This window comes from Diadema antillarum, unplaced genomic scaffold (genome assembly GCF_040938485.1).
Source record: "Diadema antillarum isolate AM-2024a unplaced genomic scaffold, OU_Dant_1.0 seq00000599_RagTag, whole genome shotgun sequence".
In the NCBI taxonomy this organism is placed as follows: Eukaryota; Metazoa; Echinodermata; class Echinoidea; order Diadematoida; family Diadematidae; genus Diadema; species Diadema antillarum.
Window position 1 is genome coordinate 1 of NW_027271529.1, and position 277,500 is coordinate 277,500.

The 277,500-nt window shown below is 38.9% G+C and overlaps 6 protein-coding genes and 1 pseudogene across 6 annotated transcripts in view; 2 read left to right on the forward strand and 5 right to left on the reverse strand.

Moving 5' to 3' along the window:
* Positions 1-43,396: 43,396 nt before the first annotated feature.
* LOC139735805 (peptide-N(4)-(N-acetyl-beta-glucosaminyl)asparagine amidase-like) lies at positions 43,397-60,760 on the forward strand. The gene is made up of 12 exons (XM_071646555.1): positions 43,397-43,509; positions 45,082-45,196; positions 45,839-45,964; positions 46,623-46,785; positions 47,518-47,746; positions 48,818-48,939; positions 50,308-50,453; positions 51,797-51,907; positions 56,549-56,743; positions 57,743-57,925; positions 59,572-59,752; positions 60,594-60,760. Exons 1-12 carry the CDS (start codon positions 43,397-43,399, stop codon positions 60,758-60,760), a joined length of 1,851 nt encoding a protein of 616 aa, XP_071502656.1.
* A 13,418-nt stretch (positions 60,761-74,178) lies between these two features.
* On the reverse strand, positions 74,179-169,959 carry LOC139735806 (neurobeachin-like protein 1). The gene is made up of 50 exons (XM_071646556.1): positions 169,673-169,959; positions 164,568-164,659; positions 162,006-162,170; positions 142,808-142,889; positions 129,813-129,928; positions 129,012-129,085; positions 126,026-126,120; positions 125,249-125,428; positions 121,856-121,946; positions 121,163-121,275; positions 120,235-120,417; positions 117,189-117,435; positions 116,130-116,335; positions 115,029-115,150; positions 114,072-114,204; positions 112,828-112,947; positions 112,111-112,275; positions 111,510-111,651; positions 110,700-110,878; positions 109,772-109,946; positions 108,826-108,959; positions 108,515-108,671; positions 107,780-107,882; positions 107,183-107,333; positions 105,938-106,093; positions 105,003-105,156; positions 103,264-104,159; positions 101,510-101,749; positions 100,589-100,723; positions 99,792-99,921; positions 98,855-99,039; positions 97,987-98,136; positions 95,680-95,837; positions 93,879-94,003; positions 90,916-91,039; positions 90,003-90,154; positions 89,128-89,264; positions 88,064-88,267; positions 87,383-87,507; positions 86,488-86,628; positions 85,917-86,047; positions 85,169-85,275; positions 83,992-84,109; positions 83,226-83,458; positions 81,550-81,642; positions 80,862-80,971; positions 77,010-77,397; positions 75,973-76,137; positions 75,119-75,267; positions 74,179-74,200 (listed from the first exon to the last, which is right to left on the reverse strand). Exons 1-50 carry the CDS (start codon positions 169,721-169,723, stop codon positions 74,179-74,181), a joined length of 8,004 nt encoding a protein of 2,667 aa, XP_071502657.1. The 5' UTR covers positions 169,724-169,959.
* Positions 143,471-148,073, reverse strand: LOC139735801 (uncharacterized). Its single transcript, XM_071646551.1, has 2 exons — positions 144,908-148,073; positions 143,471-143,856 (listed from the first exon to the last, which is right to left on the reverse strand). The coding sequence occupies exons 1-2, from the start codon at positions 147,469-147,471 to the stop codon at positions 143,652-143,654; spliced, it is 2,769 nt and encodes a 922-aa protein (XP_071502652.1). The 5' UTR covers positions 147,472-148,073; the 3' UTR covers positions 143,471-143,651.
* Positions 169,960-178,412: 8,453 nt separating the features above from the next.
* Positions 178,413-193,735, forward strand: LOC139735807 (protein CNPPD1-like). The gene is made up of 9 exons (XM_071646557.1): positions 178,413-178,475; positions 184,425-184,515; positions 187,473-187,554; positions 187,955-188,075; positions 188,881-188,953; positions 189,319-189,374; positions 190,191-190,252; positions 191,171-191,288; positions 192,839-193,735. Exons 1-9 carry the CDS (start codon positions 178,413-178,415, stop codon positions 193,694-193,696), a joined length of 1,524 nt encoding a protein of 507 aa, XP_071502658.1. The 3' UTR covers positions 193,697-193,735.
* Positions 193,736-203,384: 9,649 nt separating this feature from the next.
* Positions 203,385-212,952, reverse strand: LOC139735814 (angio-associated migratory cell protein-like). The gene is made up of 11 exons (XM_071646563.1): positions 212,850-212,952; positions 211,853-212,005; positions 210,797-210,916; positions 209,719-209,858; positions 208,855-208,999; positions 207,689-207,772; positions 207,081-207,196; positions 206,473-206,555; positions 205,520-205,610; positions 204,497-204,651; positions 203,385-203,460 (listed from the first exon to the last, which is right to left on the reverse strand). The coding sequence occupies exons 1-11, from the start codon at positions 212,950-212,952 to the stop codon at positions 203,385-203,387; spliced, it is 1,266 nt and encodes a 421-aa protein (XP_071502664.1).
* Positions 212,953-226,202: 13,250 nt separating this feature from the next.
* LOC139735808 (deoxyhypusine synthase-like) lies at positions 226,203-242,179 on the reverse strand (annotated as a pseudogene).
* Positions 242,180-270,260: 28,081 nt separating this feature from the next.
* Positions 270,261-277,500, reverse strand: part of LOC139735810 (protein Wnt-6-like) — a 26,419-nt gene continuing 19,179 nt past the window's right edge. Inside the window, exons 3-4 of the mRNA XM_071646558.1 lie at positions 275,734-276,017; positions 270,261-270,722 (exon numbers count right to left, since the gene is read on the reverse strand). Coding sequence (XP_071502659.1) covers positions 270,261-270,722; positions 275,734-276,017 — 746 coding nt within the window. The remainder of the gene's footprint in view (positions 270,723-275,733; positions 276,018-277,500) is intronic.

The following is a 277,500-nucleotide window of genomic DNA, read 5'->3' on the forward strand; positions in this document are numbered from 1 at the left end:
ATGTAACATCAGGCAGCATCATGCAAAATGACTTTATTATATTGCCCCTATTCCCGTTTTCTTTCTCACAATTCTTTATTTCAAATGTCATACGTTTTATAAGGTTGTACACAGTATATGTGCTTTTGTAATTGGACTGTCCCTTTCTCCTGCAATACTCACGTTTCTAGACATGCATATACATTGTACAGGTGTATTAGTTCACATCATATCTGTCTATTCCAAACTTATGGCATTGTGTTTACAAATCTGGTTACATGAATGTTATAAGTATGAAACAGAACAGAACTGTACCTTATTTATGCCATGCGACCTTGCTGAATCAAAGATGAGAATAAAAAACACAAGAAAAGACAATACATGTCTAATTCTCATAACACAAGACATGATATATCAGTTTTTTTATGGCTCTAATGTTAAACAAGCAATGCAATGTGCAAACATAATGTTCAGTTTAACAACATTCCATTCATTCCAAGACCACGACACAAAGGGGGTCAAAGAGGAATGCACTTCGCAGACACAAACGAGCGTCGCTTCCCGAAACATAATGGGCCATTAGGGTGTGACTTTCAACTGCCAGAGATTGAGATCTCCCGAGAAGCATAACAAATCATTTCTCCGTATTAGTTACACTACATGCTCCACCGAATACACCTTACCCATCTAATTTCTGAGGCATTTCTCCTAAAAGTGGACGACAATGGAAGGAAAAAAAGTGGCACAATGCTCGGACCAATGTGAACCATAATGAGGCATTGTTTGCTGACAGTTCACTGCCCCCTAAAACTAATACTTTCTAAAACGGCACCCAACACCAATGCATCATAGTAATAGTTTGCTCTTTACTTTTAATACAATGCATTGATACCTCTCAGCAAAGTGAGAAAAAAATAACCTTGTCTATGAAGTACTAAACATGTGAAGACATTTACATAAATCGCATTGCTGTCACATTAAACTTAAAGACCTCTCTTTATGAACAGAGAGTAGAATAATAATAATGAGATTTTATAACATAGAAACTTGATGAAAGGCAGCGTATGCAAGTGTATCGCATGAGCATTTCTTTTCCACAAAAATAAAGTGACTGTACAGGGTCCTATAACATATAGCAAGTCTACTTTTTTGCAAAATTATCAGGATTACCTAACAAGTTCCTGAGTGGTTAAATTCATGATCGTGGAGTACAATAACACCTTGTTAAATGTGCTGTGTACTGCATACCAGTACATGTGCATACGTGTGCGCGTCACATTCATGTCAGAATCAGAGCAAATATTTCCATGTGTTGTTAAATTCACGAATAGGTCCCAACTTTCTAAATTTGCAGATTTGATACAAACCCTGCAAAATATGGCATCTCTAAAACAGTACTTGTACCTGTCAAACTCCTGCTTTCCAAAATGGTTTACATGTAAAGCATAATGGTCTATACAGGCATGCTATTTAAATCTTTTCTCACACAAGGCAATCAAGGTAAGAACTAACATACATAAAACCAGATTTCACTCAATACTGTCTGAAGCCATTCATTAGGTTCTGAAATTTCAAACCACAGTCTTTACACAGGATTACTGTGAATTTCATAAATTTGTTGCAATCTGCATACAAAATTATACACACTTTGGTTTGAGCAGAACTCTCAGTTAGAAAAGCAAGAATCTTTGATACAAGAAGTCTTTTCCATGACACAAGAAAAGGCTTTGCTAGCATTTTAACAATTCAATTTCACTTTCAAAATTCCAAAGCATGTACACACATTTTTGTTCTGTTCAAAGTTTGGTACATGTATGCTGTGTGCGACTAACTCAGGCTCACTTATCATCAATACCACTCAAAACATACAGTACACCAGTACTCACAGAGTAGGCCTACAGAGTATTGCCATTTGCGCTTGTTACCCTTGAATGACATACACTGTACAGTGGCATGCACTGAATTACCAAGAAAATGTAGAATGCATGAAATCAGACTACACACTCAAAGGCAGCAGTGCCAGTGACATATAAATACTATCTGCAAAGTCATATTAGTTTATATAGGCCCTATTAAGTACAGAGTTGTACTGTATGCCAGCAACAACAAATAAAACTTGCAAATCCTACAAGCCATATGGTATGACACTTCAGTTTAAAAAAATTCCATCATATATGATACACACCACAGAATCATGAACAAAACTGCTGACAGCACAGACTATCAAATGTTACCAACCGCTCTAGCTTATATGCCTAATACATACTTGATTATTTCATCCCATAAAGAATTACTATGCCACTTAAACATGCAGGTAAATTTGTAGTACAAATATCATATATGAATGTGAAGAGAATGCTGCAACTCAACACAATAACCACCATGTAAACACACTGCCATATTATGGTCTCTGTGCTCATTACAATGTCACGAAGACAGTTGCACGACAATGCTCATGGGACAACTGTTCCCATTAAATATTTGCACGCTAAGCCAAACATATTCTACCCACAAACATACAATGTAATCATTCCCCTAATCCTAATCCTCACTTCAACCTAACCTAAAACCCTATCACAGCTCTAACCCTAACCTGAAATTCTTGGGGGGAAAAAAATACGACAGGAGCAAATTGCCACAAGAGCAAATATAAAGTCCATCCATGAAGACATGAGGATAGTGTCAGTTTTCACACCTTAATAGTTGATGCACTGATCAAATTTATCACATTCTTATTATCAAATATAATACTGATCTTGATCTTCCTTGATCAGAATATGAAATGTAAAGTGTTCTACGAGTTTGATCCTGTTTTTATTCAAAGCCAAGGCTGGACATTGCCTTTTATCATCCATATTACTTCAATATCCTCTAGAAATGTGCTGCATACAATACGAAATAAAAATCATACTAATTAGATTTAGTTCAAGGAGCAAATCATTGCAGAGTGTATTTCATTTGATACTATGTAAATCAACATCATTGAAATTGTGTAATATGTCCTTTCTGGAAAGTTATGACATTGCTGCCTAGTTGTAGTCACGTTCCACAAACCATACAGACAGAGCAAAAGGTTATAACCATCGTAAGTCGGCACAAACATGACCACATTCAATGACAATGGAAAATATCTTAACAGCTAGCATTCATATCATTTTACTGCCCTTCCTCCCCCCCCCCCCCCCTTCCAATGAATCAGGTATATAAAGTATCTATAAGTGTGCAGTCAGTCAGAGACAAATTCCATCGGGAGAAAGCTGCATGTTGCTCACAACTGACTCATCATGCTCAGCATACAATGGGAGCAGTGGTTAACCAACCAATGGCAAATTCTACGAAAAAGAAAGATGACAGGGGACAAAAGGGGGGGGGGAGGGAAGGGATCTTGACGGCCAACACATTTACTTGATTAAACTTTGCCTCAAAGAATTTTCCTAGTGCAAACTATACCTGACCAGTGGCTAGTGTTACATGGGTTGAAGTTCAATCCCCCTGAATGAAGTCAAGAAAATTTAGTGTGCCATCACACAGTATACTTGTACATTCTCCCAGGCGGGGCGCGACGGCGGCAGACAATCCTCTGGAAGTGGTCGGGGAGGAGGAGGAGGAGGAGGAAGAGGGAGAGTAGAGGGAGGGAGTGAGCAGTGGGAACAATGGATGCCCTGCAAAGCCTCTGGAGCCCTGGCATGCTGGGGCTGCTGCCGCCGCCGCCGCCGCCGCTGCTGCTGTGCTACCGAGAAAAGAGAGAGAGAAGAAGGGACAACCGTATAACATTGCTCCTTTCTCTCCCCGTCTGCCCAGCCGGCAATCCGCCCCACAGAGGACAGTGACTCCGTCCAGTCAGCCAGGGGAAGTGTAAGACGTCCCAACGTCTCCTCGTCCTCTGTAGAGCTCCACATGCATGGACAGTACAGATGGCATGGACAGTGTGGATGCATGGCATGAAAGGTGTGGGCCACATGGAAAGAGCGCACTGCATTGACAGTGTTTACCTATATGCAGGGATACATTTACTGCTCACTGAATGCTTTAATACAGGGTCAATCCTCTTGAGCATTTTGTGGACACTCGCCCAAATCCTCGTCCACACTTGAGAGTAGGTTTCCATCAATATTTTGAACTAGAAAGATACAAAATATCCAAGTGATCGTTGCCAAGTATTATGAAAAGAGATTTTGCATGGAAAGGCACGTTCTAGCAAATTACAGTCAATACTGCCTGTACGTATGTATCAGAATACTCTTGGTCTTGTAAGTATAGCCTATACTTGTACATAACACTGAGCATATCACTGACATACAGTTTGTACTATGGATATCATTACTCACAATCTCGGGCCCTATTCTTTAACAGAATACTTGTAATGTTCAGTGTTTTCTTTTATGCAGCACGTGGCTACAGACTGTTTACTATCCAAGTTCAATTCTATGAAAACTAGTGTTCCACTTGCTGAAATTTCAAATATTTTTCTCTTTTTTTTAGTCAATAAGACATCCCTTTTATGTATATTTCCAATTATGAACTAGAGTCACTGTTTTTAAAGAAAATCAGACTTGCCCTAGACCAAAGTTGATTTAAGAATTCAAGAAGATATCAAGATTTGAAAATGTGTGTTATCAAATGAGTCACTGACAAAAAGTTTTTAAGTTTTTTACATGAATTTAAATTCACAATTTCTTAAATTTAGTACTTCGTGTGATAAAGTTTATTTTCAAATGAAATACAGATCACAAAATACTTATGCACACTTTCTCTTTCAAAACAAATTTCTCTGTTTTCTTTGTTTTTGTGGGTTTTTTTTCTTTTTGGGGGGGGGGGGGGGGGAGGTGAGTAGAGATTGGAGAGGGGAAGGACAATCTTTAGAATTGATCAGGTCTTACATATTTTGATCTTCTATTACACCAGGGCTAGGTCTGTGAGAAATTGCTTCACAAGGAGCTCATTTCCAAGCCCCCAAAGAACAACAACTTGAGCTTCCATCCACCCAGACTCATCTGTGCATTATTTATGTTTCATGTAGTCTTGAAGGATAACGTCTGTGCTACATCCTCATAGGAAGGGAAAATAGCGGCCGAGGCGTGGAGGATGTCTGCGTGCTGGCCCTCTCCGCCGCACTTTGCGGCCAGGGATTGAGGCATTCGTGGGAACGCCACAGCTGAAACACAGTATTAGCCTCATTCCTTAAAGATGTGTGCACACATGGCAACATTTCATACAGATACAGCCACATCCAACCAACAAGTCAAATAGAATCTCTTTTTTATACACAGATTTACACATTTTTCATAAACATTTTTTTTAGATCAAATACTATTAGAATAAATGTTTACACACATGTACAACGTTGTAGCAGTTGTGACATACAACCTGTAAATCTGTATGTATAATAATCCAAATTATCACAGCAATCAACAGTGTGGGAAGCTGCATGAATGGTTTGTATCCAGGATATTGTGGCATGAGGCTTGTATCACTGGTAACTTCTCCCCGTATGCAAACACACTGTCAACACTATGGCCCGAATTCATGAAGGTGGTACAAATGAAACCATGGTTTAAACTATGGACAAAAACCATGGAGCGCCAAGTGTCGCATGGAATATTTCGTTACGAAATCATTGTTTTGTAACTAAATGAACATTTCGTCCACGAAATGATGATTTCGTTAACGAAACGGTCATTTTGTCGACGAAATGACCAATATCGTAACGAAATATTTCGTGCGACACTTGGCGCTCCATGGTTTTTGTCCATGGTTTAAACCATGGTTTCATTTGTAACACCTTCGTGAATTCGGGCCTATGTGTACTAAGAGAACAGAATCCCTTGCAGTAGGTGGTGGAAAAGTTTCAAAACACATCATTTGTAGGAGCATGATACAATGTATTCATATCATCATCATTACCATATATCACTGTCAATATTTAGACAATCGTCATATCAAAAAGGTCATAATTCCTGTTATAATCGCTGAAGATGGTCCTTTGTTTTTACTCCATGGTTAGATTTGTCTTAATATTGTTTTTATGTAATACACATCACTGTTATTGATATCATTATCACTGATACTATTTTGAATAGCAGTCAGCAACAGCTGGAATAATAGAGCAGATTCCTATATCCCCTCCTCCAGCCCACACTAAATAAATACATAAGTAAATAAATACATGAAATAAATAATTACAAAAAGGCAACAACAACAATTTTGTGGTTGATCAAGGATCCCGACCTTGTAATACAATACATGCTTGTCCTCCTTTTCAGGGGGGAAAAAATACAAAGTATACGATCAATTTACAAAGGACATCACTTCATTCATCTAGCGGACGTCCAGGCAGAAATGACCACTCCCACTTCTATTCAGCTGGACAAACTTGTGCAGTGATTAGCCTCTCTGTGAGGCAGAAGCAAGCACTGGAGTCCTGCTGGATGAAGCCCCTTTACAAAGGGCTGGTTAGGGGGCTGAATGGGCACAAAAAGCAGCTGGTGTGGGGGCCAACATTTTTGCAAGAGGGGGGTAAAACCTCTATTCCCAGAAATGCTGTCATAATCCTCTTACAGCATCTACACACAGTAGCTAGATATACATGACTGTAATGACTAGCAAGCCTTGAAAAGATGACCTAAATTCCTTTTTTGAACGGGACATTTGTGGCACATTTATACATCTTTTCCACTTTTCTACAGGTTAAGCTTACAAACCTGCAAGTATACTAAACAAAGTGAAAAGAGAAAGAGTTTCAAAAGTTGGAGATTCCGAGAGAAAGAGATGAAGAAAATATAATTCCACTGCTTCGAAGTCTTGGAGAAAATTTACATTTGGTATTAAAGCTTAATAATTTCATAACTGTCTGCAAAGGGCAGAATGACCTACAACAATTTTTTTTCCTTCTCTCTGGAAATCAACTTGACCCCCAGCAGGACCTTATTTGGAAAGCTAGAGTAGGTCTTCAGGTGGGGGGGGGGGGGGGGGGGGGGGGGGGGGATGGTGGTCAAGGCCGAAGAAAAAGTATTATCATATCACATAAATTGTTAAGCATTTCGTACACAATACATACATGTCTGTACATAGTATGTAAAGATCCTTGTGCAAAGCAGTTATAAAGTGATGGAACATGCTTCACAGAAGCCACATCAAGCCACCTTACAATAGCATTTCTCTGGCCTACAATATACATTGTATGATTACAGTGTACACTGTATGTACACTAAAGTTGAATGTGCATTACTGTACAGGTAGGGCCTACACTGTATAAACTGCAGCCCAGAATAAATCTGTACAACATGAGTTTTCCAGTACGAAGTGCCAACAAGTATGGACGGGGATGAAAGATGAAGAAACAATGGGGGGAAATGATAACCTGCTGAAAAATAAATGCCAGAATCAAACGGTATCCGCATGTCGGCCCCAGCCAGGATAGTACACAGACCTTACAACACAACCACAAGGTCAGGTTCACTCGATGAGGCCTCCTAGCGGTATGCAACCCAAACGAAACCACTGTATACAGTACATACTGTACTGTACTGTCTCCTTACACACTCACGGCTCACCCAGAGAAAGTCCCCCGAGCCTAATACTGTCGCAGCCGACAGCTCCCTCTACATGTACACAGATCTGCCAAGAATAAGAGGTCGCCCCAATGGAAAGATCTACTAAACGGTGTATGAAGCAGTTCTCGACATTATACAACCCTCCCTAAAAAATAATAATAATAATAATAATAATAATAATAATAATAATGATAATAACAATGATAAATAAATATTTTTAAAAAATCAGGGATTGCTAACACCTTGAAAACATAGACTGGAAAGCTCAATACGTAGTAAAAAGCATTTTGCAGTTCTTAATTGCATGATCTACAATTTTTTAGTGCACAGTAGCTTGTGGACACAACATGCCTTCTACAGATTAAATCCTTTGATAAGGCAATCATGGGAGAGATTATTATGGCAGCTATTAGATTAAGATCTGGGCCTTATCATGCCTAAATATAGTTTTGTTATGATACAGCACAGAAAATGTCTGAATCCAACTCTGAATAATACATTTGGATGTTATCCCACAAACTCTTCGAGTTCACAGACTGGCCACATTGTAAATTGCTCAAAGCTACACTGTGGTACATAGACTTATTAAAAACTCGCACTTTAATAATAAATTACAAACTGTCAGTAAAGCAAATACACAGTAGAAACAGACATTGTTCACATAGAGGATTAAAAGGAAGAGACAAATCATTATTTCCCCAAGAAAACATACCCTGTCAAATTTGCCACTGAAAAATTCAGTTCCTACCATATTCTATTCCTGTTTTTAATAGCTTTCCTTCAATGATGTTATGTCTGCTCTGTAGTGATGACGAAAGAAGACTGGATTTTACCATAATTTTTGCTTTCATTTTTTTTTTTTTGGGGGGGGGGAGGGGAACAGGAGGCTTCAAAACATTAAAACAAAAAAAACACCACAAGGGATTTTCACAAGAAGTTGTGTAATAACAGACTTTGTGAAGAGTCTTCACTCCTGACACGATGCAACTTTGATCTGTAGACAAATAATTAAGTTTGCTCTTCGCCAAATATCGAGCATGCATGTTTACATTCTGGGTTCCCACTGATCACAGTGATATAGCAGAGAGATAGTAAAGTTCAGTTGGACGGTCAGTTGACACATCCTCTGCTACATGTTTACATGAATATCACCCATTACAGCACAAAATTTCAAGCCAAAAAAAAATTGTTTTATTCATCATATACTTTAATGTAATGCACATGTAATACCTACTAGATCGAAAACGTTAAGTAACATTTAATATCATGCGAAATCAACTATGAAAAAAAAAAGTGAATGTATGCACACACAGTGTACTGCACAATTGTAAACTGTAAGAATTATTCATTTCTCTTTTTAAGATTAAATGTGTACACTGTAAACTAGTTCAAAAACATATCATTCATGATGATATCATCCAAAGATATGAAATGCACTAAGAATTCATCGAACAATTGAGTTCCATAGTCCACATCGGCACTCCTTCCACTCAGTTGTTCGATTTGGTTTGAATGGTACGTTGTACCATCACACAATCAGCTATGAATAAAATGTATCTAGATTTGAAAAGAAATAAAGCAAATCTAAGGAATTGCATCATCCCACCTGAAACAGCATACGGCTTCATCGTCTCACACACACATGTGCAACTGTAGGGCAACAATAATCAAATCGTATGAAGTATTGCAGTATGAGATCTTGTGCATGATTTGATGACAACAGCAAAGATTGTAGACAACTAACGTGAGACAGGAACTGTTTGATTACACAACTTTGGACTGATTGTACAGCATTTCCAATAATTCACTTCACGAACATAGAAGTTTATGTACTACGACATACAATGTACAGCTGTAGCAGGAAAGGTAAATGAAGCAATTGTATGTTACTGTCAAAACTGCCATACTATGGATTAACCCCCTTTGAATCTAATTTCAAACAAATCACTTCATGGTACTTTATATACACAGACAAAAGCAATTGTAATAAATACAAATAGCTGATGACAGTCACATCATTCAACATACCAATTATATCTCCAGTTTCAAAGAAAAAGTCATGGTAATCGCCATCAGCCACACCTGAACAAGAAAGAATGAATTCTGCTGCAAAATCTCAGTGCCTTGGCACACACTGCCAACAAGTAGAAAAAGAAGAAACAGCTAAAATAAATATCAAACAGCATCAGACAACGGTGCATTCTTCTTTTTTTAATTTCATAAACCATGGTGGTACTCGAAAGACAACAAAGGCAGTAGAATGCAACTAAAAATGCCTGATGTGCATCTATCATCAAAAGGAACAAAGCGGAGGGGAGGGGGGGCATGGGATAAGGGGATTGAAGCTTGGGCAAGCTCATCGGTACATTGTCAATGCATTGCTGGATGAGAATGAGTGGAACCCGAAGCAGCACCTCTCCCTTTGAAAATGAAAGTAGTTTCCACATGCCAGGCATTTTGTGGTCAAGACAATATCTCCCCACCCCCCCCCCCCCACCCCCAAGAAGTTAGGCGCTGCTTTTGGCCGCTTGTCTGCACATATGGTAGATGCAGGCATGATGCATGCGGTGAATAAAGGGGTTAATCGAACAAAGGGCCGAGTTTCTCGTCACTCTTGATATTACATAAAAACTCACCAAGAAGACGACAGCGTACTGTGCATACATGTGCGATGCGGTGATGCTGACCCTCTCCCACATTAATAACCCTTGCTATGAGCCTCTGTGTGTGTTTTGCGGGAAACCACACTGGCTGACTAACGAAGGTGTTGCCGTATCGACCCAGTAATATCCAGTCACACACCATGTCAAGATGGGCAGACACGACACAGCCTGCACCATCTATGCAAGTTTTGTCTGTTGTTCTTCACTCAACCGACTACGAATAATCCTTGCTGACAAACAAAGCACAATATGATGTAGTTTAAAGTCCAAAACAAAGCATATATGCCAGCATTAAGGAATTTCATTACACAAATATAAGATGATAAGGGACAAGAATATCATTTTATAAGTAGGCCTATATGTACAAATGCAATCAATGAAGAAAGACTTATTGCCCTCTAAAAAGTTTCATCACCACGAGATTCAAATTTGTGTAATAAAGCTTGCCACTTTGAACCCTCTCACTAGGTTTTGTGTTGAAACACAACAGGAGAAACCACCTAGTGTTGAAACACAACAGGAGAAACCGTGTCCAGCAATAAAATGTTAGCTGATGAAAGGGGGTCTCAAAAAAATTTTCATAAATGTGTGAACTGAAGAGGAGAAACAATTGATACACACTACCATCTCCTTCTCCCCCCCCCCCCCCCCTATCTCTCTGTTAATGAAAAGACTAAAGGAGAATATACAAATGTACATTACCTATTACCAGCATTACTACTCACACACAAACACACACAAAATATCAACACTGATTTTATGTTTGTTTATACTGATATATCATTTTAAATGTAGTTGTGTTTTGAATAGAACAACCCTTTTACAGTGTAGTTGAAAGCCCACTCAAACATCCGTCATTGCATAAGCTCTGAATAAAACTGCTGAAAATTATTGTAGTACACGAAGCATCGTACACATACTAAGTACTCCGATGTACACAACCAGCAGTGATATGCAGTTAAGCTTGATACATAATCCTTTCACAGTATTTTAATCACACATTCCAGCAGTGCTGGTGCAATAGCACCGTTTACACAACATTCAAATCGAGAAATGCACTCCCACAAAGAAATCAGCACCCTACAAAGAAGTTTAACAAAGCAAAACAATGCAGAAGTATAGCATCTTTTTGACAAACTTGGATAAGAATACAGAGTGCTGATAATTGAACAGCCTGTTATAAGTCAAACACTGTATCTTCACACAACATTTGCTTGGCCACATATATTGCAGCCTTGCTCACTCCTCTGATGCATTTACATGTACAGTATAAGCCACCTGAGAATTGTGAGCATAAACTGTCAATACAGTACATTTGTTTTGTGTGTGTGTGTGTGTGTCAGTGACTTTATCTCCTCAAGACTATTCATTACATTTCATGGATTTTTTTGGAAATGATATCCCTGAAGGAAGAAGATTTTTTTTTTTCTTTTTTACATTATAACAGTATTCGAAAGAAGGAAATCACTTTTTGGTCATTGTGCAATGCTCCACACTCACTCATTACACAAAATATGTGACAGTTATGCAAACATGATCACTTTTTTACGTCCTTACAAATACCATGTTTAATGACACCTGGCACTTCTTCTGTCAGATAATCTGAATTTGTTGCACTGATGAGTCATTTTCACGGAAAAGCCATTCCTTTTCATCAAACTACATGTAGGTATCTCTGACTGACCTACAGTCATGTAACAGTTAATATAAATTGAAAATGCAGTGTGTTAGTTTCTGCGATGAGACTCAATACTGAAAGTATAATATAGCTATATGTTACAATGTCTGCTTTGTTTCATACTTCTTTCGCTGAGGATTGTACGGTGACCTATCCCTCCATAAGCCCTGTCTGATTATTCCATCATTACTATGGCTGTAAGGATGGTCCCACATATTCATATCTGTGCTGGTAACACCTGGTAGGAGCATATGGGTGGGTTCATTTAAATTTTGGGACAGCTGTGGACAGGCAGGACCAACCAATCACACTTGATTACCTGCTCTGCTAGAAAAAAATATTTTGTTTATTTTTTTCTCTCTGAAACTGAGAGGGCTAATGAGATCTAGTCACTTCATTTGCACAATACAGACAGAGGCTCGAACAAAATAACATTCCTTACAAAATGCAAATAGTCTGTCCTGAGGTATCTAGTAGTTGCTGGGCAGTAGCTCCTCATTGGTCTCATCACCAATATGTGTTTGCTGTACAAGGATTTAGCTTGTTGCAACTCAACAGCAGACCAGGTTCTTAAGATACAGTAAAGCACTTTAATACTATGTAATCCCCTGCCTGCTGTAAAAACTGAGGCATTAAGATACTGTATCTGTCTACGACAGCAGTTTCAAGAATACACCGAAACTCATGTTGCAACATCCACCCACCCCCTCTTCACGTACATGTAACAACAGTCTTAAATAGTGTGTCAATTGCCATTGTAATGACTCGATAAAATATCACCTTAAATGGATATATGTTCAAATAAAGAAGATCTCTGCAGCCTGTGACTGTGAAATGCCACGACTTTGAAAATGAAAGTGATGGCAAGTCGGGACAGCCTTGTGGCAGCAAGCGCTCTTGACAATGATTCAACATGGAATAATCATACCGCAGGATGCGCTGCTTCTATACAACTACACCGTATCAGCCTTGGCCCTGTTCCACAAAACTAGGAAAGAAAGAGAGAGAACGTGAGAAGGAGGAGGAGGCGGCAGAGGATGCACAGAAAGAACCTTGTCATGCAACAGCTGAGTGACAGTCCCCCGTCCCAAGTTGCACATTCATTCATTCCTACTTGGCCGGCACTCCGTGCCTGACTCAGACGAAGATGATGTGACAAAAATTAGGAACTAGTCGCAGTTGGTACATACCTCGTCACCAAATACGGCCGAGCCATTGTAGCACCCAGGTATTCCAAATCAAATTCGCATTACACAGCCATTAAATACAATTAAAGCTAGGCAGGAGGAGGAGACAGGACAGACCATATATACGCTAAGAAGACTCGATATTGAAAGTTATTTTAAGAAACGCAACACAGACACGAATCACGTTAATGCCCTTTAATAGCACAGCGATATCAATATCAGGAACATTTCTGTCTGACACGTCTGTTTTTATTCAAGTCACAAGGTTTTGGATTTGTTTCATTTTGTCCCCAAATAACGTTGTGCCATGCTTTATTTTCTTAAAATTTCGCATCATTAAACATTATATAAAAGAAGTAATGGCAGCATTAAATCAAAAGGATAAAAAAAAAAAGAGAGAAACACCACAACATAGAGAAATATTTTTGGGAACAAACTATTAAGTGTTACCACAAACATATTCTTACAGAATGGCATCCATTTCAAAAAATCTACAAAAATAAGTAATAAAAAATCCACATACTCTTTCATATCATGACATTATGCAACACACTGTATAACTTGCAAGGTGCATAATACAATGTATACCATTGTATTTCATGTCCTTACCACAAAAGCAAGAAATAGCCAAGCATTCTCTTGGACAGTGACCTATGTGTACACATCATAAATTATGCATTGTTCCAAATAAGAGCTTGTGATTAAAAAAGAAGATCTACATGGTACATGTATATGAATATACACCAGTAAAGTTCTTCTTGATAAAAGCAGAGACAAAATATTATGATATCGGCAAAAAGTGAAATGAAAAATCAGTTTGATATTTAATCAAAATGTCAGGCGTCTGTTGATGTCAGGTATCTGTTATTCCTTGCTAAAATCATCTTGTTTCTGGAAAACTTATCTCATCTACAAAGAATATTGTTCTTTGCTGAGAGGAAATATGTCTGGTATGTGTTTTGAACCAATTCTCACACCACAGATTTCACATTCAGCACAGATCTACAATATACACTGTAACTATGATACAGCCCTGCCCCACTCTCAGACCACAACTCCATGGCAAACATTTGTCCGCATACTTTATAAGAAACATATAAAAGGACAGGTAGCACTGTTGACTATTCCATCATATGTCATCACATTTCCACATCTTCGGTTCAAGGGGAAAAAATGCATTGAGTATCTTAACACCTGTGAACGACATGGAATGCTGGTCATTAATTTCTAATTTGGGAACATTCCGCTAAACTGAAAGGCAGATATACGCATATTCCCAACTGTATTTGAAAAAGTCTGTGGGCCATATGAATCACTCTATCAATGAATGTCAAGAAAGTCGTAAGCCTAGGCCTACAAAATGTGCATGAAACCATAAACCACAACATGAAACACTTTACCTGCAACCCCGTGTCTGAACTTCACACCCCTTTGTGACTTTGATACACATATCTGCTTTCCCATGTTAAAGATCTGAAACCATTGCTGGTATTCATAACCACATCAGGATAAAGATAATAATCATCAATTTACATCATTAGTACTCCTGTAATATCAAACAGCACTAGACCATTAATCAGCACTAGAGGACTATCACTACAATGTACGAACATTGTTATCATTACTTTGGTATTGGTCATGCTACAGCTGCACAGTAAGTGCTAAAGTAAATCTACAAAGAACTGGCTTACCTTCTTCAGTTCTTTAAGATATTCTTAATAATAAAAGTGGTGTGACCTAATCTTATCCAAAATATATGTATAGCCATATAATATTCACTTGCAATCTGTGCTTCACTTGACACTGTTACATTACATTACAAAGAAGCACTCTTCATCATACATACATTGTATATTATACCATATCTTCAAGAGTTCCTACTGTATGTCCTTATCAACAAAGATCAGATATTAAATAGTATATTGCACACTAACCAGTATTCTTCCCCATTAAAGTCAAATTCTTGATTTCAGTATGCTTGCTTGATAATCTTTTCAATTACTTTATTTGTTGAGTAAAAGGACAATGCAACTAGTAGGCCTACAATGTAAATGCACCTAAAATGCATCCTGTTACATCATAAATTAGTGGTTTAGCACAAAAATCAGTCCCCTTGATTCGGTAGATAAAATGGCTTTCATAACCAAAAAAAAAAAAAAAAAAAAAGCTATGTTTGTATGGCATAGTCCTCAAGTAATATTTTAGTAATTTCTATAAAACGAAACAATAAAAAAAGAAACAAAAAATCCATGTACAACTGTACCTCATGCTGAAATGTAAAGCAGCTACAATTTGTATTACGTACAAATAACTTATGTTGATTACAAAGAAAACAACAACAATCTGCCTCAACAAAAACAAAACTACAGTAAACTGTGCTTTTACATAATGTACCTCCTACAGACCAAGTAGTCTGTGTACATAGAGCCTGAGTACCACATGATTTAAAGTTAATCAACAGATAGAAACAAATACAAAATTACACAAAGCATTACATTGTGCAACTGCCAAGAAGTCAATCAGCCATAACAGAATTGTTCCAGTAAAATAGATAGAGAAAGAAAATGTACATTGTAAATGAATAGATCAAACCTGAAATGTGCATCTTGGCATTGTATAGGTGCAAATGCATGTGACTGTACACATCTTGCTGTTCTTCTGTATCTATCTGACTACTGCAAATTAATTTGTGACAGTACTGAGTTTGTCCCTACTTTCCAGGTACCTTTTTGATTCCTCTCCAATTCTTATCTTCCTTTCATTTTTTCTTTCAGTATTTTCTCTTCTTCCTATTTTCATTCATTTTCTTTTGCCTTACATCTTTTCCAAATGCATACCTAAAAAGCAACTGGTCGGTCTATTGCAAAATGTCATAAATGATATCATAAATGTCCTAAAGTAGATCATAAATGTCATGAAAGAGTAATGATTGTGGATTTATGATTCTCCAAGATTCTCTAGCTGCAAAACTTGTCAAAACCTAAAACAGATGACAAAAATATCATGAACACTGCTTGAAGCTATGAGTAAAACTAGAAGGCACATTTAGTAGCATCCACTAAATCAGTTGAATCTTCTAAGTATTCAAATGGTATAGTAAAAGATATTATCATACATAAAGGCAATAAGAAAAAAAAAAACAATAAATTCCACATGTACTATTGTAATACCAAAAAGCTAAATACCAGCTGTTAAAAAGAAAAGATGAAGTCAGTGTTTACATTGTAGTGGTCAAAGAAACCAGGACAATCTGGTACCGTACATACAAGAGATAAAAGCTTGAGTGGCTTCCCATCCAAAAGATGATAAATAATGAATGCTATTGTCTCATCACAATATATGAGTTAGTCTTTCCTTCACAATGACTTTTGGTTGTAGCATAATATAAACACTACACACCATATTCTACAATATCAATGATAAATATATGGGAGTTATGCAATGCATGTTACATATTCTTTTCAACACCAATTCAAATACAACAAACCAGACTTAAAGGGATTTTGTGGAGAGACATTATATCTACATGGATGCATATTTCCCTTTATGACAAGAACAAATGCTTATAAACCATAACAGCATTTTTTTTCAATGCAAGTAGTTCACTCATATACCATATCACCCCTCTACTCAACCAGACATGAACACAATTGTATTCAGTCTTTAGTTTGAAAATCCAAGAAGTCAAGTTTATTCAAGCCCATTTTACCACAAATTATGCACACACAATATCAAAGAGAAACTTTATATACCAGTCTCCCACACTCAAACAAACCAGAGGAATTTTAGCAGTGAATATGTCAGTATACTTGAAGGATAAATACAATGCCTTGTGCCAGTTACTATAATCAATTTTGTTTAGCATGAAAATATAACCATTTGACATCAGGTTTAGTTTTTGTAGGATATACTGTACTGACATTACACTGAATTAAAGATGATACCAGAAATTTATTGCAAACAGATCTACTGTATCAGTGTATATTAGCTACTGTTTACTGTTTGCCAGCAATTTGCTAGACTACAATGTGAAGCACTCATTCATATGGCAATAATGATCAGCAATGAATGGTACTGTATACTGTATCTGTGTCATTTTAGGATCTTGCATCTACACACAATTACAGAATCAGCATGGATTCCTAATCTATCTTACACCATAGTCATACAACACACACCTTTGTCAGTGTGCCAAATCCATCACACCATTACGTCTCCACAGTCTATGGCAGTGGCAGAGCAATAAAACACGATAGTGTATGTGAGCAGCAGTGAGGAACCCCTACGAGTTGTGCAACGCAATGGACTGGCGTGTAGTACTACACTGCACCAATGCAACGCCAACGATCACAACTCCCCCACCAAACAAACGACTCGTTATCCAAACGTGGCGCCACAAACAGGGAATAAAATCATTAACATTGACTTACCTGTTTCAATCGAGGCAGTCTGCATGCATATACGACAATGTCTGAAATCCAAATTAATGTCAATCCTGAGAGAAACGGGAGTTACAGGCGTAATCGCGTATCACACTGTATACAACACATCCGAATTCCTATGTTTACGTCCTGCAACGTGAGCAATTGAGAAGCGGAGAGAGACAATTTCAACGTGAACCGTGCACAATACTATCCAAAGAGTTTGGTATGTAGTTTATCGTGCGACTTCACGAAGTGCTCGCACGCGATCCTCCTGTCGCTTAGATTCCCCCTAAAAGTCCGAAGAATGTTCACGAATCACCTTGAATCCTTAGAAGTCCAGGAGATGTGGACTCCCAATGAAGAAAGTACAGAATTCCACGTAAATCGCACATTGAAAGTTAACGTTGAACGCTATGCCTGCATTGACTATTCTAGGTCAGTCTAGTTTTAAACATGCTCTTAGCACGGAGCAAAACATCCGCATCACGCACGTTGTCCGCGAATAATGTACCTGCGACGATAGTAAAGTAACATTGGAAAAACTGCATGAAAATGTGACAACAAACAAAGAAGCCGATTCAATTTATCAGACAAACACGTTTCTGTACGATATGAGTTTCTTACGTCCTTAAAAAAGTAAATCTATATATTTTTCAGGACTCAGCGTAACGTTTTAGGCCAGCGACAGCGTGTGATCGGGTCGAGACGAGAGGGGTACATGCAATACAATGCAGCAGACAGCATGTGGCTGCTTTACGCGATCATGCATCATGGAAATGTTATATGGATTCAATTAATAGACTAACTTTATGTCGCAATTTGTGGTATAATGAAAGGGCAGAGGAAGGAATTATAAATGTTTGGGAAATGAAAAAGTCAAGGCTCAAAACAAAAGATGAAGTTAACATCGGCGGTGACTCCATTTTATTTATCAAACGAGCTATTATATTTCGGTTACGAGCTGGTATGGCTTCCTGCGCAGTAGCTTTGCGTTCACAGATTTTGACGTGGTATATATAAGTTCGTCGCAGTTGACGATAACTTTGTTATTCATCTGAATACAGAGGGACTCTGCTACAACCCTGCTTATTTCATCACAAATCTGGAGAGTTTATAATCTCAATTGTTTATTCAGCTATTTTTGTAGGCCTACGTCTTTATAGTAGTACACCTGTACTAGTACTAGTACTAGTACTAATATCCTCAGGTCGATAGGTTGTATAATTATTGTACGTAAGGCATACGACTTATATTCCAACATAATTTCTCATTAATACCAAGTATTTTCTAGCCCTGACATTATTAACCTCTTGAGGACTTGTCCATTACATCATCTATCCATTTTTCTGTTGATGGAAGATGACGTGATTGTTTATTCTTGTCATATTATCACTGTCATTTTAGTCGAGAGTGGGGTTCTTTCTCTATTTCCATTGCTTGTCCCTTTCCTCTTGATACCTCTGACATATTCTCTAGTTTCCTGCGCTGTATTCCAGCGCGCAACCGACGTGGTTAATGATATCCGCTGTTATGGAGATTGCCGACCCCTTGTATAAGCCTAATTCCTCAGTGCTGCGTCTGCGCGTTTACACACAAAGAGCAAAAAACCGCAGCAAAACAAGACAGACTTACAAACAACAAAGCAAAACAAAACAAAACAAAAATTTTGTTCTCTCTCTGTGTGTGTCTTTGGTCTTGGTCACTACGTTCAAATGGCAGATTCATATCACGCAAACAGCACTTACTGCTCGTAAGTTTGACACCCACAGACCTATATGTCAACATTGCGAACCAGATTTTACTGTTCTCATAAGCATTTAAACAAACCTTCACTTATCGTGGATGCCACACAATGATCAAGTTGGCTTTGAGTAAAATAAAAACAAACAGACAGTTTCAGCAAAATCGAATCTAAAGGAAAGTCACTAAAGCATTACAACAATTGTCGCGAAGCAGTGATATAATTATTGTAACAGTAAATGATAGCAAGCACACGTGTACTTGTATACAATTTGTTTAGGATATAAGCGAGAAATGGGGAAAAAGGGGAGAAATCGTGTGGTGGTTGTTGAGGGATCTATATATAATACAGCGACCGTACGAAGCAGGACGAGATGTCAAATACAATTTCAGAATTGCTTTGTGATGTCATAATAATTGTTTTGTAACATTTAACAAAGTAAGCAGCGCGCGATGTCACAAGTGCTTTGTGATCTCACAATAATCGTTTTGTAACATGTCACAAAGTAGGCAACGCGCAATGTCACAAGTGCTTTGTGATGTCACAATAATTGTTTTGTAACATTTCACAAAGTACTAGTACGCAGCTCGCGATGTCACAAGTGAGTGCTTTGTGATGTCACAATAATTGTTTCATAACATTTCACGAAGTAAGCAGCGCGCGATGTCACACGTGCTTTGTGATGTCACAATAATTATTGTGTAACATTTCACAAAGTAAGCAGCGCGCGATGTCACAAGTAGGGCCTGCTTTGTGATGTCACAATTGCTTTGTGATGTCAAAAATGCCTTGCAATGTCACAATTGTTTGTGACATCATTTCACAAATATCATAGTATCATGGAGTGTCAAGCATGCCAACATTCTGAAATAGTCGAAAATACAAATTAACACCTGCAGCTCTTTCAACCAATCACTATAGAATACATTTTTATTCAAAATATAATATCGACTGATCATACACAAATCTGACCGAGCCATACACTAATCTTCACTAAATTCTATTTGCTTTTCTCAAAAGAATCTTATTCTTTCAAACAAACAATATCTATCAAATAAATCACAAGTTGAAAAAGTATCCTTTGCACCATTTGTTTGTGTGTGTGTGTCTGTCTGTCTGTTGTAAAGATCACTTGGGGGAGTTGCTAATTGTCGACCAAATATATAGAATGTTCATGCATAAAATGTTGTGATGACCTTTTCTGACATTTCCGTCATTCTTTTCGTCTGGTTTTAATTTTACATAAGCTATGGCGTATTGTCTCTCGATTATAAATGCGCTTACAGGCAGTGCTTTATCAATATACTGGTTAAGGAAAGTTTTACCTTTATGCTTGCTATTATGGTTATACTTGCGGTTAGGGTTAGCGAAACAAAATGAAATGTCAGAAAGAAAGGAGGAAAGAATAATGACTTGGAGAATACCATGACCATTATAAATGTGTTATAACTCATCCTGTGTTTGAAATCATGGAGCCACAGACAAAACCGGTGTGTTGTAGCCCGTGGTCTCAGGAGCAAGGGAGTAGGCCCTACTCACAGCAGCAAGGAGGTGCCATTACCTCTTTGCTCACAGCAAACGTACCCGAAAATCACTCGTGGTTCGTGAACCTCTCTACACTGAATCCACTCATTAACTATATCCTTTCGCCAAACGACTGTACATTATGACAGCTCGTTATAGCGTCTTTCCTTCCAAATCCAACTGCTTTTTACTTTTGTCAAAGTCACAAAAGGGACAACACATATCTCGTGCATATAACTATAGGCCTAAATGTCTGATTTAATACATTCATTCTGCGTCTTCACGCCAAAATAATGTACCAATAGGTCATAGGTAGAACTACGGCAATGCGAAATGAGAAATCGCGTGATGGTGGGGAAATCGGAATGAAATCGCATTTTGTTTGTGAGTAAAATGATTATGTCGATAATAAACTAGGAGAGTTTCCACAAGAAAAACAAACAAAACATGATATTGTCCGTGAAATGCACAGATTTAGTACGTCCTATGTGTGTTGATATCATGTGAGTATTTCTTAGTTAGGCCCCTATATGCGTAGGCGCCATTTTATCAGAAAATGTTTTGAGGGGGCATTGGCTGCTCCGGTCTATAAAGAAATTTTCGACTTCAGAAAGAGCATGGGCCTTCACGCGCCATGTAAAGAGGGTCTAAAATATGTCGTGCGTAGGCTGGAGTGTGTGAATTATCCATAAAAAACAGTGTCCCACGACAATAACGGCAGAAAATCCAGCGATGTCTGAAATCAGGCTATTATATCCCCTCACGCGGCCGTACGTCGGTCGGTCGATTCGTATCTATCCCGCCATAGGTCTCGGGTCATCGTCCGCCCAGTCCCCAAGCGTGTTTTAGCTGGCAGTGGCACACGGCACACTCCTGCGCTCTCCCCGCTTTTGTGCGCATTTTGCGCAGCGGGTGTTTGCACTATGCAATTTAACACGGGGCCACTGACGCTCCATGAAAGAGCTTTCGCAACACTTGCATTTCCTCCTCTTCTTCTTCTTCTTCTTCCGCTTCTTTTCTTTTCTTTTCTTTTCGTGCTTTTTGGACATCTCTCTGACTTTTTGGAAAGGGTTTTGTGGGATGGAAGCGCCAAGAAAAAAGAAAAACTCACACAAGAAAAATATAGCTCATATACTTGCGTGCTGTAAATCCAGATGGCAAGAATAAGCGCGAAAAGATTCTATAATTCTAACAAGAAGCTTTCCAAAGCTCCTTGCTTGTGTTGTGATTGTCCCTCCTCGTAAGGTATATAAGGAGGCATTGTCCATAAAGAGGAATGTACCCACTTTTAAATACATTACACTCATAAGAATTACATGCTGAACAAGTAGATGATGCACTTGCAAGCATGCCTTGCTTGTGGGTTGTGTGTACATTTGGGTGCAGCGGATGATTGGTTCAGGGACACTGGTTTGAGCCGTGCTCACTGCGTGCAAGAGCTGTAGTTCAATGGCTGCAGTTCACATGATCAGGGCAGGCAGCCGAGTTCCCACGGAGCCATAGGGTTTTAAAAAGCAAAGTCCATGCTCGAATCAACTCTCAATTCACCCCCACCTCCACCCCACCCCGCAGTTGCGAATGTCCAGTGTAGCTGCTATTCCAAAAGTGGATAATATTTTCACATGACTAGTAGCAGATTTAGAATAATAATGTATAACTGTGTTTACTTTAAGAAATAAATAATACGATTTATACTTTGGCGGTGAACGATGATGACGCAGAAGCATCCCTTTTAGTCCAGTCATGGTTTCTTACCTCTATACAATTCTCTCTCATTACAGACTGAAAAAAAATGACTGACAACTTTCCAACTTTTTTAACCGATATGTATGCCCCGTTACATTTTATACTGATAGGAGCATGCATTTGAGTACCCCAGCTTCTATCCCCCAGACAGCGAATCTATCTATGAATAACATTAGAAGAATAACTTTATGATAATGATCATTGCGACCTTTGCAATCGATTGTCTATACCAGTGATTATTGTTATATGATTACTGATGGTGACTTTGAGAACTGAGGAATTTTACCTGATAAAGAATTATCGATTAAAGTATTTTATCGGTATGTACAAACCAACGTTTTAATTAAATAACTAAGCGTGAGCGTAGCGTGAACGTGAGGAAAATGTTCGTTTTATCTAAATACATTTGTTTTTTATGGGTTTTGTATGGGTTTTCCTCATGTTTTGCTCATGAAATCTACAATGTGTATGTGACGTCAGGTTATGAAACAATGACAGCATTTTCGTTTCTGTGCGTGTGTTGGAAATTTCCATTGTCAATGCAGACGATGCATGATACATGCTATACATTGCGTTTCTATTTTCAGACCTTCAGGCGGTCATCATTAACATCTTGACTACAGTTTCTTCTTTTTTAATGCATTCTTCATCAATTCGTAAAGTAAATGTATGAAAAATCAAAGCGAATCACAAAATGATAAGAAGTGTGGTTTGTATGTACAATGATCAATTCTAGCTCAAACCATGAAACATGATATTTCATTTCAATATACAAAACAATGAAGCATTAATTGATTGAGTATAATATAATTACGTTTTTCCTTCATAGCCTTATTTATGACAATGATGATGATGATGATGATGATGATGATAATGGTTCTTAAACTAATCGTTTTCTGTTATTGTTACTTTGATCATTATTTTCAATAACATTGCCAATAACCATTGTTATTTTCACCACCACCATCGTCGTCGTTATCACTATCAATGTAATAATCATATTGTTGTTGCCGTTTGTACTATAGTTTCGTTGTCGTTGATGATGATGTACGTGTATTCCTTATGCTTCCTATTTGAGATCCTTTCCCAGACATTACAAAATAAATGGAGTAGCAAAGTGTGATGTCACAGCCATTCATCGCAGTGGAAACTGGTTCTAAACAACCTCACCTGGCCCGAATGTTCATGCATCGCGCACACCTGCTGGTCCTAACCTAAGCCGTAACAAAAGACTGTGACTTCACCACTTCCAGATGACTTCCTACTACATTACCACTGCTATACTCTCTCAACCAAATGCTTTTATCATGGTGATGGCGTCGCGACGCATCTGAAAAGGATTATCAGGAGACTGGAACCACATTAGTTACGTTCAGACGGCAGGCCCTAACCTCGAGGTTAGGAAACCTCGAGGTTTAGCTCTTGCCCCCTAACTACGACGTGTGTCCACACGACGAATCGTAACCTCGAGGTTACGAAACTTCGAGGTTAAGCTTCTGCCCCCCGTAACTAACCTCGAGGTTTCCTAACCTCGAGGTTAGGACCTGCCGTCTGAACGTAACTGATGTTAAAACCACAAAACCGGAAGTTTAAGCCCACATTGCTAACAAGGCGTCTATTTATTCTTTAGTCCAACCCTGTCGGACTCGCTTACAGGTACTCTTTTTCTCTGTCATGATATGCAGAGATAGCACTGCACTGATGACTTTATGCCTTTATGAAGATATTCGTCGAAAACATTTCTTTTTTAGCGTCGGAGAAGAATATAGAATACAGTAGCGAGTTCGACATGTTCAGTTTCAGAGATCAAGCGCATGGGAAGAAAAGATGATGTTGTGTCGTGCGTCATAGGTTTTTCACGTGTAGTGTATTTGTGGTGTACGTTTGGGAGGTTGACCCGGAAGCAAAGGAAAATTGTGGGGGGGGGGGGGGGGCTGGAGTTTACGGCGAGGTCACTCTTAACTTCGAGTTCGTTGTTTTTTGTGTCCACACGGTGCTTAACTACGAGTGGGGACCCCCCGCGGCTCGTGGTTAGAGCGCTAACCATAAGATTTCTCGTGGCTCGAAACATCGAGCAAACCTCGAGGTTTGCTAACTACGAGTGCGTCTTCACGGTCCCTAACTACAAGCTCTAACCTCGAAGTTTCCTAACTTCGAGGTTAAGGGCTCCCGTCTGAACGTAACTAGGGTCAGCGTCGGGGGCGCGCATTTTGCCACCGTCGTCCTTTACACCCGGCATCATTTCACTTGGACAGGTGACACAATGACTTTGATAATTGGGGTGCTTTTTAGTTTTAAAAGAAAAAGACAAAAGGAGACGAAACAATGGTGGTTTTTCTTCTCATAGTTGTACTCGTTAATTGTGTATCATCCAATCAAAACTTCAGGGGGCCTCCTCTTTTTTTTTGTAACAGGCCGCCTCAAAGGCATTAGACCGTCTGGCTTCGCGCGTATAGGCCTAACCATAAGGTTGCAAATAAAAGGTATAGACTTGAAGATTAGGGTATCCTGAAGATGACAAAAGAAGAGATTTCTGTGGTATTAGCGGTCACGCTTGACAAGATTTGACCCAAATGACGAAAGGTCTCGACAAGCAAGGGGGAGTGTTAATACCGCCCCCCCCCCCCCCACACACACACACACACCCTAGGTCCACCACTGACTGTAACCATCAAGTTGAAAATCTATAGCCTTCTATAGTATACGCTCTCTAAATTCCTAGTAGATGGAAAATCAATCTATAAGATTGTGGTTAGGGTCAAATCCAAAATTAGACTTGAAAATTAGATTAACTTCTAAATCTATCAGATTGAGATTTTAAATCTATCAGATTGAGATTAACAAGCTAAGTTTGGATTTGTCCCTCATCTAAATCTGAGGAATTAAGAGAGTACCTTAACTATGAAGCAGCTGGTGAAGGTCTTTCGCTCCAAATTTATTTTGTAGAAGTGCCAATTATTGCAGAAACATTTAATTCCTTTTACAAGATTTACAATAATTTTCTTATACATACGGTAAGGTGGAAACACCGAGTAGATGAACAACCATAATATTAGTATATGTATGTCATTGCACAGACTTGCTCTTCTTTATATACACTGATGAAGAGAACTCGTTTAGGCACAATTTCATTGAATGACTGTTGCCATGAATTCAGCATCATTTAAGTCTAAATTCTCCACTTTGTTTATGATAACAAACAATTCAAATCATAGAATTGTAGTAGTTTTAATTTCTGCCAGATCAATATATAGTGGAAAGACACTCTGACATTAAAGTGTGGGTCTGATAAAACAGAGTATACTTAAATAAAATAGGAAACGTTTTGTTCAGATATATCCATCAATACAACAAAGTTAGACGGTTATAGCAAGATCTAAAGCTTCGTAATATGTTCTGTCAGAACAATGTTATCGATCACAATAAAGCAATTATGCAAATAATGACGTCACACTTGGTCTCGAATAAAGTTATTCACTTGCATTCACGCAAATCTTCAGTGGATTCATTCTCTCATGATATACGTCGCGGAGCTTCAGTTTTAGTTGTAGTTGTCGTTCTTTATACCATTCTGGTATATGCTACTCTGCTCATTATGTTTAGTTGTCTCTATGATGTTATTTTATTTTCGTGGGCCTGAGCAAAATAAGTTGTGTTTTTTAGTGAGCCCCCCCCCCCCCCCCCCTATTTGGTTCTTATTACTACTACTTATTTACCATTTGTTGTAAACGTCTTAGAATATACGTTTCAATTATTTTTGAATATATATATGTAGTTATGAATTATTGACAAAAATACAAATTTTCATAATAATTCTATGTGTGATCATCAAGGCTAAAGAGATGTGTCACAACAATTAAATTGTTTTGCAAAAACAAGATTTGTTAGACAATAAATTTCCATATAACCCCGTCTTTTGGGAAAACTGTAGTGAAACTTGATGCTCTTTTTGCATGATTGCACATTTCCCCCAATAAGATTAAACAGCAGAAATCAGTGTATGGGTGTGTTATGTCATTTCTTGTTCATTGTCTGCGGTGTTCCCTTCCTGCTTTTTTTTTTCCTCCTAATTAAGAATCAGAAAGTTGCCATGAATGAATTGATATGATATGTGTATTTTCAATACAACCTGTCGCTATCACTATACTCATATCTCTTTTCTCCTTCTATTTAGCTACCCTATATATTACTAATTGATTGAAGGCTTACTTGCGCATCGAACAAGACTATAGTTCCTTCTCCTGTGCTAGAGCATATAATCATTACGTCACTCATTTAATTGTTTTAGCTTTGGCACGCTTCGACAGAGTTATTGACTGTTTCCAAGAAAATTTCGTTGACTCTCGTTTTTCCACTCGTGCCCCACATGAAAAGGCTTGGTGATGTGTGTTCAGACACCAGAGGCAAATAATTATTTTGCTCTTCTGATATGAATTAGTGAATAATGAATGGTGACAAAAAAGGAAAATAAAAAGCAAAGTATAGCAGCACATTTTGCAACACGCTCAGGAGCAGAAGATAATGAATAGAAGATTATTCATATTATCCACTCACCTTTCTAATGCGATGACTCATAACCATCAAACAGAGTTCGAAGTTCCATATCCAATGCTTCCACAGCTATTCATATAACATGAATGGACGACAAAGGTGATAAAGGTAAAAGCGATGTAACGCAAACTGGATGTAATTAAAGAATGAACCACAAACAGTAAAATGGCGGAGGAATATATCCTGTAGAATAAATAACATATTCTCTTCCATGTCCTGTATAAGTATAACCTATAGGAAAGTTCGATATAGAAACTCATGCTCATGCAATAACTTACGTGATGATACTCTAAATTATGTATTTATACATAGTTATAAAAATCACCTCCCTGCTTTTATGTCGATAAATACTAGTATATTAACATAATACTTAAAGTTGTTGCATAATATGCACTTGTTCGTATTTCTGACATGTACAATATAATGATTTGTTTTTATAGGCAGTTCCCTGCACTTACAAATTCAACACAATCCCAACGTCTCTTGGAAAGGCTACGTTAGATTCAGGATCCGAAGTTGCTCCATATTATTTCTCACAATACGATTATCTTTCATTCGTATAAAAGACATAATATTGTGTTCCAAAACCACAGCCTTGACCGTAATCCCAGTTTCGTAGTTTGTAGGAAGAACGGAGGATGCACTTTTTCCGATTGTCGCATCCTTTCCACATGCGATTTCGACTAGTCTAGCCATTTTCTAACGTTTTTAATTCATGGACAATTCCTGACCACACAGAAAGTTCAAAGCATGCATGCTCCATCCTGCCTCAACTCGCAATGAGGAATAATAGTTTTAGTTAGTCTGGTACTGAGACTAGAGGTAAAGCAGTCGGAAGTATGGCACGCTGCGAGTTCACTTGACAGTAAGTAACCCCTTGATAAGATCATTGACGAGCTATGGTGTAGCCAAGGGGGAAATCATATATGGGAGGGCATATTTTCATTCACTTTCTTAAACTGTCTACATCCCAAGTTCATGATAATAGTTTTGGTACGCCCTCTTGCGCCGAATATGAGATTGATAGGACTTACATCTCCATTTTGTATAACTGAGGAGCTTTAAAGGGGCTGTACAGTACTGGTTGAGGTGGGGATTCATGTTTTTTACATTCCTAAGTGAGATAATGAGAAACCTCTTAAGAAGTATGAAAGAGCATGTTATTTTAAGAAGGATTCAACGTTTATTTGATGAAAATTGGTTTTCAGATGGCTGTGATATCCAAAAAAGTGATAATAATAAAAGACTACATGCCCCAACTTTATTAGGATCTCTTTGTTTCACCTTGTTTTTTGGATATCTCGGCCACGTCAAAACCGATTTTCATCAAATAAACTTTTGATACTCCTTAGAATTGCATGCTCTATGACATCTCATGGAGTGGTTTCTGAATATCTCGCAAAATGTTAAAAGCTAAATCCTCACCTCGACCAGAACTGTACACATCCTTTAAACACATAACACTGTATGTATACAGCGTTGACTCCTGTTTTTTGTTTTGTTTTGTTTTTTGTCTGCACATTAGAAGTGTTGTGTGACAAGTCATGGACAAATCAAGAGAATAGAGGCGAAAAGTCTATACCATGTGTTGAAAGCAGAGACCCAATGTCCGAAAATAGTTACTTCACACGCCTCATTTACCATTTTCAATAATAGCAACAACAAAAAAAAAGGAAGAAGAAGAGAGGGGGAGAGGCAGCATAAGACTTCCTTTCGAATTATTAATAAACCTACAATGGAGACAGATATAATGTGCCTTAAAAGACAAGTGCTCTGTTCTACTCTTTCCCACTCTTTCCTATATGACTCTTTACAGACAACTACTATAATGTTCAAGTTGATTTCATTTATTTTCATACAGTTTGAAGGAAAATGAAATAATTATGGGCTCTTACACTTACACAGGCTTCCACGAAAAGATTATCTATAACAATTATTCTATTACATATCTCTATTCGATTCATATACCCCATTTTTTCGCATAATGAATTAGACCTGTTCACAAAATACATGTATCTAATAACCATCTTTTTAAATCCTTTCTTATTTTTTTCAATTCATTCTATACATAGATTAAATTTTGATGGACTGCTGTGGACTTGAGGGAAGAGTTATACAAAGGTATCATCATTATTATCATAAAAATTCCACAACATTTTATTTTTCATAAAAAAGTACACATTCCATCGACTCAGAGTTAAGAGCAAGAGAAATGTTATATTATATTGTATTATATCATATTATATTATATCATATTATATTATATTATATTATATTATATTATATTATATTATATTATATTATATTATATTATATTATATTATATTATATTTTATTTTATTTTATTTCATTTCATTTTATATTATATCATATCATATCATATTATATCATATTATATTATATTGTATCATATTCCCCTGCTTTCTGAAATAGGTAAGTCGGGTGTTCTCTCGTTATGCTGTAAAAAAAAAAAATGCAGAATTTTCTTTTTGTTTTCTATATTGTTGTCCACAATGACGTCATGAAGTGTAGGAGTGTCCTTATCCGGCAAACGGATGGCACCGAAACTTTTGAATCGATCGTCAGATTTTCTTCAAACTTTCACTGCTGTGTTTTTACTTATCTTGCTGCTTTCACTCAACCCATATTTTGAGCTTTGTTTTCCTTGAAATGTGGATAACGTTAGTCGCTCGAGTCTTGTCACAGAGTATATCATTCACACCCCTGACAAACCGCAGTGTCAGGCGCCCTGGGTCTGTGACGTGACTTACGAGTCGGTACCACAACACATGCCTACTAGTACTCCACTGGCAGCCTGAAGAAAGATAGGAAGGGAATATTTATACAGTACATTGCAGAACCATTTTACGTCTTCCTGAGGCTCCCACCCGCCTCGTCCATATAGAGTCAATCTCCATAAGTGACGGTTATGAATCAAACTGGGCTGCGGATGTCGACATGGTTTAATTGGTCCTTTTTGTCTCTTGTCTTCACGATTCCATCGGATCGGAAAATCCCGGGATTAAACGCTGGAGCCCCTTTGTCCCGTCCTTTTTAATGCCCCCCCCCCCCCCCCCGGCCCCCTTCCCCGCTGGCGGCGCTAGACCTGGTCTTTGCGATCCTGGATCCGTTGTGCAAGAAACATACGAAGACAAAAGAGGAATCAGAGAAAAAATGAATGTGTACCATGGTGATTATGAAGAAAATGTATAAGCACAAAATAATGGCGTTAGTTAAAAAATGGCTAAGTAAAATTGACAAGGTAAAAAAGATCACCTTATACTGATGAAGGAGACGATAGCATCTCACAACCAATTGTGATTCGGGGCTTACGTGTCCATTACAACAGATACTTGTCTCCCTGCAGTTAAATAGGAGATCTCCTTTTCCACATTGAAACGCAACAGTCCGGGGAAGTAAATCGTTCCGGTATAAGAAGCACACTGTACTGCGTGACTTCGGACATCTCAGTTGGAGCCCGTCATGTTAGGCTGCATGACCGTTCCCCGGCCGATACCCCACATCGCAACACCCTTACGAACCATGCATGACTCGAGCTTAAAGGGATATTACAGTTTGAGTTTTTAAAGGGGAACCTCTTTATACTGAGATGACACAATATGCATGTAAACTAATGGGAAAACAGTGATGGGTTTAGTGAAACAAATTTGTTTGTTCGTTTGTTTCTAAAGGAATGTCGGATGCACATTTAGATAAGTGATAGGGCCTACGTGTGTGGTATGAACCGTTGAAATTCAGAGTCATCTAAGATAGAGTTGTATAACGTGATTTCTGATGAAGTATAATGGGAATTTAAATGATGTTAGTTTTGACCCGTAAAACACGCTAAAATATTCATATAATAAATTGGCCAACACTGAGCATACTTTCCGTCTTTCTTCGAATTGTCTCTCCCAGTTGTTTGTTTTACATGAACCTGCGTTCTCACTATGAACCAAAGAAAGTGCTTGATGTGTTTTACCTCGCGTGCACACCATCTGCACTTAACTGCAGCAAATAACAGTAATAAATAAATACATAAATAAATAACAAATGAAAAATGCACACTTTTGATATGATATTGAGATGACTCAGTGGAGTAAAAGAAAATAAATAAATACGAGCTTTGCAGACTGAATTGTATTTAATAAAGTCCACGTGAATGAAGAAATGTTCTTGTATACCAAAACTTGGAAAATCATGCTATCCCTTTATGCAGATATTTTGTCAAATAACAGCATCGTGACAGCAAACCGTTTAGAAGGGGTTTCTTTTAATTGCGTTTGTTCTATTTTCTTTTATTTCTACTTTATCGTTTCTGGACAAATCGAATGCGGTAACGATCCTGTTCGTTACAAGTTTCGGCTCCTTAATCGCTATCTTTGAGAGTCATTTTAACCCAAAGTGTTTTTGTATTTTGTTTTTCGTAGATTTATGTCTACATAATACTAGAGACATACGCTGTTGGTGTATACTTGTACTACCTGTAGTTCATATTTTCAATAGGGAAACATCGCTAAGTAATGTCGTCATATTTATTTATTTCAAGCCGTTATTTTACATTGCACGCATCAAGCGTTCAGTCAAATTCAAATGACGTACCGTTGACGTCAAATTAAAGTATTTCATGTGGCATAAAACAAACATTAAAATGGCAATCAACTGAAACTATGACTGTGCAAAAAAAAAAAAAAAAAAAAACCTGGTGCGCAGACGGATATTAGACAAAGTCACCTACGTGAGCGAGATCGATAGAGCAAATCAACGTTTATATAGCCTGAATATGTGATACAGAGCAAGTTTGGTTATCTGCGACCAACCGAAGATGGCGTGTCTTCTTGACAAAAGAAAAGAATGTAAGAAATTTGACGTCTAGCTTGCCTAGGAAGAATGATGCCTAAACAGTATTTATACACAGGAGGCTTACACAATTGCAGCGGTCTGAGACGACCAACCATGATATGGTTTTGAAATAATCCAGTGTATTTATACAAACTCAGAGATGTACTCTGGTCCTCGGTGAAATTCGATGCTAGTGACACATGACGGATGTAAAGATGTAGCAATGTGAAAAAATGTAAAGATATCGAAAGAACGCTGAGCGCTCAAAGCGCCAGAAAAGTGAAAATCTGTAAGTGACCTGATGTCCCATACTCATTTGTTCTATGGCATACACAGTTGCTCCTAATGTGAAAATAACTCATTCCTACAGGATGAACACATATTTTTACCATAATTATGACTGTATTCACAGAATAATGTAGAATAATAATTTCCAAAGGCGATATCATACATGCTAGAGGGTTTTCTTCATCCATGTAAATTTTTGAACATCATTGTGAAATCAGTTAGAAAATGTGACAATTGATGTAAAAATTGAGCAACTGCAATGTTTACCAGTATCGTGTATCTCTGAGCCAATGATTGTCTGTATAGTTTATAGCTATTGTATCTTAGGAGATGATTATCCTCATAAATGCATACTGATACCATCGCCGTATGTTTTTTTTTTCCTCGTTTCACTAGCATCTCCTTATTTTCAACATCCTAAGAGAAATATTTTGGGATTGCATGCGAGAATCGGACGACATGCAGCGTTTATAGAGAGCGCCACCTACGTTCCTACATGACCGCCACACTACAAGCCAGGGTGTGTTGCCCAATCACAAGTTAAGATAATTAAACGAAATTGTCTTTAGGTACAACCCCGGCAAAGTGGAACAAATTGGCAAAAATCTATCATAATGCTGACCGTCAAATTGAAATGTACGTCTCTAGTAATCAATGCTGCATCCGCAAATGCACAGTTTGTTGACCTTATATTTGGGGTTTCATTGTCATCTTGCTAAATTACGCGAACTGACACCGCAGTGATATAATATCATGCGATGCACAATAATATAATTTTTCCTCTCTCTTTCTCCGATGACAATACATCATAATCTAATGGGGAGGGCGCATAAACGGGGACTAATTTGAACGAATGGGCGACTGGAAATCTTTTATTTCCGACGCGCATTAAACTGGACCTCCGGAATTAGAATTAATGCGAGGATTCAATCATTGTGGGCCAGGTATACGACAGCCTTTCTTTCTCTTCCTCTTCCCTCTTTTTCTTCTCAAATGGGGAAAGAATAATCTTGGCGGTCATCGCAGATCTTTTGTTTGTAACGGATGCACAAAATGTCATGAAAGTGTATCGAAGTTCAGGCCTACATTATACGCAATGGGCATAATGCCTATAAGACTCTTACAGCCGCGGAGTGGTATTACATTTTGTATAGTGTATCGCTGTATGTATTGTATATTTGTATCGCAACTGTTAATTAGAACAAACAATAAAGTGGAACTTATACCCTGAATTGAAATTTTTGTATTGTAGCGTTATTTAGAACAAAATAGAGTGGAACTTACCTCTGAATCAAACATCAATCTAGATCTCATGTTCTGATTCATTTAATGCTCTGTATAGAGCATGTAGAGCTTTAAACTGAATGATGATAAATCTGAGTTTTTGTTATTGGGTTTAATGCATAATACAATATGTTAAGTAAAGTCGATTACCAATATCATCATGTCAACATCAGTAGCACTTGAATTATTCCGTCAGAAACAGCCCGTAATTTAGGTGTTATATCTGATCAGGAAATGTCATTTCGAAGTCATATAACTCAAATTCAGCGGAATGTTAGATATCAGTTGCGTAATTTAAGTTTCATAAGGAAATATCTATCTAAATCTGCAGCTGAGATACTTGTTCATGCTTTGATTTCTTCTCGGTTGGATTTTCGAATTCGTTGTTGTGTAATCTTCCAAAAAAAGATGTCACCAAACTTCAACGGTTGCAAAATTCTGCTGCCCACTTGTTAACTTTTACTAATGAGTTTGATTCCATATCACCAATTCTCCGTTCCTTACATTGGTTACCTGTCAAAAAAAAGGATTATTTTCAAGATTCTGTTATTAGTACATCATTCAGTTCATTCTTTTTCCCCCGTATACCTACGTGACTCTGTTAAAAAATACAATCCGACACGAAGCCTAACTTCATCATCAGATGCATTGTTACTCCAAACACCCAGAGTGTATATAAAACATGGATGGGGTGATCGTGCTTTCTCCGTTATGAGACAGGCAACTGTCATCTACAGAAACATTCATATCCAACACTTAAAACGTATCTGTTCCTCTCACACTGATCGGACTATAAATTGCTGTCTATCAATGTTCGGAACAATTGTTTATGGGTTTGTTTGTTGTTTGCCATTTTCTTCTCTGTTGTCATGTTTGAACATGTACACATGTAGGCCTATATCTTTTTTTTTAATATCTTTTTTTTATTTTTGAAGCGTCATGAGCACTGAAAGGTGAACCTCTGCACTATACAAGTAGCCATTATTATTATTATTATCATCATTATTATTATTGTTATTATTATTATAGAGGGTCAAATATTGCGGCAATAACGCACATAACGTTCCGTTATTCACTGATACGAATATAGCGGGCCTATACTAGACATGACCCTAATCATTTCCACGGTATAGTCATGTGCACACTTGCAATGTATCTTCATAACCACTGATGGCTTTATTCTAATGCGATCTATTAGTAATCGTCACTTGGGGACAATGATAACAAAATTACTAGTCGGTGTATATCAAAACCGTTTTATTTCAATTTTCAGTGTTGACAAAATGTCTGCATTTTGAAAGATAGAAGCATATGGCATGTACTTGCTCTAAAACGTAATTTGGACAAAACGAAATACGTTATACAAAGTGCATTTCTACTTACAACGACTTTATGCAACAGACGTCATAAATCGTTGTAATCTTGTCGGAATCGGAAATGCAGGAGAACATCCCTTTTTTAAGCAAATTTCATGAAATCATTATCCGATTAGTTTTGACTGGAACAGAGCTGCTTTGCTGACTAAACTAAGAATCATTAACAATCTTGACAGTTTTTCCAACAATTTCGTTATCAACATACAACGTTGCTTGATGGACATTCACACCGATTTGATAACGCTACATTGCAAAATGGCAACTCAAGGCGCGTACACAGTCAGACAGACAGACAGACACACACACACACACACACACAGATACACACATGTATATGTATAATAGTATGTTTATACACTTGTATGTGTGATTATGTGTGTGCGTGCGTGTACGTGTACGTACATGTGTATTCATTTTGATTGTCGTTGTTTTTTTAATATTTGTTTAATCACAAAACAGTCGTTCATCTCTGCCCATCCATTTTCCGCTAACTTCTCTTGCGCGAAGGGTGTGGTACCAGAGCGTGATGTTATAATCCGTCATACTATGCTCTTCGCTTTCGCAGAATCCCCGCCAGCCGACCCGGGAGGCCTTCCCATGAGCGACTGCTTCCAGGAGGATGGACGCCTCTAATGATACGGTGAATAACTTCTTATCAATTGTTCTCAATTCAGAGAATAGTATACTCGCACGACCCCCCCCCCCACACACACACACACATTAAGAAAAAAAGCAACAACAACAACAGCAGCAACAGCAACAAATCAAACGAGGAAAGATGTGACAGAACCAATAACGGCTTCTATAATATAAAACTGCGTAGGAGCCATAGATTTCAAGCCTGCATCAGAAAACATTTTTAGAGTATTTCCTTTTTCCTGGGGGAGGGGGTGTTTTAAATTTCCGAAATGTCAAGATTATAGTGAAAACAGCAATGCTACCAGTAATCAAAACGTCAACGTCGATAATGATGATTGAAAGAAACAACAACCGGGGGGGGGGGGTGTTTCATAAAGCTGTTCGTAACGTTACGAATGACTTACGAGCGACTGGTGATCAGTTCTTACGCTGAATTATGGAAATTCTGATAAGTATAGCACATCAGAACTGATCACCAGTCGCTCGTAAGTCGTTCGTAACCTTACGAACAGCTTTATGAAACACCCCCTGGATAACTACCGTTACCAAATCAGTGTACGAAGGATATCCATTTCGAACATATTGATGATAATATGGTGACCGTGCTGACGGTGATCATCTTTGTTATTTACGTTCATGTCATCATTGTCGCTGTCGTCGTCACTATCGTTACTGAATTTTGAAAGGAGAGTTCGAACCGGCAAGACTGATTTATTCAGAATGCACCAAAGTGGGATCGTGGAGAGAAGCCTGATGAGATTGTGGAAAGAGATGAACAAAGGGTTATAGGGTTACAGTTCGTTATTCCGAAGGTTCGTTATTCTGAAGGTTAGTGGAAACGTTTTGAAGGTTCGTTATTCCAAAGGTTCGTTGATCCGAAAATGAAATAAAGTTTGTTATTCCATAAAGGTTCGTTAATCCAAAAACGAAATAAGGTAATTCGTAATTCCGAAAATTCGTTATAGTACGCATTTGTTTTTATAATTTTCGTCCTATATAGAACATTGTTTCACTTTCGGACAAGCGAACTTTCGGAATAGGGAACCTTATTTCATTTTTGGATTAACGAACCTTTGAAATAACGAACATCATTCGAACCAACTTTGACACGTGAATATTGTGTCGTCTTGTCCAAAGAAATCGATTATTACTTGCCGGAGACAAGGCAAAGCAAAGCAAAAAATATCGAGAATCAGGCCTCATCGTATCCAATTCAGAACAGTGCATGCAATGGTACACTGTCATCCATGAGTAATCCTTCAGAGTACATCTCTTGTGACACAGTCATCGTTTAAAAGAGATTCTCGGGACTCCGTCTAACTCTAACAGCGCAGTAAAAGCGATCTAGATTTTGTCTTCCTCGAAAGAGAAAATAATTGTTGGCACGGTGTGGTTTTTCTAACGCGAACATGCAAAACAATTACTTTCACGTTTCATGCGACACCCTCATGCACCCACAAAGTCTCAGCGCAAATTAATTGAATTTATTTCTATGGCGCTGCAGTGCGTCATAGTGCAAACAATTCTTGTTTCCCCCCAGAACCAGATTATTATGATAATCATGTTTACTCTACAAAAAAAAGCACATTACACAAGAGGTGTTTTGTAATCTAAAGATCCGGTGTATAATATTGACAGATATTTTCTCATATTTAGAGGGAGAGAGCGAGAGCGGAGGAGGGGAAGAGGGGAGGGGGGGGGGGGGTAAGAAGAGGGAGGGAGCGTAAGTTAAAGATTGCCTTATAATATGGATATCGATATCATTAGCGAATTAACTTCCATCTATCAGCATATTCTACAGGAGCTTGTTACACCATCCGTTATGTGTGAATTCCCATTTTGTCTCAAAATCTCAGTCATTGTATTTAGTTTTCTTCTTAGGATGATCCTTTTGATATCAGCAGCCGGATAGTCTCAAGTAAGTTTGTTTCAATGAATAGATAGTGAAATATAGCACCGCAGATCTTAGAAATGCAGAGCCTTGTAAAAACCAGGGTCTATTATACCATATATATAGAGGTATACTGTTACATGCAATATTTCTATATAGCCCTACAGTCTATACCAACTTAATTAAGGCAGTAGATATTACCACTGTCTAGATGCATTAGTGTTCACTGTGTCACATAAGATACAGCTGCAAACATGGCAAATAAAGTGTATTGATAATTATCGTTGCAAAACCTCGGGTGATGAAAAGTGGGTGGGTTCACGGAGAGAGAGAGAGAGAGAGAGAGAGAAATAATAATAATGACTTAAAAAGGTGAACCACTCATCGCGTAAAACAAAGGCGCAGTGACCTAGATGTGCGTCCCAGCCGTCACGAGCTATTCTGCGAAAATTAACAAGAAACACGTCATGGGGATCACGGGCTCCAGCGAAAGAGACAGAGAAAATAGAGAAAGGGGAGGGGAGAGACTGACAGAGGGAGAGATGGGGGGGGGGGGGGGGGGGAGGGGAAGAGACGAAGAAAGAGAATTAATGCACCTGATTTTACACGCTTAGATTCCGGATGGTGCCCGTGGTAGAAACGCAGCAAGACATCGCGCCAATTACTTCCGACGCCCTACCCCGCGCCATTTTAAAAAACAGAACTGAAGCAAAATGAACGACGGGAGAATACAAGAGATTACCCCCTCCCTGTCACATTTCAGTAATTAGCCACACTGGGGACCTAGTCTCATGTTTCGGTCTTTGAATCTTACGAATCAAATTATCCTTGGGGAAATTTGATTTAATCGTTATAACTAATAAGTCCGTATACATGGCCATCAATTTGCAAAGGGAAATTCAGGAAAGAGAGTGCATCGAAAGTATGCCGGAACACCACTAGAGGAGATAAGGTTCTGAATATTATGCATCGTATACTATGAAATAGCCAGATATTCATAATTATTATATTATGGACAGAATCATTACAATGTGTATGTCTGCATAGAAGACATGCAGGGAGAAATAGACACACTAGGTATAGATAGATGAATAGATTAGTATTCGTTATACACATTTTTTTTATGGGGGGGGGGGTAGGCACAAAGAGGGAGAGAGGGGAGCATGACTGAAATTTCACAGCGAAAAGTGTTGGGAACTGTGAGACATGTTGTAAAATGCCACTCTTGTGAATGAAAGAAAGTGTTCGCAGTTTGACAAGAAGGGGCGATTATTACTTTTGATGTAAAAGTAGAAAGCAATCGTCTTTATCGCCCGGTCTAGTAATGTGAAAAGAGTTGGCAGCAGATGCGAAATGAGATTAAAATGGCGTCTTCTTATGAAATCACGTGCGGATTGGCCAGATTAGGGCTGAATTGTGCTTTTATTTAGCTCTAATACTCATCTAATTACTACACCTCCCTCCGAGACTGTCTCGCCTTTAAATCCCTTTAATAGGCAGTAATGCTCTTGAACAAACACTCTCCAAAGTGCCAACTAAAAATAATCTTTCAACCGAAAGTGGTATTCGAAATACGCATCTATTAAAGGAATCAAAATTGTATACGTGTATACAACAGTGTGCGTGGAGAATAAGCTTTATGTAAATACTTCCAAAATATCCACAAATGCAGTTCTTCAATTAAATCGGAATTGGTATTTTACATACACGCACACACATACACACACACACACACACACGCACATACACATTCACACACAACGTTTGATATTTTTCATACAGAACTGACAATGATTGAAGAAAAATGAGAAGAAGGAGAACTGAAAGAAGACCCACGTGATACAAGTCTTTATGACGAAGTTGAATGAACTGCGGTTTCCTTACAAATACAGCAGATTTTCCGCTGAACAAGAGCTTATACTTCTGAAGATCATTAATTCATCACAGTTCGTTGCCCATCCACCCCGGGGCCATCTACCCTTCCAGCCGTCCACCATTTTCTCTATCCATCGATCGTTTCATCTGTCCATCTTTCCATTCATTCATTCAGTCACTCGTTAATCATGCATCCATTGATCTATCTATCCATCCCCAGGCGGCAACACTTTAGAACGGCTATGAAAGAGTCCATCCTAAAGGAAACTTGCATGTCGTTTGCATAAATATACATTTTCTACAAGCGCGTGTTGTCTTGACAATGCTCAATATGAAAATGAAAGGTTGTTGCGGCTTGGGGGAAGGATGGTGGGGAAGGGGGGGGGGGGGTACAGGGGATACAGCTCGCCTTTTGGGGTTCAAAACGAATCCAGCATAAACATTTACATATTTGGCCCGACGAGTAGCCAGGGGGATTCTGATAAGATGAATACAATGGCCAATCGGAATCCAAGCAACCCTCAATGTGGTACCCCCTTTTTTCCAGGATTTTTTTTTTATGCGTGGACGGAATGAACATGTAGGTCAATTCTTGAAAGGGTCATCTTGTCGTTGTTTTTGTTTGTTCTTTATATTTTTCTTCAGAATAAGCGCAAATATTTTCCAGTATGATATGCAAAAAAAAGTCTTTCTTAGAGCGCAGTTTTATAAAATCATTAGGTTATATTGATGATGTATAATATTATAACATATTTTGTTTCTAGCATGTATATATAGACTATGGATATAGTAAATACTTATTTCCAATTTAGATTAAGCTTGTGTACTTATCTCCGTCTATAGAGGGACATGGTGGGTAAAATATGTAATTCAAGGACGTACAAAGCACCTGACGGGATTCGAACTGTCAACCTCCTTTTGAAAGCCAAGAATCTTATCCACTATACCACGGTACTCTTACTCTGCTTTTGGAAATTACGCAAGTTGAAGAAATATGCATGGTTATCAATCATGCAACAGCTTCCTACGGAAATTCAATTCAATTCAATTCAATTCAATTTAATTTAATTTAATTTAATTCAATTCAATTCAATTCAATTCAATTCAATTCAATTCAATTCAATTCAATTCAATTCAATTCAATTCAATTCAATTCAATTCAATTCAATTCAATTCAACTTATTTCATTTCCTTTTTCTCAGAACATTATAACGTAATGTAGGAAAATTACGCAATGATCTTGAATACACAATAGTTGACTGTGTATGATGAAAAGGAGAGGTATAAACGAATTAAAAGCATATCGTATATATACAATAGTTTCTAACCAATTATGTAATGTGTCACATTATCTATATCCCCCCCCCCTTGAGGGAAAAAGGAAAAACTGAGAAGTCCACTAAAAAGCAAAGCTTATATAAGCCTACTGCGTGGACAACTCATAATTTGTGATGGCCGCCAAACGGATTCACCACTTTGAGAGCATTCAATGAAAATGATGCGTTGTCCAACAATCTGACAGTCCCATCTAGATTTACACATTATTTCGTCCGCCTTTTGTTTCGTTATCATGAAAAGATAATAACTAAACAGTCATGATTATGTTAACCAACCCTGCAAACCATTTGGAATATCTAAAATGATCTATGAGCAATGGAACAAGCCGCTTCCTATGTCGTTAAATCTGGATAATATTCTCATCTCGAGCCAGTGTTCAGGAAAATAAAATGATGCGACAAAGAAAGAGAATGGTAAAAGTGGACGCAACAGTAACCTCGGTTTTAGAAAATGCCAATTTCGCGAGGATGTAAAAGCAGAGTGAAACAAGGGAAATTGTTGAAATATTCATGCTTAGGCCTATATGCTCAATCTTACATTGTTCATTATCTGTTCACATTTCAGGAATAATGCATGTCTCTGTTACGCTTGCGAGAATGGAAGAGCATAAACTGACTTGAAGATGGAATGTATTTCTTAATCTATTATGAAGAGCCCGAGTGGACTTAAATAGCTTTACTTTCTGTTGCTGCCAATGTGTTTATAGAGTGTCAAAACTTGTTATTTCATGCATTGATCCATAACGCATAAATGAGTGTTTGTGAGAGAGATTAAAAAGAAAGAAGAGAGAATTGGTAACACGTTCTCGCTTGAAAATAAAACGCCTCCACAATGTATGTTCACCGCCTTCTTCGACGGTGGCACGTCTCCCCTCCCGCCGCCCAGGCACGAGCGCTGGCCAAGAAGCACGGCGGAAGCCGTCGCCGCGTCTTTCTCGTGCGTCAGGGCGCAAGCTCCGACGTCACGCCGGCACTCGGCAATGACGTCCAGTGCTGCCCTTGCTTTCCTCCCGCCGTTCGGGCAGGGCGGCGGCTCGCTCTAGAGCCGTTCATAAAAGTGGGGCCCGTGTTGAATCTCGCGTCTCCGACAGCCGGTTGTTGGGCATGATGTTGTTTGTGATGATGGGCGATTTGGGGTTTAGATAAGAGACGATCAACCTCTCGAAAGAGCTATGATAATAACATGATGACCTTTTGACAGGAGTGTTTATGCGTTGATCATTTTTCACAAATATTTCCCCTTAGTAATTTTCAACCAGCCCACAGTAACATTGCCAGTGAGTATAGTATACCTAAAATGTGTACCTAAAATATTCATTACGATGCATACAAAAGCAGTTCCACAGCGTGGTCAATATAGGCTTAAATGAATCAGAGTAAAAATCAAACAAGCAGAAAAATATTTCATCAAGGACGGATCGAAAATACAATGATAATAAAGTATTTAAGAGTTTCACCGATTACCTGGAAGCATTAGGCCCTACTTTTGGTTGGATGGAAATAAAGAATATGATATAGGGCCTAAATGAATTGATTTAAAAAGTACAAAAGACATCTATCTATATTAGATGAGATGATGATGGTAAAATCCAAGGAACCTACAAGGTTCCCATGTCACAATAATCTAGACCTACATTGAATTTTACTGTTGACATGAAATCAAAAAGAAAAACGTGTTTCCTTCACGCTGCAGAGTTTCTGCATGTTGCAGTTAATAATCTATAACCAGTGATGATGAGTTCAGGAGGAGGAGTTTGTAGTTTACCAAATCATCGACTTAAGCAATACAATCATGTTGGATATACGAGGTAGTGGGCAAGACGCCACATCAGCACCTAAGATATTATTATCACTCTTCGGTAAAACTAGTCATATGAAACTTTAAAATCAAAATTCAGTGTTAATGTACACTATACTAAATTTACTGTGGGGCCTTTATTTTGGTGAGATGTGTTTTGTGCATGTTAGGTATTTTGTGTTTCCAGAAAGTATTGCTTATCTTTTGAGAACTATGAAAATAAACCAAAACTAACAGCTTTAATGTGTGATTTTTATGAAACTTAAATCATTTTTTTTTCGTATGAGCTTACTATACTTTGAAAACAAAAACACCACCCCCATTACCTTAAATTTAAGCATGTCTTTAAAATTCGGCACTGTAAGCTTTATTTTTTTTTATTCTCCTTTCTAAAAGATTTTCCCGAAGTTAAAAATGCTATCGACGACAGTTATGTTGATATATTACAGTACTTACTGTAAGAATATAGATATTCATTGTAGAAACTGTATGATGAGTCAATAAGAGCACGCAGGTTGAAATAAATTCACGTGTTTATCTTTCTCTGCATTCTTCTGATGTGTAGCCCTATCTCATACTTCTGAGTAACTTATATCCATAAAATAGAAAGCATAATTTCTTGTATCACAGTAGGCATACGAAATTTGAATACTGAAAATTTAAATGTATTACTTTCTTCTTGTTCTTTTTTTTTTTTTGGGGGGGGGGGTCTTTAATACCACAGAGTTTTGAAAGTTTGTTTTTTCACTGAGCTTTGCCCGAAGAAGCAACATTTAAATAATGTTTGCAAACCAATTTCCGCAATAAAAATATAATAGCAGCAATCGGATCCCTGGCATTTCAGCCAGAGAGATATCTATGAGCCTGGATGCAAACATGTATTTTTTTTTTTTTTTTTTTTTTCATGAGAATGAGTCACTGTTTACAAAATTGAAAATTATGAAAAAATAAAATCTTAGTGACTGGCAGGTAGGCTAACATACAATTACGAGTAGATTTTGTGACAACAAAATCCGTACAATGGATGACAATAGGGAAATACTCAGCGTTTTCCGCGAACTTTCTCAGAATGATACGACGGCCTTTCTGGACGTCTCCGAATTGCTGCTGAAATATGTAAACAATATCATCAAGTATGTGTTCTGTTACGCAGCTTTCGAGGTTTATTTCAGATTTCTACGTACAATGATCTTTTTGTGATAGTGTAAATTGTGGAGCAGGATAATATTTTGCTGTGTCCCACACGTAGGTTTTTATGTTAGTAGATCCTTTCTTTTTATGCTACGATGATAGATGGGCTAGCGTTACGCTGATATGCATGCCAATCTTGCGTAAACTAGAAGTCTGTTTATAGAGGGAGCCAATGATGATGTATGGGCATAAACTAGATAGTATAGAACTACTTCTGAAGCTTCTTGCTACAGTATAAACTACTAAATCCTAATGGCATTCTAGGCTGTGCTAATTAAATATCGTGTCGTCGTTGCCTAACGTTGGTTAAACTTTAATTCTTCTTCTTCTTCTTTCTTCTTCTTCTTCTTCCAGTAAAGTACAGCCCGCTGTTGGCGTATTATCGTACTTGTGCTTGTCAAGTGCCCAGATGAAAAGTGCGAGTAAAAGGATCACTACAGATTCTATATGTGCAGTTAAAAAAGACAGAAGAGGCTTAACGAAGCCTAATCTGTTGCACCCCCTGTTTGAAGAACTGTAGGGAGGTGCTTCTACTTATACTTGGTGGTAAAGAGTTCCATAGTTTAATTGCGTCAGGAAAGAATGTCTTCTGATATGTTTGGGTTCTGGCATACAGGATTTGAAATTTGTTTGGATTCCCTCGTGTAGATGGTCCAGTGGCTGGTATGAAGTGTTCATGCGGGATGTCGATCAGCCTGTGCTGTGGATTATGGAGTATACCATGCACACTCTCTGCTGAGCCCTTCTCTCCTGAAGAGTGGCCCACTGAAGTTGCTTCAACATGTCAGTTACGCTGCTTGTACGGCTAAAATCTCCTACGGCAAAGCGAGCGTAGCGGCGTTGCACCATTTCCAATTTCATGATATTCTTCTGGGTAAATGGGTCCCACACCACGGCAGCATATTCTAGAAGTGGGAGGACAAGTGTTTTGTAGCAGAGCACTTTTGTCTTTAGGGGGCAGTCTCTAATGTTTCTCTGAAGGAAGCTGCTTGTTGAGTTAGCAGACTTGGTAGTGACATCCACATGTTTGTTCCATTGAGATTACCCTGGAGATTGAGGCCAAGGTATTTTGTCTTTTCAGTTTCTGTCAATGGTATTCCATGTATGCAGTGAGGTGTTGAACTCTTGACCAACTTCCTCTTGTTGGTAACATGCATGACTTGGCATTTCTGAGGGTGAAATTTCATGAGCCAGTCTGTTTCCCACACTTGGAGTGCATCCAGATCCCTCCGCAGTTGTTCAGTATCTTCCTCCGTCTTGACCCTCCTGATACACGATGCAGTCATCCGCAAAAAGTCGCACAGTGGTCTCTGCAGAGACATACTCGGGGAGGTCATTGTGATTGTGATTGTGCATTAAATTCAGTCACTACTGGCTTAATCTGTTGACGTGTTACTGTGCATTTGAGGATTGGATTTAACAACTATTTTGCTTGCAGCCGTCAACTCATCTACCCATCTTCTCATAATTGTAATTTTATATTCCAATTTTTGTCATGTTTTAACCACCAACAGACACCCAGAAGTCTCCAAGTACCGTTCCATTCGCCTCGGCAACAAATCCTTTGAGAGTCGAGTCCTTCCAGTGAGCGGCGCCCTCGAGTGTCTGTTCACCGTCGGCTTTCAAGAGGTATTTTGATTGAATAAATTTCCTCCTGGATATTGTACAAAGTAGTTTTATTTTTCCTTCTTAGATGAGAAGAATTACATGTATTAAGCCCAATTTGTTTTGGTAGGTGAGATTGATTTTGCAATGCAGAACAGTGACTGTGGATTGATACTGTTGTGTGTGCTGCCATAATGCTTTGATTCATAATGTGGCAGTAGTCACCTGTGTGAATAGCTTGCTCAGCGGCTGTGGTAATTTTCCTAATATTGTCGTCTGTGGTCAATCAGATGAGCTTCCACCATATTGCATTGTGCTGATTGTTAAGTAGTTTTTAAGTGAAATACATTAACTTTGATGAGAGGTAATGTGAGTATTGATATTGTATTGTTACTATGACTGTTTTCAATATTATGATGATGATGACAATAAGAATATTAAAAAAATAATAAATGAAGTTTACGTATGATCTGAACCAAAAAAGAGCAGGTGATTTTTTATTACAGTAGTTCTGCTGATGACAGTGATGTAATGCTGCTGTTGCTGCTGCTGAAAAAGATAATGACAATGATGGTGATGATGATGATGATGGTGGTGATGCTGATTGAATTATCATCGTATCAATAATAAATGAAGAATACTTGTGATATTGTGCTGCTGTTTCAGAATGACGATAAGATCACCCTGAATGAGACCGACTCTCTGGAGGGACTGAGATTGTTTCAGAAGCTGCTTGGCCAGGAGAGACTGGTGGTCATCTCTTCTCAGCTCAACAATCACATCTTTGTACAGGTGAGACTTCCATGATAATGTTAGTTCAGTCCCCAGGACATCACTGCAACCCATTTTTTTTGTTTTTTGTTTTTATTTTCTCTCTCAAAACTAGCCATCACATGGAGATACAGCAGCAGCTATGGTATTGTGTATGAAAAGATTCAGGCAGTCATTTCAGGTTAAAACTTCATTGTGTTATGATTGTACTGCAAGCAATATGAATGGAAACATGAATGTTATGTTCCCCTTTGCCGATGAGTATCTATCCCACTGACTTCCAATGTTTGCCATCTTCTGAGTATAACTTTTTTGTTCATAATACTGTCTTATTCTGGTGATGTAAACGAAGAAAAACAACAGCATAAAAACACAGAGATTTTAGATATGAACTCTAAGTATGTGATAAATCATTTATTGTGTTTAATACAAGAGATTATCTTGTCCTTGAGATCCGTTGGTGCGAGTGATGATGGATTGTCTTATATTTCTATCGATTTGATCAGAAATGAAGGTAGTCGCGTCAGTTTTTGTCAGCAACGCTTTCAGCTTCAAGTACAATGTGATAAATCCCTAACAAACAGCAAATGCATGACCTTAAAGTAGTCCCATGTATTGGAAAGAGTGGGTTTAAATATACCGACATTGTTTTGCATCATTTCTCCATTTCCCATTCAAGGCTCAAGAACAGAGCTTTGCACAGAAGTTAACAAGCTCTGCATCTCATGTGATGATTTATGAGGATCCCCTCCTACAGCAGAAGGCCAGGGATAAGATACCATATGAAGAGCTGAGGCAGAAGGCTCAACAGAGACTGAACAGGATCGCCACGGCAACATCCGGTAACATCACCTTCTCCCCCCCCCCCCCCTCCTAATTTCTGTACTTCAATTCATGAAGCACATGGAAAAGAATTGCAACTTGTAATGACTGCAGTCAATATTGCAGCACGCGTATCGATTCAAATCAATAATTGATGTGTTGGTTGTCCATTGTTATCCCGTCACTCATTTTGTCATTCAGACTCTTTTAACTTGCTGTTCATTTGTGCCTTCAACTATGAACCACCAAAGTTTCCAAAATAAAAAGCCCTGCTTTCTCTTCAAGTGTTTTGTTTGTTTGTTTGTGTGTGTGTGTGTGTGTGTGTGTGTGTGTGTACTTGAGGGAATATGGAAAAATCTGTAAGAGAGAGGAAAAAAGATATAAGCTAGATTTTCTTACGTCATTCATTCAACACAGTTTTGACTCTTGAGTCATGCACTTGGCATGCAATGAATTCAATGCTAAACATACATTTTCAGTTATTTATATTCATAATGGTTTTTCAATAGTGGTTACCTGTACTTTGTTATATAAATGCATGTTTGCAGCTTTTAATAAGTTCATAAAACAAATAATGACCCCATGATGCATAATTGCATGATGGCATTTATATGTATTCACTGCATAATCAGCTGTTAAGAACAGAACTCAAACAATATCCCACCTTCCCAACTCAATAACATAATAATGTATGTGTCACCCTTCGATGTTTGATTGTCATGCTGCGTCATATGTTTGTAATCTGCTGACAGATGAAGATGACGCTCCTCTAGATCTGCGAGACTGTCTCCTGTTGGAGCTCCTGAAGTGGTTCAAGGAGCGCTTCTTCCGCTGGATGAACGCTCCCAAGTGCAGCTCCTGCCGGGGCCAGACGAGGAGCGTGGGTATGCTGGAGCCGACGGCTGAGGAGCTGAGATGGGATGCAGGCAGGGTGGAAGGGTACACGTGTACTCGCTGCAACACCATGGAAAGATTTCCCAGGTATGGCACTCACTGTGAACATTTTGAGTTTTTTATGTACTGTATATACCATGTATTCTTTGTGGGTATAGGCTTTAATGCGTTGGGACTTGTAGGATACTTTTGCAAGTGGTTGGATTCGTAAGTTAGTACTGCATTATTGATAAAATGAGAAATTAGCATATTCCTTTTCAGAAGAAAAAATGTGAGCAATTTGCCACCATGGATACAATGTACTTCCAGTAATGCACCATATTATTAGTGTCACAGACGGCAATAATTTATTGAGTTGTTAAATTTGCAAGTATTGATTGGTGAGATATTTTGCGTATATAGTACACAGAGTGTGTGTTTTAGTGTGTATATTTGCGTGAATGTCCTTGAGTTTCGAGATTTTTTTTTGTGTGTGTATGTGTGTGTGTGTGTGTGTTTTGAGGGTTGTATGATATGTGTCTGTGCCAGTGGTATGGATATAATTCATTAATTCATTCATTTTTCCTTTTCCAACAGAAACATATAAATATTTTACAGAAATTGAATACATAAAATTTCATCACAATAAATAATAAAGGATAAGTTTACAAAATATTGTAAGTGTACAGAAATGCTGGAAATGAGGAGAAATGCTAAAAAGCATAATTGTATGTTCTTGCAGAATTTGTCCAGTTATTTGCAAGTATAAGAGGGGAACATCAGTCTATGGTCAAGTTAACTTTTATGAATAAGACTGGGAGAATTTTATTTTGATTTTGAGGATTTCATTGTCTCAGAAATATCTTGTTGGTTTATACATTTAAAAAGATGCAGCCATATAATGATGTAAAGAATTACACCATAGACAGTATTACACAAATTAGCATAGCATACTGTACTTACATGAGGCTGGATGCAGTCTTGCTGATATCTCTCAAATGTCAGCCAAGATCATTACTAAGTGACAGTTTAATGTGTCTTCTACAGGAACAGAAATTGGATTTTTGTTTATCTTCATTTTGGATTTTTGTTTATCTGTCATTTTGACACAGAATTCATGGCTGGATTCCAATTTTGTTATTTGAAGCAGCTAATCATTGCTCCCGTATGTTGCTACAGATACAACCACCCAGAGAAGTTGTTGGAGACGCGGACGGGGCGATGCGGGGAGTGGGCCAACTGTTTCACGCTCTGCTGCCGGGCACTGGGTTTTGAGGCCAGACACGTGTTGGACTGGACTGGTGGGTTGTCATTCCTATCATTAATTTTCCCTCCCTCTGAATACCACCAGTTGAAATACTCATTGCCACAATGTAGAGTGTTGTTGCCTGGGGTGCTGAAAGACTTAAGACTACTTTATCTTCTGGTTCTGGTTCTTGTTCTGGATGTGTACGATGCAGGGCCCTACTGGGCATAACGCATCGGACGAGAGAGGGCGTAGGGGTAATTAGGCAGTTCTATCGATGGCCTTTTTGAATGAGTCGATTGATGGCGAGTTGATAGTGGCGTCACTCAGGTGGTTCCACTCGATGACAGTAGATGGAAAGAATGAGTTCCTGAATTGTTCTGTTCGTGCTCTTATTTGATTAAAGCACTTACTGTTATTTGTCACTTGTCTATCTAGGATATTTACAGTATCACAGTTTGTAAATTGCTTGACACGGATACGTCGTCTAAATTTTGTAGGTTGAATTTTGTAGGTCGTCTGAGTTTTGTCGGTTAAACTGTTAGTTCTATTCCCTGTTTTGTCTTAAGGTTCTTTAAAAGCCAGAACTTAGTTTGTGTATGCCTGCAGAACTGTTGATTGTTGTTCCAAAATCTACATGCATGCATAAAAAATGAGTGAAATAACACTGTAATAACACATCTTCAATTGTGTAATGCCGAAAATGCAAAATATTAGCCAAAAAGGTTTGCTGGAAGTCCACAATCTTATGGCTTATCCATTTGTGGTTGCTTCATAATTTTTCATTATCAATTATAAATACTCAGCAAATCGGGACACAATGATGTCCATTGATCATATGCACTAGAGTGTATCACATGCAGATTACGATTGCAAGGGCACAATCAATCATCATGTAACATGCTACCTCCCCACAATGCTGTATGGGGAGGGTCCTTCCGGAATACAAGTTGTGCACTACGGTCAAAATTATTCTCCACTTTTGATCTCAAAATACTCTCAAACTACTCACCATCCTGGCAAATCGCATCAGCCAGTTAAGTTTCTTAGTAGACCCTTTTGATGTATTGCAAGCAAGATCCGCATAATGGAAAATAAGTTTTGAGCCCTTCTGAGAACTATGTTTTGGCTTTAATTTACATATACCTGTAGATAGACTGATTGATAGATTGATAGATTGACAGATAGATTGATAGATAAGACAGAGAGAGACAGACAGACACACAGACAGACATATACAATTATATATTTAGTATATGTGATATATGTATTTCATCTACTGATAAGATTGAGAGAGAGAGAGATGAGATAGATGCACAAACATATGGAGGTAGAGAGACAGTCAAAGATTATTCACAAAATGATATAGATATTTGTTTATTATATACATTCATATATACATTTTTTTTTGTCTTGATTGTAGATCACGTCTGGACAGAAGTCTTCTCACAGTCACAGCAGCGCTGGATGCACACCGACCCATGCGAGAACTGCTGCGACAAGCCTCTGCTCTACGAACACGGCTGGAACAAGAGACTCTCCTACATCATTGCATTTTCCTTTGAGGAGGTCAGCCCCCCCCCCCCCACCACCCCCACAATCATTTCCTTATCCTACTGTTTGCAGCCCTGTGTTTGAGTGATCGTTATTCAGTGTTTACTTGTTTTCCAAGGTCTGCTCAAACCTACCTTAGTGACCACCTGTCCCTAGCAACCACCTGCACTCAGCACCACCTCATCCCATTGATTATGAGGACGGGTTGATTTTGCTACAACACTCATTTCCCAGAGACAATTGCCCGAGTATACTCGGGACTCGTTCTCAACGGGTTAAAAATCCCTCGTACAGAGATCGTGTAGTGAGGAAATCACATACAATGTCTGACCTCACCTATTGCAACTAGTGACAACTGATATGCTGCTTCTGTACAGTTCTAATTTGTGCATGATGTTCGGCGCAGATGCCATTGGACATAAAAAGAAGAAAGAAGACATTGAAAATGGCCCGTGGCAAGCACAAAGTCAGGATATAAAGAATAGTTTCATGCGGACATCTCCATGTCGAGTAAAGTGTGGAGATCACATATCTAGAAAATACTTTTCATGAACACATTCTTCTATATCTGTACATAATAGTGGATGATGTTATGATGGTTATTAGGTAGGTAATGAAGCATGTGTGCATGTATTACAATGTATTAGGAACAGTGAAAATGTCCATGTCTATTATAGTGGCAGCCACATTCAATCTGTTTGTAAAAACCACTTGTGTGCAATGACCACCTGTTTGTAAAGACCTGTGTGTAAAATTCACATTTTGTGTTTTCTTTGAGTGGCATTTTCAGGCAGGTATGTCTGTAACTTATACTTCTCATAGTTGGATAAGCTGGCTCAGTTTGTCGCTTTTCTGTCATACAATCTGGAAGTCCCCAGTTCATGGCCCAGTGAGTCAAACATAAGTCCCCCTCACACCAGACCGTACCAAAATCGCTCAGAGCAATCGCATAAAAACCATTACGGCTACTGTTCTGGTTACCACAGTTCACATTTGGTGTGAACAGTCACATTAGAATAGCACACGACCAATTATTTCCACCCATTTTTTGTACATATTTTTCTTTATCTTACCATCTCCTTTGTCACAAGACTCAAACACATTTTTCCTCATATGGGACATACGATGAAGGTCTTGTGAATGAGGGAGGCACAAACTTGCCGGTGTGAAAGATCCCGCTTCACTTTTTATTAGCAGTAAGGTACATGCCCAATCATGGCAAGACTGGGGAATGAGGCATGTACAAGAATATATTTTTACAAAATTTGAATGATTTGTCAACCAACACAGTCACTTTGTTGGAAGAGGAAAAAAAAGAATAATGTCATCTGCTGACGCTGTTCTTTCGGTCGGAACAGGTGGTGGATGTTACATGGAGGTACACCGCCAAGGAGCACGAGGTCATCGGACGGAGGAAGGACTGCCGGGAGAAATGGTTGGTGGACTTCATCGCAAAGCTGAATCGTCAGGTGAGTTGATTCAAATCCCGGCTAGTTCCTCCAGGGAGATGTTTTAAATCTTTCCCCTTCTGTCTCATCTGATGATTTCTCTAGCTTGCTCAAAGTGCAGTTTTCACACTATGTTCAAGTTAGCTTTAAAGGCAGCCGATCGCCATCCCTAATGTTACGTAAACTCCGAACGACCGAAGTTTGTGCATGCAATTGCGCAATGCCAGACTCGGTGCTATAGCCATAAAGGTGTGGAACAATGCTGCCACTGAGACACGTGTGTGTGTGTGCGTGTGTGTGTACGCATTATACACAAACATTGTCACCGCGAGCTGCGGTGATTGGAGGAGAGAGGCCAGAAGACGTGTGTGTGTGTGTGCGTGTGTGTACGCATCATACACAAATATTGTCACGGCGAGCTGCGGTGATTGGAGGAGAGAGGTCAGAAGCCGCGTGGCTCTTTTGGCCTCTCTTCATGCGCATGCGCACTGAGAGTGTGCGTCCATTCGGAAGCTCCTGTGGCTCGCTCGGACAGCCATTTTGGGTTAGGAGATTAGCACAGAGAGCTCTCTTGTAGCCCACAGAACTCTTACGTTTTGTTCGCTGACCCATTGAGCCAGCGCTATTCTCATTCGGGGTCACTACATTTGATACAGAATGGGGAAGGCAGCGTGTTGCGTTCGTCTCTGTGCCGCACAAACCACTCGCCACGACTGAGTGTCTTTAAATAAAGTGACTAAGATCAGATGAACAAAACTATAGAAGTTGCATCAAAATTGAACCTGGAAAAAAAGAGTTCATGGAAAATCAATTTCATGTTTTCTGGAAATTTAGAGATTAGCAACCAGGTATTCGAATGAGATGAGACAGTCATGTCATGACCTCACTTGAAGTCTCTCATTGAACTACACTCAAATATTTCCCAAAATCGATGTTTTATATTAACCTGTTGATGGCGAGTCACGAGTATACTCGGGCAGGTGTCTATGGGAAATGCGTGTTGTAGCAAAATCAGTCCGTCCTCAACGGGTTATTAAAATAATTACCAATGAAACTTTATCCTTTCAGGAAACATTTGTTTTGTTTCAAAAGTAAAGCAATGATGATTTTTTTTTTTTTCATTTGAATGGGGCAGGTTGGTAGTCGCCAATTCATCAACCAAAAACTTTTTTTTTTTAAACCGTTGAGGACGGACTGATTTTGCTACAACATACATTTGCCATAGACACCTGCCTGAATATAATCGAAACTTGTCCATAAAGGGCTCGTATAGTTTTGGTTGAGACCTAACTTAGGTTTTTAACTTTTTTGGGTGAGATAATGAGAAATCTGTTATGAAATATGAAAGAGCATGTAATTCCAGGAGAAATTCAATGTTTGTTTGATGAAAATTGGTTATGAAATGGCTGAGATACCCAAAACAGAGCAATACTAATAAAATGTGGGACCCACATTTTATTACGATTGCTTTGTTTTTCTTTGTTTTTGAATGTCTCAGCCATTTTAAAACAGATTTTCATGAAATAAACTTTGAATTCCTCTTAGAATGGCATGCTCTGTACCATTTCATAAGTGGTTTCTTGGTATCTTGCAAAAAGTTAAAAGCCAAATCCTCAGCTCCACCAATGCTGTTCCGTCCCTTTAAGGGTTAACATTTTTGTGTACATGTCAGTTGGAGATTTTGAGCTAATGACATCATCACCTCGGCTGATTCTGTCACATGTTTATAACCAATATCATGATTTGATGAAAATCACTAAAGAATCACGAAATTTCTCATAATTTTCTCACTTTTCAATCCACTTTTGATAAAAAGTCTGATTTCACTCTCTTCATTAAAGTTGATTTGAACGCAGTGTGGAATGTCACCTATCTGTCTTTCAAGCTTTTGTGTCTTTTCAAGATTTGTGTCCTTTGATGCCAGGTTAATTTGAGAGAAAAAAAGACGTGTAAACCATTAACAGTGGAATGCTACTCCATCTCTAGTATGACTTTAAAGGGGAATTCTTTTCAGCAAAACGTTAGTCTCAAAAGGAAGGTTAAAGGGACATTCGAGACGATTTTCATAATTTCACATCATGTAGTACATAAATCGACAACTCCATGTATAGATTTGTGGAATTTATTGTGGTTCTTGTGCAGAGAAACAATACTTTGAAAAATCTTAAACAAATTACACTGAACAAGGATGATGACATAGGAGGCTCACATATTTCAGAAATGTAGCAGTGTAATTCCATATTACAATACCGCTTTCTTGTGAGTTCACCTGTGTATAATCTATGCATGCCTTCTTCTTTTGTTCTGCTTCCTTGAGCCCCAACTCATGCATTCTTATGTTGACTCTGCCATGTCATCATCCTTGTTCATTGCAGTTTGTTCTAAATTTTGAAAATATTCTTATTCTTCATCCCAATTATAATAAGTTCTGAAACTCTGTCCTCAGTATAACTAATTTATAGTTGTTCAAATGTAAAAATCTGAAAATTATCAGGTCTCCTTTAACACTTAATAAGCACAATAATGAAAATTTGATCAAAAGTGGATGAAAAGTTAAGGAAGTGGAGTGGACTTTTACTTTAAAATGTAATCTTCCATAATGCAATCATCAAATGTCCAATGTTGTCGCTGTGTCTGTGGATTGACAGTGAAATGCAATAGTCGGCTAGAAACTGAGCATTGAAGCAACGATGGATTATCTTTCGGTGAGTGCACTTTGTGTCACATTAGTCCTGAGGAAGTGCAGTGAAGTAGATAAAGGTCAATTCTCTCAGACAGGATTCTCATATTACCAGGTTTCATATTTCCGGAGGAATACAGTAACAGTACAGTATGTCACCCCCCCCCCCCCCCCCCAAAAAAAAAAAAAAAAAAAAAAAAAAGAAAGAAAGAAAAAAAGATACAACCGGATTTCCACATTGATAACTTTCAATATGATTAAACTGTCTGAGTGCTATTTCAGGGTCTAGAAATATAACATCTTTATCTATATTTTGCAGAAAACCCTATTCAATATGGCTATAAAGTGATTCCAGAGAAATGTGGATCATTGTAAAGCATTCCATGGGTTTGTTTCTTCCAAGTTTAGCACTTGGAACTGCACATTAATGTGTGAACACAATGGAAAGGACTTGGAGAGAAAGGATTCCTGAGGTGCTCTACAAAGATCCTCATTTCTTTTTGACCACTGAAGCAAATCGGATGGGGTTTTCTGTAAGATGTGGTTGATAGATCATAGTTTCATATCCCGAAATTATATTTGGATTGATTCTCTATTTTTAAAGTTATCGTTGTGGAGGGTCCCTTTGTAATTTTTTTTTTTGGACATATGGTATTGACAACTGTTACGTAGTATCAGGAAAAAAAGGAAAAAGGAATGTGTCAATACAAAGGTTACATTATGTATAGTATGGATAAAGGTTGAAAGCCTGAGGCATATGCATCACAGTAATAAGTACAAATCTATCATGTGTTTCCTTTGGTGCAGATATGTTGTTATTGTTGTTGCTATTTCTTCCCATGTTGGTAACATATCTTCACACCACCAGTACTGGTCATTCTTAAAGGGAAATTCCATTTTTGTATTATGTTGTACAATTGTGTGAAATCTACAAAAAAAAAAGATAATAATATTAATTAGAGAAATAGATCAGTGAAACTTATGGAAAAAAATCAGATGCATAAAAAAATAGTTATGAATTTCAACAATTTTAGAGAGTAGAACAAATTAGCAACTCTGGATGAGCTTGATGCTGAGCAGCTCTCCACTCGTTTTGTTCCCCCCCCCCCCCTCAAAAAAAAAAAAAAAAAAAAAAATCACCAACTTTCTTTTTTTTTTGCCCTAAAAACATATTTTCTTCAGACCTGTTCTCAGTATATAATTAAGAGTAATACCTATTTGTCTGTCCTCCTCACCTGTTAAGTTCTGTCTGTGCCGAAATACTTGAGGAAAATAAAAATTAGTGAAATTTTGTGTGCAAAACATGTTGAGAGCTGCTCAACACCTCTCAAGATCACACAGAGTTGCCAATTTGGCTTACTCTCTAAACTTGTACAATTCATAATTTTTTACATATGTCCAATTTCTTCCCCAAAATTTTCACTGATGTGCTTCTCAGATTTTGTGGTTTTCATACAAAGTAACACAATCTTCTCCTTCGTCTTCTTCTGTCTTGTGATGCAATACAACAGGGTGGATGGAGGGGGGGGGGTCATAGTCTTATAGGTTGATATCTAAGCTGTGGATCCAGTTCAGGGCAGCATCACTTGCTTGAGCAAGTTCATCAAGCCCGCCTGGGAACTTCCGCAGGTGACAGTCTTCCACAATGTGACGCAGGGTTTGGTCAGGATGACCGCAATCACACGCCGGGCTAGCCGAGAACTCTCATTTGTGTAGACAATGGCCTGTCCTTGCATGGAGGGTTCGGGTGCGGTTCGGGGTGAGCCACTGTTTCCGAGGGAGGTTGAAGCCCTCTGGCTCTGCTGTCGGGTCAGTGATGGTGATGCACGTAACTTGAGTTGTGTTCGAGATAGCAACATACCAGCATCTGCGCCATTCACTATTGGAGTCAAAAGTCACACAATGTCAGGTTGGCATTTCCCTCTAAAAAGCAATTCTTCAAATTGGTGTGTTGTTTTGTTTTTTTTCCTGTTCGATGACAGCGACAAGCCAACCAGACGGGAGCCAGGAGGCGCCAGCTGCAGGAGAGGTTTGCCCAGGAGCTGGTGGAGTTCCTGTCCCCAAAGAGAGCCAGAGACGGCGAGGACCAGGGGCGGTCGTCGGGGTCCCTAACCTGGAGGGCAGCAAGAGGGGAAACGGGCACAGGAGGCCTAGGGGGTGCCACGCCCAGCTCACAGGTACATCTGTGGTCACACAAGAAGTAGCTGAGAGGAGTACCTCCCCCTCCTACCTATATCTTGCAGATAACACACTACTTTTTTCCCCTTTTTAGAAAATGGTAAATGAAATTTAAGTATGAGCTGGACATTAATAATAATAATGATAATAATGATAATGATAATAATAATAATAATAATAATAATAATAATAATAATAATAATAATAATGATAATAATAATAATGATAATAATGATAATAATAATAATAATAATAATAATAATAATAATAATAATAATAATAATGATAATGATAATAATGATAATAATAATAATAATAATAATAATAATAATAATAATAATAATAATAATAATAATGATAATAATGATAATGATAATAATGATAATAATAATAATAATAATGATAATAATGATAATGATAATAATAATAATAATAATAGTAGTAATAATAATAATAATGATAATAATAATAATAATAATAATAATAATAATAATAATGATGATGATGATGATGATGATGATGATGATGATAATGATAATAATAATAATAATAATGATAATAATAATAATAATAATAAAAATAATGATGATGATGATGACAATGGTAACAATAATCATCATCATCATTTTTATCATAGAGATGGTGATGATAATAATGATAATAAGGGCTGCACATACAAGTATGTAATATTAACGGAAACTTTCAACAATGTGTAACTTTTGAACAGATTAATCTTCCACAAACTTTAAATGAGTGTTTCACTAGTCATTCTGCATTTGCTGAATCCACATTAGGCAGTTGGGGGAATTGCCCCCTGAATGAATGTTCTTCCAATGTAAATATTTCTTCTCTGTTCCTGTGGTTTTGCCAAGTTATATGTACAAGACAGCTTTGTCTACATCCTGAAATTCCCTCTTGAACGGACAAATACTTCGTGGCCACTTCAGTCATAAAATGCTGATTTTTGTCTCTTTCTCATGCAATCACCACCTGCCCAGGTCGGGTTTGTCTTCCGACCGACTCCGTCGGAGAAACAGTCGAGGTGCATCCACGTGCAATACAACACAGCCAGCAATAAGTACGTCAGGCTGTCGGACGGGAGCGCAGAGACGGAAGACTGGGAGAGCTGTGTGTGGACCAGCACCAACATGTTCAGGAAGCACGAATTTGATTGGCAGATGGTGAGTTCATTGACACTTTCTGTGCCAGGGACATTGGACAGTGGGTAATTTCAAATTCAGTGCTAGTGCTAGTGCTATTTCAGCACCAGCACCAGCAATAAAACTGAAATTTGAAATCTGTTGGTGTTGGGAGGTTGACCTAAAATTATGGCGTGGACTTTTTCCCGCGGTTTTCACGGTGGTTTGGTGCCAACACCTAGTGTTGGGGATGGATAATTGTGATCCGTATCATAGCATTAATCTCACCGTCAGTGTTGGAGCTTGATTTACGGCAGTTGTTTGGGAGATAGCACCAGCACTAGCACTACCACTGGAGTTGAAATCACCCAGTGTGCACAAAGCCATCGGGTTTGCCTTGCCAGTCGGCATTCAAGGCACATAAAGTGTTAACAAAATTTGATGAAACTTCACTCAGAGTTTAAGGTGACTTTAATGAATTAATGAATGAGGGAAAACTTGAATAAATTGAGTAAGATAAAAGCATCTATAACTCTTTCTGATCCAGGGACTTTTGACGGTGTGTATAACGCTATGGGGTTTTCTGTGTCAATCAACACTCAAAGCACACACAGGGTTAAAAAACTAGAAAAAAAATTCCCTTAGAGTTCAAGGTGACTTTAATGAATGACCTTATTGAACCTTAATAAATGACCTCAATGAACAACCTAATAATGAGGGAAGACTCAAACAAAGTGAGTGAGATTGAAGCATCTTTAACCCTATCTGTCCCGGGGACTTTTGACAGTGTATACGATGCTAAAGGGTTTTCTCTGTCAGTCGATACTCAAAGCACACAGTGGGTTAAAGAAGGAAGTGAAACTCCATTCTGAGTTGAAGGTGGATTGAATGGATTCATGAATGGGGGAAGACTCAAATGAATTGAGTAAGATGAAAGCATTATTAAAAATTATCTGTGCCAGGGACAGTGTACGCAAAGCTATTGGGTTTGCTGTTCCAGTCAGCACCCAAAGCACAGAAAGAGCTGAAGGATGTAGAACTCACATCAAGTCTTCTCAGAGTCATAATTACTTGGCAATATTCACTTGTTTGTTGAGAAGGGCATAATATGTTGCCAGAGCTTGGAGCACAACTCATTTCCATGATATTCTTTGCATACAGAACCAATGGTGGAGTTTCAAAGCAGAGCTCCTGTCAGTCTCATCCAATATTAGTTTTCTGATCTATGATTACTGTCAGTTTTTGATGAAAATTTTGTGTGTCATAAGTTCCTTTGTAGTGTTCTGATTTTGATGACACCTTCAATGTTCTATCATTATAGGATGAAACTCTTTAAATTAATGTGAACTGGAATACGAGATGGAATTTCTCGTGAATTTCTTACCCAGGTGAATATTCCTTATTTCTTGAGACATTTTTTTCCCCCGTACAATAGCTTGCTCTAAGGGGCCAAAGGTGATGACTGTCGGTAATCATCCTGAATTTTGCCATCACTCCACTGGTAGAAACAAATTCTTGTGTGTGACATCATATCAAACATGCATCTCATTAGATCGGCCCTATGGCATCATCGAGAGCATGTTGGCTCGACACAGTCGACATGCCCCATTGGTGGTACTGTTGGGCACCAGCAATGCTCTCAATCCCTTGACCAATAAAATCCTCAACATGTTTCTCCCTTCTCCTAGGTCTATCTGGCGAGAGAGGAGTTCACCGACCATGGCTCCGTTTCCTGGAGATTTGACGTCACCGGTTCCGGCCTCGTCGTCGACTGGATCAAGGTCAGGGCCGCCAGCACCACCTATGAGGACGCCCTCGTGGCTTGGACCCTGCAAGGGGAAGGGAGCTCCACCGAGTTGGATGGATCAAGTAAGAATATGAATCCAAAGGTTTCAGAGATGTACAGTGGACTTCCGTTATCATAAAGTCCTCGGGACCAGCAGTTTTCTTTCATTACATGAAAATTTCATTATAACCAAACAAATAAACAATAGAAATACATAGACTGGATAATGTTAAGGCCTGAATTTTTTACTTCGTTGTAACCGGATTTTTGTTATAACCATGTTCGTTATAACTGGAGTGCACTGTAGTACAAAGAGTTATATCCAGAAGAGATGGAGGCGTGAGTGCTTGGGAATGAAACATCTCAAAGTATTGCTTCTCTTTCCTCCCTTTTATTCATGTTCTATGATAATTGCCATTCTATAATTTTCCTGTACCTCAAATTTTCGTGACCTAACAGTGCTTCAAAGTGACATCTTTTTATAAACACGTTGATTGACTCGGCTCTTGGCTGTAACTTGGTAAGCTTTTCAGTATCATTTGCTCAGTTTCCCCAAACTTGACTTTCCTTCTATGGTTGAAAAGCACTACTGAGGCATAACAATGCCTCAGTGTAATAGGAAGGCCATGGTAACTTAGTGGGGATTAGTGGGAATTAGGGGGATTAGGTAATCTTTTGAGTAGATTGTGAGTTAAATACATCTGTGCCAATAGGTGAAGGAACTCACTCCACTGCAAGTGCCGGTCAGTGAGGGAAGCACAGTATGTGGGTTAAATGCCATTGTATATGAGACTGATTAAGTTATTGTAGATTCTGCTGCTTATGTGCAACAAAATGGTATGAGAATACAGTAAAGGTGAACTACATTTTGATGAGAGACAAGATTTTATCAGCCTCCTCCACTCCAAAAAACCTTTCTCCAAGGTCAATTCCATGAAGTGAGGGATGACATCTCGGGGTCCAGCCACGCCGAGTTGCGGGCGGAGCTGAGCGGCGGTCAGATGTGGCAGCACACGCAGCTGTTTCGGCAGGAGGAGGACGCCACCACACAATACCTCCTGGACATTTGCATCCACCTCAGAGAGGGTTAAAGGTCAACTAACTAAAAAGAATGATAAAAAAGTAATGATAACAACTAGACCTCCACCAAGCAGCTCATTTCCACCCTTACAAACATGCTGAGTGTATGAAAATCATCCTTTTCTCCCAATGATGAAGAAGCCTTTCTGTTATGTGTACCTGTACATCACTGCGCCTTGAGCGTGTCTTCAGTGTGCATATGCACACCTCAATACATGCAGCTTGAAATCGCTCATTTGTTAGCCCATTTGCCGATGACATCCTTCAAAACAATCAAAGAAAGGTACAGTGGATTCACACGATTATTAGGGTCTGATGTAGCCTTTTGACAAGGCCCTTTTGCTGTGTGGTATTTTATGCCTATATGGCTGTTAAGTTCGACTGGGCTCGCTTTGCTCGCCATCATACAGAGAGAGAACCTTGTCAAAAGGCTAGGTCTGATGAGGTCCCTGGTGTTCCCGTCTGAAATGATTGTGCTTTATTTGTACCACGTGGTGTCTGCAACTACTTTGTATGCATTGAGGTATACGTTGTGATAATTTGTACAAATGTGTTATTATTTCTTTCTTTGTGCATTTACAAAGAAACCGAAGACATCGGAATCTATAAAAGTACTATCTAAAGAAATTTTCCTCATTGTAAAATTAAAAGTTATGTGTATTACAACTGTATTTTTGTTCACAATGCTTTTTCTTTTGAGAATGCTTGAAAAAAAACAAAAACTTGCACATTCCTTGGTGGCATGGCATCATAAATGTGTAAATCTCTTTCTATCTTTAATGTAGTGTACAGTATAATTCAATAAATGAACATATTTCTGTATATCTTCAAAGCAATAATCATGTCTCTGTGTGTGAATAAAAAGAGTTAGATTTTTGTTGCACTAATGATTTACCTAACACAACAAGGGCTGAACTTATTAGGCTTTGTGTTCAATGGCTGCCTAACAATCGAGTAAATGCATATGAGAACTCTTGTGTGAGTGTTGTACTTGGGGTCCCTTTCTAAGAACTTTCACGAACCCTCTGTGTCTGCTCACAGAGTTGCAAAATTCAGTTTTGGCATTCTTGATGAGAGGCTTTTTTCTAGCCCACCTGAGCCAAGATACCTTTACAGTGCACTCCAGTTATATAACTCACACTGTTATGGCGGAATTTTGGTACAGCGAAGTAAAAATTCAGGCTCCAAAATTATTATCTATATATCTTTTTATACTGTATTTGTTTGGCTATAACAAAAGTTTGATGCAACGAAAGAAAACTACCAGTCCTGAGGAATTTCATTTTAATAACGGGAGTCACCTGTTTATTAGGGGGAAAGATGAGGGAATAGCCTTGTCACCTTTGTTGAGAGCACATTCTGGTCAGATTTTGGCCGGGATCATCCATAGAGGTAGGGAATGCTAAGCTGCTCCAAAGATGTAACATGGTTTTCAAAGTAGCTTTGGGCCGGGGCTAGTGAGGGTCAACACACTTAGCTTTTAAAGAGCCGGTAGCGTGGGCATACCATGCAATGGGAGGGCTGGCCCGACCCGGATATATTCGAAAATCCCTGTCACAAGGGCGGTGAGTTGGCTCAGTCGGTAGCGCGTCTGCCTCACGATCACGCGGCCCGGGTTCGAACCCGAGTCTGGACTGAGCAATGTTGTGTGTAAACATACCGTCCCCTCTAGCAAGAGGCAAAACACTCTGTCCCTCGGATAGGACATAAAATGGAGGTCCCGTGTATGAGAGAGTCACAGCTCATGCACGTAAAAGATCCCGCTTCATTCATTCATCGAAAAGAGCAGGGTGTCTAACCCGGTGAAGTGGTCCCACCCCACATCCAACTGGACCCCATGGAAGACCAGCTTAGTGTAGCTGAATATGGGCTATCCAGCCATCTTCACAGATGGAAAAATGAACAACAACAACAACAACAAATTGTGTACAAGCTTTATCACTGATCTCCATGTAAGTACACACACAGCACACGGGATTTTGACTGGAGTTGAACTTTATAGACGAGTGTACACTTCAATGCACATGTTCGCCGACAGGCAATTCTATTCTAGCAGGCCTGTGCTGGTCATGGTTTTCGAATGTACCCCAGTGGATAGTGAATGGCGATCAATTCAATCGGGATCAACTTTCTCTTGCCATGCTACCGGATATTTAATCATCATTTTTCTATCCATTTAGTTGATGAGATAAATCGTATAAAGTGTAGACACCCATATAGATTTGAATTAAAAAAAAAAAAGATACAGCTGTATGTGCATATTACATACATTGTAATTGTCTGAGATGCCCCGGAAGCATTTGTTACAATGCAATTAATGGCATACCATCAAATTTCACAGCATGTTGCAAATAATTATATCAGATGACATGCCTAAAAATGGAACTCAAAAGCTTTTGTTTTTGCATCACAACATTATTCATAAGGAATATTAATCGTCTGTTATCTATCCTATACCATTTTGAGACACTCTAACCAGTAGCCAAGACTCGTGACAGGAGGAATATCTTAACCCCTCCCACAGTTATTTGATACATGAAATTGTATTCAAATTTGTTGGTCAACTTTAGTGTGACATGAGAGAGAATTTGAACATTAACAAGACAAGTAAATCATGCAAGTTAAAGTTTGCTTTAGAAGGTCACAAGGTCATACCATCTTGGAATGCAGTGGATATGGCAATATTTTTGTATACTTCTCTGGGCAAGGAAGCATTATATAGCAAATGTGTGGTAAAACAGGAATTAGGGTAGCATTGTGTCATTTTGCTTATACAATAGCCTGTTTCATGCCTGCAGGAGTTGATCCAGGGATGAAAGGGTGAGATCACTTAAGATATTCTCATGTAGGTTTTTGTACCACATTCTGAAGGCGATTAAAAAACAAAATAGGAAAGAATTACCTATAGTTGCTATTTCGTAGACCATTGTCACGCAAGAGTGTTTCTTACAAGCTTGGCCCGATTGAAAACAACATACAATTTTGTAGTTTGTGTGCATGTACTGCACTGGTACCTCACCAACTGCCGGTAATCTTGATACAGTGTACGTTACAAAATATGTCCATGTATATTTCATATGACTCATCACATCAATTTCTATACAAACAGAAGAAAGTGATTTCACAATTGATTCCATCCCATCGCTCAGGAAGAAATTTGCATTGTTGGCACTTCAGCATATCAAAATCTAGCCATTTTTTTTTTCTTTGCCAGAAATTAAGTGCTTTTAGCCCCTCCCCCTACCCCCAAAATACTTTTTTAGGACTTGATATTCTAGAGCTTACCCTCCCACCCTCAAATAACTTTTAGATAACACCAATTTTACATGAAAAAAGTGTTTAATGATTCTAATTGTCACAAAAAAGCCCATTCCCGACAGAAATCAGCTCGAAGTGTGAATCTTAATCTCATTTCTGCCAGCCAACCAAGTTTCACCCATTAATACTGCTTAGCATTGTAGCTGCAAATTACCTCTATTTGTTTTTGTCAATACCAGTCCTACACTGCTCGTTGTTATCTTATTGTCGTGTTATTTACATGCATGTGGATTATGGAATGCTGATTATCTTTATTGGACAATTCTTGTGCCCAAATGAATTCAGAAATGTTATTATAACCAGATTGTGTAGATTTTATAGGTATGCATAGTCTATCAATTTTTTACTGCTCTGAACATTTTTGTGAAAATAAGCAAATAAAGAGTGATGACATACCGGAAGGTTGCCTGCTCCAAAAGTAGCATACAAGGTATTTTGTTTTGCATGTTTTGTCTTGCACAAGATTCCTACACCTTACACAAAGGTCCAGAAACCCCATTATAAGGAGGTCTTGTGGAACAAGGTAATGCTTTTAATGAGGTTAATCTGGCAGTCCCGATTTTTCCATCATTGTATAGCTGATCTCTTTATTTAGTACAGTGCACTCCCGTTATAACGAAGTCCTTGGGACAAGCAGTTTTCTTTCATTATGTCGAAATTTCATCATAGCCAAACTGTAAAACATATAAAGATATATAGATGTTAATTTGGGGAGCTGACTTTTTATGTTGTTGTAACGAGAATTTCGTTATAACAGTGTTCGTTATAACAGGAGTGCACTGTATCCTAAGAAGGAGGGACACTATAATGTCTATGAGGTTAAATTGGTGGTCCTGGTGACCTTATAACGGGGTTTTTCTGTGTTTCTCTTCAAGTTCAAGTGGGTACGTGGCTCATAGATATTGAGAATTTATCTGTTTGCATGGATTATGATGTTATTTGAAGTGTGAACTCTTAAAACCTTGTGTTTTCAAGATAACATTGACAGGTTTAAAGAAGAGTCAACAAACATAAACAGTCTGTATAAACATGAGAAAGATTTGCCACAAATGGTATCATCTCTTCAATTTGATGAAGGCGATTATCTAAGCTTCTTGAATCAACCACAAAATAATCAAGCATGACTTGTGTACTTTTTCAAAGAGGTGTTCTCACTTTATTTGTATCATAGGATATAAATTACGTCAATGTAACATCTCTAGAGTACGTAAACATCTGTCACACACATACACACATGCTCTCTCTCTCTGTCTAGTTTTCTCTCCCTCTCTCTCTCTCTTTGTAGTTGTTTCACTCAAATCTTAAACATTTTTTTTTTCGCTAGGTATCATATAAAATGCATATATAAATGTTCTGTATAAAACAGAACCCCTTTCCACACATGTACCAGACGTGCAAATTACAGAGTGGCGAGTGTGCGCTAATGAATCGTGTGACGCACGGAACTGCAAGTGTGGCGATGCGACATGTCAAACGAAACTAAAAGGATGCTCTTACGTGGAAAGCAGACTTCTACGAGCGGATTATGTGTTGTGCGAGCGCCGAAAGCGCACTTCCTAGAAGTCCACACAGGAATGGTTGGAAGTTCCTTACACCGAATGAATACAGAGTCGGGATGGAAGAGGTCTCGCCCCAAGAAGGTGGAACAAAGTCACTCCCAGAAAGTTGGAATGACACACAAGGAAAAAAAGAAAACTACAGCTGATTGTAATAACGAGTTCATAAACATATCACAGGGACTTTGGACAGTGGCCCACTCTCTACTATACTATAATCTCATAATGCTCTGTCTTATTGCATCAATATACAAACATAGTTTTTATCTACATCTTTTTCACAGAGAATGAATACATTTCACACAAGAAAGAAAAGAAAACAGGAGTTTGAGCAATAAATGTTGGCAGAGGTACACAAGTTAATTTAGCAATACAGAGGAAATGTACTGTCAGTACACTGCATTTATATAGAATTTTTTACACTAGTTGCAAGAGACAATGATTAGTAAACAGACGCAGCTCTTTTAGAGTAAATCATCAAATCACTGATTTTGCTGAAGAGCTGCATATTCACACAAAAAAGATGTATTCTCTACAGTTTTCATAACTTGATGACTGATACAAAATTTAGGCACTGTGTCAGAGAGATTGTAATGTCGTGTTCTGGCACAAGACACACTGTGCTAATTGCCCGATGAAAGATTACAGTCAAATGCATTCAATTTTGGTCTGCAGGCAATTCACCACCATCATAATTTTTCCCCAACTTGACAGACTACAAATCAGATGCGCTTCATTTGCTTATTACGCACAGATTATTCAATCTCCAGAACTGAAGAAAGAGTGCAAGCATTTTTTTGGTTCACGAGTAGCTTTTCTCTCTCCTTGGCAAATCTATATTTCAAGATAATGGCCCAGTGCATACAATAACCATTCATACATAATATCCTTTTTCACAAAATGTTTGATAAATCTAAACTGACCTGAAAATAATACATTCACTTTACCTACGATTCATCAACACAATGATGCAAAAATCATATATTCATTACTCTTTAGACGTCTTGAAGATAGCAAAAGTTAGTCAAATATCAAAACAGAGTGCACAAACATAAACGGAAATGTTAGAGCTATTTGGTATTCTCATTTCGTCTCACAGGTATTGCCCGTAAACACAAACAAACATAATCACTACCTACATGTATGCACAACATGTGTGTGTAGTATCTTGGTAAGATATTGCAAATGCACATCTGACTGTAATTTTCAGTCAGAAATTGAGTATCAAAATGCCTGCTTATTGTGACGACAAAAGAGTACAAGGCATCAATGCAGGTACATGTAAGAGTTTACAGCGACAACAATCATGCCCATTGGTGGCAACGTATGACACACCGGTACCCTTCCTTGTCCCTTTTGGAGACCCACACACTTCAAAGGAAATCAAAGGAATGCGTCACGTTTTCATTTTGATGCTTCTTGAAATACACAAAACTCACACTGTTAGGCAATTACAAGTGTACTTCTCCCTTCAAGTTTTTTTCTTCCAATGAACATACAGAATACAGTTGTAGTTGACTAATCTTGAGAACTTCACAAACCTTTTACTTTGATTAATGCTTCTATCATAGAAATCTGCTCAGAAAAACAAAAAACTCGCCCACTCCTAAGCTTGGCTGGTCACAGATCTGCAATTAATGCAAGAATCCTCTACCATTAGAGCTGGCAAAATTCAGCACACTCTACTTTCTGCGTCACACTGTCCAACAAGACATCTCTAGCTAGCATAATCATCTACATGATGTAACAGTAATGACACACAGAGCCTTTGGCCCTTGACCCTTGAAATGACCACCACAAAAAACTTTGCACCTTCTTACAGAGGGCAATACAACAAGAGAGCAAAAAGTTATGAGCACCATTGTACAACACACTTTATAACTTACAAGTTTTGTGACCTTTACTTAACTCTGCATGGTGGACAAGGCATAAATTGAAACTAGCATGCATATTTCTGTCTGAAATCAATGCATTTTGAAAATACACATGAGCAATGTCAAATGTTTGTTTTCAGTAGGTTAAAAGAAGGAAAAAAAAAAAGAAATCACACTTCATGATAGGTACCAGTTATGAATTTGTTGATATTAATGTAAAAGTTTGTCATCTAATGTAACTCACATCACATATATGTACTCCTGTTGTTCAAATGCAGAATAAGTGCCAGCATCAGAAGATGGCTCTACATGCTTTGACAAGAAAAAACAAAACAACCCCCCCCCCAAAAAAAAACAAAAAACAAAAAAAAACAAAACAAAAAAACAAAAACAAAAAAAAAAAACCTCCAAAGGAAGCATGCTGCAGAATTGATACAAGTACATCAAGCTGTTCCCAATTTGTGAACAAGATTTGATTTGTTGACAGACATACTCTCAGAACTCTCTGGAGAGGAATGGACAGCGTCCCGCCCTTCTTTCGAAAGAGAGAAAGAAAAATCGTGATTTCTCATCAAACAGTCAGTATCACACAACAACAACAACGGTCCTGACAACTTCAGCAAGTTTATGATACATGATCTAAACTTTTACAGCATTACGACGTTTCCCATACACCTGCCCCTCTTCAAGACTTCACAAACGAAATAAAATAGCTTCACGCGAGACATAAACAAGGCAGTTTGGCTTGAGTCCTACCATTTCAAGCTGTCTTACATCACAGAAAAGTCTGGATCAAAAATCTTGTCAGTAACACCACCTCTAAATTTCTGGAAATGTGTCCATAAAAATGACAATTTTTCACACAGTTTGTGCATTTCTGTAGACAGTTAGACCCGTCTAAAGCCGCCACCTGTCTTTAACAGCCACTTTCTTTGCCTCCCTTGGGTGGCTGCTATAGGCAGGTTTGACTGTATCTTTTATTTTTCTTCCTCGGACCATTTGGAATGTCTTGTCTGAAGTTACACCACACTTTTATCAGCTTGGTATCTGCTTGATCAGTATACCATTGTAGGCATTATACCCACCATTTAAGCGGCGTCTGAAACACTTTATTCTAACTCATGCATGCCTCTCACTGTAAACACAATTTCAAAATACCAAGTCTGCTGTCTGAAAAAAAAAAAAAATTCCAACATTCTCAATCATATCATGAAAAACTTATAATAAAAGATGCCACTTGAGTTAACTGACAATCCAAAAAGGCAAATTTGCATTACATGCTAGTCTTTCACTGAGCCACTTCGGAATATATTTGCACTTGATATACATGTATGCCTATATCACACAACACAAATCTCTACCAAGCAAGAATAGGTGCGACAAAGAGTAAGATTAAACATCCGTATACGGCCATAAGCAACATTCAAGTGTTCCATTCACAAAAATAAATCACATATAGATTTCATGAACTAGCTATTAAAGTGCGATTACAGGCCACACAATTGTCAAACTTTGGAAAAGTATGCATCAGCATGTATCTTTACACATACAGTACGGTATTCAAAATATAATCAATTCACAAAAAATAACTCTTGATAGAAACTATCTCCATGATATACAAACAAAATCCTAACATATGTCTTTACCAAGTCATGTTTCTTTTTGTTGTTGTTGAAATGGTCATAAATACAAAAAGACTTGACCAACAGTGCAACTGATTTTACAGCTAAAGCTCAATAACTGAACAAATTATCCAACAAGTTGTGAGCATACTATACAAACCATATTGACATTCAGCATGACTCGGGATTCATCAAAAATAATATTTTAAGATAATGAAACGAAACATCAACTTTCCAGTTTTTTGTTTCCAATCTAGGGCATCATTTACATATGTACCTAGCCAACATACAATAATGACAGCTTTCTACATAAGAATCAGAAACATTGTAAGTGAACCACCCATCTTACTCAACCATGAAACCTTGGTTCCACAAGTGTGACCATAGTGCCAATGAACAAAATAGAGGAAAAAGTAGGTGCAGACTTTGTTATTATGTATTTCTTCCATGTTAGATGACACATACTACATGTATGTACTTCTTCAAAGCGAGTGATTAGCTATGATGCAATTTATCAGCACAAACAAAAATCAAGCATGTGCATCTGTGATCACTTTGGTGTTCTAGTGTTGTCCGACTCCCCAAAATCTAAAGCATAAAAGCATGACAGGTTTGTAATAACAAACTCATTTCTAGAGTGAGGCACAATCATTCCTAATAAATAGACTCGGACGATAGCACCAAGCTCTCCTGCACTCAAGCTGTACAATGATGACTGCGTTGCCAATTTGAGTAGTCAACTTGAGTTGCCAACTTGATGTAAATAGTCATTTGATTTTGTCCTTTGATCCATCCAGGAGCAATGCTGTTTTCATTCAGCGATTCATGGAACAATGTCCCTTAACTGTAGCATGCCTTCCTACATTCTTCATTGTTGCAGACGAATGCAACCATGCTTCAAGATTTTGCAAAAGTTAAAAACAAACAAAAACAAAACAATTCCCCCCCCCCAAAAAAAACAAAAACAAAACAAAACAAACAAACAAACAAACAAAAACAAAATCAAAACAAAACAAAAGACAGAAAAATATCCAAGTCTTTACCCTGCAACAATCCCGGATTTATCTTTTGCACTCGGGTCAAGGTAGAGCCAATTGCTGCTCTGGGCCTGATATTGGAGTCAGACAATATTCTTTCCCAGGTTGCCATGGATACCACTAGAAACAAGCAGACTGTAGCAGCATAATGATAGATTGAAATGGAAGGTCAAAAGGAGTGAACTGGGACCCCTTACAATGGAGTGATTTCTCCAGAGTAGTTGATGACCGAGATGAGGTGAAACTTCTGTAGTAAGATTATGTCCTGACTTGTTCTTTTTTTTTTCCTCGGCACTTGCATGAATTTCTGAAGTAGCTCTACTTATGTCTGTTGTTCTTTACATAATACATTTTCTTTATCAGTCTGCATTAGCAGTAAAATGTCAATGAGACTGTATTGTCACTGATTCAAAACAAATTATGATTATCTTGTTGTTCACTGATTGAAAACAGGTACCAACAAGAAATAAAGTACAAGATCATCAAATATCAAACACCAAAAATTTTACAACAGCCACCTGTGAATCTTGTAAAGTTTCATAAGGCCTAGATACGGCATGTGTAAAATGATTTCACTAGCCAAACTATCAACTTAATTTGTAGTGTGTGGTAAACATGAAATATTCTTGAACACTGATTTGTGTGTCCATGACAAACAGAATGGTCCAGATGAAACCCCCTAACAAGTTCATTATCTTTTTTTTTTGGGGGGGGGGGGGGGTGGGGGGGGGGGGGGTGGGGGTGAATGCTCTCTTTCCCCCTCACACCATTATATGAGGTAGTACAGCAGTCCCTTTTATCAACAAACACACAGCAATGAGGGTGGCCTCAGGCAAGGCACTGTATCCAGGGAGGTGGGTGTAGGGAGTGTATGGACAAAGGTGGGGGGGGGGGGGATTTAAAGCCATCAGTTCCATGGTCGCCTGACGCTTGTGATTAGCTGATTATTTCCTTGGCAGCTAAGTGGTATTAAAATCCATACTCAAACACTCGATACTAGTACGCACAATTCGGCCACTGCACAACCTCATCTCAAATAAATCCCTATTGCCTGGTGAGTTTGAAGATTCTATCACATCAAAATTCGCATTTCAAACATTGTAGTCTGCATTTGGCAACTGAAATGCTGGTTGCGCAAGCTACCATCAGAGTGACATCTTTAAGTCTCCTCCGACGGACTACGTAAGTTCCGCTTCAAAAGACTTGCCAAAACATCCAATACCAGGGCCCTGTTTTATGAAGAGTTAAAATTGATTATAAAGTTGATTTCAACTGTAAGTCTATAGCAGCCTGCGTGGTAAGGAAATTTTAAATTGATTTTATCTCTTGATAAAACGGGGCCCTGGTTTGTGACAGGGCCAAACTTGACATATTGTGACCAGTGGAAAACTTCATTCATCTTATTCAATTCAATTCATATCAGTTTTACACTCTTCTACTCATTTAGACTTGATGTTTTTGAAAAAGGGCATATGAGCATCATGATACATATCAAAACTAGGCCTAGATGCATTTTTTCCGGAGCTGAGGCGGTGTTTGGTAATGTATGATGCCACTTTCTCCCATTAAAGAAGTGCCAACTCATACTGTACATGCAATTCAGCTCTGCGAGTTGTGGGAAAATGTCACAATTTACATCTAACATTCTGTTGTATGCAATAATGGGCACATATCTCCACACAGTGCACAATTCTTTTCGCTGCTCTCTACTCAGCCTACCAGATACTCAACTTGTCAGCTGCCAAATCAGTAGCAGAAGCAGCGAAGATGAAGGCAGATGTTTGAATATTTGCAAGGCATTTTATAGGTAATTGTTTTTCACCTGAATGGTGGCCAGATGTGTAACATTGACAAACATTATAACTATCTACCTTTGCTTCTGCCCGCAACAATGCAACGTGAGGTTAAAAACAAGTGCAAGACTTACTTAAAACTTTAATCAGATTCCATAATATCTAGGCGTGTTGCAGAGCATATTGAGCAATATTGATAGAAAAATTGATATTCTGGGGTCAGTCAAAGTGGTAAGGACAACCCAAGCAAATCATAGTAAGGCCAGCAGCTGTCACACACACATGGAAAAAGTGTGAAATTCATCCTTTGGTATCTCGGAGCAAGACAATACACACTGCAGTCAAGGTGTTTCTTGCAAGGATCTACACTTTAGGGATAGAAAATACTGTCAAACCTGCCTCAGTGATCACCTGTCTATAGCAGTCACCTGCCATATGTGGTCACTGAAAAATCTCCCCCTCCCCTTAAGAGAAAAGCCACATTAGCTACCTATTTATAAAGGCCACTTGTTAGGTCTCCCTTGGGTAGCTGCTATAGACAGGTTCGACTGTATTAACCCATTGAGGATGAACCGATTTTGCTATGACAAGCATTTCCCATAAAAAACCTGCCCGAGTATACTCGGGACTAGTCTTTAATGGGTTAATGTGCAAATGCTCACGATAGATGAACAGTTTCCTATCGACTGCAATTTGCCGGCAAATGACTTAAAAAACAGAATAGCAGGGAAAATTCCAGAAGTGCCGGTTAACTTAAGACACTACTATTCTGTCAGACCAAGAGTGACAAGGAAACAAAAAAAAAGACAAATATACTACTCAATCCTTTACATGTCAGGCATAAGGCTCTTAAACACGGAACAAACACAAACAGAAACAAGAATAAGAAAACCCACAAAGAAGGTCTCAAATTATCATCTAAAACTTGTGATGGTGAATGCCGACGCCTGGGCAGCCGAGTCTAAGTGCCACAGACAAGCCTGCAAGATCACGACTGCACGCTGGCTTTGGAAGAACCATCGGCATGCATCTTTCTGTGCTGGATGAGGCTGACATTCGCGATGCTGGGTGTTCTCTATATCAATTCCTCTATTTCGTTACTATTTTCTCTCCCTTGTTTATAGGCAAAGACATGCTCGGGCTTGGCATCGGTGCTCATGACATCGGAATTTACTCTGGACTGGGAAGACACTAGTACACAAGATCCCTGAGAGTTTAGCGTCTGTGGAAAGAAAAGAATGCAAGGAAAAGACAAAACAGAATAAAATAATAACATATATTCAAAGCCTGACTGGTTGGAACGATGGCACAAAAGGAAGACTGTGATTCAATCAGCATGCTCTTTGTTCAATATGATACAACCTCACAAACTCACTTCATCTGCCTTTATTTGATACATGACAATAGGGTAATAACATATCTGTTGCTGTAAGAACAAACCCTTCAAGAAGTTCAATGATTGCTCTGCAAAGCTGCTGTACTTGTTAAACATTGAGAACACAAATGTATGACACTGTAAAACATAAAACACTTGGCCCACGATGACAGAGAATCACAGGGTGCACACCATCTTATAAATGAAAGCAAATCTCACGTTCAATTCATCTTTGGTCCATAGCTAGACTCCTGTCACAGTCACTTCTAAAAAACAGGTAAAACAAACAACTAGCTACAGTATCTGCCCACCTTAGTTGTTTTTTTTTTTCCATATTGGGGCAATTACCCCCCAAGGGCAATTACCCAAAGCTAAATACTGGTTAGTGACAAGGTTAGAGTAAAGATTAGGTTTGGGTTAGATTTAGGGTTAGAGTTTGGGTTAGGATTAGGTTCAGGATTAGGATTAGGGTTAGGATTAGAGAAAGGGGAAGGGGAAGGGGTAATTGCCCAGGGGGCAATTGCCCTAGACCCGTTTTCTTCTCACTGCCCTCTAGACTGCTGCAACAGTCGCTTCAAAGAAATTATGTCACAATATCAAGATGAGAAAATATGCCTATGTACTCACCCTAGTAGTTTCCTTGCCTCGGGAGGTCTGTCTATCGAGACTATGATGAGCTTGCCATCCCTGAGACCGGCTAGTACATGGCTCTTGGTCGGAACCACTGACAGGCAGTGAATGGGCAGCTGTAGACGCATGGTGGTGATGACCTTTAACCTTTGCGAATAGAGAGAACAAGCAATAGATCAGTTTCATATCATGTTCAAATAAATTGAGACTTCTGTAACATCTGCTCAATCATCCTCCAGATGGAGGCTGATGATGAGAAAGACAATGTGAGGGAAATATACCTGGTATTCTCACTTATTACATACGGGCCACTCTCATTGGCTTTGAAACTCGCTTAGTTAGACATCTTTCAAATTTAGGGTGAAGGTTGACTAGCAATTTTTACCAATTTCACAAAAAAAAACTCACACGTCAGAGTGCAAAGTTTCTAACTTCACACGAAACTTCACAAAGTGTTAAGTAATGAGAACACACACAGCAGAAAAATCATAAAGTTACTCATGTGACTTTTAAATCCCTTCTTCCTTTAGTCCCTGCTGAACAAGTAAACCGGACATGTGCAATTCTTCTAGAAACTTCACAGTTTTTGTTGTTGTTGTCGGAGCTAACTTCACAAGTGTTTGTTGGAGTAATAAGGACATGCAGTGTTCAATCTTCGCGATTTGTCATGTCACATTTTTATCTTTGGGTGCGTTCGAGCGCTCTCCTAAAGCGAATTGTACCGTACCGTACCGTACCCGCGCCAGAGGAGTGCTCGAACGCTCCTAAAGTGTACCGTACCGTACTGTACCGAGCCAAAAGTGGACCACTTCTCGATGTGCTCCAAAAGCGTACCAAAAGCGTACCAAAAGTTCGCTGTAAAGCATGCGCGTATCATGTGCATACGTCACAATGCAAAGACATCATTCTCTTTGTTCGGCACAGCTGTAAGTAGTTCAAGCACCAGGTGCATGACATTCTTGCTACAAAAATGCGTGACCTTTTCTAAAAATAACTCGTGAGGTACGCTTTCTTGACTGAGCGCTCGAACGCTTCAAATCTGGCATGGTACAGTACGGTACGCTTTGGTTCAGATCGCTTTGGTTCGCTTTAGAGCGCTTGAACGCACCCTTTGTGATGAGAATGACCCTACAGGGAGGCAGACGTAAGCTATTGCAGACTTACTCAAATATTTTCCTGAAACAGAGGAACCCCCTGCTGTCAGCTGTCAGTAGGAAGTCATCCACAACCTCCATGTCAGTCAAGTAGCCCACGGTGGTCTCTGTAGTCAGGTGCTTGCCATTGATGGAGTACAGCTGAAGACTGCAGTGATCCTGAGAGAGTCAAGGGTCAAAGTTCAAAGGTCACAGGGAGGATAATCTAAAACATAGTAATCCTAACATAAATTAAGCACATCTTGAGGTGATGGAATAGCTCACTGGTTATCCAACTACCATACACTGTAGCTATCAAATACAAAAAAAGAAGAAAAAAAAGAAGAAGGAAGAAATGAACTAGATATGACCACGAATCTGAATTCCCTTTAATTTTAGTTTTTTTTTTTTCTTAAGCCCTTTGGAGCCAGAGGAAGTACTGATGTCGACAAGTCAATCAACACACAAAATAACTGCAAAGCATACACTTGCTGCATCACCACTGTTGTGAAAGAAGAGGCATACCTGCCCACCCAGATAGTGTAAAAATAAAGAATAAATGGGAGAAAATACTGCAAAATAGAAAAAAAAAACTGAAACTTTTACCAATCTCTCATATATGACAATTAGGAATTTTTCACAAAAGGAATACAAGGTTAAATAAAGGTGCCTTCTTTCAAGGGAAAAAAAAGAAAGGAGTATTCCTCTTTCATAGGACTAGTTGCAAGGTAAGCAAAGGCTAAGTATACTAAAGCATCCATAGTATCTTAACCACTTCCAAGGCTATCTACTCAACAGGTAAGTAAAACGAAAACAACAAAATCAAACAAACAAATAACAGTAACAAAACAGTTACTGACACCTCCATCCACACACTGGACTCACCTGCATGTGCTTGCTGGCCGCCGGCTGTCTGAGGTGGACAATGATCTGACCCTCTTCTGAGATAGCCAAGCAGGGGATGGAGAGGGGAGCGTTGGGGTCACACGGAGGCCGGAGGGTGCGCACGTAGTGACCTTTCAAGATGGTGTTGACAATGATGGTTCCATCCTGGGAGTTGGACGAAAATAGAAAAATAGCAAACAATTGGTGTTTTCATTCACATTTCAGGTTGCATAACTTGTGTCATTTGAGGACTAGAAGGGCAGCACATTCTATATTGTAAATTATGAGGCAGAAGAGTGTCTGCTTTGAAGATCAAACTGCTGTAATGTTGAAAAATGCATACTATTTTTCAATTGTACCTATAGTGCTAGTTATAGGTCACATGACTTGACTGTCAATATGCAGTATGTTTGTAGGAAGCAGAAAAATAAAATCCTTTACAAGTCTTTATTAATGAGTGTATGCAGGTGAAAATGCCACATGCTCCATCTTTTAGAATGATTTGAACTTTGCAAAGTTTGCTGGTCTGAAGATATTCAGGACTATAAGAAAACACCAAAATAATAACCTCCTTCACCACACATTCAGTGTACATCACTTTGAAGGGAAGGTATTGTTAAATTTGTTTCCAGAAAAATGGACGATATACATCCCTGAGGCTCTCCATCTTGAAGCTACCACTCAACATATCGTCTGTTGAGAATGAGAAGGGCGTTAAGTGGTCTTGAACACTATGGGTTTTGTGGCAACTTAACGCCCTTATCATTCTCAACCAACGATATTGTCTTTTTAGAGTCCCGATTAGCTTAATATCATGACAGCCATACACATAGCTAAGTTTATACAGTGCACTCCCATTATAACAAGCACAGTTATAATGAAATTTTGCTACAATGAGGTAAACATTGTTATCATCTATATGTCTTTATATACTTTATTTGTTTGGCTAAAAATGAAATTTTGATTAATGAAAGGAAACCGACAGTCTCAAGGACTTTGTTATAACAGGAGTCATCTGTATAGTTGTTACAATGTACCTTGGAGGCTGAGACTGCCATATCCAGCTGTGAGCTGAGCGCCACACACGTGACTTCGTCATCATGTCCGTACAGCGTCTGGACGGGCTTGTTGTTGATGCCGCTCGCCATGCCGTTCTGGTACGTCACCTCCCACACCATACACGTGGTGTCCCGCGACCCCGTGATCAGCTGCATGCCGCAGCTGTCCAGCGCCACGCAGGTGACGACGCCCATGTGCCGTGTGACGTGGCCGACCAGCCGTCCGCTGCTCTTCAGATTGAAGACGCGCAGGCTGTTGTCCCAGTGGCCACCGACGAAGAGGAGGCGGGCGTCGTGCGTCGCCACGAAGAGTCGCGAAGTGATGCTCAGGCCGGGCGCAAAGGGTCCACTCACCAGTTTGCGAGTCCTATTCATTCATAACAAGCAAATGTAAATTATTAATCATGAATTTCAAAATCATTCTTTTTTTTTCAATTTGCAATTCTCCAAAAGCAAGCTATGAAATGTCTCGTTTTCCTGGCTAAGTCTGGGTCATCGACTATAAGCTATCTTAAGGACATAGTATCGGTTGATGTCTCAAAATAATTTGGATTAGTTGCACAAAGCCTAGAAAATTATCATAAATAGATGAAACTTATTATTAAAATGTACCGCAATTAATACAGAAATGACAATTATGGACTGATGTAGGATTATTAAGTCTGAAACATGAAATTTTTCATTTTTGTCTTTACTTAGTTCTGTCTTTATTTCATAAAAAAGAATTCCACTCTTAACATGGTTCAAGAACTTTTCATCATTAAAACATAATGTCAATGTGGATAATGCAAGTGCTGAGAACACACATATTTGGTTTGTCTTAAAAAAAAAGATTTTTGTCTTCAGGTAAAAGGTCGACTAGTGGATAATTAACACTTACTTACATTTACTCATCAAATCAAGTCAGGAACACCCTAATTAACAAACTCACAACAATTCTTTTAACAAAGTCACACAAATAAGACAAAGCTTGTTGGCTGCCCACCAAAAGACAAGGGCCTATGGACCATGAATCATGACCGGGCACAGGGTATGTCTATGGGCAGCCAACAAGATCACATTTTATTTTTTCAACAGCAAGATGCACCTCCAGACCGGTAGAGCAAGTGGTGGGGGGGGGGGGGGGGGGGGGGGGAGGGCTTAAATCGATTGGGGTCGGATCATCATCAGCAAAAACTCCAGGAGCTCAACACATTGAAGGAAATTGATGGGAAACACACGACAACTGAAGTGTTCAAGTCCTGAGGTCAATTTCCCCTTGTCTATGCATACAGGATATCTATCTAACCAGTGGTATGGGAAACACAACGCAACTCTTGTGTCTATCATCCACTCCTTTGAATCGGATGAAATCTACATAGCAGCAGCAGCTGTCATTCATTGTCTGTAACTTATCAAAATGGCAGATGGATAGCTGAAGGCATTCATTTGTATGTGATATTAAAGCAATATAATGCACTTGAAGCATGCCACTGAGACCCTACTATTTCTTCCACTTAAATCGCTCTTCCAGAGATCCAAATTTCAAGAGAAGCACTCACTCAAAGTAGCATGAGCAAGTCAGCATGTAGTCTTACCATGCTACTTGCTAAACTAGATATATCGCTACGGCTACTGATATGCCTCCGCCATAATGCATGGTTCTCCTAATAGGTCTATAGTACAATGTCTTGACAATGTGTGATGACAGTTTCACACAATTGGCAAAATATTAAAATGACAGGTTTGACACAAATGTGCTGAATGTTCACTTTCCTAGAACTAGGTTCAATTGGATGAATGATTAAAATGTCAGAGTGCAGGTATTTGGGGAACTGATGATTTTTACTTGACTTTTGACCCTTTTATAAGTTTATGCATTGAGTAATTTTCAAGGTATTGAGAAAAAGTACAATTTCAGTATCAAATGGGAAAATAGCATTATCTAAACCTGGCCTTTGACCTTTGACCTCACAGTTCCAAAGAGAATCATTGTTAGGTTGAACATGCATAAATATGTAAGTTTCATGATGATACCTTGAGTTACTTTTGAGATATGGAGGAAAAAGTGCAATTTAGCACTTTCACTTGACCTTTTACCTTTTGACCTTTGACCTTTTGGCAAAAAACTTCCCCAAAGATATATATTGGGTAATACATGCCATATATCAAGTTAAAAAAAAAAAAAAAACCTTCAGGCATATTGCATTTTAAGGAAAGTAGTGATATTTTGAAGAGTTGACCTTGACCTTTGACCCCCCTGACCTTTGACCCATGACCCCAACTTCCCTAGATAATCACTGCCCATCAGTACAAGCATATATACTAAGTTCCACGAAGATACCTTGAACCATTTGCGAGATATGGAGAAAAACATGAAATTTCAATTTTTTTTCACAAAATAACCTGTGACCTTTGACCTTTGACCATGTGACCCTAAAATCCACGCAAAGTATTATCCCCCAAGGATATACCCTCATACCAAGTTTGATGTAAAACCACCACACGGTTCTTGAGATATCGACAAAAACAAAACGGGACGGACGGACGTACGGACGGACGGACGGACGGACGGACGACCTGAAAACATAATGCCTCCGGCCACTTCGTTGCGGAGGCATAAAAACGGTATATTATCATTCCTAAAAAAATGTGGCAGAGTTATCATGCAATCATGCAATCATGCAGTATGCTGTGTTTGATGCAGCCAACAAAAATTGCAATGCATGTACAATTTCTTATTAAACAAAAACAACTCCTATGATACCCTCCTTGAAGGGAGAACATAGCGGGGCAATCTCATGGAATATTCATAGCCACCCCCCATCTTATCACATCACCAAAATGAAAAACAATTCAAATCATGCAATGCTGTCATGGGCCATGCAAGACCTGAAAAACAGTCCGAGGCATATCAGAAGAAAGAGATAGCTTACTGGTAGATCTCAGGGACAGCCTTGACCAAAGACTAGTTACCTTCCTTTTTTTTAGCTTAAGTGTAGCCGCTCAAACATATGAGCAATACTATTCAAATAGTGCATGCTCTATCATGATTACTACCGGATTATCGAACGACAAATTTTATATTATCCCGAGTGCCATTTTCTTTCAAATCAAAAATATTTGCTTCAAAAACTTTTGTTTCACAAATATAACTGCATGAGGGATGATTTAGTATTTGGAGTTCTATAGTTCAATACTGGTGTATCAATAGAACATGCGCTAATTGTTTTAGTTGTTATTGTAAATAGATTGTTATTGTTTGACTGATTGTTATTGTAAATAGACCTCTTCATCTACATATTTAGTGTACATGCATTTTCCATTAGTCTAGGCCCTAGTAGATCTAGACTCTAATCCTGATTTCGTGCACACAGAGTATAAAGACAATCTTGCTTAAGTACAGCCGCCAAGTGCTCAGTAGACTTGCGTACAAACTACATACTTTCTGCGTCCTGTGATTTACGTATATGCTGAAAGGCTTTGCTTAGCCCTACATACCCCCAACTGCGTATTGTTTCTTCACCTTTACCCATCCCTTACATCAGTTTACCATGTAAGATGCCACACCCTCTTCTGACTACCAGAGTCTACCAGTAAGCATAGCCTGATGCATTCCGATACCAATCCTTGCATGCCAGTCCCATCATCCAAGCAAAGAGTGCAAGGGGAGAACAAGGATAAATGCGGAACTCCCTCTCCCCTTGTCCCTCTTCCCCTTTCCCCCCTTTCTTGCTCTACCTAAAGCCGGGCGGGCCCAACTCGCCCGACCCCCAGTAGGGGGCCGCTGCGGGCGGGCGGGGCCCGGAGAACTTGCTGAAGACCCGGGAGACGAGCCCCAGGGGCACGTACTTGGGGCTGAGGAGGGTGGAATCCCGGTCAAAGGTGAAGTAGTTCAGGATGTGCCTGTCGTAGGGTAGCCAGCTGTGAGTGCCGACGACGCCTCGCTGGGTCACCGTCACCTTGACGACCGCGAGAGGAGAGAAGATAATTGATGACATTTACCCATTTATACATGTCCCACATCCTTGACAACCATTCCCCCCCCCCCCCACAAAACACAACAACAACAAAGAACAGGGGGGACTCCAGGCCATTTACAATCTCCCATTGATGACGATGAATACTAGAAAGAAACTTTCAAATAGAAAACAAACAGACAATATATGACAAAATGAATATAGATTATAAGTCTCATAATGACATTGATAACAATGATGATCATAACAATCCTCCTCCTTCTCCTCATTATCATTACAATGTCATGCTTTTATTTACTCAGGGTAGCTTCTTTAATACTAGCGATGCTCTCTCAGAAGGCTCTGCCATTGATATTACTCCAGCATTGCCAGATAGCTTGGCACCTATCTATACACCTGTTTTAACAGGAACATAGTGGGGGGAAGCACCCACGAAAATGGATGTTTGCACTGGGCAGGGATTTGAACTGAGGGCCTTCCGTTTCAAGAGCCCAGAGCCTAAACCACTAGACCACAATGCTAGATACTACAACAGGCTTTCTTGGGGGATGTGCACTCACCATGGTATCCGGCATTCCCTGGTAGATGAAAGACTTGGCCTGGCTCTTGGGGACCCTCACATAAACGAGCGGGTCAAAATCAGAGGTGGAAGCCTGTGGAAACAATAATAGTACGATTAAAAGCAGTGGTACTAAAGGACAAGTTCACCTTCATAGACATGTGGGTTGAGTGAATGCAGCAATATTAGTAGAACACATCAATGAGAGTTTGAGGAAAATCGGACAATCCGTTCAAAAGTTATGAATTTTTGAAGTTTCTGCTCAGTCACGGCTAGATGAAAAGACTACTATAGCTTGTGATGTCACATGAGTACAATGATATAAAGAAAGAATAAAAAAAATTCAACATATTTCCATTTTTCTCGCATAACAAAAGAACACTCAACTTCTCTCTTTCAGAAGGCAGGGGGAATAATATTACCCTTAACATACGTCAGTAGCAAGTCGAAGAAATGTGCATTTTATTCAAAAAGTAAAGTTTTGTGAAATTCTCTTTTTATTCTCCTTATATAGTTGTACGCATGTGACATCATACATTGCAGTACTCTTCTCTTCCAGCAGTGACTGCGCAGATACTTAAAATATTCGTAACTTTTGAACGGATTGTTCAATTTTCCTCAAACTTTCACTAATATATTCTACTAATATTGCTGCATTCTCTCAATCCTTATGTATATGAAGGTGGACTTATCCTTTAAGCAAGTTGATTCCATTCTCAAACTAGAAAGGCACTCAGAAAGTGCAGACCTCCACCAAGCAACTCATTTTCACCCATACATGCACAATGAAAATTGCCCAGTTTCCCAGTATAGAAGCCTTTTGCTTACATCACCAACTTCCAGAGCACGCGCTTTAGTGCGAGTATGCAAACCTCAAATACGCGCAGCTTGAACTCCCAAGTTCATTGACCCTATCCAGCCAAAAGATTAAAAAATCCTTCAAAAATCCATAAAAAAGTACACATTTCCTTGACTTTTTACTAACATACAATTGTATGTTAAGGGTGATACTACTCCTCCTGCCTTCTGAAAGAGGCAAGTCGATTGTTCTTTAATTATGCGAGAAGAGTGAAAATCTGTTAAATTTGCTTTATATTTTCTCTATGTGGTTGTCTGCATGTGACATCACTAGCCGTAGTAGTCCTCTCATCCAACGATGGCGGCTATATTCACTCAATCCACATGTTTATGAAGGTGAACTTGTTTTTTAAGGCGCATGGCAATTGTAGTCAGTTACTTTATACAAGCAGGCCCCCTATCAAGGCAATACCCGTACATCTCTCTTGTGCGTCACTGTCAAATAAGGCTGGCCATTTCTTCAAGCTATGTTTAACACAGCAGCCATCTGCACTTTTCAGCTGTTATACACATACACTACACTGATTTGTATACACCAATACCTACATTCATAAATTCAGTTTATTTAAATATTTCTGTTCTGAGTTGATTATTGATTGTAATTTACATATGAAAACTAAATGTTATCACATTCGTCATTTCCTGGTGTTAATCAATTCTATGTCACATCTTGTTGTACCATATCAGGTAACACATGCGGAAAATGCAGAAATAAAGTCCTTTCTTATTTTAGGAAGTAAACCCTAAAACACTCTCCGGCTCACTTCAGGGGTGAAAAAGAGTGTAGTGAACTGAAAAAAGAACAAACAGACCACTCGCCTCAACAAAGAAGGCCTTGAGCTCGGTGAGGTGCTCAAAGATGTTGTGGAAGTTGGGCTGGCTGCGGATCAGCCCCTTGCCCTTGGCGCTCCCTTCCTCCACGGCCGAGGCCAGGCGGCGTTGGGGGTGGGGCTCCTTCAGCAGCTGGCAGGGCGTCTGGCCAAAGTTGTTGATCATCCCCTCCACAGCCCGCCGCTCCAAGTCATTCTTGATGGCGTCCAGGTCCACGGCGCCTACCGGTAAGAGCATCAAGGTGTAGAATCAGAGGAAGAAACCATGGGAGAAAAATGAGTCGGCCAACTTTGACTTAAAACAAGTCTAACTTAAAACCCAGAAATAGCTCTAAAAAGTTGAATACCATTAGCACATCACTTAGTGACAAGAATGGGGTAAAAATTAAACTAGTTATGGTCTGAAATAAGACTCATACAAAACTTGGAAATATCACATAAGGTGATGAATACTACTGCTACATCACTCTGTGAGAGGAAAAAAAATAGCCATGAATTACAGATGCCATGGTAAGATCCTGTCAGATATTTACAAAGAGGATATCTTGCACATCAATTAGTACCTCAGCATCACAACATGTAGCAAATTTCCTCTAAACTGAAAAAAAAAAAAAAAAAAAAATCTTTAAAAGATGCTTACTCTGCCCAGCATCTATGACCATTAAAAATGATTTTAAAGACAGTTGATCTCCTGGGTAACTAGGCCTCCAGATACACTGATGCACCAAATATGGCAATCAATGCGATGAGCTCACCTTCGTAGGTACAGTAGTAGAAGACATTGAGGGCTTCGACTGCAGCGGGTCCCTTCTGTTTGTGGCCAAAGATGAGATCAATCCACTCATGGAGGTGGCTAGACACATAGTCACTCTCCTGTCAGATAGAAAAATAGATATAAGTGTGAGATAGACAGATAAACTAAAATGGATACATAGATAAATATATAAATACATGAAAGAAGAAATATATCAATATATGTCAATAAAAATATAGACATAGATACAGATAGACAGGCAGCTAATAAGAAAGACAGAAAGGGAAACAGGCAGACAAACAGACAGATGGAAAAATAGGGGGATAAAAAGCATGTGAGAGAATGAGATTGCACACAAAATATACACAATTCACAGAGTTGCTTTGACAATGTCCTCTTCTGTTCAGAAATTAATTATTTCCTTACAAAACACATCAGTTTGCACCCCCTTTTAACAAAATGGAATTGTCTATCTCACCAAATTTGCATGGCAATATGTCATTGTAAGATAACAATTAAAAAGAAATATTACATTTGGTGCTCATTTTACATGTAGCAAAAAAAAACAACAACCCTTTAATATGGACACATTATCTGAGATTAGATAGACAATACCACATGCTTCTCAAAGCAGGGGGGATTTGAACCTTTTATACCATGCCTTCAGCGCAGCAATGCAACCATGGGGTCATGATAGATGTTACATATTTCTCCATATCAGAAAACAAAAACCTGAGAATGATCTGATAAAAGATTTCATTTATATTCTTTGTTTCCCAGTGGTCTGATGAATATTCAAAGCATTAATTGCCCCTAAATATACATGAATCCCTAAACTATGCATGAAGAGACAGTTGCTTCTTAGAGTGTCTTTCTTAACAATTTACGTTCAGATTTTACTGTGAACATTTTTATTAGATCAATGACTGTAAACTGTCTTGGCTTTTCATGTAGAGATATGTCCAGCATGCGTGTAAATATGACTATATATATATCCATTCCTAGCAAGTATAACATTAAACGTTGCTATTGACTGTAAGGTTGACGTCACTGCAAAGTTCAGAGGCAGACGATGTATCAACCAAATCTACAATCTGTCGGAGCTCTTTGACATTACTACAGCACCTGGAAAAACACACCATAACTGACAGGATTGATATTTAGTCTTGTCTGCTCACCAATGCTTGTCTGTGTTGGTAGATGAAATCTTCGGGGGACTTGGCCCAGTTTGGAAGGATGACGTCCTCCACTTTCTCCCCTGTCTGAAGGTGTCCCAAGTCAAAATCTGTCGCAAATTATAATGGTTGGACAAATATTTTGAGACAAAGGTGATGACTACAAACCACTGCATCAACAACATCAACAGAAAATCTGGGGATCTACAGTACTTGTCCGAACAAGAAACCTAATTTTCATCTGAATGTTCCTTAAAAATGGCAAGACTATGGAAAGTGAACGCTCATGTCAATGACAGGAGCAATAATGTAAAATGATGATGATGATGATGATGGTGATTGTGACAATGATGATGACTATGAAGATCATAATGATGATGATGATGAAGATGAGATTATGACAGTGGCGATGATGATGATGATGATGATGATGATGATGATGATGATGATGATGATAATGATGATGATGGTGATGGCAATAATGATGAAAAAGATGACCAAATGTTGATGGTAGAAATGATGATGATGATGATGATGATGATGATGATGATGATGATGATGATGATGATGATGATGATGATGATGATGATGATGATGATGATGATGATGAAGTTGATAACATGAGGACGGTAGTGATGATGATGGTGATGATAATGCCGATGATAATGACAATGACACAGATGTTGACAGTATTCAGCAATGCTGTTTGTGAGGGTGCCAACAATGAAGAAAGCCATGGCATCACACTCACCGTTAGCGTTGACAAGAAACTCTGGCAAGTAGAAGAATTCTGGGATGAGTTCCTTGACATCGTTTGGGTTCTCCATCAGAGTATCCCAGAGAGATGCTATAGAGTGAAACTGGCGATCAGCGCAGTCAAACCTGGCAAGAGAAAACGTATTTAAGTGACACTCTACTTTCAAGATCATGTAAACTGGAACTCCATGTTCAAGTTGACCCTAATTATTAGAGTTCAGTTTGCTTGGGGTCTGGAAATCAGGCTAAACTGACCAGAACAAAGATTTTTACAAGGTACTGAAATTAAATCTCAATGAAGGTTTGCAGAAATAAATGTTGTTGTTGTCGTGGTGGTTAAGAGGCATGTGATTCAAATTTGAATATTTGTGTCTTAATCTTAATCAAATTACATGTATCACAAAAACAATAACCCCCTCATTAAGAGTACTTTGTACTTATTTTATCTTATCTTTTAATTTGGGGAGCAGTTTTCTATCGTATGGTTGAGGCGGGGAGTAGTCTGCTATCATACAACTGAAAAAAGAAAAGAAATATAGTCTTGGTTCAAGGCAAAATGCTCTTACCTGCCACTCTGGAGCTGGATGTGGAGTGTTGTGAAAGGTTCCATGCGAACCAGATAGTGCATTACACCCGCCGCATTGGAGTAGTGGGTGCCGTAGTGGAACTTGTCAATAGTTCCCGATGGATCTTCAAAATTCTCATACCTAGAGAAAAAAAGATAAATAAACCAAGGGGTGCATCATTTCCAAGACACAGATAACCTTTGATGTCGCTTTCTTGCATTCAAAACAGAGGGCTACATTTCTTTTGAGACTTCCACTTAGAACCTATATTTCAAAAATTGTATGAATTGCTTTTGTTGCCTATCAATTTGACTTGCTGTAGAGAGAACTTTGTCAAGGCAAAAGCCTACACTCACATAATATCCCCACAGTAAAACTGTCAACAGAATATTGACAAGTCAGATGAACTGTAGTATACAAAATGCTCACTACCAGCAACTACACATTTCAGCAGCAAAAGGCAATGGGTGGACATTTATATCTAACCCTTAAAAAGTCTGCCAAGTACGTACAGCCTACAGGCTTGAATCCTGAGTTCAAAATTCAATTGAAATCTATCACTCATCAAAACTGGCTGCATCCACTATGCATTATTTTCATCTGTGCTGTTTGGCAAATCATATTCTTATCACAACAATGCCAAATTGCACAAGACCTATACTCACGTTAAGACAGATATAACCTATTGTGGAAAAAATAACAACAGCAATTCCCAACCATATCTAATCACACAATTTGATCTTACTTACATTTGATTAATGTATGTGAGAGAAAGAAGAAGGACTTGACCCTATGTGAGCTTTTGAGTGTCAATTGCTACAAAACGCTCCACAGCTGTGTACACACTGTTCCACTTTGCTAACACATTAAGGGCTAGCAGGTAAAATATCCTTACTTGCTCTTGACCTCCGCAATGTTCTTTGGATTGACAACACCGATCGGCTTGGAAAGGTCACGAAATACTTCCGGGTTATTCAGGTCGAGCTCCTCGGAGGTGTAGTCAGAGAGAATCCAGGGGAACTGACAAGAATAACAGTGAGAAAAATAGAAATGGAAATGAAAGGAAACAATCCCTTTTGTTATGGGTGAACATTGCCTATGAAATGACCACTTTTGATCAAAGTGATGGTGTCTCTTGAGACGAGATGAGATGAGATCACCAGAGCTACCCAACTGACTTGGTAGCGTTATTGCCTTTCAATCGAACGGCTGGGGATTGGGCGTGGGTTTAAATCCTAGTGAGTCTTACTGAGCAATGTTGTGTGTAATCACACCGTCCCCTCTGGTAAGAGGCAAAACACTCTTTCCCTCGGATAGGACAAAAAATGGAGGCCTCCTATGTGAGAGAGTCACAGCTCATGCTCGTAAAAGATCCTGCTTCATTCACTCATCGCAAGGAGCAGGATGCATAACCCGGTGAAGTGGTTCTCCCCCACGTACAGTACATACACCTGGACCCGATGGAAGACCAGCTAATACAGCTGAATATGGGCTATCAAGCCATCTTGTCAGACGGAAAAATCAAAACAAAATGAAATGAAAAAACAAAGATGAGTCTGTGAGACACGATGCCTACCACGGGGTACTGGCTGAGGTCATTGTAGGTCCGCCCCGCGATGGTGTTGAGTTGCATCAGGTAGTCAAAGTTGGAGATTTCCCTCTGGACCCACTTCTGGGTCAGACCCGAGGCCTTGAGCAGGTCTGCCGGGGACTTGGCCCCCGTGTAGTACAGATTGGGTGGCCGAAGTCCCAGGATGCGACTGTAGGCCTTGTTCCTGATCTTCAAATGGGGTGAAGGAATATTGTGAGAAAATCAATTCCTTTTGTTAATTTTCACTTTATGAAAAACATATATATATTTTAATACATGGAATAAGAACATACAGACTTATTAAGTTGGTGTTTTTAAAGAAATCATGTACACAGGTGTCTAAAATTAGTGTCATAAAGACATATATGACCACCCAGCTCAAAACCCACAAAAAGTTGCAGATTAGGATTCTTTGTAATGGAACAAAATATGCAATTTACAAAGTAGGTTGTCAGACTCAAATTTTTTAAGTTTGTCTTACCTTGAAGAGTAATCTTTTCCCTATCGGCTGTCAAAATTTGGCAGCTTAAAACTAAACCAAAATCAAGAAATTACCAGTTTTTCTACACAATATTTTTTTCGGACAGACACTGCTTTCACTGAGAAATAGGAGATGTTTTCATTGATATTGCTGCACACCACACCTGAAGGACCATAAATCTTTAGGCCATCTTTTCTCCCTTTTCTATGAAACCACACCTCTTAACTCTCTCTTGTTTAAGTCACATTTCGAACGGGTTAGGATGGTGCAATTTTAACAAGTTATATATCATTTTAAAGCTTAGAGTTCATTCTTTCAAACTATGTAGAAAGTGAAAATTTATTTCAGCCTTCTTTTTGTGGGTTTTGAGCTGGGCAGTCACATTTTTCTTTTTAAATGCTGAATAATGGATAGTGGTTAAAACTTCAAGCGACTGTAATGCTGGTTTTGTTCATTTTGTAATCCAATGAAATGCACTCTGAAAGCCACCACATTACAATGAAAACACACTGTACACACAATCAAAAACTGTAACCATCATAAAGGGGGTCTGTCAGTTAGGTCTCACCTTCCTGTCGCTGAAGTTGATGAAGTAGTTGGTCTGGTTGATGAAGAAGACCTCAATGGCACTCCGCCTCAGGTTGTAGCGTCTCAGATGGACCTCTCGGAGGTGAGACAGGGACCATTTGAAGTCCTGGCCAAACACTGCTCAGATCGAATTCAAAAAGGGACACAAACTTTGAAGTCTGTACCATTTTATATCATTCTGACTTTGAGCGGAAACAATTTAGAACAACTCTTTTAAATGATCAGACTGACCAGGTGGGAGTAAAAAAAAACCAAATGAACAAAAAAAAAAAACACAAACAAACAAACAAACAAACAAATGCCCAAAATCTATTTCAATTTTGCAAACTGTGCATTTTGTGGATTTTTTCATTGTTTATGAATGATATGGAGCTACTATGGGCCAGTGGATAAGGCAACTGTATCTCACTCACCGTTCCCAGTATAAGCCAGTTGGCAGCAGTGGCTGCAATTTAGAACAGCATTTGTACCCCATAGCCAAGTCCAATTAGAGGGACTACAAGCAGACTACTACTAGACTAATAGTAACATTCAAATGACGATCCATGCACCACTTAAAGTATAACGTTTTCACAATAGTCCCACTTTTTTTCTGAAAAGTCATGATATTTGCGATGCAAAGAGTGTATGAATGCTGTCCAAAGTTGTACCAGGTTTTATACTCCATCATGCAAGGCTTACAGGACTGTTGGGTCAAAGCCAGGTCAAACTCTGAGACTTATACATGCACGGTTTGGCCTCGCTCAAACCAATGCGATTTGAGTCATGATTTTGCTTTGTAAACTGATGTGATTTGGATCATGATTTTTTTTTTTCAGTGCGTGTGAATGGGCAGAGAATTCTGCAGGCACCCACCTTCTTCCTTCTCGGGGCTGGTGTCGTAGAAGTAGACGTGGGTGGTGGTGACCTCCAGCTTGCCTGGGATGACGTCCACTAAGGTGATGAGCTGGCAGTCCTCTGAGACGACCACCTTCTCCTTCACCGTCTCGCCCTGGTCCTCTCCTCCCCTGGTATCAAAATAGAAATTGAAGGAATGCTGTCAAGACTCGACAGTCTTTGCTTCATCTGTGGCCCCTTTTTTCTCTCTCTAACCCATCTTCCTACCTCCTCTTAACTAGCCTCAAAATTTCTCTCCCTTTCTTCTTTACCTCCTTCTCCTATTTCTTGTTTCGGTTCTTCTGTTCCCAAAAGTGCTGATTTTATTGATGCAGATTTCCATACTGCAAAGTTTGCAAACAGAGCGTAACAACTTGGAGACAAATCCTTACTCTTTTGAGGTCTTTGCTGATTAGAATGTGTTATAAGACCAAAAAGAAAATGTTATTATGGAAATCACCACAAACAATTTTTAAAAAGTATTTCGGTGTCAATGATGTCCATCTCTACTCTCTGTTTGAAGTTCATCATACCTCTTTTATACAAGAACAATATCACTAAGGCCATGTATGTACAATACTAACACCATCGCCACCACCACCACCACCACCATTACCACCATCGTCTTCGTCGTCGCCGTCGTCATGGTCGTCATTGTCGTCATCATATTCATCATAATAGTCAGAGTATTGCCCTAGTAATCACTCTCACAATCACTGTCATCACCATCATCACCACCATCACCACCACCACCTCCTCCATCATCATCATCATCATCACAACCCTCATCATGAGCTCATCATAAGAATCAGTGTCATCTTCAGTATGAACGATCATCATCATCAGTATCATCATCATCACCATGTCCACTCGTGTTGTCATCCGTCTTTACCCCTCAACATTGACGAGATTCCACTCCTCGTCTCCCAGCCTGTCGTCCTGTAGCTCCATGTCGCTGACCCGCGCCTCTTTCGCCACCGCCAGAGGGAGAGCTTGTGACTCCTCCTTGGCCACTCCTTGAGGACGAAAAGAGGTCTTTGTTCAAACTTTCTTTTGCAGACATTTTTTTTTTTTTTGCCACTGTTTGACAAATTGCCCTAACATTGTTGTAAACAAGCACTGAATTAGTCAGTGTTTTATTCGTAGCCATAATGGAAAATCATGGGTATACATGTACATACTCAGACAGGAATTGAACCTACAGCCCTTAGATGATAGGTTTGAATCTTGTTTGTGTATGCATGACCAAGATTTTTTATAATGGCTACTATCAAACACTGATTAATTCGGTGCTTATTTATATTGATGTACGACAATTTGTCAATCAGTTGCAATAGAAACTTGATGCTAGATTTCATTAATTTGAACAGAAATTTTTGGTCACTGTGAATTCATTAATGCTTTCTCAAATTTGGCCTTGTTTAGTAACTGAACCAATTTTGGATGGACCTCCCTCTCTCTCCTACATGTTTACACTAATATGATAAACATAGGCCATTGCATGGAAAAATGCCAGTTACGGTCAGGCTAGGGGAAGGTTCAATTCATTTCATTCATTCAATTCATTCGTTTATTCATGTCATTTTCGGATAAAACAATACAACAGTATTGGATTTTACAATACACAAAAAGATAATCAATCATTTACATATAACAGTGAAAATGAAAAAAGAGAACTTGAGAAAAGCCAAAAAGGCCTTGTGAAGTAAGTTCCCTTACGAGTATGCACAAAATAATTGATTTTTAAGGTACAAAGTGTAGACATGGATAGAAAACCAACAAAAACAACAAAACATAACATAACAAAACAAAACAAAAACATAAGACAAATGATATGATAAATTGACTATGTGTGATTTGCTAGAAGGTTTATTTTCAAAAATTTCTTAAATGAGGACAGGCTATTTCGTGAACAAATATCTCTAGGAATCGAATACCAGATTAACGGAAATTGGTGACGTACGGAGTTTGAAACCAGATTTGTTTTTACTACCCACATATGAAATCTATTGCAGTTTCATGTATTGTATTTATGAATTTCATTATTAGTTGAAAACATACATGAAATATTATGAGGTAACATATCTTTGAAATAATAAAATCCCAAAACAGCGGTATTATAAGTATACAAATCAAATACATTCAAAGTATTAAATTTACGAAAAAGAGGAGCCGAATGAGCAAGATAATGACTACAAGAGCATATTCGTAATGCTTTTTTCTGCAATTTATGTAAAACTTCTATCTTTGTTTTACTATATTTGCCCCATACAGATACACAATAATTAAGATACGGAAGCATAAATGTATTATACAGCAAAAAAAGTGCAAACTCTGGAAGAATATTTTTCAATCTATATAATATGCCTACACATTTAGATACCTTATTTGCTACATTCGTTATATGTACAGGAGGTCTACATTAAAATCACCTGTTATAAATATATTTCTATGTTCCTTCGTTACAGTACAGAGGGCTTCAGAATAAAATTCTATGAAATCGTCAACATTTGAGTCCGGTTTTCTATAAATGACACCAACAGTGTATTTGGAGTTATCATGTACAAAATCAATAAACAAATACTCACAAATACCGCGACTATCAATTTCACTTGAAAGCAAAAATATCCGATCGAATTTGAAAAAAAAAAAAATTCTTTATAAAGAGACCAACACCTCCTCCACGACCAAAAACTCTATCTGAATGAATGAAAGTATAACCGGGTAAATTAAATGGAATCACAGGGTCTTTACATATCCATGTTTCTGATATTGCAATTATACTAAAAGAGTGCTTCAGTGAGGACAAAAATGTGGATATATCTTCAAAATTCTTCGGGAGACTACGGGCATTAAAATGAATCATACTAAGTTCTGAGGTGTATTTGCAATGCACATTAAATTCATCAGAGGTAAAACAATTAAATGAACTGTGGGTATTAAACAAATGAAAATCAGGATCGATGCTAGTGAATGGATTATTCATGTCGCACGAGATTGAGTTGGTATATCTGCAATGAGCGGAAATAAACATACGACAGCATTGTTGTTCTGGCAATAAACTGAAAAAGCATAGTATTGATACACTCTACGTTATATACCGATTCAAGAATCATAACACAAACAACACATCTACCATCCTCAATGTGAACAAACATGGAAGAAAACACACACATAAAAAAGGAAATCATACAAATGAAATCTTACAGAAAAAAAAAAAAATTCAGGAGAGCGAGTGAAAGGTGCAAAGAGAGATGTTGGAGTCAGTACGCATTTTTAAATTATTAACTCTGTAATCCACATCCATTTAAATTTTCAAAAGTAATACCTACAAGCTGTATATTATAAAAGAGCTTTCATCTTGTGTAGGTATACATCATGTGTGTTCAGTTTCAACAGGCTGACTGGTCTTCAATTCAAGAGACAGGTAAGTATAGCAGGTCAGTTATAGGTATTGTAGCTTAAGTCTTCAGTGCAGTTGATGATTTTCTTCTGTACAATGTACATTCCAATTCCTTTTCTTCATCATATTGATATTTTTGCAATAATTGACAGATAATGTCACTCGCAGCATCGTGGTTTGGAAGTTTTTTTGTGGGTGAATCTAGGTAATCTGGCAAATAATAATACAAAATTAGGACAAAATACATGACAAGTACTTAGATACTACTTTGGTCCCATAGGAGATGTTTAGGGTCTCATAAATTAACACAAGTCAACATGCACTTGCATTGCATAAGTCTTTTAACCCGTTGAGAATGGACTAATTTTGCTACAACACACATTTCCCGTAGACACTTGCCCGAGTATACTTGGAGCCCGTCCTCAACGGGTCAAACAGGGATCTCTGCTAACCTGTATTATCTCTCTGCTGGCTGGCCTCCAGGTGACAGTCATAGTTGTAGTTCTGGGTCAGCTTCAGCCTCATGCGGGAGAAGTTCTCCTGCGAGGACAGCTTCCAGTAGATCTCCTCAGGATTCCTGCGTGGAAAGGAGTGGGAGGCAAGTTCTTAAAGGACAAGTTCACCTTCATAAACATAAGGATTGAGAGAATGTAGCAATATTAGTAGAACACATCATTGAAAGTTTGAGGAAAATCGGACAATCCGTTCAAAAGTTATGAATTTTTGAAGTTTTTTGTGCAGTAACCGCTGGATGAGAAGACTACTGCAGTGTGTGAAAAACTTAGATGTCACTTGCGTACAACAATATAAGGAAAATATAAAGAGAATTTCACAAAATTTCATCTTATGAAAAAAGTACACATTCCCCCGACTCGTTACCGACAAATGTTATGAGTAATATTATTCCCCCTGCCTTTAGAAAGAGGCAAGTCAAGTGCTCTTTTATTATGCGAAAAAAGTGAAAATATGTTGAATTTTCTTTATATTTTCTTAATACTGTTGTACGCATATGACTCACAAGCTGTAGTAGTCTCCTCAGCCAGCGGTTCCAACACAAAAATTTTAAAAATTCATAACTTTTGCATCGATTGTCCAATTTTCCTCAAACTTTCACTGATGTGTTCTACTAATTTTGTTGCATTCTCTCAATCCTTATGTTTATGAAGGTGAACTTGTCCTTTAAATCATTTCTCTACAAGCCACAACCATAGTCTGCATACAGGCAAATCTCTTTTGGAAATAAACTCTATCGTAACGTCTTCAAAATACCATTGCCCTGAGAGTTGAGTCCTAATATTCCTCTGATAAAAGACACCAAATTCATCTTCGGTGTATTTTGTTGCATTTTTTATTTTAAAAAGGATTTATAGATCGATTTTCCTCACTGCTACCGAAAAGGAACATATTCTATGATGAAACCATTTGTTAATCTCGAGTCTGGTCTGATGAAAACACCTTCTTTATTCATCTTAAAGACATGCAGTTCATGCGGAAAAACACAAAGTACAGAGCATTCACAACAAGAAACAGATTGCTGTTTATGTTAACATTAATCATGACTGCATATATACATGTATCATAATACTTTACATCAAGTAACTAGAGAAGCACTCTGCTAGCACTGACCTCCGCCAAGCAGCTCATTTTCATCAATGATCTTGTTCTCCAAATGAGATTAGTGATTTCAACTCGTACATAAATGCATGCTGAAAATTGCCCGATTTCCCAATATACATAGAACCTTTTGTTACATCATCAGCTTTCAGCTGCACGGAGCCTGCACGGAGCAACGGAGCCTGACCGGAGCAACGGAGCCTGAGCAAAGCAAGCACTGTAATGCGTGTATGCAAACTTCAAAAATGTGCAGCTTGAACTCCCAAGTTTATTGACCCTACCTGCCAAAATATAAAAAATCCTTCATAAAACCATAAAAATTTCCGAATCACTACAAAAATCAAATCACCTGTTCCTTGTGTTATTCTCAACCTTTCCAATAAGTTTCATCCAAATTCGTTTACAACTTTTTGAGTTATTTTGCACACTGACAAACAAACATACAAACAAACAAACTAACTAACAAACAAATGCCAATGAAAACATAACCTCCTTCCTTGATGGAGTAATAATATACAACCAACTTGGTGAGAGGGATAATGCTTCAGGAGAGGGAGGGAGAGAGAGGTTGTAATTGTAAATGTATAAGAATCAAGTGTTTAACATTTGTAACTCCAGCAGTGTCTGGGTATGTCTCACCTCTCTGCCCACGCTCCCCTCTCTCCAATCAGGAACCTCTTTGCTGCCCTCCACTGTCTCATGGTAGACTGATGCTGATTGGTCAATTTGGTGCACATGGAGGCGTACCTGGCATTCTCTGTCTTGCAGAGAGCATTGAACGGCTCTGTCACCTGAGCCTGATAATCAGACACAACAAGAAACAGGTTTTACTGTATTTGTGAGGTGAAATTATATTCTGTGGTAAATGATGCACAAATTTGCAATGGGGATGCAAAAACAACAACAAAAACAACAAACCAACACCAAGAGGTGCTGAATGAAAGAAAGATATTATTCAGAGGGGTGAAGGTTCAGGTGTTAACCTGTAAAGGGAGACAAATTGAAGAAACTCACCCCTGAACCAAGAGATGCTATTTGCAAATGAGAACAGTGCAGCCTGTTTTGCTATCATTACACCATGAGCTTGTGCTTCATCGAGCTCATTGCATAATATTACACTGTCATACAAACATTGAATCTTGTACAGTATTCATCGCATAATCGGGACAGGTTGGGAGTAGCAAACACGGCCCCTTTAAGCGAGGTGCCCGATTTCGCGATGAGTACTCACCATACACTAACGGCATACGACATGTACATGTAGTGCACACACACACACACACAAACACACACATGCATACTGACGTACTGTACATGTACATGAATACACAACACGCTACCCCTCGGCGCGACCCTCCAGCTCTCCATGCATTCTCGCAATGATGTAGAGTAATCGCAACCGGGTTCGATTCTTCTGTCAAACACGCGTGTACACGTAATCAATGTCAGCTCATAGTCTAGATTCATAAAACGTTACCTATTCGCACATACATTGAACCCTTCTCATCTTTCACGCTCTCCCTCCCACTCTCTCCCCCATTTCACTGAATACGTAACTGTTCATAGCCCTCATTTCAATCACGTAACTTTTGCCCAGTCACAACTGAGGAAGATTGTGACGTACACACAGATCACAGTGTACAGCTAGCTGTATTGAAAGTTGAAACCAAAGACAGTAGATAACAAGATACGAAGGCGCGCGATAACAATGGACTTTGCCCTCAGAGTGTATGACTGAGATTAAACAACGCACACAGCCTGGGCTGTATGAGCGAGGCATGTTTTTTATTGGATGTGAGTCGAGTAGGAATTGCAAGCGAGCACATGGCTTTGCTTTAAATGTAGGGGAGAAAAATGTTCGCGAAGGCATGTGCTTTGCAATGGCATGGGTATGGATACTTATACACGGCGCTTTCATGGCTATGCATGTACATGTACTGGATGGACGGAGGTCAAAACACACCAATCCGAAGCTTGCTTTGTAAGTTTGTTGTAAACGACAACTGATACGGAATCTTTGAAATATTGTTGTGGTATTTTGGTAGATTTTTTGTGTAAAATATTAACAAAATCAAAGATCGCTTGAAGAAAAATTGTCCCGTTTATCAGAGGTCCCCGCCCGATTATCCAGTGAAAATAACGTGCGTTGGAAATGTTTCTGGGAAGCGTATATCATTTAAGCGAGGATCCCGATTATCAGATGCCCGATTATGCGATGAATACTGTACTGACACTGGCTGTTCTTGAAATTACAAGGAAGTAACAACATTCGTCTAACTCTCTAAACTGTAACAGTTCATAACTTTTTTTTCTTTTTTTTTGGTGTGTGTCTGATTTTCAGCCAAAATTTTCACTGGTCCACTTCTCTGAATTTTTCTGTATTGATAAAAAGCAACATAATATGAGGATGGAATTTCCTTTTTGCATCAGAGTGGACATTGTACATTCTGGTGGCAGCAAAAATGTCACATAAATAGGAAAGAAAATGCCTTTCACCCTTTGAATACGGTTACTAGATGTGCTAAGTGTTAGTTCTATGGGAATCTTTGGTTATTGGAGGTGACGATTTAAGCCACTGTTTACCATTGGGAGCAGTGATTAAAAAAATGCTCAAATTATCACATTTGATGCATATTTATAGTTCAGTTGTATCCCAAAACATCCTATCATATAAAATTTGGCAATAAAGTCACAACTATAAGGAGATACATTGTATCACTTATTTTCTCAATAAACCGTAACTGTAGATGGCTTATTCTAGAAACGATTATAATCAAAGCACTGTTCACATTTTGTATATCTAACAATACTTATGTTGATTATACTGATTAACATTTTTACGTTGGATGTTTCTATCCCCAACTCACATTTCAGAACTATTTTGAAGTACGAAAGCTGTTTTTTTTTTTAATCTGCAAATGATAAAAAGTGACTCTGAAAACTCACAGTGAATTTCAGCTTGCTCTCCCCTCTCTCCCGCTCCCTCTTGTGGATATTTGTGTTCATCACGTCGAAACACTTCCTCCAGAAGCGCGACATCTTCGCCGAAATGTCCGAGTAGTTGTTGGTGATGAACTCATGCATAAAGGGTTTCACCTACGCAGCGGCGCATTTGCAAAAATACCAAAGATTTGATTAAACTTGATCTGATTTGATTTCTGCATTCTTCAAAGAATGCACACATGCTTTGATACATGATATGATAAACTACAAAGTATAATCCTACATGAATGTATATAACGGCCGGAAGCAATACATTTTTGACACACATATCATTATGTAGTATTCTTCTCCCTTCATGAAGAGTGAAATTTTTAAACGATTTTGACATGAAAGAGATCGGAATCCACTCTCAAACCATAATGATCTTGAAAACTCCAGTAAAAGCTTCTGAAAGAAAATACTATATCATGGGGGAATTTGAACATAACAATACAACACAAGAATTACAAACAAAAAGAAATTAGAAAACAAACTCTTGAATAAGAGGAGATATTTGCGATAAATACATGTAGCTATGACATCACACTTTGGTACTGGCAGTGAAAATGTAAGAAACTGAACATTGCGAAATCCAGCCTTTATAATAGAGCAGTCGCACATTTAGGCCTGATTGTTTGTTCGTTTCTAAATGATGGATAGCAGTGTCACTTGTATATGGCCAAACAATTCCAGGTGTAATATTTAAGTTATGAGCCAAATCTCCAATGATATCAGAGTTACCTAGACCACTCTCCCCCTAACTTACAATGATACCTAGAAAGGTTTCTCACAGAACGTCCATATTTTCATTTCCCCTTTAAAGACCCCATACCTGCTTCTCTATGTACATCCTCCACTCGTCGGAGCGGCAGTATTCCTTGAAATCCTCCACAAAGGTCGGACTCGTCTCAGTGGACGGGAGGTTGAGGAGGAAGGTGGCCATGCCCAGAGTGTCCCGGTACTTGTCGATCATCGCCCTGGCCAGCGGGATCATGTAGGCAAAGGAGTCTTCGGCACCTGTTGTGAGGAGAGTTGAGAAAGAACACACACTTGTACGTGAATGAAATAAGCCAGTTTGTTCCAATCTGAGCATGTGCAGAAAAATGTCATTGCAGACCTTCTCTTGAAATGGATTTGCAACTAAGGTATTCAAAACCTTGATAGGGCTCCATGACAACTGTGTTATAGATGAACCAGGTGCAGATTGGTATTTAAAGGTAAATGCGCATTCTTTTCAGCAACATTAACATATGCCATTCATGCAGCACTGACATGTGAATTACCACTTCCTGCATGGCTGTCTTCAACTGCTCTTCTTGAAGACTATTCCATGTTTTGCAAAGTATGTGGTTGGAGAGGTCATTGCAGACTAGTGCTAACTGTGAAATAGTCTATTTAAACCAATCATAACTTGATTTCAATGTAGTTGGAGCAACTAAGAACTGCACATTGCTTCTGAAAATACTATTTTACAAGCAATATTACCTCATCTATGACAAATAAACACACAAGAAATAAAAGGGTGATTCAGAAGATGCAATAAGAAAGTATTACAGGTGACAATGACTACGTTAGGCAACTGGTCCCTTGCAAATAAGAACCTGGGCCCCTTTTCATAGAAGATGTTAGGACAGCAAGTCTAGCTAGAATAGCAACAGCCAATCAGGATGCTGGATTCTTGTTGTTACCATGACATTTGCCATTCCAGCAAGAGTTGCTATCCTAACATCTCTTTATGAAATGGGGCCCAGGTGTTGCTCTTTGCTCACCATCAGTGTCATCCATGCTGGAGACGAGAGCCTCATCCAGAGAGCCCAGGAAGAAACAGGCCTCACTCGGCTCGGCGATTGGTCGAGACTGGATCAGGTGATGCAGTCTTGCCGATGCCATCGCACAAATCTGTGGTATGATTGAAGTGAGGGGATATCTCCTGGATGAACTTCAAAAGCTCTCAGAACAACCACCACCAACACCACTGTCAACCTCGCTGAGCAATCATTACCTCCATAATGACTAGATCTGTCACAGCTATCTTTGCTTCAACAATCACTATCATCATCTTCACAGTCATCATTACCACCACCGTTATCACAACCAGCACCAACACCATCACCACCACCACCACCACTTACATTTATCACCATCATCACCCTCACCGACATCAATACTGTCACCTTTCCATCATCATCATACGACCATTATCATCATGAACAATGCTTTAGTCCTCCTCCTCCCCCTCCTCCTCCTCATCATCATCATCATCATCATTACCATCATCATCATCATCACCATCACCACCATCATCATCGTCATCGTAGTCATCATCGTCATCATCGTCATCATCATCATCATCATCACTCATGATTATCCTCACCATTTCCATCACCAACATCCCGATGCACCCTTTCACTCACTTTATCTAGCCTAAACAGCTATTCAAGGCCTTGACTTTACGCTATTTCATACAAAATAAGCTCAGTACCAGTATAAGAGGTACTTGAAAGTCCCCTCCTCTCCCTATCCATCCCCTCTCCACACCCCTTGAGGTGTAGGGTGCATCGCTTACCTCCAGATCTTTATGAGATGCAAACCGAAGGAGAAGCCTCAGTCCCAGCTGCGACATGTCCTTCCACTCGTCAAACTCCGCTGTCAGCGTCCACACCTGGAGTACATCCAGTAAGTCGACCACACCCTCCTCAAGCTACAGAGGGGTGACAGGCCAGGGTTAATATTACGGCAAATTGATAACTATGGATGGAGAAGGGTGACACTACATTTGCTCCTGCCCCAATTGCTCCGTCCTTATTTTCTCCAAGGACTTAGGGTTAGGTTTAGGGTTGTTATAGGATTTTAAGTTTAGTTTGATGTGAGGATTAGGATCAGGGTTGGGGTTATATTTGTGGGTAGAATCTATGTTTGGCTTAGTGTGCAGATATTTCATGGGAGCAATTGTTGTAGGAGCAAATGCCATGGAACTATGAAGAAGATCTATCTATGCTTCTTTAACCTCTCTACAGGCTGACAGGGGTTGACTTTAAATATTCATCTATTCCTAGCAAATCATTAAAAAAAAAAAAAAAATCAACACAGTTTACTGTTTCCACTAAATGAATTCTAGAAAGAATACAATTTTTTGTTTGTAGTTAACTCATAGTATCCTATCAAATTTTCGAATATTCACGTAGTGATAACTGCAAAACAAGCCAATGCTGAGAACATGTATCATGGTAAAGACCTGATGAAGACTGTTGAATGGTCAACATGAACACACTCATGCTAGCATTTACACTTTTTTGTTTAAACGTACTTCTTCCTGTCTACAGATGTGTAGACCACTAATGACATCACATCCCTGTCTGAATGATTGTTACCAGTGATTTTTGTTGGATGCCTTGCTGGTGATTGCCATTGTACTCAACAGCATTAAAAAGCGATATAGCCTTAGGTTGTCTGCTTATCATGTGAAGAAGACTGTGAGGTGACCCACCTTCACGCTCCAGCTCTGCGCATCCGACCCGCTGACCCCGAAGAGGAAGTCGTAGACGAGCTTGACGACATAGAGGGCGTTCTCCGAGTTGGAGAGATTGCCCGGGCCGGACGACCTCACGTCCCCCGCAGCGCCCTCTAGCAGCTTCTCCAGCATCTGGCGTTTGATCAGGTTGACCGACCGCAGGATTTGATGGGAGCCGGCCAGGTCACTGATGCATTTGAAGACCTGACCCCTGGCCTGGAGGACAGTACATGAATGTATGCATGTGGGACTGAGTAATGCATTAACAGGGGAATGAAACCCCAATACACATGTGGATTGAGTGAATGCAGCAATATCTGTAAAATACATCAGCAAAGTTTGAGGAAACTCAGACAATCTGTTGAAAAGTCAAAATTTTTTATAGTTTCAGTGCAGCCATCGCTTGATGAGAAGACTACTACAGTTCCTGATGTCACAAAGCTATCACAAAAGTTTAGAGAGAATTCCCCAAAATTACATATTCCCTCAACTTGCTACTGATACGTGATTAAGGGCAACATTATTCCCTCTGCTTTCTGAAAGAGGTAAGTCAAGTGCTCTTTCATTGTGCTAGAAATGTGAAAATATGTTGAATTCTCTTTATTCTTTCTTTACATCGTTTTCCATACATAACGTCACAAAATGTTGTAGTCTTCCCATTCAGTGATGGCTGCATCAAAACTTTGAAACCTCATAACTTTTGAATGAATTGTTTGATTTTCCTCAAACTTCCCATATGTGTTCTACTGATATTTCTGCATTCCCTCAGTTCACATATGTATTTTGGTTTCATTCTTCAAGCTGTCTACATGTAGTACTTCATGAGAAATGACTGCTGGTAGCAGAATTATCCATCCTTCAAATATACAATATATGCAGAGTAATGGGGCATACTTCACAAATATCACCTTACATTGCCTCTAGGCATCAGCTTTCAAAGAAAAAAATTGAGAAAAGATGCAAAAGCATATTTTGCCAAGATCCGCAGGATGACAAGAATTGTGCTGCTTGAATTTTCTTCAGATTTCCAAAGAGCACTTTTCATATTTATAAGAAGTTACCACCAGATGAATACATGTGCCTCAGGATTCCACAATGGATTTACATGAACATGTTTGACTTCCTGTATATCCTCAACAACAAATGGATCACAAGCAATCCTAATTCTGATGGTGGGAATTTTCCTCTCCTCATTGGGAAAACAATTGCCAACTGTGTAATTTGAGGTCCACACTGAACTGGTGGACAAGTGACAAAATATAAAGTAGCAGTTGAAATGCCCTGCGGCACGTTGTATTCCTCAGAGTTAAGACTGGTTAGAATAAAAATATTGAAATTCATGCACAAATTCATGAGCTTTTGCTTGGCTAAATGCCAAATCTAGTAACTTGTGAGAATTCTTGACTTTTGAAAAAAAAAGGAGCATTGTGTCACAGGGGATGAGGCCCATGACCCTCAAATGGAAGAGCTGTGGTTCAAAGCCTGCCACATGCCAATATGTAGGTCTGATAATAGAGTGCTTGACCAGTTCTGTCCCTCTTGATCCTAACTTAAAGATGGGCATCTTGCAAAGCTGGGGTGATTACGACTGCAATGCCTTTAGGAACAGCAGTGCTAACACTGTAGATGATACCATCAGTCAAGTAAGATAATGCTATGACCGTTTTCGTGACTGTTTAAACGGAATCTGGGCCCTGAAATTGTTGCTGACTGGTCTGTGCAGGACTTACCACCCATGCATCCTCAGTACATCCTTCTTGTCCAACCCACATGATCTGGACCAGGATTTTAATCAGGGTGTCCACCAAGGTCTGCTCGTTGCGCTCCCTCTGCATGACTCCGCCCGGACTCACGTCGAAGGGTGCCATCTCCCGGTCCGAGGAGGAAATGTCCAGGTCTGAGGGCCGGGTCAGGCTCACGCCACTGTCCACGACGCACACAATGCTGGAGTTGTCGGGCGTGTCTATGCTCAGCATGCTCTCCGTGGCGATGGAGTCCGTGTCGACCGAGATCGGCAGGGACCAGCTCGACTCAGACTGGGACGGGGGCATGCCGGGAATCGAGGGGGAACACTCCGAAGCGGGGGTGTGGTCGATGACGATTTGCATGGGTCTCGGCGGCGGGTTGCTCGCCGAGGAGTCGCTGTGTTCGCGATCCAAGGATGTCGCCTCCTGGCTGAGTTGCTCTGAGCTGGCATGTGAGGCAGTGTCGTAGTTCACCACCGCCCCGTTCCCTGTTGGCGTCGGTGTCAGGGGACCCTCCATAAACCCCTCCAAGGTCGACGACACCGTTGTGAACGGGGGATGGTCTGGCGTCAGCGGGGGCGTCTGGTTGTTGTTGTTCTCCGTCGGAAGGCTGTCCAGAGATGACTCGGATGCCTGCAGCTGTTTGGTGCTGAAGAATCCGTTCATGTCCACGCTCAGGCTGTTGTTGGAGTACTCCGTCTTGATCAGGAGACGCACCAGCGTATCCTGCCAGCCTGAAATCTGGGAGATCTTCGTCTTGGCCTCGGGCTGAGTGTACAGTATGTGAAGAAGCTGAGTGCAAGCCTCTAGCTTGACCAAGGCATCTGCAGTGTGAAGAACCTGAAGCACCGCCAGCAAACCCCTGTGGTTGAGCTGCCCCTCTGTAAGAGCACATATCACAAGAAATGCTTTCAAACATGCTTCATGAAACTGCAATTCCATGGATTTAGCTGAACTATAGGCTTTATATGGTGACCAATATTTGAGCACACATCACAATAAACTGCTTAATAATCATTGCATTATGTTTATTCACTGTTTTGTTTTTGTTTTTGTTTTTTACAGCTGTAGATATAATTATACAGGATAGTTCTTGAGGAACAACTATGATGCCTATATAGTGGAAGCATTAGAAGAGCAACAAGGAAGGAAGAGAAATGAGTCGGGAGGAAAAAGAATGTGACTGGAGAAAAGGAAGATGAAGAGGAAGGAGAGAATGAAAAAAAGAAGAAGATGAAGAGTAGAAAAATGAAGGAGGTAAAAAAAGGCACAAGAAGATGAAAAAGGAAAGGAGTACAAGAAGAGAAGTGATAGATAATTTTAAAGGAAAGAAGTATCAGAACATCGAGAGAATATGAGACGAAGGAAAAGATGATGGTGACAATAGTGTTAATGATTATGATAATGCTGATGATAACGATAATGATGAATATGATGATGATAATGATGATATCGATAATGATGTTGATGATGATAATGCTGACGATAATGATGATAACAATAATGACAATGATGATGGCGATGATGATGATGATAATGATAATGATTATGATGACGATAATAACAATGATGATGATGATGATGATGATGATAATGGTGATGAAAATGATGATAACGATGATAATAACGATAATAATGATGATGAAAATAATAGCGATGATGATGATGATGCTGATGATGGAGGAAGAACAGGACCAAACTATGAAGCTTGAAATGCGACCCACCTGTGACTAGCTCCATGAGGGTCTTGGCCACCGACATGCTGATGTTGGAATGCTCCATGAGCAGCGTCAAGCCAGAGAAGCCGATGTCCAGGAGGCGGATCCTCGTCTTGTTCTTGTCGCTCACTTTGGTGGAATGAAGCATGGCAGCAAATAACTGAAAGGAAAAAATATACACATCGCAATAAGAGAGAGAAAAAAAGCACCACATGACCTGAATACTTAACCCGTTGAGGACAAGCTGATTTTGCTACAACATGCATTTCCCATGGACACCTGCCCAAGTATACTCTGGACTAGTCTTTACCGGGTTAATGCAATCAAACCTATTTAGAGACATTACTCACGGGGAAACATAAATGTAGGGCATTTTAATATTTCATTTTTGTTTTCATCTTTCATCTGTACAAGACAAATTTGATAGCCCATGGAAAGCTGCACTATCAGTGCCCCTGATTTTCCATTGGGACAAGCAGTATGGATTGTGTGTACTGGGGGTAAGTCATCTCACCTTCATAGACAGGCTGCCACCACACGAAGGTAGGCGGACAATGAGGTTTAATCCCATAGTGTGTGTTATATCCACATAATGTAAAACGAGGAATGTTCGCATGCATTTTAATTTCGAAAAATTTAGTGAGAACAGAGAAATTAAAGTGCATGCAAAAGTTATTGTGTACACTACATGTATATGCATTGAATGCCAGTGGTAATTTGCAAAAATTTCACAACGGGAAAATGGCCATCGGCTCCAATTCATAAAAATTTCATGTCACGAATATATCTTGTTTTACAGTAATGTGCATTACTGCAAAAAGTCATAAAAAGTTTTAACATGTCCCATATCAGAAATAAATCAGTTCAATAAAAAGAAATAATGATAAATAATTTCACGAGGGGAGAAGAGTTGAATCTGGTTGTTTCCTCCAGGACTTTACCTTGAGGACTCGGACCTGGACCCCATCGGGGTACTCCTTCCGGGTGAGGAGGACATAGAGAAGGTCCGCTGAGCCGTGCTCGAAGAGGAGGGAGAGGAGCTGGTCTTTGCCTGGCGTCTCCAGGAGTGTCAGAAGGAGGTCCAGAGCTTCGTTGACCTGGAGAAACCATCACGGGGGAGAAAGATCATGGGACTACTGTTAAACCAGAAATTTTCTTTCACATCAAACTTTCACAAATTTCACGAGAGGCCACGCTTTGCGAAAGTAAAATGCATGTGTAATGTTTTTTATCAACACAATGCCTTAAATGCCAGTGGCAATTCGCAAAAAGTTTCATGCCGCGAAAATGGCTGTCGCTTCCAATCCGCTTCCATAATCCAAAGTTCCATGCGGCAAAATGTTTCGGGTTTTACAGTAGCAACGGCTGACACTGCCACAATATACAGGGCGTTCCCGTAATGATGAAGACAGTCATTATAAAAGATTTTATTACAACGAAGTAAAAACTCAGGTCCCAAAATTATTATCTATATATCTTTATAGTCCTTATTTGTTCAGCTATAACAAAATTTTGATGTAACACAAGAAAAACGCTGGTTCTGCTGACTTCACTACAACGGGAGTTGTATTCATATTTCTGTTCTCATGGCAATAACATTAACTTTCCTTATAGTGAATATTGCAAATTTAAAGTTTGCTCTTTTCACTTCCATTTTGTTTATTCATTTACCTTGACAGATTAGAAGGGGTTGAGTGTTGAAAGTCCAAACAGTCTTGCATGTAACAGTGGTTCTTGTGTAGATACAAGAATATGATCCATCAATTCAGCAGTTGGAAATGACTTATTGATGGAAGTATTCTTCCATTTACCTGGTATATACATGTATATACATGTAGATGATGATCCCTGATCAATGAATATTTAATATCCATCTTCTCTGTATGGTACAGAATGGTACAATCTGCTTGGTTCATACCATTTGCTGACTATTTCCATGACATTTGCTCCTGCGACAATTGCTCCAATGAAATACCTGCACGCTAAACCAAACATAAATTCTACTCACAAACATAACCCTAACCCTAATCCTAATCCTCACATCAAACTGAACCTAAAACCCTATCACAACCCTAACCCGAAGTCCTTGGAGGAGATAAGACTGGAGCAACTGTCGCAGGAGCAAATGTTGTGTCACTGAATGTTCATGAAGGTGGACTTCTACTATAAATAGCTGGATGACTCACCAGCGCGTCCTCCTTGACGGCAACAGTAAATCCCAGAATGCTTTGCAGTTCCACATGGCTGATGTTGCGGTAGACGTAGTAACGGATCAGACCCCTCAGGGAGTGACGGATGGCCTTGGCGTCATCGGCTGCCAGGTCTGTGTTGTTGCAGCTGTGGGATTATTGTCAACATATCCGAAGAAAACAGGATCAGAAAATACTTGGATATCAGCAGCACAGAGGGAAATGTGTGTTTAGTGAGCAAAATTTAGAGTGAAATTGCCGTAGTGGCATGTGGCAAACTTTATACAATTATTTATTCATTCATCTATCTAGAGATCAATTCATCTGTCCAGAGATTTTAATTTGTTTGTTTACTTGTTTCATCAAATCTGTGTATCAGTGAAAATGGTTTATTTATAGTCAAAAGTTTCAGACAAAGGAGCACTATATGACCAAAATGACTACCAGAATATTAACTGATCTAAGTAATCTAATACAAAGGTGATTACCCATGGGAACCTAAAATCAATGCCTCATTTATCATCATGACCAAGATATTAATACAACGACCTTTACTTCTCATTTGCTAATACTTCACTTCAAGTTGCCTTTTACCTGTAATAGGTCCGGATCACGTCCAGCATGAACTGGACACCATACGCCTTGCGGAAATTCTTGCGATTGTCCTTGATGATGGTCGACAAGTACTGAATGTGACCTGCAAAGAATTCAGACATGAATACAGAGGCATCATTAGGAACAGTAGCAATAGCCTATGCTTAATGCACATATGAATGTTAAGTAACAATGCCGAGTTGCTTTAATAGCAAAGAGCACCTTCGATGAACAGTCCCATGTAACAGAATTGTCAGACATTTTTATGTTACTAGTAGAAGATTTGTTCCATCGTTTTCCTTTTGAATGGGTAAAAGCCCATTTGCTGTGAGTGAAAGGAATGGGAGATCGGGTAGTCCATGTAGTTTACAAGGCTTTAGTTACAGGAAGTTGCATCGAATTTTAAAATTTTGTTTTTGGTTTGCCTGTCTAAAATTGGGATGGGGGGGGGGGGGTTGGGTGGGGGAAAATAGGAAAAAACTCTTGGCACGGGTCTGTCCAGAAATCTGCAGGACTGAAACGGAGCTTGAGGTAGAGAGGTGGAGCCTGGATGCTGAAAATTGTGACTCCTTTAACATCAGCTTTATCATTAACAATGTCAAATTCCTGGATGCCTCTCCATTCACTTTATCAAAAGGTGTACATCGCATCAAGTAATGTATCTCCATGAAACCAAGAAAGCAAAGCAAGTTTGGGATGTTTGTGGTGTAGTGGGTATCTCGACCCGGATCGTACCTATCCTGACTGGAAAGTCACTGCGGCTCCAGATCCGGAAGTCGAAGAGGATGTGTCTGTGGGCCGTCTTGAGGAGGTGAGGGTTGCCCATACACACAGCTTCAACCAGGAGCTGGACCGCCATCAGGACGTTGACGTCAATCAGCGATGGTTCAGCCTTTGATGATTGTGTGAAAGAAGAGAAAAAAATATGAAACATAATGCCTTTGAACCTTTCAGGGCAGAGAGAAATAAACACCTACCCCTCCCCCCCCCCCCCCCACCAAACAATAAAACACAGAGTTCGTATAAAAGAAACAGCAATGTCCAACCTTTTGTAGCAGAGCTCCGATGGTTGCTAACCCCTGGGTCTTGTGTAGGAGCTCCTGGTTGATGGAGTGTCCGATGCAGATGTTCTTCAAGAGGACGAGGAAACCCGAGATACGAGTCCTCTCAAGTTTGGCTTCTGGAAACGAGAAAGAGAGAGAATGATGGAGGGTCCCATGATGACAGCTTTCACTTAATAATAGTCACGTCTCGTTGAAATCACCAACAATTACGAGTGGCAAACTTTAAGCTCTGTGTCTGCATCAAATCACAGCTCTAAGAAAAAACATGCGCATGACAATGATGTCTAGATGCATCTACTGTAGACAGCATTTATTTCAAGAGCATACTATTTTGTGGTTATTGACTTGTACGATAATCTTGGATGAGTTTAAATTTGTGATTAAGAACCACAGTGAAATGATGTGAAATAAATGTATCATTTATTTTCACTTCGCAAAGTTGATTTCCTTAATTGGAAACAATATGCTCTGCACACAGTTAAAGGAGGTACATGTAATTTTGGGGTATGTTTTCAATTTCCCAAATATCAGTTTACTTGCAAAATTTGCGAAGACCATGAAATACAGAACACATTGTCAGCTGAGAAGCATAAGGGCACTATCACATTCTAAGATTTAAGCATAAATAAACACACACACACACACACAAATCATTTTCATGATACAAAAATTTTATTTAATCAGAAGTGGGTAGATTTATAAGCATTCTTCCAAATATCGAGTAAAATAGTGCCCTCGTGATTTTAATTTTTAATATTTTACTGAAAATGAAAATATATCAAAATTGACACCAAATTGTAGAGGAGATCAAGCTCTAGAACATGATACATGTACCAATAACTCAATACCCCAACCCAAACTGCGATAACGCCCTTCTGGTTCTCGGCTGACGATATACATTGCCAAAGATTGGTATACAAAATCGTACCGCACTGCATGTTAGCAGGAAGGATTTCCCAATCTCCGTCCGTGTTGCCATCAGCCGATGTGGGTGAATCCACTTCTTCTGGGGTTGTGACGTCCTGGGCCACGCTGGTGTCTTGCAGCGAGAGCTCCAGCAGGGGGAACAGGATCTGCACCCCTCCGATCCCATTCAACACATCCTGAAGAACAAGATACATGGGGATAAAAAAAAAAACAGTGAAATAAAAAAATCTTTGAGAAAAGTTATGAAGAGTTATATTGTTAAACAGGTCAAGTATCATTTTTAAAAATGTGAAAGTAAGTCCATCATCAGACAGAGCAAAATAAAACCTTTCCAATGATGCCTCATTTGTTACATAACAAGGAATATTCTTGAAGTTATGACTACAAATATCCCATATCTTATCATTATTTTCTTTGCTTTTTTAGCAGGTTTTAATTGCAAATATCTTACATTGACATGAATGGAGTTAATTCCTTTTGCGATCAAACTCTTTATATCATATGATACAAATACTGTTGTGATGTCTAAAATGTGACAGAACATAACATTTTGAGTAACTATCACACATCCACTGCCACTAGTGACTTTCTTGCAAGAATAATTGCACTGGTTGTCACCAACTGATGTTAAATCAACATGTCATACTCTTATGGCATACTATGAACACTGACTAGGGTTTGAACCTTAGACCTAACAAACAATGGTCGCAAGACACTACCATACCCCCACTTGATTTCATGGAAGAATAGCACCAGTCTTTTAAGATTCCTTGACAGTGTCATGGCCCTCTGCGGAAGGGGGACGTTATGTACCTTTGAATGTCATACCTCTTTGAAATACTAGTCACATCGACCAGGGTTTGAACCCTAAACCTCGCACACCACACAATACAGGGTACAGCCTCAATGGGCAATGGGGCAGCACAGACCTTAAGATCACCAGTGCTGCAGCTGTGACCAGCCAGGGTGCCATCGTAGGGCGGGTTCCGGGAGAGGTCCATGCAGGTGGCATCCTTGCAGGCCTTTCCGTGGTAGTAGATCAGCACTTTACTGTTCAGGTCAGCGAGGTCGGCGTCGTCCACTTGGAATAGGGTCAGAACGTTTGGACCTTTCCATCACAGGAGAGGAAGTAAAGAGGAAAGTAGCATACTTTAACGGAAGATGAATTACATTCTATTTTTCAATATAGTAGTGGGGGAGGGTCTACATTCATTGCAGACAAACACTTTGTTCATACATGTATCATACTTCGATATCTCTGGTAAATATCTCTGAAAAAGATGATGGCATATGACGAGAGAACCGCAATGAGGATGACCAAAGTAATGATGAGGATAGAGGTGATGATGGAAATGATGCCTATGATAACACTAATGAGATGATAGTGGTGATATTCATGAAGAAGATATTGACGGCAGAAATAATTTCAATATGGTTAAATACTACTAGGATGCATACCACGAGACTGCTTCCACAGATGATAATGGGATTATGATGGTAATGAAAATGAAAATGATGATGATAAGGGTGATGATTACATGATAATGATGGTAAAGATTTTGATGAAGGTAATAACATTGATGGTAATGATCCTGATGATGTAAATGATGATGATAATGCCAATGAAAATAATACTGATGATGATGACAATACCGATGGTGATGGTGATAATGATGTTAATGAAGATGATAATGATGAAGAGAAAATACAATGTATAATGCCCAGTAAGGATCTCTTACCTGCTGTGTAGAGTTTCTTGACCTGAACTGGGCTCAGCGTGTCATGGAAGACACAGGCACTTCCCATTTGACCCTGAAGTGACCTTGACGGACCCCACTCCAAGTACTTCATGTTGGCTGGAACCATACTCACCGAGGAATCCTGGAGGAAAAAAAGAGGAAATTACAATGACTGATGTAGACATGAAATACACTGACCCTCAAAATAAAATGGGGGGGGGGAAGGGAGGATAAAGAAGAAAAAAAGAAATAAGGGTCAACTGTACTTAGTTTTATAGTAGGCTCTTGCATGTCTGTCATGCATGGAAAATTCTGCATGAAGGTGCAATCCTCATTATGTTTCACCTTAGTGTAGAAGGCTATACTTTTGATTTATCAAATTTCAAAAGCAATCATTTATTGAGTTTTTATCTAACTATCTGAAAAACATAGGTAACACTCAGTGTCTGCTTTGCGTACAATTCATAATTCAAAGTCTCCTTTTGATTTCTCCCTCATCTACAGAAACACTTTCCAGATTTACTGTCACCACTAGCAAGACTGATCCCATCACAACAAATTGTGTTGTTGTCACTATGTCACTGTGCATTACATTTCCAACCTCAGAAGCCGACTGCGACTGCCCGCCCAGCATGCGGAAGGCGAAATTCCTCCTGGTCGTGGTGGAGGCGGAGCGTGGCCGCGCCCCTGATGACACGTCCACCTCCGTGCTGTGGTCAAACGAGCTGAAAGTCGGCGGTGAGCTGATGACACTGGACACAAAAGGCTGACAGTGGGAAATGCAGAGAGGACAAGAAAAGAATACATTACAATTTTTTCTTTGCCTGACATGCTCATATGTGGCTGGCAGAAGTGTGTGAGTTTATTATTTTTTTTTAACCTGAAAATTAATGTGATGCATTGATGAAACTGTGAAGGTTCTTTTGCATGATATGTTATGAGTGTACAGTAACGGCAGACTGACGATACTAGCTATAGCATAATTCTTGCACAAAGCACAGCTTTATTTGGGTCAAAGCCAGAAAAATCTTAAGTTAGGCTTGTACATCATTTGGTGCAATACAATGATTAACTTCAAGAGTACAAACACATATTACACACTTGGTAAGAGCGCATTAACCCCAAAACACCAAATTTCTTTCACAATTCATAATTGAAGAAATGAATTATACATGCCTCTTTCTTTAATTTTTTTTTTTTTTAAGGTTATTTCATGGGCATGACACATTGACAAAAACTACAAATCCAGAAACAAGCAACTCTTATCACTGTTATCACTTAAGGTAATCACACAGCAAGTTTTTGCTTGAAAACTGACCTCTCCCATCGATGGAAATTTCAGCTGTGAGGTCTGCCGGAGAAAACCGTCCACGTAGATGGACAGTTGACTCTGCACAAATGGACGCTTTGAACCAGAGTGGACAATGTTCACTTGATGCTGTGGAGGAGAGAAACCATGACAACAACATCCATTTAAGCCCGGCATAGAAGATAACTCGTTCGTAAAAACTCTTCACAAAAAAGGAAACGTAAGCACAGCAAAGGTCTGCTTCATATCTACAACTAACTGACCTATCATCATCATCACAGACAGACAGAAACACAGACAGATGCACACTAAACAAGGAAAAGTAGAAATTACGCGGTGCGTAACATATGTCCCCGCCGGAAGTAGCATTTAGTGGCAAAATGCGTAATATAGGTAAAAAATCAAGGTCAAAGAAGTCAAAGGTCAAAATTCTGTGTAGAAGTTTTGAAGCCCTCACCTAGTGCCATCACATCAAGCAAACGGAATCGAAATCGGGTTAGAAATGGCGAAGTAGTAGCATTTTGAAGCAAAATGTACAATATAGGTCAAAGGTCACAACTGAAATTTTGTGTAGAAGTTTCAAAGCTCCCATGTAGTGCTATCATATAAAGCAAACACAGTCAAAATTGGCTCATAAATGACAGAGAAGTAGGAAATTGAAGATTTTGATCACACACGGACGCACACATGGACACACGGACGGACACACGGACACACACACGTACGGAGCCCGTTTCATAGTCCCCTGCTCGAACTCGTTCGGCGGGGACAATAAACCCTCTTTATTAAGCCAGTGTGTGCCAGGTATCAAAATCCACTAACTGCCAAATTGATTCACTGGGACCTACACTACAGCGATGTGTATTACTATTAGCACAATAAAAGTGCAACTACTGCTACATTTTGTCTTTGCTACAGCACAGGTGCACTTTGCACGAAGAAGAGAGAGAGAGAATAAAAAAACTGCAAGGAAGTTGAATGTGATATCACTTATTCAGTACTTTGCATTTCATATCTACAATGCATAAAAATAAAGTCATCTGCAGTGCTGTAATTGTACGGAAAGTGCTGCTGTTGCTTTCTATGTCACAATTTGGGAACCTCTGGAGTATGCGGGTTTGCAACATCCTACAGTGTGTGTTTGGACAATGCAACTGAAGAAAATTCTTTTAACATATCGCACTACTATATTTGCCAAAAGTAACTCTTCATAACTAAGGCTTGCTGAAATGAGTAAAGACTTGCGCACTCACCCAGTTATTGTCTGTGATGGGGTAGTCTGTGAGGGAGACAGAGAAGAATTCCTTCTTGGTGCAGACGGCCACCACCAGTACGCCGTCGAGGGTGAAGAACGCCTCAAAGCCACACCCGCTTGCGGTGTAAAAGCTGAAAATAATAAAGAGGCAGGTCATTTTCCTCCTTTGCTTTCAATTACCAACACAAACACAGATGCTAACATGTTCTATTCACATGACCATTTAGAGTAGTAGCAATCAAGTTTCATTTTTGCATACGGGAGGGGTCGTCATGACAACAGTCAGCCAATGACTCCCTCTGATTTTGGTAATGAAGTACTCCCTTCATGGTCATACATCTTCCATCAAGTAGTCTTTCTTCCCCATGAAGGCCACTATCCTTGTCCTGCTAATACTTGTGATGACTGTCTCTACAGTCTGTCCTACTTTCATTGGGCAGTGTTCAAATGATTTTGAATTGTTCTAATAAAAAAGATACATGCACCTAATGTAATGACATAAAGTCAGGGCAGTGATGTAATTTGAATGGTAGCGAGTCTGCCTTGCAATAAAACGCTGTGGTTTTATTTCCATTTTTTTGCGGAGTAACATTGTGTGTAATGATGCCACCCCCTCTTGTGAGAGGACAAAAACACTCTGTCCCTTGGATAGGACTTTAAATGGAGGTTCCCTTATTCCTTCATCAGAAAGAGCAGGGTGCTAAACCAGTTAAGTGGTCCACCCACTTACTTGCACAAGAGAATGGGCAACTCATGTCCACCCCTTGTGGTTTGCCCCAGGTGACTAGCAATGATCAGCAAACGGTACATCCACCAAGCAGACTGTACCACACAAAGAAGAAGAAGATTACATAAGTTCAAGATCCACACATGTGCTTTAACCCGAAGACATGCAATGAATGAAAACTACAATGCTACAAACGAAATATTCGATGTGAGGAGGAGGGAAGAGTACCTGTAAAGCTGCCTCCTGTAGAACCCTTTCTCCAGAGTGACATGGGTGGTGTTGAGGCAGACCCAGCTGTGAAAGCTAAAGCTGTTGCCAGGCCACTTTTTGATCTGCGGTATCGTGATGCCCTGTAGCGCCACAAACAAACGGAAACAAATGCAAGTGAGCATCGTTTGGGGCCTTACCTACAACTGTATGTGCCACATGATCTAGCACTTTGTATAACCATCATCAACAAGACTATGGAGAACAAAACAACGGCCACTAAAAAAAAAAAAAAAAAAAATCGTACCGACATCATAAGGCTCCAAGCAGTCAAGACTGCTTCAAAGAGCTTTTAGACAGATTCTTGTGAGTTACATACACCTCATTAGGTGAAAAATAATTACCAGTAGACAAGTAAAGAATGTCTTCATATTCTTTTGTCAGGATATGATTTTTTTTTTTTTTTTTTAAATATAGGGAGCCTGATGTAGAAATCGGTAGACTTGGCAGGTCTAGTGTCATAATCAGTTTGATCGAAAGCATAAACCTGTTTCTCTTAGGTGCATGCTTAATTGATTCCAACTGCAATCTCTGAATGTACATGAATTTGTTTGATGTATTCAACTAGATTTGCAAAGAATTCTAAGACTTCTTGTTGTTTGCTTAATACACAACCTGTGACAGCATATACATGTAAATGCCAGACTGTAACATCTCACTTTTGGTGCCCCAACTCTTCAAAATATGATTTAGGCACAATTTCTTGATTATAATGTTTTTGCATTTGAATGCACATTGTACACGTTCAGAAGTTCACTTATGACAAAGGAAAATGAACAAGTTTTCATTGAACTTTGAATGAACTACTGTAAAAGTGGACATTTTCGCGGTGTTGAAATTTTCTCAGTGTTGAAATTTTCGCGCAACCAGAAATTAGCGCTAAAATAAAAACATCCAAATATTTTTGCTTGCTATGTGTTCCAGTAGCTGATGTCTCAATTCCGCGGAACTAAAAACACGCAAAACTCTTCTTACCCGACCAAGAGCGAAAAATTAGTCGCGTGAAAATATCCACTTTTACAGTATCCCAAGTCATCTGACATTTTGAAGCTGAAAACTCACGGTCTGATCTGCCTGGAAATCATAGTAGTGATGCGCGCTCAGCTTGCCCTCCTTCCGCGCCATGTGTGAGACCGCCCTCATGAGGCGGGTGCAGTTCGGCGACAGGGACTGGTCGTCGGGGCCGCGCATGAGGCCAATGAGAGTCTTGAACTGAGAGGCTGTGATACTGTAGGACCCAAGAGACTCCAACAAACCTATTAACCTCTCTGGTAGATAAGAACAGACAGAGAAATATAACATATAACAATATATACAGGACATACATGTATATGTATAAAACATGATATCATGTAAACAGAAATATATATCATATACAAAAAGTATAAAACATATAAAACACAGCATAATGGAAAGAGACATATATAACATATATAGAATACAAAGCACATTTAAACATGATATACTGTGAACGCTGCTATCTTTGCGTACCGATATTTTTGAGAATGAGGAGCTCACAAACACTTTTTTTGAGATCTTTTTAGGTGATTTCATCATTTACAATATATCAGGCCGAGGCAGTATCCATTGCATGAGAGTGAATTGCATGCAGTTGTTAGCTGTGTGCGATTCAGTACTACTGCAGCTACGCGTAGGATGTGATTCAATCATCACATACTTTAACATTCTACCCATCCACAAATGAATGGGGTGGGCATTTCAGGAATTAAAGTCGTGTAATACAATCAAACTTATTTTACACATTTGATCTCAAAATAATCAACAGCAACTCATAATCCTGGTAAATCGCGTCAGCCAGACAAGTTTCTGGATATAGCCTTTTGATATACTGCAAGCAAATTCAACAAGGTGGAACTTTACTGGAAGATGAATGTGAGCCCTTCTGAGAACTATGTTTTAGCTTTCACATGTAAAGTTCTACGTACTTCATGATCAAATTTCATCAGAACTCTGTGTCCCATGTATTGGATTTGTTTGGCTTTATTTGGCTTTGTACAATTGAACTTTGTGCAGCAGAAACAGTTTTTTACTAATGTCCTTCTTGCATTATATAGCAAAGAAAAAAAAAACACCCTCATGAACAGCCGCCTCAATCTTCACCTTCGGTCTTGCGGTGCAGCTGCTCCCGGCTCTGCAGGGCCCCGATGACCCCCGACACAATGCCGTCGTAGCAGCACTGCATGCGGTTGTAGTCGCAGGAGACGCAGCTCTGGGCGAGCCCCGCGATGACCGTCTCCTGGAGCGACGGGAGGTGGTGGATGTGGGGGAGGAGGAAGAGGAGGAGCGAGACGACCCCGGTGTTCTGGATGAGCAGCTTGCTGTCTGACTTGTACGGGGTGTCCAACACCTGTGGGGAGGGGCGGAAGAAGGATTTTGGATGACAAGTTAAATTCACTATTCTACGATCACATCAATGCAGGATTGCTGACATGGACATATCAAAATTGATTGCAACAGAATGCAGTGCTGCTATGACGGCACTGTGTCTGGGGTCATTGGGGCCCTGCAGAGCCGCGAGCAGCTGCACCGCAAGACCGCAGGTGAAGATTGAGGGGACTGTTCATTAGGGGTTTTATAAAACTATTTCTTTATGTTTTTAATGCAAGAAGGGCATTAGTAACTGTTTCTGCTACATAAAGTACAATTGTAGGTGTTAACAGGCATCTACAGATGTTGAGTTGAGTTGAGTTGAGTTGAGTTTATTAACAACATACATACGAATATGATAACATGATAACATGAAATTCCACAGTGTAACATACAATAACATGAAATTTTTATGGGAATACAACGATTTTGTACAAGGTTCTTACAGCTTTGCAAGCATATATTTTACATACTTATGTCTACCTTACATAAGAATACATGTGTTATAATACATTTAGTTTCGTTGTGATACATTTATCACCGAAAAGGCAAAGAGAATGAATAAGTATGTAATGTAGACATATATGCATAGACAGAGGTTCTGAAAAAAAATAATCGAAAAAAGAAAAAAAAGAAAAACAGAAGATAATGTTGTTAAAGGGGGAACCAAAAGTTAGCACAAGTGCTAGTCGAGAATGGTTCTCCCATCATAGCTACATGTATATTTAAGCTGCTTATTGCAAGGTCTACTCTTTTAAAGTAACTGTACTATAGAAGTACATTAAACTGAACATTGAAATTTCTTTTCATCACTAAACTTCTTTTAACAAGTGATTTTTTAGGTTTCTTCGAAATGAAGATCTTGTTCTTTCCTCTTGAACATTTTTGGGCAAACTATTCCAAAACTTTGATCCGACAAAAGATATAGAAAATGTATTATGTGTCGTTTTACATTTCGGGAGTCTAAGCATGGAATGATCTTTGCCTCTAGTCCTGTATGCATGATTCATTGGCTCATAATATTGCGTTACAGAATGTGGTAAATATCCCTTGTGTAGATCATATACAAAGGTTGACACTGCAAGCTTATGCAGGTCAAAAACATCTAACACTCCTAGACTGGTGAATAATGGCCTAGAACCTGTTCTTAAGGGGGAAAATGTAATTGCTCTCATGGCCATTTTTTTGCGCTAAAAATATACAATATAAGTGGCTTCTGTAGGTACTTCCCCATACTTCAATTCCATAAAGTATATGTGATTGTATTCTCATGGTCGGACATCCGGGTATTTTGCGTGTCACGGGGTCATGGATAGCGGTGGAGTGAAAACGAACAGTCGCGTGAGCCTGGAGGGGTAACGCTGTATGTGTTTTCTGCCGGGGCGCCCCGCGAGCACAAGCTGTACTACTGTAGCTGTGCGGGCAGCAGGATTAGGCCCTAGACTAGGCCTACCCTAAATTAGGCCCTACCTTAAGCCTACTACAGTACTAACGTTATATAGGCATATAGACCTACCTGAAGTTTCTATGAGGTACTAAGTAAACGTAGATATCGGGGTAGGGCCTACTCAATGAGGTTCTACAGCACATCTGGCCATTTTCGGGTCGTTGATCCAGAGTCCTGCCGCGATTTCATACGGGCACAGGTCCAGTCCGGCTGCCTTCAACTTGGCAAAATACCGGGATCCGACCGATCGATCGACAGGATCCAGATTTTTAGAATATTGCTGGCAAGACATGATGTATGTATCTCATGAATAAATGACAAAATGAATACTAGTAATGAAAAACAGTCCCCATGTCTGCGTAGAGTTGCACATAAAACGCGTCGCACATGCAGGCACAGCATGCAGTATGCGCATTATGCATAGCATATGCAGGCTTAGCGCGTGCAAGCTGTTTGTTTTCACTCCAGTCAACCGGAAGTGACGTGTAGCCGACCGCAAGAATAAAGAATTTATATAAAAGCATGAGAACATGCCTTGGAACAAAGTATCTTAACTTGAAGATTAAGCCAATTTTGCGCCTAATGCATTTGTTGATACATTTAATCTGATCCTTCCACATCAAGGTCTCATCAATTTGGATACCTACAAAAGATGCTACATTTACTCTTTCTATAACCATTTCAGATACTGTTAACACACCTTTAACTGCAATTGGTTGTCTTGGTCCTTTAATAATCATACAATTTGTTTTCTTCAAGTTAATAGTTAATTTATAAATAGGGAAATCTAATTCCCAAATTAGGGAGGCTTTCAATATGATTTGTAAGGATGGAGAGAGGTTGTTCATGTTTAGGGAGACTCCTGTGGAATCAGGGAGAATTACTACTACTACTACTACTACTACTACTACTACCACCACTACAAGTACTATTACCACTACCACTGCTACTGCCATCACCATCAATACTACTAATACTACATTGACCCTAATCCACTACCACTACCATTACCACCACCACCAGCTCACCACTATATCCACCACCACCACTAGCTCTACCACTATCTCCACCACTACTACCACAGCTACCACTACCACTACCACGATCGCTTCTACCACCACCAACAACAACAACAACACTACTACTACTACTACTACAACTGCTACTGCCACCTACACTACTATCTATGCAGGGCTACTAAAAATACTATCAATACTGGGTTTTGCCATATGAGACTGCAGATTTTTCTCAACCCATTCTATAACATAAACTAGTGATACCAGTCCATTAATAGATACACACAAATGTTTGAATTCCATGATGAGATCTCACCATGTCGAGTAACGTCTCTATGAGTTCTTGAGATGGGCTTCCCAGTCGGATGATGAGCTCGCCAAGCTTCTCATAGCCGATCGTCTCTTTGAAGACCTCCTTAGCGTACTGGGAGCCATTCAAAATGGCCCCCAGCAGGTGGACGGTGAAGAATAAGGCAAGCTGCTTGTTGCCGTCGGAAACCTAGATGGTTTGGAGTACAGGAATAGCACCTTTTTTGTACTTTGTATTTTTAAGCTGAGCACTGCAGATAAACTAGAACATGAAATGTCTTTTGATCTAAAGTGTCAGGATCTAACTGTACAGAAAGATATGATACTGCATATGAAGCATGCATTCTTCTTCCAACAATACAGAAAATGGTACTTACAATGTGAATGTCTGTACATTGTAGCTGTTGCTGTATATTATTTTCTTTACATATGAAATTGCACCATACAATAATTCTTAGCAAGTAAGAAATGCTAACTCTAGAAAATGCTAAAAATGCTACCATAGAGACTATGGACCGAATTCACAAACGTAGAATAAACCAGATCAAAGATTTTAATTTAGTCCATTGACTCAAACAAGCAGGAAACAGGCCTACTTTGTATATGCGTGTGTCTGTGCACATTCATTATTGGATGTCTGTTGGCAGACACAATATATCACAAGCAGTTAGGCAAATGAAATTTGCATCACATGGACCAAACTTCCTTTGTGTATTCCGACTTACAAGTTTTAATTGGAAGTTTACATATGCAAATTTTCTTCTTTTACAAGAAATGGACCTATGATACTCAATTTTAATATGATTGTGAGATTTACTTGGTACAACAAAATATGGAACGGAAAATAAATAATCGAAAGTGAAACACAAAAACATAACCATACACAAGACAAATCCCTTCTAACAAACATTAAATAGTACCAGCATTGAACTTACTGTTGCAGTCTCCAGAATTGTTAATAAAGTTGTGAATACATCTGCTTTGACAAAGGACCGCTGTAGACTTTGTTTGCTGACTCGGGAATCCAGCAGTGTCTGTGGTATACTTCCTGTAATTCAATGAATGAGATGAGAACATATTGCACACACGAAAGGTTTTCCAAGAAGTGTGATACAAAATACATTTTACAATGTGTAATTACAACTAGTGATCAACAAAGATATAATTTCAAATTTTTTCAAAAGAAAATGTGAAGAAAAGAAATGGGCACTTGAAATGATATATTTTGCAGGGTAATTCAAAACTTTGAAATTCAGACAGTCACAAATGGAATGTAAATAGCATTCAATATAAGAATGTCTACCAATATTTCAGCTACATGTATGTGTACAAATTTATGATGAGTTCTGCCATGCCAAACCATCCTGAGTTTGTATTTTGCTTGCATGAGCTGCTGCTATGTCGGGCAAATCCTGGTCAAGCATTCTGCCTAGCAAGAAACAACTTTTTCACTATGCGGGTGCCAACGTAAACAATTTGAATGCATTTGTAAAGTGGTAAATTGATTCTACACATTCTCCTCTTAAAGGGACAGGCTCCCAGAAATCTGAATACCGTATGTTGGGATACTGGTTCGATGTCTCGAAGGAGGGCAAACGTGACGGGCAACAACAAGATGTTGTACTCACTGAAGATTGCATATTGGACATCGCTGTTTCTATGGCTACTCCTCAACGCTTGTAGGAGCTGTTCCAGCAGCTCACTCAATTCCACTTGTCTCTGTGGGAAGTAACAAAACCAGCCAAAGAAACACATTACCACAGAACTTGCAATTTTTGTGTGCACGAAACTTTCACAAATTTCGCGAGGAGACAAAATATTTGTGAAATTACTATGCAAACGAAAGTGTCTGTCTACACAATGCATTGAATGTCAGTGGCGATTTGCGAAAGTTTCATGCAGCGAAAAAGGCCGTCGGTTCCAATTTACAGGAATTTTATGTTGTGAATGTTTCTGGTCTTACAGTACACATATGAAAAGTTTGATTGCAGAACAAGTTAAGAGTCATTTTCAGACATTTTAGATGAAGCCCTATTAGCAAATAGAGCAATATCAAACCTTTCCAGTGACAGCTCACTCGTTACACAACAAAGAATACTCTGGAAGTCATGATGACTTTTTCTTTTTCTTTTTCTTTTTTGTTTTTGAGCAGCTTCAATCACAAATATCTAAAATTGACAAAAATGGAGATAAGTTCATTTTTTGATCAAACTCAAATACACCATGCACTGAGAGGCCCTAGAATCATGGTTTCTGAGGAGGCAGGACTTTGCAAATTGCAATTGCTGTCATTAAGAAAACCATACTTTCACGACTGGCTCGGAAAAGAATCTTAAATTATGGAATACTCAACCTTGTTAGAAGTATAACTTCAAAATGTTTACATTTAAAATTAGAAAAATAGCAAACTTGTTTAATAGCAAAATGTTTACACATGGAAAGGCAGACAAAAGTGTATGCTACAGCCACAGTGTCTGTAAATAGCGGTCTTTGAGTCCAATCCTGATATCACTTTACGTATGATATCAATGAAACAGCATTCATCAATTGCGCATGTATGCAAAGTAATATTTTAAGTATACTGTAAAGCAAGATATTTTAGCGGCATCAAATTTTTGCGAATTGGAGCCAACAACCTTTTTGCGGCATGAAATTTTTGTTAATTGCCACTGGCATTCAATGCATATAGTGTCAACAAGAACTTTCGCGTGCATCTTAATTTTGCAAATTTTGGCTCTCACGAATTCGCTTAATTAAAATGTACATGAACATTTCTGGTTTTACAGTTGTGCACAATACCACAAATATTTAGTCAAGATATAGAGCACTCTTCTCCAAAGGCATGTTGTCTTCAACATAGTAATGTTATATTTGGTCACATGACCATATGTCAACCAATTACTACAAAACAGGATGTTATTAATGAAGGATATGAATAAAATATGAACTTTCAATGAAGTGTAAGGTTAAAGAAGATGCCTGTTTACATCAGAAGTGGTTTATTTCCCCATCCCACCCCCACAAAAAAAGAAATAATGATGATATATACATCAAATAATTTGTTGGCTATTCATACAACTACAAATAACATGAACGTATGAAAAAAATACAGCGATGTTCTATAGTGCTCACAGAGAGAGAGAGAAAAAAAAAGTGAACAAACATCTCATGAATATCAAAAAAAAAAAATGTTTTTGAAGAAGAAGAAAACAAACAAGCAATTCCCAATTCAGGTAACATCTGTCTGCTAGGAAAACAGTGTCCCGATGCTATCTATCATATCAAGAATAGAATGCTATGTCTTCATGAATTTAATCACAAGCCCTTACTAGGAATGCTATTGGAAGCCAAATGCATGACCTAGATACATGTTTGTATGACGTGTAAAAGCGCCTTGACTATGGTGTGCTTTAGGGGATGCGGTAAAAAGAATAGTTTCGACCGATCACAATGTTGTTAATGTCACGTCATTTCTTCTGGGTGATGGCGATAGAAAGATCAGTAGATCGCTGCTTCTTAAATTTCCTCAGGGAAACCCAGTTTTAAATCAAATTGGGCTAGCTTCTTACAGAAGAAAAAAAAACTGTTCAGTTCTTTCCATTTCCTCTCCAGATGTTTTTGGAGTCAGGAAACAACATTCAAATTGAGATAAAATGCATTTATTTTTAGGTTTAATCAATAACAGTGAATCTATAAACAGAGTTTTTGGCAATTCTTAGCACAAAGTTGCCTTATTGACTATCTATAAGGAATAATGGAGACTGAAGTAACTACAACAATAAAAAAATGCACTTCATTTGTTCCATATACTGGTAGTACAGAAGGTAAAAGATGTAATTCTGACATCTTATATGTCTTGAGTGTACAAGTGTAAACTACGCAAAGGTTTGCGAGCGTGTCTCTGAGTGTCCAAACAAATTTTAATTGGATACAATTTAAGAATTAAAGGAGATTGCATGGGCTGCATAGCAACACGCCTACACAAAGCTAATCATTCCCTTTAAGAGAGCAGGAATGCTTGGTTCTGAGATATCAATTCAGGCATCTAATTGTCTTGTCATGTCAACTTGAAATGATGCATTTCCTTGACTAATTTGTGACAATTCAGATTCATCATTATTGTATATTTATGACAAAAAAACCTTAATGATTTCATACATTTAATGCAATACCCCAAACTTCAAAGGCTCTTATTCCTAAAGCAAAGGTTCTGAGAGTTTTAGGAGACCAAATATGAAAAATTAATAATATCATTTGTGATGAGATACATATTTAAAAGCTATTTTTTATTCAAGTATACTCAAATCAAAACAATCAGTGAATCGGTCCAGGTACATTTGTATATTCAATTCATGGATGTATACTTCATATTGCAAGGGAGAAGTTGATAATCATGGACAAATTAAAAACATTTTGTTATCATGCTTATGCTATTTGTCTGCATTCATCTACATTCTGAAGGAAGTTGAATGCTCTGAAATGCGAGACAATTCCTAAGTGACCACAAAGTAGGATGATTGGAGTAGATGAGAAAGATCTGGTTACTATCATACAACCAATATTTGGCTAATTTGATTCTCTCTACTCAAATCTCAGACATGATTAGATGAAGCAACGACTGGTTTCTCAGGAGAAGATGAACGAATGTTCAACTACATAAATGTATACTCTTAACACAAGCATAGGCAGCAAATTCGGACGACTTGATTTCTTTTTTTCCTGGTCAAGTCTGTCACAAAGTAAAGCATTACAAATACTCTGAATTTGGCAACAAACAACAATCACAGCCAGACGAAGGAGACGAGAAACAAACGAAAACTAAAACAAACACAAAGGCAATGAAATCTGTGACAACCAAAACCCCTGCTTTGCATTTTCCACCACACCTTTCAATATCAAGTATTCGTCTCTTTGTAAAGCTCGCCAAACAAATTTGAAAGCGCTTGGAGATCAACAATATGTGCAACTCACAGAATGTTTATTATCAAACTACCCATTTTTAAAACTGTGATCGGACTAACCTCTTCTGGCGAACAGCTGTGAATGACCTTAATCATCTGGACAAGACAGCGTAAGACGAGCGTTGTGACCGTGTGACTCTCCGTGGGGGGTCCCTTGGTCACCCCGTTGTCCGACTCGCTTGTCAGCAGCCGGAACAGCATGTCCACCGTCGGGGGCGTCGTGGCCATTTGCGCATTGGACTAGGATGAGAAAAACGGAGATACACAGGCTTGAAAATCGTTACTTCCTTCAACCCATGCAGATTTCTGAAATATACATGCACATGAATCTTGAATGGTGTCTGTGAGATATTTTGTGCTTATACCGAAAGAAAGAAAGCTGGGCAATTTGCACAAAGATATTTTAATAGCATTTTGAACGAGAGAATACGCAAAAAGATTCAGCCCAATTGGAACAAGATTCCAACCTCCCAAAGAATTTGCATAACACCCATCAGCTTTGTGTTGGCAATGGGTTACACTGTATGAGGCAATGCAGACAAAAAAATCTTCTACTGTGTATACTCATACATTTGTATCTGAAGGTGGAAGTACATATGCATGAAGAAAAGTTCTTCGACTAAACCTATAGAATATAACAGATGAGAACTTCTGTTCTTCAGAATACACAGAATGTACTAGCCTCCAGTTTTGAAATGCTATTTCTGTGGAGGTTACGGATTGCAAGTCCCCCGACTTCCATCTTGGGAAATATAACTTCCTTCGCTAGCATTTCAATCCATTTGGATGGGCCATGTCCCATCCAATGCCACACATCATCCATGTATCGTATCGTACCTTGTAACCTGTGACGATTGCACCAAACATGTGTAGTATATGACAATGGAGTCCAACTTTGATTGCTGTCGACCACGTGGGTTCCATAAGGCAGTCTAGACAAAAGAACGCACAACAAAACAACATGAAATAAAGCATGACACAATGCAAACAGATTACTGTAAAAGTGGAAATTTTCGCGGTGTTGTAATTTTCGCGCATTTCGCGCAACCAAAAACTAGCGCGAAAATAAAAGCACGCGAATGTTTTTGCTTGCCATATGTTCCTGTGCGTGATGTCTTGATTCCGCCGAATAAAAAACACGCGAAACTCTTCTTAGCGGGCCAAGCGCGAAAAATTAGTCGCGCGAAAATATCCACTTTTACAGTACATGGTAAGTTAATGAATTATGCTATGTTAACACCATGTTCCACGATGCCTCGGGCAGCAATGTTTTTTTCAAAACACAGTGCCCAATGGGCAGGTAGGATATTTCATTCTTTTATCTTAGCATATTCTAGTTTTGTTACAAGAGTATCCTCACTCCTGTGAGCCTGTAGCTACAAATGTATCTATCAGACGCTGTTCTCATGGCCTTCAGTCAGGCTAGACTACACATATTTTCCACTACGGACCACTATGCCTCCAAGTTTTCTTAGGTTTATTATATGCAATCACGTTTTGTTGCATTCACCCTTTTTTATCACAGCTTTCCAGGTTACTCATCAGCACCATGACTGCTGTGGCATTTTTTTTTGACAGTTTAAAAATCTGACAGCCTGTCAATTTTTCCCACCCTGTCCCTTCCCCCCCCCCCCACCCCCTTGGTAGCCTGAAATGAGATCGTCGTGGCCGCCTAAAACACGGTGTAAGCATACCGGACAACCCCAGGAATGTCAAACTTATCAACAAAAGCTGCAGTATTCCAAAGACTGAAAAGGCATACATTTTTTTGTGGACAAATAATGTTTTTACCTTTCTTGCAAGAGTTGTGTGCAGTCATGCAATTTGCGAAAAACAGTATTTTTGGCAAAACCCCTCCCCCCCCCCCAAAAAAAAAAAAATATTGTGAACAACAGTAGGGTCTATTTTTGGGGGAAAATACAAAATATTGATAAGAAAGTAACAGATAGCTTCTCTGCAATCAATGCAAGAATTATGAATTTTTAAAATTTTGGTTGAATCCATGCACCCCTATCTTTACACGGGATGGTAAAACAGTAATGGTACAGCATGTACACTCTTTACATGATATGAACACTACATCTACAGTTGTAGCAAACAGGAATTTCACAAATCCTCATTCTTTGCAAAGATACATTCTCTTGACCAGTTAGTAAGATGTGTTGAGGTATCAAATATCATTCTCTGTGCCAACTTATGTATGTAAAGCTAGGTACAAAGTGATCTTTCCATATCCTGCAGAAAAACTAATTTGTGTGAAATTCCTTTCAAGTTTTCTTCCAATCACAGAATGGACAGGTGTAAAAGTAGTGCAGATTTCCCAAGGCTCCATGAACAAAACCTTTTTGACCTTTCTCGTACAATTTGGATGCAGATAATTTAACCATGATTACAAGAAACCTCAGCATCACAAATCAATAAAGGATATGCTCACCCAAATGGTTGCCATGGAAACAACAGGCTCCCAAGGGAAGGACATATGATACCTTACTATACTTACGCAAGGATAATATAATATGTCATAGTCCCCTTTGTACGTACATGCACATATTCATTACATGAAAGCTTCTTTTCCTTGAGTATACAGTGTATTAAAGTAGATCATGCAATTCAGCACTTGCGCTTGCAATGGTTTTTTCACTATTAAAGGATGATACATGTTTTTTTAGAGCTTCAAGGAGACATTATCATAATTGTGTGTGTGTGTGTATGTGTGTGTACAAGAATCAGCTTTCCATTTAAACAGATTCTTTGTGTGTATCTGTATCTCGTGTCCTTGAAATATCTTCAACAAATTCTCATACTTTTCTTCACTGCTCCAATATGGCAATACAAATACAAGGCACACATGCATACAAATTGTATACACACACTGCAGGGCCCTACGGAATAGAAACAACACCATACAGAATACTGGCTTTGCTTGGTATATCACTGATGTGCTATTTTGGAAATCAACATCGTTGCCGCCACCCAAATTCATTTATTCATGTAAGCACTATGTAAAATGCCTTGCATTACTTTCCATGGAAATAAAATTATTTGAATTGAATTGAAGTGAATTGAACATGGATATTACCAGTTGAGGTTATTATGGTCATGTCAAGCTTTTGACAGTGCTTTTAAGGATAAGACATGTCTGCTACGAGGCACATTTTCAGGCGTGTTGCATCCAAAGTGGTAGCTTCATACACGTGTACTTCTTTCCACGGCAAAACACAGTCAGCGACTCCTGGTAGTTGCATCCTCAAAGACTCTCAAACACAGTGAAATGCATTCTGGGACACCAGACAAGTAGAGATTTCTGCTTATAGCGCGAGTGACTATCATTGCTGAGCATTCTTTTACTGATCTTGTTTAACTCACTGAAGACTGTATACTACTCGGGCAGATGTCAATGAGAAATATGTGTTACAGCAAAATCAGCTCATCCTCAATGGGTTAATACTACAACTGCATGTACTCACTGACGCACAGCGTAGTAGCGTATCAGGGCAATTATCCCCGAGGACAATTACCCCCTCCCCGGCTAAATACTGGTTAGTGATAAGGTTAGAGGAAAGATTAGGGATAAGGTTAGGTTTAGGGTTAGAGTTTGGGTAAGTATTATTAGGTTCAGGATTAGGGTTAGGGTTAGGGTCAGGGGAAGGGCCTGGGATAATTATCCAGGGGGTAATTGCCCTAGAACCTGCAGTAAATTTCAGAAGTGTGACTCATGGGTTTGACACAAGTGACCCCTTTCAGTTTGTTTGAAAAGTGATGACTACAAGCTTCCAGACACTGTCAGAGGACTTGGGGGGGTGGGAGGGGGGTTGATACTTACCATAGAAGAACGGAACAACTTCTACGCTGAGGAGAGCGGGACCAAAAACTTGTGTGGAGGTGTTTCCAGAGTGACTGCAAAGATCGTCAAGAATGACAACTGATCATGAGGTATCCAACAGAATTGACTTTTTGATTTCACACATAAAAAAAATTGACGTGCATATCTCCACAAAGAAGTAGTTTTGGGCTTCAATAAGCTTTCATACACTTAGGCCTGCCATGTACTCTGGCTTTGAATTCTGGTCTTTGAAAAAGTGCATGACTGAAAGAATGTATCGACGTAACATACACGTACATCATTATGGGTAAATTGTATAAGGGGGATTATGTTTTATGATATATGCAAATTCTATTTGCACATGAGCCAACAGTAAACAGAGTAAGTTTTTTTATATACAAAATGTAGCTGTGGCTCTCTGTATTAAAGTATAATAGCACTGATCAATCAGCAAATATAACAGATCATGTAAAAAAAAAATATGGAAGCAGCCCACGATTTGATCTCATAACTCACTGTTTGCAGTATATCCTACTGTTTAAAATACATTCTCACTGTTTGAAGTAGATACGGTATCCTTACACTGAACAGTGGCATTATCAACTGAGGTAAAACCAGTTCACTTTCGTCCAGCTTTGGGATTGTTGTTTTCTTATTCTATATCAAAGAAAAAAACAAACTAGGGAAAATCATATACATGTACTCATCAATGATATAACATCTTAGGTCGCTGCATCCTGACATACAGACAGACAAACAGACATACAGACAGACAAACAATCTAAATGAAGAGATGCTTACTTGGATAGATGCCTCCTCCATAGATGCAGAGGGTCGTACATACACTCTATGAGATGGAGAGAATGCTGGATGAAGTTGACGAGGAGTTCTCTCTGGAGACCTTCTTGATCTGGAATCTGGCACAATACAAGAAAAAAAAAAGGAATAGAAAAGAAAAGGAAGAAGAGAATAACTAAGTTCCTTCTTAGCTTCAAACCCTGAAGGGAATATTAAAAAAATTCCCTCCAAATACACACATACAAACATGATACATGTATACATACATGTGCTTAAATACACATACACACACACAGTATCCACACATACAGTGTATTCATCAAAGTGAGATGCACATTATAGTACACACATGTCTACAAGTCTATACAGATACATGTATTATCTACAATTCGTAGTTGAATTTATGAACAGAATGCAGCTGTTCATCTGTGCATTGTTATGGTACGCACATGCACATATTCATGTTGCGAAAAAGGTCGTCGACTCTGATTCGCAAAAATTTCATGCCGCGAACATATCGTGCTTGAAAGTATCCGCATCCACTGCCATTTCACAGGTCTTTCTCAAGCTGGTACATCACAAGAGTCATATCTATGGATAGTGAAACCTCCGATCTCAAGAAACTATCATCCTTACTAATGATACCAGACACTAAATTCATTCATACAAACTGCAACATTCAGTGAGCAGAAAGACTCAAAATGGCAGAGAAATGGGAGCCCATACAATGTACAATGTATATCTCAGTGATGTAGAGTTTCAACCTGTGGATGGAGGTAGCTTAAAGGTCCTGTTTACCTTTGGGAACAGTGATTTAAAAAATGTTCAAGATATGACATTTAGTACATATGTATGTGTAGGTCTGTTGTACCACAAAACATCCTATCATATAAAATTTTCGCAAATAAAGCCTAAATGGAGATATCTGTATTTTTCTCATTAAACCGTAAGTGTAGACAGTTTTAGTCTGGGTGCATTTTTATTATAACTATTATTCATGTTTTGTATATTTAACAATACTTAACATCGATTTTACGGATTCAATTTTTTTACAGTGGTTATTTCTATCCCAAACTCACATTTTGGATCTATTTTAGAGCACTAATAAATGCTGGGTTTTGTTTCATCTGCAAATGGTAAATTATGCCTTTAACCCATTGTATGCTTGAGTGCCTATAATGGCATCAAGAAATCCCCACAGTGCTATACACACTATCCACAGGCTCTGGCACAAAAAGGGTTAATGCTTCTGGAACAACCATCCTAAAATGTAATTGACTTTGTACATCCAGGGAGGTCACCTCCCTGGTACATCATGAACCTTGCCAACGTGACTCAAACAGAGTAAAAGCCTTTTCTCACCATAAAACAAGGCATGATTGCTTTCTACCAAATATGCAATATCAATATCAACATCTCAGAGAGAAACAACTTTTTTTTTTCAAAATCATTAAGCTAAAAAAGAACAAAAGTTATGATGTAACATGTGGAATCATGATGCACGATTACTAAAATTTGAACTTCCTTGTTTATACAAAATCTTTTATGGGATCTGCGTCATTCTGGTCATCAATTTCCTGCTACTTTTTACAATAAGTACACACTACATGTTTTCTTTCTGCCTCATATTCTATCTTTCCTCTGTCACAGTTTAGGTTAGACTGTATTGTAAGTTGATTCTTGAACAGATGTGTGTGTGTGTGTGTGTGTGTGTGCACACATGTGTGTGTTCTGCAATTGATCTACCACTGTGTGTGACACCGTTATAGGCAAACAATAAGACATGGATGCTGTAAACAACAACAACCCCAGACAGACACATTACACTTGTAAATTCATGAGATTCTCTTCCAGATTCTTAAAAGCCAAAACCTAAATGAGAATTCCAAGGACAAAAACATTAAAGAATGTGCCCTGAACATCAGGCAATGTGACTTTTCTAAACATAGAACCACTTGTCCCTGAACCAGGTCTCCGAACGCAGACAGATAATTGCATGGGGCGAAATAAAGTGCCTCAACACTGTATTTGATAACAAACACTTTTTGAGGAACATCAAATGGTTGAGCAAATAAGGCATGCACAGGGAATTGGCAGCAGCTCACATGTAATGTACTAGACTTCCCCTCCTTATCTCAGTCTTTAGCTTGTTTCAGTTTGTGTGTTTGGTTGTGTGTACATTTCGTGATAAGGCATGTTTCATATCGCAAAACATCAATTCACTTGAAACTACAGTACGGTAAGTATCAACACTATTTATAGATTGCAGATCTGGTTGACATGCTCTAAGCGGAGTTAAGCTGGTCTTGCACTGGGATCTACCAATGCAGCTTCAAAACAAAGAAAAAAAACTCACAAAAATGTGCAGGCTTCTCCTTCCCCCACCCCCCCCCCCCCCAAAAAAAAAGGATACAACATTAAAATGAAATATTATATCGTCACCAGGCGGGTATGTTGCATATGTGACCCTGCACCTCAAAACAAACAAAAAGTCGCCAGACATGAATTTTTAGTTAAGATCTTATTCTGAAAGAGCAGACTTTAAGCTTTAAAATGATGTATAACTCAAATCAAATGGACTCTCCTAACCTATCTAAATATTGGAAAGAAAGCACAAACTCAGGAAAAGTGTGAACTGAGAAAAGAGGCTCTGAAGTACAGTGTCTATTCAAGCGCTTAATCTTTACCAAACCATGCTGGCTGTGCGATGAATGGGACAAAAAAAAAGGGAAATAAACCACCAGAGTAACAACAATGAAGGGATTATCAGATTGAACTGAAATTAAGCATGCCTCATTAACACATTCTGTCTATAATTAATGCCAAGTTTCAAAGCAGTAGCACTATCCTTTCAAAAGTTATTAGAGTTGAAAGTGAAGAGTGTGGAGAAGGTTTTTCAGAAATGAAAAAGGGATTCTAAAGACACACTTAATCACACTATTCTACCAAAAATGTTCGAGATAAACTGCTAAAAAACACACTTTCCTGCCCGTTTTATGATACCAAATTTTAGCATAATGTAAAAGAAGACCCGCTCTTTCAGAAAATATGAAAAAGTCAAGTTCGGCTAGGTTGACCCATTTCACTTATTTTCAGTCCTCACGCAAAATCAGTGTGTGCGACTTTATGTTCGTTTTGAGGTGCACGGTCACATATAAACTCTTCATTAAAGGACAAGTTCACCTTCATAAACATAAGGATTGAGAGAATGCAACAATATTAGTAGAACACATCAGTGAAAGTTTGAGGAAAATTGGACAATCGATGCAAAAGTTATGAATTTTTAAAATTTTTGTGTTGGAACCGCTGGATGAGGAGACTACTACAGCTTGTGAGTCATATGCGTACAACAGTATAAAGAAAATGTAAAAGAAAATTCAACATATTTTCACTTTTTTCGCATAATAAAAGAGCTCTTGACTTGCCTCTTTCTAAATGCAGGGGGAATAATATTGCCCATAACATTTGTCGGTAACGAGTCAGGGGAATGTGTACTTTTTTCAAAAGATGGCATTTTGTGAAATTCTCTTTTTATTTTCCTTATATGGGCATTTCAACGGTAACTCACGTTACATTTTGAACTCAAAATTAGGTCGTTGAGATCAATATCCTTAAAACCAAATTAGTGATATGAGTTACTGTATGTGAATGAGTATCATGCACCTCCATCCTACCTCACAGCAACATTACATCCACAGACTCTTATGAGAACTATGAGAAAAAACGCTACAAATGTCGGTAACTCACGTTACATAATTTGGACATGCAAAAATTTGGCATGTCTTATATTCAAAAGTTTCCTCAAACAAGAAAAAGAGAGACTTTAAAGTCTATTGTGTCAAAGTCATGGACTAACAACATACATCACCGAGTATGGTAAAAATTCAAATTGTCTTACATTCTCCAGCTATCGTCATGTGAAGCGGTAACTCACGTTACGGTAACTCACGTTACAGTTTGTCCACATGATCAAAAGACGATTTTTTGTCTTAATAATCCAAAGAAAAGTTATCAAGACAACTTTTTTTCACAAACAAACTCCATAAATAAAGAATCTAAATTGATTTGAACATTGATCTGACAGTAATTAATCCCATTTTATCCATGAGATTACCAAAAGGCAGGAAACTTTACATTTAGAATATCAACTTGAAGATAAATGTCATTTTTAATTGAGTCGTTTTCCAAGCTTTCATTTGTACTGAGACAAAAATTGTATTCAACAAAATGATATGAAACAGAGTCTATTTCATTAAATTACACTCTTTTCCAGTTAACAAATGCATCAGAAATTGAGGATTTACTTGAGAATTTGATTTGATTGTTTTTTTATTTTACTAGATTTAAATGGATTTCAGGCTATCTAGATAAAACAAGTCATCCATAAACTATTCCATTTAATACACTGAGTCACAAGACTAGAGACCTGTACATGTAGTCTGTGGAGAGTTTAAAGGTTCAGAAATGAATATTTCAATAAATCTTTTAACTTTTAAACAATGCAATTTATATTCCAATTATTTGATAATTGTTTGAATTACTCAATAATCAATTGTTTGTATGTTTGATTTGCTTACAAATTCTTATACTCAACTGGTACAGAAATTAGACTTGAATTACAGAAACTGCAGACAAATTTTAGTTATTTGCTACCAGTATTGATCAGTTTAATAAAACATGTTCATAAATGTTTAAGCCTTAAAAAACAATGGCTTTGGTCTATGAAATGTCAAGCAGCCATTATTTAAATTGTACATGTATACATGTAAAAAGTATACCAGTATTTTCTAGAGTAATCAAGCAGACTGAAGCAGTAAATCCCAATGAAAAACATGAATAGTAAATATTTTGTGATCAGGAGGCTAACTATTAATATCACAAAATGTTGATAGTTTGCTTTAAGGTACATGACTGTCCAGCTCTTAAAGAAAATGTCTGATAATGCGGTTCACATTAAACAAGTTTTGGGTAATAGATCAGCATGTAAAGTAAATTATAGTAAACATGGAAAAGTTTCATTGTAGGATTTTGCAACAACATAGCTAAAACCTCAGAGTAGAATAGTATAAAACACATAAGCGTGTCAAATTCACAATGTTCAGTTCTCAAAAATCTCTGAAAAAAACAGCAGGAAGCGAGCTCCAATCTTAAAATTCTGTTCACATGTAAATGTTTCAGCCTCATAAACAATGGCTTTGGTCTATACAGGTAGGTATAAACTATGAAATGTCAAATAGTAATTACTTGAATTACAAAAACAAGAACCTTTCAAGAGTAATCATGCAGTGATTATTCCAATCAGAAGGCTATTAATAGTTATCACAAAATTTTGATAATTTGCTGGAACAAGGTACATGCAGCTTTAGAGGAAATGTCTTTTAACAACTTTCGTAACAGATAAGTATACATGCACTGTAATATTAAATAGTATGGAACCTGTTGAAGCACATGTGATGAACATGTGTAATTAATACATTGTACATGTAGACCAGTTGGTTTGGTGATAGAGAGAGAGACCAAGAGAATAACAATCTACTGGAAATAGAATCTTAATACAAGAGTTCAGTAATCATGTACTCATTGGTTACTTACAATCACAACCTTCATATCATTTCTTGGTATTAAAGAAAAATCATGTCGGTAACTCACGTTACATTGTGGTAACTCACGTTACACGGTAACTCACGTTACAATTTTAAGACCTCTGTTATGAGAATTTGAAGCAAAGACTATAAGTCCCATCATATTTCTTGGATGTGTGCTGCATAGTTATTTGATAATCCAAAATACCATGTCTCAGTTGGGCATAGTAAAATTGCTAGGTTAAAAAGTTCATGTTTCGGTAACTCACGTTACAGCAGCTTCTCGAGCTATGTAAGAGCACGCTGATGTCAGAAGTACATATCTTATATCGAGGTCTCCACTTTATTTACTGCTAGATTAATATATTTTTGATTTGTAAAACCAAACAAAGTTTGATTTGAGCCTCAAATATAAAAAATAAACACAAAGAGCAACAAAAATGCATTTTTAGGGATTTTTAGGTCAAAAAATGCTTTCTGGTTTCAAAAGGTATAAAAATGCACAAAAGGGAACTTTTCTTAAAGGTAAAGTTGGTTTCACACACTTCAAACTATGGCCAACAAAGTAAGATTATCAGTTGTCCTGAAATATGCGGGTAAAATTTTGGTGGTCATGTCGCACAACTCACGGAAATGCCCATATCGTTGTACGCATGCGACATCTAAGTTATTCATACACTGCAGTAGTCTTCTCATCCAGCGGTTACTGCACAAAAACTTCAAAAATTCATAACTTTTGAACGGATTGTCTGATTTTCCTCAAACTTTCAATGATGTGTTCTACTAATATTGCTACATTCTCTCAATCCTTATGTTTATGAAGGTGAACTTGTCCTTTAAGTACAGAAGGATTGGGACAGATGTGTATGAACATGATTAACTTTGACAGAACATCAAAGAGGAGAATATTTTTTAGGACCAATTTGCTGTTTGGAATAAAAGTAGTAAAAGGTCAACGACTGATGGAAATAAAAATTGAACAGAATCATATAATGAACAAGAAAGCGATGGTCATTTGATTTGCATATTGAATATGAATATATTATCTAAAGAGCCTCAATTGCCTTGATACTTGCCCTATTTGAATCATTTATTTGTAAAAATAAAGGGGTGGGGGGGAATGAATATTCCCAAAATTAGCACAAGGGTATTGACACACTTTATGTAACTCTCATATTTAAGTAACATACAAAGTCATTGGCATTATGTGTAAATCGGGTTGCAGCAGTACTAATAGCTTTTAGAAAGGGATGTATACAGTCTAACTATTAAAAAGTCAGTGCATACTCTGTGCAACTGGTATCAAGGGGGACTGAATCTTTTGAGAAGATCTGAAAAAAATGCTATTGCACACTTTTAGAAATGAATAAATGATCGATAGAAAGAATGGATGAATGATTGATTGAATGAATGTGCATTTATTTAATGAAGGGCATTTAACAGATCACTTCTGGCTGTGTTGTTCATATGGAAGATACCAATTACTGGGTTCCAACTGCTGTCGATGTAATCATAAAGTGTGATCTAATGAATAATGTAATGTTTGTCTGATTTCTCAGAAATCAGCACTCATCCATGTAGAATTTCTCCTGAACTACATTACTGCAAATTGAAAGACAGTGTGATGATTCACTTTGCCTGTCCCTAGTGAAGTCACCTCTGCTGAAAATCAACAGGTAAACACTACATACTGCAACGGAAACCCATGTTTTCATTGTCTACTGATATTGATGATGATATGAAGCGTATCTTAGTAATAATAATGATGATGTTAATACCTATACGACTGCTAATAATGATAATGACATTGATACTGCTAACAATAGTAATAATACTGGCAATAATGACAACAATAACATAAAACAATGCTGCCACTACATTGTGGGTTTAGCTTCTTCAACTGAATATGACTGATTTTAATACTTCTTCACTATGATACCACAATAACATCTTGAACACTGATAAAACAGTTATTTTTTGTGTGGATAAATAACACTGATTTGATCAAGGTTAATCAACAGCAAGCTTATGAGTATTTCCGTCCCTGACAATGCACTCTGCTCATTTTTCGTTGACTGTTTCAACAAATTTGGTTCCCTGCTCCTAAACACTGATCTCTCATTGAATCTGCTGCTCTTGTGCAAATCAAACATGAGGGGCCCCCCTAAATATCTACACAGCTGATCCAAAAGCAGATATATGGGTCAAAACCGTAAATACACTGCCACAGTATCTTGTTCCAGCATCACATCTGTAATGTTGCAGAGCCTGAGAACTTGTTAATTCTGCGATTACCGCGCCACAATCCCCGGCAGTTTCCATCAAGCCCATGTGATCTTTGCAAATCCACATAAATTCTTCTGATCAGGGGGAGCACGCCGATTTTGTTGAGGGGCTACACGTACCTAACAATCCTGCCCTCTCAAACAACATCCATTCATCACTAAAACAGAAAATTCTGTGTGAAAATTAAAATGCCGCCCCGCATGTGGAAAATGCCAAGCATGAGAATATCCGGTGCATTTTCAACCTTCAATTATCATCAATGTAGCATTCGAGTGATAATAATTAGAGGCAACACACACGTGTTTGATTGTACAGTTTTTGTTGGATATATGATAAGCTTGATCTCAAAATGGGTAATGCGGCACTTTCATCCAGCATGACTCATGATGCTATCAATAAAACAACACACTGTGGGGTATGAAAATCATTTTAAACTGTATCTGTAGCAGTGTCTTGCTAGAGAAATATCCTGAATTGCAAATCTATTGTTACATGTGTACCTTAAAGAGTATGCAATCTCATATAATCATACTAATGATCATATCTTCTATGAAGTTTTAATAATGTAGTATGACAAAGCTTTGAAAACAACAACAAAAAATACAACATAAAACTCAATCAATAAATCAATAAATGACTGATCAATTACAATTACCTTTGATACTGATATTCTGGCATAATGCCTACTGGTACAATGAAAGTAACAGGTTCTGGAATGATTCTTAACAGGTGCTTTACAGGTGCTTGAATGGTTCTGGAATTGTTCTTAACAGGTGCTTTACAGGTGCTTGAATGGTTCTGGAATGGTTCCTAACAGGTGCGTAACAGGTGCTTGAATGGTTCTGAACAGGTCAGCTATATTGTTCATAATCAGACAAATGTAACAAAGCATCATTAACTTTAACAACACAGTTGCAAAGAATTGATTTTCCAATAGGCCTCAAAATAATGCATTTGGGTCAAATACTCTGCAGGTGATGATGGGGTTTTATGCTGTCTCTGACTGGGAGTACGTTGTCAATACGCATATTAAATGTAGATGATCAATATTTGAAGCCTTTCTTGCCAAATATCTCCTATTCTATAACAAGTGTTTTCCACTACAAACGTGCATGCACAGAGTAAAAAGGAATGACAAACCATGGTTTAATAGCACGCTTTGAAAAATGTGTAAAAAGAAGTATTTATTTCATCGTAAGTATCTCAGGAATCGTACTGCCACCAATGAACAGAAATTTAAACAGCATAGGAATTTAGTTAATAAGGAAATACGTAAAAGGAAGCGTGAATATTATTACAAGAAATTCAGTTGTGTGCATGGGAATTTAAAGAAAACACGGTCTCTTATTAATGATGTAATGAATAAACAAAGGCAGAATAATCATATCGAATCATTGCAAGTCAATGATCATTTTATCGACCCTGCAGCAACACATTTTAATGAGTATTTTTGTGTAATAGGAAGAAATATTGTATCAGAAGTGTCTAATTCATCTGCTTCTGTTTATACTTTAAACAGTTTGATAACAGCATGGAAAGATGTGTTAATTTTGATCTATCCAAGATAGAGGAATACATGGTGATGTATTGGCGGAATTGGAATGCATAAGGCTGTCGTAAAATGAGCAAATAGCTTCAAGATATGACAGCTTGAGAAAGGATAAAATGAACATGAAGTGTATTTTGCATGCATGTACATAAAGAAGACCGATTCGGGTTCGTTGAGGGCAGCAGACATTTTACGGCACAGGGCGCAGCCATAGTGGGTGTATCGGTGTGTATCAGCGACCCCCCTGCTCTCCCCCACCCCGGGGCAACATGTTTATCACGCACTTGTAACAAAGGTTCGCGCACTAGCAAGCATTCGCGCACTCAGTACGAGACGCCCATTGGCTAAAGCAGTTTTTCATTCTGCGCGCGTGCTAATGTAGGGAGAGGGGTGGGGGAGTGCGGAGGGGGGGTCGGATGATACACCCAGTATGGCTGCGCGCATGCCAAAAATACACATAGCCCGTCACAGAATCGGTCAATAAATCTGGCATTGCATAGTGCCAATAACAATGAAATGATCATGAACAGCAAGGTTGTTGTTGTTGTTGTTGTTGTTGTTGTTGTCATTGTTATGATGGCTGTGTGTGCGCGTTTTTTTTTTCAGTGAAAGTACATATGAAGTTTTCAACTCTGGTAATCTCTTTACAGTGGTTGCTAGGGAGATTTAAATCCCTTTTGTTCCGCACACAATTGGCAAGGTGACTCAGTGCACCTAAGTAGACTCTTCTGAAAAATGTAGGCATTCCTGCACGTTTGCTTATTCCATCATTAATTCTTGGTGGGGTAGGAACATCAAATTTGGATGAAGGTTCCACATTTTTTGAGAGCTACAAATCTTCTCTCTCAGAATTAGACTTCACCTACACAAAAAACATAAACAAACAAATGAACAAACACACACACAAAGAAACAAAACAAGACAGATCTGGCAACATATTGCTGGCTTGTTATATGCAATGTCACAAGTATTGAGAAAGTATGAGTGGTTGATTTCAAAATAATCTTTTGACATGGTTTTCGATTAATAGGTATCTAAAAATAGCAACCTGAGTCATGTAAAGACTGTGACATCATCGACAAGCAAAGCCCTCAGGTGCTCTCAACACAGGCCCGTTCTCATTGCAAAATATCTCAACATTGGAAAATTGTAATATTTGTGCTTTTCTGCTAACACTGCAACAAAAAGAACTGCAAAGTTTAACCTACTGAAGACTAGTCCTGAGTATACATGTACTCGGGCAGGTGTCTACAGCGATATGAGCTCATCCTCAATAGGATAAGAAGCATTGCAAGTTTGCTACTCACACAACTTTGATTGTGATGTCGCAATAGTCTGGCCAGCTGGCTTCACATTGCATTTTGGCCATGGGGGTGTGAATAGTGGAAGTCACATGACAAACACAAATTTTAGGCAGTAAGTTTTCTCATTGCAAAGTGTCACATACACTGTATTAAAAAGGGCAGTTTATAGAAAAATTGCAATGTGTCATGAATATACATAATGGGATTACACGAAACTTGTGATTATAACATTCACCTGTACCACTTATAAGACATTGCATTGTTATTGTTTGGATATTAAAGTGACTGCATTGTTATTGTTTGGATATTAAAGTGATTACATGTACATTGTCATTGTATTGATATATAAGTACAGTACTCTCCGCATAATCGGGTAGGCTTGAACACAGCGTTTCTTACCCCATTAAACGGAGTACCCGATTAAACAGAAGAATACGTCTCATTCACAATTGACACACACAATGTGTATGTACATGCAGAGTACACTGCACCAAACACCTACACCGTATGCTTATCACACGTGCTTGCACGGCACATTATACATACCTTGCACTTGCTCAGTCACGAGCAATAATTTACACTCTTTTTATGAACAAATATGTCTTCAAAAAAACTTTGTTGTTTATTAAGCAGAGAATGCGATTAGCCGTGGAAATTTGACATGCAGGATTTCTTAAAATGTTATATCTGCGATAAAATATGGGTAGAAATTAGATTAGAAGAAAATTATTTACCCATTTATGTGGAGAGGCAACCCGATTATCAGGTAATTTTAATGTGCATTGGAACTGATTTTGACATTACTACCCAATCAAACGGAGTACCCGTTTAAGCGATACCCGATTACGCGGAGAGTACTGTATTGTGTATTAATTATACTGATTGACAAGTCTGTACACAACTTGATATATCAAACTGCCTGAACATCAACATATTTTGGTTCTTGTGTGCAATCATTCTCAGTGTGATTTTGGTCGTAACAAATGTGGGGAGCAATTTTTCGAGCAATGTTTCAGATGGCATTTAGGTTCACTTGCCTGGCAAATTTTCAACTACTGTAAAAGTGGATATTTTCGCGCGACTAATTTTTCGCGCTTGGCTGGGTGAGAAGAGTTTCGCGTGTTTTTAATTCCGCGGAATCAAGACATCACACACAGGAACACATGACAAGCGAAAATATACGCGTGCTTTTATTTTCGCGCTAGTTTCTGGTTGCGCGAAATGCACGAAAATTTTAACACCGCGAAAATTTCCACTTTTACAGTATTAATGCCGCAATCTTTAAATAACATATAAAATGTCACAACTTTTTATTTCCACATGCAGTGTCAATGGCCCTCATGACACAACATTACTGTGACGGTAAACCGAACATTACACTCTTCACACATACCCCTGCTCACGAAAAAGCTACTGCACCGTGGACATGCCGTCTGAACACATCCGACAAAACAGAATACGCGGCAAATCCTTTAAAAGTCAGCAACGCTGATATTCACAGTCTTTGCAGGTTTAAAAGGAATTGAGACAGTAACTGAATTCACACTTGGAAGTTACCAACTTTTGCAACACGATGCAAAAAAACAAACAAACCCAAAACCCAAGATTTTATTTGCCACAGTTAAACCTAATTAATGGGGAAAAAAAATCACTCCACTGCAAAATAACGTGCTTTGAATCTCCAGACTGGGCAAACGTATAGCTACACAATGACCAGAGTATGACTCTGGGCACCTGAGTGTGTAAATCTGATGTTGAAAGTTGCATTATGGGATCAAAAAGATTGATGATTTCTTTTGCATGTCATTTATATAAATTCTGTCATGCTCACACACAGGAAAAACGATTTTGCATTACGTTCATAAAAGTGATTTCATACACCAGTTTTGGTTGTGTGTGGGTGGGACTCAAAAGAGCTGTTCCAGATACCTAAAATAGACTGCACTAGGATACTTGTTCACATTCAAATGCTCTTGACTTCCACATTATTTGCTTGTTTCTAAAGATAGTCACTTATATGTAATGCTTGTATCTCATCACAATTGCAAAGTACAAGAATTTGTAGTCTATATTTGCTTAATTAATTTGTGATTAAAATGTATGACCCTCCTGTAAACAATGACAGAAATTAAAGTGCACAAATAAAACTTGTAAATGACAGTGTACAGCCAGTTTACCCTTTAGCACCCTCCTTTTTTTTTGGGGGGGGGGGTAGGATGATCTGGTCAGATTTTTGTGCTGGTTCGTTCATGGATTAACATGGAAGAAGATACTCACTATTTTGAAGGCAGCTGTCGCTAGTGGAATGATGTGCTTGAAGTATTCACATGACCCAACGAGGGCGATGTTGTCATGGTGCCTGAATGTATCAAGGGTAGAAACGGAGAAGAGAGAGAGAAAAACAACGTCAAACCACAGGGGCTATTTTTGTATACCACGCATGACGTTGTTTGGGAGAACCAGTCTTCTGCAGTCTGGATTGCACCTCTGGAGGAAATTTGAAGGTTAATTAATTAGAGCTGCTTCACAAACACACTCATGAGCATGGAGCTTAGGATGTTACCCCCATGGAACCTGATTTACAACAGGCTTCCTGACATTTTTAGCACTCGAGATGAAAGTTAAGCAGACAATATGAGTGAGTGTTCTTTAATAATACATTTATCTTGTAGCTGAGAGCACTTTGTTCCAAAAATACAGACATGCACAAGATGTACACATTGTACTAACATGCACAAGATGTACAATGTATACATTGTACATACACACACACACATGTGTACAATACACATGCTAAATCTCCTACAATTGACATACACCTGTAAGGGGTCATTCACAATTATCAACATTTTCACAAGTGTACAAACCATACACTTTTCAAGACCCCCCCCCCTCCCCCCAAAAAGTGTACGAAGAAAATGTTGATTTTTTCCCCCACATTTTATAGCTACGGTCACAAAGGTCCTTGCGAACGCCGTACGAAGGACTAATTTGTACAGCCACAATGGGACAAAAATCATTCGTATGGCGTTCGCAGGGCCATTTGTGACCGTAGCTTTATTTTCACTGTGTTCAGTTCTTGCTTGGTCTGTTTTTTTTTTTTTCCAGTTTGTTTCCCTCCTTAGTTCTTGCTTGGTCTGCCTTTCTTCAGTTTGTGTCCCTCCTCATCCTGGTGCTTCAGCAGTCGATACCGAGTGGGATACTTCTGGTCACACACTGGGCATCTGTGGCTGGCCTTGTCCTGATTGGCATCCCTCAAAGCACGTACTCCACCGTGGATCAATTTGGTGTGCTTCTCTTCATCGGCTTTGCTGGTGAAAATGTATCTGAAAGTAAAGGAAAGAGAAGGCCACATTAGTTTCTGTATTTAGAGCACAAGATCAGGAGGGCAGAAATATGCAGAAATAATGTGCCCATGGGGCAATTAATACACTGCTGGGAGATAGAAGTTAATTTGAATAGCCACAGCTAGGATGAAAAAGTCACTATTATAAAATTATATATATCTGCAACAACATATTCTTCAGTCACAGTGTAGGTTACTGATTTCCAAAATGTGGTAGCCCACTGGGTTTATTTTAAAATGTAGAGCAACCACACAGTTCTGTACTATGTTCATGTATTTCAGGGCAAATCTCTTCTGTGATGGCTGGGCTATATTAAACACATAGAGTTTATTATTGCTTTGATTTTTTAAAACTCTTTCGCCCCTGTTGTCCAATGGTCTATGCATGTATTGTATCAGTAGCAATTCAATTTTTATTCCAAATATAAAAAGGAAATGAATGAGCAACAACAAAAAATGGAGAATATGAAAGATATTGAATACATGTACAGTATAATTATATTGTTTTGAATTGTGTAATTTTAACTTGTGGAAAAATGAACTCGAAATGAATAAATGAGCAACAAATAAATTGAGAATATGAAAGATATTGAATACATGTATAATTATATTATTCTGTATTGTGTAATTTCAATTTGTGGAAAATGTACTTGAAATGAAAATGAGCAACAAATAAATGGAGAATATGAAAGATAATGAATACTTGTATAATTGTGTTTAATATTTCATATTGTGTTTATATTTTGATTTGTGGAAAAATTAACTTGAAATGAACTTGAAATGAACTTGAATGAGCAACTAACTAGGAACTTTAGTCCATATTTCAAGATTGTATAGACTTCTGTGTTCTGTGAAAACACACCAGTGCAGAGAAAATAAAACTAGTGGTGTGCTGAGAAACCTATTCAAAAATGAACTATAGATCACTGATATCATATACAGTGTCTTTTATTCACACTGCATATGACATTAAACAGTAGTAAGTAAAGAAAAAAATTTATTAGAAATTATATGCAGCACAATAATCATACCTGCAGTGAGTGCAGCTGCGAGCTTCAAAGTTCTTCAAGTGCTGATCTGGACTACTGAAGGCCAACGATCTTTCCAGCTGGCGGAGTGTCTTGTAATGGCCTGGGTGTTCAGGGTCAGGGGTTATTGGAGGGAACAGCCATTTGTCACCACTTGGCATCTTCCACACTTTTGAAGCCCGGACTCCATCTTCCATGCACTTACATGTGCTTTCTCCACAACTGCCCTTGCGGAAGCACACAAAGCCACTTCTCCTGTCCATATGCGCAGAGATGTACTTCCACTCATCATGGGCCTCAGACAAATCTGAAGACTCCCGGATTCCACGTAGACTGGAGTGGAACATGTTCCGAACAACAGTGTATGTCCCATTTTCATCACCTGCGTTGGGTAACACAGCTTTAGAAGTGATCCTGAATCCATCGTGGACTCTCCCATCCCAGTACATGTTCAGACGGTTCAGAGCATTTTCGAACACAATTGTCTCCTTTTCCAACTTCTCGTCAGGTGAAATACTCTGAAGAGCAGGTGGAACCGTCTCACCTGGCAGGCATGCCGGGAGAGACACACCTGCCAGAAACTTCGACAATGGAGACCAGAGGTGCTCAATTGGATTGTAGCGAGAGAGACCAGCTGGCATGCACGTACTGATCAACATGTCATACTTTCCCTCCTTCCAAAGCTTACCAAGGAAGAATTCATTCAGATTCGTTTTAGGTGTCCAATCTGGGCCGCCGTCAGTTACAAGTACCAAGATGGGCTTGTCTAGACTGGGATTGTCCTTCATTATCACTTTCAGATCATTCATATGGTCTTCGATAGTTGTGGAAGTGTTTTTCACAGTCCGATTGAAAACCCAGAGGGGACCAGTGGAAGGGACTTCCACCACATCTCTGCCACATTTGTCCTTAGTGCTTGGGGCTTCAGCCTCTTTCATCTGAAGTTGCAGGTAGCCATCAGGTTCGATTAGATAGCCAGGGACTGGAAAATCATGGTCAGCATAGTGTGGGGTATCATCGCCAGGAAAAAATGTTCTCAGCTGGTGGTATCTGGACACAGCTTGTCCTCCAATATGGATCTTGGCCTTGCTGTCACATGAAAATGCTACACATTCATCTGGATACATTGCACACATCTGTCGCACGTTCGAGACAGTGGCAAAATATTCATGTGCATTTGGATTGTCTTTGCTGACATCACATGACTTCGTCCCAACACGTATATCAAGTGCGTCCTTGTGTCTGGCAGCTTCCCTTGAGTTGACTCTTGCAGGCTTCATCAAGTAGTACACTTTCGTCCGCGATATAGTATCCAACCCCTCCACATTTTCCAGAAGGTGTTTGCGGACATCATCGAGGGTGACTCCACAGGAGGTTGCAGTCCCAGTTCGCCTGCGTATGTGTGCACCAAAACCATGTAGCTGTACAAAGTTCATCATCACATCAAGCAGCTGTGGGTACTTTTCTTGCAGTGGTGTTTGTCCTGATTTCTGATAGAAAAAAATGCCATCTTCTGAACCATTATCTGACTGCTGCGTGCTTGGCAAGTCCTCGGTCTTATCAACAGAATCCAGGGTTAGGACCTCATACACAAGATTGGGTCTGAATACCAACTCAACATAGTCTAGAAGAACGTAATGTCCCCCTCTGGCAACACACAGCAATGGAAACATATCCAAGAGTTCATCAACAGCATTCTTGAGTTTGTCGTCTGTCAACTTGAAATGTTCAGCTAAAACATGGCCTGGTATCCCCAGCATGTCAGAGCGATGGCACATGTCCTTTAGGCTAGGGAATGAGTACAACTGCATAGCATTCAGTGGATCGAAGAGACTTTTGTCCCCATTGGATTCCATTTCGGTAATTTTCTCTACAGCTTTCTCCCAACTAAGGCCTAGAGAATTCCCGGCAAGCAGTTTATATTCAGAGTTGCCCGTCAGCCGATTGAACCTCCTGGCATTCTGTGCTCGAACACTAGCCTGCAGACTGTCAATTGCTGTTTCTAGGGCAGTCTTTGCATTGAACAGAACAGGAAGCATTTCCAGCATTTTCGTCAGTTTCTGCTGACAGGACTTAAGCTGGAGACCAAGATTCCCGCTTACTACTTTTAGTTGCGCAAGCTGTGTCAAATGGTGCGACAGTTCACTGATACTGGACTCTGCCTTCTGCTGCCTTTGTGAAACAACAGAACCTTTCTTCACAAAAATTTGCTGTTTCTGCCACGAAGCAACTAGAGGGAAATAATCTATAGCTGAAGCCGACACTGACGTCAGAGCTCTCATAAATTCTGGATGAGATTTCACGTCCTCAGTGAGTAGTTCCGTTGAAGAGATTTTCAATTTTTGACAGAGGAATGATACAGCAGTTATTTGTCCATCCAAAATGTGATTTTGAACTGTGCTTGTATTCATCTGAGAAGAACCAACCGTTTCCTCTGGCACCTGAACTGTCACAAGAACTGGCTCTTTTTCTGGCTGGCCATTGTCATGCAAATCTTGATCCACAGTTGCTGCCTGAAATAAAGACAAATCATGTTCAATGTTAGTTTTTGAAAGTGGGTCAAACATCAAGGTCAAGGGTCAAAAGTAAAAAAAAAAGTTTTGGTATAATGTGCAAGGTCTTGCTGCTGGTCATATACAATATGAAAGCCATATCTGCTCACATTCAAAAGTTATGACCAAGGTTAAAGCGGAATTAAACCCACCTATGTGCATTTTTATTATATGCAGAAAAATCAGAGAAAGAAAATGGTGAAAGTTTGAGCAATATCAGATAATCCATTCAATAGTTATCAATTTTCAAAGTTTTACCAAATCTGCGTAATGGCCACCTAGGGGATCCTTGAGTTGGCCACTGAGCCAATTTCTGTGATATGGACAACTCTCCATTCGTTTTGTACACATATTTTCACAATTTTTTTAATCAAGAGTATACATTTCCCCCTTGCTTGTTATTCTTATTCTTGCTTATTCTGTCCTTTCATAAAAATGAAAAATAGTGGTAATCTGTGTGGAGAGTTGTCCAAACTCTAATACACTGATATTAGGAGAGTTGCCAAAATCAAGGATCCTCATAGGTGGCCATAACGCAAATTCTTATAGCAAAACATTGAAAATTGATAACTCTTGAAAAGATATCCGATTTTGATGTATAAAAAAAAAAACACCATTTTCTTTCTCTAATTTTTCTGCATATATATATTGAATGCAGATAGATGTCCGAGTTTAATTCCCCTTTTTATAAAAAAACATATTGAGTACTTGACCACACCAAGATGTTAAAAAATTATTAAGAATTATGTACCAAAAGAAAGAAAAATATTCTGTAAAATATGAGCCCTCATTTGTCACAGTCATATGTTAGAATGGCTCGCAGGAATTTTTTAAAGGCAACATAAGCTGCTAATCCTTAAAATTGGCAACATTTAAAGATTCAAAATCACTATTATAGGTGCAAATTCGCAACTTTATATATTGGAAAGGATTGCCAAGTGTTCATATTTTTATATTGTCTACACAAATCAAGTTTCACTGAATTGTAATGAAATTAGAAAATATTTGTTGCCAATTTGATATTCATTTCCAAATGAGATGTGGTCTTGTACTCTGTGGGTTCAAGTTTCTGTGAGACAGACAGACAGACAGACAGACAGAGTGGCAGACGGATGCATGAATAACGTTCCCTTCCTTTCCTGAAATAAAGCAGGAAAAGCAAAAAGAAAAAAAAAAATACCCGAAATCAAATGTGCAGTTATTGGCTATATCGTGCTACTGGTCTCCAGGGACTACAAGGAGTTTGTGCCAACAATTCCTACGACTCTTTCAACTTCATTTGTACTTCAAATTTGATGTCTTAAAAACACATTAATTTTTTGTTGGAATAAAGCATACATGTAATCATTGCTCACAGAGCAAAAACATTCAACAATGCTGGTTTCGAACCCCCAATGCATCGACGAGCATAAAAATCGCTGCCCTCAATTTTAATATTGAGCTGTGCGAGATTCGCTGCCAGGGTGGGGTTGTCTACAAATATACATATCATCATTATGAATTGCGCACTGGCCGTGCACAGGACTCATTCTATTCGGATTTTTGTGTATTCATCTGTGCCACAGAAAGAATTGCCCGCCAGTGCCGTATGTAGTCCCTGGTCACATTTTCACGATAATGCCTGTTTGTTCAATAATCATGGGGGCTGAAAGTGGGGATATTTTTTATTACAATAGATCTCTACTTCTCTTGAAAAAGAGATCTGGTAGCTCCCAGCGACTAATCATAAAATTTCTAGGATGACAATATGTGCACACTACACGCCACCGTGGTGCACGGCGGCACCTTTTCCAACTTTCAAATCTTGTTCAAACAAATCTAGATCTAGATCTATACCGTATGTACACGGGAGAGAACTGGGCCCCACAACATTCAGCTCAATAAAATTAAGTTTTTCTTGCTATTGCAAGAACAATCAACAGCTTCAAAAACCCATAAACTATTCCTGGATTTTGGTATTAGCTGTTGATTATTCTTGAAATAGGAAGGAGAACTGAATTTCGAGTTTACCAAGGCCAGGGGGCCCCGAGTTCTCCCCTGTAAACGGTAGACATTACTGGTTGATCTATTACTTAGACTATTCTAGATATGTAGGCAAATTTTCCTAGAAATAGTTTGATTTTAATTTGTATCTGAATATTTTCTACATTAACGCAATTTATGATGGTGGAATATGAATTCAAATGAAATCTCTTACTTCCTCAAAATGGTCGTAAAGTGCGGCAAAAGTCATTAAAAATTGTGCGCAGAGTAATAATTGAGCGGGGCTGAGCCAGCCGCACCGCCGGCTGAGCCCGCCGGCCAGTAGCGCCGGGCGGCTGGGCCACCGGTCCGTGTTGCACTCCCAGTCCCACACTCTACAGCCTGCTTCAGGCCTGCTTCATAATCGGGGTAATTCTTCGGCATGTAAACATTGAAATACAAATTGCCATCAAAATATATGATAGAAAATCTGCCTACATACCAATAGAAAACAATTTATACACGAATCTCAAATTTTACTGAAATTAGTTACCTTTGGAACGACTTGGAAGAACGATTTGATCGTCCCCTTCTGATTTTTAACACGCTCCATCTTCAGCAGGGCTTTGTCCAGAACTTCAGTGAAGAGAACACATTGCGTAGACGCAGTGCGCCACAACTTTTGACCTTCCAACACGGCATCTGCTCGTTTCCGGTGCTCATTCACAAACACAAAAGCATTTATGAAGTTCATATATTTGTTAACGGGATTTTTGTGAACAATGCACCCTCGCTTAAGGAGGAATTCTGTTAGATTTTCCGGGTCAGTAGGTCTATTGTCCCTATTGTTCGCCATCTTTGACATTGTTTCCACGTACGTACGTACGCGCACATTTTTCTACATAATAATATAATATACCTAGATACCAAAGATCGCATGCGCGCGTATATCGACTACGCGACTTTCGGTGGCACAACTCACCAACCTTGAACATGAAGAAGGTGCGTAACTATGCATTCTTCACTCGCTGTTTCATTTCGGATCCAAAGTCGGTGATTCGTGTATTAACCGAAAGTCGTGTAGTGTGCGGGGGCCTAAGATAGCTATCTCTCGGTCATAAAGTGAAACGATGCCGCGAGAAATTGTGGGATTTTGATGGAGTGCGCGAACTATTCGGTCAGCGTGGAAAGTTTCCAGCGAGACGAGAGGCCGGGCCCGTGATCAGACGGGATGGGCGCGAGAGTATGGATCGACATTTTTTATAATTTGAAAAGCGTACGCCGGGTGCTGACCCCCTCCCCCCCAGCGTACGGTTTGTACGCTCGTGAAAATGTTGATAATTGTGAACGGCCCCTAAATCACTGAGAATTTTCATCATTTTGGTAGATGCACATACAAGTGTGTACACATGGTAGGCCAAAAGCAGCAATCTTGGGACAAAGGGATACTATTCATAGGCATGGTCATAACTGACCGATACCATCTGAATGGTTTTGCTTCCTGTAATATTGATACATTTCATTTTTAATGATACAGTGTGACATAGAACTGGAGAGAGGTATGATCAAGCAGGATTAGCCAAAGGATGTATGATACTACAAACATATGCAAACATACCCTGAGATACGTAGCAGTATGTGTAATATATGCATTGTTTGTACAAGATAATACATACATTGTACATGTACACTGTATAATGAATAACACTTATATAGCGCTTAATACTGATGTTTCTAAGCGCATTAATCCGGAAAAAATATATTGAGGTAAGATACAGCATTATGTACATAACAACAGCAAAATGTACAGTATACATTGTACATGGACGATACATTGTGCATACACATGTAAGGGATACATAGTGTACACGTAAACATAATATGCACAGTACAGTACATGCATACAGTGTACCCAGTACATTGTAGTATATTGAAGTAATATCAATGCCAGCAATTTGTATTTTACTCAATGACTTTGTACAAAGCACACATAATACATGTACAATCGTAGTACATACATTGTACTGTACCATAAAAGTGTACTTTTAATACTACAGTATAACATGCAAATGAATTTCTTTTGCAGCTCTATGTCTACATGGTAATTTTGTCCTGAGCTCTGAGAATGTAAGGTATTGTTTAAAAAAGAAAATAAAATGACAATAAAAAGACTCAAAAGGACATCTGTCTTCAGTCGTGTTCAGACAATAGTACAATGTACCTTGGTACACTTCCTAAAAAGGACATTAGGGTGTGGTCACTATCAACAGAGAACCAAATGTGTGTGTATTCTATGAAAATGGTGCAAGATAAATGTCCCTCATTTTCATACATCAAGATATTTGTGACATATCACACCACAAAGTCTCCCTCAAATTCACTGAACATCAAGTTTCTGATTTGGGTATAGAAGTTAATTTTAAAACACTACAGCATGTACATGTAGCTTCTAAGACACAGCCAGTTCTCCAGACTTTCAATCACACAAAATGTGTCCCGTTTTCTTTTTCAAGCAACCACTGCAAAATATGGTACAGTGGCAAAAGCTGGCTACTACATTTTTGCAGATCAATAAAAATGTGAGAAAATAAGCTCTGAAAAACAGGCTATGCACTCCGAGCATGCATGAAATGAGGTATTCAACCACAATAGTGCTTAATATTAATTCATGATTTACTGTCAGAAAAAAAAATCAAACACCTAGCAACATGAAAAATGAACATTTCTGATTCAAAAACTCTCTCAGACTTTGACATTTGGAAAGGAGGTTTTTACGATGACTGCATCTCAATTCTGTCGCGAAACCAAATGTCTTATTTTGCAACCAATTTGTGTCATTTGGCGATTTTCGTAACATTCACATCCAACTTTTACCAAAATGCAAACAAACAGATAAACAAAACATTTTTGTACATTTAAACCATACACTGTACATTGAAGACAAAAACCACGTTCTGATTCACATTCTACGAAAGAACGCACACCTACAAGTACTATGCATGTTTGATCAAATTTCAGAAAAAAAAATGTTTACAAAAATCTTATTTCAAGAAACGTTATTTTTTTACAGTACCTTTGATGACCCCCCCCCCCCCATATTAAACATTGATATTAAAAATATTACATTTGTAACTGGCTACACTGAATATATCTGTCTGCCCCTATGTATTAAAGCAGCATAAAAATTGTTTGAGCTTTGGGTGGAATTCCTCTATGTCTCGGGGGAAACCATGGACTTTGATCTGCATGCTAAGAGAAACGATCCTGGAGGAATTACAGAGATATTACAGATATTAATTTCCTGCTACTGAGGCTCAATGCAAAATGCAAACTGCCCACTCAGTACAGAACAAGTGCATGATTTTTTTTTTTTTTTCGTTGATGGTCTCTGACTGACAATGCATGATACTCAATACAAAATGCAGAATAGCCATTCAATACAAAACAAGTGCACAACTTCTCAATGACCAGTACTGTGCAGCAGGTGTTTTTTATATATGCACTTTTTACTGCCATAAATCACCAGTTTCAATAATGATATGAATTGAAACCTCTATGAAGGAGAATTAAAAATAATATGTATGGGATGTGTGTCCCATTTTAATGGATTGTCCTCTTCGTTGAGAATTATGGCCAAAGTCCAAAATATTCGCCTGTTGCTATTTGGGTATAGGAAAAAATGTCAATTTCAGGGATTTCAAGTTATTTTCTGTTTCCAATGTGCATTACCCCGCAATATGCTATGATCTTTTGAGAACACTTCAATGACAGATAACTTTGCCCCAAAATTGCTTCAAACAAGCAATTTATTAGTATTCATGCCACAATTAAAAGTTTTGGACGAAAGTAAATGTACATGTATGTACTTTAAGCAATGCTGGACTGACATGCATGTACTACCATATGAAGGTCAAATGATAAACGTTCACTGAAAAGTTGTTGTGTTTCAACTGAATGGCCTGATATTGATTAGAAAATATAACATCAGCCCTTAAATTCTATTGAACACTGCCTTTTATTCCATTTCTTGACTTAGTGGTGAACGTACATTATGTGGACTGACAAAACCATCACATTTTTGTCAGTCCACCAAATGTACACTTACATGTACATCAACTTATTCCTTTGTTTGGCAAATTGAATTTAATAGATCAAAGAAGAAATTTCCCACTCTGTGGTTGGCTTTTTCCGTACAACTTGATTTTACTCACAAAATGAAATTTATTACATATCAATCATATAACCAATGCAGGACGAGCTGATTTTGCTCTAACATCAGGGCTGCCAACACTGAAAACTAGTTGAGAGTGAGAATCCCATAGGCCAATGCTATAATTTAGGAGTCAAAATGAGTGAGATCAATAGAAATGCATGCAAATGAAATAAAGTTTTAGAGTGAGAAAGGACCAAAATGGGTGAGTCTCATGCTCAATGCGTGAGGGTTGGCAGCCCTGTCTAACATGCGTCTCCCATAGACACCAGCCGAAGCACTCTCAGGACTTGTCTCCAATGGGTTTATAAACATACGTAAATAGACAGTGCCTCATAAATACTGAAACTGCCACAGTGAGCTATAATAGCAAACTCCTTTCATACATTTTTTATGGAAGAAAAAAAAAGAAGAAGATGCCTTCATTGAAATCTTAGCAGCACCACACCAACAACCACTATTCTTTACATGACAAAACAGCTATGAAGTATGTATGTGCAGTATACGTCAGAATCGGCTAAAATCGTCATAAAAGATGTACCGGTATCACAAAAAACAGCATGCCAGATGCCTGCCAGGCATTTATTCAGACCACTGTATAGATTACAGTAGGTATGATCTTCACTGCTGATGTTGCTTATGCTTTTCCTCAATCACAATAGAGGAGATACATGTAGGATAAAGCCACTGTTTAATGGTAAAATATGAGCTGCAAGGTCCCATATGCTTCAAGTGTGTGTGTGTGTGTCTGTATGATAATGCATAACAATGTAGTGTGTCAAATTTGCAATCAAAATGACATGCTAAATGCTTTTTTTTTTTTTTTTGTAAAGTGAAAATGTGTGAATTATCATAATGAATTTGCAGTATGCATCATATTCATCTTTTCCCCGCAGACAGCAGTGTTGGAAAAGACTATGTCAGGAACAGAATATCAGCAGGGCAATATTTGTTTATGAATATCATATCTGATAATGACAGCATAATTCAAGGTGAGCAATGAAAACACAAAACAACGGATTTGAAATATACCAACTGTAATACATACAAGTACTGCATTCGTAAGCACTGCTTTTTGTTTATTTTGACGGTCACACACAAACCCAAATGTCATTGACGGACAGAGCTCCAACCTTCATTGAAACTGGAATAACAAGGACTCTCAAATGATGACACTAGTGTGGGCAATGTACTGTACTATTAAAGAGATCATGGCATTCCTTTCATGGCGGCATTGCACACTCTACAGATTAACGGCTGTACAAAATGTATGTGATAATGGCAAAAGATTTTGATGATGCCCTTTAGAGGTTATAACTCTATGCATCATAAAATTCATTCTAAAACATACATACACACACACACACACACACACACACACACACAATGGGACACACTGATCTGCATCCAATGTTTTGTAAATCCCTTACAAAAATAAGGTAAACAGATGCATGAAATATAAAATCCAAAAACTGAGTCTACTGTAAAACATGATATATTCACAGCATGAAATTTTCGCAAATTGGAGCCGACAGCCTTATTCAAGGCATGAAATTTTTGCGAACCACCACTGGCATTCAATGCATAGAGTGTAGACCAGAACTTTCGCGTGCATTTTAATTTCATGAATTTTGGCGCTCGCAAAATTCGCGGAATTAAAATGCACACGAACATTCCTCGTTTTACAGTATTCAAATGACTATTTCACAATTTTAAGATTTCTTAGAGGAGACTACTGTAAGACGTAATGCCATCTGTTTTAAATGTTTATCAATGACCGGAATACGATTGAATGATAAAGCCAAATATTTGTCGAACAATAAAACCAAATATTTTACTAACATTATTACGACACTCAGGCAGCCAGAAAAGTGATATGAAGTAATTTCTTTTAAAGTTGTAAAAAAAAAAAAGAAAGACACCAAATATTGAGACTTTAGTTCAATTTCTGTGGCTATGGGTAAACTTATCAAAAGAGGATGTCTTTGGACTGCCATTGTGGAAATCTCAAGTACAGTAAGCTTTTGTCAAACTTATACCAAGGCATTCGAGACAGTGCAATACTGGTACTGTGACGGGGCATAATACCTCATTCAAGAATTTCTTACAGTTTGCACATAAAAAATTCAGGTCCGTACGTATTGGTGATACTGCGATGATGGAGTAAGTGCATTTCATTTTGTAGCATGGTACATTTCATTTTATAGCAAGATTACCTGTAGCATAAAAAAAAATATCCCCCCCCCAAAAAAAAAAAAAAAAAAATGAATATTTTGAATGTAAAGTGGTAGAATCTGAAAAATCTATGATCATATCACAACTCAAATTTTATGCATTATACCTGTATGTGCATGATACAGAAGTATTGATAATACCACTTTGCATCATCTGCTATTATAAATGTTTGTTTGTTTGTTTTTTCTGAAATTCATCCACTGACGTATAGTCACAAGACATTATTATGACTAAAAAATGTTGTCTGGTTATTGCCGTCGCCTAGCTATCGCAGTATAGTACTACAAAGGGGAGGGGGCATATTTTACAGTACTGTATCTCACTGGAAAAAATTATCTCATTATTTTTTATAGTTCTTTTTTTATAGTTCATAGGTAGTAGCTGGCATTCAGTCTGAGAGCTGCATTAAAGGGCACTGCCGGGCATTAAAGGGCACTGCCGAGCAAGGACTTTATTCTTGCTACATTGTTGTAAATGACGGATGCCTCATTCATAAACATTAATACCATACCATAACTATTTTCATCTCAGAATTTCTACCAACTCCACAAAAGGACAACATGAGTGCAACCTCCTAGACTTAGGGGCTGATGCCCTGTAGCGATACATCAATTGATGCAATCAATATAAGATAGAGCGATATATCACTGGTCCCTGTATGGATCCAGTCATAAACCATGTGCATGGCAGAACAATATTTCAAAATGGGTTCAAGACTGTAGCTGGTCAGAAGTGCTAAAATGATCGAATCATGTGTGTGCTATTCATCTACTTTTTTTTTCTTTCTTTTTCTTTTTTTTTTTTTGCTTTTAAAGCGTGGGAGTGCAGAAAATGTATTATTTATTCATTTGTACTCCTTTCATTTTTAGTATTTTATTGATACAATAAAAGTAAAAATCTGTTCTATGAGTCTTTTGCTGTTCATCTACAATGGTTGTTTTAATTACAGCATTTTCAAAAGCCTCTTAATTGCTAAGGATTTACAATGTACAGGATCCTTAACCCATTGACGACGAGTCCCAAGTATACTCAGGCAAGTGTCTATGAGAAATGCATGTTGTAGCAAAATCAGTCCGTCCTCAATGGGTTAAATTGGTGACGCATCTCAGACTGTTTCTGTTTCTGTCCCTACATGGCAAGTTTGATTGTAAATAGTATCATTCTGATTTCTCACAGATTGACTTTAGATCTATAAACCTGTCCCTGCTCATCTTTCTGCATTTAATACAAAGCAAAATTCAGAGGAGTCAATATGTATGGTACAATACTGTGGAGTAATATGTGGAAATTTTTCATGCAATATATTTTATGTTTAATTGTGATTTCTGATGCAGATGTTATGTACAATGGTTCAATTTGTTCTATTCAATTTGGAAGTATTTATATGTCATTGCAATGTATTTTAGCCTTCGGGCTATGATTTTGCAAATTTTTTACCAAATAAACCATTCTAATAATAATAATAACAATAATAATAATAATAATAATAATAATAATAATAATAATAATAATAATAATAATAATAATAATAATAATAATAACAATAATAATAATAATAATAACAATAATAATAATAATAATAATAATAATAATAAACATGACAAGATGATTATCATTGCAGTAAAATCCACCCGGCCTCAATGGGGCAATATACACATTGTGGACAGTCCTGACCGAGTCATAATCAGCCACTTTCTTTACATCAATGGATGATGATGTCACAAGGTAAACAATCCATCTGAAATCACACATGAATTCATCGCAGTGTGTGTTACATACATGTATGACTCACCAAGACTGTCAAAAGATTCTACAGACTGTTTACTAGAGTACTTCCAGTGAACACTGCATACGTACATAAATGACATGCCCTGCTGCATAGACAATACAGAGCTTTATAATGGTATTAAAGGACAAGTTCACCTTTATAAACATTTTACGTCAAGGATTGAGAGAATGTAGCAATATTAGTAGAGCACATCATTGAAAGTTTGAGGAAAATCAGACAATCCGTTCAAAAGTTATGAATTTTTAAAATCTTTGTGCAGCAACCGCTGGATGAGAAGACTACTGCAGTGTATGAATAACTTGCGTACAACAATATAAGGAAAATATAAAGAGAATTTCACAAAATGCCATCTTTTGAAAAAAGTACACATTCCCCTGACTCGTTACCGACAAATGTTATGGGCAATATTATTCCCCCTGCCTTTAGAAAGAGGCAAGTCAAGAGCTCTTTTATTATGCGAAAAAAGTGAAAATATGTTGAATTTTCTTTTACATTTTCTTTATACTGTTGTACGCATATGACTCACAAGCTGTAGTAGTCTCCTCATCCAGCGGTTCCAACACAAAAATTTAAAAAATTCATAACTTTTGCATCGATTGTCCAATTTTCCTCAAACTTTCACTGATGTGTTCTACTATTATTGTTGCATTCTCTCAATCCTTATGTTTATGAAGGTGAACTTGTCCTTTAACCACTTGGCTTTTTTTTGGAAACAATCAAAAGGATATAAATTACTAACCCCAGTAATGGTTGTTGAGCAATGGGTGGTGAGAGTCAGAATAACTTACTAGGATTTCATGCAATACAATATGTGAATCAAAAAAAGCAAATAAACAAAATAGATTGCAAAATACGGACATATGACCAACTTTACACAAATATGCATGCGAGATCTGAGTGTATATTGTGTCACGAAATACCAAATAATTGTACTGATCACTAGATCAGTGTATTTCTCTCACATGACCTGAATACATTTTGTGTCTTTTCCCGTTAGGTGCACATACAAGAAATACCATGATGGTTTCATTAAGGAGAATGGCACTAAGAAAAAGTATTGCCATGTTTGTTATTAATGTGGTATTTCACCATTTTATGAGAATGGTGCCTACAAATAACAGTGGTATTCCATTATTGTGATATCATTGCTTTCATCATTATCAGCATCACCTGTAGAGCATTTTTTCCCTTCTTTCTCTTCCAAAGTATTACCTAGTATCTTTAAATTGCCAACATCATCCACAAAGTCTCCCATAAATTTTTACAATGTTTTATAAGTTACTTGTACCACAAAAATGCTAGATGACATGTGCCACATGAGAATAATGGTTACTACACGTAGTACTCAATTTCAAGGTGAACATTTATGCACATACCAGCAGTGCAGATAACTGACTTTTATTTCTCTCATGCACAGTAACCTGAAATGTAGATCAATTCCAAACAGAGTGGTGGTACATTGTATGTAGACTGTACACTTTTGCAAGGTCTTTTGTATCTGTTTCTGTACCTACATGTAAAAGATCATAGGACAGACACAATGCTCCCATATTGACTAATTATTGACAGCATCTACAAAAGTCCTTGAGAAAATGAAAGTGCCCCAGCTTTGCATGCACAATTTGTCTTTGGCTTTGTTTTGGATCGTTATGATCTTTTGGAAGTAACCCAGTTTGAGAAGTGCAGGGTAGACCTGTAAGTAAATGTCAATGGTTCCTGCCTTTAAAGGATTGGTACAGTTTTGGTTGAGATGGGGCTTCAGGTTTCCAGCTTTTTATTGTGAGATAAAGAGAAACCTCCTATGAAATATGAAAGAGCATATAATTCTGACAGGAGTTAAAAGTTAACTTGATGAAAATTGATTTTGGAATGGGTGAGATATCACAAAAAGGCAATCCTAATAAAAAGTGGGACCCACCATTTATTAGGGTTGCTTTGTTATACATTTTTTCAAAACTTATGTCCATCAAATAAACTTTGAATTCCTCTTAGACCTGTACGCTCTTTATCACTTCCTAATAAAGTGGTTTGTAAGTATCTCACAAATAATAAAAAGCTCAATCCTCATCTCAACCAATACTACACCATCCCTTTAAAACAATGTCAAGGGAGTGGGGCGAGGTAATGGGCTACGGGGGGGGGGGGGGGGGGGGGGGGGGGGGGGATGGGGAATACGTCACAATGTAGGTCTGAGCCTCTCTGACAAGAAATATAATGGAATATTACTATATGTTTTTCCATTGCTCCGACAAGGAAATGGTAATGATATCAATTGGAATTCTTGCTTCCACGTGGCAGCATTAAAAAAGTTTTATGGACAGGGTTCATGTTACAGGCAAGTCAACAGACCATTGACACACTTTTATTGTACCAGGGAAGACCTATAAGGATTGCTAATAAAAAGTTAAAATGATCATGAGACATGTGACTTGCATGGAATTTCCACACCATCCACATGAGCTGATTTATAGAATTCCTACATACTGTAAAGCAAGATTTTTTTTTTTGCAGTATGAAATTTTTGCAAAATTGGAGCTGCCTTCTTTGTTTTTGCAGCATTAAACTTTTCATGAATTCTCAATGGCATTTAATGCATATAAGTGCAGACAAGAAGTTGCATTGTAATTTCGTGAATCTTGATTTTCGTGAAATTCATCAATTTGAGATGCATGCAAACATTCCTTGTTTTACAGTACTTACAAGAATAGTAACTTCTCTACATTTCTTTCCTAATTTTTCAAATTTTATTCCTCTTTATTTCTTCCAGAGTTACAGTATTTGTCTTCATCTTTCCAATATTTGCCAAAAAAATGCCATCATATCAACCGTATCTGTGCATGAACTGCATCCCCGACTTCTGACCAGTTTCTCAACAAACTGACAAATGGTGTCAGCACTTATGACGCCTGCAAATGGTATCTGAAGGTCGGTTTCATTTTATTCACCGTTTCAGTGTTAGCTGAGTATGAGTGGCTTTGATTGTGGGTGGGTATAGCATGCAGCACCTCGGAGCTCAATGGGAACTTTAAGAAGGCTTGCCATTTTAAACCTCCATGACTTCAAAAAAAATCATTAAATATCCCAAATAACATAATCCAGCATATTTTACCCCTTGCATTTTTCATTTCACTTCATTTCATTTATTTCCACTTTAAATCATCATTGGGTTTACAAAGTTTGCATTAAAAACAAACAAACTTTTGCTAAAATTTGTGCTTTTGCTTTGTTTTTCTGGGAGGACACATTTTTTTGTAACCAGGCATTGACCATACTCTTCATTTTGAGGGTTTTCACGCAAATACAGCAGCGATGCACCAAATCATTCACAACGTCTATGACGACACCGTCACTGACAATGACAACAGAAAAGTGATGCCTATGTCTCACTTATGCTTTGCAGGTGAGACAAATAGAACACTTGGCGTTCCTTGCAATTCACTGCAAAGTTGTCCTTCATTGATGTAAATAAACACTAATCATTCAGGGTTTCAGTGGTATGCACTGTATATGACCAATGACTTCCTGATTGCTGGACACACATCACATCCTTTAGCCACTTGCAGTATCCCTTGTAGATTTGTTTGTTTGTTGTTGTTGTTGTTTTTTTTTTTGGGGGGGATACACTGTCATTGTAGCTCCCTCAACATACGAAACCACTCGAGCATCAAGTCAGTCAAACTGACCTCATTAAGAGGTGCTGACAATAACAGTCTGGGCACTTTGTATAGATCTGTTCTTTACATGCCCCTGCTAAACAGGCCGAAAAAAAAAAAAGTGAAGAAGAAAAAACATGAATCATCCATTTGTTTGCCTGCTTTGAATGGGATAGGAGATACATTTGTAGATAGTCTCATTCCCAGGCTTTCTGCTGTTTTCTGTCAACACTGCTGACCAATGTACATTGTATCTGCATAGCACATCTGACTGCAGTAAACATTATAGGGGAAACTAACCATAAATTCCATGTTACTGATCGTAGACGGCATTGTACAATTTCATTCCTCAATTTTCATATGATCCACAGAAACATTCACGCAATGCAATTTCTTGTGAGGAAATACTGTATGCGATATATTTAGAGAGTCTAATTTTTCGTAAATCGGGAATTCCCCATGATTTCGCAAGTGGTTAAATTTGCAATTGTGGAATAAAGTACTCAATGGAGAAATGTACGCGTGTACGTCATATTCACGTTACGATCAGAGTTGATATTTTCCGTGTCTTGAAATTTACAACAGCACCTGACTCGCAAAATTCGTGAAAATAAATTCTCTCGAAATATTCAGCGTATACAGTATATTGACTCTAATTTGTTTTGCATTGTTTTGTGTTTAAATATTTTCTGGTCCTTACCTGCACGTGGCTATAAGCACCTGGACAATCTGCGTGGCGTAGCGCAGGACGTCCCAGTCGGCGACGACGCCCCTGCATTGGCGGCTGCAGGAGGCGAGCTCTACCACCAAGGTTTCTAGGAGGCCATCTGGGAGAGAGGCAGAGTTTGGTCCTGCCAAGGTCTTCCTGCATGGCGACAAAAAAAAAAAATATATATATATATATATATGGAATTATGAGGGTAATGATAGTGATGATAATGAACATCCGTACTTGTAAATGATACCAAAAATGATAACAACAATAATGATTGCAACTGATTGACAAATTGCCCTACGTCGATGTAGGGCAATTTGTCAATCAGTTGCAATGAAGACATCCCGACGGAAGAATTTCATGAATTTGAACAATAATGATGATAATAATCAATATAATAACAATAAGACCAGTATTTATAATAAAATACTACTACTAGTACTACTACAATAAAAGTGATGATGATGATGATAATAATAATAATAATAATATTATTATTATTATTATTATTATTATTATTATCATTATTATTATTATTATTATTACTACTACTATGAGTACTACTACTACTACTACTACTAATAATAATAATAAGCATAACAACACCAGCAATGTTAATGACAACAATACTTCTTTTAAAGGGACATTCCAGACGATTTTCATAATTTCAAATCATGTAGTACATAAATCGACAACTCTACGTACAGATTTGTGGAATTCATTGTGGTTCTTTAGCAGAGAAACAATGCTTTGAAAAACCTTAAACAAATTACACTGAACAAGGATGATGACATAGGAGGTTCACACATTTCAGAAATGTACAGGTGTAGCAGTGTAATTCCATTACAATACCGCTTGCTTGCGAGTTCACCTGTGCATAATCTATGCATGCCTTCTTCTTTTGTTCTGTTTCCTTGAGCCCCAACTCATGCATTCTTATGGTGACTCTGCCATGTCATCATCCTTGTTCATTGCAATTTGTTCTAAATTTTGAAAATATTCTTCATCCAAATTATCACAAATTCTGAAACTCTGTCCTCACTATAACTAATTTATAGTTGTTCAAATGAAAAAATCTGAAAATCATCCGGTCTCCTTTAACTGATGTTTTATAGGCCTGCCAGAAAATACCATTTATGCCTCCAAGCACTTGAAGAAAAACCAAAACAATAAAAGCAAAAAAAAAAAAAAAATGTGCATACAATGTACTTTCATTTTCATGCTAGTTTCATCTTATGCGAAAGACACAAAATTTTTCCACACAGAGAAAATGTCAACATTTGCAATAGATGGGGAAGTTCTACAAATTACTCTGGTCAACAAAATAGGGTACTCTTCTCTACTAAAAGCATTGCAACATACAGTATGAAATTTTCTTTGATTTAATGGTACACTGCACCCATACAGGTGGTCATTTCTTTTACATCCTGCTATAAAACAGTCATGCAAAGACCACACACACATACACCAATCATGGTACAATGTACATTGTATGGGAATTCATCATCATCATTCTCTGGATCGCAAAATGGCAACTCTGACCCCAGCAAAGTAAAGTGCATCACTGTCAATCATAGGCCCTTGTTGTCTGCGTACACAAAGCGTGGTCATGAGTCACACACGTATCTAGTTCAAGACTTGGCTTTCTCCGGCCTTTGTACAGTCGGTACAGTTGTGTGTGACATGCAGGGGGCTACCACAGCACCACCTATTTAAAGTTCACTGTGAACATCAAGGAGGCCTTCACTAACATGTTGATTTATCCTACCATGTCAGTTCACTAGCTCTCCACAATGACACACACATGGTATCACACGTGGGACTAAGCAAAAGTTGAACCCTTTCAGGATTCCCTATATGCTTGAGTTCTTTATTACACTAACATATATACACCCCTTTAATACATAAATGCATATAATTACCCTAATAGCCATCATGTTCTCTAACATTTATTACAATAATTTGATGAGACTGCTGCAAAATAAAGATCAACCAACCATAAAAGGCACAGCAAAAGATTATAATGTCAACAAAAATTGGGTTAAAAAAAATCTGCTGGCAATTGCACTGAGATATTTGTAGCTGGTGAGTACTAAAGAATTCCCTCTGTGCAACCACTTAAGACTACATTACATGTACAATTTGAAGTCCTGAATATATACCCCAGCAGGTGTCTATCAAAGGGAAATGCTGGCTACAGCGAATGGATCCTTAACAGGTTAAACATGACAGATAATGTAATCTCATGCATCTTGAGATATGCTCAGCAATATCCAGCCCCTCTTGACTGTTTGGAAACAATAGTGCATCATGTATTCCAAAAAGATGTAAACTACAATGTAAACCAGTCCATTTGGAAACCTTTAAATTAATTGCTCAATGCTCAATTCAAATCATCCAAAACAATCATGCATCTGGTGATTGCTACCTATTGCATTATTGCATGACTTTTGACCTCATATCACAGTTAATCAGACTCCGATATAAATATCTGTACTCTCAAAAACATGCCAAAAGCTGAAAAAAAAACAAAACAAGTGGTCTCACCCTTCGGCAATGTGAGTAAATGACAGGTCCAATGAGGCCTGGTATTGCTGCAAAAACCGCTCCACATACGTCTTGAAGAGTTGGATATCCCTCTGCAAAAGAAAGGAACAGAATGGCATTATAATATTTTATCACATCTATGTAATATAATACAAAAGTGGATAGGAAATATACATATGACAGGTGCCAGTTTATCACATTAGTGGCCTCGGGTTCTACAGTATATCAAGCGTTATCTGTGCCTGAGCTGAGCCCATGCCCTTATCCCTGTTCTGCATTAACTCTATCACTACCAAAGTCGACAATGCTGCATAAGGTGTCAATGGCATTTAACAGTTTGTGGTCCTGAGGGGTTATTGTTATGTTTGGGCCAGAGCCATTTCTATGCACGTACAGTATAGAGTCTGGCCAGCTATGCTCCAGTGGGCAGTAGCACTGTGATGGCATTCTGCTTTGTTTTATAGGCGAGCATGTGAGTGTGACAAAGGATTGCACGCCATGTTGGGACCAGCTGAAACCGAGTTGGCCTACGTAACTCTGTGTATAATAGATGGCTCTGGTTTGGGTATTCTGCTTAATGTAGTGCTCACGTTCACACAGTTTCTAATGTGTATTAAAGTTTCCTTTAATACATTAATCTTTGTGCGCCCCTTGTCTTTGCCTGCTGTATACATTTGTCATTCTCAACTGCAGCCCTTATTTTTTGTTAAGCCGTTGAGGATGGACTGATTTTGCTATATCACGCATTTCCAACAGACACGTGCCAAAGTAGTCTTGGACTCGCCTTCAACTGGTTAAGAAAATAACATTCATATCATGCACAGTGTATGAGCTTCATTTTTTATCATCATGAAAACATATTGCATTATACACATTGTACATACTTCAAACTTGTAGGCAAGTAAATAAAAACAAGCAAAACCTAATGAAATGGAAAAGAAAAGGACAATATATCAACACTAGTTTATAGATATCACCACTATTTAGGTTTGTGACCAGCTCTAACCAAGTTGGCCAAACTCTGTGTACAGGTACGGTACAGTATAATGTAGTCCTCAGGTTCATGCAGTTTCTGATATGTAAAGCTTTCTTACTATGATTTAACTTTATTTGTTTTCCTTGCCTACACGCTATCTATTTGAAATGGTGACAGCATAGTACATGTACTAAAAGATGCACTCTGCTACCGTGTCATTATGGGTGTATCAATAAAATTGCTCTATAGAGAGTTATTAGTGCGTTGGAAAGTGGTAGAAATTATTATTAATTTACAAACTTGTGTACACGTACAAATACATGAGTGCACATCACACAAGCTCAGAATTCTCAGAAGTGGAATACTGAACAAGGATATCACAAAATATTTATTGTAATGTTTATCAGCCCATCCACATGAAAACCCAAACAGTTTATAATGCTAATATTACAACACACACATTGTATCCACATTAAAGGGGAATTCCAGACAATTTTCATAATTTTACATCGTGTAGTACATAAATCAATAGCTCCATGTATAGATTTGTAGAATTTATTGTGGTTCTTGAGCAGAGAAACAATACTTTCAAAAACCTCAAACAAATTACACTGAACAAGGATGATGACATAGGAGGTTCACATATTTCAGAAATGTAGCAGTGTAATTCCATTACAATACCACTTGCTTGCGAGTTCACCTGTGTATAATCTATGCATGCCTTCTTCTTTTGTTCTGCTTCCTTGAGCCCCAACTCATGCATTCTTGCAGTGACTCTGCTATGTCATCATCCTTGTTCACTGCAATTTGTTTTAAATTTCGAAAATATACTTATTCTTCATGCCAATTATGATAAATTATGAAACTCTGTCATCAGTACAACTAATTTATAGTTGTTCAAAGGTCAAAATCTGAAAATCATCTGGAGGTCTCCTTTAATTACAATGTACAGTTGCACATGTACTGCACATTTGTACTTGATAGCACACGCTCACTCATACATCTATGCACAAACGTATGTAAGTAGTTTGTTGAATTATGGTTTGTTTAATGCCATACTACAACACATTGCACCAAGAAAATGTTGCCAATTAAGGGCAACATCTCAGTCACATAATTTCCACTAATCTTTAAAGTTCTGATCAAGTTTTGGAGATACATTTTTATCACCTCCTCCTCACTTGACTCTAAAAAGTGAACCTTTCTTCATTGTCTTTCCCACGATGAATGAGTGAGTGATTTACTACAAGCCATGCCGACTGTAAATGAATGTAAAAATTTTACTGAAAGAAGAAAATATAAATAATGAGACAGATTTCATTCAAAATATATAAGTGGTAATCAGACACCACAAGTATTCACATATTAAGTTGTAACAATCTGACTTAGTACTTCATTTTTGTTTGCACATATAAAGGTGTCTTTTGTAAGAACTGTGATAGAATTGAACTACACTGCAGGCCTATTGGGATGCATCACATCTAAATGCCTGTCAAGTACACTGTATAATGATAATGATAATGATAATAATAATAATAATAATAATAACAATAATAATAGTAATAGTAATATTTAGTAACAGTAATAGTAATGATGATGATGATAATAATCTAATAATAATAATAATAATAATAATAATGATAATAATAATAATAATGATAATACATAATTATGATTATAATGATAGCCATCATTATCATCATCATCATTACAAAAATTGTGCTGGGCAATCCTGGGGTTTAGGGACCATGCACAGTTTGGACCTCAAAATGACTCTTGTTGCCGATAGCACATGTTACAGGAGAGTAAAAATTCCCACATTATAATTTTAGTTTGTAAGTTTGGTATTTTTTTCTCTCTCTCTTTCTCCCTCTCTTGTTGCTCTGAGAGAGTGCAGTGGAAGAACAACAAATAAAATTGACAAAGAGGAAATTACAACATTTGTTCCACAGTTTACATGGTTCAGGAGCATTATTAGAAGCAAGCATACCCCGAGAATTCTACAGTGGCTGGCTAATTTCAGCAGAACATGCACACATGCTAGGCTAGGTATAGCTGCTACCAGCAGCCCCATACGCATTGCGTAATGGGGCTGCGGACTGTAGCAATCAGGATCATGAGAGGGTAGTATCGCGGATAAATATCAACTTAAAATCGAAAAATTTCTTCAATTTGAAGACTTACCAGTGAAGTTAAAGTATTGACAACAGGCTTCGGGCAACATTTGGTTCTGCCAATAGCCCCTTTCTGTTCGAATTGATGACTTACTGTACGTAATGTGACTCGGTCGAGAGGAACCTGGAAGAGCTACACTGAATTGACGGCCAGCGCATGAGCACACATCACATGTGCACAAATTTCAAATCCATTGACCGGATAAGATGTCTGTGTGCGAATGCGCTGGCCGTCAATACAGTGTGGCTCTCCCAGGTTCCTCTCGACCGAGTCACATTAAGTCATCAATTCGAACAGAAAGGGATTACTGGCAGAACCAAACGTTACCCGAAGCCTGTTGTCAATACTTCAACTTCACTGGTACAAAGTCTTCAAGTTGAAGAAATTTTTCGATTTTAAGTTGATATTTATCCGCGATACTACCCTGTCATGATCCTGAATGCTACAGTCCGCAGCCCCATTATGCTACATGTACTATGCGTTTGGGGCTGCTGGTCGCAGTTAGGCTAGGTACAATTGTAGGTGTAGTTGTGTAGGTAGACAAAGGAGTATTGACAGGAGTAGCATGACACTATTAATTCTTGCACACATCCAGCAACATCAATGGCGATGTTTGCATTATATACACCATGGTACTGCTGATACAATGACGTCTGGATGGTCAAAGTTGGTTCGTCGCCTAGGCACTGTTTGACATTGTGAAGTTGAAACATAGGATTATTGGTAAATTACCATTCTGTGGCTGTAATGCAACCTACAATATCACTCAGTAGGTGTCACTTGATTTGACCAGTTATAGACTAGGCCCGAGTACGAGTATACTCAGCCTCAGGCAGGCAGGTGTCCACCGAAAATACATGTTTTAACCAGCATAATATCAGCTTGTCCTCTATGCCATGGCCCATGGGTTATTCAAAGGTGATACTGTTGTGTAATAGAATGTGGTCGAGACGATGTTAATTTATAATCTATGATCACACTATTCATATAGACTATATTCACACACAGATTATCACTGTACTATCACTATCAATTTTTATCTGATTGGACTGAAGTGAAAATGCTGAAATTTTGGGTACAACGTGTGACGTGTCAAAGAAAAGAAGGAAAATCACCCAAGTGAACATTGATACCACAACATTCACAAGCAAACATGACAGGGCACACAAGAAATTGACACCTCCTGAGCTACATTTTGTAGCTAGTCTATCATTGCTGTTATGATTGTATGTAAAGTAATGCTGCTGTGTATGGCAAGAGGCCCTAATTCCAAACGGGCCCTAATCCTGGACAAAATAGAATACGAAATTTGGGCCATCAAAACAAACTTTTGCGCCATGAAAATGTTGAATTTAAACACGTAAACCATTAAAGGGAAGCTATTTCATCAAATGCAGTTTAAAATCTAAAAAAATAATCACAATTTTTACCATTTTACTGGCATTTTTGTAACTCACTTCGTTTTCAACAAGAATCAATCTTGTTTTCAACTGTCCCATAGACAATGCACGCACGCTTGTGATTGTTGGATAAAATCGAAGATCAGTTGTTTGAATTCGTCTTCGTATTTTCTGAAATACTTCATTTTTTACCAAGATAGCTCTTAAGGTATCAAAGAGAGGCATTTTCTCGGTAGATTCATATTATCAGAAATTATAAGTGTTCTATTTTGTTAAAGTTTTGCCATGAAAGTTGATGTTTCTTAACTTAGTGTCCGGGAATAGGGCCCCCATCACTGCCCATCCTACAATGTAGCAGTGTATCAACGGCACGGATCCGCCTCTAGCTCTACCCAACCTCGGGGGGCTCGTTCGCTTTGCCACTAGCGCCTACCGCACAGTACCGTGGTACTGCAAGTCAAAGCAGTGCAAAGTGAAGGAGATTGAACTTCCCGACGTGTAACGTCTAGCATGGGAATGCGGAAATGCTTGTTTTCGAGACATCTAAAGCTTACCTTAGTACTATAATGTAGCCACAACTCATACATCTGTTCTTGAGAACCCATTTTGCCAGCATTTGACCGTTGTCAGCGGCTCCACTGGGCTGCAACCACTGCGAACAGCAAAAATTTCCGCCTCCGTACTCGCAATAGAAACACAAGTTTTTGCTCACAACGGCATAGCTGACATGTTGATGTTGGTTTATTGTCCTCGTGAAATAACGAGATTTTAATGACACTCTCGCGTAACCCGAGAAAACGCCCCTTTTTGCAGAGAAAATGTCGGTCGCTGAAACCGGAGATCTACACACTACATAGCGGTTAAAAACAAATATTGATCATTCTTCCCCAAAGTAGTGTTCAGTGCGATGATGGACAAAGTTTGATGATTAATTAGTCTTTCGACTGATCCAACACATCCAACCCTAGCAAGTCAAAGACTATAGTAGTATAGGCTCTATACTAAAATGCACATCAGTCCGGCAAACATTAATTCTACTCCAGAAAATGAACTTTGATCTAATTCAAAAGCCAGTAAAGTGAACGGACTTTTATAGGTTTCTTATGGCATTTTTAAATGACACAAAACTGTTTTTTTTTTTTAGATATTTAAGTATTTATTGGTAAAGAACTTAATAAATGGCATTTACAGCAAAGAATAAAAAACTCAAGTGAATTGCAAAATCACGTAATAAAGGAAAATGCAGCATAACAAAATGATTACATAAAACATTACCTATCATATTTGACAAAAATTATACCTTGTAGGATAACTACACAGTGTCAAATCAAATTCCAAACCTCCATTTTTTAAATGAGTTGCAAGTTTATCTTTCTTTTTGGAAATTCTATATTCTATTTTTTATTGGTTTTTTTTTTTAAATAAGCATGAAAAGATTGCAAAATATAGGGGTCTTATAATAATAATTAATAATGATTGCATTTATATGGCGCTTCACACTGACGTTTCTAAGCGCACTTTTGCTACTTATACAAATAGACTAGAAAACACAATAACATTAACAAAATCAGCGTTAACAGTAACAAAAGAAGAAGAAAGAAAAGAAAAGAAAAGAAAAATACATGCGATACAATATTCTAGAATTACAGACATATGAAGTACTTTATGAAACATAAGAATCTCCACGTAAACCGTACATTTTCTAAAAAATAGAAAAATTGTAATTTTTCTTTTCCTTGTGATTAATAAGATCTGTCATCTTTTGCCATAAAAGTAGTATATGGGGCATAAAATGAACAGGTGTAAAAAAAAAAATCAGGCGATTTATTACAACAACGGGAGAATCTTTTCTCTTGATTTTAAATAGAAAGTCATAAGGCTATTGGCCTTAAAAAAAAAAATTAAAAAAAGATTGTAATCGAGTCAACTGACTTCTCAAATATTTTTCCCAGATAGGAAAATTTAGGTTAAATAAGTCGTTCCAAAAAGGAAGGTGATTAACTGGAATAGACTTGTTCAACATTAATTATTATCATATATCCCACATACTTGGAAATCTTACGAGTTTGCATAAGTTTACCCATAGTCGTTTCAAAAATAAGATCTTGGTTTATTTCTTAGTGTGTGAGCCATTCTTGCCGGATATTCTTCAAGAAATGATATTTCCTCCTATAAATCTGATATATCTATATCATAATCAAGCACTAACTCTTCAAATAATTTACTTAGGTTAAATAAGTCGTTCCAAAAAGGAAGGTGATTAACTGGAATAGACTTGTCCAACATTAATTATTATCATATATCCCACATACTTGGAAATCTTACGAGTTTGCATAAGTTTACCCATAGTCGTTTCAAAAATAAGATCTTGGTTTATTTCTTAGTGTGTGAGCCATTCTTGCCGGATATTCTTCAAGAAATGATATTTCCTCCTATAAATCTGATATATCTATATCATAATCAAGCACTAACTCTTCAAATAATTTACTTAGGTTAAATAAGTCGTTCCAAAAAGGAAGGTGATTAACTGGAATAGACTTGTCCAACATTAATTATTATCATCCCACATACTTGGAAATCTTACGAGTTTGCATAAGTTTACCCATAGTCGTTTCAAAAATAAGATCTTGGTTTATTTCTTAGTGTGTGAGCCATTCTTGCCGGATATTCTTCAAGAAATGATATTTCCTCCTATAAATCTGATATATCTATATCATAATCAAGCACTAACTCTTCAAATAATTTACTCCCAGGGTGGACAGGATCTAATAAATCATATGACAAAAATTGTGATAACAATAGGACCTAGTTAAGTATCAAACTCTATTTTAGGTAAGAGGGGCCTATAGGCCTAGGCCTAGGCCCCTATTATGATGATTATGAAAACATGGGAATGATGCATTAAAAGGGGATCCTATTGTGTTCAGCAGATTATTATACACCTTCAAATTATGGTCTGTGCATGCTCGCAGTCACATTCGCAGATTTGGCAGAGAGTGTGTCATCACCCTCTAAAGTTTCCCAAAGTCGATTTCAACTCAAAATATTTTTTATACCAAGTTTAGGCCTATACCCCCCCCCCCCCTCATGTAAAACACACACACACATACACACATATAACACACACACACACACACACACACACACACACACACACACACACACACACACACACACACACACACATACACATACACATACACACATGTATACACATACACTTGGCCTACCCAATCCCGACGTTTCGGCAAGCCGCATGCATGTTCTCGCCGCCACGGAAGCCTTCAAAGATTTCACGATATCCGTCGTCGCATAAGAGATGAACAACAATTTATTGACCCGAAATGAGGGAAGAAAAAAAGAATGCATGTAATATCAGAATTGATTTGTAAAGTGTACAAGCCAGTGCATGGGAAGACTGACTTATATTATATATAGGCCTACTTAAAGGGAAGGTAAACCCAAATAACAATGTGGATTGAGTGAAAGCAGCAACATTAGTAAAACACATCAGTGAAAGTTTGAGGAAAATCGGACAATCGATGCAAAAGTTATGAGTTTTTAAAGTTTTGGTGTTGGAACCGCTGGATGAGGAGACTACAAGAGGTTATGACGTATGAGAGGACAACAATACAAAGAAAATAAAAAGGAAACTCAACAAAATTTCATTTTTCTAGCATTATGAAAGAAAACTTGATTAACCGCTTTCAGAAAGCAGGGGGAATAATTGTTACCCTTAATGTATGTCAGTATCAAGTTGACGGACTTTGTAATTTTCATGAAAAATGGATTTTTGTAGAATTTTCTTTATATTTTCTTTGTATTCTTGTCCACTCATACGTCATAACTTCTAGTAGTCTCCTCATCCAGCTGTCCCAACACCAAAACTTTAAAAATTCATAACTTTTGCATCGATTGTCCGATTTTCTTCAAACTTTCACTGATGCGTTCTACTAATGTTGCTGCTTTCACTCAATCCACATTGCTTTTAGGGTTTATCTTCCCTTTAAACTTATTTGCACTTATGAAGTTGGGGCTGATCACCATTATTTTTGCAAGAACCGTAATAGGTTGCCTATAGTCCTGTACCGATCCATGACTGCAGTGGCCAATCTAACCCGAATGAAACTCCATGATGCCATCCTGTTTGCTTCATTATAGTTCTTTTCAATGTTATATAAAGTCAATCCCATCACGGTGCTGAAATGACATTTCACATAGATGAACAAACAAACAAACAAACAAACAAACAAACAAACAAATCGGAACACTCATGCTATATACGACCTGCAGCGCAGATCACTGGCGCAGATCAGAAGGCTCAGCCCCAGATCATAATGAGACGCCCTCTATCATCAATGCGATCTACCAAGGCTTGTGTACTAGTGATACTACAGGGCTCACACCCATAATATTTCCCCATAGGGATGTGTGTTAAAAATCAAATTTCAAAAAATTCTGTAAAATAGCTGGGAGAAATGAGGTGTTTCAGCTTCTCTAACCTGGATAAGTTAGATATACCCTTTCATCCATCAAATTCTCAGGGTGGATAATTTAGTTCAAATTCTGTCCAGGGGTGCGCAAAGCCAGACTACGAGTTCTTGTCACTCAAAAAATCACCCATTTTCCGCACACGTACCCAATGAAATATAGTCCCCTCAAATTCCACCAGAAAAGCTTTCATCTTCCAACCAAAATGCAATTTGTAGAGGAATTCATACTCAATATCTACAGCTATTCAGTTTTTTGCCAAACTACATCATTGTAGGGCTCATACCCGTAAATACAAAGGAATGTCCCAGACCCCTTCACAAATTCGTACCAAAGATAGCAAAATAAATGAAGAAAAAAAAATAATTAAAGATCAGTAATGCAGTTTGGCATAAAACTAAATAGCTGCAGATATTGAGTATGAATTCCTTTACAAACTGCATTTTGGTTTGAAGATGAAAGCTTTTCTCAAGGAATTTGAAGAGACTATTTATATTTCATTGGGTGCATGTTATACGGAAAATAGGTAATTTTTTTGTTTAAGAACTCGTAGTCTGGCTTTGCGGACCCTTGGACAGAGTTTGAGCTGAAGAACCTGCCTTGGAAATTATTTGATGAATGAGAGGGTATTTATAGCTCACTTATCCAGGTTAGTGAAGATGAAACACCTTATTTCTCCCAACTATTTTACAGAATTTTTTGAATTTTGAATTTTAACACACGTCTCTGTGGGGAATTATTTACCCGTGTGAGCCCTACACTGAGAAGAGAATGTACTGATATACAACAAAAAATGATTTAGAAGTTATAGCGGACACCTGCCGTATATGTACGGCCAATTTAAAACAATTCATGACGCAAATCTCTCGTTTGAAGAGGCTACACCCCAGTAAATAATGCCAGTGCATATCTTGGCAATCAATGACTTAAAGTCAAAGATATAAAACACCTGTTTCTTGACCCTGGCCTAATCTAAGCATCAGTCATCGCCACAGCGCCACAGGAGGGGGGGGGGGGGGGGGGGGGGGCACCGCGAGAGGAGGAGATTGTTTTGGTTTTGGCATGGGCCATGTAGCTCCATGGTGCGTGTGTGTGTGTACGTGTGTGAGTGTAGACATTCAGCGTATGCAGACAGAGCATGCCTGTACTGTAGTGACCGGAACTATTGTCATTCCATTTTGCTCTCCCCTTCTCCCTCCCCCATCTCTCCCCCCTCTCCCTCCCTCTCTCCCCCTCGCTCTCCCCCCCCCCCCCCCCCCCCCTCACCTCTCTCTCTCTCTCTCTCTCTTTCTCAATGATCCAGTCAGCAGGCTGATTGTAACCAGGGAGGTAGTCTCACCTCCCCGTTGTAACTCACTGCCAAATAGCACATTGTCAGCACCGGCAAACTGGCAATGCTCTCCTTCTTATTCCTGTATTTTCGTTATTTACGGGTCGATTTTTTTCGTTCGAAATGTAAAATGGATGACCATAGAATTTCTCAATAGAATATAAAATTGAAAACTTTAGAAAGGATAGAGAAAATTGAGTTCACTTTGAATGGTCTGCCACAGGCAGATATCCTTATCATGCTCTTACGTAATACGACAGCTGCTTTCTCAATGATCCAGTCAGCAGGCTGATTGTAACCAGGGAGGTAGTCTCACCTCCCCGTTGTAACTCACTGCCAAATAGCACATTGTCAGCACCGGCAAACTAGCAATGCTCTCCTTCTTATTCCTGTATTTTCGTTATTTACGGGTCAATTTTTTTCGTTCGAAATGTAAAATGGATGACCATAGAATTTCTCAATAGAATATAAAATTGAAAACTTTAGAAAGGATAGAGAAAATTGAGTTCACTTTGAATGGTCTGCCACAGGCAGATATCCTTATCATGCTCTTACGTAATACGACAGCTGCTGGAGTCATCAAACCCTGGCTTGGCCTCCAGGTTTGTCACGCCTGAGCAGAAAGTTTATTTGCAATGGACAAGTCCTTCGACTCCCAACTCCCAAACGACAAATATACGCACCCCACTTTGGGTATGCCCCAGTTGGGGACTCGCCTCAAACGAGGGATTGACGGCATGTTCCCCGAGGGAAAAGTTAACGAACATGTCTATGGCGACCTTTTTTTTTTTTTTTTTTTTTTTTTTTTTTTGCCCTCTGGTGGCCGCTATAGACCAGGTTTGAATATTGTAATAACTATATAAAAAGATATGAGGGAAATATCGAGTTCACTCGATATTCGCAGATTGCATAAGTCAATCAAAATGTTTTGTATATAAAGGACTCGGTTTTAGAGTTTGTTTGTTTGCTTTTTTTTAAGGCATGTGTTCAAGTACATAGATCCTTCATATCTCGACATAGTAAGAATTCCAGTCCGGTTGTAAGCGTCTGGTTGTATATAAAAGAAAAAAAAACTGTTGTATAAGACTGAAGAGAATTACAAGAATAACAGTGAAATTGACCAGATTGAATAGAGCTTATTTAGGGAAGTAATTAAAAATTTTGAAGCCCGCATGTTCGCCCGCATGTTCGCCTGCAGAACAGTTTTTGAACAGTTAATATGAATATATTTGAGTGAGCTATGATATATCGCGTTACCTCACAACTTTCCACTTACATGCACTCGATCACTCTGTACAAAAAAAAGTGACGAAAATTCAATGTTTCCGTTGATAAAGTGTAAAACATGATATTATTCCTGCACCTGGATGAAAAACTTCAGAATAATGGTGAGTACAGATGAATCAGGATTTGAGAATGCGGCATAATTGCATTTGAATGATAAGGTGGAAAAGTAAAAGTTTTATATGTACAACTGTATAACTATAGCAAGTTGTGAGGGAATGACATAATTACCTCACCTGTAGTGTATAGTGTATTTGCATATTCATTGACTGTTCAAAGTGTTCCTGCACGCTAAAAAAAACCCGAGTCAGAACTGACCCGGAACTGGGTCCGTTGGGGTCATACACCATTCCGGGTCAAAAATGACTTGGAATTTGGTCATGAAGACTCCGAATGGGGTCACCCTGACCCAATGCATGACTCTGAATGGGTCATATCTGACCCCATTCCTCGTCATATCTGACCCGGAACGGTGTGTGACCCCAACGGACCCAGTTCCGGGTCAGTTCTGACTCGGATGTTTTAAGAGTGTGAATAGGGAAAATTCAAAATGTCGTATAAGCCTTCCTTTTCACCTAAATCTAATCAAAATGTTCATTGTTGTGTTGAGAAAATTTCTCTCCTTCTTTTCAGACTAACTGCACTGAAATTCCATTTTAAGACCCACTGCATAGCTAAATTCACAGACCTGAAAACAAAACTCAAAGCCAAACAAAAACAAAACGTGAATATGCGACATAAGTAACAGACTAAGATTCAAAATGATGAAGCAAATCGAAACAACTTGTAAAAATGCATAATCGACTTCTTAGACAGAATAAGACAGTTAACAGACATTTATAATCCTAAAATGGTGATAGGCAAGCGATGACATCATACAACCAGTGCCCTTATGTTGCATAAAACCCTTACCGCTGGACTTACCGCTCCTTTCTAGCGGTAAGTCTTCAAATTAGCGGTAAATTTCATAATCCTTGATGCTGATTGGCTGTGACGCCTAATTTTGACGGTAGTTACCATTGAAATTCAACGGTAAGTTTTATGTAACGGGCCACAGAGTCCAATGCACGTATCATGCACTCTAAAAACATCCGGGTCAGTCTGACCCGGAAAAGGGTCTGTTGGGGTCACACTCCGTTCCGGGTCAGAAATGACAAGGAATGGGGTCAGATATGACCCCATTCAGAGTCATGAATTGGGTCAGGGTGACCCCATTCCGGGTCTTCATGACCAAACTCCAAGTCATTTTTGACTTGGAACGGAGTGACACCAACATACCCTTTTCGGGTCAGTTTTGACCTGGATGGTTTTAGAGTGGGCATGATCCCATCTACTCTCCATCGTCTCTTTACCCATCAAGAACAATTATTCACATTAAAACTTAAATTCTCTATTACATTATTACTAGGCCCTATACTTCTTTTTCCCTACACCTCACTCCAATAATTTTGGATTTTTCTTCCTCAGATATATATGGTGGTATACGAATGCTGTGGATCATCATCATCATCATCATCATCATCATCATCTTCATCATCAATTAAGATTCCATTCCCGCAAGACACACCCTCCTCCCCTCTTTCTATTAAAAAAAATAAAAAAAAAATGCTTGGCATATTGCTTTCATGAGACATTCACATTATTCTTTCGGTGAAAGGACGTTGGTGTTTTACACCTATGCACATTTTTCATTATCATCCAATTGCAACAAACAAAGAAATATCATATTCTGAGTACGTTTGGAAATTTGCTGTTTCGATATTTTTCGGCCGCAGTGACTTTCGTTTAGTCTGACTCGCAGACATTTTTTCAAGTTTACACGGCGAGTGAACAAAGTCTCTTTTTTTCAGTCCTTCTGGTTCTGGGCCAAACTGTATGGGTGCAAGGAATGGCGAGTAGTAGTAGTAAGTAATATATGAAGAAGTTTTGGACCTACCCCTCGAGAATACCGTTGCAGTTTTAGATTCTAGGACAACATGGAGAGCGAGGCTGGCTCGGCTGAAAGATTATCGGTTTGCGACTTGAGACTAGTTTCCGAGCTAGCGACGCGACGACGAGCGAGCGAGGAGAGTTCAACAAACATGCGAACCCAACCGTTGGCGGCGATATTCATTTCGCAAGTAAGGAAGACATACGGTATGGTGGCCCTGCCGTTACCACGATGAACTGACACGTAATTTTGCTTAAATATGGAGTTTTTAGCAAGCCTTAGGCGTCTTGAAGAAGACGCAGAAAATTTTGAAGACTTTGAGGTGAGTTTTCTCTGCTTTATTTCCTAATGAGTCTCGAAAGTCTTTCTTGAATTCGATCTAAATATCCACGCCCTTACCAACCCCATTGTTGATTTAGTTTTTGATGCCAAATGGTTTCACGTACCCGCGCAATGACCAATGGCAATGTTCGTTGCTGTGGTGTGCATGGAGGAACGTGGTGATTATTCATGACAACAGATGCATGTAAAAGTTTAAAAATGTAGGCCTTAGTAGAAGTCAGTCGTAGGAAAGGACTGAGGGTGAACATGGTGAAAGGAGTGAGGACTGTTGTGAATTATTCCGACGTACCATACATAGTTTACTGTAGGCCTACACACGGCCTGGAGTATGTACATGAAGCATTAAAGGACAAGTTCACCTTCATAAACATAAGGATTGAGAAAATGCAACAATATTAGTAGAACACATCAGTGAAAGTTTGAGGAAAATTGGGCAATCGATGCAGAAGTTATGAATTTTTTAAATTTTTGTGTTGGAACCGCTGGATGAGGAGACTACTACAGCTTGTGAGTCATATGCGTACAACAGTATAAAGAAAATGTAAAAGAAAATTCAACATATTTCAACTTTTTTCGCATAATAAAAGAGCACTTGACTTGCCTCTTTCTAAAGGCAGGGGGAATAATATTACCCATAACATTTGTCGGTAACGAGTCAGGGGAATGTGTACTTTTTTCAAAAGATGGAATTTTGTGAAATTCTCATTATATTTTCCTTATATTGTTGTACGCATATGACATCTAAGTTATTCATACACTGCAGTAGTCTTCTCATCCAGCGGGTACTGCACAAAACCTTCAAAAATTCATAACTTTTGAACGGATTGTCTGATTTTCCTCAAACTTTCAATGATGTGTTCTGCTAATATTGCTACATTCTCTCAATCCTTATGTTTATGAAGGTGAACTTGTCCTTTAACTGCGACCAGCCCCAACACGCAGTGTTGGGGCTGCGCATTGTAGCAGACATGATCATGACAGGCGAAGTATAGCGCCTAAAAATCAATATGAAATCGCAAAAATTCTGCAATATGAAGACTTACAGGTGAAGATGTAATGTTGAAGACTGACTGCGTTCAACTTTTGGTTCTGGTAATAGTCCCTTTCTGCTCGGTTTGATGAGTTAAATGCGACTCGGTCGAGAGGAACTCGGGAGAACTACATCTTATACAGTCAATGGATTTGAGATTTGTGCGCATGCGCTGGCCGTCAAGTCGTGTAGCTTTGTGGCAAGGCCTTATCATACTGTTGGCAAACCCTCTCGCTGTATATTGCGTTGCTTTCTGGGTGGGTGCGCGCGCGCACGCCTTGTCAGAAGGCTAAACGCATCGCGACTCCGCCAGCACATGAATATTTACGTGCGCAGTGTACTGCATACTGATTTCGAAAATGGTGAATGGGATGGGGAGCTAGGACTACGGACTCGTATATGGCCGTGAAAAAAACGTTTTTTCAAGATCATTGGACCAGTGTGAACAAGAACAAGGTGAACGAAGGGTATTAATTAGATAAGAATCTTATGTATGCTATAAAAGTACGTTTTTTTCTCGTGACATTCGAAACCTACGGAGGTGCGAAAATCTGTGACAGACTGTGTATGTTTTTCAAGCTTACCGATATAGCACTCTATTGACTCAGGACGCTCCCACAGTGTGTAACTGTGTATACGGAGCGTCCCGGGGTTAATGAAGCATGTTCTTTTCTAACCCGGGACGCTCCGTATACACAGTTACACACTGTGGGAGCGACTCAGGACGCTCCCACAGTGTGTAACTGTGTATACGGAGCGTCCCGGGGTTATGCACTTGTCAATGTAATGACGCACCCCACTACCCCCGGACATGGGTGCGTCATGGTCATTTTTTGACTGACCACACAGGGTTTTTGACGCACCCCCACAGTCACTTTTTGACGGACCACACGGGGTTTTTGACGAACACCACAGTCACTTTTTTGACGGACAACACGGGGTTTTTGACGAACACCTAGGTCACTTTCTTGACGGACATCCTCGGTACATTTGACGCACCCCGTAAATACTGAAAGGAAATTTGCATACGCTTTATTCACGCAATTTCATTTTCTTTCGGTTCGTAAACACAATTTGTCAAAGTTTCGGCAAGTTTCCCTTACCCTGGCCCTGTAAGCACCGTACCGTCATTCACCGTACATCACTCTGCTGCTACGATATTCCGAATGTATGTGCATGCAATCCATAGTAGTCACCTGGCCATGACTTGTCTGCAGATGCGCTGTATGTGCGCGGCCATTTCTAGTCCGGTTGAATGCAACACATGGACGATGTACGTTCGATGAGAAATAACGAGCACGCTGCTCACTTGCGAATTGCACAGCGTTAGCGAGCGAGTCGCGCACCACTAACACTCGACTTGCCTGCTACTGCAGGTACGCGCAGTACGCACCACGCAACGGTATACCAAAGATCGTATACGGAATTCCGTAGGGCCTATACGATCTTTGATTTTACTATTTAGTACTGTGAGGTTGAAATCGTTATATCGCTAAACAGTCCGTCTGGCTTGAGATTGAGTATGCGTGATTTCATGAGTTTGTTGGAAAGAAAATGTGAGGAGAAAGGGTGGCTAGTAAATCATTTGCTTGCCGCCAGATTCGGGCAAGCATTTTTCCCTCTTAGGCCTACTCCAAAACGCTTCCCGACTTTGATTTTCACTTGCCGCGGGAAAGCGCTCACTGTAAATTCACTCGCGGTACGTACGTGTATCCGGTACTGGTAGCGTGCAAAAATGCGTGCAGTTTTCCATAGCCAAGTGCATACCATGACGCACCCCTCGGTTCAGAATAATGCGTGTTATTTTCCATAGCCAAGTGACGTACCATGACGCACCCCTCGGTCAAAAATTTTACGACAATGATGGGATTTTGACGCACCTCTCGGTCAAAAATTTGACGGACATAGCTGGTAAAATGACGCACACCTGGGTCACAAATTTGACGGACCAAACGAGGAAATGACGCACCCATGTCCGGGGGTAGTGGGGTGAGTCATTACATTGACAAGTGCATTAATGAAGCATGTTCTTTTCTAACCCGGGACGCTCCGTATACACAGTTACACACTGTGGGAGCGTCCTGAGTCAATAGAGTGCTATATTGGTAAACTTGAAAAACATACACAGTCTGTCACAGATTTTCGCACCTCCGTAGGTTTCGAATATCACGAGGAAAAAACGTACTTTTATAGTATACATAAGATTCTTATCTAATTAATACCCTTCGTTCACCTTGTTCTTGTTCACATTGGTCCAATGATCTTGAAAAAACATTTTTTTCACGGCCATATACGGGTCCGTAGTCCTAGCTCCCCATCCCATTCACCATTTTCGAAATCAGTATGCAGTACACTGCGCACGTAAATATTCATGTGCTGGCGGAGTCGCAATGCGTTTAGCCTTCTGACAAGGCGTGCGCGCGCACCCACCCAGAAAGCAACGCAATATACAGCGAGAGGGTTTGCCAACAGTATGATAAGGCCTTGCCACAAAGCTACACGACTTGATGGCCAGCGCATGCGCACAAATCTCAAATCCATTGACTGTATAAGATGTAGTTCTCCCGAGTTCCTCTCGACCAAGTCGCATTTAACTCATCAAACCGAGCAGAAAGGGACTATTACCAGAACCAAAAGTTGAACGCAGTCAGTCTTCAACATTACATCTTCACCTGTAAGTCTTCATATTGCGGAATTTTTGCGATTTCATATTGATTTTTAGGCGCTATACTTCGCCTGTCATGATCATGTCTGCTACAATGCGCAGCCCCAACACTGCGTGTTGGGGCTGGTCGCAGTTAGTTCTTTTCCATTTTACAGACAGTGACAAACTGTGAGTCAGTCCTCTTTGTGTTTGCGGTTGTGTTACAATATTGTCAGTAATCATGTGTGTGTGTGTGTGTGGGGGAGGGGGGGGGGGATGAATTGTATTTCAACATTCCAACAAATCTGTGAGTGTGACTAGCCCGGCTGCGCTGCGGCGAGTCAACACAGCACATCATGGGACCACGATGACGAACAATGTCAATGATGAACAGGACAGGTTAAATTCCTTGTGTCATGTGTAGATTTACAGTTATTCTACTATCTGGTCAGAAATCCTTTTTTTACATATCAAGTGCAATCTAACTTGGTATTAATTATTTACTGAACAGGGGCTGCAGCAGTGTATGCAGCTGCAGGACCGAAGAAGTGGGGGGGGGGGGGGTGCAAGGTTGATAATGATTCACCACGAATATGTTTTGATTTTTATGCCTCCGCCACGAAGTGGTGCCGGAGGCATTATGTTTTCGGGTTGTCCGTCCGTCCGTCCGTCCGTCCGTCCGTCCGTAATGAATTTTGTGGACAGGGTAACTACCAAAACCTTTTGAGGTATCCTAATGAAACTTGGCATGTATGTGTATTAGGGGGTGAAGTTGTGCCTATCAACTTTTGGGTGCACATGCTCAAGGTCAAAGGTCAAAAGGTCAAGGTCAAATGCTTAAAATTTTACTATTTCCCCCATATCTATGCAATGCCTGAAGATATTTTCTTGAAACTTAGTGTATACATGTACTACCCAATTAAGATTCTCTGGTGAAAGTTTGGGGTCATGAGGTCAAAAGGTCAAAGGTCAAAAGGTCAAGTAAAATGTTAAAATTTCACTTTTTTCTCTGTATCTTGGAAATTGTTCAAGGTATCTTCATGGAACATAGTGTATGTGCATCTACTGACTGGCAGTGGTTATCTAGGGAATTTAGGGTTCATGGGGTCAAAGGTCAGGGGTCAAAGGTCAAGGGCAATACTTCAAAATCTTACTATTTTCCTTATATTTATGCAATGCCAGCAGGATATTTTTTTTTTTAAACTTGATGTATGCATGTCTAACCCAATAGAGATTCTCTGGGATTTTTTTTTTTGCCAAGAAGGTCAAAGGTCAAAAGGTCAAAGATCAAGTGAAAGTGCTGAACTTACTTTTTTCTCCATATCTCGGAAGTGGCTCAAGTTATCTTGAAATTTAGCACATGCTGAATTTATGTATGTTCTGCCTGACAGTGCTTCTCTTATAAATCAAGGCCAGATGAAAATGATAACAATTTAACTTTCAATGCAGAAATTGCGCTTTTTCTCCATACCTTGAAAATTACTCAGTGCATAAACTTATGAAATGGTCAAAGTCAAGTTAAAGTTCTTAAATCCCCAAATACATGCTCTCCTATTCATCCAATTAAACATAGGTCAAGGAAGGTAAACATTCAATACATTTGTGACAAACATGTCATTTTAATATTTTGCCAATTTTGTGAAAATGTAATCACACATTGTCCACATGTACTATAGACCTATTAGGAGAATCATGCATTATGGCGGAGGCATACCAGTCGCCATAGCGACATTTCTAGTTTGATTTTTTTTTCGCCAGATTTTTGTCTCCCTTTTTTTTTTTTTTTTTTTTTTTGGTCCGTTTAGTTTTTGCCTGGAGTTCTAGCAAAAAAGTGGGGCTGCAATTCTTGTTTTCCTGCTCTTTTTAGTCTTAATGTGTGTAGTTTTTTATTTTATTTTTTATACAGTTTTGATAAACCTTGCACAACATGAAGTGGACCACACAGTCAGTAGGGACTTAAACTAAAATTGCTTACATGTTTAATATATTTATTTCCTCCTCACTTGGTTCCAGATGGAACATTGAGGAGTATTTTGAAGAAGAAGAAGAAGAAGAAACAGCTATAAAGTACAAATGGGCGGTAGAACTAGAGGAGCTACAGCAAGCAGTATAAAATGACAAATTATCACATTCTCCCAGCAAGTGTAAGCTGTTTACAATAGTGAGAAGACAGTTTGAATTACCTAATACCTTGATTGCACGTTTGAAAACTGGAACTTTATTTCGTTTCTTCCCCACTTCCGTTTTCTCAACAGCATCTACCAGTGCATGCAGAGTTGGAGAAACGGTTCCGCAACACTTTATACCTAGGGAAGGGAGTGGAAGGAATCTCACTCCCTGTTGCAGGTAAATATCCTGAAGAGTCTGTATACAGGGATACAGATACACAATCCAACAGATAAAGTGTCTTTTGCACCATTTAGGTACTTTAATATTTATTTATAAAATGGGTTCAAGAATGTAGCCAATAGGAAGCGCTGAAATGAGTCACGTGTGCTTCCTTTATTCTAGTCCCATTGCACTGCGTGTTAAATCCTATTGCCGATCGTCTGTGCGCGCGGCGGCTCCTTTGAATTGCATGCATATGCGCTGTCAATCCTGTAAACAACTTGTTCTAGTTCGGGCTGCCAGCCGGCCGGCCTTTCTTCCCTTGTGCATAACATGTGTGGCGTACGTATACTCTACTATACGTACACTTTGTACAGTACAGTAGACCAAGCGTTGTGGGACCGGACGCGTACATGGAGTCACTTTGAAGGGCAAATCCAACGATTTAGCAGGTTAATTCTCACACCGTTTTCAGAGTATGTTGGCTAGTAGGCCTATATGAGGAGTCTATATCAAGTCTTTAAGGTAAAGGGTGCATATTCTATGTAAAATAAGTAAGTTTTCATGCGGGAACTTAAGTGTCCGGAAACCCAACCCCCCATCATACTTATACTGTATGTGCGGGATTTCCAAGTGCGACGTGCGTAAATGTTTGGGACGAACATCTTCGGACGTCTTGACCCACAAAGGTACATGAAAAACGCTGAAAATGCTGTTAGTTTTCGAATTTTCGACCCATTTTATAAAACAAATGATGCACAGGATTATTTCGTGGCGTTAGTGGAGGCGTAGCTCACTCTCGGGTATTTGCAATGTAGTGCAACATGCACTCGGCTTCTCCTCGTGCATGTTTCACAATTGTAAATACCCTCGAGTGCACTATACGCCTCCACTAACGCACTCTATCCTGTGCATCATTTGTATACTTCTAGAAAACAAATGTGACCGGCGAGAAACGGTTTCAGGCAAAAGTCGGGCATTTTGAAAATTCATTTTTTCACTGAATCACATTGCCCATTTCCTAAGCTTTGCATTGATATAAAACACTTGCATTCTTCGGCACCGTAAGTGGGCATGGTAAGCGAATTAGTAATGCACTTTTTAAGTTTTTAGCCTGACAAAATTGCGAGAAAACGGGCTTTGAAGATTCACCACTTTCTCAAAGACAATGTCCGAGCGGCGATGCGAGGTGAGAATCACCCATCCGTACGATGGTGCCAATCGATGTTAAGCTCCGCCTCTAGCAACCGCATCGCCTTCTGATTGGCTCACTGAGAGAGTCAAATTTCCCGGGCACCCTTCCTAGCAGCTCAGCGTATGGAGCCGAAAAACAATGCAGTTCGCTCGGGTTTGTTTTACCATTACGTCTTTCAAGATGGCGGATACGATAATTGCACGTATGGTGTACATGTGTATGGTGCACGCATTACGCAATGGCATCCACACGCCATGACCATGTGCATGTAACAGGAGCGGGTGGAGAATCCACACATTTACAAATCGCGTTTTCATTGTTGTTGATTTGACTTTATCGTTGCCGACCCTTTTGAAGGCAGATAAATGACAGTGCTGGCAAAGGTCACGCTTCCTGTTTGTTTTACTTATTACAAGCCGTGCATATGTTGCCTTGTTTGGTGGTGTTAATTATATTAAAACAAACAAACACGACTCGTTAGTTTCGTGCGATCTTGATGTGTAGTATTTGAATATAACTGGTTTCATGTGACCTCTCCTTTCCTCTCATCTACCTTCCCTTGAGTCAGTCTGCTGTCATAATTTTTACCACATGTACAAGTAGACTATTGTGTTTTTTTTCTTTTCACACGATTATGTCGTGCTACGTACATGATATTTGTTTCACTTCCGTTGTCGAACATTGCGGTAGAAGAGTTTGGATAGAAAGCCAAACGAAGAGCACGCACTACAGCGTATAAACCACTATAGCAAGAACAATGGAGCATGTAATCACATGCACGCGTGGACAAAGCATTCCCCAAACACTGCAACTGGTGTCTCCGAAAGCCGAATTATGTAAATGTGCGCGACGCACCAGCCAATCGCATGCGAGACCTTGCGCCGTAGCGACGCTGGGGATATTGGCGCGGCGTTCAAAAGAAGCTCGAAACTGACGAGTGCGATCCAACAAAGGGTGCTTAAAATTCCATTTTCGATAGGAAGAACGTAGTCTTATGCTACGAAATTTAGTGTAGATGTAGAAAACATATCAAAGATTCGATTTCTGCTAAAGACCCAAATCGACAAAAATAATGGTAAAGATCTTTGTACTCCGCCTAGGAGGAAATTTGCTATTGCGACTTTTGCATGAAACCATTGTCGCGGGTCACAAATGAAGTTTTGAGACATCTTGTAAATTACAAATATATAATCAGCTAGATTGAGCAAAACATCCTTCAGGGAAGTCTGCACAGTCAACCCTGATGATGGAACATGAGACTATTGAAGGTAGTGTTTTTGATATATACACAGAGTACATACATACAGAATATTTACAACTGCCATGCCAACCATAGACTGACTGATAAATCGGTCAAGAGGAAAATAGTATCTTTACTGTAAATGATTGAACAACCAGAGTCAACTCTGCACACGTTGAAGATGCACACAAGTGAAAGCTGCACAAAGTGAAAGTTGAAGAAAATTCTTGAGCCGAAATATGGAGTAATGACATCAGTCTAAGTTCAGTATTGCCCAAGTCAAAGTGGATTCCGAATAGATTTGACTTACACAGAGTTGAAGTTTGTTATTCATTTTGGTAGTCCATAAAAACCCTGCCTAAAAACAGGGCTTCCTTAAGATAAGTGCTAGACCACCTTGGTCTCATGCATTTATCTATTTTCTTCAGCAATGACAGTGAAAACAAGTTTTGCTTGATGTTTTGTTTTTATTTTAGTAATACCATTTATGCATACACTGGAACCTTTTTTTTTTTTTGCCTTGTCTTTTTAATCTCACAGACGTTGCTGTGGACCTCTTCCAAAACGCTGCTGAGAAAAATCTTGGAACGTTTACCCGTCGTCATGTTGCAAAATTCAATCGGTAAGATTATGTGTCTCTCTAATAATCTATTTCACATACAAAGTTGTCATCAGGAAGGGTAGGATAGTGGTACCCGGATGTTTTTAGCCCATTTGGAGAATATCTGACCTCATTTTCCATGCAGGTTTAAATAGAGAATTTTGTGAGTCGGGGAAGTGTAAGCTCTGTTATAAGTGCATACCCCAGTACAGCAGTAACTTAGCAGATTTTAATTTTGTCATTGTTAAATGTATTCTATTACCCAATAGTTTGGTATCAAAGTATGCAATTTTCAGGGACTTAAATACATTGTTAATGTATCATGGATGTGTATGGTCACGAAAGCATGGGTGGATGTGTATGGTTATTTCAACGCACATGGATGAATGATCATCTTGTTCTTCCATTTTTTTTTTTCCAGTAATGGCCAGGTCAACCCATCGTCTTCCGTGTTGGGAATGATGTACGCCCGTCGACTGAAGCAACGGAAATCTGATTACCTGAATAAAGTGACCTCGACTGAACTGTTTCTTGTCTCAATGGTAGGCTTATTTTCTACACTGAAGTGCATTTTGATTCTAGAACATCCTACTCTTTTCTGTATTCCTGAGTGAGACCTTATGCATAACAGGATGTTTTATATAAACATATTTTCTTTTCTTGGAATGAATTGAGAATAAATAGAATGTGACTGTAAAGTATCAGATAGATAGATAAATAGATGAAGAAATGAGGAACAGCATTTACTATGAGTAGGTAAATGAATAGATAAATGAGATAGAAATATGTTGTATCAAATGGCAACATTACAGCATTTAAAGGGGATGGCTAGCAACTGATCCGTGGGAATCATTGGGAATGCTGGAGGATGATTGTTCCAATCCTTGTGGAATTCATTTAAGAGTATGTTATGTATCTATTGTTGTGTCAAAATTATTTGCTTCAGAATGGTCTCATATTCAAGTAATGTGCAGCTTAATGTTTCCAGGTTAGCGTGCCTGGTCAGTGACGGGGCATTAATCTGCACATTACTTGAATATGAGACCGTTCTGAAGCAAATAATTTTCACACAACAGTAGATATATTATGTACTCTTAAATGAATCCCACAAGGATGGGAAGAATCATCCCTCAGCATTCCCACTGATTCCCACTGATCGGTTACTAGCCATCCCCTTTAAATGTAACTGGTGCACAGGCATGAGTAATTTGACATATCAGCCGTATACTACACATGTATTCTTTGGAACTTTAAAAAAACAACAACAACAAATAAACTTATATTTTAACAATCTTTTAAATCATTAGTCTTATTCTCTGTGCTATTCTCTTGTGATGTCATTGACAGATGCTGGCTACCAAGTTTTTGTATGATGAAGGAGAAGATGAGGAGATTTTCAGCGATGAATGGGCGGACAGTGGTAAGTGTCACTCTTGGAAATGTAGACAAGCCCTAGAATTATGTGCTGGCCACTAGGAAATGTACCTGGTTCTCTAATTGCATTCAGATATTGTTTCTTTAGTGTTGCTGTGGTACTCCGTACTGAGGATGAAGCATCTCGAAACAACATTCTGCTACTTCCAATGACATGGCACAACAGAAATTATGTTCATACCAAGAAAATCAATGATGAAACTGATGGAAGTTTGTGCCCTCCCAGTATTTGTTTTATTTGAACAATACATGAACATTACATTTTATGCTGCTACATGTACTTGCAAAAGACAAAAGGAAAGAAAGACTGCAAAGATCATTGATTCTCATGCTGTGTTCTTTACATTTCAGCTAATTTGGATGTCAAGCGGGTCAACGAACTTGAAAGAGAATTCCTGGAAGCGATTGTGAGTACAGTCGTTGGATGAGAATGCAGATATTATGATCGAATAGCAATATGACATCTCAATGCCAAATGCAAATTTGCAATCGAGGTTTGCTGTTCAGTGTGTTTGTGGCAGGAAATCATTTGTTGAGCCTGATGTACATGTATCACAAGTGAACTTTGTATATAATGTACTTATGACTGTGCAGGGACAAATGCATTAGATATTAAGCAGTGGGATCAAAGTTATCACAGCTCACTGCTGAAATGCAAAGGCCATGTCGTATTGTATGGATTGTTTTAAATGACGTAGTGTTTATTTAAAATTTGGACAGAGACATACATTACACTAAATCACCTGTCTAATTTTAGAAATGAGATCTAATTAAAATTCAGAATTAAAGTCTATGCCTGAAATTCTTCTGTTTTATGCCACTCTGTAAGAATGTCTCTCCAAAATGTAAATGTGAAATTGTTATTACCATTGAATTATTCACATGTAAGGTAGGAATATATCTATCTACTGAGAACTGAATAACAAACTTGTTTTTGGTTGTTTTTTTTTTTCACTCGGTGTATTTACACAAAGATCATATGTGAGATGTATTTCAAAGATAGGTTCTCAAGATGTTTTTCTCATTTGTAGATTGCATACAGTCAGTCCTGATGATAGAAGTAAAATCAGAACATCATCTTCTCTGTTAAAGAAAAAATAAACAATTGTACCATACTTCTTCGGATGTATCTATAATTTATAAAGTAAGTGAAAGTATTTTGCCTTGATGTGGAGTAGATAGCATGATTTTGTAATTGTTATTGGTTTGTGTTCATCTCATAGGATTGGGACTTATACATCGAACCGGATGAGTTCTACGAATTCTTGCACCAAATGGAAACCTGGTAAGTCATTCATCAGCGTTATCAGTGTCAAATGCATTTTCATAGCTATGTATGATGGAATGCATTACTTGCTTTTGTCTCACTTTTACTATTCATATTATGCACATTTTCCTTGTGGTGGTGAAAATTGTCTCCACAAATTTGGTTGGTGTGAAATGCATGAAAATATGGTATTCGCTCTGAGCTTCTGTGTTTAAAAAACCCAATTGCTGAACATTTTGCCTGAGGTTTTACATCCTGTGGTGTAATATTGTTTCGGAAACATGGACATACATGTATTTGAATTGTGATATGGCCATGTGTGCTATCAGAATTATGTGATGTGTAACGCCCAATAACTGCATTTGGTCAGGGAATGTTTGATGTATATCAGTTAACCATGGACATCAAAACCCACTAGATTACTAGAAAAGTTATCGTTCAATCTCTTGACAAAAAATGTATATTGTATGAATAGATGTAGATATTAAAAATGCTTCACTGGAATACAATGGCTCTTGTAATCTATAAATTCATTTTGGTTATGAATGACTTTATTTTGACAAAATTAATCATTTAGAAGCTGTCAGGGATTGAAATACATTCAAAGGTCAGTGGTGGATCCAGGAATTCCGTAAAGGGGAGACGCCTTTACAAAATTAAAGGGGGCACACGCCCCCCTTTTTTCTTTTTGTTTCTTTTGTTTTAACAAAAAATAAAGAAGGGGCACGTGCTCGGTGCGCCCTCCTCTGGATCTGCCACTTAAGATGTTACTATGCACTAAAAAAGAAAAGAATATTTCGGTCATTCAGCAGTACTTAACATTAAAATCTGCCAAATTCTGATCCAGTGTCAAATGCTTGCAAAAGATCATTCGAAAAACTTTGTCAGAGTGTATGAAGACAGTAACTGTGTATACCTTAAACATCAACTTTAAAGGATCGCCCTGAACGAAGGCCACCGGAGAGGCTGGTTCTCCTACTCGGACATGAATGTGCTCATGGAGCACGCGGACTGGTATTCCACGCTGTCTAGTCTCTTGGAACAGTCTGTGAAGGTTGGTACAGGCCTGCGGTGGAGGAGGGAGTCAAGTTACGACTGAGCACGCTGAATAAAAATAAGCTCCCTCCCAATTTTTGCTATCTCCTGATAATTCATTTTCTCGTACCATTATTCTGATGCAAAGCCTCGCTCAGAAATGATGATGATGATGATGATGATGATGATGATGATGATGATGATGATGATGATGATAATGATGATGATGATGATGATGATGATGATGATGATGATGATGATGATGATGATGATGATGGTGATGGTGGTGATGGTGGTGGTGGTGATGATGGTGGTGATGGTGATGGTGGTGATGGTGATGGTGGTGGTGGTGATGGTGATGGTGATGATGGTGGTGGTGGTGGTGGTGGTGAGTGAATGAATGTTTATCAGGATTGTGATAAAAAGAACCTGTGTATGGTGCAAGAAATCCATCAGAAAATATGCACGTCATGTTCCTGCACCTCAATGAGGGATTACATTTTACTTAATAATTGTGACCCTGCACCTTAAAACAAACAAAATGTCGCCAGTCATGAATTTTTAGTTAAGACCATATTCTGAAAGAGCAGACTTTAAGCTTTAAAATGATGTATAACTCAAATCAAATGGACTCTCCTAACCTATCTAAATATTGGAAAGAAAGCACAAACTCAGGAAAAGTGGGAACTGAGAAAAGAGGCTCTGAAGTACAGTGTCTATTCAAGCGCTTAATCTTTACCAAACCGTGCTGGCTGTGCGACGAATGGGACAAAAAACAGGAAGTAAACCACCAGAGTAACAACAATGAAAGGATTATCAAATTAAACTGAAACTAAGTATGCCTCATTAACACATTCTGTCCATAAGTAATGCCAACTTTCAAAGCAGTAGCACTATCCTTTCAAAAGTTATTAGAGTTGAAAGTGAAGAGTATGGACAAGGTTTTTTAGAAATGAAAAAGGGATTCTAAAGACACACCTAATCACACTATTCTACCAAAAATGTTCGAGATAAACTGCTAAAAAAACACACTTTTTATGATACTAAATTTAACATAATGTAAAAGAAGACCCGCTCTTTCAGAAAATATTAAAAAGTCAAGTTCGGCTAGGTTGACCCATTTCACTTATTTTCAGTCCTCACGCAAAATCAGTGTGTGCGACTTTATGTTCGTTTTGAGGTGCACGGTCACAATTGGAAATGTTACCAAGATACCATTATATTGTGCCTGCGGTGTGTATACGCACATGGCACAGGATGTCACTGTTGGCTAATAGTGCAATGTTCAGTGTGTAGATTTCATTTTGCCTTTGCCCTAAGATACTTCCAGCTCAGAAAGATGAATAGATTGATAACAGTTTCAGCTGTCCTCAAATGAGACATCCTTTTTTGATCTCATCCCCAGGAGCACCATGAAAAGTTTTAAGTCTTTTTTTTTTTGTTATGGAAAATGTTAATGTTATTGTAAACTTCAGTTGTAGAGTCATACATGTAGCTGTGAAGTCTTGTACAGTGTAGTTGTGGTGGTCTAGTTGGAAGTGTTATCTGTGTACTCTCTATCTCTGGCAGGTTCTGGGGCTCTGTGTAGCGATGTACTCCCTGTGTAGCGCCACGCTGTGTTGGTCCCTGCTCGTGCTTCAGCATCACTCGTCGATTCCCGGAATGTCTCTGGACGGGGGCAACCACTCCCACGTCTATGGCGGGATGCGCCCCATCAAGGGCACCCAGGTCGCCACCCACCAGAGCGAAATCCTGCTGCCGCCCCGCGACGTCCCGTCAGAGGCAGGGTCCATCCTCACTGAAAATCTTCCGGCTTTGGAGACCCTCACCCCCTGCCCTAGCTGCAGGGAGTGTAGCCGCTCAGCTGGAGAGGGGTTCTTGGCATGGCAGACACCACACTGCGCTGAGGAGCATCGCCTCTCTGTTGGTACTGACATGAATGGCTTCGCCACCTGTGGGCAGTGCCTCACCAGACACAAACCCGAAGACTACTGGTTGCGGAATCAGATCGACAGAGCGCGCCGCGCCATGGTCTCCTTCTACCACGCCCTCCTCGTCGCCTACTATGACACCGATACAGAAAGTCTTGCCACTCGGAACGCCCTGCGAAATCCCATTCAGAACCACTCCTGTCACCGTGCAAATGGCTCGCAAAGTCACCAGGAACCGTCGGTCGTGTACGATACTTCATTTGAGGTCAGATGCCCCCGCCTTGCCCAAAGTGATGAGGAATCAGAAACCCCGTTGGACTCAAACGCCGACGTCTTCTCCGGAGTGGCCGATTCTTCTCGTCACCAGTGCTCCTTGTGCGATGGTGCCAGGAACCCCGGTCTATTTCACAAGACCATCCACATGGTGCTACGGACTTCGCTTGATGACAGTGCTGTTGGTTCCACAACTGGCACCTTACCCATCATAGTAGCCTGAATCCTGCTTTGCTTCACGGCCATTACGACCTCGAGAGTTTTTAAAATCTTGTTTTAATACCATAGGGCAAGGCATAATTATTCCACATGAAGGCAACATTGCTTTCTCAAGCAGCATAATCATAGACTGGATAATTGCATGTCCTTGCTTCACAGTCAAATCACACCTGTGAAGTGAAGAAATGTGGACTTGCCCTCGACCTAACTTCTGTTCCCAGTGCTATGTGTAGGGATTCAAATTCATTCAATGTGCGCAGAACAGAATTCCTACGAAATCCTTGTAGGATTTATAAATCTACCATTACAAAATCAAATGCTTGACGTAGGTTAGAGTTTGTGTCTGCATGGGCTGTCACATCTAATTAATGAAGCCAACCTAGTAATCCATTTTGGCTGGGAAAAATAGTCTTTTGCCACATTGACTTTGTCAGATTTTTGTTGTCCACCATAAAAGTGGAAGTATATGAACTTTAGCACCTGCACATCACCTCAATTAGTTTCATTTGTATGAAGGTGACTTATGAGAAGTTATGGGGTACCAAAAGGAATCAGAATGCCACTTACCGAAAATAAGAAAGTAATTTGGCTAATTTGACTCATACCGTGCCTCGGAAATTAGGCCTGTATGGAGTAGGGATATATCCATATTTAGCAATTTAGTGCGACTAATCCTGTTCATTCTTAATCCACCTTTCAGTACTTCATATTTTTCAACTGATGGTACTACATATATATGCAGCTCATGCTTGCATTCAAACCCACATTTTCAGGACATAGTCATTTAAGGCGTGTCTGTGGGACAGTAAAATTTTTTTTTGAGAGAGAGGTTTCTGTTCCCGATATTCAGAGGTATGAATTTGAGAAAAGACTTTACACTGAGTCTACAAATGACACCTCATACATATTTCCATCTGTGCTAGTCATCATCAGTGAAATTACTGCACTGTATGACTGCAGATTTGTTTAGATATTTTGAGAATGTAACCCCTGGCCATTACCAGTATTTCATTTCCTGCAAGAAATTACCACGCATTGCCGAGTCAGTGTCAAGTCATGCCTAGCAGGACCTTGTATCTGGGTGCTGCAAATAGATTCACTAGATTGTAATAAATATCTCTCCCGAAGGTTAAAAAAAAACTGTGGAAAAAGTAAACAAAGCAGTTCTTTTGTCAGTTTTATATCTAGTGTAGGCTGGGGTTTTCTTATATTGAAAATGGGACAAGAATGGTGAGGGAGAGAGTAAAACCTTCATAAGAAGTACGACTTTGTGCAGACATGAACTTGTGACTCATATTATGATATTTAGGATTTAGGGGAATATTGGAAACTGATATTTTATGCCTTATACAGGGTATGGGCTGATGACAGAAGTACATGTATTTACCATCATGATTTTTTACTCTGTCGAATGATATCATTCTCATTAAATGTATTACTTGCCGCATTACATTTAAACCCATTGCACTCCTAATAAGCTCATTTGTATTTTCATTTTCTTTTATAACTACTGGTATCCACTATCATATTCCATATCCAGTTAAAGGTATTGTATACATGTGTAGCTACAGGCAATGCAAGTGACCTGGAAATAGACAATGATTTAAAATGCAGGATCCCATTATAGGGTGCGTTCGAGCGCTCTAAAGCGAACCAAAGCGAACTGAACCAAAGCGTACCGTACCGAACTGTGCCAGTTTTGGAGCGTTCGAGCACTCTCTGTGGAGAAAGCGTACCTCATGAGTTATTTTTAGGAAAGGTCATGCTTGTTTGTCAAGAATGTCATCCACCTGGCTCTTTATTACTTACAGCTGTCCCGAACAAAGAGAATGATGTATTTGCATTGTGACGTATGTGCATGATACGCGCATGCTTTACAGCGAACTTTTGGTATGCTTTTGGTACGCTTTTGGAGCACATCGGGAAGTGGTCCACTTTTGGCTCGGTATAGTACGGTACGGTACACTTTAGGAGCGTTCGAGCGCTCCTCTGGCGCGGATACGGTACGGTAGTTTGCTTTAGGAGAGCGCTTGAACGCACCCAAAGAGTACCTAAGTGTGATGTCACAGCCTTTCATCACCATGCCATGGAAACTGGTACTAAACAACCTCACCTAGCCCGAGTGTTTATGCTCGCATCTGGTTCCAACAAAAGACTGTGACAACATCACCTTGGTACTCTATTGAACATCCAAATTGGCATAAAGCCAAGACATGCTTGGAGTTAATAGATTTCTCCTCAGATGCAAATTTGAGTTTAGCTGTGTTGCCGAGGTTTCAGCTCCCCACGCCGACTGTCTGCGCAGAAATTGTTACACAGCAGTCTTGGCGGGGGGTTATCTGGTCATTTCGGACAGCTCGGCTTCTCCAGACTTCTCCCATTTCTTTGTAGCATCCACAGTCACCAACACAGTGACCGCCACAGTGACCTCTTGGTGGCTGTGCACATAACTGACGGTCATTTCTTTTGATAGTCCCATATTTTCAAGGGACCCAACTGACACAATGTGTGCTATTACTTAGCTGTGTATTGCACAATTCTCTTTTACCAGTGTATCTTTTGGAGAACATCTGATAAAGTATTTGCATCCAAAGCTCTGCACTTTGTTTCATCATTATTTGCTACAGAAAACATCATTTATGACTAAGGTTTAGATAAGACCAAACTATATACCATGGATTTACTAGTCTGGGAGTATCATATTTTAGTAATCAAATCTAATCATACTGTTCTGTAATGCTTCCATGTTCTTATATGTAGTCTTAATTAAGTCTTACTGGTTTTTTTCTCCAGCTGCCCATCCACATGATCAGGAATATAAGGAGTATTTCCCCTTTTTCATCAATGGGAACAAAATTGAATTGGTTCTCCCTCAATTATGTTCAGCACCAAGACTGTGTTGGGGTCTTGAACCATGGATCTCCAAGCATGCGAATGAGTGCATGTATTAAAATTGGCCATAGATTTGTCCTGGAATTTTTGTGAATGGAAAGCCACACCAGCAGGTTTTCATATATACATGTGTGCTTGCTTAAAGTTACCCTCTCCATATACCGGTACTCTCGCAAAGGTGTAGCTGTTTAGGCACATTTCAGGGTATCCCACAAAAACGAGTTACGGTCGACTTTGGAGGCAAGTTTCAAAGTTGTTTGATGGATATATGTGATGAATGCACCAACTACAGTGTACCTTCGACCAACATGCTGAAGTTTTGCAACCTGTAAGGAACATTCTTCGGCCCCACCCAAACTTCTAACTCATTTGTGGTGGTCAATTCAATCTGTTCAGACACATACATTGTATTGCTGATCTTATGCCAGTATATATTTTATTTATATCCTTGCTTCTATGTATCATGTCTTGCGAAAGACTTAGTTATGGCATCATTTTAGGTAGGTGCATATATTCATTTTCTACTAACTTATTTACCTCTTTGTATATGTTGCAGTGGGTGGTGCAAGATTTAGGCTAAGGAGATGGTTTCATACATAGTTTCAGTGCAAGTGTTTCATATTTATTTGAAGCCTTGTCTTAAAGGTAAAATTCCTCTTTTACAGGTTCACTTAATTTCCGTTCTCTCAGTTTATGCAGTGACTCACCAGTGATATAAAGAAGTGTATGCATTTTCTTTTATGCCCCTGTACAAGATGTGTCTCAATCATTGAAAATTTGTGTTGTTGTTTTTTTAATTCACTGATGTCCTCTTGTCCCTGCATGTTAAAAGATTTTTACCATGAGCACAAATTTGATTCCACAATGTAACAGGAATAAAATTCATTGTCACACTGCATAGCTATCAGGAGCATCTTCTTGACAACCTCCACGCCCTATCCCCTTTTTGGTGAACATGAGCGATTTTACCTTTAAAGATGGTTCAGTTTGCATGTTCATTGTTTGCTTTTGAAAATCGGAAGGAATCTGCCTTTTCTAAAGGCCACCGCACACTACACGATCAGACTGGTCTTAAAGTCTTAAGCCAAGCTGGGTCTTAAGACCTGTCGTACGACCGGACACCGCACACTATACGACCCGACTGTAAAGCGCGCGTAGTGCGCACTGCGTGCGCTTGCATTTTACTGCATTGTGAATGGCTGAAAGCCTACGACCAGTCGTAGAAATTCAACATGTCAAATCTCTACGACTGGCGCTAAGACCCAGTCGTACGACTGGAACCTGGCAAGACTGTGACGTCACACTTCTAGTCTTAAGGTCTTAAGACCGGTGAATCGGGGCAAAATCGTGTAGTGTGCGGCGGGCTTAAGAAGCATATACCAAGAAACAATTAAAGCAGGAGATATCAATGTACTGGTGTTACTTTGTGGTAGCGTTTTGGGCATTAGCATCTCTCTTCCAGTACTCCTGTGACACCATAACATGGGTATACATGCCATAGCCGCTCTTGTGTCCAAGTTCCACCAGTATGACGCAGTGTGAATTTGCTGCCATAGCAGTGGTCATGCTTCAGTGGGCATCAGTGTTGCTACCATGCTGCAGTAGTCTTACCCAAGCGTCACGAAAATTCCTTGTTATCCCAGGCCTATGCAAGTACAGGTGAACCCCGTTGTAAAAAAACATGAATAGATTTTGTTTGTACGAGAGGATTTTACAGGTAAAACTGTAATCTCTCGGTCATTTTTTGCAAAATTTCACGTGAACAAGGAAATTTTTGCGGTTTGACTGCTAAAAAACGTAGTACACCTGTCTCCTGAATAAAGTCAAGCTGCTTCACTCTACCCAAGCTGGAGATCAACGGCAACGTTGATCATTCTCTTAAAGACACAGGTGAAAGTATTATACAATATGTATATCCATTTTCATGCGTACTGACTCAATAAAGGCATTCGGACTGTTTGAAACTATACAGTGTAACAAAACTTTGTCTTGGTCTAATATACAAATGACGCACAGGTCTGAGTGCGTCAGTCGGAATTGTGTGCATAAGGTAACTATGGAATGCTTAACCCACGAGGCGAAGCCGAGTGGGTTTAGGCTAAATTCCATAGTTACCGCATGCACACTATATTCCGACTGACGCACGAAAAGACATGTGCGTCATCTGATTTATAGAATGGGTAATTTTCTTGTCAAAAACTCATTTTTCTATCGTGTTACCCGATGACAAAATTACTGGATGCATTTCCTTTTGGCTTGCCGTAAACAAGCATGCATCAGTTTTTACTGGACGCACGGCCAGCCATGCATCAGTATTTACTGGACGCATGGCCAACCTGAGTGCGCGAACGCTTGCTTAGTGCGCAAACCTTTGTTACAAGTACGCGTACTCTTACAAGTGCGCGATAACATGTTTACCACACGGTGACTCAGCGTACGTAGCGTGCGGCCAGTAAAAATCAACACATAGCTCTCGACCAATCAGATCGCAGGATTCTCGCTACCCATTCTATAATAGAAGTTGAAAAGATTGTATTTGTGTAATTAGTATTGGGCGTGTGAGATGCTTCTTCTGAAAGAAAGTTACAATCATTACGCACATAAATCTACAACATCACTGCTTCTGTACACTTGGAATAAAATGCTGTATACAAATGTATGATAAACACAAATCAACAACTCGATGTATACATGGTACAAATACAATATAAATTCCTTTTATTTTATGAAGATGCCTCGCCTTTGATCACATATAGTAAATGCTTTTTAAAAGCACAAGTAGTCAACCAACATAACTGGCATTAATTAGATTTCAAAGCGTTCCAGCAATAAAAGCAAACACTCATTATATCAATTCATTGATAGATACATGTATAACTTCATACAAAATATCAATGTGAGTGACATGATTAACAGAATCACTGCAGTGTACACTTTTCTCTCTGCTGTATGAAGTTGAAGAAAAAGTCAAATAACAACACCAAATAAAGGGGGGCATGATGCTACAAAAGACACTGATGTCATGATGGAAGATATAACTGACATTCTACAAGTGCATAATTAGCATACTATGCATATTTACATGGAATAAAAAATTCAAAACAAAAAAAAATCAGAAATCGGACAACTAATTCATGCCTGCATATGAAAGGGCCATTGTTACTTGCAATACTGTAAAAATCAGCTTTGGAAAATGACTTTTCCTGTCACATCTGACCAAAATGTTGCAGTTTTTTCTGCCTGCCTCGAGACCCTTGGGCATTTGTGGGATGTACATGCACTGTGTTTTAACCTTATCAGAGACACCTCTCACACAAGCTTTGCACATGTTGTCTACATTGGAGTCGTGTGGTATACAACTGTTACCCTGAATGGTCTCGATGTTTCGTGGCCTCGACTACATGACTCTGAAATTTTAAAGGAAACCAAAACCCAAAGAGCAATGTGGATTGGGTGAAAACAGCAACGTTAGTAGAACACATCAGTGAAAGTTTGAGGAAAATCGGACAATCGATGCAAAAGTTATCAATTTTTACTGTTTTAGTGTTATAATGACTGGATAAGGAGACTACTAGAATTCATGATGTCATGTGTGGACAACAATATAAAGAAAATATAAAGACAATTCCACAAAAATTCATTTTTCATGAAAATTACACATTCCATCAACTTGATATTGACACATGTTAAGGGTAGTAATTATTCCCCCTGCTTTCTAAAAGTGGTTAGTCAAGTGCTCTTTCGTTACACTAGAAAAGTGAAAGCATGTTGAATTTTCTTTATTATTTTCTTTATATTACTGTCCACACATGATGTCATAAACTCAAGTAGTCTCGCTATCCAGTGGTTCCAACACCAAAACTTTTAAAAATTCATAACTTTTGCATCTATTGTCCGATTTTCCTGAAACTTTCACTGATGTGTTCTACTAATGTTGCTGCTTTCACTCAATCCACATTTCTCTTTGGGTTTTGGTTTCCTTTAAAGGGTGTGTACAGTTCTGGTCGAGGTGAGAATTTAGCTTATAACGTTTTGCGAGATATTCAGAAACCGCTCTATGAGATGTCAAAGAATATGCAATTCTAAGGGGTATCAAAAGTTTATTTGATGAAAATCGGTGTTGAAATGGCTGAGATATCCAAAAACAAAGTGAAACAAAGAGATCCTAATAAAGTTGTGGCCTGTCGCCTTTTATTATTATCACCTTTTTTTTTATATCTGAGCCATTTGAAAACCAATTTTCATCAAATAAACGTGAAATCCTTCTTAAAATTACATTCTCTTTCATATTTTGTAAGAGATTTTTCATTATCTGACTTAGGAATGTTCAAAACATGAATCCCCACCTCAACCAGTACTGTACAGTCCCTTTAACTGTCGCAGCCAAGAGTTAAATATTATGGAGAGCTAATGACAATTACTGGAGGCCCAGGCTAATCCCCTACAGCTTATTTGAGAACTTGGACATACTCCTATCAGTCTTATTTCTAGTGAAGTTTCTGGTAAACTCTTCAATAAATCACATGACATATTGCATTAACATGGTGTCACCGTGTGTTCACCATATAAGTGTATTGAATGGACTTCGTTTCATTTTGAATGCTGTACTAATATGCCAGTAACTCTTAGGAGTCTAGGAATTTTTAAACTTATCTTTTATAAAATTGAGATGCTGTTCGTCATATTAGCTACAAAGTAAAATTAGAAATGACAGAGTAATTCATCTGGTCTACATTTAATGACGGCAGATTTACATTTTTTTCCACTGAAACCAAAAAAAAAAAAAAAAAAATAATAATAATAATGCTAACTTTGTCTGCATCTTCCCAAAACACATAAACACACACAAAATCTTCTGAATCTTCCACAATCAAGTTGGAAGACTTCATGTCATGTGTGCAGGTAACACAATGATGTGGAGACGACCTTACAACAAATATTTTGAACAATTGAACATTTTGAAGCATTACAATCATAGATATTTTTCCAGAGCAAATCCCTGTTTCTCAACCAGGCCCTAAACAGAAAGGAAGAAATCCTAGCACCACTGGTTCTTTGTCCAACACACCCTCAGATCTTCTCTCTGTACAGATGGTCTCCACAGCATCAGTTTTTTGTTTTCTGATTTTATTTGATTTTCTGCTTGTCCACATGACTAAGATGGGTTGGTGTTTTGCATAAATTAATCCTCAAGAATAGAACAGTACACTTTACACCCAGGTAATTCTTATTTCATAAAAATCAACAGCAGAATGCCAGAAACTTGTGAACATGTTTTCAAATTAGTATTTTGTGATCTGCACCAATATTTCATCGAGGCTCTCCAAAAATTGAGAAAATATTGTTTTTAATTAAAAAGTCCTACAGTATGCATTAACATCTTATCAAAATCATTCAAAAAACATGCAATTTTGGATGAGTCAGCATTCAAACTTTTCATAGTACTCAAAAAAACGTAAGTCCTAAAAAGACTCCTTGAAGGGAAAAGCTATTCTGATTTCCTGATTCCAAATACTGTATAGCGAGAAAACCTTTGCGGCAAATTTTTTTTTCACTAATTGGAGCTAATGGCTTTTTGGCAGTATGAAATTTTCATGACTTGCCGCTGGCATTCAATGCATATAGTCTAGACAAGAACTATCGCACGAATTTTAATTTTGCCAATCTTGGCTCTCACGAAATTAAAATGCATGCTAACATTTCTGGTTTTACAGTAATTTGTCACCACACTCTTCTGTCATTACTCATGCATTGAGCAATATTCCACAAATACTTAACCCGTTGAGGACGAGTCCGGAGTATACTCGGGCAGGTATCTATGGGAAATGCGTGTTGTAGCAAAATCAATCTGTCCTCAACGGGTTAAACATTGGTACAATTTCTAATGCAATGTCTTCATTTGATAAATACTAAAGGTATTAAAGCAAACAGCCCATGAAGATGTTCATCATTAAAGCTGTTGTATGCTTGGGTCACTAAACAGATCATTCACCATAACTGAAGTAGCACAGTGCAAAGTCTCGATAGATACATATCTTGCATCCTCCATTACAATAGTTCTAATGCATGGCTTGCATTCCTTTTGATTTTGAAGGGACAACAAATAGTGCTGTAATGAGAACTGGTCAGCAGACTTTCAGTCATACTGTGTGTGTGTGTGTTTGTGTGTTGATGATCTACTGTGTGTGTACTCATGAGAACAAGTGCATGAGAGTGTGTGCATGTGTATGTGTATGTGTATGTGTATGTGTATGTGTATGTGTATGTGTATGTGTATGTGTATGTGTATGTGTATGTGTATGTGTGTGTGTATGTGTGTGTGTATGTGTATGTGTATGTGTGTGTTGATGATTGTGTGTGTTGATGATTGTGTGTGTGTATGTATACTGTATGTGTGTTTGGTGTTTTTTAGTGTGTGTGTATGTATGTGTGCTTGGTGGTTTTTTTTGTGTGTGTATGTATGAGTGTTTGGTGGGGTTTTTTTTGTGTGTGTATGTATGAGTGTTTGGTGGTTTTTTTTGTGTGTGTATGTATGCACCCATAAGAGTGTGTGTTTGTGAGTGTGTGTGTGGTTTCAGTCATGAAGTAGGACTCAGTACACAACAATGCTTATCCTGTCATCACCATGGTCTCATTTGCCATAGAATTCTTCATTTCTGCACGACAACTCCAGCACTTCTCCTAAAGTCCACTGCACATATCAAACACCATCATCACTGGTCCATTGAGTTACAGAGTCACATGGGTTTTCCAAGTCCCTTCAGAAGACAAAGATGGCGGTGTTGATGATCCATTTGTGATTATCTGTCAGGTTGTTGGACTTTGAAAACTCTCGCCGACGTGTCTCCGGACGCCGTCACCACTGTGTTACCATCCCTGCGAAACAATTGGAATGGAACAAGAAACATCATAATATGTATTTATGCCGAATATTTCTTAACGTTTTTATTTTCATGAATTTGTGAGTCAGGTGCTATTCACAAATTAAAAAAACAAACAAAAATATTGACTCTGTTCCCGACAAGAATTTGATGTGCACACACATATTTCTCTGTTCAGCACCGTACTCCACGATCGCGAATTTAACCACTCACAAAATTGTTGGGAAGTCCCAATTCACGAAAAGTTTCACTCACCAGACATACGGTGTATACAGTATGTTATGACTGCAGGGTGGGAACATATGGGATGTTCCATCCAAAGGGTTTGAAATGTTACTGAGGGAATTACAACCTTCCTGACAGAGCATTTCACACTGCAAGGTGTAAATATGCTGTTCCTGACGAGAGATTTATCATCTGTTAGATCATATTTGTGTAAATTCAAAGTAATCTGAGTTTTTGAGCAGAGTCACCTCTTGTGACTCTACATACCATGTTTTGTGTACCTCTACACTACATTCAAATAAATAGTCTAGTAGAAGAGATGAGTTAAGCTACATTGTATCTGACAGAACAGTTGCAAACAGGAAAACTGACCAGAAATGAACATTATTCATTAGTGGAAAATTGAGCAAAGAAAATGGGATTCCATCGCGATTCGAACGCGAGACCTCCGGATGCTAGCCCGGTGCTCTACTGACTGAGCTATAGAAAGCCCTAGTTCAGTGTTCGTCCCAGAAACCCTAAATTCTCAATGCTCGAATGGTCAGAATCCCATTTTCTTTGCTCAATTTTCCACTGACAGAACAGTTGGTACATTTGGGAAATCATGGCAAATTTTTAGTCTTGGGTACCCACCCAATGCAATATCAAACATGCTGATAAAATGCAGGATCTGAACATGCATCGCATGTTTACAATTTCAGAATGAACAAAGGTAAAGTACACATATATCTCACAGAATGATGAAACTGGTGAAGTATACGACTTAAAACAAACAAACAAACAAACAAACAAACAAAAAAACTGACCTGCTTATGGCCAGATCCAGAATCTCCCCTTGGTGTCCGACCCACGAGGAGACTAACTGAGCTGATCGGCTGTCCCAAAGCTTCACCGCTCCATCCAGACCGGCGGTGAAAACCATAGGACTCTCTGGGTCCCACTTCAGGCGGACAATGCCAGCCTGGTAGTGGGAAAGGGGCAAGTACGGGGGAGGGGGTGCGGTTGGGTGGTAAGGAGAATAAATTACTGTTGATAAAAGTATCCAAAACATATTATCTAGCCATCACATTGACATTTGGATGAAGAATGTACAATTACACGGTATCATAATCATCAATACTATCATTCAGTGCTCATCAATAATATCATTATTCAGTTGCGTCTGTAAATGTGACACAGCTTTCACATTATACCACAAGAGTGCATTTGGTATTGGCAATAAAGCACAACATCCTGAATGTGTGTGGTTTTTTTTGGGTTTTTTTGTTTTCTTTTTTAGCGGGGGGGGGGGGGGGGGGGGGGTGGGCTGGTTAAATGCATTAAGCTGTGAATCACACCATACATCACACTCAAACAAACACTGAACAGAAGGTTATCGAATCCTTGCATTCCAAAAAAAAAAAAAATCATTTGTACCCTCCTGCTTTGGAAAAATGCATATTCTGGTACAGACACTTGTGACGATTCTCTCAAGTTAATGTCATGTCATCTCATTAATCTCTCTTTCTTTCTGAGCACGTCTTCAGCAATCTTCTTTCCGTCCTGCAGCCCAGTGTTTGTTTCCATTCTCAAACGCTCAAGAGAAACCATGAGAAGGTTGCTGACTTGTCTGTCCAATCCCTGTGACGAATGGTTGGTGAATTTGATTCTACGAAAGTTATCGATCATAGCAGGGTATGTCCATAAATACATTCTGTCCCTTTAGCTGGAATGATTTTTCAAGTCAATCTTATGCCCTATGGAACTGGTTACCATGGCGACATTTGTGTTGAAATAACATCACTGTGGTACACTTTCTCTCTCTCATGACATTTTGGTGACATACCCACCTCATGGTGACACTTATGCCGGAGTTTCTGGGTAGGGATGTCCCAGATGCTCAGAATTCCATTCAAGGAGCCAATGGCTGCCATGGACTGGCTGGAAAATGTTGTGAAAGGAAGGGCAAAAAAGTTATTGGGTCTTTTCTTCCAATGACAGAGTGGGAAAATAAAATGAAATTTACAGGAGTTTCAGAGAGAGAAAACAAGTCAAATTAGAATCCCAACATTCATATTCCCATGCTGAACTTATGGCTGTAAAATGACATTTTGAGCAAAATTTTATGATCTCAGCTCCTAAGATTGAACCTTTCACCCTGGTCAAGCAATACAAGTAACTGTGTACTTCTATCCTTCCTACAAAATTACATAACCACTTTATCAAGTTATCAATTGAAAAAACAAAAGCAAGTTCAGTCAAAATTGCCACCATGACCTATGAACTCAAGGGATTTTTGCCTAAAATTTCTAAAATTTTATCTACACATCTCCATGTCATGTAATGAACCTGGACCAATTACGCCATTATCTTTTCCCTTTAATTCCTGGAATCACGTTGACAGAGTCTGGGTCGCTCAGGCATGTTGACAGGCAATGAGGTGAAAACACACATGCCTCTGAAACCCATCAGGGATGGACGTGTTACATACAGATACATATCAAAAGCATTCCTTCACTCCACTGTTTTACACTGACCAGAGAACTGAGTCAGAATGATTATATTCGGCACTCCCATTACAACAAAAACACAGATATATATATTTAAAAACAAAACCAAACAAACAAACAAATTGTTACAACAAAGTGAAAATTCAGGTCCTAAAATTATCATTATTACTGTCTATGGTTCAAAATTCCCTTTGGTTATAATAAAATTTCGATGTAAAAAAGAAGGAGAAAATTGCCAGTCCTGAGGACTTTGTAATAATCGAAAGGCCTTAGCATGTTTAACATCAACTCACCTGGGGGAGATACCCACTGATTCCACCGAGTTTGTTTCTCCAATATCTTCATTGACTGGCCCAGCGGTAAATGTCGCTAAAACCTGAAAAAAATTTGGTGCAAAGATTGTATTGCTGACATCTGAAAACCAACCAGCCAACAACAAGAAAATGGCACAAAGATTATACACTATTCAAACTAAAAAGCATATGAAAGGAAACACTGCCATTCACCACGAAATGTAATATAGATGTTGAAAATATTGAAAATGCTGAAAGTAGATGTGCATTTCTCATAATGCCGATTGCAGAATATGCATATGGCATATCGGTGTTTCAGCCACTTGTGACATTGTCTTACAGGTCCAGGACCTGATTAATGACATATTTATGCTTGTGTACAATATGACATACGCAATATGTGGTACAGTGCACTCCCATTGTAACGAGCATGGTTATAACAAAATTCTTGTTACAACAAAACAAAATTTCGGGTCCAAAAATGATTATCTTTATATCTTTAGGCACTATACTGTTCGGTTATAACATTTCTTGATTTTATGAAAGAAAACTGTCGGTACAGAGGACTTCATCACTACGGGAGTACACTGTATAAAAAAGTTGAATACCTTTCCTGTTCCGCTATTTAGAAGCTTGGACGATCCATCCACCGCACCCGTCAGTACTAAGTTGTTGTCATGGTGACAATCTAATGTCGTCACTCCTCCCTCATGACCACTCCCACCTAGTGATGGCATCAAGGGAAGCAAATTGGATCACTTTTGTGAAAAATCGTTCCTTGCATACTACTGGATATTCACATTACAATGATGGTTACATGTAAATAAGAAGTCAGTTGTTAGAACGAAGCTAATCAAGACATCACTATGAATTCCTGACAAAATTTCGCATTCTCCCTCTTTCTCCTTGAGTTATATCTGTGATCATTAGATATTTTCATTGTACATAATGTGAGATTATTTCTATTTGAAGCATCTGATCAAGCTAATTTAGTTTCATACAATGGCATTTATATCATCTACATAGCCATATACAAAATAAAGTATATGTATGGTAGTGCCCACAAGATGACAAAATACAGATAAGCTAATAACTTTCAAGTAATTATATCTTCTTCTTTTTTTGGGGGGGGGGGTGGTGGGGGGAGACATCTGCCAAACTGTGCAAACATTTGGGGAGAATTCTCCTCAAAAGGGGATGCTAAGTGGCCTCTGACCTTTGAAGTGGTGGATGGCCGTTGCCTGCTTGAGGTCCCAAACCTTGACTGTACCGTCTTCATAGCCAGCACAGCATCTCTTTCCTGTATGGACAAACACAAGTGTGATAACACATTCCATGTACAGACAATCAGTTCTAGTTGCTCAGAAGTGATCTATCACCCTATTCAGGTGAGAGCAAAGAGCTTAAAGGACAAGTTCACCTTCATAAACATAAGGATTGAGAGAATGTAGCAATATTAGTAGAACACATCATTGAAAATTTGAGGAAAATCAGACAATCCGTTCAAAAGTTATGATTTTTTGAAGTTTTTGTGCAGTACCCGCTGGATGAGAAGACTACTGCAGTGTATGAATAACTTAGATGTCACATGCGTACAACAATATAAGGAAAATATAAAGAGAATTTCACAAAATTCCATCTTTTGAAAAAAGTACACATTCCCCTGACTCGTTACCGATACATGTTATGGGTAATATTATTCCCCCTGCCCTTAGAAAGAGGCAAGTCAGTTGCTCTTTTATTATGCGAAAAAAGTGAAAATATGTTGAATTTTCTTTTATATTTTCTTTATACTGTTGTACGCATATGACTCACAAGCTGTAGTAGTCTCCTCATCCAGCGGTTCCAACACAAAAATTTAAAAAATTCATAACTTTTGCATCGATTGTCCAATTTTCCTCAAACTTTCACTGATGTGTTCTACTAATATTGTTGCATTTTCTCAATCCTTATGTTTATGAAGGTGAACTTGTCCTTTAAACAATACACTTCAATCTTTTTTTCCCCCAGTATTTGTCTTCTTTCTAAAGTTTTTACATGACTTTGAATTTAAGTATCTGGATGGAGTACACAGACATGTTTGACTATTTGCAAGCAAATATCAAGACATAAATACAAATGCATTTGTGAAATATTGTATAAATTGTTATATCTGGGCTCTGTTTTATCAAAAGTTGTTAGGTAAAAATTCCCTTACCACACAGGCTGCCATAGACATATGATTGAAATCAACTATACAATCAATTACAACTCTTCATAAAACAGGGCCCTGGTCCTTCTAAAAGAGAAATTCATTGCCCCAGTGGTACCTTTCAAACCTTTTGCTAATGACTGAGAGTGCTCAGCAACAATAGGACTGATGAGAGAGATGTTGAGCCTTACCATCTGGGAACAATTTGCCACATGTGGTCTGGCAGCCGTGCCCCTGCATCATCTTGCAGTCACCAGAGGGAACCTTCCACATCCAAATGTCTCCGTCCACAGTCCCACCCAGCAGAACAGGTGCACTGCTATGCCATGTGAGCCACTGACAAACAAAAACAAAACAAAGACAAAAACAAAAAGAAAAGAAAAAATTGCTACGCTTTATTTCTTTGGTGGTTTAACAATCCAGGAAGAATACAATAACAACAACAACAACAACAAAAACACTGAGAAACTCTATACATTGCAAACAAATTTTTCACACTTTCTCATAGATTATCAAGTTGCCATATTATATTGCACAATCGCACTATCACTTTTATGTACTTGATTTCGCTTACAAAAGAATCCATGACATTAATATGTTCTACAGACTTCTGATTCCTATCCAGGAGGAAATTACAAGACATCTAATATTTCTCTATTTAATGAATTATCAATTGCTCCCTTATGCATTAACTAATCAAATGATAACTGAATTCATTTATACATTCATTCATACATTCATTTATTGGCCTAGGCCTAGAACACATTATTATTTTTTAAACACTTTACATGTAGAGACCCATACACCACAGATTTGAGGACAGATGACATCTATTCAAATAAACTAGTACCGTACGGTTAATTCACTGCTTCATTAAAATCTTCCTTGCGTTCATGGTTCTATGATCAGATAATTTTTTTAATTTTTTAAAGGATTTTCTTTCTACATTTCCACTTCTTTAGGATGGCAGCTACAATGCAACTTCATCTTATCTTACGCTTTTTGGTTTTGTGAAGGAAAGGGGACAAATGGTAAAGAGAGATTTGTGAGTTTACCTCTAAGTCCGAGCACTCATAGCTCCAGATCTCGTCCTTGGCGGACACCTTCCACACCTTGATGAGCCCACTCATGTCGCCCGTGGCAACCAGCTCTCCGTCATGGCTGAAACAGACGCAGGTCACCGAGTCGTTGTGGCCTGCAGCAGAAAAGGAAGATAAGTAATAGTGTGCATATGACTAACAGTAAGAGAGAGAAATTAATCCAGTATCCACACTCCTAAAACTTAACTGGGAGTGTAGCCCTCAATCTTTGATACCAGTAACTCGCCAGTCTATGACTTTCCCAATTAAGGAAGGATTTTAACCCGTAGAAGACTAATCAAAAGAATACTCGGGCAGATGCCTATAGGAAACATGTGTTATAGCATAATCAGCTCATCTAAACATGCTAAAGGTGCGTAGACCTGGTAGTTGCTGGGGCGCTGTTGGATGATAGTGCCGATCACCATTAGCACTGATACGAAGATTGTTGAAGTTGAGCTGTCATCAAGAGGAAAAGCGCATAGGTTTTGCTAGGTAACATTGCCTTCATTGTCTTCCCTGCGCATCAAGCAGACTGCAGTGATGCCAGGGTGCGTGCTTCTGTGCTTCTTAGTGTGACGTCACAGAAGAAATTTGCTAAAGCTGTCATCATCTGCCGAATCATGAGCCAAACTGTGATCGGACCACTGACTACAGTGGATTGGACTTCTTCGGACTCATGGAAATGGGTCAAAACGCAAATGCTAAAGAGGAGAGGATAGCATAGGTCTCTGTAGGAAACTTGCGCCGTGCGCCCGCGTATGCATTCGACTAAACCACCGGGTCTATGTGCCTTTAACACAAACAGATGCACTGGTAATTTGAGGGTGATGAAATGCAATATGTTTAAATAACAAACATATGGAAGCTTGACTCATAGCGTCTAGGAAAAAAGAAAATCTGCAACATAATGGATTAGGAAGTCATTCGGGTGTATGATGAAACATACTTTGGCTGCCTTGCAAGCTACCATCAGCCAATTTGATTTATCAAAGGGACATTTTTGTTTCTCCTAGTCAGGCTAGCAAAACAGGTGCACTCTCTCAGATCTCACCCGTGCATTCCAGGACCGACTCGCCGTCCGTGGTGCTCCAGATGTAGGCCTTGTCGTCTTCACCCCCCGTGACTGCCAGCATGCCCCCCGCTGGATGGATGTCGCAGCAGAACACCGAACCTGGAGTGCGATGAAAGGAGTGCTGGCAGTGACAGCTGGCATCCTTGCACACAAGTACCTGCAATCACCTTTAACTCTACTGCACTTCAAGCCTTTACAAATGGCTGCTTTGTGCTGGACTACAAATGCATACCTACTTTGCTGGTGATTGCCTTGGGAGTGAGCTTCAATACAAATCAACAAAGTGATATGCCTTCAAAGAAATGATTTGATTTATAAAATGACTTGGGTAAAATATGGAGTGCAAAGGGTCTGATATATTTTAGATAATAATAAGTACAGAAGGTGTAGTATTTGGACTGAAAGCCTAATTTTTCAAACTTGATTTTCCTGGTACAGTTGAACCTCTCTTATCCGGCCTCCCTTTATCTGGATCTCTCTATTATACGGACGCAATCTCGCCGTGATTTTTTTTTTTTTTTTTAATAATTACGGGAGGAAAGGGGGATTCCCAACTCCTTGAGAACTCCTACACAAACACACATGAATTACATATTACTTCCAACATGATTAACATACATTACATCAAATTTCCTTCCAAATTGCTTACCTTCAGACATTTTAACATCCCCAAACATCCCCAAATGTAACAATGAAAGGTGGTACTACAATGGGCTACATCAGTACATGTGTATACAATGTACATGTATAAAGTATTGAGTCTCCTGTATCCGGCCAAATCCCTTATCCGGATGAGCCCCGGTCCCGACTTGTCCGGATACGAGCGGTTCAACTGTAATTCAAAGCTCTTAGTAGTATATTACAGAGTAAAATTATTAGGTACTCAGCTTTCCCCTCAAAACTGACATATCTGCTATCAAATGGCCATTTATACATTTTTGCTTAGAATGTGTGAACAGATACTATCCCTCCTTCTTAACTAGTGGTACTTATGCAAATGATGAGAAACTATGACAAGAATCCAATGACACTGACCAGAATGGCTTTCAAACTTCGCTACTGCATCATCCCTGGCGTTAGCCTCTGAATCTCCTTCTGTGGCTTCAGTCCCTTCCGCATCGTCATCCTCCTCATTCTCCCCGTCGTAGTCGTAGAAGTCCATGTCACCCATTTCTTCTGCTATCAAGTCTACAGGGAAACCATCACATGCATGGATTCTGATTAGTAGAATGCCTATTGATGATGGCCGTAAACACTTTAATGTTGTGACATGATAGAATTGTGACCACAATTTCAACAATCTACAACGCTCTACACTTTACCCTAACCCAAAGGCAAATTTATGTGCAATCACGCACTTGAAGACAGTGTCTGAAGCAAAATTATATCAAGAAAATTACTAGGGAACTACTGAAGAGAAAACATTTTATCTTGAAATATATTTTGGAAGTCAATATCACAACATGATTTTATAAAAATATACACATGTATTTATGTGTATGGCAGTTGTATTCCTACATCATTATATGCATGATCTGTTATCACTTCAAGCTAATATAATTACTTTGCTGACTATAGTTTTCATTTCAATATTTGAAGGGAGCTACTTTGAATCTAAACAGGTGGACAAAATTTGATCAGGATGACATGACTGAAAAAGCAAATGAAAGAATCTTCAAATTGGGATCTTGGATCTTTTTTGTTTTCATCATTAAGAGCATCAATGCTACCACTAGACATCTCATACAAAGGTTTTAATTGATTTTTTTTAAAGGTAGTTTGAAATTCAGGAAAGGAACTTTTCTCTCGCTAGTCCAATTCTTACAATGACCTGCAGACAAGAATGCAACATGGTCGTAATCTCGGCCATTTATGCCATTTCGAGGTTGGTTTTCTCTCATTTAGACATGCATTATGAAACAGATATTATGTGCACACAAGTAAATACCATGTAAAAGTGTACATATACATATATGTTTATATTCTTTGTCAATACCATAGGTCAGTTTTGGGTTGAAAAGAAAATACCAACCAGCTGGCATGCTTCCATCATCTTCTATGATTTCTACTTCTTCATCTTCTTCTTGCTGGTCATTTTGATTTGGATCCAACTCTTCATTATGATTAGGATCCATCCTTTATAGTATCTGTATAAGACAGAGAGAGAGAGAGAGAGAGAGAGAGAGAGAGAGAAAGAGAGAAAGAAAGAAAACACAGTAAAATTTAAAGGCATTCCATGTAATGACTTAAATTTGTAGAAATTGTTTTCTACTTGGTGTCTCATACAGTCTCAAACTTAGCAATCCTGGTCTTAGAGGGATAAATGATTCTAGGTGACTTACCTCAGTTCAGACCTTCTCATGCACAAAGTATTAAGAGTATTAGACTACGGTACTGTAAAAGTGAAATTTTTGTGTTGTGGATATTTTCGCCCATTTTGCACAGCAAGAAAACATGCACTATATAAAAAGCTCACAAAGTATTTTGCTTGCTATTAATTACAAAATTTACTTTCATGACAATTTATTCATTTACAGTGCAGTAATTTATGAATCACCGACTATGATAAAGGGGAGTATCTAGTTAAGGTTGGGATGCCACAAATGCAGGCTTTATGTGTGTAGACCTAACCATAAAGCAAGCCGCCCATAGTTTGGATGAGAAGACTATGTACTACTACAGTGTACGATGTCACATGCATAGAACGGTAAACTTTATAAAGAGAATTCCACAAAATTTCATTTTTTGAGAAAAAGTACACATTCCCTTGACTCACCACTGACATATCATGTTAAGGGTAATATTCTTCAACCTGAATTCCAAAAGAGGGAAGTCAAGTGCTCTATTAAGCAAGAAAAGAGAAAATATGTTGAATTTTCCTTACTTTTACAGAGCTGTATTACGCACGTGATATCACAAGCAGTAGTTGACAGTCTAGCCTACTCATCCAGCAATGGCGGCACTGAAACTTCAAAAATTCATAACTTTTGAACATATTGTCCAAGTTTCCTCAAACTTTCACTGTGTTCTACTGTACAGAGTGATATTGGTGCATTCTCTCACTGTCTGACTCAATCCTGATCCACGTACACGCATGAATGTTGTATTGTTGACTTGTCCTTTGGCTTTACTTGCCTTTAAACTTAGTTTATAAAAGAAAGAGGGTTGGTAATTCTGCAATAATTATTTACAATTATTCCTATAGGGGTCATGGGGTAGCAAATAATAACACTCTGGCGACAATCCACAATCAACAACCGTAAATTCATATTACGACTATTACACAGGATGACGAAATATAACTCGTGAGTGCGTAAATGTGGTACATGTGGAGAAGGACTAGAATTATCGACACATCACACAAATATGAATATATGGGACACACACTAAACAGTCATCATATGGCGGCATGCGAGGCGAGGGACAGTTCCATTCATTTAGTGCTTTCACCACGCTTTCCACTGTTCTCGTACGATGTAACGTTAGTTGTGGGTTCCATGCAAATCATCGTCATGTTGAAAGGGATAGATTCTTACCGCTTATTTAGTCCAACTGCAACGGATTTGAGCCAGTGTCAGCAGTGATCTGGACACACAACGTAGCGCTATGCCTACAGCACGTAGTGTGGTATAGTGTAGGATAAAGAGGCAAGTGTCAGAAATGCTCGAACAACTTGGCTGGCCTTCACTTCAGAAAAGAAGAGAAGCCTCCAGGCTGACCATGCTGTACAAGATGCACAACTCACTGGTAGACATCAACATGGACCACCACCACATCCACCCCATCACAAGACAAACAAGGACAGTTCATCCATATGGCTATCTGGTCCCCATCTCCAGGACAGAACAACACAAACAGTCCTTCTTTCCTCGCACAGTACGGCAGTGGAACAGCCTGCCCCAAGAGGTCATCCTGGCACCGTCTGTGGAGGTCTTCCGTCATCGCCTGACGGAAGATGTGGAGTAAACCGAGCAACAGGTTTTTACTTGCACCATGTAAATAATGCACCTTGCATCCAGGTACTGCACACTCGGGTGCCCTTATGATACGCACACACGCATGTAAATCTGCAAGAATCTTCAGGATTGAAGGAGGCAGAATATACAGAAGAAGAAGAAGAAGAAAAGCACGCTCGATCGTGGGGGTGGGGGCGGGGTTGGGGTGGGGCGGAGGTACGGGTGGGGTGGGGTGGTGGAGGGCAAAGGGCCATGGGGGATGGGGATGGGGGGGGGGGGGGGGGGGGGTCCAGCAAGGTGAATGACGCTAGACACTTGCAAGAGCTAGATTTTGATTGACAATGAAAGTTATGATTTTACAATGGACAACTGACAATGATTTTAATTTTTATACGGACCCTAATGGGGGCATAGAAGAAATACATGTACATATTGACATTATCAAAATATTGCAAACATATCTATAGGTAAGAATTGCAGAAGTTGGCAGAATATTAGAACATTTTCCAAATACCATTTGTCAGAGTGATCAACAAATTTAAAGGGAAGAAGAAGAAGAAGAACTGAAGATGTGAAAGTACTGGTACATATTAAAATCAAGCACGCATTAAAGAGAGTGTCCAAACGATAGAATAAAAAGTTTTTCATTACTATTATGCCCAAAAATGCAACCCAAGGTGGACTTCTGAAAAATCATGTGGAGGGTCCCCCTTTAAAAACTTTGCACCTAAGTGAAGATTTAAAAAAAAAAAAAAAACTAACCATGTACAAAATAGTCTATCAATTTATATTCATCTAAAGTGCAAGAAACTGTTGTTTACGAAATCTTGACAGGTTTTTCGAGCTCTTTCGTATTGGCAGTATCTTAGACATACATTTGTATAGCACTTTTTATTACAAACCATCCTTTCGTTAGACACTGAAGGACAATTCAAAACAAAGTGAAGATGATGATGATGATGATGATGATGATGATTCCCAAATGTAGCCCACACCATGTTATCTTCAAGAAGAGTCGAGATTATCCAGAAGCGTGCAACGCTGTCGGGGAAAAAAAAGTGTATCGATCGAGGGGACGTCAAGTTATTACCTCTTTACAAAGCAACATCAGTATAGTTTTAAAGTCATATTCTTCGTTTAAAAAAAACAACAACAACTGGCCATTGATTGCTCACAATGCAATCACTTGACTGTTATGCAGGGGGATTAAGTCGTTATACTGCGACCAGTCCCCGGGACCAGTCACGTCACGTCATGTAACATAATTCCAGAGTTTGATCTGATTTGTCGATACCGATGGGGCTAGAATGAAATGATATGTAATTTGTAATATGATGTTAGTGTTACCTTGTCTATCGGTGGTACTTGACAGTCCGTTGGAAGTTGTATTTTCCCGAGAGACAAAACTTTCCCTCAGCGCGTTGCGTGCTTCGGGAAAATATATCTCTTCGGGGGAAATATATCAAAACTCTCGCGGGGATGTCAACAAGTGTTATCACACCTCTATAAAACAGGCAATACAAATGCGCGCAACAGTGCACAACAAGCATGTGCGATTACTTACCGTCAGTGGCCTTTTTCAAATTGATAACAGGCATGCATGATACGCAGAATTGTGGTCTGCTTTCCAGCTGACTCAGTCGATGTGCATCTTCCCTTCATCGGATATATAGATCGGGAACACATCAGGAACTTCCACACAATGGGAGCCTTGTAAAGATAGAATGTGCAATTTCTTTGGAACCTTATAGCTTGTTAGTCATCACTTTATTGAAGTTGATCAAACAGCGATAAAGGAAAACATTTGAATTCGAACTTAGAATAGCCCCTCCCAAAAATGAATTTAAACGAACTTCAAATTCAACTCGATATATCAAAGTCTGGATCATATAATATCATACCGAGAAAACAAAACAAAACAAAACACGTATGTCAAAAGGGAATAGGTGTATAAGCATGCGCAAACACAAACAAAAAACAACAACAACAACAACAACAAACAAACAAACAAAAAAGTCTAACAAGTGAAATTGATAGTTTTTTGGATGCGCAAATATCTTAACAATATGATACATGTACAGACGGATTACATAACAGACAAAGGGTGAATTTTAGCAGTATAACCGAAATCATTGCTTGGGTGTAGATTGATAATGTGAATGTGTGGGCGTGACATGGTGCATGAGATGGTGTAAAATATGTGCTTGTGTGTGAATGTCTCCTCTTCTTCTTTCTATTCTTCTTCTTCTTTGAGATAGTCCAACACCCTATGCAGGGGCCAACCGGACAGGGGTGCGCTGATGTTGGGAGCGCGGAGAGAAAAACTATATAGTTGCTTTACTGTTGATGTAGTGGAGGGTTGCTGTTTTGAAAATGCCAGTGACTGTCGGTGGTAGTGTATTCGTGTGTGTGGGAATCACGGAGATTCAGGAAAACCTAGGGATTGGGAAAGTTGTCCTCACGTCCCATTTGAGTTCCTTCTTTGCCGTGTAAATCACACACACACAAAAAGAGCGATGATGATGCCGATGCGCTGTGGTTACTAAAATAATGCCGCGGTAGCCCCCTACTTGTGAGAACTTGCAAGGTGGGATTATGATTATTGTAGCTGTACCTTAATTGCTGGCTGCACTCAACCACTGTGCAATAAACCCAAATCTTCTCATAGTGTATGCTGTAGATTTTATTCGATGAAATTTCCTAGGTGTAGCTCAAACAATTGGTAAAATAATAGAGGATATGTATCAACCAGAAGCCAGTACAGTGTATCATTTAGACGGACGACCTTTTGTCGTCTGCTACGACAACATGCCCTTAGATTGTACCATGTACGGCTCCTATGTTGCTCGATGCATTTCCTCACGTAACGCACGTACTAGTACAAATGTATGACATAAGCATGCAGTACGCATCCGTACATGTATTTCATTTACTGTTCATTGAGGTTTGAGTGAGTACGGAAGGTGCGAAAGTTACTGCGATGGCACTAGGTAAATCTGCCAAAATAATGCTGAGTTGGTAAGTATAAGGCATAGAATTTAAACATCATGATCAGTATTTAGGTTTTGTGAGGATCTACCGCAATTCGAGTGACAGCAAACATCGTGCCTCGAATGTGGATCGGTGTCTCATGGTCCCATGTCTTCATTTTAAAGTTGTTTTACATTTAGAGTCTACTTGTGTATCTGCACATATTCCCTTGTCACATGGATTCATTCGATATGAAATAGGTCTAGATCGTGACATTCCTGATCATAAAAAGAGAATCATGATTTTGATTAGATAGTAAAATTGTAATGCATATTTATTTTGCTTTGTACTTCAATATTATTAAAACCAGCAGCTGTATATGTATTGCACGATTGCAGGATAGAACTCTGTCTCTAAAATAAGTTATCAGGATTTCTAAAAATCTCCTTATTTGAAATGATCGTTGATGGCTTGCTAGTGTGCTACATTATACTGCAGCAACTATTAAGTGTAAATTTAATGACCCATAATAAACATGCTCAGTAATATGTATAGTAGTCAATACTTTAAACTCTGTTATCTGATCACCACTTATCCACAATTCGTAATTATCATGGACATCATGGGCTGGCATACAATTTACATCCATGTCTTGAAGTTTTCATGTGTATTCTGTGTGGAATGTTTTTAGAAAAGTAACACAAACTACCGGGTACAATCTCTTGCAAATACTGTGCAATGAAAAGTTGGGACATAAGTGATGATCACTATTATGATATTAAGACATGATGCACATTAGATACCAGTCACACTGGTGTAGCTAGAAGGAAAATGTGCTTCGTGTCAGATTGTGTGATAATGCTAATGGAGTTCTTTTGGGGGGGGGGGGCAGGGGGAGGATGAGGGGAGGGGAAGAACTCAAAACCTAGTTTTGACAGCCTTCACTTGTCAACCAGTTCAAAGGATCAAAGGCACATAAAAAGTTTCTTTTTTTTACTCGTATTTCATATAGTAATAATGACAATTTAAATTTACAATTGCTTGTGTATACTCAAACACAGCCTGCACAACAAAGTGTTGTACTTGAGTATACTGTAAAAGTGTTGACATTTTCGCGCAACCAGAAACAAGTGCGAAAATTAAAGCATGCGAATACTTTTGCTTGCCATATGTTTCACTAGTGGATGTTTTGATTCCGTGGAATTAAAAACACGCCAAACTCCTCTTACTTGATCGAGCACTAAAAATTACTTGTGCAAAAATATCCACTTTTACAGTATCTTGCTCATCTGGTAATGCCATTTACCTGGATGACTGCTGGCCCAGACATTGACCAGATAATGACATTGAACTGTACCATGTTCCAATTGGACTGATCTGGTCTATATCTTTATATCTGTGTCTTTTGTAAGAGCCTGTCAAGAACCACTTTTATTCCAGTGAATTAGCTAATAATCTTTGGAGTTACGTAGATTAACGGGCTGATTTTGCTATAACATGCATTTCCCATAGACACCTGCCTTTGACTCGGGAATAGTCATCAACTGGTTAATAGATTATATGAATAATACATTGTAGGTTACCAGCATTTAGAAGACAGGCTCCAAATCAAACACAATGTAGGTGTGCAGTACATATTTCTATGTGGCATGGTATGATTGTGCTATTTGAATTGGGGGATTGCGTTGAATTGTGCATAGAAAAGTGTGTCTCGTGCATAGAGGCATTTAATAAAATGTAAGCCTGAAATGGCATGTACACAGAGTGATAACAGTGTAAGCTCATCTGCTTCCTTTAGTACCTGGCAAATATTTGGCTTATCTGGCAGATTGCTTTCATGGACACATAGTTAAAAGAGGTGCCAAACATTATAATCATTTAGCGGATCACATTAATGATGTAGCTGATACAGCAATGTAACATTTTGTGATATCAGAGGGAAACTCATGGTAATGAATTGCTGCTAGTTGCTACACAATTCACACCTCTCATTCACACAAAAAAAAACCCTGAAGAAATAAACCCAACAACAACAGCAACAAACCAACAAATAAGAAAATGGGTAGCATTTGTAGTGAAAAACATACCAGTGTTTGATATCTGGCATGGTTTCCATTTGAGTTTTGCTTGGTCCATGAGGGAGGGCAGTACTGTTTCAACACTTGATCTGTTTTTGCTTTTGTTCTTCCTTTTTTTTTTTACATTTTATCTTCCAGGATTGGGATCATTGGCGTTGGAGTTGGATCCTTTGCATACGCGAAGATCACTGTGGACAAAAATCGCTATGAAATTCTTAGGAGCAAGAACAGGATGAAGAAGGCAAATCAAGCCATATCTGATGAGGAGCATGTGAGATACAGGAACATATCAAAATGAAGAACAAGTTGTTATTCACAGGTGGCATGGCTAAATGAGACCAGACCAAATATGGACTGTTGAAGCAATTTTCCTGTGTCAAGGAGGATGTGGACCAGATAACATTAGAAATGGTGTGGCTGGACACGTTTCACCCAAATGATTGACAGTGTTCTCGGCAAGAAAAATCTGTGGAGTCCACATGTAATCACAGTTAAAGATAATAGCAGTGTAAGCCAGAGGCATGTTTATGTGCACAGCATGTATAGATGGGATCTTTGCAAAGATTGCCAGAGTTTGGGAAATGCAACATCATCTAGAAAAGAAAGTGTACACTCACGAAATCACAGAACAAGTAATTATTTTCAGAAGTACGTGCGAGATTCTGCTTTTAGTCACGTTTGATATTTTTATTTTCCATTTTTATAAACTAAGTTAACACAGTTCTCAGCATATGTATACATGTACAGTCAACTCTGCATCAATTCGATCTTGAGGCAACTGAGGAAAATGCAATGACTTAGGCGATTTTCGACTTCAATCGTGTGTAGAGGAAGAACACATGTGAGGCTTTGAGTGTAAGTTGGGACTTTCATATTTTCATGGATGAAGCGCTGACACAAAACATGCACAGTCGATGTACTTGGAGTTGACTGCAGTTTCATTATAGGTTGAGCTACAGTATACTGTAATCTGAAACCCTTTCTATCTTAGTCTCCGTGTAGACTGGAAAGTTATAAAATGTAATATGTAACAGTGGCGGATCCAGAGGGGGGCGCACCAGGCACGCACCCCCTCTTTGTTTTTTGTTAAAACAAAAGAAAAAAAAATGGGGGCACATGCGCCCGCCCCCCTTTAAGTTTGTAAAGGTGCCTCCCCTTTACGGAATTCCTAGATCTGTCCCTGTGTTATTCTATGTACATGTATCTGGAATTTCAAACACAGGTACAGCATTTTGGGATTTTATTTTTGGAGTATTTTTAACTACTGCTGTACATTAGGTCTTGCTGGCTGTATTTTTTTTTTGTCTTACCTTGTATTGTATTATTTACAGTCAGAAGTTAAAATGTTTTCCTTCTATGAAAATACAAGCACTCTGAGTGAATACAGTGCTTTGTGTCTTCTTATGAAAAGGTACAACTGCTTTTTTCTGTCAGCATAATAAGCCATGCTAGACATGTATGTTAGAGTGCATCAGCGTCTTTGCATAGGTAGTAAAGACATTGAATTTCATTTTACTGTAATTTGAGCAGTTGGTCTCTCAAGAAGGGTTGTCTTTCTCTGATAAAGGTATCTAAGGCTAGAATTTTTTGTCGTGTGTTGTTACCGCACATTATATGACTGGTGATACCTAAACAGTTTGTGGTTCTCCTTTTCATTTGTTACTCAATCTTGCATCAGTAATGAGAAAGAGGAATGTATGAAAGAATTACATACTTCACTGAAAAGATTCGTCTGATTGGAATATCAACTGGGTAAAAGTTCATTTTGTCACAATCAGTTGCAAATTACCTGTTCTTGATGAGACTTTTGCCTACTGGATCTGCAGCGTTTTGATCTGAAGAAGCCTCCAGATCCAGAAGGCAAAAGTCTCATCGAGAACAGGTAATTTGCAATTGATTGTGACAAAATGAACTTTTAACCAGATTTACGTACATGTAATTTTTGTCATGGTACTTCCTTGTAACACTCAGTTTTCCAAATTATTGTTTTCGCTTTTGTTTGACCCATACCTCATATACAGTAATGCCTTTAAAACTCTACATAAAGTAATATGTATGGGACTAGAGAAAAATTTGTAGACTTGTGCCGAAACTCAACAAAATAACAACCAAAAATAAAAGGAAAACCTCTGGACTCTTCCACTGTGTTAGCTTTTGCGATTTGTCAACCTATGCGATGTCAACTTGTGCAAGGTTTAATGAGTTGTAGTGAAATTGGTTAAATGGTACAGATATTTCTTTGTGAATCTCACTAATTTCAGTGATTGTGACATCATGTGGTGTCCATCCTTACACTCTCTATGATGTCATTATGCTGCAGTAGGTCTTTATCCAAATGAATTCAGCAGCTTATTTAAGAATGACACACATTGAGTTAATATCAAAAAATAGATTAGCTCCCACTTGGAAGTTACCAAAGAATAACTTGCCCTTTGATTCTTTAGCAGACTTATCAGGTAAACGTTGACATTCATGTAATGTGAAGTGCAGACATTTTGTGCTCAAGGCATGAAGAAAGTAAAAAGGCAAAAGTATCCATGGTTATACTCGGACTTTGTTGTGGACATGTTTTTATTGAGACTTCATGAGAGGGACATAACTGATAGGCTGTGTTGCATGGGCCTGAGCATCACTATACAGTAATTGGATTCATTTGTGTTGATAATCCTGTATTGCAGATACATGCATATGGCGCAGATTCAATTGACAAATCAATGTTGATGATGGTATTTCATGAATACATGTATTATTTCTCAGTTTGTGTTTCTTTTTAATGTGTGGTCTTTGTGTGGATGTACTTGTATGTGTCTGTATATTTGAGCATGATATGTGTGAGCATACAAGAAAAAAAAGACAACAAAATACAAATGTAGTATTATGTAATATACCTCTGTGTTGTTGACCAAAGGGAAGTGGAAGAAGAGTGGTACATTAGAGGAATGTTGATGTCAAATCTTGATTATCTGTGAAAGGAGACGCTGTCCCAGTGAGAAACTTCTGAAACAAAAGCAACGGCTCAGTGAAATTTGAGGAAAAGTGCTCAGATAGTGATAGCCAATTCAATGTCAGTAGATCGATGTACTGTTTCATGAAAGTTGTCAGCCCTGACAAGTTATCAGTCTTCGACAATTTCAGTAAAATCCTTGGTTTCGATTGGCTGAGAAGCCCTGGTCACTGACTGTTACTATGGTAATTGTCAGAGACTGACAACTTGTCAGTGCGTACAACTTTCATGAAAAGGTAGATATACACTGTATGTACATCAAGAACTGTGGAGACGTCAAGATTTCCACCACGCTCACGACCGTAAAGTTTTGACAGGACAGTGTGTAACATGTAAACATACTTCTCATGTTCATGTTTTGTTTTCCTTTTTTGTGCAGTGTCTTGAATGTCTTATTTTGTGTATGAAGATGTATTCGCTCTGTGATTCCTCACCTGATAAATCATAGATACATTGTCTCAACCAGGAATAACAAGACAGGCCACTAGAGACCCCTCCTCCTCCCCGCCACCCTATCCCACCAGCACCATCACCACCTTCCTCCGTTCCTTGGTCAGTCAGTCCCCCCTCCCCCATATCCATACGAAGACCTGAATATAAGAACGACCCAAGTCCAATTTTTGGCCAAATTCAGTTTGACATGGGAAATTGTAGCTTATGCATGGACTCATCTTGTGTATAAATGATAAATCCTAATTGCCCCCGGAAGTGCCTGAAATAAATGAGTTTAATCTTATATGAATGTAAGAATGAAGGACTTGGGTCATTCTTACATACATATTATAGCGCCCTCTCTCGTCCTTCTCTCATCTCTATAGCAGAATATCATGTATATGAATCAAAGAACGACCCAAGTCCATCACACAAAATGGCCTCTCCACAATTAATGTAAATGTTAATTGTCATAATAATATATGTTCTAATTTGTATATACAATGTTGCCTTCCCATCACAGTTAAAAAGAATATTATTGGACAAATAAAGAAGATATGAAGTTCTTTTAAGTTTACTCGAAATGGTCTTCCATGGACTTGGGTCGTTCTTATATTCATATACTCATACATTAAAAACGTTTCCGCTGCTGCAGCACAGTCAAACTTCGTCATTTTGAACACCTCATATATATGACACAGTTGCTTCTCACATGGTTTTCACCGAAGTGTAAAACAGTAAGGAAGATATGAATTGAGAATAACTCACACATCGATCGGATGAGTAACGTACACATGCATATAAAGTTCCATGGAAATCGTAATTGTTTTACCCTGTTGTAAACTTTATTAGCATGTGTGATTATGCACGTGTATATTAATATAATGTATATATCATCGAGTTTTGAGATCATTATCACCATCGAACATATGATTTCCATGAACGCTTAGCACCAAAGTACTGAAGAATGACTAAATAGAAGGCTGAAAGCCCATTGGTACAGTGGTAAACCTGCACGAATTATGGAAGACTTCATAGCAAGACGAAACCAAAGCTTAAAAGACCACTGTTTCATGCAAAATATTCATACAATATTTGAAAGTCCATAAAATACTTCAGCAGAACTTGAATACGCAGCAAAGTAGCGCACAGAAATGCGCGAGAAACGTCATTTTACCCGAGACCGCCACCATACTCCCAAACTAGGGCCTACTCACTTGCTTTTCAGCTGTAACAAAATGAAAGCTCTGATCCCTCCCCTGACCACAATTAGGCTTACCCTAATCCTAATCCTGAACCTAATCTTAATTCCAACTGAAATTCTAACCCTAAATTTTACCATATGATAACTAACCGGTATTTAGCCGGGGTAATAAACTATTGTCCTGATACACAATGATTATTTTTATCACCATCCGTAATCTCACTATAACAATAAACAAAATCACTCTACCACCGACATAATTATGGAGGTAAAAACATACTCCTCAAAAACATTCGATATCAGAAAAGGCGAAAATTTGAATTAATACACTGACACTGCGGTTTCCTGCATGTGGAAGGACGCCAAAAGGGCAAAATCATATTACATTATTGCAGTTCTGTGCGATATGACATGCATACTGCGAATTCCAACAAAAGCGTCCATAAACATCAGCCCTGGTCTGCGCCGATTGAGTTCTGACTCATTCGTGGATTCCAAAATACGATTTGCTATGTAACATTTACATTTGAAAGGGTACGACGGAAACGCTTTGTGGTATGTGCGCTTCACCAAGCAATTATTATTGGGTTTTTTCCCCCAAGTTATTATTTCCATATAGTTTATTAAAGTGCGTCATCATACTATTTTGCACCAGTGCATATACTACAATTTGCCTTGCAACTCAAATGCACTTCAACTAAGATTAATTAGTCTGCACATCAGACGAAAAAGTCAATTGATAGACTTCGAAATTTCGCACGTTATCCTTGGTAGGGCCTGTACATGATGAAATTTCATGGAACTGATAGGTCCTCATGAAAGAATCTTGATTTAACGACAGTGTACAAGGGGATTTAGATTTGAAGTAAGCATTTCGTCAGTACGCTTTCAAGGTCAGATCTAAAAGGTCAAAGGAGACATCATTAGTCATTGTGCCGTCCCTCTTGCGTACTGATCGCCAGAACTCGACAAAACGTGACCGCGTAATTTTGCGTACCTTTGTGCTAAAGGTCATCAATATTTTCTCCATTTTGTTTGCGAGGCACAGAGGCTTTGACAGAGCTTAGAGTCATATACACTGGAAAGAGAAACCCCATCATATTTTTATGTTCACCTTTACTTTACTACTGTATCTACAGTAAAATCTATAACAAACCAGTGTAAGTTTTTATCACAATCAGACTACAATATGAGGAAGATAGAATTTCAATAAATGATATTTTCACTCAACAAAAGTGTCGACCACAACCACATTAAATGCAAACTGAATCAAGTGATAAAACGTCATCTCCTCAAGTCGTTCACTGAATCTTAAACAAAGTTATGACACATTCTCTATTTTTTTTAATGAAAATGAATTAACATAATCAAATGAATAAACTATCATATTTCGTCTGTTTATGGTACGACTGTTCGCACTTTCTCAAATCAGCATTACGAACCAAATCTCCATCATTCTTTCCATGAAAACATGAAGATATATTATACTGCAACCTAAGCAATGAACTCAATTTTGAACCGATTGTTCTGAATTTTTTCAACGTTGTTTGATTAGAGCTCTATACTGTTTTATTTTTTTTTTAAATAAAGTCAGCTTGGAAATGAAGTGGAGATTTCCCAAAAATTGTGGAGAGCGTGGGCAATCAAAGGAACCATACTGAAGGAACAAGTTACAAAGAGGTGATTCATCTATTCATAGCAATGGCCATTGCACGGCTTGAGTCTCTTCTGCCCGACACGCAGCTGGAAGATGTCTCAGTTTGAGTCTGGAGGATAGACTAGTTTCGCAAAAGTTTCCGCGACGAGGAATGGCAAGAGGAGGGAGGCTTCTCCATGTATCTAGGAAAGCGTTAAAAAATGGATTGAAGTATTAAAGATAATAATGAATACATATAAGATTTAAAAAAAATGTGATGCATTACAGTGTATTCCCGTTACAACGAACACGTTTATAACGAAATTCCGGTTACAATAAAGTAAAAACTCAGGCCGCAACATTATCCATTCTATGTATTTCTATTGTTTATTTGTTCGGTTATAACGAAATTTCGATACACTTATAACCACACTTATAACGAAAGGAAACTGTCAGTCCCGAAGACTTCGTTTTAACGGGAGTCCACTGTATTATAGCGTCCAACAATTTTGAATGGTTGCATCAAATTTTCAACTCGTCACTCGTCTTCTTCAGGGTTTTGGACAGTATACAATAATATGCATAAAAATTAATATGTTTTTTTTTTCATATTTGCTTGCTTTTTGCATATTTGTCTTTTTTCCCTTTCTGGCCCAAAGTGCTCTCAGCGATTCCTAAAGGCAAATATCGAGTTATCACAGACTGCACGTGTTTGTGCGAACCCATGCCTGCAGCTAAATGCGGTGGATTTAGATGAGGAATTCATCAAGCAGTACAGCTATGAAATTGTCATAAAGAATATCAATTATAAACAAGGCATTTCTTCTTTTTTTTCTGAATGTTCCTCGACATACTTATAGATATGATCTCTGGTACACTCTATTTCAAAGTAATTGGGCTTTAATAGGAAGGTCCGGGGTTTTTTTTCCACAGGTGTGAAAACAGAGAGAGATAGTTTGGGCTACAACAGTAATTGGCATTGGACAACTGTTTTCCACGTTGTGGAGATTTCATTCACACGGACAGAAATATGAAGAAGATGAAGAACGAAAGGTGTAGAGAAGGAGGAGCACACAGCAAGGTGAAGAAAAAGAGAGACAGAGATGGAGAAAGAAAGAGATAGAGATGGAAAAAAGAGAAAGACAGAGATGGAGAAAAACAGAGATAGAGATGGAAAAAAGAGAAAGATAGAGATGGAGAAAAAGAGATAGAAATGGAAAAACGAGAGATAGAAATGGAGAAAAAGAGAGACGGGCATGGAAACAAAAGAGATATAGAGATGGAGAAAAACAGAAATAGAGATGGAGAAATAGATAGACAGAAATGGAGAAACGAGAGATAGAGATGGAAAAACGAGAGAAAAGGATGGAGAAACGAACGATAGAGATGGAGAAAAAGAGAGATAGAGAGAGAGAAAAAGAGAGAGAGAGATGGAGAAATGAGAGGGAGAGAGATGAAGATAATGAGAGAGAGAGAGGGAGGGAAACGAAAGATAGAGATGGAGAAAAAGAGAGATAGATAGAGAGGGAGAGAGATGAAGAAAATGAGAGAGAGAGAGGGAGAGAAACAAAAGGTAGAGATGGAGAAAAAGAGAGATAGAGAGGGAGAGAGATGAAGAAAACGAGAGAGAGAGAGAGGGAGAGAAACGAAAGATAGAGAGGGAGAGAGAGAGAGATAGATAGATCGAGAGAGATGGAAGAAAAGAGAGATAGAGATAGAGAAACGTGAGATAGAGAGGGAGAGGGAGAGAGGGTGAAGGAGTGAGAAAAAAAGAGAGAAAATAATTAGGACATTGTCAGGAAAAAGACATGATACCTTGACAGCGTTGGCAGTTGGTTTTATCTTGCCCCACGATACGGCCTCCTCGGTCCGGGCCCCGGAGTCTGAGCCGTCAAACTCGTGGCCGGTGTTGAGGTACACGGCGTAGTCGGCGCCCGCTGGTTCTCGCTAAAAAACAACAACAAAAAAACAAAAAACAGAAAAAGCAAATTCATGGAATTCTTCCGTAGAGATGTTTTCATTGCAACTGATTGACAGATTGCCCTATATCGACGTAAATAAGCACTGAATTGATCAGTGTTTTAGTAGTAGCCATAATAAAAATCATGGGCGTACCACGGGCGTATCATGGGCGATCAATATTATTCAGTGATTATTTACGTCGATGTAGGGCAATTTGTCAATCAGTTGCAAAGAAACAAGCAAAGTAATTATAAGGGCTACTGAAAATGAATTTTGTCATTAGCATTGCTGGCACACCTAGCCAACATTCAATGACGTAAAATGTCACTTATGTTCTGAAGCTGCGGTAAGGAGAGGATTTTTTGTTGTTGCTTTTTTCAGAGCGATTGAAAAACCATGATTATGGAGACGTCTATTTCATTCGGCTGAAAGTCCATATAAAATGAACGAATATGACACGGTGGAATAATATCACCTTTTTTGTTAATGTTTCTATTTTTCGATTTCGATTTTGCTGTGGTTGTTGTTGTTGTTTTTTTTAAATAATCATATAGATGAGCCGCAGTCATAATCTTTGCGTCGTAGGGGTCTACAGCAATTCCCTACATCCATTCAACATTGCATTTGCCCGTCTGCAATGTGTACATAATTATGTACAATTATGTAACATGTAATTGTAATCTTAACTCACATGTGCGTTGCTGTTGCAGATGTGATGCTTGGCTACGCCTCCACCGGCCGTTACAATGCCGGTATGATACGAGTCCTGCGCATGACGGATGATTCGCACGATATCTGAAAAAAAAAAGACAGCAGGATTTAACTTGAGAGGATGAGTTATATTCCCCCCCTTATAGTTCCAGGCGGAAAACAGAAACGTAAACATCCGAAGCACTCCTCTGGTTTTTCATTAACCTTTATTCGTCATTTTTGCCACTGAAGAAGATAGTGCTGAACCGGAAGCTCAGCAGACCCCTTTGCTTCCTTTCTAGCCTTTATTTGAATATATCACACCCCTGGCAAAATAGGAAGCTTGATAGATTTGGGACGCGGACGTTAAGACGACTATTGCGTTGGCCGTTCTCCTCTCTCCCATGCGTCGTGTTGCAAAGTAGCTTTAGATCTCGCGTAGACGCAGCCTATACGAAGTAAAATGGCGTCCCCATTTTATGCTCATTGTACCAAGTTATTAGCTCTCTGCGTTGTGAATTTGAGCGAACGCTAAAATGACCCAGCAGAACTGATATGAAAACTCAGACGACGCGAGATCGATTTTGATAAGCGGTCTTGCGCATGCGTAGAACAGGGTCTTATTCCCTCTTAATGTCCGAGTCGTAAATCTATAAAAGCTAACACACATTTTACTAATCTGAAACAAAAATGCGACGATACCGATAAGGTCGGTGGAGTTAGCTCAGTCGGTATCGCTTCTGCCTCACGATCTGAAGGACCCCGGTTCAATTCCCGGGTCCCACTGAGCAATGTTGTGTGTAATCATACCATCCCCTCAAGTAAGAGGCAAAATACTCTGTCCCTCTGATAGGACATAAAATGGAGCTCCCGTGTGTGAGAGAGTCATAACTCATGCACTTAAAATATCCCGCTTCATTTATTCATCGCACAGAGCAAGGTGTTTAACCCGTTGAAGTGGTCCCGCCTCACATCCAACTGGACCCCACGGAAGACCAGCTATTGCAGCTGAATATGAGCCATCCAGCCCTCTTCTCAGATGGAAATGAAGCAAACAAACGAACAAACAAACCTTCCGAGATGTCGACGCGAAGATGGCGACCCGGGTTGCGCTGCTTGAAGTAGAGTAGCTCATCACCCAGTCCCCCGTCAGTCAGAGCTGGACAGAACACCGGGATGTTGTTCTGGTGGTCAGGTCAAAAGTTACACCCCATATTTGAAATAATAACAAAGTAAAGCAGAACCGAGCAAAGTAAAACAAACCAGAATACATCAACACAAACGAAATAAAGAAAGTACGCCAGTTAAGCCAGCTTCGGGAAATATCAACTCGGCGTAAATATTCAGAGCTTTCCTCTTATTTTCGTCCAAACATAGTTTACGGAAAATAGTTGTAATAACGACTTGTTATACAATGACTTGTTATTCATTCAAGACTGTGCTTGTTAGGCCTATATACGAGCACATTTCAGCGTTGGAGAATATTTATCATCCCAGAAATGTATAGGCGCAACCCTCATAGCTCCGTTGATTTGTGGTACCCCACTTTGATAAATTTGACGTTCCTGTCGATAAGTCTGGTGAGTATAGATCCAGGTTTCATCATACAAAGGATTCACAGGACAGAGTGGATCGGTGAGAACTGGATGCGCGAGTTTAACTTTGGAACTGTTTAAACCCACGAGCGCAGTGAGTGGGTTTTAGACTGTTCCAAAGTTAAACGAGAGCATCAAATTCTCACTGATCCACGAAATAGGCCTGTGCATAACTTGTGTTATAAAATGGGCCCGTAAATTCATGAAATACTACTCTTGTACAACCATTTTCCCCATCATGCGTCCGGTACACCTACTACACTACACAAGACTTGAGCCATGCGTTCGGATTTTACCGGACGCATGGCTCATTGTGGATCAGTAAAAATCAATGCATGACAATTGACCGATCAGATTGCAGCGTTTCTAAAGCTCATTTTATAAAATACTATGATCTCACTCACTCGTAGTTCCCCACAAACCAACGGGAGCTGGGACCTCTCAACCTTCGAACCTTCACCAACAGAAACGTGTGGCTTCATCGATATTCTCGATTCTTTATACTTTATTCTGTCAATTGACTTATTCTGAATTATCTTTCTCTCAGTTATCATTACTGTTGTTATTGTTATGATGATGATTGATATTATCATTATCATTACTATTATTATTACTACTAATATACTACTATTGCTATTATTATTATCATTATTACTTTTATTATTATTACCATTGTTGTTCTTGTTTCCGTTATTACTACTATCATCATCATTATCATCATCATACACAGATATATTCATTTGGACAGAGAGGTAGGGAAAGGGAGAGAGAGCGCTGCTAGCTAACCAACCTTGTATGCCCAATAATAGACGGAAGATTCTTCGTTGATTTCTTTGCCCATTCTTGCGATCATCTTCGATGGAGTCCAGTTGAAACCCTGTATGCAGTCAACAATAAGAGAAAGAGATGTCACAACAACAACAACAACAACAAACAACTGATTCACTTCCCTTGCGCTTGAAGAATTCATGGAGCAAGGTGATGCATATGGCCTATATTCTCTGATATGATAATGGAGACTTTATGAACTGTTTTGTACACATCACATCAGAACTATCAGAACACATAACACCAAACCAAAACCTAAAAGAACCTACATGCCTGTAAAAGGTTGTCTCCCTGACCCACCCTTCTTAGAACACTTTGACACCTAATTCTTCACATAATATGAATGATACAGTAAACACCAAACACCCAACCGTATACGCTCAACACCGGTGTCATCCCACGAGACCGACACCTACGACTCATATAGCCCACGAGTCATACAGCCATGAGTTATAGACATTGGAAAAAGGACCATGTTTCACATAGCCCACGAGTCATGCAGCAAATCAGTTCTACTCTAGGCAAATAAGGCCCTTGAGTTCGATATCAGGCAAGTAAGGCCTGGCCATGAGTTCAATATCACGACACGAGGCTTAAGTGTCCGTCTCGCGGGCCTTGCTTGCTCAGTGTCGAACTCATGGGTTGTATGGTTCGTGGGCTGTATAGCTTGTGTGCCGCACGACTCACGGGCTGTATGACTCGTGGGCTTTATGACTCGTGGGTGTTGGTCTCGTGACATGCTCCCGCCGCCACAGCACCGCAACACTTCCTACACTCACATGGTTCTCCTGTTCATTCATCATATCCTCCAGGACGGGCTGAAGAAAGTCCGTGAAGTGGTAGTAGAGGCTTTCAGGAATCAGTAAGTTCCCGGCACGGTTAAGACGCCGATTAAACAGCTCCTCACCGTTCTCCTCAAAGCTCGCGAGGTAGTAATCACCGAAACACTTAATGAAGTCCTCTTCGATACCACCTGCCGTAGCTGACAATGCAGTCGACCTCGATTTGGCAGAGGAGGAATATCATTATGCTTCTCATTTCGAGAACAATTATAGAATTGTACAAATATTTAACTTCTCATTGGAACATCTTTGGCATATAAACTTAAAGTATAGAGCACGACATTTTAGATGAAATTTCACAAAGAATGATCACAATAGATATTTATTTTTGATATTGACAATATTGATGATAATATCATTTAGTTTGTACATATTATCATATATTATATGCTGTAAAACGAGGACTGTTCGCGTGCATTTTAATTTCGCGAATCTTGGCTCTCGAGAAATTCGCGAAAAATGCACGTGAAAGTTCATGTCTACACTATGCGCACTGAATGTTAGAGGCAAAATTTCATGCCGCAAAAATATCGTGTTTTACAGAGTGTAGTAGTAGGCCTACATGTATATCATAATCATTCGGTCAATAACCAGAAAGTATAATCTATCCCAAACTCACCAGATTGTGTTTCGCGAGAAAGCAGATAACTTCTCTCAGACCACTGGTGATGATGCTTGAGGTGTAGCCCAGAAATATGGTGCAGTTCGAAATCTCCCTCCCGCAAGCCGCTCTCCGTTCCGGTTCCTCATTGGTCAAAGGCTCGGCTCTCTTATTGAGCTGATGGTCATCAAACAAACAAGCGAGCAAATGAACAAAGAATAAAACATACTAAAAGCCTACAATTAAATGGAACCACCCTCGAATGAAAACTGATAAAACGAATAAGATGATTGGCAAGCTGAGTGACAATTTGTTTGATGGAAGAGGATGCACATGCCCTATATGCTGACGCCCGAGTTGTATCAAGTGGTTGATGAGGCTACTATTAAAACACTGATTAATTTGGTGCTTTACGTCGTTGTAGAGCAATTTGTTATTCAGTTGCAATAAAGTTAAGTAAATCTTACAAAAAGAAAAGAAATACTGATCCATAATTAACTTAATTTTTGTATCAAATGATTTGTCGACAATGGATTATTTGAGCTCATCATCTTCCTGCAACCATCAAACGAAGCAGGATGCTTTTCTCGTTTTTAAAGACTTGTGCACTGGAGTTGAAGACCGTGACTGTAAGCTACTTATTTCGCGTGATCATAAGATATTCGTGCTCGTTACGTTGATTCTCTTCGCAAATAGAAGTGTTCTTTATAAATTTGGTCCATGACACACAATTTGTATAAATGTGTCCACACATTTGGTACCCTGCTACAATACTGCAGGTTAAAATGCTACAATACTGCAGGTTAAAAGGAAGTGAATTCAAACACTTTTGCGTGTCAGGATTAGAATTTCGAAGAGGAAACATAATTCACTGCGATAGTGGACCATACATTTTACTGATGTTTCCAAATCGATGGACAACTTTTTCCTCCACAGACATATTAGTAGAGCAGATAAGCCGAAAAATTGTGCAAAATTTGAAAAAAGCATGAAACTTTCACCAGTGCTAGTACATGTTATAAGATTCATTTTAAGATCGGGAGGTAAGTCTGAATTGACCTCTGATGACCTCCAAAGGTCAATGACCTCAAAATTTGATAAAAATAGTTATTTTGCATCATTGATGAATGTTAATGGTAATGATGTACTAAAACTCATTTTTGTTACAGTGGAATTGTCTTCATGTTCCATAGAACCCTGACAGGTTTCTACCTTTGACCTCTGACCTCCAGAGGTCAATGACCTCAAAATATCAGACTATTGATATTTTGTCACTGATTAATGATAAGCACGGCAATGATGTACTAAAACCATGTTTTTTTACAGTGGATTGCCTCAATGTTCCACCGATCCTTTACAGGTTTTTACCTTTGCCCTTTGATGACCTTTAGAGGTCAATGACCTCAAATTATCAGAATGTTGATAGTTGGTGCAATTGGTTGATGATAAACATGATAACGATGTCTTAAAAATTCATTTGTGTTACAACTGAATCGCTTTCCTATTCCTCAGATCAAGGAAGATTATTTACACGTCTCTGCCTTTGACCACCGAGGACTGTGACAGGTCAATGACCTCAAAATATCAGAATATTGATATTTGACGTATATTCAATGGTTAACCATATATCTGGTGTGCAATCATGCATTATGCTATTAGCATTTATGCTACAATAGAAGTGTCTTCTCATTCCACAGAACATTGGTTATTACCCTGTGTATATCCAACTTTGGCATCGAAGGACAATGTGAGGTCAGACTTTTAGAATATCAAAATTTGTGTATAGGATTACAAATATTGATGTTTGGCTTCATTGGTTTAATCCTATAAATTTGATCATGTACAAATCACGCCTTGACGTTATAATCAAAGCATGTATGCATATTCCACAGAGTATAGTTCATAATAAAAGGTCCCAGGAATATGAGCGGTCAATTACTTCAGAAATGAAGCTTAGGCCTACGTGTCTTCAGTGATGGCAGTGACTCCAAATATGATATTTATGTTTGGGTTAGTTATGCAGCCTAGCTTGCATGAAATCATGTGCAACATTATCCAATTTGCACTGGACAAAATTTGTACGCTTAAACATGGAAGGTGGGAGAGGAGTACCATATTTTGGGTTGATGCTTAAGTGAACAGGCATAAATGGCAAAGTCCCTTGAACTGGATGAAAGGGTGAAAGATGCTAACCAGAAAACAACAGGCCCATCTCATCAGGTGTACGTCACAAGTCAAACAACTCAAGAGTCGTACAGCCCATGAGTTATGCAGCCCACGAGTCATACATCCTGTGACCTAAACACTAGATGAACAAGGTCCATGAGCTCGACATCAAATATCGAGTACCTGGTACCTGGTATAATAGGCCCACAAGCTGTGCGGTCCGCGAACTCGCCACTCGAGGAAAACTTGGCTCACGGTACCAGATTAATTATGTATTTCAGAGAGCTTAATCTCTTCAGCGTATAGGTCTTGTGGACCTCTCCCCCCCCCCCCCCCCCCCCCCCATGTGTCAGACTCTTATGGGATTGGTTTGCCTAAACTTAGCGTCAAGCTCATGGGCAATGCTACCTAGTTTCGAGCTCGTGGGCTGCTGTATGGTTCCAATTAATGATTCATGGTCCTGGAGCATACAGTGACGTCATGGACCATCTGGAAAACGACATACTGTGAGGCCTAACATGCATTCCACAGGAAGTAATCCTGTGTCTTACTATTGTCATCCAGTTAAGTTTAGGTCGTTAAGTCAGGCAACTTGGGGCATTTTTTTTAATGACATCTTTAGGTACCTCACTTTCAAATAGGAGTGCAACTATACTATTTGCTCTAATTGTCTTCTTTATACTCGATACTCATTAACTGGCCAAGAGTTGTGCCCCCATGCTCAAATATTGCTTGTTTCCAATATGGCCGCCATCCGGTTTGCATCCAATGTGTGAATCAGGGTACGCTGGCAGCGGGTAATATCACCTGAATGATCCGGTTAAAACTCTCTGCCAGCAATTAGTGATGATTCAGTGTAACCTCCTGCTGAAATTGGACTAGATGTATACCCTCGATCTCTTTCAAGACAGGGCAGCATCTGCGTCTTCAGTGAAGCACGCGATTGAGCTTGTACATTGCACGGGTCGGCACACAGATCTCCACCACGACTTAACTGGATCAAGGAGCTTCAAACACAGCTCCTTGACTGGATAGACATCCTGAGGTCAGACCAGCGTTCTCCAGGTGCACAGCCACTGTATGCGATCATCAGAGTCTTCCATTGGCAATAGTTGTATCTAAACAGTTTGGGGAAGGCAAACTTGTCTCTCTGATGAGTACATTGCACATAGAGTACAGGATGAAGAAAGCTTCTTTTTGACTCGCGGGATAGGCTACAATCTTTTCTCACGCAGAGGTTCTGAATTATCGGGTCGTGCTCAGTCTGCACTCAGTGAGCTGAACACCATATCAAGTAGGGGGCATCCCACGAGACCGACACCCACGAGTCATACGGTCCACGAGATCGACATCAATAATAGGTCCATGAGTCATACAGCCCACGAGTTATACGGCTCAGGAGTCATACAGCCCATGAGTTCGACACTACGCACAAAAGGCTCATGAGACCGACACAAAGCAAACATAGCCCACGAGACCGACACTAAGCAATAAAGGCTCACGAGACCGACACTAAGCAAAGAAAGCCCACGAGACCGACAGTAGGCGAAAAAGGCCCACGAGACCGACACTAAGCTAAAAAGGCTCACGAGACCGACACTAAGCAAAGAAAGCCGACGAGACCGACAGTACGCAAAGAAGGCCCACGAGACCGACAGGATAAACAGCGCCATCTACATGTCAATCACCTGTACAGGGTGTTCCATGAACGGAAAAATAACATACTGGCGGATGTAATTTCGTAACGCTATCAATTGAAAGATGGATGAACGTCATCAAATATGTATTTCTACATACCTCGGGGGGGGGGGGGGGGGGGGGGCAAGTGTGTCATGGAGCGACATTGTAGACAAGTAGACATTGTAGACAAGTAGAAAAATTGAATTGTATTCTTCATGGCCCCGCCCCCCCCCCCCAAAAAAAAAAAAAAAAAAAAAAATAGAAGAATTAGTATTCTTCATCCCCCCTCAAAAAATAAAAGAGACAAAAAACACAAATGAATTTAAAAGAGGACAATAACGATGTATGGATTAATTTTAGAGCTTTGATAATGTCATCGTGCTATTCTAATAGGCTTTCCCAGTTTTTGGCTAGAAGATGGACAAGATATAAATTTTCCCTCTTCTCTTTCCCGATGCACTACTTACTTATTCTATTTTAGATATTCTACCCTCCTGCTTTGACGTTTTGCAGTACGATCTATCTGTAATTTTCTCTGTAACTACAATGTAATTCTACTGAAACGTTTTATATCGCAGGGATTCACCTCAATTTTGTGGCTTGTGTTATTCTCCTCCGAACAGTACATTTTATTGTGAAATACAATAGCTGTTTTCATGGATGCATCTGGGTTTTTTTTCCGGATACCTAACGCTACCTTTATGGACGATTACGTTTTTTTTTTATTTTTTATTGATACTAAATCTACACCATCGCAGGTTTATTGTGGAAAGATCTGTTACACACTTTTACTGTACTTTGTTAATTTTTTTTTTCACAAACACACACCCATGCAAACACAATTAAAGATCCTGATCATTTCGGGGGGGGGGGGGGGGAACTGATGGGGTAACACCCTGCCGGAGATGGCAACTCTTCTTTTCCATCTCTCGTATCTTCCTATGCTATTATCAGAACACCCTATACAACTTCATGGTCTATGGGTGGCGCTGTTCATCCTGTCGGTCTCGTGGGCCTTCTTTGCTTAGTGTTGGTCTCGTGAACCTCTTTTGCGTAATGTCGGTCTCGTGAGCCTTGTTTGCGTAGCGTCGGTCTCGTGAACCTTAAGTGTAGTGTCGGTCTCGTGGGCTTTGTTTCCTTACTGTCGGTCTCATGAGCCTTTTGTGCGTAGTGTCGGTCTCGTGAGCCTTATAACTCCTGGGCTTATTTTACTTGATGTCGAACTCGTGGGCTTTATTCACTCAGTGTCGAACTCGTGGGCTGTATAACTGTGAGCTGTATGACTCGTGGGCTGTATGACTTGTGAGCTGTATAACTTGTGGGCTGTATGACTCGTGGGTGTCGGTCTCGTGACGTGCACCCATCACGTATACGTGTGCAATGATTGTGTGTAATGCTACGGGAAAACGCATGGAGAAATCAAAATGCATGTTTATGTATTTTACTTGGAATCAGTTCCCGTCTGTTGTCTTCATCAATCTTGCAATGTTGTTGTTTATTATTTTCCCTCTCCATCACGAGTATGATATATGGAACGTGTTGATCATTTCACGTGATGTTGTTGTGATGTCGGAAAGTGCAATGCTGTATTGCAGGTGGCCTATTGCAGGTGACCTTCAATTTGTTTTTCACATTATATTGACATGTTTAACAGACTGTTACTCACCAAGATGCCTCTTGAAATGTTTTGAAAAACTTCTCCTTGATTTCACACGAGCGGATGATTATCAGTTGTCTTTCTGCTATCATCGTGTGTGAAACAAAGTATTGTTTCTCTTCAAAAGATAGCGCGCCCATTAATCTGCACTAAGACATTCCAACCCACCTCCAGCCTAGACATCCGTAGGTGTTGTGGTGTAGAGCGGGATCTGAACATCTCTCATGAACTGAGACTTCTCTTTTCTTTTCTTTTCTTTTCTTTTCTCCACTAACAATGTGAAACAAAGTATTGTTTCTCTTCAAAAGATAGCGTGCCAATTAATCTGTACTTAGGTTGGTGCTCTAAACAAGACATTCCAACCCATCTCCAGGTTAGACATCCGTAGGCATTGTGGTGTAGACATGGTAGAGCGAGACTTCTCTTTTCTTTTCTTTTCTTTTCTCCACTAACAATGGGAAACAAAGTATTGTTTCTCTTCAAAAGATAGCGTGCCAATTAATCTGTACTTAGGTTGGTGCTCTAAACAAGACATTCCAACCCATCTCCAGGTTAGACATCCGTAGGCATTGTGGTGTAGACATGGTAGAGCGAGACTTCTCTTTTCTTTTCTTTTCTTTTCCCCACTAACAAATAAGTTTAGCGGTAAACATAGAAGCATTCGCACATACTGTTTACATTTCCCATCACTTGCTTTTAACATTGGAATTTTCACGTACACATTTTCCCTAGAATTTTGCCAAGAACTTTTAAACACGTACAATACATGTTCAAAAGAAACCATTTGGTTCATACATAATTTGATTAAAGGGGCTTGCTTATCACCGTCCATGTACTCGAACAGTTTTCGCTAAAGATACAAGTGTGTTTATAGAACTGCAAACAGTAGAATGATTTGCCCCTTAACAAATCAGACTACATCTCTTCATGTCTTCAAACGTAAGTTAAAGTCATTCCTCTTAAACGATTTCTCTCTTGTATACTTAGTATATATATATATATATATATATATATATATATATATAAACACCTATTGTCCTACTTTAACGGGGGGGGGGGTCGACAAATTACTCAAATCCGATTAAATTTATTGATGTTTTCCTGGAAAAGAATATGGCGTATAAATCAATCCAATTGAGATATATCATTGGAATCGCCAGCGCAATATCTTTTTTTTTCATTTATAAGAAATATATCGCATTTGTCACTTGCTGCCTTTTTTCCAGGGTGGGGCGGTACAGGTTTGTCAGATCTGCAAGTGCAGTATATACAGTGTAATTTCTTCCCCGTGGACATGGTGACATGCACTTCACAATTCCATGTTCAATTTTCCTAAAGAGTACACCTAAACATAGGGGCGGCGGAATGTGTGTGTGTGTGTGTGTGTGTGTTTTCTAAGCGTGTGGGGGTGGGGGCTCCGGGGCAGTGGCAAGGGTCAATGGTCGATTTTTTAATTATGCATTTTCAGTATGCAGCAGACCAGGGCCCCGTTGCATAAAAGTTAAATTATGGTAACTTTGCCATCCAATGGTAACTTCCATGGAATTCTTGATTTTGTTTGGCTGTTGAGTATTGTTGCCATGGTAGTTACCACTGGATGGCAAAGTTACCATAATTGTAACTTTTATGCAACAGGCCCCAGGTCGTACGACCCTCCCATCCCCCCCCCCCCCTTGCATATACACCCATGCTAGATAAGCTATAGATTGAGTAGGTCTTTCTAAAGAATGGCGCCAATCCGGGAAGGGAATTGTGCACAGTAACCAGCGGAACTATACCATTAGGTTTATAAACAAAGAACCGGTAAGTGTCTTGGTTATCACCAAATTCTTTCGTTAATTGCTGTCTTTTTTTCCTCTTTTTTTTGGATCAGGACAAATATATTCACTTTAAATAAAGGCAAATCTGCAGGTTGTACATTGTCATCGGGCATCACCCGCCTCGCTAGCAAAAGACAAACAATTCGCTGTTATGGATTTACATGCACAGATTACAGTACTTGTCGACAAAGTAAAATTGATGATGTTAGTTGTAGCACGAATGTTTGGTGATGATTGTGCATGACTATGATATAATGTTAATAACAATGATGATGATGATAATAATAATGAAAACAACAATGATAGTGCGAGAAACCAATCTTTATCCCAATGACATGTTATTTTTTCGGTCAGTAGCTTCTCTAGTGAAATAGTCCATGGGCCAAGACCCGAAAAATGGGTTGTTGGTACCACCTGAGGTGGCAAAACCTTTTTGGTGTCAGTTTGTTTGTCAGGCATAGATATGCTTTTCAAGCTATGATAGCATTTCCAAATGAGTAGCTTAGTCATAATAAATGATTTTTAAACCAATTTGGTCTCGTTGTTACATCCCTATACTTCTGAATTGAAACTAACCGCTATACAAAGAAGAGCACTGTCTTGGTCTTGGTTATGACCAAATTCCTTCGTTAATTGCTGTCTTTTTTTCTTCTTTTTTTTTTGGATCGAGACAAATATATTTACGTTAAATAAAGGGAAATCCACATGTTGTACATAATGTCATCGGGCATCACCCGCCTCGCTAGCAAAAGACAAACAATTCGCTGTTATGTTGTACAATAATGTAAGCCTATTCAATGACACACAATGGATAGTCAAGGTGCTTCGTCACGGCAGAGAAGTGTTGCGGATAGCTATCATTTTGGGGATGCGACTTTGTTTATTCGCAAACTACGTGAGTATTCATTTATTGACTTTGTCTTCTTCGTTGGGTGGATAATGGCAATTGAGGATTTTCTTTTTGAATTCTAGGCTGAGGGACGGATTTACATGCACAGATTACAAGTACTTGTCGACAAAGTAAAATTGATGATGTTAGTTGTAGCACGAATGTTTGGTGATGATTGTGCATGACTATGATATAATGTTAATAACAATGATGATGATGATTATAATAATGAAAACAACAGTGATAATGCAAGAAACCAATTTTATCCCAATGACATGTTATTTTTTCGGTCAGTAGCTTCTCTAGTGATAGTTTTGTCATGACCCGAGCATATTAGGGCGGTGATTTGGCTCAGTCTGTAGCGAGTCTGCCTTCAGATCCAAGGGTACCGGGTTCGATTCTCGAGTCTCACTGAGCAATGTTGTGTGTAAGCATTCTGTCCCCTCTAGTAGGAATTAGCAAAACACTATTAAGTCTCTCGGATAGGACATAAAATGGAGGTTCCGTGTGTGAGCAGGGAGGTGAGACAAAACACCTCCCTGGTGTGAGTTAGCCACGACTCAGGCACGTTAAAGATCCCATTTCATTCATTTATCGCAAAGAGCATGGTGCTAACCCGGTAAAGTGGGCAGGTCCCCTTATACGCACCCACACAAGAAAACATGCAAAATGCTGCCGACTCCTTGTGTTCGTCCCAGGTGACTAGAAAGTCTGCAAACGGTATCAACCAGGCATCTTGTGCCAAATTAAAAAAAAACAAACAAACAAACAAAAAGACAAACAAACTCAAGCGTAGGCATTTAGCCCTTTATTTCATATTCATGGGCCAGGACGGAACAGCAGGTAAAATATTTTGTCAAATGATTATACAGGGTTTCAACACAAGGTATCTCACTTGTGCACATTCTTTCATCATTTAGTATCGTAGTGCTGTTATGGACAGATCTTAAAATCATTCGAAACGAAATTCTCACCATCTTATTGATTTCTTCCACAGCCGTGGCGAAGTTTGTCGCCTGGAATCCCGTCCTCTGCATGGCAGACAGAATCGCCTGGTGGTCGATGCCCTCCGCGAAGTCGTGCCCCTTCACGGTAACGGGTTCGCGCGACGTCGCCCCGGCGACATTCTCCTCGGCATCCCTGTTCACGCACTCGGGCATTTCCCGAATTACCGTCCCTCTCCTTGCCCGGTCCTTGACCGACGTGGCCGCGGCCGAGAACACGGACGATGACGACGACGGGGAGGAGAAGCATGGGAAGGTCGACGACAGAGAGGATGGCAGAGTCGATGACTTTTGTCCGCTCGAGCGAATGAGGTGGAGTCTAGATAAGAAGCGATGAACTGCTGCCATGTTTTAACGCTCGTCCTGCTTCTTCAATCATCAAGTATAGGCTGTCAGTGTTGACACCGTCGCTGAGGGTTTCTTTTTATATGAGGCCTGCAAGATGAGGTTTGACAAAGGCGGGGAAGTGAAACAAAAGAGTTATAAACGGTATTTTTTTTTCTTTTGCTACGGCATCATTTACCACTCCGCCATTCATCATTCCCATATTTATGATTTGTATATAAATACAAGGATTGGTTTTCAAAATTAGAAAAGGTCAAAGCTATATTAAAGTTCTGGAGAATGAGAAATTTAACATTGTATGGTAAAGTGGTAATTATCAAATAATTGATCATTTCACAATTTTGTGTATGTAGCTTTAGTGCTACCATTTCCAGAGAAGTTCATTATGGAATTGAATAAATTGATTTATTGCGTTAAACAAATGAGTATATGAATATAAGAACGACCCAAGTCCATGGAAGATCATTTCGATTAAACTAAAAAAAACTTCATATCTTTTTTATTTGTCCAATAAAATTCTATTTAACTGTGATGGGAAGGCAACATTGTATATACAAATTAGAACATATATTATTATGACAATTAACATTTACAATAATTGTGGAGAGGCCATTTTGTGTGGTGGACTTGGGTCGTTCTTTGATTCATATGGACTTGGGTCGTTCTTTGATTCATATACATGATATTCTGCTATAGAGATGGGAGAAGGATGAGAGAGGGCGCTATTATATGAATGTAAGAATGACCCAAGTCCTTCATTCTTACATTAATATAAGATTTAACTCATTCATTTCAGGCACTTCCGGGGGTAATTAGGATTTATCATTTACACACAAGATGAGTCCATGCATAAGCTATACAATTTCCCATGTCAAACTGAACTTGGCCAAAAATTGGACTTGGGTCGTTCTTATATTCATATACTCAAATACATACTACTGAACGTTTTCGACGCGCACTCGTCGGAGTAGAACCGCACGTATGAAACAAGAAGCGCGAACATAACAATATAGACAAAACGAGCAAACCATTCAAGCGAAACAGTGCGTACGCTGATTGGCTGACGCCAACATGAGTCAGAATCTAAATCAAAAGAGCGCCAATGTGCGTACAAACTCCTTTTGTTGAACCACGAGTGATCTTTACAACTCGACGCATGCTCTCCGCAGAACGCAAGGATGCTATCCCTATCACACAAGTGAAAATTGATTTATAATTTCCTTTGGAATTCTTGGAGAGAAAAGGTGAAGCGATCTGTTTTATTAAATCCTATTGAAGAAGGCGGTTTGAATATGTTTAATTTACATGCTCGATTTCAATCGTTGTATTTGTCGTGGTTCGCAAATTATCAAAATTGTCATTCAGACTCGCCATGGAAGTTCATGTTCAAATTCTGGGTCGAGAAAATAGGTCCAAGTCCTCTGATAATGAAAACGAACTGTTCATGTAAGGATATGTTAGCACTATGCAAGAAGCATAAACTACATCGTTTCTACACTCATTGCTTACTTTCCTGGTGCGAATTAAGATATTATATTGATTTTCTTCGTGTGAGCAACATACTAGATGAAGTATTGTGGTATAACAGAAATATATGTTTTAACGGAAAAACTTTGTTTTTTGAAGACTGGCACAAGAAAGGTATCTTGACACTTAATGATGTAGTTGAAAATGGATGTTTTAAATTTCGCGAGTCAATTTGTTGTGCTCTCAATTGTGATAATTTATTAGTGGACTTTAAGTATCCAAAAATTAAAAAGGCAATTCCAAACATATGGGTGGAACGTATTAGAAGTAGATCAATGTGAAAACGCGCACAAAGATTACGATATTGATTTACATGCAATAAAGGACAATGATTATATCAGATTATCTAGAGCAACGTCGAAACAATTTCATAGTTTGTAATGTGAGAGTAAGAAAAGTGATCTAACTATACTGTTATATCGGAAAGACAGATTTGATTTGAGTACTGATTTTGATTGGAATACTGCTTTGAAACAAAAATTTTGAAAACTAAGGAACAACAAAGTTGAGCAATGCCACTTCAAGACATTACATCGTATTCTAGATATAATCTTTTCAAATGGAAAATTGTAAGTGACAATTTGTGTATATTTTGCTCTGAAACAGAAACCTTTAGTCATGTCCTTCTGGAGTGTCCTAAAGTGTCTATTGTTTTGGAAAAAGATTACTGATTTTATTCAGTTCGCTTTTAGAGAAACAATTTTATGAAACGAGAAATTATTGATTATTGGAGTGGAATCAAAGAGTCCAAATGTAACAAATATAAATAAGATATTGATATATGCGCAGTATTCAATTTATAAACAATACATGATGCATTTATTTCAAGGGCATTCATACAATAGTTTGAAAATATGGATTAGTCTTAGAAATGAAACATTGTTAGATAATGTTTCTGAGATTGTAACAAACATGATGAAATAATTTACTTGGTAACCAATGAAGAATCTGTACTTTTTGAGTATGTGCTCAATCATTGTTTAAAAAAAAAAGAAATCGCTTGATGTAAAGCTTTGGAAGTGAATGAATAAAGTACCTCTGTAGAGAAAAAAAATGAATAAATACAAAGATGTTGATGAAAATTATCTCAGCCACATTAGCTCAACCCCAACCAACGACAACGAAAAAGTAAGCAACTGGATAAACGACTGACTAGCTGGGTTTTCATTTATCGAGGGAAAGATCTCCGTGTGTTTTTAGCGTGATCATATAAACCCTTTATTTGCTTTATGAGTGCCGATTAGCACAGAAAACTTCATAATGTTGTACGTACATATTATTCACAGTCCCTTGAACAGCTAGGGGTAAAAGGACCTTTTCTATTTATTTATTCATTAAGTCTTCTTTAAAGGGAAGGTAAACCCAAAGAACAATGTGGATTGAATGAAAGTAATAACATTAGCAGAACACATCAGTGAAAGTTTGAAGAAAATCGGACAATCGATGCAAAAGTTATGAATTTTTACAGTTTTGATGTTGGAACCGCTGGATGAGGAGACTACTAGAGGTTATGACGTATGAGTGGACAACAATACCAAGAAAATATAAAGAAAACTCTGCAAAAATCCATTTTTCATGAAAATTACAAATTCCATCAACTTGATGTTGACATATGTTAAGGGTAGCAATTATTCCCCCTGCTTTCTGAAAGCGGTTGGTCCATTGCTCTTTCATAATTCTAGAAAAGTGAATTTTTGTTGAATTTCCGTTATATTTTCTTTGTATTGTTGTCCACTCATACGTCATATCCTCTAGTAGTCTCCTCCTCCAGCGGTTCCAACACCAAAACTTTAAAAATTCTTAACTTTTGCATCGATTGTCCGATTTTCCTCAAACTTTCACTGATGTGTTCTACTAATGTTGCTGCTTTCACTCAATCCACATTGTTCTTTGGGTTTACCTTCCCTTTAAAAGCAGGGTAGTCCCATTCAGTGCCACAAAGGCCTGCTTTACAAGGGAGCCCTGCCTTGATATACATTACATTCAAGTGACATTACATGTGCACACAATGCAAAACAAGAACAAAACGAACATGAATATGATACAGCTAAAGAACAATAGGTTCGTAAGAACATAAAACACATAAGAAAGAACATAAAACGAGCAGAGAAGATAGATATCTGAATAATTCATAGCTAGTGCAAAGGGTTCATATCAAATGAGAGATTGATGTTGGCGTTCACGATTCTATTATGATCACCAAACTTCAAGATCTTACTTTCTAAATGATGGGCAGCACAAACTGTATAGTTTCCCGATTGTTTTCCTGATAGTGATACATGTACAGTCAGACCTGTCCAGAGCGGCCACCCGATGGAGATGAAACTAGTGACCGTTACAGACAGGTCTCCGACTTGTAGTGTCGAACAACTGCTAGAGCGATGATTTCCCAATACACACTACAACTGCAAATGCATTTTTCTTTATTTAAGAGAATTACTATCTTCTGTGCACATAGTTTTTTTGCTTATTTGTTTTTTTTTTCTAAAGATTTCTCAAAGCGCCATCCTCTGTATCCAGGCTGGGTCAGAAGCGATGAGATCAAAGCAGGAAAGCGTATTATAGCATATTATATATATATATATATATATATATGACGCTTTTGACAGAAACGAGCGCATAAATCATTCAACAAGCAATGAATGTCTATTGGTAGTAGGTCCACGGCAAAATACACTGAGTATGTTCAGGTTGATGGAATACTTTACCTCATAATGTATTTATAGGGCGGAAAATATGCCTGGATTTGAATACACTATCAAATTTGTTTATTGCCATGGAGAAAATACAATTCACTTTTAGAAGGCAACAGAGCGAGCGAGTCCGAATTCATTGTGTCGAAAGTCACGCGTTACAGCGTGCTTTAGCATACCGTCTTCAAGGTCATACACAGTCTATTTCCCCGAAGGCCGATATTCCGCCAAATTATACACACCCCATGTATTCCTGAGCCTAGAACCCAGTCTGCGTACATTAGCCCGCTCGGAGATAGCTCATGTTCACGTTACATAGGTACAAAGTATACCCCTCTCTGTTTTTTTCTCTTTTTTTTTTGTTTTTTTGTTTTTTTGTTTTTTCTGAGTTGGCCGGTTAGGTACTTTACTCGTTTTCAAATCGACATTAGAAGATATTGCACGTACAGCTTGCCCAAAGTACTAGTATCAATCTATGGAATTCATCAGTCATGTTTCAACAAAGCATGAACTTGTCGTATAGACCAGGGGGGGTGTTTCATGAAACTTTTTGTCAGTGATTTACACTGACAACTGTTAAAAGCTACTGAAATCCTTGCGTCTGATTGGCTGAGAGCAAATTTGTCGGTGAAAACCTCCGACGAACTCGTTGATGAAATGCCCCCCCCCCCGATGGTCCAGCAATTAATCATTAATTACCCAAACAATTTATTTCATTGTTTTGCAATGAATGTCATAACACCTTTTCTCATTATTATTGTAAAAACCCAGGTTTGTTGTCTGGTGGATGTGCTGACAAGTACTATTTATGATGATTACATGAATAATCATTACAACATGGATGTTTATCTCACCGAATGGCAATAATAGTTATAAATGACATTTATATTGCTCAGCTGTTATTGCTCACAGCAAAAAAAAAATAGTCATGATATTTTCAAACCTAGTAGGGTTTTTTTAAAAGTTGAGTTTCTAACCTGTCGTGAACTGTACAGCTGATTTTAAAAAACCATGATACCTGTTCGTATAAAAATGATTTTTTTTTTCTCTGCTCGAGATGGAACACAGACTAATCTTATTTTCTGCTGTCATGTCGAGTAAGCCTCACGTTGGTTTCTGGTTAACGTCTTATGTTAAGGAAGTATAATCATGAAGAGTTTGATGGGAAAAGGAGTTAACTCCATTCGTGTTAAATTGAGATATTTGCGATTAAACCTGTCACCTAAAAGGAAAGAAAACGATAATCTAGAATTTGATGCATTTAATCATAACTTCAAGAATATTCCTTGTTGTGTAACAACAACTGAAGTTCCACTGGTAAGGTTTTATTTTGTCATATCTGACGGGTTGACTTGAATAATTCAAAATGTTGAAAATGTTGACCCGTCTTGCGATTAAAGTCTCCATATGCATAACATTTCAATTTGTTTGTAAACTGGGTGTAATGTTCATACACACTTCTGCAAACTTCACCTACCATACATTGCCCGTCTTTAACACATCTTTCTATAGTTTGTATGGGACAGTGCTTTTCATTCATGTACCACATGAAAAAAAAAGAAAAAAAGTTGTAACTGCAGATCATTTGGCCAAAAAGTGAAGTCGATATCATGCTGTTGGTGAGGATAGTACACGATAATAATTTATATAATGGTATCAAAACGAAGATTAAGTCTTAGTTTCTTTGTTTCATCTATTTTCAATGTTTATCAGTCAATCGATCATATAATTTCTTGTATATTACGTGTGGGGGGAATGCACCCTACAAGCTCAGCTTTATAGCATTCCTCCCCATTTCCAACATTTTCCTATACCTACAAGTTTTCTGTAAATGTATCCTTTACTTTGTATAATGAAAATTATGCACTGTATTCAATTCTTGTAATATATTTATATGTTTTTGTTGGAAATGAAAAATAAATGAATGAATGAATGAATGAATGAATGAAAATGAATGAATGAAAAAAGATAACGATTACGATAGCTACGTAAACCACGCTCATATTCAGTGTTACAGGCGTCGTCATAATTCAGCAATAAAGCAATACATCATGCAGGATGATAATAACATACTCACACCATAGAGTTACAACCGTTGTTGGTCCATGCTCACACACGCCCACATAAAATACTTCATGGATATACCAGAAGATCATAATCACTCTGTATACTTCGCTGTATTGTCCCTATACCAGGGAGGTGTTAGAAAAGGAGAGACAACTCCTGCTCTCCTTTGAAGTCATGCGCGACACCGCCGAGAAGTTATGCGCTTAACTACGGGTGGAAATCAGGTGCGTTGACAAAAGAGAGCATCAATAATCGGGACTAGCGCTCTCACATCTAGAAATACTTGCCCCTACTGCATTTCGCTCTCTCTCTTTCAATGTGATGGCAACAATGAATTTGTGTACCTTGAATTGAAGCAGCGAATCAAAATACAGTGTAAAACTGACAATTTTAACCGCAATTAGTTTAAAAGCACGCTGGTGCACGCTTTAGCGGAGTACTTTATTTGAAAGATCAAAATATCCCAGATTAAAGGATAAAAAACGAACATGCGGAAATGTGCACATTATAGAAAAATACTAGGTTTTTAAAATGGCCTAATTTTTATTTCATTTCAATTTGCGCATTACGAAGAAACTAGAAATACATGTTTATAATATTGAATTCTTTCCTAAACTACTCTTAATCAATTCGAGTATTTCATTTAACATTTTACTGGGAAATAAAGCTTGTAATTCAACGAAAGGTGAAATGCGTTCTTCGTCTCCGAACTTCGCCTTGCAACTAGAGCGGTGGAGAGCATGACTTCAAAGCGTATAGTGGAATGCTAGACATCCCGTTGTAACGCTTTGAACCAACACACGTGTTTGCATGAATTACGAAGAGTTGTCTCTCCTTTTATTTTCCAACACCTCCCTGCCTATACCCCATCGCACTCGATCTATGTGCGTGAAGCTTAGACGGTGGCTCATTCATTCTTCTGTAGTATCGGTAGCGTGTCTGTCATTCAATCGACGTAATTGCTCGAGTTCGGGCGCGGGATCGAATCCCAAATGCGGTGGATCTTGCTGAGCAATGTTGTGTGTTATTATGTTATCTCCTCCATGGTAGACGAAAAACACTCATTTCCTTGTCTTTAGGACATGATAAAAGTGAGGTCCCAAGATTCACATCTCACGTATGAAAAAAACAACAACAATAAATCCCTTTTCAATCCGAATCATTACAAAGTGCTTCTGGGTGCATAACCCAGCGAAGAGTTCCGCACCAAGCACATACAACTAGACCACAAGAAAGACCGTCTTATAGTGCATGATATTTTATGAGCTATCGATCGATCGATCTTGTCATGTAGAAAAAAAAAAGAAATAAGAGTATGCCTATTATATCTAGAGGGGGAAGTGTTATGAGGTTATACGGGTGAGCGATGAAGGGGTAATGTTTTATAGGTATGGATTGTGTACAGACATTGATCGTGTAGATTTGTAAAGCTTTAGTATGTATGTGTGTACATAGGTATGTAGGCTTTTTGTTGACCCTTGATACATATAAGAATACAGGCCTTTTGTTTGACCCCTTAAACTGCTGTGACGAGTATACGGACGCATTCAATGGATATACAATGTATTTTGTAATGTGTATTGTACACACATATTGGTCTTGCTGACCCATTGGGCATTATAAAAAATTGATCTTATAATTATTGCGGGATGATTATATTTGTGAAGCAGTTACTGTGTATTGTATAGTATAGAATAATCAGAAATTGACACAATGACAGTCCTAAGAATTACTTTGTAATATTTTGATATACGTTTGAAATATCACGCAGCAAGCAACACAACTAAATGTTGAATTGTAATCAACGATGGATGATGGAATCGAAATAAAATATTGTTTGAAACAAAAAGAAATAAAAAGAAACAAACAAACAAAAGTAAATTGAACTATTGACGCCCTTTGGGTGTGCAGTCAGCCTTTTAGAACAGAACTTTGACTGATTGAAGTAAATGCTAAAGTATGAATAGGATAGGAGTGTTACACTAAAAAATGTTTAACCTTTTTTTTTCATTCAATTTTCCCTTGTTGATAGTCATCGTACATTGCTAGAGCGAGAACTCTTTGGGAACTCTGACATTTTTTTTTTTTTTTTGAAAGGACATTCGACAAGGTTGGTTTGGAGCAAACAAATGCAATGGGGATCAATAGAATTTTTTAGTTGAATTGAACCATGGTGACTCTACGACAGTCCAAACAAAAGCGAATAGTCGACAAGAAGCTTCCAAATGGGGTTTCGACACCATTATCACTAGATCCCAGGACCCCCTCACGCCCCCCCCCCCCCCAAAGTTACTGATTTAAGCTTTCTTTGTTTGCCCACTAGATTCATGTCACATTGTTCATGATGTTCACAAAAAGATTTTTCAAAAAATGTACCAAAGCATAAGGCACTGGGTATAATACCGTGTAAGCATGCATACAGCGTGCAAACAATGTTAGGAAGGGATTCGTTTTCAGACTTATCCAAAATTCTGAACTGTTGACGCGACTGATGTTTAAAAAGACATTTTGTATGGTTTGATAGTTGTCATCGTGAATTCATTCCCCTTCTATATCTTAATGACCTAACGTTCACTTCTCCTGTGACAGAGTGGCTAATTAAAAACCCCACGGTGACGATGTATTAACGACGGCCAAATGTTCAACTCAATATTGCGTGTCACATCACGCAGTATGCAGGGACGTATGGCCCGTCTACATGGCTTGCTCATCATTTTGTGTCGTTAGTACTAGTGCATGACAATAGTAGTCCTACAGCATTAGATTAGGAGTGGGGAAAAGCGCTGTACAAAACACATCATGCTATTAGTCCTGTCCCAACAGCAATGTAGGTCTCGCACAATATAGGTAAGGACGGGGGATGTGAACTTATATAAGATTCTCAAAATGTGAATAGTAACAGTTTTGGGGGTGCACAGGGGGCATGAGGTGGTACCTTTGCTGGTCCCCTTTCACAGCTCCAACAAAAAATGATGATGATGATTGTGGTGGTGATGATGATGATGATGGTGGTGGTGGTGGTGATGATGGTGATAAGAATAATATGGTAGTCTTCATCCAGGCTATCCTCTTTAGTGTTTTGCACTGCTTTTCAAGTGGACCCTGTCATTACTATTTGTCTTTATGTTGCCAGGTAACCATTTTACACACCTTGGTCGAGAGGGACGTGGTAGGTAAAATAATCTTGTCTGAGGATGTACCTAGGCACTTGACGGGATTCGAACTCGGGACCTCCGATTGACAATGTCAATAATAGTATTGCCATGGACCTAGCAAAAACTGTTAGGTCCATGGTATTACCCACTATTCCACAGTGCCCCCATTAGGATTTTAACACGCGTGCCCTTGACCAGTATAGGCTATCTCCAGGTCAGATTCACTCCTGATTGAACATTGTCAATCCCATCCGTGCAATATATCTCCTTTTGCGTAATGTAACTTAATGTTTGCACAATCATGCGAATATACATAAATATTTACAGCGGCGTACCGTGCCAATTACATTCGGCTTTCTCCTTTTGAGTACGGGGTCAGAGTTGCTTATGCATCGACGCTTTGATAAAATAGAGAACAAAACTGGGGTCAGATAAGGTAATAGTAGAGGTAATCCTTCAAAAGCAACCCATCATTTTTAAAACACAAAGAAAGAGAGAAAGATATCGTACTTTCCTCACAAACTGATGTTCCTCCCATACTAGCAAAATGCAGGCATAAAAGGAGGGAATATTTGCAGACTATGCTTTAAAACAGACATACATAGCCTAATTATTCAATTAAGATTTTTAAAACACAGCTCACAGTTCTCTACTTCTAGAAATTTGCCCCCAGCATGTCCAAATTGATCGCATTGTTATCTGTATACTCATATGTACATTCATATTTGCTGAAAGTGAGTGTCACTGAATAACTTGAAAGGCAATGGCAGACAATTTTCGAGCTGACGACTATTCCACTGCTCCATGTATTATGGAGCAGGTTTCCAGACAAACTTAAGGCTGAGACAGACACTATCATGATATAAGCAGTTGGAGAAATCCTTGAAAGCTTATTTCTTCTGATGTTTTGGAAAATATCTTCATAAAGTTGTAAAAATTGCGCAAAGAAATTTCAAGATCATTGCGCTTTTTGAATGCAAATCATTATCTTGATAATGATAATAATATTAATAATAATAATGAAAATAACAGTAATGATAATAATAATGATAATGATAACGATGGTAATGATAATAATCATTATTATTGTTATTATCATTATTATTATACTATCATTACTATTATTATTACTACTATTACTATCATCATCATCATCATTATCATTATTATTATTATTATCATTATCATCATCACTTCTATAATTGCTTGGGCTCTCAGGATTTCACATGATAAATCTGTCCTCAGGAAATCCACCAACACCTGGCACATATACAGTCACTCCGCAGTCACAACTTTTGTCGGGCAGGACTCGTGGTACATCAACGCCATCAAATGGCTCGATGTCATTCACTTTTCAGAATGTTTGTATTTTAGCTCGACATTCATGAAATTCTACCATTATATTTGTTGTATAGTCTGTCTATCCCACTCAAATTGAAGGTAGATTTAATTCATGGCGCTTAATCTGAGACTTGCTACCCAAAAGGAGTGGCTTATAATCAACATCTGGTCACGGCTCTCTCAAAATGTTAGCAAAATCATTTTGGGGCAATTGTGCGGGTAAATGTAAATCATGTTGCAATTTCAGTGTAGGTGAGGTATATAAGGCGTTAAACGGGGGAGGGGGGGGGGGGCGGCGTAACGCCCGATAAGGGGATTCAAGGTGCTTCATAATCAAAAGTAGAAAAAACCTGTTGAGACTTACAGCTTCTTTGGGCTGAGGAAGAGTACGGTACTCACGATACTCACACCCTGATGGAGTATATAGGCCCTATCAAAAAAAAAAAAAAAAACAATAACAACTATTCAACGCTGAACTGAAGAGTGATTGACTGTGCTGACTGGGACGCATGAAATGTAAATCGTATATGTAGGTTTTCCCATTCATTTTCAAACTTTTTTCATTCAATTTCACAAATTTTTACTTCAATTTCGTCGCGGAATGTCGGGAGTAGGCCAATCTTACTTTCAAACAACGGCGTAGCCAGGATTTCATCTTAAGCGGGGCGGTTAGTCTGCGAGGGAGCGAAGCGACGGAGCCCGAGCGAGCGAAGCGAGCGAGGGGGGGAGGGTGTGGGAGGGGGGTGTCCCCCCTCCCACGGTGAGAACTTTTTGCATTTTGATGTTGCAAATGGTGCAATTTGATGCATGTTTTTGCGCGTTTTATCGACGTGAAACCGTCCCATTTGTTTATGGTAGCAGTTTATTTTGATGTAGATTATTATTGAACAATTTGCCTATAAAATGGTATAATTTATAAGATACACTTCTTGTATTAATTCTTTTCACTGAATATTATGAACGCGACTGAACCCGAGCGAGCGGAGCGAGCGAGGGGTTAGGGGAGGGTGTGGGAGGGGGGTGTCCCCCCTCCCACAGTAAGAACTTTTTGCATTTTGATGTTGCAAATGGTGCAAATTGATGCATGTTTTTGCGCGTTTTATCGACGTGAAACAGTCCCACTTGTTTATGGTAGCAGTTTATTTTGATGTAGATTATTATTGAGCAATTTGCCTATAATTTAGATACACTTCTTGTATTAATTCTTTTCACTGAATATTATGAACGCGACTGAACCCGAGCGAGCCCGAGCGAGCGAGGGGGAAAGGGAGGGTGTGGGAGGGGGTGTCCCCCCTCCCACAGTAAGAACTTTTTGCATTTTGATGTTGCAAATGGTGCAATTTGATGCATGTTTTTGCGTGTTTTAACGAGTTGAAACAGTCCCACTTGTTTAAGGTTGCAGTATATTTTAGTGTAGATTATTATTGAACAATTTGCCTATAAAATGGTATAATTTAAATACACTAGTCTTTTTGTATCAATTCTTACACTGAATATCATGAACGCTGTCTGTTCAGCAATCAAACAGAAAAAGCATGCACACGAGGGTGTAGATAGGGGCATATCCCCTCCCACACGAAGGTGATTTTGCGTTTTCAGACCTGAAATTCAGCGATCTGGTGCAAATTTTTGGTGCAATACTTTTTCATCGAAGTGTTAAAATCACGGAATTTAGCTCTTATTCCGAATGTGCACCATCTGTACGTATGTATAAAGTCTAGGGAGGTAGAGCTTAGGGGAAGGGGGATTCCCCCTCCCGCTCGCGGAGCTTTTGCGTTTTTTAGCATTGAAATAAAGCGATCTGGGTATAGCCACAGTCTACTTCTTTGCATGGCGGGGGGGGGGGGGGGGCGTTATCTCCACCCTTCCCTTCCGATGGAGCTTTTATCTTTTTAAGGTTGAAATTGAGATATCTCGTATACGCATATTTGATGGAATCAACATTTGGGAAATCACCAAAAAAACAAAAACAAAAACAAAAACAAAAACTGATTGGGGGGGGGGGGCTGAGGGAGGAAAGGGTCGATTAAAAGGGGAAATTCCCCTTAAGATACATGAGGGAACCTTCCGTTTGCGGAATATAAGTGATAAGTCTTGTGCACTCAGAATTATTCAGAATTTTTTGTAAATCTAAAAAGTGTACTTAGCTAGGGAAAGAGGCACAGAGGGGGAGGGTTTGGGAGGGGGATACCCCCTCCCAAGCACGAGAGATTTTGCATATTTTGAATTGAAATTCAACGATCTGGTGCACACTTTGAGTGAAATATAAAAAAAAAAAAATCGTATTTGATGAAAGGTTGCAAAGGAGACCCGCTTCATGTGCATGCATACAGTATACACGCATTTTTTTTCCGCCTCCCAAATCCCCGGTCCAAATCTTAGGGGGGGGGGGGGGGGCGACCGCCCCCATCGCCCCCCCCCCCCCCCTGGCTACGCCAGTGCTTTCAAATTCGTCATTCGTCGTTCATCTTCAAATAAAGTCCATTCAATTTAGTCATTTGGCATACATTTTCGTCATTTCACAGTTCAAATTCGCCAGTCTCACTCGCAGCACTCAAAACAGCAGGATCGATTTCGTCTTTTGTCGATCATTTTCGTTAAATTTTCATTTATATTCGTCTTATATCTCTACCTGGTGTGATTTTCCAGTCATTCATGTATTTTTTTTTTCTGTAACCGTTCACATTTTACATTCAGTAGTTAACATACACATATGTGCCCCCCCCCCCCACACACACACAGAACCACAGATACAGACACACACACAAACAATCCGAGTACACACTGATACAAACAGACGTATACCGTCTCGCAAACGAAAACACTGACAAACTATTTCTAGGCAAACATGATTAATATAAGACCAAATTTAAGTGTAGAATTGTCGCCTGTTTAATGTCAAAGAATAGATAACATAATTATGTTTGCTGCTTTCCAGGGTACAAAATTTAAACTTTGCTTCATGCATTATGATGCGAAAACCTGAACATTACGAGTGAGTTCAAAATGTGACACTGACACACTGTCCTGGGTTATGACTTTTGACTGTCGTTTATCCTTCAATCATTTTCGTTGGCAGTCTTGTTTTTCGTGTGTATTGTTAAAGCAAATGGTTTGGGAAGAATGTGTAACTATACAGTTTATGAGAGAGAGTAAAAATATGTCGGCTTAAAGTTGGTTAACCATCAAAATAAAGAATCAACAATATCTGACTAATTTGAATGAAAAATTCATGAAATTGTGTGAACAAAGACGAATTTGATCTTCATATTCTGCGATCCGTCAGCGGGAGGGACGAATTTGAATGACAATTGACGATTCTGAATGCTATATCTTCGAAAATGTTTGACGAAAAACGAATTACAATGACAATTGACGAAACTGAAGTTAGGATTTGCGTTCCACCTGCTTCTCGGGACGAAATTGAATAATAAATCTTTGAAATTGAATGACAAAAGTGCGAAAATGGATGGGAAAACCTACATTACCATGAAGCTACTATACAACGTTGTAGCCCCATGCTTATTGCTTAAGCGAATGTAGTTTTTTTTTAGCTTCCTTTGCCACTATGAAGACAGTTATGAGCAAACCTTACCTTGCCAATTAAAATAAATGCGTTTTCACGATACTTTGTTGTTGTTGCTGCAGCATATACAGTCTATTGGAACATTTTTGTATGGTCTCTCGTGGCGTGTTGCTCTTTCAAAGCGCCTGACAACCATTCCCTGAGGAATTATGATCATGGTATACCTTCGAATTCACACAGAATCCAGCAGAGAACACTATAAGATAGCAACGAAGCCCTGACTTGTTCAGACTTACGGAACCGTTTTATATATATTTTGGAACTTACTTTAAGTCCGTTTGGCTATTAAGCTATTTCATTTTTAAGATCGTCATCTCTCTCAGAAAGAACGTTAGCAAAGTACAACCTTGTTGATTCGTCACAAGCGGCATTACGTGCCTATGCCTGTGTTTTTCTTTGCTTCGCATGCATTGTCACATGCATGCAGATCAACACAATTATTTTTGTTTGTGGTTGTCCTGGAAAACACTGAACAAACGATTTCTTTCCCTCGCCGGTAATCTGGATTTTTCAGTCATTCAGCATAACCATCCAACCACCAAGAACGTCTGAGGGTCGCTTTCTCGCAACAGCCATCACTCTCCTTTTTTTTTCCCCTTTTCCTTTTCTCCTCTTTTCCTTTTCTTGAGATCATTGCTCTTCCTTTTATTCCGCCCGTGTAACACACAAAGAGATCACAGACAGACAGATCAAACCATGGAGTAGGCCATAAGTTTTTTTCTATACCTCCATGGATAAACATACACACACACTCACACACACACACACACTCACACACTCACACACACACACTCACACACTCACACACACACACACACACACACACACACACGCACACACACACACACACACACACACACAAGCATACACACAAAAACACACGCACAAACACACATGCACAAAACAAACACGCACAAACACACATGCACAAAACAAACATGCACAAAATAAACATGCGCAAACACACACACACAATGGTTATCATAGACATTCATTAAGTCGCGCTCTCTGGTAAGTGACAGTTGACATTTCTTACAGATTAATATAGCAGCTGATGAGCATGATGAGTGTTGAACAAACCAATGGTCTTGCCATCAGCACACCTTCAAACAACATTGACTTTAGCACAATCACATATAGCAGCCGTACGAAATAATATTGATGTATAGATTGGCAGGGGAGAAGGAGGCAGGACAACTTACTCTCATTATCACGCTGAGAAAAAAAAGAAGACTCATATTCTTATATCATAAACTAGCATTATATGGAAGCTTTGTTCATACTTGGTATAGCTATCTTATGTTCACGGCATAATTCCTTACCCTCTCCATGGCGCTTTGATGCCACAGTCTAAGCTTTGAAAGCAAGTTAATTGCAAATAAACATCTACGCGCTTCAGTATTGTTACACTTCATGGACACGCAGAGTGCATGCCATTCCACAGAACCTCCCATTGCAAACTCTATAACGGCGGTATAATACGCGGCGAAAAATAAACCCCATCAAGAAAACAGATCAACAGAACACTCACCTCACTAAATTCAAAGTGACTTGAACATTCTGCGGCCATTCCGGTACGTCTTCTTCCCTGGCATGCCCCACCAGCCAATGTTTGGCTCTTTGATGACATACCCAGGCACGTCGCCAAAAGACAAAGACAGACGTAAAAGCGCACTCTATCGTCGCACCTGAGGTACGTCGCCCTTCGGCCAGATATACATTCACTATCGAATAGCTCGAATGGAGTATAATTACTAAGAAAAAACAGACACCAACAACAACAACAACAAAAAAGAAATGAAAGGAAAGAGAATGAATGTCACAAAAGTGTGTATATACGCACATGCATACTGTCTTGTACTCTTTTGTTTGTTTGTTTGTTTGTTTGTCTGTTTATTTGTTTGTTTGTTTTTGCTGGGAGCAAGATGGAATGAATTTGTCATGGGACTGAATATCGATGGAGTATGTTACTATTACACTGATGCAGCTACAAATTGTAAGCTTGTATGATCGTTGCTTGATGATTTTGCACATTCACTTCAATTTGTATTTTGATATCATTGTCATATATTTGTGTTCACGTTTTTTTTTTTAGGAAGAAAACTCAGAAATAGAACAAGCAAAAAAAAAAACAACGACAACAAACAAACAAACAAACAAACAAACAAACAACAATCTCTGTCAGACATTCTGCGTATGATTAATTTTCCAAGTGAAGTAAACATCAGGGGTCGTCTGCAGCGCATTTAGCAAAAGTGAACGGACCACGCCTAGTAATAGAAACCGATTCGGAGTATCATACGGTTGACGGGCCAAATTTCAGGGTTGGATATGTTTGTTTGGATTTTTCCCTTAGGGTCACGCAAATACAGACAAATTCCCTCACCTTCCCGAATTCTATAGACGAGGACAATAATGTTAAGCACAATGTCGATCAGGTGATACGGCATTTGCTCCTGCTAAAGTTGCTCCGGTCATATTTTCAACAAGGACTTGGGGTTACTGTTAGGGTTGTGATAGGATTTTAGGTTTAGTTAGATGTGAGGATTAGGATTAGGATTAGGGTTATGTTGTGGGTAGGTTTTACGTTTGGCTTAGGGTGTAAATATTTCATGGGAGCGATTGTCGCAGGAGCAAATGTAATGGAACCTAGGTCGATCTACAATCAAGTATTTGCGACTATACCTTGTACTGTTGTAGTTATGTTACATCTGCGTTTTAACTATCTATCATGTATACATGCATGAGAACGATCACTGTACATGACATTGTTATAGTAAGCAGGACTGCTTGCTACATGTATGGATGTTTAACAGAATTATGCAGCGCATATGCATAATTCAAGAACTTGCTTCCAAAAGGCGCTAAATCCATCATTTTCAATGGATTTAGCGCCTTCTGGAAGCAAGCTTTTCCTGTATATTTTATTTATTTATTTATTTATTTCACATCTTTAAAAAGGGTGGCCCAAGTCAGCATTGGCTGGTTTTCATCGGGGCCCTTTAAAAAACAACACATAAAACATTCCAGAATTACAGTAACTAACAAACAAAGAAAAAATAAATATATGTATATGCATTCAATACAATAAAAAATCAAACATAACCACGCTTATAGAACAATTCCAAAGACATATAGATACTACAACGTTTCTAAATGAACAAAAATGAATTGGAAAAACTATGAACAATGACATCTATTGCTGACATTTAAAGTTTGGCATCTATTTCACAAATTAAACAATCAATAAAACTGTGTAGGTATTAGTCATTGAGTAAAAACAGAAAAAACAATTCTCAACATTAAAATACACATAAAATTATCATAAGCTCCTTTTGAACTAACCTTGCAGAGCGACTCTATCGACATGCTTATTGAACTGTAAATTATCATCTATCATAATTCCAAAACATTTATACTGAAAAACACATTCAATTGAAATTGATCTTATCTGTACATATTATAATCTGCTGACATTTAAAGTTTGTCATCTATTGCACAAATTAAACAATTATTAAACTTGTGTAGGTATTAGGTCATTGAGTAAAAAAAAACCCACACATTCTCGATATTAAAACGCACATATCATAAGCTCCTTTTGAACAAACCTAAGTTGGGGGTACTTCATGTCCCTAGACTCACACATATCATAATCTGCTTTTGAAAACAACCTAAATTGGGGTAACATCTTATCTATCTCTAGACTCACACATATCACAATCTGCTTTTGAACAAGCCTAAGTTGGGGGAACATCTTGTCTCAGGTGGCAGATTATTCCAGTGAGATACCGCTGTGCACACAAATGATCTCCTGTAACACTCGGGATCTCTAGTTTGCACTGGTGCGAGTTGCGTGTTACACGTTGGGCTACTGTATCATGCATAACAAACTTATTTGCTCATAGAGAGGGTGCAAGGTGGTGCACACATTTAGATGTCATACATGCCATTGCTTTTGAATACAATTTTTGTAACGTTGGCCAATTAAGTTGATTGAGCACCTGCTCGGATGGGGTTTCCCATGAACAGCCAGCTATAATGTAAGCGGCTCGTTTGTGTAACCTGTTGCTGGCTTCATAATTTTGTTGTGACCTGTTGGTCCACACATTGCAACAATACAAGGCATGTGGGAGGATATAACCCCAGTATAATAGGCTGAGATAATGAGTGTTGAACGCTCCCTTGAGCCTTCTAACAATACCTAATTTTTGCTTTACTTGCAGGGCGACTCTATCAACATGCTTATTGAACTGAAATTATGGTCTCTCTCTATAATTCCGAGACTTTTATACTGAGAAACACGTTCGATTGGAGTTGATCTTATCTGTACATATAATGTGTTGACATTTAAAGTTTCGACTTTTTGCCTAGACCCAATTACCATTACTTTAGTTTTATTAATATTCAAAAGCAGTTTTGTTTTTTTTTCTGTTTTTGTTTTTGTTTTTGTTTTTTTTGGTTTTTTTTTTTTTTTGGGGGGGGGGGGTCCATGTGTAAACCTCCTCAAGAGCATGGTTCAGTTTTGACTGAATTTCATTCATGCTTCTACCTCGCACAGATAAAGTCGCGTCGTCTGTGAAAAGAAACATTTCTCCATTGTTGATACTCATAGGTAAATCATTAATGAATATGGAGAAAAGTAATGGATCCAACACTGAACCCTGTGGGACTCAATGGTGTGTTGCTCTAATGGATGACTTTTTCCCTTTTACAGATACAAATTGACGTCTTCCTTTTAAATAAGAAGGAAACCATCGTACACATCTATTTGTGCAACCTACACACTTTAATTTCAGTAACAATATTTCGTGGTTCACTGCATCAAAGGCTTTTCTCAGGTCAATAAATGCAACACCATTTACGTATCCGTGATCTACATTCTGAGACCACTGATCAACCATACAAAGAAAGGCGGTTTCGCACGAATGATTTGGTCGGAAACCGAACTGTCTATCTGATAATACCTTGTTTTCAATTAAATAATCTTGGAATGATACATTAACAATTTTCTCTAATATCTTAGACAATATTGATAATAATGAGACTGGTCGATAATTTTCAACGCTTGATTTACTTCCGGCTTTGTTTATGGGTTGAACTCGTGCGATTTTCCAATCTTCAAAAAACTTAGTCAATGATAGATTAAGTACTGAGTGGTTTCTTTCGCTATTTTCGCGCTTTTCGCGCTTTGATGAACCGCTAACATCACGCGAAAAAACTCGTCGTTTGTACAACGCTATGTGACCGCGAATTTAAACACACGCGGTCCGCACCGATGGAAATCGAGTTTCTGTAGAAACCACTTTTACAGTATGCTTTGAATTACATTCGGGGCATTGCAAACATATTTAAAAAAATTTTATAGAAACATCATCGGACCAGCGGCTTTTTAAACTGGAATACGGTTGATTTCATTAACAACAAATTCATCTGTCACATCAGGGAGATCAAATGAAATGTCAGGGGGAACATAACCGACAGCCCTTCCATTATCAAACTGATTAATGTCACCGCTATTTTCACAAATACCAAAATTTGTTGGATTAAACAACATATCAACAGAATTTACAAAGTAATCATTGAATTGCTGTGCCATTTCTTCTGCATCAGACACTTCTTCACCATTTAACTCCAACTTAATTTGACTGTCATTCTTCAATGATAAAATAAGCTTTAATGTTTTCCACATGGCGTTCGGAGTACCACCATTTTCACTTGATAATGCATTTATGTAATCATTTTTTGGCTTCCTTGATTTTAGTGGAAATGTCATTCCTCAGGGATTTATACATGAGCCGGAAATGAGAGTTTTGTGGGCTGCTGACTTTTTTGACATCTTATAATACCAGTCACGCTTATTCATGGTGTCTATTATTAAAGTCGCCAGTCACCCACGGACATAACTTTGAGCTAAGGCGCTTCCTCTTCAGAGGAGCGTGTTCATTGACAGCTGTCATACACAAATCATACCACAGTTTTAAAGCATTATTTGGATCGGTATCATCTACAATGTCTAAAAAAGGTAAGTTTCGTAACATATTGATAAAATTCTCTTGTGAAAATTGTCTGTAACATCTATACTCAATCACATTGTCAAAGTGTTTGCTCTCTACCTTCGTAGTACCAAAAACAGTAAAGATCATCCAATGGTCACTTATATGTGTCTCACAAACCCCAGTCACCTGGTGTTCTTCGGGGTTGGATGAGTACACGTGATCAATCAATGACGTAGAGTTGGGTGTTACGCGAGTTGGTACATCAATAAGCTGATGTAGGAGATTAGTATTCATGACTGACAGAAGACTGCGAGACTGTGAGTTGTGATTATCGGGAAGAAGATCATAGTTTAAATCGCCAACTATTATGATTTCTCCTTCATTTTCGCTTATACAGTGAAGCATATCTGATAATGTTACCAAAAAAAAAAAAATCATTTGATGAGTTAGGAGGTCGGTAGATTACACATACAAACACTGGATTTATTCGTTTTAATTCAACTTTAATCCAGAAGACCTCCAAATCATTTTCCCAAATATCCATTTGGCAGAAATTTAGGTTATTTCTTACATTTCTTACTCCTCCCCAATGTCTTGATCGATCTTGATCTTGATCGATACGTATTACAGTAAAATTGCCTATAAATGAATCCGTATCTGAAATTGTTGCATCACAATGAGTTTCGCTGATAGCTATAATATCAAAAGGATCATTATCTAACAGCAAACTTAACTCATCTATTTTATTCGGAAGAGAGTTTATGTTAACATGACATATTTTTAACCCAGAATAACAAACGTTGGGAATTATACCATCAGTGAGTCCATACTGTTTTTGTTCTCCACAGGTTTTCTTCCATTACGTTGAATCTCTTCTACGTTTTCTTCGTTCGCGACATAATTCAGTGATTCTGCTGAGCTAACAGTGTTTTCGCGGGCTGCAGGCAGTCCATCCAATCTCGCGGAAAAATCCTGCCCTTCGGAATCTCCTTCCTGCGATGCCAGTCTTGCCGTCGGCGAAAAGGCGATGCATCGTCACTGATTGTCGACCTGATGTGCTGGACAAGGTTTTGCACGAAGACTTTTATCCCGTGTGCGTAATAGATGTACGCCATCTACGGCGAATTGGGTATTGGTATCTCTACAGTCGTTATCAATGATGTTCCATGCTCGCTGATTGGCCAGAAGTTTTAGGTCAGCGTTTACGCGATGAGTCTTTCAGAAAATTGTCTGTGGGGCCTGTCTACGATGAATTATCGTCGAGATTGTGATTGTCTTGAGCTCTGCAAAAGACTTTTGCATGTAATCGCAGAGTGATGCCAATTTGGCGACGATTTCATTCGGGTCGTCGTCAGCTAAGTTGTTGGTGCCAAGATGGAAAATGATTTCCGACACTTTGTGTTTCCCAGCTAGATCCTTGGCTATATCAAAGGCATCATCAATTCTAGCACCGGGAAAAGATTTGCACAATACCACTTTCCTTCGTGATAGTTTTGTCGGGTCTATGTATTTGACCATTGAATCTCCAACTACAAGATATCTGCCTTGAAGTCGCTGCCTGGTTGACTAGATGCGTCATTGTAAACTGAATCAGTCGCTTCTGTTTGACATGCTTGGGTGGTATTGTTTGATGGATTGGCAAACATTTTGATTTCGTCATTCGTCTAAGTCGCCAGGGTGCTGTTTGACGTGGTAGAATTCACTGGCTTGTTTTCCGTATTTGTCTGAGGTGCCTGAACACTCAAGCGGGGATCATCAATATGATTCGATTCCGAAGTAGAACAAGAAGCCGTGAACACTTGTTCCGCGACAGGTGATGATGGTGGTAACGTGTGACTATGGTCATCGTCACACTCCAATTGCTCCTCATTGTGACCCGCGCAGTTGACATCATCGTGTGCAGGGCTATCGGGGGTATTTGTCCCATTGTCCGATTCTGGACGTCGAACGGATTCCAGACGATCAAATCGGGTGTGAATGGACCTAATCATGTCCGGCAGGGAGAGACATTGTTCACAAAATCCGATTCCATCAATATCGGAGGCGGGTATTGATTTGTATTTATTCATGATATCCTCAACATCACATATGTGGCCAAAGGAGTAATATGTCCTTTATTTTGAAATAATTTTTCGTCACATTCTTGGTACTTGGATATGCCTAACAACAACAACAACGACGACGACGACGACAACAACAACAACAACAACAACAACAACAACAACAACATCAGCAACGTAATGTATTATGGTCCGAAAAGAAAACTGAGAAATAAAGTACCTGTAATAATGTACAATGATATTGTATTAGAAACCATTGATACTGTTCAATATTTGGGAGTTATATTAGATTCCCAATTATTGTGGAATGATCATATACTGCATGTACGTGGAAAGATATCTCGAGCAATAGGATGCATCCGTCGTATTAAAAATCTTTTACCCCCAAAAAATGTTGATTAATTCATATTTTGCCTTTATATTGCCACATAGTGATTATTGTTGTACGGCATGGGTTAGTTGTTCTTAGACTAAAGTGCAAAAAAATACAAATAATGCAGAATAAATATGCGCGCTTAGTACTTAATGTTGATTGTTATACTCCTAAGTGCTCTCTGCTCACCACTTTAAACTGGCTCTCGGTTGAAGAAAGAATCAAGTTACAATATTGCATACTCACCTTCAAAATCCGTCATAATCTGGTACTTACTTACTTATTTAAATCCTCTAATCACTTCTTATTCAGCTAATTATTACAAAACATGATACTCTAAGAATTGCACTCTATCACTATGAACATATTACACCTGTCATCAGATCACTGCACTGGCTACAAATTCATGACCGCATCATCTTCAAAGTTCTACTCCTCACCTACAAGATTGTCCACAACTTAGCACCATCCTATCTTCATCATCTGGTTTCCCTCCGGACTATATCTACTTCCTCAACAACCAGACGCCTTCGTTCTCACTCCACTGCACACCTTCAACTCACATCGGCACCGCGCACCCGTACCCGTTATGGCAACCGTGCCTTCAGTGTTATTGCACCTACACTATGGAACAACTTGCCCATCCACGTCCGTGAAGCTCCAACAGTAGACTCCTTCAAATCATCACTGAAAACTCATCTGTTCTATCATGCCATGTAATTTGTATTGATTTATCATATGCAGTCTGTATATATCTTAGTTCGTTCTATAAGTTATAACTTACAATGTTTATTTTATGTATTTTGTATCTTGTATTGCGTTTCATCGTATCTCAATTTGTATATACACGTATTCCATAATCGAATCTATCTTTCCAATTTCTTCTTCAGCGCTCAGAAACATTGTAATAAGCGCTTTATAAATGATATTTATTATCATTATTATTATTATTATTATCAATACCTTACCCGAAAACAGAATATAAGAAACGTTCCTTTTCGTACACCGGTAGCTCTCTTTTCAACAAACTCCCCATTGAAGTAAAACTGTCTTCGTCACTGACTATATTCAAAACAAATTGTTTAAGATTTATCCGCATGCTTTAACTTTTGTCTTCCAATGAATCCAATAAGACCTCCTTTTTTACATTGTCACACCCACTAGACTTTTTTCTTTGTTTTGTTTGTGGTTATATACTCTTTCCTTTTCTAAATTGTTAAGGCCTTAATTTTTATGTATACATGTAATAGAAGTGTAGTTAAGTTGATTTCTTTTGTTTGTTTATGTCATTGATCTGTAATTGTGTGAATCATGTTACTACAAATGTATTTGTTGTTTTATGTTGTGTATATACAGGGCGGATTGTAAAGCAATTAGCAAACTGAATGAGCCTGCCCTGTATTATTTTTAACAGAAAACATGAATAAATAATAAAAAAATAGCAACAACAACAACAACAACAACCCTTCCAAACCAAGATTCTGATTCTGATTCTGATTCTGATTCTGATTCTAATCTTTGCTGAAGTGTACACGGATATGATCAACAAAAGACATTGGAATATGCATGTTTCCATGTTTAAAATATGGTTAACAAAAGACATTGCAAAGAAACAAACGAGCTAATGGTATGTTCAGCCTGGGGAAAGGCGCATTCCCATGCCTTTTGTTAATCATATCAATAGTACTTTATCAGTGATTCACAGATTGTGAAGTCGACGGAATCTTGATTCTGAAGTTTGTTTGTTTAGTTGTTTAAATAGCGTTTCCAAGTAATCTGAAGTAAAATAGTTTCAAAAAAGTGTTACAAAGTAAATGACACGCATTTTGATCAGGGTGCTATGAATCAATTACATACAAGTTAACACGCATTTGCATTGTATTATTCCTTTAAGGATACATTCCTGCTGAAGTTTCAAAAAATTCTTCTTCTTCTTATTATTATCTTATTAATTCTTATATGAGGGCATGCAGTCGCGATATACTACATCCCTGTTAACTGATGGTGATTTGACGATCGATGTATGAAACACGAGAAAACGACAAATGAAGCTCAATACAGTTTTGTGAGTAAAGACAACAACATCAACAACGTGCATGATGTTATTTATTTGATTTTTTTTCTGTAGAAGGCAGCTGACAGTTGTTCCAATTAACAGTGTCATTCTGCTGTATTACAGTCATCGCTTTCCTGCAACATTCTATTTTCATTCTTTTTTTTTAAGTCGCTACGAATTCATGGCAGGATTGCATTTAAAAGCTACTTTCGACAACTTCTGATACTCTGCCGTAATAGCCTTAGCAGGGCAGTGTGTACACTATGCATTGCAGTAATTAGTAGGACCTATGTTCAATAATGTAGTCCTCATATACTTCCACCGCTCAAAACACGCACACACGAATACACAAAGACATACAGACACACGCACACAAACACACCCACACAAACACAATCAAAACACTAAATACGTATACATAAAACACACACAATTTATTTTTGTCGCACTCTTCTTATATCAATATCATAGTCTGCTTATACAAGTCTATTAAAAAGACAAAAACAAAACTTGATAGTGAAAATATCCTTGCATTTGGGGAAGAAGGCTTCACGATGCACCACGTATTCTTTCTGGAGTATGTGAGTGGCCCTGAAAAGGGCCTACCCGGTACCCAATCCCGACGTTTCGGCAAGCATGTTCTCGCCGTTCTCAAGGGCCACTCACATACTCCAGAAAGAATACGTGGTGCACCGTGAAGCCTTCTACCACCCAGCGTTCTACCACCACGGAAGCCTTCAAAGATTTTATCCTTGCATTTGGGTTCCGAAAACATTGTTGAGCTCACATAACCGTTCAGCTTTCAAATGGAAGCCTTTAAGATCATACCCTCAACACAATACCTCTGCATTTTCTACACATAAGCATTCAATACTTGTATAGCTACAAGTGCTCACCAGTTTTTAAAATTTGATGTAACAAAGTATCATTCTGCAGCGTGTGTGTAACGGCCTTTTCACTGTCACTTTTCACTGTCACAAAACTGATGCATTCCCTTTTTCTCCAATCTTCGGGCTTTCCATTGTCTTCTTGACAAGTGCAAAATTCATATTTCTATGCTTAGACGTATGGAAGACATTCACTTGATACTACTACTAATAATAATGTCATTCATTTATTCAGTTTTATCCAGGGAAGCCTCTTCAGTGTTTCCAGAGGGCCCTGCCATTATTATTACCCTATCTTTGCCAGGTACCCATTTGTACACCTATGGGTCGAGAGGGACATAGTGGGTAAAAACATCTTGTACAATTGAAGGACGTAAGCACGGGCGGGAATCGAACTCGGGTCTTCCGATTGGACGTCGGGAGTAGAATCCATATATGCCACAGCGAATCCCGTAATAACATGTTGCCCAGGACAACAGGATTGCCCCAGTAGTAGGGCCTACAGTGGGTCCTGTCCTTGTCCTGTTTTAGATGCATTGTGGGATGGCTCTGTAGCAAAGTTGGATCCGGTCTGGGTTGTGCATCTCATACACTGCAATGCCGCAGTGACGACTCATGACTCTAATAACCTAAGACCAGTCGAATTAAAATCTTGTAAACTCTTTCTACGCCAAATTCAAACAGATGAAAAGTATAGTAATGAGCAAAATACAGGCATTGGTTGGATTGCATCGTATGTACATGAGTATTTCCTTTTATTAATGGAAATGAATAAAAAGTAATTGAATCGAATTGAATATAAAAAATGGACGAAGACGGACGAATACCCGGATGTGACAATACCGCCGAGCTATCCCACAGTGCATCTGTGCAGGGCTCTACACCGGCACTTTGCTTGTTGGCGATACTCCGAATTCAAAATCTCTTGTCAAGACTTCCAAAGTCTTTTCACTCCATAACACAATGTCCTTACTGTTTAACATTATGGACACTCTGTTGTGTAAGAGTCTGTTGTTGTTGTTGTTGTTTTTTCATCTCTTTCACTCCAGGTAGAACACGGGATCATCTTTAACAATCAGTTTCAATTATTCACATTTCATTAAATTCTTATCCAGGTTCCACTAGGTTCGACGGTCAGGTTGGCACTCGATATTGGGCACATTACATGTATAATACATGGAAGGAAACATTTATCATTGCCCACCCCAAATCCCACTCGTCTTTCTCTAGCTCGAGTGTTACATGTATCTTTTGGGTCTCGTGAAATTAAAAGAAAAGTAACATTTCTTTCAGTGTGAAATTATTCTAACAATCAGAACGCAGTAAGATATCCCTGTCTATAGTTAAACTGACTGGGCGAGATGGAGAGATGAGTAGAGCAATTGAAAAGAGATAAACAGACAGATAGATATAGGCCTGTATAGACAGAGGATCGGATGGATGATCGATTACCTGATCGATATAAGCAAGTGGTAAAGACAGAAAGAGAAGAGAATATAGTCACAGATAACAAGTTTTACAGTTCACCGTTCGAAAGGAGTGGCTTAGCGTTTTTGGTCTTCAGTCGCCCTCGTCCCTCCTTCCTAACTTCCTCCCCCCCCCCTTTCTCTCTGCTCAACCCACATTTCTTGACAGTCATCTCATGGAAGCACTCCATTGAGCCCGCTCCTCACTTTAATCAATCTGACAGTACAAGTTAGTGAATGGAAGAACTCGCGTTATTTGGTTGTACACATCTCTGTCGCATACGGTATGCGTATCAGGATCTCTACAGCATGGCTTAGAAGTAAAACATCAAATAAAAATATCCTAAATGGCGCGATAAGATATGACATCGTATACATCGCAATTTATTTAACAGGTGGAAGACGCGATGTCCATTTTTTTTCCCGCAAGCACACCAAGTTTGATTGACACCAGACAAGATGAGGGATGTAAAGTTCCCCCTCCTTCTTGAACATGATTCAACATCTGGTAGTGTCACAGAATGACCGACTTTAACAAGATATTAAGGTCGCGATCATCCGGGCACTTTCCTCTTGTTTCCCCTTATCACTTGGATGCAGGTGAGCTCTCGCGTGCAATTGGCAGACGTCATCACGAGAAACGACACGATAAGTTCATAAACCTCAGCTACGACCATTCGCTGCTGAAGCATTAAAGATGATAATGATGACGATGACGATGATGATAATGACAATGACAATGATGATGATGACGCTGCTGCTGCTGATGTTGAAAAAGTAGATTAATCTGTTGCCATGGTTACACATCGTCCGTGATCGACGCTATAGCTTGTTGTCTTTATGGCACTGTTTTCGCGGCAAACGAGTCAACCTCCTGTCACGCAATGTGATATCCATTGCAAGTCTGTATCGTCTGCACAACTCGGCAGACGTCGCAGTTCACCACGCAGCACCAGTGGAACCGGCAGGCGCAGTTTTCCCGCCTCTCGACGACCACCTCGCGGTATCCGCGACCGCAGCACATGATGTCACAGCTGCCGACGACGTCGTGCGAGGAGCTGTTGCACCGCCGCCCCTCGGTGCCCAGCGAGCCGAAGCGGCGGTCCGGGTTGCAGAAGTCGTGCGACTCGCTGGAGAAGACCAGGTCCTCCGGCAGAGGCTCGGGGATCAGACTCTCGCCGCTGTTCCCTCCCGTGACCTTGACGGCGTTGTCGAACGCCCGCTTGAGCCGCAGACCGACGTTGCTGAACGTCGGCATCTTCTTCCAGCACGTTTGGAGTGTACAGGAGCCAGAGAGACCGTGACACTTGCATTCTCGCCTCATATGTTCCTTGACCGCCTGCAAACCATGGAGGGAGAAGGATGCAAGACTCAAATTTAATGGATGATTCATACAAACTTTCTAAAATCATCATTTCTTAATGCCGCATTGAAGTTTCGTGGCTAAGTGCCTATCTACAATGCTTTGATTGGCACAGAAAACCTCTGTAGCTTTGTACACATTGTCCAAATTCCCTGGCCTAGAAAGAGTTAATGGTTCCCTTACTAACTATTAAAAATTAATTGAAATGACACATCATTTCTTCCCTCCCCCTTCCTTCTCCTTATTCCCCACTCCCCCTCTCTCGCTTGTGATATGAAATCTGACGAACAGCACGAGTAATCCGAATTACAACGTGCACAGCAGAATAATGTGGAATGTCGCCCTCTGCAGTTGGTTATTTGTCAGTACGGTACAAAATACTAGTACATTCTTGGAACGGGAGCAAAGAGTTGTGCAACGATTTGAAGAAAAAAAATTATTCTCTGTTTTTTCCTCAAGGGAACACTCTCTCTTACGCATTGCATTTATTGCTGTTAAGTTTGCAAAAATGCTGTCAGTCCAAACTTTTTCGAGAGCCGGCAGAAGCAGTATCATGACGCAAAATATGAGTATTATTCATTTTCGTTTCAGTGGGAGAGAGGCCGGATTTAGAGAAAATGAACGATATCTGCTTTTCTTTCAACCTGCACAACGTAGCACGGAGATCACACTCTTCCGATTTTGCAACAGGTTAAATAGTTCAGATCAACAATGAAGATGGTACTTCATACATACTGTTATCAACTAAAAAAGATGTGTTCTAAGAATGACGATCACCCTCTTCAAAGTTTGTAATGATTTAAGCAGTCGGGCTGCACAATGTAAATGGACTTTCACACGTACTGCTATGAGATCTCAGGAAGAAAAGATTTCTGTTTGTCTCTAAGTTTCAGTACTTTCGGTAAACCAGCAATTGTAAGGATTTCTCTCCATTTTAGTGGATGTTACCATCATTAGGTTGGACAGCTTTGCAAGATGAAAATGCAATTATGAAAAGCAAACTGCACTCTGCACAACTACAAACCATTTAAAAACATTAGAACTGGTGCAACGTAAACGTTATCCGTTCACGTTTGATGTACTACAAAGAAAAAGAATCTCTCTGTAAAAATTAGAACACTAGATCTGTTCATTCGCATTCTATCAACACGTTTCTTTCTATCTTTTTTTTTTTGACAGCCATGACCTTTAGAAAAAAAAATTGTCCAGTTCAAATCGACAGATTCTCTCAATTGCGAATTTCGGTTGATCACACACTATGTGATAGTTTTTGATATCTTCTTTTTTTTTTGGAGGGGGGGGGGGCTTGAAAGATATCTATAACTGAAATTTGACAAAAAGACGTTTTTGTTAGATAAACGACGTCTTGATTCATCAAACACAACTTTCTCTGAGTCATCCAAAAGTTTTTGCTTTAATACGAATCCCTCGGGCCACATAAATCCGCGAAACAATGATTGTACTGCTAGCTAACAAAAGAGGGCGTTAAGCGCTTTTTCTCCCTATATCAGTGCGGTCTGGTGAGGCATCATCTGATTCGAGATCGATCCATGCCCAACCCGAAAGGGTCCACTGCTTGAAATTAACCCGTTACCTCTAATATGGGAACAATGCCAATAGAGCTTATTATTGACACGTCCACGTTTCCCGTAAGCCATGCAAATGTATTTCATTATTTTGTGAAAAGCTCAAAGCTGAGATGCGCTTACTTGAGCAGACTGTGCTTTGTGTAAATGGTTCTAAACTCATTTGCATCGACCCATCGTTATCTCTCTCCCTAGCTCTCTCTTATATATCAATACTGATGACACGTTGCTTCTCATGCCCTTACAGATGTTAAGATGTATGTCACTCTCTGATTTATGTAAAGTGAATTGTACATCAGCATTGCAATCTTGTTCTCTTCATTTCTTAAACTCTCTGCGCTACTACTGATGTCGCTACTACCACTGAAACAGCATCCTAAATTACAGCAATTACCTTCACTTTTATAACCTCTACTGCTCCTACTACTACAACTAATTTTATTACTTCTTCTAACTCTGCAACTCCTATTAATGAAACAAGAATAACAATAACAATAACAACAACAAGAACTACTACTACAATAATACTACCACTACTACTGCTACTACTACTGCTACTACTTCTGCTACTACTACTACCGCTACTGTGCGTTGCTAAATTTCTAGTTGCTACAGCTGCTTCTGCTTCTATCACTACTGCTTATTTTTTGTTTGTTTCTTCTCCTTCTCCTTCGTCGTCGTCGTCATCATCATCATCGTCATCATCGTCATCATCGTCATCATCATTATCTTCATCATCATCATCATCATCATCATTATCTTCATCATCATCATCATCATCATCGTCATCAGCACCACCATCATCATCATCATGATCGCTATTATCATCATCATCATCATCACAACCATCACCATCATCGTTACCATCATCATCATCGTTGTCATTATCATCATTATCGTCTCTATCATCATCATTGTCATCATCATCATCGTCACTATCATCATCTCCATCTTCTTAGTTATCATCTCTGCTCCATTTTCACTTCTTCCCCACTTCCGCGTCATAGACCATACCGTTCATTCCTATCTGTCACTTTATTCCCTTCCTGCTCTTCACCCCCCCTTTTTTTTTTTACTTCACACTTTTGTCTTGAATCCTGAATGGAGAAGGTATGTGAGGAAGATGACATCGATATTGACCGATCACTCTTTGTAATAAGTGTGTTTAGATTTCTTGGCGTCGTTGACTAGAAACAAACATGTCAACCCCCGCAAGTTCGGCGGCAATGAATCACTCTGCTCTGCACCAGTTTTCCGTTTTGTCAGCCCATAACTACTGTTTGCCAATTTGATGGGGTGGAATAGACACGATAGTTTGGGGGAAATTATACAGCATTTTATGATTATAAACTTGATGAAACGTATGCGTAAAAGGAGAGGAAGTTAGCCCATGTTTTGGGGTATCCAAACTTAACTTCCTCCTATTGGGGGGGGGGGGGGAGGGAGTGGAGATGGGCTGGTTTTGATCTACTTTCAGAAATCTAGATTGGGAGTCGTAAATTGAAATGAATGCGTAGCTCTCCGCTCGACTGTGATTTAAAACGTTTAGTCTACGATGATTTGTTGCCGTCTACCTACTCGGTGTATGTCATAAATTTAGGGGCGATTCATAAATTTACATCTGCCGTCTATTTTGTTCTTTGGCCAGGAAGCGAGAGCAGTCTCCCAGGTTCCCCGACAACACGCGCGGTTTGGCTGTCGAGTATGACATGAAACAGTCGATGTTCAGTGTGGATTAAGCTCCTACCACGTCCGTCGCAAGTTGCCATTAAAGTGCCACAGTACTATGTCCTCATTTCCTCTTAAACTTCCGATATATATCATTATTTCATTAGCAATGAGGAGGAAAGAATTCACAAGAATTTCGCTTATTATCACGAATGATGAAGACATCGCCTATGTGCTTTAAAATAGAGATGAAAAACAAATAATCTATTTCTGTCTGGTAAACGAACATTAATATTCCATCCATTTCTGTTTGAAGACACCACGATATCTTGCAAGTTAGAGCTGAGGTCAGGAGGTCTGTTATTACTGCTTGTCAAAGAGGCATGGTTCTTCTCTTTCCTTTCGTGTTAATAAGTCTATGATAGAGCCATAAATTAGAGGTTAAAGAAGTGATCCCGTCATACTAAGATTCAATTGTGTGACATGATTTAAACATCTCTTTGAACGTTATAGTTGCAACCTTTTTGAGATGAAAAAAAAAAGATACAAAGTGTGGAATATCTGAAGCCGGAAATTTTGTGCTGATCCAGTGGCACATAACACCACCATCATCATAATTTTTCAAATAAAAGGATTTTGTATATGATTGCGCTTGACGTTTGATATTTTTGTTCTCATTTAGTCATATCTTCATCGATGTGCTCCTATTCACCTGCTCCTTTGTGACATATATGTGCATAATTTATGCCATTCACTGAAGTCGTGCTTTCATCGTCATTAGCGAACTTTAGATCTTCGACGTGAACGCCAAGACGACGCTAATTAGGCTTTTAAAAAATGGTGTTCTGCGCATGAGCGAGACAACGTGTTTCCATTGTCCGACCAGGTAGGCTGTGTTCTTAGTGTTCGCGTCCTATATCTAAAGCTTGCTATTATCACCGTCACCACGGCACCACCTCACGACCATCATCATTATTGACATCGTGACCGGTCTCATTATCATCGACATCATTGTCATCATTTTCATAGTTGCAACCGGTGTTACCACTATTTTCGTCATAAACACCGTCACCCCAATCTCCGTCACCATCACATTCATCATCACCGTCACTTTTACCATAATAATCATCAACATCGTCGCAATCATCCTCATCGGCATCATCATCATCAGCAGTGCCGTTTTCTTCATCGTCACTACCATCATCGTCATCTTATTGGCAAGTACGTCACTATGCTCTATTCATGTCTGACTTTGACGCCATCTGCAATCACACCGTTGTCGGCTCCACTAGTTCAGCGTACTCATAACGTCTGGGTTTGTTTTGTTTTGTTTTTCTTTTTCAAATCTGTTGGCTCTATCTTTTTGTTTTTGAGAAGCTCTCAAATGTTTCGAGGAATTGTAACGTCATCATCTCTTCATTCTCTTCCCATCTGCGATTTAGACTAACAGAACTGGTCCGTGAAAAATGCAAATATTACAAAATGGAATGCCGGGACAGAAGGCCTGTCATTTTTAAAGTCTCATTACAATAAATGCTTTCGTCTGTTTGATTCTACTCTATCAATCAAAGTGAACTTTGCTGATGGTTTGACATATCTCTTTAAATTTGTGAAGCCGGCGTCGTAAGCGTAGATTGAGGTTCCGACGAGGTCCGAATATTGCTACATGCTGGTCACGTGACAGCTGACGTGATGAAGTCACGTTCACTGATCGTTAAAAATCATGGACTCACCATTCTGCCGACTTCGTTGTTGTGCAGCGTCACTAACGTCTTGATGTCGCTCCTTCTCCTCATGTGGGCGTCGACGAACTCCTTGGACTTCCTGTACCCGAAATCGACGTCGTCTCCGCAGCCTCCCCACTCCCAGTCTTCCCCGCCGACCTCGCCCTCCGGTCTCCCGATGGGCAGCGTCGCGCAGCCGCACTGGAGTAGGTTTCCCATGCTGCAGGCTTGCGTAATGGCGAACGTTACGCCCGCCGTGGTTATGGCGTTGACGAAAGCAGTCTGACTCGTATCTGTTGTCGTGAAAGACCGCGAACGACAAAAATACAAAGAAAAAAGGAATTAGAAAGGAGAAAGGTAGCTACTTCATTGAGGGCTACGATAATTTCACTGTGTATACTCTTTTATTCAGGAAAAAGGAATATCATGTAAAATTTTCAGGGATCGTTAACAAAGGGTACAAGAAGTTCACTTTCACTGTCAACGGCTTGAAAGTAAAAATCAATATCACACTACACAGACCGACAGATGCACAACTTAATGATTGGGTCAGTCCAATACGTTTTGGTTTAAATACATCCGGAAAAACACAAGACACAAGGACACAAAACACAAGAACAAAGGTTGCTTTTCAGCAACCATTTTTTTTTTCTGTACTTGTCTTAGAATTATAAAATTGTATTATGGTTCATAGTTTGTTTTTCATTACATTGTTGTATCATAAGTATATGTGTATTCAAATGTTGTAGTCACATATTCTGAAAATGAAAATAAAGTGAAACGTAACGAAGCAAAGGTCAAGAAAGAAAATGAACAAAATCCAAACATTACCTATTGTCCTCATATATAGGCCTACCAACTTTTCATACAAACATAATACGTACAGACACAAAATGCACTTATATCATTTTAGTACGTTAATTTGTCCTCTTTCTTCTATTTCTTTCTTTTTCTATCTTGAGCCCTTTTTACACTTGTGTTTCTTAACCCCGGACTTTCTCTGACCCAGGACTATCGTTAGTCCCGTACCAATTTTTTCAGCTTTTTACACTGGCCAATTAGTCCAATACTATCTCTTGTCCGGGGCTAAGGAGAAAACTGACCTTTTTACACTCGTATTTCTTAGTCCGGTACTTTCCAAACAACATGAATATTCATGATTACGCTGTGTACTGTACACGTACACGCACGCACCGGCAGCACTTGATTACCTCGTTTCTGATTGGTCAGTGAGGGTCGGACTTCGTCTCCATCGCTTAGCCCAGGATTATTTTTTCGTTCTGTTTACACTCACTTGCTTGGCACCGCAATTACGGTGCTAACCCTGCTATTTTGCAGGGTCAGATAGTACCGGACTGTCGGTGGGGCTAGCCCACTTTGGCAAAAACGAGTGTAAACAGAAAGTGGGCTAAGGATAGTCCCGCACCAACGGTGGGGCTAAGGCCCCCCCCCCCCCCCCCCCTTAGCCCCACCGTTGGTACGGGACTAAGCAAAAATTTACAAGTGTAAAAAGCCCTTATCTGGACTAGTCATTCATTCATTCATTCATTCATTCATTCATTCATTCATTCATTCATTCAACCATTCATTCATTCATTATCTATCTCTTACAAAAAAAAAAACCTACTTGTATATCTTATATGTGTGCACGTGTATTGAATCTTAAGGCGTTACATGACGGCTGTCATTGTTGCTATCATCAAATGACTTAATGTGAGTTTAATTAAAACAAAACAAATGGTGATAGAAAATGTAGATCACAAACTTTTCGGACAA

Coding starts and splice junctions, on each gene's coding strand:
- LOC139735806 (XM_071646556.1), bottom strand. CDS start 169,723: ATGGGTTCTCAAGAACAGATGTATGAGTTGTGGCTACATTATAGTACT. Junction 162,171..164,567: donor TTTACTCACATTGCCGAAGG/GTGAGACCACTT, acceptor GTCGCCATGCAG/GAAGACCTTGGCAGGACCAA. Junction 129,929..142,807: donor CGACAGCTGCCTTCAAAATA/GTGAGTATCTTC, acceptor GTATTGTGCCAG/ATTCCAGATCAAGAAGGTCT.
- LOC139735801 (XM_071646551.1), bottom strand. CDS start 147,471: ATGTTTGACCCACTTTCAAAAACTAACATTGAACATGATTTGTCTTTA. Junction 143,857..144,907: donor CGCAGCTGCACTCACTGCAG/GTATGATTATTG, acceptor CTTTACTTTCAG/ATACATTTTCACCAGCAAAG.
- LOC139735805 (XM_071646555.1), top strand. CDS start 43,397: ATGGATGACAATAGGGAAATACTCAGCGTTTTCCGCGAACTTTCTCAG. Junction 45,965..46,622: donor ACAATCACATCTTTGTACAG/GTGAGACTTCCA, acceptor TTCCCATTCAAG/GCTCAAGAACAGAGCTTTGC. Junction 50,454..51,796: donor TTGCATTTTCCTTTGAGGAG/GTCAGCCCCCCC, acceptor CGGTCGGAACAG/GTGGTGGATGTTACATGGAG.
- LOC139735814 (XM_071646563.1), bottom strand. CDS start 212,952: ATGGATCCTAATCATAATGAAGAGTTGGATCCAAATCAAAATGACCAG. Junction 210,917..211,852: donor GAAGTTTGAAAGCCATTCTG/GTCAGTGTCATT, acceptor ATCGCACTCCAG/GTTCGGTGTTCTGCTGCGAC. Junction 203,461..204,496: donor CTGGATCTGGCCATAAGCAG/GTCAGTTTTTTT, acceptor ATTGTTTCGCAG/GGATGGTAACACAGTGGTGA.
- LOC139735807 (XM_071646557.1), top strand. CDS start 178,413: ATGGAGTTTTTAGCAAGCCTTAGGCGTCTTGAAGAAGACGCAGAAAAT. Junction 178,476..184,424: donor AAAATTTTGAAGACTTTGAG/GTGAGTTTTCTC, acceptor TTTTCTCAACAG/CATCTACCAGTGCATGCAGA. Junction 189,375..190,190: donor GAGAATTCCTGGAAGCGATT/GTGAGTACAGTC, acceptor TTCATCTCATAG/GATTGGGACTTATACATCGA.